The sequence below is a fragment of the Phoxinus phoxinus genome, assembly GCF_949152265.1.
Source record: "Phoxinus phoxinus genome assembly, chromosome: 2".
Classification (NCBI taxonomy): domain Eukaryota; kingdom Metazoa; phylum Chordata; class Actinopteri; order Cypriniformes; family Leuciscidae; genus Phoxinus; species Phoxinus phoxinus.
The window spans coordinates 28,768,194-29,056,551 of NC_136877.1; the positions used below are offsets into that span (position 1 = coordinate 28,768,194).

The 288,358-nt window shown below is 39.4% G+C and overlaps 11 protein-coding genes and 1 long non-coding RNA gene across 16 annotated transcripts; 6 read left to right on the forward strand and 6 right to left on the reverse strand.

Moving 5' to 3' along the window:
- Nucleotides 1-1,369: 1,369 nt before the first annotated feature.
- Nucleotides 1,370-21,920, reverse strand: kiaa0232 (KIAA0232). The gene is made up of 8 exons (XM_079590163.1): nucleotides 20,908-21,920; nucleotides 7,590-8,137; nucleotides 7,017-7,157; nucleotides 6,445-6,514; nucleotides 6,253-6,340; nucleotides 2,595-5,898; nucleotides 2,282-2,390; nucleotides 1,370-2,097 (listed from the first exon to the last, which is right to left on the reverse strand). Exons 2-8 carry the CDS (start codon nucleotides 7,821-7,823, stop codon nucleotides 2,081-2,083), a joined length of 3,963 nt encoding a protein of 1,320 aa, XP_079446289.1. The 5' UTR covers nucleotides 7,824-8,137; nucleotides 20,908-21,920; the 3' UTR covers nucleotides 1,370-2,080.
- Nucleotides 21,921-27,665: 5,745 nt separating this feature from the next.
- On the reverse strand, nucleotides 27,666-61,347 carry ptpn5 (protein tyrosine phosphatase non-receptor type 5). Its single transcript, XM_079605312.1, has 15 exons — nucleotides 61,119-61,347; nucleotides 50,237-50,355; nucleotides 50,062-50,130; nucleotides 47,133-47,330; nucleotides 45,929-46,039; nucleotides 45,710-45,787; nucleotides 45,322-45,560; nucleotides 44,708-44,894; nucleotides 44,531-44,615; nucleotides 44,345-44,424; nucleotides 43,837-43,974; nucleotides 43,285-43,395; nucleotides 31,943-32,100; nucleotides 28,756-28,869; nucleotides 27,666-28,518 (listed from the first exon to the last, which is right to left on the reverse strand). Exons 4-15 carry the CDS (start codon nucleotides 47,298-47,300, stop codon nucleotides 28,425-28,427), a joined length of 1,563 nt encoding a protein of 520 aa, XP_079461438.1. The 5' UTR covers nucleotides 47,301-47,330; nucleotides 50,062-50,130; nucleotides 50,237-50,355; nucleotides 61,119-61,347; the 3' UTR covers nucleotides 27,666-28,424.
- A 1,948-nt stretch (nucleotides 61,348-63,295) lies between these two features.
- Nucleotides 63,296-86,566, forward strand: ptprja (protein tyrosine phosphatase receptor type Ja). Of its 2 annotated transcripts, XM_079605101.1 has the most exons (22): nucleotides 63,296-63,495; nucleotides 73,755-73,776; nucleotides 74,251-74,448; nucleotides 74,662-74,748; nucleotides 75,632-75,883; nucleotides 76,005-76,277; nucleotides 76,403-76,663; nucleotides 77,779-78,030; nucleotides 78,209-78,466; nucleotides 79,000-79,266; nucleotides 81,033-81,299; nucleotides 81,400-81,663; nucleotides 81,794-82,054; nucleotides 82,155-82,421; nucleotides 82,717-82,968; nucleotides 83,256-83,528; nucleotides 83,613-83,756; nucleotides 84,594-84,798; nucleotides 85,024-85,136; nucleotides 85,615-85,696; nucleotides 86,253-86,300; nucleotides 86,419-86,566. In XM_079605101.1, the coding sequence occupies exons 1-22, from the start codon at nucleotides 63,427-63,429 to the stop codon at nucleotides 86,429-86,431; spliced, it is 4,128 nt and encodes a 1,375-aa protein (XP_079461227.1). In that variant the 5' UTR covers nucleotides 63,296-63,426; the 3' UTR covers nucleotides 86,432-86,566. The 2 variants fall into 2 exon arrangements, with proteins under 2 accessions (XP_079461227.1, XP_079461228.1); XM_079605102.1 differs by lacking the exon at nucleotides 74,662-74,748.
- A 109-nt stretch (nucleotides 86,567-86,675) lies between these two features.
- Nucleotides 86,676-90,918, forward strand: LOC306994539 (receptor-type tyrosine-protein phosphatase eta-like). The gene is made up of 8 exons (XM_079605104.1): nucleotides 86,676-86,789; nucleotides 87,063-87,153; nucleotides 87,583-87,656; nucleotides 87,729-87,863; nucleotides 88,111-88,227; nucleotides 88,469-88,629; nucleotides 88,730-88,865; nucleotides 89,232-90,918. The coding sequence occupies exons 2-8, from the start codon at nucleotides 87,081-87,083 to the stop codon at nucleotides 89,385-89,387; spliced, it is 852 nt and encodes a 283-aa protein (XP_079461230.1). The 5' UTR covers nucleotides 86,676-86,789; nucleotides 87,063-87,080; the 3' UTR covers nucleotides 89,388-90,918.
- On the forward strand, nucleotides 89,885-94,761 carry LOC306987811 (serine/threonine-protein kinase pim-1; the record flags this gene model as incomplete). Its single annotated transcript, XM_079592392.1, has 9 exons — nucleotides 89,885-89,931; nucleotides 90,792-91,105; nucleotides 91,507-91,719; nucleotides 92,073-92,164; nucleotides 92,490-92,540; nucleotides 92,731-93,109; nucleotides 93,241-93,417; nucleotides 93,513-93,601; nucleotides 93,689-94,761. 9 exons carry the CDS (start codon nucleotides 89,885-89,887, stop codon nucleotides 93,698-93,700), a joined length of 1,374 nt encoding a protein of 457 aa, XP_079448518.1. The 3' UTR covers nucleotides 93,701-94,761.
- An 870-nt stretch (nucleotides 94,762-95,631) lies between these two features.
- slc67a1 (solute carrier family 67 member 1) lies at nucleotides 95,632-104,533 on the forward strand. The gene is made up of 11 exons (XM_079605103.1): nucleotides 95,632-95,872; nucleotides 96,139-96,366; nucleotides 96,866-96,963; nucleotides 97,190-97,335; nucleotides 97,517-97,649; nucleotides 98,373-98,482; nucleotides 98,598-98,708; nucleotides 100,416-100,516; nucleotides 100,634-100,735; nucleotides 100,888-101,008; nucleotides 102,754-104,533. Exons 2-11 carry the CDS (start codon nucleotides 96,268-96,270, stop codon nucleotides 102,936-102,938), a joined length of 1,206 nt encoding a protein of 401 aa, XP_079461229.1. The 5' UTR covers nucleotides 95,632-95,872; nucleotides 96,139-96,267; the 3' UTR covers nucleotides 102,939-104,533.
- Nucleotides 104,534-105,331: 798 nt separating this feature from the next.
- On the forward strand, nucleotides 105,332-148,304 carry otog (otogelin). Its single transcript, XM_079588381.1, has 55 exons — nucleotides 105,332-105,357; nucleotides 105,759-105,816; nucleotides 107,621-107,693; nucleotides 108,211-108,309; nucleotides 108,395-108,552; nucleotides 109,656-109,777; nucleotides 109,935-110,143; nucleotides 112,225-112,355; nucleotides 112,566-112,672; nucleotides 112,820-112,929; nucleotides 114,026-114,151; nucleotides 114,248-114,356; nucleotides 114,472-114,518; nucleotides 115,234-115,379; nucleotides 116,344-116,476; nucleotides 117,220-117,397; nucleotides 117,518-117,642; nucleotides 117,730-117,942; nucleotides 118,533-118,698; nucleotides 119,899-119,973; nucleotides 120,175-120,218; nucleotides 121,625-121,790; nucleotides 129,877-129,984; nucleotides 130,266-130,404; nucleotides 130,526-130,660; nucleotides 131,538-131,681; nucleotides 131,804-131,923; nucleotides 132,628-132,744; nucleotides 132,852-133,008; nucleotides 133,742-133,768; nucleotides 133,896-134,063; nucleotides 134,932-135,210; nucleotides 135,317-135,434; nucleotides 135,557-135,636; nucleotides 136,021-138,434; nucleotides 138,536-138,713; nucleotides 138,809-138,957; nucleotides 139,089-139,178; nucleotides 139,337-139,523; nucleotides 139,613-139,833; nucleotides 139,924-140,062; nucleotides 140,201-140,389; nucleotides 140,474-140,683; nucleotides 141,054-141,158; nucleotides 141,246-141,350; nucleotides 141,555-141,656; nucleotides 142,355-142,453; nucleotides 142,628-142,668; nucleotides 142,775-142,850; nucleotides 142,949-143,127; nucleotides 143,206-143,310; nucleotides 143,526-143,645; nucleotides 145,755-145,800; nucleotides 147,571-147,650; nucleotides 147,736-148,304. Exons 2-55 carry the CDS (start codon nucleotides 105,778-105,780, stop codon nucleotides 147,934-147,936), a joined length of 9,204 nt encoding a protein of 3,067 aa, XP_079444507.1. The 5' UTR covers nucleotides 105,332-105,357; nucleotides 105,759-105,777; the 3' UTR covers nucleotides 147,937-148,304.
- Nucleotides 148,305-149,787: 1,483 nt separating this feature from the next.
- tnnt3b (troponin T type 3b (skeletal, fast)) lies at nucleotides 149,788-167,825 on the reverse strand. The gene is made up of 11 exons (XM_079588369.1): nucleotides 167,050-167,825; nucleotides 159,559-159,708; nucleotides 157,637-157,654; nucleotides 156,635-156,653; nucleotides 156,430-156,478; nucleotides 156,215-156,331; nucleotides 155,422-155,613; nucleotides 155,206-155,318; nucleotides 155,003-155,093; nucleotides 152,380-152,420; nucleotides 149,788-150,125 (listed from the first exon to the last, which is right to left on the reverse strand). Exons 1-11 carry the CDS (start codon nucleotides 167,174-167,176, stop codon nucleotides 150,089-150,091), a joined length of 954 nt encoding a protein of 317 aa, XP_079444495.1. The 5' UTR covers nucleotides 167,177-167,825; the 3' UTR covers nucleotides 149,788-150,088.
- Nucleotides 167,826-167,850: 25 nt separating this feature from the next.
- On the reverse strand, nucleotides 167,851-172,003 carry LOC306985764. The gene is made up of 3 exons (XR_013794848.1): nucleotides 171,797-172,003; nucleotides 167,977-168,016; nucleotides 167,851-167,860 (listed from the first exon to the last, which is right to left on the reverse strand). It is a non-coding gene; the product is annotated as an uncharacterized lncRNA (long non-coding RNA).
- Nucleotides 172,004-176,944: 4,941 nt separating this feature from the next.
- LOC306985768 (uncharacterized protein) lies at nucleotides 176,945-186,283 on the forward strand. Of its 2 annotated transcripts, XM_079588402.1 has the most exons (5): nucleotides 176,945-177,079; nucleotides 177,375-177,405; nucleotides 177,832-177,963; nucleotides 180,116-180,203; nucleotides 180,710-186,283. In XM_079588402.1, exon 5 carries the CDS (start codon nucleotides 180,718-180,720, stop codon nucleotides 185,071-185,073), a length of 4,356 nt encoding a protein of 1,451 aa, XP_079444528.1. In that variant the 5' UTR covers nucleotides 176,945-177,079; nucleotides 177,375-177,405; nucleotides 177,832-177,963; nucleotides 180,116-180,203; nucleotides 180,710-180,717; the 3' UTR covers nucleotides 185,074-186,283. The 2 variants fall into 2 exon arrangements, with proteins under 2 accessions (XP_079444528.1, XP_079444527.1); XM_079588401.1 differs by lacking the exon at nucleotides 177,832-177,963.
- lsp1b (lymphocyte specific protein 1 b) lies at nucleotides 180,052-200,275 on the reverse strand. 2 transcript variants are annotated; one of them, XM_079588425.1, is made up of 13 exons: nucleotides 200,030-200,275; nucleotides 197,767-197,886; nucleotides 196,951-197,401; nucleotides 196,713-196,822; nucleotides 195,550-195,766; nucleotides 191,726-191,764; nucleotides 189,272-189,315; nucleotides 188,586-188,667; nucleotides 187,993-188,127; nucleotides 187,353-187,451; nucleotides 186,653-186,745; nucleotides 186,285-186,375; nucleotides 180,052-180,183 (listed from the first exon to the last, which is right to left on the reverse strand). In XM_079588425.1, the coding sequence occupies exons 1-12, from the start codon at nucleotides 200,086-200,088 to the stop codon at nucleotides 186,292-186,294; spliced, it is 1,533 nt and encodes a 510-aa protein (XP_079444551.1). In that variant the 5' UTR covers nucleotides 200,089-200,275; the 3' UTR covers nucleotides 180,052-180,183; nucleotides 186,285-186,291. The 2 variants fall into 2 exon arrangements, with proteins under 2 accessions (XP_079444551.1, XP_079444552.1); XM_079588426.1 differs by lacking the exon at nucleotides 191,726-191,764 and having other exon boundaries at nucleotides 200,030-200,264.
- Nucleotides 200,276-207,624: 7,349 nt separating this feature from the next.
- tnni2b.1 (troponin I type 2b (skeletal, fast), tandem duplicate 1) lies at nucleotides 207,625-221,116 on the reverse strand. Of its 2 annotated transcripts, none has more exons than XM_079590251.1 (7): nucleotides 211,663-211,702; nucleotides 209,876-209,962; nucleotides 209,623-209,659; nucleotides 209,395-209,523; nucleotides 208,482-208,571; nucleotides 208,222-208,398; nucleotides 207,625-207,993 (listed from the first exon to the last, which is right to left on the reverse strand). In XM_079590251.1, exons 2-7 carry the CDS (start codon nucleotides 209,881-209,883, stop codon nucleotides 207,904-207,906), a joined length of 531 nt encoding a protein of 176 aa, XP_079446377.1. In that variant the 5' UTR covers nucleotides 209,884-209,962; nucleotides 211,663-211,702; the 3' UTR covers nucleotides 207,625-207,903. The 2 variants fall into 2 exon arrangements, with proteins under 2 accessions (XP_079446377.1, XP_079446378.1); XM_079590252.1 differs by lacking the exon at nucleotides 211,663-211,702 and adding an exon at nucleotides 221,060-221,116 and having other exon boundaries at nucleotides 207,748-207,993.
- Nucleotides 221,117-288,358: the final 67,242 nt, after the last annotated feature.

Genomic DNA, 288,358 nt, shown 5'->3' on the forward strand with positions numbered 1-288,358 from the left:
TCAAATTCCCCCTGAAAATATTTAACAAGTAATGCTTTAAAACAAAGTTTCCCACATTGGTATAGAAAAAAAGAAAAAAAAAGAAGAAAAGAAAAATGTTTTTCACCAAAAAAAAAACAGGGTACTTTTAAAAATGTAAATTTGAGTAATTTCTCACTTGTAATATTTGTAACAAAACACAAAACTGAATCGTCCAGACTAGATTAAAGCTATGTTCGATCTGTTAAGGTCAAGAAGCAGACAAAAGGGAATAGATAAGTCACAGGTGTAAAAGATGGTATTAGATCACAAAATCTGGATTTTGCATTATGAACATAAAAGGGTTACACCATACCCCATTCAACCTTTCATTTCACAGCCTTTAAATTATACAGGAAAGCAACCTTTCAAACTTTGCAGGAAAAGTAATTTGGGCCTTATTCATAGGAAAACAGAGGAGAATGAGATTAAATTAAAGTAACATTTCAAAAATAAACCCCATATAGGTTCATCTTAGACTTAAACACAAAAATACATCAATATCATAAGGTTGTAGAGTTATTGTGTGCCAAAATACTATATTGCTTTTATAAACCCCTCTTCATATTAGATCTTGCTATAGGCACTGCCCATGCCATGAGTATGATGCATAGGTTCACACTGAAACAGCCACAGATTTTGAAAACAAGTAGGAGGTAAAGAACATGAAATTAAACCACCTTTAAGCAATCAAATGGTGTTACTTGGGGGAAAAAAAAAAAAAAAAAAAAAAAAAAAAAAAAAAAAATCAAGCCATGTTATATGAATAATCAGGTCACAATTTTGTTGATTAAAGAAAGGGGAAATTTTTTTAACTGAAAAGCCCAAAATTTACACTAACATTAAAGAAACAATACATAAAATTATGGCTACAATACCAAACTGCAACAGATATACACTATCAACTGCAAGGTGTAATAGTTTTTTTTAAAGACTTAAAAAAAAAAAAACTAATCTGAAATTATATATTTGGGTCAAAATATTCTGTTAACTATTTTTCAATTATCTGCAGCATTTATATTTGAAATGCTTTCCAGATATCTTGCCATACTTGTATTCAGGAAAATGTAAACTATTTGTTGACACCACAACTCTCTCCAAAATTAACTTTTATGAAAGGTAACTTCACAAATCAAACCAAACTGACAATAAAAAAAAAAGAGAGAAAAAAATATTTTTTTAAAACCTGAAGTGAAAAAAAACAAACAAAAAACTAGCAAATTAAACCTATCAAAATGGCTGTATTAAAGGGAAACTCAAGCAAAGAAAGCAACTTCAGATTTCAAGGGAAAAGCTCAGTTTCTACATTAACCTTCTGTTTTAATTATCTATATTTTTTGTTTGCTTACTGTTTTTATTACACTTTCAATATATTACCCTTCTTTATTTCTTTAAGATGCTTTCAAAGCAGCATATAGGGGACAAAAGCAATTTTCTTTCAACACACCAAACCTCACACAACTCTATCCTCTAAAAGTCATTTAGAAGGAAAAAATAAGACAAAAAGCAAAATTGTCTGGCAGGGGAACGGGGTGTTGTAATCGTAGTGCTTTCAACCTGACTTCTGAGTATTCATAGTTCGGTCACAGAAACTTGACTATTAGAAGGACTGAGACTAGGTTCACAAGCACATGCACAATCAGTAGGACCACAGTTATAGTGTATCCTAGATCAAACATAAAAGTGAAGCTAAAATCTATAAGGGGTAAATAAAGAACAAATCTTAATGCTTAACTATGCCTTTTTATTCTTTTCAAAATTGATCAACCTTGGACTTAACAGACTGAAAACAGGTCTATAATATACGCTGTTGACCAGAATCATCTATCTGTATGTTCAGCCTATTGCCATGTTTTCCTCTCACTATGTTTTCATCTTGTGGATACACCATTTTAGATGAACTGAGGAATAACAGGGCTTAGGACAGGGTGGTTAAGAAAGAACCCACTGTGGGCCCAGGGCTCACTGTTCTTGTAAGGCTCCTCCTATCCCTCCTCTGGTTTATGGTTAAAAGTGATAGGAGGAAAATAGCATTGGTATGCCTCCACGTTAAGCAGAAGATTCATACATTACTGCTTCCTAAAAGCAAAAAAAAAAAGAAAGAGGGTACATTTAGTATTATGCAAATTCCATTCAATGTGGTCTAAAACTTTACATTCAAATGAATCATTATTATTATCTATTTTAACTTAATAGGTTTGTCAAAGCAGAGTACAATTAACTTTCCAGTATCTTAAACGGTTCAATTGTGTATTCTTCTTACCTCCACACTGAGAACCTGGTAATAAAGGAGAACATAGAGTACTCTGCCACCAGCACTCTTCTTGCTGCATATTAGTTAAGCACTGTTCTCCAAAATTCAACAGAGGAAACTGTTGAAGTAAGGAGACAAAGTTGTTTAAAAAAAAAAAAAGTATCACTAAACAATATCAAGAACAGTCATGGTATGTGAATTCAGTAAGTGCAGGTGATACCAATGTCTATATTAACAGCTAAAGACATGCTAATCTATTGAACAATTGTTCATGTATCTGAAGGTGACAGTTTGGTCATAGACTGGCTCTGTAGTCACTTACCTCATGCATATCTTGAGCAACATCAAGTGACTTCCCAGTTTTAGGAATCTGATCAGTTGCAGCACATTTGCAAGACTCGGTCTCTTTGCTGCATTCTTCTTGTTGACCAGAGGACTGCACATGAGAACATGGTGGCGAAATAACTGCCGTCTCACAATGTACGCAAATCTCTTGTTCAGAAATCGGCAAAAGGGTGCTCCCACCCTCCTGTGAATCAAGTGACGTCTGGGCACTCTTCTCCATGCCAGACTTCTTTAATCTGGGTAGGAACTTCCCAGACTCCAGCTCAGATTTCCCATAGTAAGGGCCCTCACACTCTGCGTCGTCCTCGAGAGGCTTGAGGTCAGCCTGTGGGTCATCAAAGAGGTCTGCTTGACCAACTGGAAGACTTGCTTCCTCTTTCTCAGACTCTACATCTGACTCACTGCACCCACCTGGAGACAGTTCAGAGGCAGATATTGGCCGGAAATGGGTCCTTGGGGAAATTCGAATAGCCCGATACTGAGTCCGATTGATGCCATATAACCAAGGGCAAAAGGGCTCATTGTCTGAGCATAATATGGATTTTGGCTTGAATCCCGGGCTGAACGAGGCCATATCCTCTGGCTCAAAGGAGCACTCCACATGCAGGACCTGGGAAAAAGGGTTGTTTAAATCAAAGGATGAAAATGGGTAATCCAGTCCTGACTCTTCTCCACGGAACCCTCCGCATGATCCCAGTAAATCTTCATGGAAGACAACAGAAAATCCCTTATTCAAACCATCCCCTGGTCCCTTGGAAGTCTGCTCATTTTGACCAAGGGACACAAGGGGTCTCCACAACGGCCTGTGGCCAGGAGCAAAGCGACTGCTCGTGTTCATGAACACATCCGCTCCTGCAATGGTTACCATGTCAGATGTGGCTGCTGCACACTGCAACAAACTGCCACAAGCATCACCAGGTGGAACCATAGCCCATTCTCTGTCGCCACTTAGAGTCTTCAGTTCTCCATAAACCCCACCGAGGATAAATGAGGTGCTGTCCTGTGAATTACAATTCCAGGGCTTGGCCGGTGTTGTGTAATCCCCATCATTTATTTTAGAGAGCTTGTTTTTAGGAAGTCCCTCATCCTCTTTCTGCCCATCCCAAAGATGATACTCAGAACACTCCACAGCTTTCTTTTGAATAATTTCACCTTTTGCATCCTTGTCAAGACAGCTGCATTGGTAGCCAGGAGCCTCCTCTGAAAATAAGTGCTCCCCTGCATTCTTTACCCCAAGTGTTAAGACACAGTCTCTGTCTCCAATAGCCATCCAAATGTCTTTTATTATCCCTGAGGTGTATTCATCACTTTGTTGATTTGGGACATCTGAAAACACAACAGCATCATAGAGTTTACTCTCATCCTGCTCTAATGCTATGCCACAAACAGACTCCAATTTCGATTTCTTATTGAAGGGCTGGTTGGACTCTGCGCCTAAATTTGTTTCTTCCTGCTGGTGACTCGAGTTCTCTTGAAAGAAATCTAAAAGCTCCTCCTCTAGGCATAAAGGTGGGATAAGGGAAATACAGCTGACCTCTTCATTGCCAAACAAAATGGATTCATCTGCCAGAGCATTGATCTGCTCACTATCTGACCGTGTCTCCTCTGAGTGGGACCATGGACTGCAAGTCCTTGTTGATAAGTTAGAGCAGTGTTCTGTTTCATCAAAGGCACTGTTTTTGGTCCAAATTAGCAAACGGGATTGTTTGTTTCTTTGTGGATCTAAACAGCTACTTGAATCTACATTGTCCTGACCCGCTGTGAGAGACTCACAGGGAAAAGAAAAGGAAGGGCTATCGTACTGCAACTCAAAAAGTGAAAAGCAGGAGTTTAGGTCAGAGATGCTACCACTGGCTTCTTGGAGATGATGCCCTACAAAAGCTCCAGAGAGTTTGCTAAAATTAAAAGGAACACTGTCCAACACTGGGGAGAGCCTGACTGGAGAGTCACCAGGACAACTTTCTCCCTCCAAATCCTCCAAGCTAGAAGATGAACAGCACTCCCAGACTTGGGCAATGTTTTCCATATCTTGAGTGATAGAAACATCTGCTTCTGAAGCTCCCAGAGAATCAACCCTTATTGCACTTTCCCCTTGCAGCTCAAGGCCATCTAAAACTAAACATCCTGCTTCAAAGTGTTTTCGCTCAACGCTCTTCTGTCGAATCATGTTCAGGATTCGACTTTCTTGTACCGCATCTGAGGCACTAGGATCCAATATGGATTGATAAAGATCAACTTCATAGAAGTGAGTGAATTCAGACAGATGCTCATCATCTAAATCTTGACCATCTTCAGGAGGATGGCAGCTTGGAATCCCATTCAGTTCAGGAGCCTCTTCGTCACCTTCACCAGGCACTTCAATGAAGTGGCCATCCACAAAAGTGCCTGCTGCAAGGTATGCCCTTTGAAAACAAGAATTTGCAATGCAGATTCCTTGAATTCTCTCCGATAGACAGTCCATATCAATGGACATAGCTAAGTCATTGGAAGAGTCTTCTGTACTCCGATACTTTGTCTCCAATTTACTTCTACTGAGAGGGACAAAGTACTCCGAGATGGGCTCTGTGTACCAAAGAGGTTCCTCCATATATTCCTTTTTATTGGCCTCTCCTCCTGACTCCTGTGCCTCAACTAGATTAGCATCTTTGCGGATCTCCCTCAGAGGTCTCTTGCCTTTTTTCATGTAGTGCTGCTGCTTAGGTGGGCCTCCAGTGGTACTGACGTTGCCACGTGCATTTTTCCGTTCCTCTTTGTCGATGACTTTTAGGGCCAGTTTGACCTGTCCACTGCCAGTTCGGCCTCTTTTGTTTCTGCTGCTGACCTCTCGAGACTTGTGTCTTATGCGGACTGCTTTGCAACTAGGGGTCTGTTCACCCTGGTTACCACTGGAGCTTGAGCCAGCCTCACTCGAGCCAGAGGACCATGATCTGGGACGGAACCTTCCCTCAGATCGGTGTCTGGCCTGCCTCTTACTATGAGGTGCAACCTGATCATCAGGCACTCCTGTTCCATGGAATCGGTTTTCCTTCTCCCTCTTAATGCGTCGCTGCTGGGCCCTCTCGCTGGTTGTGGTGGTGGAACTGGGTGCATCAACTGTTCGGTCTTTAAAGGCCTCACCTTCGCTGGTGCAGTCTTTTGGAGAGGATGTGTCTGTGCTTGTTTGAGGGACAGCAGATGATGATGAGCTGGAATATGTGCAGGCTTTAGCTTTGTTCCACACTGTCATAATTTCTTGGAGACAAACAGGTTTTTCTGACAAAGGTGGAAAGGCTTCATAGTACCTAAGAGGGAATAATAATAATTTTACTATAAATAAAAAGAAAATTAAATATGAGCAATAACTTCAAATACTGCATTAGGTCATCTTAATGTTGCTATTTGAGACTGCTGTTGTAATCATACAACAAACAACTTTTCTCATCTCTATTTATTATGTTATGCAAGTACACTCACTAAGCTCTCAAAACAAAACACTGCCCATTAACTTTGAAGCATGCAGCACACAGACTATACATTTAATCACAGCCTTTTCTGGTTTAATAAAGGATACATTGCTATAAAGTCATACTATTCATTATTTACAAAGAGATCATCTGTGCAACAATCCACATTACTACATTACAGACTTTACTTACATCTCAACCTGGTCCTTAGAAGAAAGGGATTCATCAGGTTCAGGAGACTGAGATATATCAGATTTTTTATTTCCTTGCTTTTCTTTTTCTGTAAGACAGTAATAGCAAAGCAATTTAATTGAATCACTGCGATACACGGTTACAACTATAGTAGGACAATGCATTTTTTTGCATAACCTGCATGAGACCAACCTGCATGTTTATTTTGAATATCCTTGAGTTTAGAGCAAAGCTCCTCGACCAAGCTTTCAATTCCAGAATTCTGAAGGAGAACAAAACAGTAATTTAAACTTAGTGGCAGGGGAACTTATACATATCACTGTTCTGTGTGATTTATAAAATGTATTAATAGATTTTAAAAAATAAATTAAAAAATAAAAACACAGAAAAAGGAATGGTTTTCATAAAAAATAGGAACTAAATACAATTAAAAAAATTAAATTACTCTGATTTAAAAGCTCCAAAAATACAGAAAACGATAACATTAAACCACATTGTTGAATACATGTGAACTAGTTCTGGTGATTTTTTTTTTTATACAGAAATAAGTATAATCAATGTTAAGGCTTTGAAGCAAAGCCACTTTTTTTTCCCACTTAGAGCCCTAAGTGGAATTTTTTCACAGTCTTAATGAGGAGTGCTATTCTAGATTGTTTAACCAGTCTTTGCTCTACTAATCCCACAACAAAAACTCACAACAATGGTGAAAAAGGTTGTAGGAATACAAAACACATTTGATAAATTCCTTCAAGTGAAGGTCTTACTTCATCAGATGCTGAACGCAAACATTGCACAGCAGCTTGTTTCTTCATCTCTTCAAGACTAAGGTCTGTCACTCCCTTCTTTTTGCTCTTCCCCCATTTCTTCCCTGTTCCTTTCTCCCAGCCCAGGAAGATGTCATTTTCCTGTGCACAAGGAAAGTTGCTTAGTATACATGTTGTTTGGTGGTTTTTTTATCTGAATAATTGCAGAAATAATCTACATATTAATAGAGTATCAAAATAATCGTTACTTGAAGCCTTAAACTGAATGCAAAAAATAAAACAGAACTACTAAATACATAGAATATATGAAATGCTCCTGTAATAACTGATCAACCACCATTAAAAAAACCTGCTAGAATGATTTCATTAAAGTTGGTTTACATTAAAAAATAAATTTTTATTTATAATAAAAAGTTCATAAAACTTACTGCACACCTTATACACTAACAATTTTGGGTAAACTACTGCTTTAAGATGTTTTATTAGAATTGTAGTCACTTAAAATACAAAACAAGTAACTGAAAAAATAAATAAAATAAAAATAATAATAATTCTGAAACATTGTCACTATACCTGGTCCTGCAGGTCATAGTCATAGCTGTCGTGCAGCAGCAGACTAAGGACATAGCGGGTGTAGATCATTGCATCTATGCCACATTTCTCCAACTCCTGACCCAGCCAGCTCTGCACTGGCCCTAGTGACTGCAGTGAGGACATCTCTGAGGAGGACACAGGGCCTGACAAAGGGAAGGCCCGTGAGACTCTTTCAGGAGCAGGGCCGTCTGACTCGCCACTCATTGGACGCATGAGACTAGGTTGGAGCCATTCTTAAATGCAGCTGCATGTTCCCAGGTGGACATGAAAGCGCAAGACGGAGTGGTATGAAAAGGACAGAGCTGATATTATAGTAGGGGAGGAAGGACTCAATCCAGCAGGACAAACACAGGAAGGTCTACATGAAGAGTCATGTAGATTCTTCTGTATATTTGTATTGCTGTAAGCAAGAGAGAGGCTCTAATCTTCAGGCATGGCTTTGACCACTGGAAGCTAACAGCTTACTGAATAGGCTCACGTTCACTCATAAGGGTTCATCTTGGAGGACAGCTGGTTCCAGGCTCAACCTGAGAGAGTAAAAAACAACAGCATTTAGTTTCACACTAAATGTTTTTTGAGCAATTAATATTCAAAGTCTTATTATAGGCCTAATACACAGTCTTTCAAGATATTAGTCTAGAAAAGACCTGTGTCAATCATCACGGCAGCAAAAAGTGTTCAGAACTTCAGCTGGCAACAGGCTCTTGGCAAAAACCCACAAACCAATTTAGACCACACGACTTATGAAGACAAGACCTTAAAATAGATAGTGGTCCATAATGCAAAGTATTTCAAGGTGCTTTCACAGTATAGATTTTGGGGCAGACCTAAACTCTTTAGGGGTTATGAAAGTACACTGAAAGCCCTTTCTGAAACTAAGTGTTTCATGGCATTCAAAGGAATACACACAAAAAATAATAATAATGCATGTTGATATTTTGAGACTTTTAATGCACATGATTAGGTCGATATTTAAAAAGTCAGTTTAACAAAAATATGTTGTGTGTTGCAAAAGTTGTTTTATTACTCAATTATTCTGGATTTGTAATAAATTCAATGCTTACATTTCCAGTGCGTGCTGTAGCTGAGCATAACATTGGAAGCATCCATCAAAAATTGATAATGAAATGAGAAAATGAGACGAGAGAAAGCAATTTGCCGTACCTTGTAGTGTTGTCAAAAATACTGACTTCGGTACCAAGTCAGTGACGACAACATGTTTTTAAAGTGTTGATCATTGTAGCCAATCAGAGACTTATGTTGAGTGCGTGAACCTAATAGGGCTGGTCCGAATACCATTTTTTGAGCTTCGAAGCTTCGGTAGTAATGAACATCGAATATTCGAAGCTTCGGAGAGAGGGGGCTGAACATATTCTTATCTCTAATAAAGGCAGGAATCTCTACATGTCTGTCTGTCCGTTTGCATTTTGATTATTTCTAGAACCGTTCATCCAAACGACTTCACAAGGGAGTGCAGTGTCGTATTTGGTGCAATATAGATAGACAGGCGAGACACGACACGTTCAGAATTAATAAACTTTTAATAAACTACAGAACAGCGTGAGCGGGAAGCGGCGCGCCTCACGCGAGCAGAGCTTATATGCTCCAAGAATGGACACTGCACTAGTGATATAAAACACACAGGTCTTTTAACTTAAGCAATATTTTTAATAAGGTAGTCTTATAATATTTTTCTCACGGACAAAGTAGGGTAGATTTAAATAAATAAAAACTACATTTAAATATAGAAAAACAAAATCTAAATAAAGAAAAACTTAATTTAAATAAATAAAACTACATTTAAATATAGAAAAATGAAATTTAAATAAAGAAAAACAAAAAATAAATGAACAAACTGTAATAACCTAAATAAAGAACAAGGTAGCAATAACTTACAATTTCAATAACAACATCACACATTTCAATTAACGAACAGTTTAAATAAAATAAATTCCCTTATATAGAATTAAACAAACTGTAAACAGAACATGGCAATTTAAAATTATTAATGCGATTGCGGAAACACATTTTAGGCTGGCTAGCGTAATTAGCGCAGCTCAACATTTCAATAAACAGAAAAAGTCGAACTTTCAAATAAATCACAATCAGGACAGGTTAGGGCTGGGCGATATGATATAATTGTCGATAAATGTCAAATCTTTATTTATTTCAAGTTTAAAGACAGATTTTTACTCCTAAGTGAAAGCTGTAGAAACCAGAGCGTTGTGTTTTTAAACTACTCTTTATTGTCAGAACATATCATGACAAACACTTGCCAAACAGGTGAACATTTCACAAATCCGAGGTAGAACATTCAAACATTTGTCATTTTTCCTTAACAAAATAAATATCTTTATTTCAGTAGTATTAGCTTGAGTTAGGATGCAGATTTAACTATACAATTTATGTTCATTAACAAAAACAGTAACATCTGTTAAAAAAAAAAAGCAACATTATTTTTATTTGGTAAAATGTAATATTCTTTAGTTTTATTAAAATTAACCATTGGTCAGCCAGCATCATGCATTTAGATAATGATAACCACAGATAAAATTTAACTTTATGGTTTCTATGGTATTTATGAAAACCAGTAGCCTAAATACATTATTAAAAACTGTAATTATATTCCATTAGTCCTTTAATACATTGTCTACATTAATAATATTATACAATTCAATATATATATATATATCCCACATTTCATGGTGCAGTTAAAGGTGGGGTATGTAATTCTCTTTTTTGGCCATTTTTCAAAATCACTTAAAATCCTATTCCTAACCCACTTACAGCCACTGAGTTAGAAGCACTGAAATAAAAATTAAGCAATTTAATCATCTGTGGAGCAGGCAGGACTCAAAAAACACCAGCCAATCATTTCCAAGACCACCTAGAATCATTGGACAGTAAGTGTGTCAATCAATCGGTCGTACCATTGATTGGTCCATGTTTTTTGAATGGGTGGAGTCAAAGGAAAGAAGGTAGGACCATTTGAGTTGTGTATTTTCAAAATCTACCGGCCGTTTTGCAAATCACATACCCCACCTTTAATATTACTAGGCTAACGTTATAGTAAATCCGTGGTAAATGATGGGAATGTGTAGACGGAAAAGCTTTCTGACTGTATCGTTGCGCACAGTGTTTCTCATGTTCGTCAGCGCCACTTCATCTGCCTTTAAACTGGTTTAAATCACTGAGACATTTGTGTTCCTTGTTGAATTCAAGCGCTTCTCACTGTATCTCGTGTCCGAGACCGATCAGAGTAAACGCAGTCTGCTCTCTAGTGAACTCGCGCTGCGCTGCCGTTTGGACTTTGAGCAGAGCGGATAAACGGTCCGTGTGGCATGCGCGGTTCAAATGAGATTCGTTCCGCTTTTGGCGCAAAAACATTATCGAACATTTATCAAACTCTTGATATCGTTTTATCGAGAAAAATTATATCGCGAGAATTATCGTTATCGTTTTATCGCCCAGCCCTAGGACAGGTTGCAGTCTACCTACACTCTCTTCATGTTGTGTGCGAGGAAGATGAGTTTGTCCACATTTTCAGGTAAAAGGGAACTTCCGGTCTTATTAACGACTTAGCCAGCTTTTGAGAAAATCCACTCTGATGGAGTTGAAGTGGCCGGAACGCAAAAATATCAAAGTCTCCTATATTTCGCAGTAGATTCACTTAGATTGATAATAACAGGTAAAAAGGATAATACATTTTGTTTCTATTATTCTATTTTCCACAATGTCAAAGCAACGCAGCTTAACCCAAAATACTCAAAAAGCTCAGGCATGCACTTCTGTCCATACAAACTCCGCTGTTCTGCGCTCTAGCCAGAGAATACTCCAGTTGCAGGAACACTTTAGTAGTCCAAGAAGAAGCAAATATATTTATTAAGTAGCTATAACGAAGTTATATGTTAAGTATTATATTTCACCAGATTTTATAGTGTAAAACATATTCAAGCGCAAATGAGAACCGTTTCGAGGGGGATGCCAGGTGTGAAAAAAAAAAACACACAAAAAAACTGAATATTCGAATGTCAAATTTTCAAATCGAATACCAACCCACCGACCGAATAATCGAAAATATTCCATTCCAGTCCTAGAACACAATGGCCAATCAGGTGTTTAAGAATCCATTCAACAGCGCTCAAAATGTTAGAGGGAAACGCTGGTGGCGAATAAAGCTCATTCTGATTCTGATTTTTTAAATTATAGTACCAACTTGGTACCGAAGTCGCTACTTTTGACAACACTAGTATCCTGGAACTACGCCTTTCTTCTATATTTCTGTGACTGATTCATTTTAAAAATAACATCCTGTATTAATAATCATATAATTCTACTACTACTAATAATAATAATAATAATAACTAGATGAGTAAAGTTCTTATTCTTAAACTTATTGAATCATTTAATCAAGAGAATGTAGTATGATGCTTCTGAAATAAAAGTCAGAAAGATGATGATTTTTTTTGTAAATATGACTCATCTTATGATTGTATGATTTAACTTTCCCCATTTCACGATAAAACATGGCTATGACCGCTTCACCCAACTGCTTTAAGTATCACTACACAACATCCCTAGCAACCACTCTTAGCAACTTAAACATGTTTGATCTCATCGATATTGTTCATTGAAGCTATAGTAGAGTATTGTGAGAGATTGAGTACGCGAGTCTGCATTTACAGTAGATATAGGCCTAGCATTTTCCTTCAGGTCAGTCCTATATATTCATAATAAATAAAATCTGTTTCAATGTCCGCTGCCCTATCTTGTCCTTTTAACAGTTAAGGGGTCTTCCCGTGCCCAGTCATCTGTCAGTTGCGTCTTCCTTTTCCGTGATCACAAGTTTGAGTCCTTTTAATGTAAAAGTCTTCTCTACTGACTCACTCATAAAGACATCTATTGGCAAAATAATGTATGTAACTTGTGTTGCTGTTTACGGTCAGGGGCTATTTTTTTCCAGCGGAAGGAAGGCTTTTAGTAATTTTACTTCATGAAAGTTGCATAGATACATATTTTTCGGCTTTAATATTTGTATTGTGTGGTAACAGGTTTATAAAAGCAATAAGGAACTCGAGGCAAGTGCTGTATTATGAATAAGTCACGGCTGAAGGGGTTGCAGCAACTCGTACCTTATTGCTTACATATATATATATATATATTTATATTTATATTCACAATACATATAATATCGGCACCCAAGTATTGTGATAGTATCAAATCGTGAGATAGGTGCATCGTCCCGGCCCTATCACTAACATTATTTAACATGAATTGGCATGTTGTTAACATGATTTAACATGTTGTTAGCATTAATTAACGTGTTGCTCACATGAGTTAGCATGTCACTAGCATTATTTAACATGTTATCATGAATTAACATGTTGGTAGAATGATTTAACATGCTGTTAACATGATTTAAAGACCCACTCCGATGAAAATCATGTTTTTCTAGGTGTTAACATGTTCTTGTGGCATTTTTCTGATGTTAGAGGACATATCTTGAGAAAAATAAGCTCAAAGTTGTATTTCTACATTCAAATGTCTGTGAATCAGTAGCAGACACTAAAATGCCGTTTAAAATAGACTGGAGTTATGACGTAGTAACTCCACTGGGCGGGGCACCGAGCTCATACTCAAATTGGAACACATACTGTAACAAATAAGTCACTTTTCACCGTCTATCAATCGTCAAAACTAAAGTTTGGAGAGCACAGACTGATCCCGTCAGTAATTACATCATTACATAATGAGAGAGGGCAGCCAGCCTCCTCCAGCCAAGCAACAGGCGACATTAGTGCATGTGAAATTCCGCGCTCGTCCAAGTAGACTTGCACACGCCGGGTGGCGACGAGTTTCGCCTGTCGCAGTCGTATGTCCCCTCGTGTGTCAAGCCCATCACTCGTGAAAGAGTCAGTCAGTTTTTCAGATAGAGCGGTGACATTAGCATCATAATAATCCCGAAATTCCGAGCAATCCACTGATACTAAATATGTCCTGATTGATCACTGTGGGAGGGATGAAATATTGAGACGAAGTCGAGCTGTTTTTTACCGCGACGTCTCGGACTGAAATAATGATCGGTGATCGGTGATAACTTTGATTAACTTCGGATAATAATAATTAACGTGTATATATAATACTGTAATGCTTCTCCGTGCCAACGGCTCCACCCACAACGCAGAGGCGAATTGCTAATGAGCTACTGCCGCTCTGCTGAAGCGAAGTCCCAGAAAACAGCACAGGTTTTGAGATTTTGGCTAAAAATGGCATAATCATAATTTAAAGACCACTGGGAATGTTTAAAAATAGCTCAAAATATGATCGGAGTGGGACTTTAACAAGTTTGCTAATATGTCCTAAGCTAGTTGCTAGGCTGTGTAAGTGATAGTGAATGAAGCTTAGGCTAATTACTCTATTAGTTATTTGCATAAGTTTTGACCCCCTCAATGAAAGTGCATGGGACTTTTATGATTTTGAATCTTCATTAAGAAAACCATTAGTTGGATCAGTTTGAAAAGATATGGCACACCGAGTCAGAACAGTCTAAAGGTCTGACCCAAGTTTGGTGTTGTAGCTTTAAAGCTTTACAAGGAGATACAGTCTAAATTTTGGCTCAGAAACAGAAGTAGTTTAATAGTAGCTAGATCAGCAAGTGGTTTTTTTTTCAAACCTACTTAATACTACTGCATAAACAGAAATGATGAAAGGCATGTTAAAATACCCAACATAAAAGCATTCAACAATGCCATTTCTCACCAAGTCACCAGTAGGCTGTTCCTTTGAAGGCTACATTCAAAAAAATGGAGAGGTTTGCTTCAGAATTGTAGTAATTGCTATGATTTCATAAATGGGTCAATGACGTGACGCTCATTTTTTTGCGTGACCTTTCCAACGTGATGACGTAGGCTAATACGTGGCGCATCTCAGAGATGGTACAAGACGTGCATTTGTGGTTAAAAAGTATATAGGCCTATATATATATATTTTTTTAAATGACCGATCGTTTCGCTAGATACGACCCTTATTTCTCGACTGGGATCGTGTAGAGTTTTTGAAGTCGAAGGTTGACCGATACTGTTTTTTTTAATGGCCGATGCCGATATCTTAGAGAGCAGGGTGGTCGATATTTATATATATATAGCCTATATATATATATATATATATATATATATATATATATATATATATACTTTGTTTATATTCATTTTAATCAATATTTAATAGATTTTAAATAATGTAGAACACAAATCTTTAAAATAAACATGCTTATACTTTAGATGGCAACTTCTTGAATCTGCAATCCTATTACAGTATTTTTCACAAAGTAGCCTAATTGTTTAAATTTAAAAATATATGAATATGTGAATAGAAAGTAAACACTGTACACAGGGCACTCAGTAATCTGGTAATTTCGGAGGGGGTAAAATCTTTGCGTGGCAGGGGGAGCTGCCACTCGACCAGTCACGGATATATACGCCTGCCACTCAAACTTACACAATATAAGATATGTTTTTAAACCAAATGCAGCGCATATCCCCTGAAGCCAGCGGGAGCCAGAACGGTACGCACAATAGCTCAATAGTCAATATACGGTACGCTTTTCGCCTGCCTTACAACTACTGTACCCGTTTTTTTTTTAATCCTGAGCATCAGTCTCGTGACATAAGGCTTGCGCCTGCCTCAAAATCTCTCACTGTTTTCATCTAGGCTACCAGACACTCACTAGATGTACTAGAGCAAACAAAAATGCAACCATTTACTTATTTACCTACCTCTTTTTATTCACTTTTTTTTTGCACATAATGGAGTGCGTCTTGCCACCTAAGCATCGCGCTACCCACAAGATCTATAATATATACCAGACGTTCCTATTGATACACGAGAGTCCACAGACAGTGCAATGCTGATCTTATTTACCTATTTCTCATCTTATCTTATATTTTATTCGCTCTTTTTGCCCGTAAGGGAGTGAGTTCGTGGCTCTATTAATCATCGCACCAGCCACAAGATTTCTCACTGTTTAGGCTACATCTATCGGACGACACTCCGATTGATACTCGAGATCAGATCACACAGACAGTGCGATACAGATCTCATTTACCCATTTCTCATCTTATCTTATATTTTATGCGCTCTTTTTGCCCGTAAGGGAGAGCGCGTCTCTTGGCTCCCGCTTGGGCTACAAAAGTGTCGCACCAGCCACAAGATCTCTCACTGTTTACATCTATCAGACACTCCTATTGATACACGAGAGCACACAGACCGTGCAATACAGATCTTATTTACCCATTTCTCATCTTATATTTATTCGCTCTTTTTACCCGTATATGGGAGTGCGCTTGTGGCTCTATTAAGCGTCGCGCCAGCCACTAGCATCGCACCAGCCACAAGATCTCTCACTATTTACATCTATCGGACACGCCGATTGATACTCGAGATCACACAGACAGTGCAATACAGATCTTATTTACCCATTTCTCATCTTATCTTATATTTTATTCACTCTTTTTGCCCGCATTGAAGCGCGCTCCGCTCATGGGGGTGAGTAAATTATCAGTGACATTTTTTTTTAAAGTGAATAATCGTTTAAAGGCATTATGACTGGAACGATGCGTCAACGTAATCATTAAGCCCAATACTTCTGCGTCGAATTTAGGCCGAAGCTACGTCTAAAGGTGCGTTCACACTACAAGCGACACGTTACCATTCATTGCAATGGGGAGCGGCCGTTTTCCGGCGACACACGCGATCGCGGCCGTTTTCCGGCGACACACGCGATCGCGGCCGTTGGCGACCTGATGGGGCGTCTGGCGACGCGACAAAGTTGAGATCTGTTTAACTTTATGCAAATGAAGAGCGACTTTCGGGAGCGACAACCAATAGGAGTGAAGTCAGTGGAGCACGCGTGATCATCCGTCACTCTCTGACAGAGGCAAGTTGTACGATAAGCTAATTTTAGCCATCAGAAACTGTCCTATAAGTTGTGATATATCTCCGTGTACATACAGTGGTATTCACAGTACGGACTCAGAGCCTGATTGGTTTTGTGAACCCATATAGACCAGTTTTTTTTTGTTGCAATTAAATAGCCGCGATGGTAAAAAGCACTCACAGTTTCTCGTTCATCTTTAATATTATGCATGTTATGTACGGATTGCATTTATATTTAGAATTTTCCTTCCAAAATGTTTGTTTGTAGTGGCAAGAAAACGGATTTGTTGTCTACAACATGGAGAAACATCCGTGAATGTCACTCACAAACATACTAGGCAACCAGTAGCGGGAAAGCCCACTAGCGACCTAACCGCCAGCCACTGGCAAACTGCAGCGACAAAGTCGCTTGTAGTGTGAATGTAGCTGTAGACTGTGTGTAGCACGCGTACTCTGACTTGCACCTCTCCAAAAATGTAACGCGTGAATTCTACGCGGACACAAGCGCTGTGATTGGCCTGCTAGAAGCCCTGCCTCGGGTTCCACATGCTCTCTCTGCATGTGTAATTGCACGTCAACATAGTTGTATAAATTGTACAAGAAGTATAAATGAAAAAAAACATTGCATAGACTACATCATAGTCAATTTTTTTTGCTAGTTCCAGCCCTAATTACGATATTTTATCCAAGTACGAAAGGATAAGTAAAAATCACAATCTTAAATCTTTCATTGAATAAAAAACAGCAGCTCTTAAAAATCTCCCTTATTTGTGAGAACGAAGTTGACAATATTCATATCTGAGTGAACCATTTTGATATTGCCAAAGGTATGAGTAGAATGATCAGCATGCCTGGAATGCCACTTTAATTATGAGTTTTTCTGCTCTTCTTGTTATGCAAGACAATACATGAGTTTCAAAAGACAGTTTAAAAGAAACAGGTCCTACATGTCATGACTCCGTATGATGAGCATTTCAAGACAATTATCAAATGCTAGTTAAGCCCCACAACCTAACTTATAACAAGGTTTATGCCTTCTACACAAAGGTGCACAGTCAAGCATACTCAATGTACAGCTTTCTGTGAATAAGGCAAACTCTACATGCCTAAGAAAAAACACAAGCACTGTAATTATCAATGCACTTTCACCCAAGACTTAAAGTAACACCAGGTTACTTTTAACTTTCAAGCTCTCGGGGTCCCCCTAGATTTGGGAAACAGTATTGTCCTCTACTACTGTCGTAAACTCTGTCATACATGCACGTGCATTTGTTGACAACCATGATAGCCCTGAACACTGTAGGAGTTCACATGCAGGTGTTCTGCTTGGATCGCGTGTGAAATGTCTTCATCCAGGTACAGTGGCATATATTTCAGCATGTCATGATATGAATATAATTTCATGGGTTTTATTTTTTTCAAACGACAAATGATCGCGAAGCTCACGTTTACAAGTCAGCGTCATTATAGTAGCCTAGTAGTCTATTGGTTACCGTTTTACGGAATCTATATGATACTTCAATGCAATGTGTGGAGTGGTAGATAATAACCATATATCGTCAATAGCCTATTATAATATCAAGAAGCTACTAAAGATGAATCTGCAAATTTTACAAATCGATTTGCATTATAGCTCGAGGCAAGACAAATAAACAAATATCACAGACATGTTAGGTATCCTAAAATATGATTTTGTACATCTTATATATTTACTTGCAAGAATGTAGCCCCTACCAAACGTGTTCACGCCCTTTAGACATATTTGAAAGTCCGCATCGGTCGGGCATAGGGTTGCCACCTTTGATTTGTGAAAAACCGGGACACTGAGATTCTTAGTATTTTTGGGGGTCTGAGTTGTAGGTTGTAAATAGTATTTTCTTTGACACTGGTGGCTCATCCGATTTTGTTGTGTTATCCTCCTCGTCCGTCTCTCCCCCCATTTCACACAATAGATGTAAATAGACAGTTTTTAAAAAGCTAGCTAGCAACTAAACTCACACTGCATCATCTTAGTTGTGTTGATGCGCGCGCGCGCGCGACCGACCGACCGACCGACAGCACAGGCAGTTGCTAGGCGATAAGTTGAGCTTGCAATCAAATAAAAGTAAACGCCTGGCATTGGCCAATCCACTGTTTTACCCGTTTTTACCCGTTTACGGACACAGGATTGGATGTACTGTACACAACTATGAAGAAAACACAGTAACAGTAGACGGAAATGGTTTAATTTGAAACCAGGAAATTCTACTTTAGAAGTACATTTTCACAAAAAAACGGCATCGGGCACCCCTCCTCCTCCAACTCACGCCAGTGTTGATCCTCGTTCTGCCTTTAATGCGATCACTTTCTCGTTTCCTCTTTTTGCTTTCCTCCGACAAAACCTTTGCTTTCTTGCTTTTCTGTGCTGCTTCGTCCACGACTATAACATTTGGCAAACAAACGCAAGTTTGGCTCGCACGTCCGATTTTAAGGAAGTGGGGTTGGTGGTGGAAGTGACGTATATGTCGAATTTTGTAGTTCTCTTTGTTCGCCGGTTACTACCCGAAACCCGAAGTTTAAAAGTACGATTAAAAACGCTACAGACCCCGTCAGGCTATGGCAGACGTGTCATTCAACCTATTGTAAGTAGATGTACCATCAAAAGAGACTTGGAAATATATTATTAAGGTTGAAAAGTAACCTAGTACTGCTTTAATCTGTTCCCAAAGCATGAACCCAGCATTTCATTCTCACCATAAGCAGAAAATCCAAGCTTGGATATGCTACAACTAAATGTGGACAGTATAATAATAAGTAAAAAAAGAAAAGACAAAAAAAAACTCCCTGTCTGACATAATACATTTGTTGTGCAAGTAGACAAGACATTTGTTTCCACTGAAACTGAAAAAGGTCCGTCACGCCCATCTTCTGTCGTCACTCCTCGTCATTTACAGTGAGTGCTGATGAGTGTCAGTGTATTGAGCAGGCTTTCATTGACTGTCACTGACCAGAAAGAAACACTTTAGTTTAGCTTTCAGCCCTCATCAGTAACAGAGGCCTCAATGTTTACAATCATATGACGACTATTTTAATAATCTGAAATGGACGCAGACGTAATAAAAATGTCTCTTTAAAAACGTTTAAAAGTCTGACAAGATTGCACACCAACAATATTCTGTAGGACAAATCAGATCATGCACTTTGTTCGTTTGAATTACCGTAACGGATCGGAGTACAAACTTGCAGTGTGCCCTTGACGTTTGCCCCTTCATATGGCTTAAGTTAATCAAGTTAGAATGCACGCTTTACGATTAGTTATAGTCATGTATTAAACGACCACCTGAAGGCAACACGGACCCTGATGTCTATATAATGTCTGTTTGAAGAACGTTAACGACATCAAAATAATACGCATTGTTTGACAATGACAGGAAAACAGCGGAATGACAGGACGCCAGCTGACTAGCTACGAGCTAACCATCACCTGACTCAAGCCAGAGACCAGAAAACTGAAGCATTGAACACCGAAGTCACGGTTATGTCTCCTTATTATTCCAGCAAACCGAACGGCAAAATAAATTAACAAGGACCGTTTGTTATTTCAATAAAGTTTCTCTCCACGGCACGGGCCATCATCTATGAGCGCAGCAGACGAAGCACAAACCACTTTCCCCTTACTCAGCATGATTCAGCTAACATTAATGTTATCCGGCAGCTAAACGATACTGAGAAAGTGCAAGATATAATCTTGCGCAAAGTAACTTCCAGGCTGCCGCTCTGCTCCTTAACCAGCCCAAGTTACAAAGTGATTCCTTGCAACGATTTCCTCAAAATGCACAATAAGCTTCCTTTTAGTGTTGTGAAACGCGTGATTTGGCTTTATCCAGTGGGCAAAACCAATGTTATCGTCGTCTAAAGTGTCATTCTGACGCATTCGAGATGTAAACAGATGACCGGTCCGCTCATACAGTGTTGTCGGCTGGTTAACTCGGACACCATTTTACGCAAGAGTGAAACAGTAGTCCCGGTTTATCACTTCCTTGAAAACTACAGGCAACGTAAATATTTTTGCTTCACAACAACCGCCATGAAACGGTCCAAATGAGTGCTTCGTGGATTCAATTCAAAAGCAAATATGTCTACAAGAGGAAAAAGGACGGTAATAACCTAAATAATACGAGGTAGCGTTAAGCTAGGCTAGTGCACCGTTGTAGCTAAACCGGGGAGGAGGCGCGGCTGATTTGCCTGGCTACAGACGCTTGTAATACTTGACAAGACGGCCTAAAACATCAGCTTTTAATTCAAGTCGTAAATGTGGAGCATTACCAATATATATAACATGCAACATATTGAAAGGCAGTTTAACATGGTGAAATAATCTTACCTGCTGTAACCCTACGCAGTGTGCTAAATAGCAGCAGGAGAAGCGATGACTTCTCTCCCGCTGCCGTTCCGAGCTCGAGCTCCGAAGGTCCGCCGCAATCGCGTCACAGATATCAGGCGCGGGGTAAAATATGTTACGTCCTTAACTCGGGTTAGGACGCAGCTGACGACATTTTGGATCAAGATGGACCTGCATCATATGTCCCCAAACATCATATGACAGTTCCGGTTGAGCCAACATGGCTGGGAAGGAAGGACTTTAAAGGCGATTTCAGACTCCATTTTATTTATTTCCAGGCAACAAGACAGATTACAAATGTGTCGCCATGGCTGATATCCCTCCGCGAGAAGTTGCATCAGAACGACCGAGTTCTTGTCGGTCTATTTACAGTTAAATAATTATTACTATTAGGTTAGCAGCCCTTTAATAAAGTGTACCAGCGTACACTTTTTCCTATAACAAGCAGATGTTTGCAATCAGCATTATTTCGAATATTGCTGATTATAACTTTACGACGTAGCCTACACTTAAATTAAGTAAAATAAAAATATAATTCTATTGTCATCCCTTTAGAGTTAGATTGCAAACATCTTAACTACAAGTCTCATTTAATGAGCGTATACAGGGTATAACAGCCTATATTAACTGCACGTCATTGGTAACTGAAAATAGCAAAGCATGCTGCCAGTAGGCCTAACGTTTGAGGTTTATCGATTGCTAGAAATATGGCATTTCTAGAGCATTCAGAAAAAAAAGACATTTTTTTCTAAATTCTCATATTTTTCCATCACCGTACTCCGTAATATTAAGATTAAAAAATAAATAAAAAACTCCCCCAGTAAGTCTGGTCATGCAGCTTTTGTGCCTATGGGCTCGATTGGGCTGCAGGCTGCGCAGCGGCACCATACGAGCTCCCTGTCAATGGTCATCACCATGACACGGATTCGGACGCTAAGGACGACTGGAGCCCTCTAGCGGCATCGTCTAAATTAATCTGAGAACTAAACTACATCTGAGAAGAACACTAGCTGTAGTTTTTTGTCACACAACTACAAATGGCTGTTCCCTCAAATAGGCTACCATTTAAGGGTAATTTTTTGTGGTAAAAATAAAAATGGTAAAAATTGTGCTGACCTCAAAATCTCATCTCTACTGTTGTATCAGATGAGACAATATCAAAATTGTTTCAGACTTTAATCAAAAAATTATATGTGCCATCCTTCAACCCTGATTTCAGTGATCTATTTTGATATCAGATGAAAAAGCTACAATTTTATTTTATTTTTATATAGATTAAAAGTTTTTTATGACTCTGTATTCCCCTATTGTCCACAAAACATTTTTTTTACACAGCACAAAATTATAAACGCAACACTTTTGTTTTTGCCCCCATTTTTCATGAGCTGAACTGAAAGATTTTAGACTTTAAACCAGTCAGTATCTGGTGTTACCATCATTTGCCTCACACAGTGCAACACATCTCCTTCGCATAGAGTTGATCAAGTTGTTGATTGTGGCCAGTGTGATGTTGGTCCACTCCTCTTCAATGGCTGTGCGAAGTTGCTGGATATTGGCAGGACCTGGAACACGCTGTCGTATATGGCGATCCAGAGCATCCCAAACATGCTCAATGGATGACATGTCCGGTGAGTATACGAACTGGGATGTTTTCAGCTTCCAGGAATTGTGTACAGATCCTTGCAACATGGGGCCGTGCATTATCATGTGCAACATGAGGTGATGGTCGTGGATGAATGCAACAACAATGGACCTCAGGATCTCGTCACGGTATCTCTGTGCATTCAAAATACCATGAATAAAATGCACCTGTATTCGTTGTGCATAACATACGCCTGCCCATACCATAACCCCACCGCCACCATGGGCCACTCGATCCACAACGTTGACATGAGCAAACCGCTCACCCACACAACGCCATACACGCTGTCTGCCACCTGCCCTGTACAGTGAAAACCGGGATTCATCCCTGAAGAGAACACCTCTCCAAAGTGCCAGATGCCATCGAATGTGAGCATTTTCCCACATTTGGTTACGATGATGAACTGCAGTCAGGTCGAGACCCCGATGAGGACAATGAGCATGCATATGAGCTTCCCTGAGACGGTTTCTGACAGTTTGTGCAGAAATTCTTTGGTTATGCAAACTGATTGTTGGCCGGTCTCAGACGATCTTGGAGGTGAAGATGCTGGATGTGGAGGTGGGCTGGTGTGGTTATACGTGGTCTGCGGTTGTGAGGCCGGTTGGATGTACTGCCAAATTCTCTGAAAGCCTTTGGAGACGGCTTATGGTAGAGAAATGAACATTTAATTCACGGGCAACAGCTCTGGTGGACATTCCTACAGTCAGCATGCCAATTGCACGCTCCCTCAAAACTTGCAACATCTGTGGCATTGGGCTGTGTGATAAAACTGCACATTTTAGAGTGGCCTTTTATTGTGGCACACCTGTGCAATAATCATGCTGTCTAATCAGCATCTTGATATGCCACACTTGTGAGGTGCATGGATTATCTCAGCAAAGGAGAAGTGCTCACTAACACAGATTTAGACAGATTTGTGAACAATATTTGAGAGAAATATACCTTTTGTACATAGAAAAAGTCTTAGATCTTTGAGTGAGTTCAGCTCATGAAAAATGGGGGCAAAAACAAAAGTGTTGCGTTTATAATTTTGTTCAGTGTATAAAAACAAAATATAGCAAATGCAGAGTTGGTGGAAAAAACCCAGAATGTGTTAATTTTACAACCGAAAATATTGTATCATGCACATTTTACTAGACACATTCAACAAAAGAAATAATGAAAACCGAAGATCTCAGTACCAGCAGGAAATGTAGGTGGGGGAGTGAATGAACAGCGCTCTCTTCTCTTAATACCCACAACTGAAGTGCCCATGAGCAAGACACCTATAACCCCAGGTGCAAAAAAAAAACCTGCCCACTGCTCCAGGTGTGTGTACACTTGGATGGGTGAAATTTAGAGCACAAATTCCAAGCATGGGACACCATACTGTGTTACACGTCACTTCACTATTTATACAAGTTATTCCAAGCATAGTCACCCAAATCACAACTCACTCATCCTTTCTTTTGTACAGATCAATATTAAATATTATATTTGTTTGAGATGATCACTGAGCAAAACCCATGGTAAAACGTGGTTCCATAGATGGCACATTGTCTCTATGTCAATCAAAGTCCAATCACCCCATAGTCCTGATTAACAGAAGAATATTTTTTATTTCAAAATTAAAGCTTATACCAATAATACAAGCCATGATATTGTAAACGTAGTCATGTTACATTCTATTTGGATTTCAACAGCAGAGGAACAATACAAAAGCAATGAGGCAAATTGTATTTTTCAAACCACATCTATTTCACTATAGAACAGTATTAAAATGAAACCAAAACAGTTATTCTTCTTTTTTTAGATTGAAGGGTCTGTGCCAAACATTTCAACCAAAATCACAGGACAATAAATAAGAATAAATTATCAAAACACTGATCAACGCATGGTTTCTTGAAAACAAATCTTGAAAATATTTGAGTGAGATGAAGAAGCAAAAGGTCAAATACTCAGGTGGCATTGAAATATTTGAGCAATTAAGACAGCCGAGGCACAGGCCTCTGCATTCACATTCAAAAATCAGTATTTCATCTTTGTGCTTGTTTTAGCTTTGTACATTAGTGCATAAAGACATACTATGCTGGTAGTGAGTCATTCATTATGGTTAAATTAATATCCATTTAAACATAAAACACACTCGCTTTTAAATGTATTAAAATCACGGTTACATGGACATAATCCAAGCTAGTTTGGCCCAGGATCTAATTTGTGTGTATGATATGATGATATCCTCATTTGTCTGTTACTCTTCTCTGGCAACACAGACGGGTCTGACAGATGGAGTGTTCAGGAAGTGGGGTCCGACTGAGAGTGTGTGGGCAGTGAGTTGGAGGAGGGATAGGACTTCTCTAAACTGCAATATTGGCCCTTCTCTCAGTCTGAACTATAACATTATGATTCAAAAGATTATTCAGCTAACATGAAATCACATTATTTTACCCTGATCACATTTGTTGCATGCATCAGAATAATAAATTGGTACACCCAATGAAAACAGGATTTATTTGTGTGATCACTGGTGATTAAGGCTACTAACGGCCTCCTTTACACTCATCCAACAACTTTTTTTAAAAGAGATTTCCTGTGGATAAACTCACTGAATAACAACTGTCCTAAAACAGTATAGTCCTGAAAACGACAAGTTTTGATGACTTTCGAAATGTTCAAACCATGTACAAAACCAGTAAATGGCCATCAGGATGACAAACCGCTTGTAACAGACACACATTTGGTTCAACATTTTAAAAATGATTCCCCTAAGAAATGTCCTGGTTTGAATACATGTGCTGTCCACAGCATTTGTGCCAATATAATGATTACCACAGAAAATACTTCTCTAGGTGGATGACGTTTTGTTTATGCCAAGAGTGGAGTTTGCTCCATGCTTACACGTGACATTTGAAAGTTAATGAGTTTACAGGCTGTACCAGTCACTGAAAGATTGTCAGTAAACGATTTTGTTACACTAGTCCATGATTTACACAAAACTGATTTTTATGGGGGGTTTTTTCTCTTTCTGTTTTAGTGATTTATATTCTTGATAATTGACAAATGCTGTAGATAAAGCCTGTGTTTACATTCCTCTAAACGAGTAAATAGATCATTATGGATAAAACCAGTTTTCTCACTCACTTGCACCTTGCATGCTCAGTTCCTTAAAATGATTAAAGAATCCTGAAAAAAATATGTATCATGGTTTCCACAAAATATTAAACAGCACAACTGTTTTCAACATTGATAATAAATGTTTCTTGAGCACCAAACCATCATATTAGAATGATTTCTGAAGGATCATGTGACACAGAAGACTGGAGTAATGATGCTGAAAATTCAGCTTAAACATCACAGGAATAAATTACATTTTTAAAAAATATATTAAAATAGAAAACTGTTAAATTGCAATATTATTTCACAATATTACTGTGCAGATATTACTGTATTTTTGATAAAATAATTGTGGCCTCTGTGAGCATTAGACTTCTTTCAAAAACATTAAAAAATGTTCCAACCCCCAAATTTGAAATGGTAATATAATATAAAAAACAATGATAAAATCTACAAAACTAAATCTAAATTTAAATCTAAAAAGAATAAAGATGAAATATTTTGCAAATCACCCCATTTGCAATGTACTTTAATTAATTATTGTACAATCTTTATATGAAGATTTAGTGTCAACAGCACTCTGCAAAGAAAACAAACGATGACAGAAAATACTACACCATGCAGCATAAATTAATCATGTAAAAGAAGATAAACTTAAACTAAAAAAAGAAAGGCTGGGTAAGTGAGAGAACAGGTTTTACTGAGGAAATTTAGATTCTTCCCTTTAAAACTGGTTAAAAATATATCAATTCTGGTTTCATACATATACACAATTTCACATGTTGGTGTTAAAACTGGTTTAGGGTTTCAAAGTAAATATAGAATTAGGATTGTTCAGGTTTTGTGGTATGGACCAATCACTACAGTCTTTGGCAGTGTAATAACAGCACAAAAACATAGAGACAAAACTCTTTCAATAAATATGACGAATATGTCAGTTCATTAAAAACAAATAATAAAATTCACTTAGTACCAACTAAAACACGAAAGCAGTTATGCCATAATAAAAAGACTATACAGCAGCAATTAAAGCATGTGAGTGAAAGTTATTCTCATTCCTTGCAAACTATCATCATGAGGCTTTGAACTAACAACACTTATATAAAATAAAATAAATCCCCCGAAAAACAAACAAACAGTACAATCTCTTGTGTAACAAGGTGGTGTTTTCAAGCTTCTGTAAACTTCCTAATGTCAGCTCAAAGCTGCCTGGAAGGAAACATCGTTTTGAGGACATATGACTGAATCGAGAACAACTGGAGACAATTAGGGTGGTAGCAGAACTGTCTAAAGAAATTCAGAGGAGAACTTGCATTGGTACTTCCAGCTGGATCACATGAGATCATTGATTGAAGATGCTTATTCCAACAGCAGAGAGAGACTCTGCCGTATCAGAAGCTTTTGCACATAATCACACACGGATGTCTGCTTGTAATTTAAACATTTCCTCGCTCATAATTAAAAAGAAGTTCAAAATGTACTTGCTCATGCAAACTGCAAGTCTCAGCAAAGCTGTGCGAGCTGCCAATTCGGGCAAATACTGATTATACATCTTAACTAATCAGATATGCAGACCCACATATAAACAATGTTAAATGTAACCAGAGTAAAACAAGCTAATAAAATAAATAGAAATTAGCAAAAAACTTCACAACTATATATGTCCCATTGTCATGATTTCTGCTATTGATACAAGCTGTGATTTACAAATTTAACATTAGTTGGATACAGTGTTTCGGCATTTTGATACATAAAACCTTGAGGTGCAGCATCAATGCTTTTTAGAGTCCAACTAAACCATTTCGCATTATATAGCGTCCAACACGCAAACCGAGAAGGCAAAAGTATGCTGAGGGAAAATGTACATCATTCTGTACGGAGATCAGCCTCTCAGTCTTACTGATTGAGACTACGACAGGCTGTAACGCCACGCTGCGTTTAGATCTGCCCGACAACATCTACAAACAACCCTACGGACCCCAGTATGAACAGAAAGACACATATTAAGGCCATTTTGTATTAAATGTATTAGGCTAACCTCTTCTAGAGACCAACCACACATCCAGAGTTAAAGTCTGATAATCATCATAACACATAGTAAACATTGTCTCTCTCTCGCTCCCCTTCTGTTTCTGCAAACGCACGCACGCACGCACGCATGCACGCACGCACGCACGCACGCACGCACGCACACACACACACACACACACACACACACACACACTTAACAACAAATCTCATTGTTACATTGAGTTATAAATCCTGTAAAAATGTCTTAGCAGTAAAAGGAAAATTGCTGTATTTGTAGGCTCGGAAATTGAAGAGGTCCCTAAACCTAATGCTAAATGTACATCATAAATGGAGGCCTTGGTGTCTGCTTGTTATTGTGTTCATCCCACCACATATGAAGTACACACGCATTAGAAACTTTGTCATATTTGAGCACTGATGGCCTGCTGAACGTTATTATGAGGGCAGCACTTGTGTTATGATATACATGATCCCTTTATGTTTGTTGTGTTACTGTTATGGTAAAGAATAAAGAAAAAAGTATATTTAATACCTGATTGGTGTCGTGATGTTGAATTTAGGTCGGCTAAAATGTTATATTGGGTCTGCCTCTGAAAGGACGGTTCAACCTAAACTTCTGTTGTGTTTGAATACATGAGACTTGAGGAACTGAGGGTCAGTCCCTGCCCCATGTGTTTGGATGAAGGTCAACTGCTCTGAGGAGTGATGTGAAGGTTGTGCACTCATGGAGGCTTTACTCTTCTGAGGTCTTTCGAAGCTGTCTTTCATACAGACTGAGTACATGATGAACAAACTGATACTGCTCCGCTGTCTGGATCATCCCACCTCTAAACACACAACAACAACAACATCAGGAGACCAACTGTTAATATACGTCATCCACAGAATAGCATCTAGCAGTCCACTTTTATAGCACTTAACAAGAGACTATTATAACACCATATCTATGACTTTAGGGTGGCCTGGACACCACTGAGGCCACAGAGCCAATATTTATTCTGCTGCTGTCTCAGTACTCAAACTGACACTCATGTTTAATAGAACATACAGTGAATACATTTTACCTATCCAAGCGTAGCTGGCTAGTGGTCTTCAGAATGTCAACCACCCCTTCATTGCTTAGCTGCTGGCACAAGATGGAGGTAGCAATGAAACAGCCAGTGCGTCCAATCCCTGCACTGAGTAGAGAAAATGGTGTTAAAAAAAAAATGTCAGTCACGGAGAGCACAGGGATGACCAATCAAAAGATAAACGAAACAGAAAAAAATGTATGTAAGCTGTGCTATTTCTAACTGGCATAATTCTAGAGCCATGAACAACTATATTCGGGACATGCACGTAGGTCGGTGTGATAGCCGAAGCAAGCAAAGCATATTCACTTCAATTCCAAAAAAATAACTGAGCTTCAGAATCAGAATAAGCTTTATTTGCCAAGTGTGCAGCATTTATTATGGGATTTGACTGTTTGATTATTAGATTAAGTGCTCAAATGGAACATATTACATATATATATATATATTGGAACAATATATATATATTCTAAATTATATTATATGTATGTGTGACAATCAGCGGCTGTAGTGCCCGCGTGAGCCACTGGGGGGCACTCTTTCTCTGTTTCACTCATTATTATGTTTTACTCTGGACTGATTAATGTTGATTTTATGCACCTGTGTTTTATTATCTTGTTTAGCGCACCTGTCTTAAGCCTGAGTGGCCCGTTGCACCAGTGCTCAGTATTGTTTGTGTCTTACTGCATTACCCAGCGTTTTCCGAGTTCCTTTGTATTTTCTAGTTTCACGGTTCCTGGATTCTTTGCCTGTATCTGGTTTTCCCGTTTGCCTTCTCCCTGCATTGTACTTCTGATATTGGACTGCTTACCTGGTTTTGACCCCTGCCTGTTTCCTTGTACCTGTCTCTGGATTCTCCTCTTAATAAAGCCTGCGTTTGGATCACCTCTGTCTGTTTCCACGAGCAGTTTATGACAGAATACTGAGCCACTACTGATCCAGCGGCTGAGAGAGACACGGACCTCGTCATGGATCCCACAGCGCAGATCGTATGCCTCCGTCAAGGGGAACGTCCTCTCAAGGTTTTTGTGACCGATTTTTTGAAGCTCTCTCGTCAGTCCTATTTAGATGATTTCTGTTTAATGATGTTCTTTCGGGGAGGACTGTCTGAACCGCTCGGCTCTGCTCTACCGTTTCCAAGTTCAAGCTGGACTCTAACCCAATATATTGACCTGGCCCTTTCCATGGGCGGTTCGCTTTTTACTGTGGATTTTTTGAAACTTTTGCTTCACAGAAAGCCAGACGATTCGCCATTGTACAGTGAATCCACGCGTCAATTGTCTCCCGGTGAAGCAGCGATTCGTAAGGGGTCCGCCGTAACCACGCAACATGTGAATCCCGACGTTCGGACACTTCACGTGAGCTCAGTTGTATTCCTGCCTCAAGGGTTTTCTACTGAGTCTGAGCGCGTGCCAACCGAACCCACGCTTCACGTCAGCCCAGCCGAGACCGCGCTCGATGAACCAGAGCTTCACGTCAGCCTCGACGAACCAAGTGAGCCAAGTGAATCGAGTGAATCGAGTGAGCCGAGTGAGTCAACTGAGTCAAGTGCATCCTGTGAGTCAACTGAGTCAAGTGCATCCTGTGAGTCAACTGAGTCAAGTGCATCCTGTGAGTCAACTGAGTCAAGTGCATCCTGTGAGTCAACTGAGTCAAGTGCATCCTGTGAGTCAACTGAGTCAAGTGCATCCTGTGAGTCAACTGAGTCAAGTGCATCCTGTGAGTCAACTGAGTCAAGTGCATCCTGTGAGTCAACTGAGTCAAGTGCATCCTGTGAGTCAACTGAGTCAAGTGCATCCTGTGAGTCAACTGCATCCTGTGAGTCAACTGAGTCAAGTGCATCCTGTGAGTCAACTGAGTCAAGTGCATCCTGTGAGTCAACTGAGTCAAGTGCATCCTGTGAGTCAACTGAGTCAAGTGCATCCTGTGAGTCAACTGAGTCAAGTGCATCCTGTGAGTCAAGTGCATCCTGTAATGAATCAAGCCCAGTGAAGCGCCGTCGCAGAAGGAGGACTCGTTGGGCTCGCCAGGCTCCGGAGGGCGTTCCCAGACGCCTCGCCCTGCCGGCCCCGCCTCTGCGCCTCGCCCTGCCGGCCCCGCCTCTGCGCCTCGCCCTGCCGGCTCCGCCTCTTCGCCTCGTTTTACCTGCGCCTCTTCCTGTGGCGGTTTCCAGCCTGGAGGCTTTAGCCTTAGACTTCCCCAAGTATTTTTTGGGGGGGGGCCGTAGGTACCCTGTGAGGGCCATGGAGGCGGCGCCTACATGGACCTTTGCACGTCCACCTTCGTCTGAGCTCTTGTCACTGGTCCTGTCCAGCCCTGTGCTCCCTACGTCTTGGTCCTGTGTTAAGTGTGCTCCGCCCTGGTCCCCTGTTAACTGTACTCTGCCCTGGTCCTGTGTTAAGTGTGCTCCACCCTGGTCCCCTGTTAACTGTACTCTGCCCTGGTCCTGTGTTAAGTGTGCTCCACCCTGGTCCCCTGTTAACTGTACTCTGCCCTGGTCCTGTGTTAAGTGTGCTCCACCCTGTCTCCCTTCTGAGTGTGCTCCGCCCTGGCCGTCGGCACGCCCTGCTCCGCCCTGGTCGCCCACGCTCCACGGCCCAGGCCCGGTCTGCCTGTGTCCTGGTCCCGTTCCCCTGCACGGGCCTGGCCCTCCATCCCATTCCCCGTTGACCTCCCCCCGGAGCTCTTTGGAGCGTCTGGAAGCCGCTCCTTAGAGGGGGGGTTATGTGACAATCAGCGGCTGTAGTGCCCGCGTGAGCCACTGGGGGGCACTCCTTCTCTGTTTCACTCATTATTATGTTTTACTCTGGACTGATTAATGTTGATTTTATGCACCTGTGTTTTATTATCTTGTTTAGCGCACCTGTCTTAAGCCTGAGTGGCCCGTTGCACCAGTGCTCAGTATTGTTTGTGTCTTACTGCATTACCCAGCGTTTTCCGAGTTCCTTTGTATTTTCTAGTTTCACGGTTCCTGGATTCTTTGCCTGTATCTGGTTTTCCCGTTTGCCTTCTCCCTGCATTGTACTTCTGATATTGGACTGCTTACCTGGTTTTGACCCCTGCCTGTTTCCTTGTACCTGTCTCTGGATTCTCCTCTCATTAAAGCCTGCGTTTGGATCACCACTGTCTGCGTCCTCGAGCAGTTCATGACAGTATGTGTGTTTGTGTGCGTGTGTGTTACCTGCAATGGACAATGACAGGGCCACTGGATGGAGCCTGTTTCCTCGCTTCCTCCACTTCCTGAACCAACTCCAGGAGAGGCGGGGCCTTGTCTGGAGTCTTTTGATCTGGCCAGGATGTGTACCAGTACTGTCTGAGAGTGCGCTCCTCACCCTCACTCTACACACACAAACATTAACAGTTCATTAACACACATGTATACACAAGAGCTTTCTAGCCTTTTAATCAGTACTGGGGCACAGCCCAATTACAAAAGTGTCCCCTTAAGGCCATTTCACACCGCACCGACAGACGCTGACCAACGGCGGCAGTAACCAGATTATAGCACATCACTTCTCAGACATTCTAATGCTGGGAAGTCACTGTGTCAGATTATGTGATTTTGACTACTAAATTCTTGTCGTGGCACCATGAAGCATCACAGATGCGGTGCCGGTTGTCGCCTTATTTGACACACTATACGGGATGAAACGATTGATTCTTGCAGCCCAGGAATCACCACGTCAAATGCATTGCACCCAAATCGGGCTGATATCGTGTAGTATGAACTCGGCTTAATTCCTATTCAGCATGCTCAATAGGTGAAAACAAGCTCTGACAGACTCTGACAGGGCTAACGCCGATCCGACAAAATCCGACGAAGTGCTGTCTGTCAGTGCGTTGTGAATTGGCCTTTATATTGATGCTCTTTTTTGTTACTGTTTTAGATATATAGAAAATGAACTGTCATTACCTGTAGTACAGAGTGTGTTGCTTGTTTACAAGCTGCACATGCAATAAAGAGCTGCTTCATGTGTTGCCCATATACTAACACAAACACACATTCTTTGATATATCTCTTTAAGATAGATTTTGTAATTAAATACATTTCCTTCAATTATGTGAAACACTGCATTGCTAAGAATATTTGTTGCCATGACAGCAATGCCTCCAGAGGAAACAGTAGAAAACACACCTAGAAGCAGAAAAATATTGCGCTCAACCTGGACTTCTCACTTTCTGTCCCTATTATCTTTCTACTCCATTTTTATACAAACTTTTAGGAGGTTGGACTTTTCAGTAAATATGGGACTAGTCTTTATTAGTTAGGCTACATTATATTAGTTATATTATAATTTACTTTTAAATGACTTGAAAAAGTGATGTCATTGCATATCACCACATTGTTCCATGATCCTCAAATGACTTGTTAGATGAATCAGTCCCATCTCTCCTTTCCGTGAGCTACTCTGCTCTGATTGGCCAGACAGCTCAGTCTGTTCTGATTGGTCTACAGCTTAAAGAGCCTCTCGGAAGCTAACGCCCTTTTAGCATAAACTTGAAAACTTGAAAAGTCCTCAGCGATTGTACACACTGTAAAGACAGTAACAATGACGTTGACGTTTTACCAAATCAACCTGAGCAAGATTTTGATGAAAATACATTGGAAGAACTAGTTATTCAACCCGAACATTCATCGCAAGGACGACTTGACCATGACGTTTCTCGGTGAAACACTACTCAGTTTGAGGTAAGTTACATTATAAGATGTTGCAACTGTAATTCCTCACCATCAGCAATAACAAGTGTATGTCCATCAAAAAACCAATGTGTGTGTGTGTGTATATTTCTAATTTATTGCGGTACACTGGAACTGTATCAATAACAGTGCATATGTTAGCCAAGCACTAACTTGAATGACTGTAAGATTAAAGTTTGCTAAACAAATCTTGTTCCATCCTTTATCATTACACAAAGTAGTAAGAATGACAGACAATCTGCATTAATACACAGCTTTATGTAATAGTGGCCCACAGCTGATTAGCAGAAAGTATTTCAGTAAGACAGTGTAGGAAGTGAAATTTAAGGGTTATACTGTTCTATGACTTTAAATAGGATTTGGGATAATATCGCGAGAACGGGCCCCGCGATGGGGATCGCGGGAGAAAACAGGAAGGAGTTGTAATAGTAGAGAGCGAGAGAGATGAAGCGCACCTTTAATCTGCTGCGGCCATTCATGATGTTGCCTCTGATTGTTCAATAAAACAAGTGTTGTAATCACCCGAGCTCCCTGTTAGCGTCCTCCCTATTGTGGTGATAACAGAACGAAGCCAAGAACCCACGGAACAGCGCGGGGTAAGAACTAAAGCGAGAAGATAACTCACGCGCGTTACACTGGTGGCAGCGCTGGTTGGCTTGTTTTCTGTTGGGACGCTTGTTTTTTTTTTCCGTATTGAACGACGTGAATATCGCCGCTTTAACCTGCAGAGCCGTTTACATACTGTTTCATTTTTTTTTTCACGTGCTCTTTTTGCAAGTTTGGATTACGTGCATTTTTTTTTTTCCTACTCTCGCTTAAAAAATGGCGGACGACGAGAATGACGCAGCTGCAATGCAGAGAAACAGACACGCTGCAGAGGAAGCAAGTTCACATCTGCCATTTAAAATTGATCTCCCTGCTCCTTTTTCTGGTGATGGTAAAGAGCCTTTTAGTGCATGGATACAGCGATTTGAAGTAGCACTTGATGTCTCAGCTGTACCACTGGATAAGGCCAAACTCCTCCCAGTAAAGCTTACTGGTTCAGCATTTGCATACTGGCAGTCTCTCTCCCCTGCGGTGAAAGCTGACTACAATTTGACTAAAGCTAGTTTGAGCACTGTTTTTGGACGTACAACTTTTTTGGCCACATTTCAGACTTTTTTGAATGCTCGTCCACGTAAATCACAAGAACCTCTTGAAGTTTATGCTGCTGAGCTCACAAATCTAGTGACTGAAGCATTTCCTCATTACGATACAGCAGCAAGGAATTGTGAAGTTTTTCGCAGATTTGTCACCGGCTTAGATCCATCACTTCAACTGAAAATCCATGAGCACGGGGCTGTTACTTTAGACAATGCTTTGAAAGTGGCCACTCAATGTGAACGTGCTCAGTTGGCCATTAGTGTCGCTAACCCTTCAGCTGTTATGCCTGTGACAGTAAATTCACAACCATCAACCAACACAGTGACTGCAACTCACATCACTGAACTAGCGTCAGCCATTGCTGAACTCCGAACTGACCTGCATGACTTACGTCAGTCTCATCTGCGACGGACTGATGAACGCATGGACCAGCTCTCGCGGCGGATTTCCAGCCTTCAGGACGATGTGACGTCTTCCACACACTCACCACATCAGACCTGCGCAGCCGTGGACTACGACGTCACAGCACGCCATCGCCAGCCGAATTGGGACGACCATCATTATCGCCGGGACGACCATCATTATCGCCAGGACTGCTGCTGTTCTTCACAACGCACACAGCGAGGTCGACAACGACACCCTCATGATGACTGCTGTCCTCCACGACACTACCATGGCCGTGCAGAAACTGATCGAGCACTTCCAAATGATGACTTCTCCAGCCAAAGACATTCCAGCTACTCCCCTTCCTCCCGCAGTCGTGAGTCACAAGTTTCTCACACTACACAATCTGACCAATACACCCCCCATAGACATCATTATGGTAACTCTAGCTCTGGCCGCTCGCCTACACGAGACCGCCGGCCTGATTTCGAATATGAACACAGAACCCGTTATGCTCGTTCACCCTCACCAAGCCCACAGTACAGAACTTCCAGTTACCACAGACACCGCTCTCCATCGCCACCACCCCATTCCCAAAGTTCGCCAAGATCACCCACACGACATGTACATTTCTCCCCATCTCACAAGGGGACAGCCTCTTTCTCACTACATCGGGGAAACGAGTAGAAGCTGTCATTGGGGACCAAATGCCAGCTTCATCACCAATACTGGTCCACTCTGATACAGTCAGTCTTAAACCTACTCCACCTACACCATTCATTCAAATTGCACTGGCGGGTACCGAACTCCATGCTTTGATCGATACTGGGTCAGGTCTGTCCCTCATTACCGATGACTGTCGTAAATCGATTCCAGTTTTGTCTACCCAGTCTATCAGTAAGTCATTTGTGTTAGCGTCATCTGTAACTGGACAGCTATTGGACATAATTGGCTCTGTGATAGCTCCCATACATATTGGAGATGTAACATTTTCTCATGTTTTCCATGTGGTACGCACAGCTACTCATCCTGTTCTAATAGGATGGGATTTCTTAATTGAACACGCCGTCACTGTTGACATACCACATGCACGTTTACAACTGTATAACACGTCAGTGCCTCTTTCACCACCCCAGTCCCTGATTCCAGTACAAAGTTCTGCCGTCAGTGTCGCTCAGGTGACTGTCCCGCCTATGTCAGAGATGGCAATCCCAATTTCTGTTAAAGATAATGGTGTAGCGAATCCTTTCACAGACACTTATGTGGGTATACTGGAACCTCAGCCCCCTCCAGTTGTGACTTTAGGTGTCGCTCGAACATTGACATCAGTTCAAAAGGGGAGGGGCATTGTTAGAGTTGTTAACCCGACTAACGAAACAGTCTCTCTTGAGGCTGGATGCCCATTAGGTCAGATTTTCTCTGTCACTGGCAATACCCTTGATGAGTATGCATTAGTCTCAGCTGTGACTACTTCCACAGAAGCTGTCCATCCAGTGCCTGATGTGCATTTGGAGGGTACACACTTAGACGCTGAAGAACAGGCACAGCTCAAAAGTCTGCTGACAGAGTTCGCTAACATTTTTAGCTCCCATTCTCATGACTATGGGAAAACCAACCTGATCACACATAGTATCAACACGGGTGACGCTGCTCCAATAAAACTGCGCCCTTATAGAACGTCACCAGCTACTCAGGCTGTATTACAACAAGAGGTGTCGAGGCTTTTGGACCACAACATCATCGAGGAATCTCACAGTCCGTGGTCAGCTCCAGTTGTGCTTGTCCGGAAAAAGGATGGCACAAACCGGTTCTGTGTAGATTATAGACGTCTCAATGACGTCACGATCAAAGATTCACACCCTCTTCCTCGGGTGGATGATACCCTCGATAGACTTTCTGGGGCCAGAGTGTTTAGCACAATTGATTTGACTGCTGGTTACTGGCAAATACCACTCAATCCAGAGGACAAAGAAAAAACGGCTTTCTCCACTGGTACAGGCCTATATCAATTCCGTATGATGCCAATGGGAATCTCGAATGCTCCGCCCAGTTTCCAGCGCCTAATGGAGCTTGTACTTCGGGGTCTGCACTGGAGTATTTGTTTGATCTACTTAGACGATATTATCGTATACAGTGCTGATTTCCCACAACACCTTCAGCATCTGCGGGAAGTTTTTCAGCGATTTCGTACAGCTGGGCTCAAACTTAAGCCGTCCAAGTGCCATCTTGCATGTTCTTCTGTTACCTTCCTGGGCCACCGTGTTTCGAGTGCCGGTGTCGAGCCAGACCCATCTAACATAGACAAAGTCAAGACATGGCCAATTCCAACATCAGCCACGCAGGTCAGGGCTTTTCTGGGTCTGTGCTCATACTATCGGCGATTCATTAAACACTTTGCACGCACAGCTGAACCCTTGTACCACCTCACACACAAAGGAGTATCATTCTCTTGGTCAGCAGAAGCACATGAAGCTTTCAGTGTACTGAAGCTGGAACTGACGTCACAACCAATTATGGCATTTCCAAATTTTTCAATCCCCTTCATCCTTTACACTGATGCTTCCCTTCATTCACTGGGCTCTGTTCTTTCACAACAAGTGGAAGGAAAAGAGCATGTCATTGCATATGCCAGCCATGTACTGTCTGCTTCTGAAAGAAAATGGTCTACCTTTGATCGGGAATTATATGCCATTGTATGGTCGGTCCGTCATTTCCGACACTACCTTGCTTGTCATCCGTTCACCATCATTACTGATCACAAGCCTTTGGTCGGTCTCAAGAAACTTCCTTTGGATCATGACCCTACAGGTAGACGAGCCCGTTGGGCTATAGAATTGGACCTTTATGACTGGCATGTCATTCACCGTAATGGAGCTAAACACCTTAATGCAGACGCCATGTCTAGACGACCAGAGATCAATCCTCTGGAACCGGACAGGTGTCTTCAGAGCGACGTGTCTACTGTCTCAGCAGAAACTCAGACCACATCAATAGCTTTGCAGGCAAAACCGATATCAGCACACTCCCAAACACTGCCCATGGACAAAAATGCCCCTTTGCCCATGCTTGTTCCAAACCACCCAACATCAAATCTTGTTCAAATCCAAAGTGATTGGAACGTCATGGAACAACAAAGGTCAGATCCAGATTTAGCGGTGGTACTCTCTTGGATGGAAACAGGACGCAGACCACCCTTATGGAGGCTACGTGATGCTTCATCATACCTCAGAAAACTGTGGGCCCAATTTAGTCGCCTCGTCATTCGTAATGGAGTGTTATGCAGACATTTACGCAACTCTTTTGGTGACAATGCCTTGCAAGTTGTCATTCCTACATCGCTGATTCCTGAGATCCTCAGTCATGTTCATGGACACCCTTCAGTGGGTCATTATGGTCTGGCCAAAACGTTGGACAAAGCCATGCGGTCCTTTTACTGGCCTTATATGTCATCAGACATTGCCAAACATTGCTCCCAATGTGCTGCTTGTCAGTCAAGGCGTTCTCCGGTGCCCCGACCACAAGCACCACTCATTCCTATCTCTCCTGACCGTCCATTTCAAATAGTGGCTGCAGACATAACAGAGTTGCCTATTTCTACCAAGGGTAACCGTTATGTTCTAGTAATGATGGACCTGTACACTAAGTTTGTCAATCTCTACCCATTGAAGGATCAAACGGCTGTCTCAGTAGCAGGCTGCATCTTTGACCACTACATCCCACAACATGGTGTCCCTGAGGCCTTACACTCAGACCAGGGCAGACAGTTTGAATCCGACCTCATAAAGCACCTTTGTAAATTGCTATCAATCAAGAAGCTTCGTACGTCCCCTTATCACCCTCAATGCGACGGGGCTGTTGAGCGCTTTAATCGTACTTTAAAAGATGAACTTTCCAAACAGCTTTTTGCATCGGGCACAGAGTGGGACGAACACCTCCCCCAGGTTGCATTGGCTTATAACACCACCAAGCACACTAGTACGGGAATGACACCCTTCTTTCTGGCTCATGGCCGTGAGGCACGCATTTCTCTGGACACACTACTCCAGGATAATAATGCTTTCAGTACAGCGACAGCGGGCACACCAGCAGCATATGCTAACAAGCTGCGCAAAAGATTGACCTCTGCTTACCATTCTGCAACCGCTTACCGAGACAGGGCACAAGATCAACAACGTCTGAACTATGATCGTCATTTAAAATACACTCCTTATAACCGTGGTGACTTGGTGTTAGTAGATGATCCTGCCCACCGCCACAACAAACTGTGTCCACGTTGGGTGGGCCCCTATGAGGTTTTGCAACCAATATGTCCCTCTGGTATTTCCACCCCTGTTAATTTTGAAGTACGGGATGTATCCAGACCTTGTGCAAAAGCAAAAGTCATTCATTACAATCGCATGAAACCTTACGTCACAGACTCAAATAACACACACGCCATCACTCCCCCTTCCTCCACTGTTAAACCGAGTACCCTGAATACATTATCAGGACTCCTCCCACCTCACATTACACCGGTGCCACCGGGACTCCCTGTACCCCAGGTTCCGTTGGAGCCCACACCATTGCCCCAGTTGCAACCTCACATTCAACAACCTGGCACCCCACAACCCTCCAGCTCTACGCAAAATGCACAGGACAGCCGTGTTACCCTGAACCCTGAACTGTCTCCTCTAACACGGTGCACACCTGAAGCTGGACCGTCAACAGGTGCTCATGAGTTTCCTGACACTCCAGTGTCCACTCGGGATGTGCTCCCCAGGACACGTCGGTTGCCTTACCATTTGAAGGACTTTGCCCTTTATTGATTTGCTAAATGTTCTTTGTTCTCATGTGTTCTTTATTTTATAGGCAAAGAAAATCTTTATGTAGGGCATGCTCATGTATGTATATTGATGCCTCTAGGGGTCTATTTTATTTATTATATGTTTCAGTATTGCTAAACATGTTGTTGTTAATTTCAACTTTTTTTTTTTTTTGACACGGTTGGGAAACATTTTATTTACATTTCCGTGTCTTCAGGACTGTGTTATAGAAATGAGGACATTTCTTGTTGGGTAAGGGAGTATTATGTAGGAAGTGAAATTTAAGGGTTATACTGTTCTATGACTTTAAATAGGATTTGGGATAATATCGCGAGAACGGGCCCCGCGATGGGGATCGCGGGAGAAAACAGGAAGGAGTTGTAATAGTAGAGAGCGAGAGAGATGAAGCGCACCTTTAATCTGCTGCGGCCATTCATGATGTTGCCTCTGATTGTTCAATAAAACAAGTGTTGTAATCACCCGAGCTCCCTGTTAGCGTCCTCCCTATTGTGGTGATAACAGAACGAAGCCAAGAACCCACGGAACAGCGCGGGGTAAGAACTAAAGCGAGAAGATAACTCACGCGCGTTACAACAGTAATAACGGGAGTTAGCCGGAGATCACAATATCAAACACAAAACTACAAACAACACCCGGTAGAAAATATACATCAATAATTATTCATACTCACAGGTTGTGATTCTAAAGAGCAAGCTGTTCAAAATAAACGTTTTGCGAATCACACGTTAAACTCAGAGATTTGAGAAGCAGTCGTCAGTAAAATTACGTGCTGGTCAAGTTGTTGGCGGTTATTATGCAAATGTATCTTCTAGTGACGTAGAACCGTAAAGCAGTAGGATTCGAATGAAAAACTACTGGTATTGGCGGTTCAGAGTCGATTCCTTCTTTTGGGAGACAATAACTTTATTTAACTACGGTAATTTAACTTTATTCGACTTTACAACAGTGCAGAACGTTTACATTCACAAACAGCTATATAATATTACACAATGCATGAATGGGAATATTCGAAAAACCATAATAGGGGCACTTTAAAGTTGCAGTAATGCGTTAATGTTGACCAGTAGGTGTCACCAAACTTAAATTACATCCAGTTTATTAGCAACACTGTGCACGAGCGTGAATCCCGTGAATCCCGCGATATCCATCTTTGATCTCACAGTTGTCAGATCCACTGCGAGAAGAGAAACCTGTCCGGCTTGCCTGCGCTTTTTTCACTCCTCCCCTCACTGCAGCCGCCTACTCTCGCATACATTTCAGGCGAGGCAAGGCGCATCTCAAACAAGCCTATAGGGATGTTCGCCGGAGTCAAATGTGACGTCACGATATGGGCGTGGTCGTGAACTGGTTGGCAGAAAGAACCAAAACATGTCGCAGACTCGCAGCAGTCTACCTGTGTTTTGTCAGCATATGCTAATTATTTGTCCGAAGAACCAAAAAAGAGATATAAGGTTAAGCTTTTATATAACCAGGGTTCATGTTCTCTGCCTGATCAATATCACCTGAGTGAGAATTGGAGCAAAAGCCCGGACACATGGCCAGATTTGACATTCGGCGACATCTATCTGTATCTCATCGACACGCCATCTATGTTTACCAGAGAGTCGATGAAGGCGTACAAATCTTTAGATGCCTATAAATTAAGTAATAATTACGAATATTACTTGTTGTAACTAAGGATAACTGGTAAATATGTTACAACTAGAGTAAAAATACAGGTGTAATTTATCCATGGGCTATATTCAAAATTATCTTACCTCTGATATATAACATTGGTTAACATATACGTAAAATGTATGAATAAAAATACAATAATTTGCCATTAATTTATAAGGGTATGTCAGTGTTATTATACTTCCATTGCTCAGTCACAGCATGCACAAAAAGTTATGTAAACAAACACTTTGACACGTCTTCCGCGGTATTTTGTACAGTTATTCATTGATTAATTAACCCATCAATGAGATAGAACCTACTAGTAACATTTATTTACAAAATTAGTTTTAATTTTTAACGCAAAATGTAGGTAGCAGACGCGATCGTGGTCCGCTGGCTCCCATTGTTTTTCGCTGGGTATAGACGCCTAATTGCAGAAATACAAAGCTTTCTTTCTTGATTCAGGCTGTTTAGGTACGCGGTAGAAGCTCTTGGCGTTATTACTCTTATCGAACCTGTTAACACAGCCGATCACAAAGCACGATACAACCATTTTCTTCTGTGTTTGCGCTGCGCTTTAAGCGGTCATTACTGTTCTTCTGCCAACCAGAGCGCGTCGTGACGTCACGGCGAAGATCCCTATTAGTACCCTGGAAATCCAGAGTTCTCGCGAGAGCACAATTTGAATTTGCTCAGCGAGTTTACTCTGGTTTCGAGTAATAATGCTCATTAAATATGCCCCTCTATCTGAGCTGCACCAATCACATCGGGTTATCTTATCTGATATAGGCGGGCCAGAGGCAAGATGACATTAGTCATTAGTAAACATTGCAAGATGGTTATGGATGAACACCAGTTGTTTGAAACGACTTTGGGCGCTACAATGAAAGATTTAGATTTGCCTTTTTCTCTAAAAGAGGAACAGAAGACGGCGCTCAAAGTTTTTGCTGTTTTGCCGACTGGATACGGCAAAAGTATAATCTACCAGTTAGCTCCGCTCAAGTTCGAACCCGAAGACAGACACGAGAGATGGGGAACAGAGTAGACGTGATAAATTTGAAGTTACAAAAGAAAGAACGCCGTGGATCAGGAGGTGAGGTGAATTAACAGACTGCAATAGCCTGAACTTATGTTGGAGTTGGACCCAACTTTTCAAATGTAATCAACATTTTCCTAAGTACTAGATGTGTTGGGCTATTTAACATGACATTTTAATTATATTATGCTGATGAAATGAACTAAATTACTCGAAAAAAGATTTGTTCATTTTGCTGAACGAGATTCAAAGATCCGAGTCAGTAAAATGATCCGAACTTCCCACTACTACTCCGCTGGTAGCTAAGCGCATGGGGCTTAGTGATACGTCACCCTGTGTATTGTTGTGATTGGTCGTAGTGTTAGCCAATTGCGTGCAGTGAGATTTTCAAATGTGCCGCCCCTCGAGCTGGCCGATTTTCATTATTCGACACCAGACCATTATTCTTTCAGATTTAGGTCTGGATTTCCAGGCTAAAACATTACTAAGATATACTTAATAATACTTCCTGATACTTTCCTATACTTCGCTAATGTTAACTTTGTCTAGTCGCAATTTGTCTCAAAATTGTATCCCTTCAGTTGGTATCAGTGTGCCAGATTTCTTTAATAATAGTAATAAGAAGAAAATATAAAATTTCTCTACATTTTTTGGTACAAATGTAACTGTTAATTAAGTCGGTTAATACATTAAAAGTCCATCAATCAATAGTTCATTCACTTGTAAATTAATATAAATGCAAGTCAGTTATTTTCACCAACACACTCAAACACCAAACAAACCTTCACAGTGAAAATCCTTAGACTGTAGTCATCTGCCTGGATGACCTGTTTGACAGTGATCTCGATACCCTCACAGACGACACTGTCCTCTGGCCAGTATTCTGTGCATTTCTGTGGGTCACACAGACAAATATGTTTATTTAATTCATATTGAAATACAGCACAGCTCATTTTAACCCATTCAGACAAAAATCCATTCACGATTCCTGATCAAGCAATATTTCTAGGCAAGTAAAGAGTCAACATCACTTCAAACAGGTGCCTTTATTAACTTTTGACTACTGCAAAATGGCTTAAGCTACAAATTTACAAAGTGAACATTTAGGAATGTGGTTTCATCCCGAGTTATTGCTCAGTATTAAATAGTGACAGCACCAGAGGTTGGACAAGAAGAGAAATTTAGTGTTGATTCAAGTTGACAAAACCCTGATAATTAAAAAGGAAATCCATCGGAATAATCTAGGATTTTTTTATCACTCAGCGTGAAAGACTGATTCATCCCAATCATGTGAGCATAGTGTGCATATGGTATATGTGTGGATATAGCCAGACCTCATTTTTTTCTTCAATATTGGTGATCATGACGATAATGGGACAGTGCTCCTGCCAAACCATCCTCCAGAAATCCCCCACTGTGTTTACAGTGGGACCCTGTGTGGCGATGTAAGCCTTTTCTTTCTCATCATAGCCCTAAAACAGCATACGATAAAAACAAAGATGTAAATTTGAGCAACTTTAAATGGCTATTTTGAGAACTTTTGGTAGTTTGTGATCTCATAATATAGGCTATGTCATAAAAAGCTAACTCCATAATTGTCTTTTCTTAAATATAATTTAGGGCTCATACATTTATTAGCTGAAATTTGAGGACAAATGACAGAATGTTACAGAAATGTTGCAAGAATGAAGCAATATTTAGAGCCCTCACAAAAATGCTAAACGATTAACAACCTTTAAAAAATTTAACGAAAAACTTAAATATGAAATATTATTAAAACAACTTAAATACTATATCAACCAGCAAAGTAACATTTACAATTTGACGCTAACACAGACTCACCTTCAAATAATTAGCATTGATGTAGGTGCTGAGAAAATCACCTTCCTCGTTTGCTTTTAAGCAAACTCTGCTATGTGAGTCTGCAATTTAGAGATAAGACCTTACAAATACAAAGGTATGCCAATATCAAGAACAAACCTCATTAGACGTTTCCACATATAACTGTGTACAGACTATTATACGCACTTGGTAGTATGGTTTTGTAGCGATTCTTCCTCACCACACCAGGGAAACTATATTCTTTTGGGTCCACGAAGTTCATGGGTGTCTCCTGTTTCCAGCAGAATCCCAAGATGAGCAGTGACGTCACGTTACGATCACTGTTTTGTTGTGTATATGCTTGTTACTGTGAATGATACTCACGTAGAACTCCGCCTGCAGTACGGCGTCGTCCAGTGCGCGCTTGTGCAGCTGCTCGGGGGTGAGCAGGTTGGATGCGTTCTGCAGGTATTCCTGTGTGCCCTGTTCTTTCGGGGACAGCAGCGCTCCATAGGGCTCTGTACTACCAGGGGTGCACATGTCCAACGTCAGCGACACGTTAGAACCTCTCCTGAAAATCACAACAGAGTTTGTGCGATGCGATCATTCACATCACAACTGATTTCAGATTTCATGAGTTGTGTTAAAGTGTTTTGACTACTTTTCTTTTTATACGAGTTTGTTTTATGCACTTTAGGATATATAATTCTGAAGTGGGAATTCATCTGTTGTTCAAATATTAATCTAAAGTTGCATTTTAAATATTGAACAATTGCTTTTTAATGTTTAATTATGACACAAGTGGTTAGCCTTTCCATCCTCACCACTTCTGCATTTATTATTCTTTCCTCATTTAAATATTTAGCACACTGTCACATTAAACACTTAACTAACAAAGCCATCATAGAATATTCTAACAGCAAACAACAAGAAATTATTTATGAGACGTACAATGCATCAAATGTGAAGCATCCAGAAAAAATAGCCCGTTTCATTACCTTTCCTGCAAGCCAACAGATTTGACAGTGAGAGTGGCAGGGTCAGCTTCAGTCTTCATGTCCATAAAGCAGTCGAACACAGGCGTCTCCGGAACAGCATCCAGCTCGTAGAAATACTCCTGTTTAGCATCTGTCCATTCTGAATATGTAAAGGAGGGCTGCCTGCTCATGGACTGACGACGGTCGTCAGGGAAGCAAGATGGGTTGCCAGGCACCAGGGTTCTAATGCAGAACAGCGTCTGTTGTGACCGCAAAAGGGGGAAAAAGGAAAGTTCAAGCTTTACACAAAATAATGAGTGCATGCTAAACAATGTAGGGTTCAAATCAGCTGCTGCAACACAGTTTATCCTGAGCACAAGTTCTTGTATATGTAATAAAACATACTCACTCCAGTACCAAGAATGACTACACCTAAGAAGAGTGTGGCAATGATGGGCAACACGCTCTCCACCCTCCATATCTCCATCTGCAGACAAGTGCATTCATGTCTTTTTTGTTATTTTGTCACTTCAAAAAACGAATGACATGAAGCAGTGAATTCATTTAAAATATTATTCTTTCACATCAATATTGTTTTATTCAGTCATTTCAGTTCTAGAGCCGTCACCTGTTGATCATAGGCATCACTGGTGGAGAGAAGGTACTGAAGGAGATCCAAAACTTTATGTGCCGCTGGAAAAGCCCTGTATCCATTCAGCATGTAAAGGACCCACAAACCCTGAACACATCATCAAAACACATTTATCTTTACACATGCACACACACAAACCCTTCAAAAAGGTAAAATTGACATATAACAAGGGATGGCAATAAGAAAGATATGAGATGTTTTATTTGAATCACAAAATTTGTCTGAAACTGTCATTTGCGTTTCGGTAAGCTTAATGTCAAATGAATAAAATAATATTGTTTTTTTTTTTAAATATACAACCGTTTAAAAGTTTGGGGGTCTGCAAGATGTTTTGAAAGTCTCTTATGCTCACCAAGGCTAAAGTAATATTGTGAAATATATTATTACATTTTAAAATAACCGTTTTCTATTTTAATATATTTTAAAATGTAATTTATCCCTGTGATGCAAAGCTGATTTTTTAGCATCATTACTCCAGTCTCCAGTGTCACATGTTCCTTCAGAAATCATTCCAATATACTGATTTGCTTGCTAATATGCTGATATCGATGTTGATTTTGCTTGTTAATATGCTGATGTCAATGTTGAAAAGAGTTGTGCTGATTAATATTTTGTGAAAACTGTGATGCACCAAACCCCCCCCCCCCCCCCCCCTTTTTTTTTTAAGTGACCCCAAACTTTTGAATGGTAGTTTATATATACCGTATATATACGTCTTACACAGCTGTTTGCTGGTTTGTCAGACAGGAAGGCATGTGGTGCAGTTATTGACTACAGGGTCGATCACAGCAGACCCTGGAACAGCCTGTCTTTCTATACTTATGCACAAACACACTCAAACAGAAGGATATTCAAGCACACAGATAGACAGGCACACCACAACAACTGTTTTATATCCGTTTACATGACAAAAGCCTCCATTATAAATTTAAAACACTCCTGGTTTCAAAAAGTCTAAATTATTCAGCTACACAACATCATTATCAACTGTTTAATTTTAGCTAAAGACAAATTTGCCACTTTTAGACAAAGCCAGAACATGGGAATAAATGAATAATTCTCATTCATACAGTGATTAAACTTCAATAGGCAGTCAATGGTGTGCGTACAGCATAAAGTGTGTTATGTGTGTATTAAGGATTTATTTAGTCATTATTTGAGAGAATGTGCATGAACTCACTGTGAGTTGAGACAGTGTGTACAACAGGAGGAAAGCTCCAGCTGTAACACTAGCTTTCAATACCCTTTCCCACAGAGCACCACCGAACCTTGGCAGGGGATCGTGAGTAAGTGAGGTGGCACTCTCCTGCTCTTTGGGTGCGTCCTCTCCAACAGGGGCTTCTGCCATGCTGCTCTCAAACGTCCTGTCTTTAAACAACTGAAACAGACACAGAGAAAAACATAGTTACTAGAGGCAAAATAGAATAAATAGAACCTAATTTAGAGCAAACAAGAGCAAGAATGCAGCTGAATGTAATCAGAGAGTAGTACACTACATCTGCAGTTCAGTCTCATAATTCATGGCATTCTGTGGGAGGAATGACACATTTAGAGGTGGACTATGCAAATGAGACAGTGCTGCGGACATAACGCTAACATGGGATGTTATGTCATTTACAGTATGAACAGCACTGTAGCAATCTTGTCACAAGATCCATAATGATAAGCATTAAGAAAATATTTAAGGTTTGAGGAGCAGTGAGTAATGTTTCTAATTAGATTACATTCACCATCAAATTTTCCAGTTTGATTACTGTTAGTCTGCTTTATTTTTTATTCATTAAATGAGAACCATTGACCATATAAGGAATCATATTTTCAATTTTCACAGCATGTTAAGGCATGAGCTCAATTCAGCTTATTTAAACTGAAATATTCCATGTGAGAGTTACAGCTGATAAAATTTTGATCACCTTTTTCTTCTTTTTTTTTTTCCATAGCAGAAATGCTTATGACACACTGTGTTTAATATTTAAACAGTTACTGTGCACTGATAGTGACTATCAGTTTTCAAATGTACAATATCGCTGACAGAGTTGCCATTTTTCGAGTCTTAACATCCATAAACATCCATATAATTTTGTTAAATCCATGATCCATAAAAAAAAAGGAACCTAGCCACCATTTTATTCCAGTAGTCACTCAAACTGCTTTGCATGAATATTGTATTGGATACTAATTTAAAAATGCTTAATTAGTCAAATAATGTGTAAAATACTAGTTCATTTTGCAGTTTAAATATCAAATAATCACATAGGCAGTATATATGTGTGTATATATACACACACACACAAGCAAAAGTCAGACAGAGGATGCTGTGTCGGCTTTAGTGCAGAGTCAACACTCAGGGCTGGAGTGGATCACTCTGATCAATATCCAGCTACACACACACACACACACACACACTGAGGTTGCATTTACAAGAAAAACAGTCACTTCAGCAACAAATACACCCATCCCCCTTTTTTCACTCCTTTATCTCCCTCTGACCATCATCTCATTACTTCTCTTCTCTGCATTTCTCCCTTCTTTTCTTCTTTCCCCCATTCTCTATTACAGTATTTCCTCTTTTATCTTTCTTTTAATGTTTACCCCTCTCTCTTCATACCTCTGACCCTCACCTTCGAATGGTCTCCTTCTATCCATTTCACCTTTATCCACCTTTACTTCCCCCTTTCTTTTACCTCTCCTCTGTGATGAATATTATTAATTTGTTTATCCCTGTACTCTATTCATGCAGCAGCTGGATGCTCTTGAATTATGAGAATGAGCTATAAAGAGCAGAGATCGCTGTGTTGAAGGAAACACACACATGCGTGCGTATACACACAAGTACACACCCTTCTCAGATTGTCTTTCATCAAGCCTAAGCATAATCATCTCAAGCCACTTGCTAAATCAGCATTCAATTCCCAGCCACAAACGGTCCGACAGGGAGAGATGGAGAACGGCAGGTATCCGAATGAAACCATGGATTAAATGGGCCATAAACAAACTATTTAGTAATGGAAACTATGTTTTTGTCCTTGAACGATTTGACAATATCCGTGTCATGTCAATGATAACTACACAGCATACATTTCCGACCATTCAAAAGTTTGGGGTTGGTACAATTTTTTTTATGTTTTTGAAAGAAGTCTCTTGTGCTCACCAAGACTGTGTTTATTTGATTAAAAATACAATAAACAGAACACGAAATATTATTACAATTTTCAATTGCAATTTATATTATTATATATATTATTATTATTATTTACTTTACAGTTTTTTTTTTTTTTTTTTTTTACACCTGTTTTCTATTTTAATATATTTTAAAATGTAATTTATTCCTGTGATGGTAAAGCTAAAATTTCAGCATCATTTATCCAGTTGTCAGTGTCACAGGATCCTTTAGAAATCATTATAATATGATGATGTTGTGCTCAAGAAACATATTATTATATTATCAATGTTGAAAACAGTTATTATTTTTGAGGAAACAGTGATAAAATAAAATCATAATACTTTGATGAATAAAAAGTTCAAAAGAACAGCTTGTATTTAAAATAGAAACCTTATAAATGTCTTTACTGACAGTGCATCCACGGCTGAATAAAAGCATTAACTTACTGATCCTAAACTTTTAAATGGTAGTGTATATTCTGTACACATACATTTAACTTAATATTGAATTCAACTCTAAGGTCAAACTCTTAAAACGTATTATTGACTCAGCTTAATTTATGTTAAGACTAATAACTTCTGTTAAAACTTTTTCATTTTCACAACTGTAAGACTTTGCAAACTCAATTCCTTTCTCACTGAACTGCATAGCACATATCAATAATGAACTAATTATTATGTTGGCTTGAGAGAGCCATTTATATATATATATATTATTATTATTTTATTTTTTAAGAATTAAGATAAATGTAAAAAAAAAAATATATATATATATATTTTTTTTTTTTACATTATCTTTATTCTTAAAAAATGAAATAATAATAATAATTGCATGCTAGTGTTGTGTGTATACAAAAAGGATTCATAAACCAAAGCATAATCAAAAATATCCTTCACTCTCAGAAAAAGAACAGACATACTTCATAAAGAAACAATAGAGCACTTACTGTATAAAAAAAAAGCAAAGTTGGTCTCACATGACAGTGACAAACGCCTCTCTCAGGACCTAAAACAAACTAGGAGTAGTGAGAAGGAAAATGAGAAATAGATATTAGTGAGATCTGAATTAAAAATCTCAATTTAAATAGCAGTATTTATATAGCAGTGGATGATCATTCTTACTCATGCAGCTCTGTACAGGGCGCTACAGATGGCGATACAAGCAGAAGACACTGCGTGCCAAGTCAACCAACAGTATGGAGTCACTGAGCGGTATCGAATAAATAGCCCTCCATGTGTGTCTATCACGGAAAAATGACAGGTGGTCAAAATATAGCAGGAGATATGATTAATCCAAGCAAGACGTCCAAAAATCAAACACAGTGCAGGCGACAGGCTAGACAAAAGGACTAAAAAACAATGAAGAACTTAAGGTCTGTGGGGGACATTTCTAAAACCCGAACACACACTCAGTCTTCTCTACGATCAGTAAACAATAGCTGCAGAGGTCTGGTCTGGTGATGACGTGATCTACATTGGCATGGGGGTAACCATGGAAACAAATACACTCAGCAGCAAACGGTTTATATAGAACCACAATCAACACCACCCTCCACACACAGACACACAAAGGTACACACACTCTGACACCCACACATACAGACACGCAAAGGGATCATGCAGCAGACAAAATCCATAGTGGAATAAAAGGAGACACACAGTTCCCATCTGGCATAGACATTTCCTGTCTATTGTGTTCGAAACAAATATGAAATCCATTTCTCTTTCCACAGTTCTAATGAGATGCAAACTCATTATATAGGGCTTTTTAAAGCCATAATCTATAGCCAACCCTAACCAATACACATATAAAAAATATAAACAGCATAAACTAAACATAGACATATTGCACAGCCTCCGCACTGTACAATGAGGCAGACTTTACATCCTACACATTATTCTGAACTAAATCAAAGTTAATATATCAGCAATCCTTTTGACAACAACAATGGAGGGTACTACGGTAACTGTTGACAATTTAGCATGGCCTTATTTATTTTCATTTTGGATACATTAGAACTTAGTCTATATATCCAATAAACATTTTTAATTCTCCTCAGCAAAGAATTAGCTAATGGTAATACTGATTTTTTTTTTTTCTATGCTTAATGAAAGAAAACAAGAGAGAGAGAGAGAGAGAGAGAGAGAGAGAGAGAGAGAGAGAGAGAGAGAGAGAGAGAGAGAGAGAGAGAGAGAGAGAGAGAGAGAGAGAGAGAGAGAGAGAGAGAGAGAGAGAGAGAGAGAGAGATTACCTGCTTAATAGTAGCCTTACACTATAGGGCCGGTGTATCATTGTGCTTGATTACGCTTTATGCTGGATGACTTAAATTGGTGTGTTTTTGTTCTGCAGACTGGGCCCAATATTGTGCTGCACCTTTGGATTTCCATGAATGAAAGCTGTCATGGTTTCCAAAGAACCCACCTCTCCGTCTCACTCTCCATTTCTGAAACGCATAGCTGATGTGATTAACTGGTTATATACATTTCAGAGATGAACGACAAAGACAGGGCCACAAATCATTTGTGAGAAAGAGCGAGAAATCAAGGGCAGGGGATTATTTAGAGTAGACCAGTCTCCCTCCCCATGAAATATAGCCTCACTGGCTCAATGCATTGCATCAATGAAAAGCAAACATCCCTTTTTAAAACTAACTCCTGTACAAACAGTCATTATATTGATCCAAAGTCTGAATTATTCAAACAAACACTCAAAAATAAATAAATATATATAATAGTCTGACTGCATATAGCCCCCATATCTCACTCATCAGTTATTATATACACACACATATATACACAGGATGGCAGTCTATCTGGAGAACATCAGTCACACAGCAGAAGGGATGAGATAGTCTACACTTGTTGAATGCCATTTAAGGATCCCAAATGCATCCTCCCCATCTTCCAAAACCCACCAAATGGGCTTTGTAAAATTATCCACTACATAACATACTGATAAAATGAATCTGTTTTTCATCATCTTAAACATGAAGACCATTTACTTCAAATTCCTACCAGTCATTGTGCTCGCCAACCAAAGACAACCGAATGTTTAGATTACATGATAGCTTGAATAGCACATCCCAACGATGAGCTAGTTTTTTTTTTTTAAAGAACGAAACAGCCCGTATAAACAGGAGTACATGCACCATACTGAAACGCCTCGCTGACTCGCTCATTGACTCGCTTCGCCTCTTCATTGATACCAACACTGCGTCGAGCGAGCGTCTCAGCATCCTCAAAAACACGACACGCGCTTCCACAGGATGAAATGGACACTGAATAATAATGTAAACCGCGCCGTCTACGGAAAAATACGGATGCGCTCTTACCTCTCAGATGGGTGAAAACGATGGAAATGAGCGCGGAGATTCGCGCAGCATCATTAATATTCACATCACAGCGCTCGCGGAGACGCGCGCGGAGGAAGAACAGGCAGCGGGAGACGCTGCAGTCGCTGCAGAGCCGAAAAGCGGCCCTCCATATGAGCCCGCCTCTCTCACAACGAGGAGGGTCTGTGTGTGTGCGTGTGTCTTAATATGCTCTGACTCCCTCTTCCGAGTATATATTTTTTTTTTCGTGAGATCCCTTTTGTAGAGTTTTCAATAGGTGTTGACGTGTGAGGTATTGTCTTTCGCGAGGCGGATGGTGCGATGCTTCGCTTCAGGTGGCAGCTGGAGGTGTAACCTAGGCAACGTATCTCGGGGTAGAATCATATGGGGTTGAGGGATGTAGTGCCCTCTTCTCTCTCCGGTCCCATCAGCACCCACATTAGCAACAGTGTCATTTCATAACCCATGGTAACCTACTGTTCGGTAATTTTTTACTGAAAATTGTAACTTTTTTTTTGTGTAGCCTAAATATTTTTTTAATTGTACGAAACTTACACTTTTGGCACTTGCAAAGTAAACAAAAAATAAATAAATAATAATAAAACAGTAATAATAATGGACAAGAATCACGATTCGAAAAGGTTAAACAGTCATGAGAAAAAAAATCAGTCACACTTGTAGGCTACTGTTCGCGGGCAAAAATGACCGCATTGGAAACGAATGGGAAGCGAATTTCATCTAGTGGAAACGTTTGGTACTGCGCTCAAAAAATCTAATTTTGTAGATATCAACCCTAGCGAAAAAAGTATAGCCTACTTCATTGTATTTGAAATATATTCCCTTTTTCAATAGTAGCCTACATTGCAAATATACTAACAAAAATTGTATATCCTTAAATACATTAAAAGTAGGCTATACTTCATGATATGATATACATCATGCTTTTACTTATTTTCACAATACAACTTTTAAAACACATTTTAAAACAATTGTACATTTTTGATCACCACAGGAGCAGCACCAGAGGATAAGCAAATGAAAGCACGTGAAACGTTTCTTTCTTTCTTTATTATTCATAATTTTCTATTATTGGTAACCCACATACTTCATATTCCATAACAAGTAACTGCTTCCATCTAGTGGTGCTAAACTATAGCCTGCATGCAGCATTAATAACCACGTTAGCAGCGGCACTCGTGGTCATCATACGCAATCGCAGCATGCATTTTGGAGACCTGGGTAACAATACACTTTTGGCACCTTGGTTATGAGACTCCGAAGAACCATGTGCTTCTAGTTATATATATATAACTAGTTGTTATACTCTAGAAATATTTTCTCACGTAAATATTTCTGTGGTTTGTGTGGCATTTCCATACAGAGGCTGGTGTGGTTGCTGCTGCTGTGGCTGTGGGAGGAATGGCACAGGTAGGCTGCATGGCTATGGCTTCTGTTTCTGTGGAAGGGGTGCCATAAGCCAGATACAGCTGCTATATAGCTGATGCTGCTGCTAAAAAATACTGTCCAAACAGAACAGAACCCCGGGCAATTCTTATTTCTAAATTTCTATTTTCAAAAAGCTTAAGTTTGACTTCAAACCCTGTAAAACCTGACATATGAAACAATAGTGAGACAAATCTAGTTTTATAATGTAACAGATTGTTTTCTTTATTTAGAAATATATATAAAAAAGTTAAATACAACTTTACATAGCCTATATTATATCTTTTGTTGAGTTTCATATTTGAGTAGGCCTCAAGTAGGAAAAAAACACTAGATGAAAAAGATGAAGATGGATAGATGAATAGATGAAAATTATATTCATCAATAGAGATCAATAGAAATTCTGATAATTGTTTGTAATGTAAATTAATGAGATCTTTATAACAGAACAGCACAACACAAATTGGATTATATCTAATGCAATATAGAGTTGTCACTCTATATCTCCTAATAATGTCAGTAAGATGACATTGAAATGCTTAGTTTTGTGATCAAAGATCTGTAGTTTTTATTGTAAGTAGCAAAACATAATGCAATGATGATTGAGAGATGCACAATTTAAACGTTCCTCAAAATCCTGATGTAGCAAATTTGATACATTTTAACATTATTTTCAGCCCGATCTCATAAAAGTGCGTATCTATACCACTAATGTTATTTCTCGTTCCATTTATACGCCAAAAATGGTTTTTGCGTGCATATGATACGCAGTTTATGGCGTGTAATACGCGCAGACTCCCCACCCCTGTGCGTAGCGTAGCATATGCATTTTTGGTGTATAAATGGCACGAGAAATAACATTCGTGGCATAGACAGCACTTTCATGAGATTGTGTTGATTCTTTCTTACATTTTTTTAATTATATATATTATATAGTGTCACGGGTGGGTTGTGGAGGATGGAGTGAGGACTCAAGTGCTGAAGTGAAGTAGTGTTTAATTAGGTAAAACAAATCAAACAAACAAACAAAGGAAAACCAGGTCTCATGAACTAATTACTAATTCCAAGAACATGATTATGGCAGGCACAGAAGAGCACACAACTAAACACCCAGGTAACATTAACAACGAACAAGCACAGGACTAACACAGGGAGACTAAATAGGAAGGCAAACAAAGAGGGTAACGAGGGAAAGCAGGTGGAACAAATAACCCAATAACGAGGTAACAAGGTGGGAGGGGCTAGAATATCCACAAGAGCACATGGCACACAGAGAACCCATGACGGCCATGTGCTCACAGTAAACAAGATCATATATAACACAAGACCCGGAATGTCACGGCTCTGTCACTAAACCAAGAATAACCAGAATAGTCGTGACAGAACCGTGACATTACCTCCCCTCTAAAGGGACGCCACCTGGCGTTCCTAAAAAGAGACATAAAACCATACAGGAACAAAAACAGACACAATCCAAGACACCACCACAGACAAGTCAAATGAAATAATAACAGATAAACCACAAAAGTACAAAACTTGACCACGGAGGGACGGGAGGGTTAAGCCAGGGATCCCCAGGCTTCTCAGGAGTCCTGGCAAAGACTCTGTGCAAGGTGGCCAAGATGGAGCAGGCAGACCATCGGGCAGCCAGGACAAAGCAGAAAGTCCATCGGGCGGCCAGGACGAAGCAAACAGTCCATCGGGCGACCAGGACGAAACCGGCAGTCCATCGGGCGGCCATGGTGGAGACGACCCTTCGGGCGGCCACGGCGGAGAAGACCCTTCGGGCGGCCACGGCGGAGACGACCCCACGGGCGGCCACGACCCCACGGGCGGCCACGACCCCACGGGCGGCCACGACCCCACGGGCGGCCACGACCCCACGGGCGGCCACGGCCCCACGGGCGGCCACGGCCCCACGGGCGGCCACGGCCCCACGGGCGGCCACGGCGGAGACGACCACTCGGGCGGCCACGGCGGAGACGACCACTCGGGCGGCCACGGCGGAGACGACCACTCGGGCGGCCACGGCGAAGACGACCACTCGGGCGGCCACGGCGGAGACGACCACTCGGGCGGCCACGGCGGAGACGACCACTCGGGCGGCCACGGCGGAGACGACCACTCGGGCGGCCACGGCGGAGACGACCACTCGGGCGGCCACGGCGGAGACGACCCCTCGGGCGGCCACGGCGGAGACGACCCCTCGGGCGGCCACGGCGGAGACGACCCCTCGGGCGGCCACGGCGGAGACGACCCCTCGGGCGGCCACGGCGGAGACGACCCCTCGGGCGGCCACGGCGGAGACGACCCCTCGGGCGGCCACGGCGGACACGAACACTCGGGCGGCCATGGCGCAGCAACAGACACCGGCTCAGGAACAGCAACAGAAACCGGCTCAGGAACAGCAACAGACACCGGCTCAGGAACAGCAACAGACACCGGCTCAGGATCAGCAACAGACACCGGCTCAGGATCAGCAACAGACACCGGCTCAGGAACAGCAACAGACACCGGCTCAGGAACAGCAACAGACACCGGCTCAGGAACAGCAACAGACACCGGCTCAGGAACAGCAACAGACACCGGCTCAGGAACAGCAACAGACACCGGCTCAGGAACAGCAACAGACACCGGCTCAGGAACAGCAACAGACACCGGCTCAGGAACAGCAACAGACACCGGCTCAGGAACAGCAACAGACACCGGCTCAGGAACAGCAACAGACACCGGCTCAGGAACAAGCAACAGACACCGGCTCAGGAACAAGCAACAGACACCGGCTCAGGAACAGCAACAGACACCGGCACAGGAACAGCAACAGACACCGGCACAGGAACAGCAACAGATTCCGGCACAGGAACAGCAACAGACACCGGCTCAGGAACAGCAACAGACACCGGCTCAGGAACAGCAACAGACACCGGCTCAGGAACAGCAACAGACACCGGCTCAGGAACAGCAACAGACACCGGCTCAGGAACAGCAACAGACACCGGCTCAGGAACAGCAACAGACACCGGCTCAGGAACAAGCACAGACACCGGCTCAGCGGCGACCATTTTGTCTGGAGACCCTGGAGCAGATTCAGAAACAGGAACGGACGCCGGCCCAGGAACGGACACCAGAACAGTAACGGCCACAAGAACAGACACAAACACAGGAACGGACACCAGAACAGTAACGGCCACAAGAACAGACACAAACACAGAAACAGGTTCCAGAACAGTAACGGCCACAAGAACAGACACAAACACAGAAACAGGTTCCAGAACAGTAACGGCCACAAGAACAGACACAAACACAGAAACAGGTTCCGGAACAGACGCTGGCTCCGGCTCAGGAACAGACGCTGGCTCCGGCTCAGGAACAGACGCTGGCTCCGGCTCAGGAACAGACGCTGGCTCCGGCTCAGGAACAGACGCTGGCTCCGGCTCAGGAACAGACGCTGGCTCCGGCTCAGGAACAGACGCTGGCTCCGGCTCAGGAACAGACGCTGGCTCCGGCTCAGGAACAGACGCTGGCTCCGGCTCAGGAACAGACGCTGGCTCCGGCTCAGGAACAGACGCTGGCTCCGGCTCAGGAACAGACGCTGGCTCCGGCTCAGGAACAGACGCTGGCTCCGGCTCAGGAACAGACGCTGGCTCCGGCTCAGGAACAGACGCTGGCTCCGGCTCAGAAACAACTCTGGGCATGACAGGTCCGAAAGGCACCTCCAGGATTCTGGCCAAATGCTCGAAGTAGTCCAATAACGTTCCAGAGGCCCCGAGAATGGGCAGAAGTGACATGAACTGTCTCCCTGGCTATAGCCGGGAGCTCGGGCACCACAGGACACGAGATCTCAGGATCCACTGGACCCGATGACATGACGGCTCTCTTCCTCCTCCGCCTCAGACCGCGCGGAGGTACAGCCGTCTCGTCGGTCACCACTGGCGTAAGGACAGAGAGCGTAGACCGCTCTCTACCAGCCGGTGTTGAGTCCTCCTGGACCACCGGGCTAGGGACCACCGGGCTTAAGACCACTGGTTCTGGGATCAATCCAGATTGAAGCTGGGAATGGCGTCGAGATTCCTCTCGACCATCTCCTCTCCTCTGACCTCCACGGGTTCCAGAGAATCTGGCGAGGCGGGTCCCCTCAAAATCTTCTCTGCCAGATGGCCAGGTCTCCCTGGTGTTGGTAGAACGGGGTTCCGGGAAGCTGTCAACAGTATACCCTATTCCTCCAACTTGACCTCTGGCAGCCCTCATCTCTGCAGTCTTTCGAGCACCTATGACGAAGAGCTCAAATAATGTCATTCGAGGTCCAGATCTTCCTCTCCTTCCCTCCTGGGTAGTCGCGGAAGGAATACGAACCCCTCTACTGCTGGAACCAGACATCATTGCTTCCAGTCTCTCCCTCCACTGAGTCCTCAAAAGGCTCGTTCATTCTGTCACGGGTGGGTTGTGGATGATGGAGTGAGGACTCAAGTGCTGAAGTGAAGTAGTGATTAATTAAGTAAAACATAAATCAAACAAAGGAAAACCAGGTCTCATGAACTAATTACTAATTCCAAGAACATGATTATGGCAGGCACAGAAGAACACACAACTAAACACCCAAGTAACATTAACAACGAACGAGCACAGGACAGCTAACACAGGGAGACTAAATAGGAAGGCAAACAAAGAGTGTAACGAGGGAAAGCAGGTGGAACAAATAACCCAATAACGAGGTAACAAGGTGGGAGGGGCTAGAATATCCACAAGAGCACATGGCACACAGAGAACCCATGACGGCCATGTGCTCACAGTAAACAAGATCATATATAACACAAGACCCGGAATGTCACGGCTCTGTCACTAAACCAAGAATAACCAGAATAGTCGTGACAGAACCGTGACATATAGGCCTACAATATATGGATAATCAAGTAAACCTAAGTTGCTTCAGTTACCCTAGTGAAAAATGTATACTAAAATGTATTTGAAATACTTTTATTTTACGCTAAGTATTTTACAAATACATTTACATATTTATGTACTAAATATAAATACCCTGCAATTGTAGTATACTAAATTGGTATACTTAAAGTATGCTAAATCAGAACAACTAATTTTGCACTTAATGCACTTTAGTTATCCAGAAATAGTGCTGAGGTCCAAGTAAAGAAATACTTATATTGTATTGTGCTAAAGTGGAACTATTGCAAGTAAACAGGGATGCACAATATTGAAGAAAAATGTGATAACTAATTAAATAATGCGATATGCGATACAATAATGCTTAAAGTGTGTCAAATAAACTTAAATGATCTTAAAATATGTTTTCAATTATATAACCTACATACGTGTTTCACATTCTTTGTGTGACAAGAAAACATCCCTACAACTTCTGAAAGTGAACAGCTGTGTTTTACAGTAGCATAAGAAGTGTTATTTTAACATCAGAGTTAACCACGGGGTTCAGGGTTTCAGGAAGGCCTAAATTAGTTTTATTTAACAACAGAACATGAATAATCAAATGTAAAAATAAAACACTGCTTTCACTGAATTAATATACTGATTCTTATTAAAGTTACAAAAGTTATTCAGCCAAAAGCAGTGAGTGATTTTCTATTTGTCTTTTGTTCATGACCCAGATTATTGAAAACTGTTGCAATATGCATATTGTGATGTATACATTTGGGATATTTAAATAATTTCTATATATTGTGCAGCCCTAAGTACACTTAAAATATTTTGCATTATTACACAGAGATCATACTATCCTTACTAATAGTGACACATTTTAGAAATGTGCATTGTGCAATAAAGAAGAACTCCAAATAAAGTTGAATTATAATATTTATATCAATAAGTCTCAAGCCACATGTCAGTAAATAAAAGACAAACAGTAACCAAGAACAACCTAAAATCACTTAACAAAGAAAAAATAAAAAAACTCCCCATACTAATGATCTGGCAACCATGCACAACACCCATTGTGGTGGCAAGTTAAGTACCACTATTTTCACTTTTTTAAGAAAATGTAACAAAATTACTTTAGACTAAAGTTTATTATTTATACATACAAAGTTCACAGCAAAGGAAATAAAACTGCAGCTCACAGAAGTGTTTAGAGCTATGATCATTGGTCTAAAAAAAAGCTTATATTATGAGCGGGAGATAAGAGTTTCACTGTTTCATCCACCAGAGATATCTATGTATGACCACTTCCTGTTTAGTCACTGCATTTGCCCTACTCTTGCTTTCTGTTACCCAAGAGACTGAACAGGACTGAGACCCCCACCCCCACTAACCAACCAAAAGAAAAACTGTTGCAACACAGAGAACAGTGAAACACAAAGCAGAGAAAACTGCAACCACAAGCATTTACAATGCAACACTGTTATGGCTGATACCAAATCATCAAGATTGCTGCTAAACTGTTTATGAACAAAATTAAAACTTACAGTTGAGGGGGGTGGGGGGGGGGGGGGTTAACAGACTCTTGATTTTCTGGATTTCTGCATGAATAGCTCATATGATCTGATGTTTGGAATGGCCTTTGGATTGATATGTCTTTCAGCTTTCTTTTTAAAACAGCTCCACAACATTGGCAATAAAAAATCCTGTGTGGGCAATTCAAAGACCCACTTACTGTTAATACTTCTATAGTAGTATTTGTATGGAAAAGTAATCTTTCAATCTAGTGTTTAGAAGCCGGAAACACGACAGTCCTAATTGACAAACAGGAAGGCTGAAATGCTGAGCTAAGTAATGTGACACAATGAACTATGCAACAAAGTTACTGTTACAATTCACATTACAGCTGATCAGTTTGCTAAAACTACAAACAAAGCACAATATAGATTTTTTTATATACAATGATGATTTAAAGAACTAGTTAATAGTGAGATGTTAAGCAATACTTGATGCTAATTTGTGGCTTTGTAAGTGTTGTGGTATTGTCACATTCTAAAAGACATTCATGCACAGTTGCAGTCCATAAAGGAATTGTTTGGGGAGGCTGATATGAATGAAAAAGGGGTAGGCAAGTTTCAGAGAGGCTAGCAATAGCGAGATAGCTTTGAGCATAAGATCATAAGATCCCACCCTCCCTTCAGAGCATCTCCAAAGCCACACCTCCTTCAAAACACATGAACGAACGCGTACAGCAGGGAGCAAACAAAAGAGAGACGACGTTTAACTACCTCATGTTTCAAAGCACATAGCACTACAATAATAATGAACATAAACTTAAAGAGCACTGAACTGTATCAGCTGACTACTGCAGATTAATTTCGGCATCAATAGTGTTGCCATGAACAACTTGAGCCACAAACTGCTCTTATAACGTCATAGGATTGTATCTCTTCCAAATGACAGCATTTATGGCATGAACGCAGCATATAAGCTTGTTGTTTTGGTTCAGGAGGAACTGTAAGAGGTGGCTGCTGTTTAGGTTGCGGTGCTCGGTGACTGACGTATGTCTAAAGGGCCTACTGTGGCTACTTCAAGCTAGGGATGGCTGACGCGAAACTGACGTTCTGAAGCTTTTCGAGATCCCGAAGCAGATGTTTCGAAACACTGATCCGAAGCGTGATTCAAAACACCCATGTCACGTGACTACGGCTAAATGAAGCTTCGGAGTGTTTCGCAAGTGTTTCGACAGATGGCATGGTGGTCCGCCGAATCAGCGTTTGACTGACAGGGTCGGGCCAGACCACACAATCGCACATCTGTATAAAAGTGAAGTCAACACACCTTGACCTCGTGGGTTTTTGTGAGAGGATTTTTTTCAAAGGCTGGATAAATTATCTGTAAAAAAAGAAGTAGGCTAAGTCCACACAGCAGAGAAATTAATATTAAAATCTATAAAAAGTGTGACATTGTGGCTTGATTTATTTTACTAATATTAACTTTTCATGACCAAAATAACATTATGCACAGTGAGGAGTAAGCTTCACATATAAGAAAAATACAATAATAAAAAAACTTTAAAAAAAATTAATGACTCGTTGTCAAGGTTGTTTCAGATCAACACCTGCAAGTGACCACTAGGTGTCACCGTTGAGACGGGTGTCGGATTGTTTCGAAGCCTCGACACAATATGGCACATTTGCTTCAACTGTTTCATGAAGCCTCGATCTGCCCACCATTACTTCAAGCGTAATCGAAGAACGAACTGATGTTATGTCATTTCAAACAAAATCAGGCCAAAATAAACTTTGATTGGAGTTTGTTTTGGGAGTTCAAACAGCTTGCTAAGCCGAACTAACAGGTGTTGTGGCAGTTTCTGAACTAATTGCAGTTCCACTCTGGTTCCACATGAGGGCGCTCACAGGACGAGTGCAGAATGAATGGAGGTCTATGGAGCTATACCCCTCAAAATCCACTTTTCTCAGGATATCATTTTTGGTCTAGTAATTTGTGCTGATGTGCTAGTAAAACGTGCTGATGATGTGTGATGTCTGCACAAGCAGGATGCACGGAGATATGAAAATACATACGTTGACAGGCAGGTAGGACAACGTATTGTTGCATTCAGACCGAATGCAATTGGACAAACATGTTATGGTCCTATTTTTTACAGTCTATGGTTATGGTCCTACGCATCTCACAGATGATTGCTATCAGGATGTGAAGAGACTTTTAACCAGCATTAAAAAAAGAAATTAGAAAAATCACCTACCCTGTCTTTTGATTTTTATATTTACTGTAATTATTCTCACCTACACAAATGGTTACACTCTGATATCTAAAAAAATGGTCTTAATGACACGTTATAATCTCTCATCAACACTTGTCAATAAATCAACGGAACAAGTGGACAAAACAGTGCCATACATTCGTACCATGACCATTTATGAATATAGCCGCCTTCCATCTAATAGCCTATAGGCCTATTTCCATCCTCCCCTCCTTTATAGCAACTTTATGGGCTTGTCGTTCAGTCTCACTTGTTTTGAGATCCTTATTCATTTGCACTTTATCAATATTTTGGCTACGTTTTAAAGTTTCTCTTCACCAAGGTCATGCGTCGTTTTACTGATATAATGCAGTGGCTTTGGATAAAAGTATATGCTAAATGCAGAAATGTAAATTAAAACTTGCCTGTGCTAAAGCGTTATAAAAGAAGATGATACGTAGCCTATGCATTTGAATTCTGCACATTTTTGGGTAAATTGACTAAAGCAACGGTTAACTATATCAGCTTCGTTGCTCCCTTTGAATGCATTTTTTTTAGAAGACTCAGCCTTGCTTGCCTAAACTGACGCCTGCAAAATTTTATTAAGGGTGAACGTCCGCTGGTGCTGTTATAAATGTTGATGTCTAGTCTGTGGTCTGTGCTGGATAAAGCCTAAAAAGACATCGATGGGCGTGGCTAATCATTTCGCCCCGCCCATATCACCCAGAGAAGAGAAAGAGTCGAGATGAGAAAAGTTTAAGAGCACCTGAAGCAGGAGCAGCATCTCGCCTTTTCTTCGCACACAATAGATAGAGATAATTTTATAGATAACAAAGACTGAGAAATTAACCAAATTATGAAATGACATAAACATTTTTTTTGCCACTATGGGTCAGCATAATTTACTTCAGGCCAGTGTCTTCCGTGCAACTGTCTTGTTTGCTGTGCTCGTCTCGGTAAGTGTAGCCTAAGTGTTTGTGTTGATGTTTTAGATCCGCGTTCGTCTCTCTTTTCAAAGCTGATACTTCAGAGTATCTACTGGTTTCGTGTCTCTCTTAAAGTTAATCATGCTTGTCTGTATATGACATCCTGTGTGAGTGAACTTCGTCAGAGTTTCTGAAGTTCTCTCAAGAGTTTTTAACTGTTTAACGTTGTTTTGGAACTTCGATTTATGTTTTGTTGAACTTTGAAATATAATTACGTTACTGTATAGTAACGATCTGACGTGTGTTAAACTGCGTTTAATGAGATAACAAAAATAATAATAATGTTCAATTCAGTTGAATTCCATGCAAATTTATTCAAATTGACGCATTTTGTTTTGAGCTGATTCAAAAGTTGGTTCATGGTTGGAAAGTTGTCAATAACTACTGTTCCTACTTACAAACTCTTCCCCAAAACTCTTGAGTTGCACATTAGTGCACATCGCACAGTTGTGAATAGTGATTAGTAAGCTGAAAATATTTCCATCTATCTGTTAAATTAAAATGACTGTTCTAAGATGGCTTGCTTCACTAGTTTTTTAAAGCTTAATCGTGATATTAAATATGTGTGAAGATTTTCCATTATGTTTTGTTTAACCAGAAGTGCAACAATTATCTATGCAAATTCTTATGTTCATCTCATCTCATACGTTGGTGTGACAGAGACTGGCAAACTGACAGCAGTCTGGTTTCTCTTGACAGTGCTTTATGGATTCAATTGTTTCTCTTATAATCAATAACCTCACCCAGATACAGGATTCTGACCCTCCCTGCGATGGTGTGATATGGTATCGCCTTTTACATATGAAGTTCACTTCTGTTATTTCGAAATAAATTTGTATTGTCGTTTTATACCTGTTGCTTCTGAAACTGAAGCAGTGCCGCCTTGTTAAATTGATACCAATAATCTTACGAGCTCAAGGGCGTAGATTTGGTTTGAACATTGGAGGGGTTTTCATGTGATCATGGTATAAATATTGGGGGGGGGGGGGGGGGGGGTTGGGGGGGTTGTAATGCATAGATTTAAATATTGGGGGGGTTATCTCCCCCCCAACCCCCCCACAAATTACGCCCATGTACGAGCTACTGGTGTAACTTGGGTGGAGACATCATGGACAGTTTGGTCCAAACTTAGATAAGGCCTGTGATTTTAAGGAATTGCCTGCACTGATTTACAAGAAACCAAATGATGATTCACGGCCTGATACAGAGTAAATCTCTGTTCTATCCTCTTGCGCAAATGTGCGTGCCAAGTTCCTTTAATCCTTGATGTGCAGCAATTAACACACCATCAGGAAAGTACAGTGTTTTGCATGAATGTCTCATGAAAATAATGCCCAGCCCAATTAGGAAGAATAATCTGCTGTGGGCAGTAGAAGAGAAAAGGGAAAACTGTGACGTAGAGCTGCGGAACAGGGAAAAGAAAACGGTATACATCCCCCACGATCCCTCTCTCATTTCCAATCACTGCAGCCATCTATTGCGATAACCGTTATAATTGGTGGTGTTGCTATTTGAAGAAGAATTATTTTACAGCAGGAGTTTTTTTTATGCACTAGGCCATTTTGGCTGTATGTGGATACCTTGACATGCATATTGTGCATGTGCTGAGTTACATACATGGATAAAAAATTAATAAATAAAAGTAGACTTAAATTTCTGTATTCATCTATTCATCTTCCAGCATCAGGCTGAAGGCAAGGATTATTTGCTATATTAAATTATACTTTAATTAAACGTTCTCACAGAATTTGGTGTGCACTATAATAAATAATTTGTTTAAAAAATGACACTAAAAAAATATTTGCAACGGTTTAATAATATAATCAGTTTTCCACACAATTGTTATTTTTCTTTTTATTTGAATGTAGATTTCAATAAATAGTTTTTATGAATTCTAAGATATTTTACTCTTTACTTTAAAATTTCCAGAGCATTACATTTTTTTCCTGACAATATTTCAGCTGTCAGGTTGTGTCTGGTACAAACCATTAAAAGTACCAAAACGTACCTTGTTATCATAAAATTTAATCTTTTTATGAACAATACATAAATATGGTCTATCAAAGTATATTACCTGATACCATCGCTGGCCTATTTTGTGAAATTTCAAGTTGCATAGTGTCCTGTGAATGCCACAGTTACACACGTTTGCAACAATATGTTTACAGTTTAAGAGTTTAAAAATATAAATTATGTATATATGTTTGTATTATTTATTATTATTGTACTAATATTTTTTATAGTTCAGAATTTTTCAGAATTATAGTTCAGTTTTATTTTAATGTTTGTCTTATAGCTACTCTTGATCTGTAGCTTGTTAATATTTTGGTACATTTCTTGATAGCTTAAAGTTACATTTTTGAGTTGGTTTGCCTAACACTGATGCTACATGATTGAACTGAAAAAGTAAATAAAACCGAAGCGCTGGCCACAATTGTGCAATTTACTTGACAATGTTCTTCATTTCTAAAATTTGGAAATTCAGTAGATTTCCCTAAGTTTGGAAATTGAGTCGTCTGTCAGATAAAGCTACTGTAGGCTCTGTGTATTCGCAAAAATGCTTGTGTCCAGTTAATAATGCCCTCTTGTAGAAGGATTCTGGCCTATCCTTGGGTGGAATAGATCACAGTTGTGTGTTCAATGTAAATTCTGGTCTGTTCATTCACAGTATTCAATGGTTTATTGTATGGCATGGCTTGTTGAAATATGCACAACTTGAAATGTCAGGCGTCATAAAATTGAACAACAATAATGTAACATTTATGCTAACATCCAATTAAAGCCATTATTCTATGTAACTTGTATTGTGCACAATTACTGGTCATACGACTAATATTACATGTATTTGAACTGTAAAGACTCGAAGGCAGTTATTCATGTAGTTGTCTGTCTCTCTATATCTTATTCTCATTTCCTGTCCTGTCTCTGACTGTCTATATGACATGCCTCGGCCCTCATTTCCAAAACACTGCCAGAGAAAACTCTGTTTTACTAAATCTGTAGTATTTTTTTTCTATACATTTAATACAAAAGTTCTATTCTCTCTCTCTCTCTCTCTCTCTCTCTCTCTCTCTCTCTCTCTCTCTCTCTCTCTCTCTCTCTCTCTCTCTCTCTCTCTCTCTCTCTTTCTCTCTCTCTCTTTCTCTCTCTTTCTCTCTCTCTTTCTCTCTCTCTCTCTTTCTCTCTCTCTCTCTTTCTCTCTCTCTCTCTTTCTCTCTTTCTCTCTCTTCTCTCTCTCTCTCTCTCTCTCTCTCTCTCTCTCTCTCTCTCTCTCTCTCTCTCTTCATTCACTTCATTTTAGGACAAGCAAAAATGGCTACATATGTTAGTAGAAGATATAAGGTTCTTTATGATTCAAATTGTGTAGTTGAATTGTGTTTCAAAAGGCTTATAAAAGCAAGAGTAAGGCATGATTTTATTTTTTATTTATCTATGAAGAATGTGGAAAAGTTTGAAGACATTTGGAGTGTAGAAAAATTGCTGTGTTGGGTTGATAATGATGTGTTGTCTTTTGCCGAGATTATGGGATAATCTAATGAAGGTTTTTGTAATGGTTTTGTAGAATATTGTATTTAATAAACGTGTTATAAAATTCAAATTCTCTCTCTCTCTCTCAGACATTTGAAACACCCACTCAGAGGAGTGTTATGTGAGGTAGTCTTTCATCATGGCTTTGGAAAGATTGTAGGTTTATCTGTACATTGACCAAATGGAGAAGTAACATGCAAATATGGTGTCTGCCGCCTGCATTTGCATGTACTTTGTAGCGATTTCCAATTTTAGGCTACAATCTATAATGATTCAAATATAGTGTGGAACACAAACATTTCATACAAACAATGTTCTTTCTTTGTGCATTTACCCTAGTAGTACATGTGACCATTTTACTGTATTACAGTAATGCTATCCTCTTTTTAAAGGCGACTCTAATAACACCCCTAGTGTTTCTACAGACAGATATGATGATGAGCTCTCTGTGTGTAATGTGTATTTTGAGATCTCTGACCCTCTTTAGATGGGGATAGTCATCTAACACAGCAGGGTGTATTGCAGAAACCATTCTTGTCTAAATCTGAAATGAGGAAGTTTAAGGCTTTCGTTTTTAAAAGTGATGCCTGATACATATTGGACATTCTCAGTGAACAACTTTAGTTTGACTGCCGGAAATTTGCTGAAGCATATTGAACCTCAAAGACTGAATGTTAGAGCCTGCTTTCGGTACTTAACTTCCCTATATGCAACATTTACTTTGTTAGCACTTTTGAAAATACACTTGCATCTGTGTAAAATTTAGGACAATTAAATCGAATTTTACCCAACCAGAATTTAGTTCCTTAAGTCTGTTTACATGCACTGTGCACATGTGATTATCGGTTGTCTAGCATGTATTTGACATGTTAATAAATATCAATACTTTTAGTGCTTTGGTGGTAGTAGTAGCTGCAGCATATATCATAAAGAATGTGTTTGTTTTTGGTCTGTGTATGTTTGTATGTAGTATAATTAGCCTAATTATTTTTTTTTCTAGTTTGGTTTATAATATCTGGACCAGTGCATTATATTCTAGAGTTAGGGGAATTGAAGTGGCATTCTGGTGGTTAAGGCCTCTATCCTGCGGGCTGTGGAAGGGCTGATCTGTAGGGCTGCAGATAAGAAGAAGAGTCCGTAGAAAATGAGTGTGCGAGGAACTAAAAGGCTACTAACCCTAACCCTAAATTTAAGTGTTAATAATAATTTATTTAGTAATGACTTTCCAAAGATACTCAGCATGAGTATCCCCTGAATACAACCGACTTGTATTGACCCCTTTCACAGACTGGTGACTTTACGAAGTTATTAACATCGTAAATCTAGCAAAGATATATACATATTAGATATATTTTTTTAATTTCAAGACATTTGAAACTAGACATATTTTTCAGACATTTGATGTACATTTATAAGACTATAATTTGTGTTAAAGCTGCTGTGTGAGTGTTTCTAATACAATGGCTGAGGGAGTGATGGCAAATTTGATATCTTGTTGGATCAAATGTGAGTGGAGAAATTATTTGTTTTAGTTTCCATTCACTACTACAGAAGTTTACCTAGCTAGGACAACTTCTGCTTCTGAGAACCCAGGAAATGTTAAAAGGGTCCATTAATGAATCGTGCCCTGGTGAAAAAAAAGTATACTTTATTCTATTTGAAATATATTCCCTTTTTCAATAGTATATTGCAAATATACTAACAAAAGTTTGACTCTCTTTAAATATGTTAAAAGTAAATATGTAAGTAAGTAAACTTTATTTCTATAGCAGCTTTCACAGACAAGGGTCACAAAGTGCTTCACAAAATTAAAACAACACATGTAACATACAGAACCATATTGGTAATTAAATGCTTGTCTAAAAAGATGTCTTAAGGTGTTAAAAAAAAAAAACATGTATCCTTCTACCTATTTTCACAATACAACTTTTAACACACTTTAAAATAATTGTACTTTATTTTAAAAGACACTCGCAATGAATTTGTAATGTACTTGTAACACGAATAAAGTACACTTTAATATCACTAATCAAGCATGTAATTAGTCCCTACACAGGCATATACTTAAACTATACTTGAAGTTGATTCAATTTAGTAGGCTACACACAAGTACACTAAATACACTTAAAGTTATGATTTACTACAATCTAGTTACTACTAAAATATACTTAGTACAAAATTAGTTGTTTTAAAATAGCACACTTCAAATGAACTAATCATTAACACACTTGAAGTATACTGACATTAGCTGCAAGTATACTTAGCATATTTTTTTTCCACCAGGGTGTGTTACAGGTGTAAGGTGATTTAGTTCCAACAGCTTGTTAGATATACTAAGAATTAGGAACTTATGTAAACATAACGGATTTTATACAATAAGTTCCTGAATTCATATCTGAATTCATTTCCTTTTTGCCATATCTGTTACTTGTGGATGGCTTTGACATGAAATCAATAATAGTGCATGACAAAAGCCTTGATAACGTGCTGACTCTTTCAGCAGTGTTTGAAGTGGTCGAATTTTGGAATGCATTATTGGCAATGTGTTGCTTGGAATTAATTAGTATGTTATTAGTAATTAATAACTTAATATGACTATGAGCCTCAGTTGCACGTCACATCAGTGTGTTATCCATGCAGCTGGTTAAAAAGTTTCAGCCAACAAACACATGACTGCATTATGAACAAATAAGCTGTCCAAAGTTTTCAAAAAGGTGATTATAGATTAAATGTGTTTTATCTATTGTTTTTATTCATACTTATTGTTTCACGTTTTTGTTAGTGGCTGGAATAAAAATAACCACAGAGAGTTACAAGAGTAGAAAAGTATACTTGTTATCAATATGGAAGTTGTGGCTGGGCAGAAAAAGAGATCATATTTCCTTTACAAATTTGACAAAAAAATATGTCCCAGATAAGCAAGCAATCATAGCCAGGCAGTGGGTGTCAATTTCATAACGGGCCAATGAAAATATTGCTCTGAGAAAAGGAAAGAGGCAGAATAAAGAAATGTAAGCTTGGCATGATCTGCTTCTACATCTACTGTATATACTCTCTACCAGTCTAAGATTGTGAATAGAATACACCTGCTCAGTCTGTATTATTTATATTCTCTACATTTTAATACTGAAGCCATCAACACTGTGTGAACTAAGACATTAATGTATGGGAAACATGTAGTGACCAAAAAGTGTTCATAAAAAGTATTGTATATTTTAGCCTATTTCCTAGTAGGCCAATTTGTCCCTAATAAAGATAATATTTTGGTTTTGTCAGGAAATTTGTGGGCCAAATGTTTTTCTACAAAACTAATTTCAAACATATCAGTAAACTCCTTTAGTTTAAAGGGCTTTTAGGTTGTGTGAAATGTCACGTGTAAATATAGCTTATAAGCGTGCTTCTAAGTTCTCAGGCTTGAGCTTTACCAAAAGTATTGGCTCAGGATGTGTATTCCTACTGTGTTGTTAACTTTAGATTTTATTGTTTTGTAACATTTTATCATGATTTTTTTTTTCAGGAAAATCACAATTCACGATTTTTTCATGCTGGTTTTACTATTTTGCAAGTGACTGAGCAAGTAACTAATTTCCCTTTTTAAAATGTAGCCTTACAAGATAACAAAATATAAAAGAAAAAAGAATGACAGACCATTTAGTCCATAAGGAGGGGTGGGCGAAGATGAAAACTTGTTAATTTTTTTATCTTGTTATTAAAAATAAGAACATAAATGCACATTACAAATATTTTATACAAATGAAATAAACTGTACTTTTATTTTTTCACAGTAGTATTCAAGTAAAAAATTGAATAAACAAATGTAACAATAAAACACTACATAGACATCACTGTAGTACATACACTGATTCTTATTAAAGCTACTGAAGTTCCCCTTCGTCAGCTCACTATGACGTACGTAAGAAGTGATTCTGACGAATAGGGATCTAGCTCGAGAGCCCATCTACTTCAAGTGTAGCTAAACGAGCCAATGCACATTGGCATGCGATAATTGCAGTAGCTGGTGTGCATCGCGGCGTGAGCATATAATGAGCGGAAGGTGCATCGCATCCTTGTCTTTTCGCTTCGGAGCCAGACGGTGAATGCTGTTCCTACTCTGCAATCTTATCTGAGAGTGTTTTAATTTCAAAAGACGAGTCTGCTTTCTTCAGAAGAATGCCTCTTCAAGCTGGTGTTGGTGTTACAGCGCAGACGTAATCTCACAGAGAGCAAAACAGCTGTTTTCACAGCTCAGAATGTTGCGCCTTCAATGAGAATGTGAGTGCTCACATCAGGCTTGCACTATCGTCCTGTTTGTGTAGCCGCGGTCATCCCTGGGTGCTTCAGGACCAGAGAGAGCAGTTTCCTGAAAGAGCATACACGATTTGACACTGTGTCTTTTTTAAGACGTCATTCAAAACCTTGTGTTTCTGGATTCAGTCGTTTCCTATACTCATATGATGGCCATTATCACTGTTTCAAATGCTGCTGGCTGACAGCGCAGGTTACGGCGACCCTGCGTGTCGTTCGGCGCTCTAGGTCGAGACTCCAATGCCTCAAACGAGATGGAGTCCCCTTGCCTATTCCCTGATCTAGTTCCTCTTCTGGTGGCCACCAGAAAAGGGCTACTTTGGCTAATTACATTGGTTATCTGAGGATTACAGTGAGCGTTCCCCGCCGAGACCACCTCCTCGGGCCCCTCACTCCTCTAGCTCATCGCAAAACATGAGACTGCATGACCACTCACGAGAGCATGACCACGTCAGCAAGTTGTTCGTCTTGCCTTTCTCATGAGGGCTTGAGCGCTCAGCGTGCCATCGAGTTTGACGGCCACGTTCGCTGTCTTGCATGCCTGGCAGCTTTCGGATGGTGGGACCAAGCTTCTCATGAGGGACCAAGCATTTCATTCGGGGCTCCAGGGGAGGATTAGATTTCGATTGCTGCTCCGGAGAGAGGGATGTTACGCTTTGGAAATAAAGATGATGCTAAGTTCCCACTATAATGGTGTGTGTATTCATGCTGAATCAGATTCAGACTTGACAGCCACACTTTCCCGGGCTACTCCGGGGGCGATGTGTGACGTGTAATCGCCTTGTCCCGCCCCTGTGCCTACCTGGATGTGTGTGAAAAACGTTGGCTCAGTCTGTTTGTCGCCAAGGGTGTCAGTCCCCTGCGAAAAAAAAGAAGATCACAGCCAGCTCTACTGTGACGTTGAGCTTTCACAGGAAGATGGCGCCACCTGTCTCGCATCCCTGAGACGGGCGACTCCGAGTCAGCTGCTCTTCCCTGTTGGAGGGCCGGGTGGACCTCCCTTTTAACCACTGCAGTCAGCTGAGTTAAAGATCCTGTCACTAAAGACAGTGCTCTTGACTGCTCTGGCTTCCATCAAGAGGGTAGGGGACCTGCAAGCATTTTCGGTCGACGATTCATGCCTAGATAGCCCGGCTTGAATACGTGCCAAAGGTTCCTACTGGTAGTGAACCTGCAAGCGCTGCCTTTGGAGGCAGACCCAGCCCTGGCTTTTCTCCGTCCTGTACACTACTTGCGGTTATACGTGGACAGAACGCAAAGCTTCAGGACCTCAGATCAGCTCTTCGTCTGTTACGGAGGCCAGCAGAAGGCAAATGCTGTCTCCAAGCAGAGGATCGCCCACTGGACTGGTCCCTTCGGCGACCCCATATGTGTATTCCTCCACAATCAGCTGCTCTGCGGGGACGAGCCTGTGTCTTTCCCTCAACAGAGCCCGCTCTGTCATCTCTGCTGGTGTTATTTCCCCCCTATAGCTAGACTGGAACCAATAAGTAACACTGAGTGGGTCTTGTGGAACAACAGTGACTGACCTTCTCTGCTTAGAGCTCCTACTTTCTGCCCACAGTCAGGCCAGGAGGCTCAAGCGGAGCGTCAGAATCACTTCTTGCGTACGTCATAGTGAGCTGCTAAGGGGAACGTCTCGGTTACGTATGATAACCCTTGTTCCCTGAGGAGGGAACGGAGACGTATGTCCCCTCGCCACAGTTGCTGAGCTTCCGCTGTACGGCCGAGTCACATTCAAGTCTGGCTCCTCAACGGAAAAACAAGGATGCGATGCCTCTCGCACCGCGATGCACAGCAGCTGGTGCAATTATCGCATGCCAATGTGCATTTGCTCGTTTAGTCAGACTCGAAGTAGATCCCCATTCATCAGAATCACTTCTGACATACGTCTCCGTTCCCTCACGTAACCGAGACGTTATTCAGTGAAGAGCAGTAAGTGATTTTTCTCTTTGTCTTTTGTTTATGGAAATGCAGAAATTAAATGTAAAGCTCCAATCTCCTCCCGAAAATCCATAAAAAAGTCGGTTGGAGCTTCAGTGACTACTTCACTCAGAGAAGCTGTCAATTTCAGCTGTCAATCATGACGTCACACTTCCATTTTTATAGCATCAAATAACTAACTAAAACCAAACTTATTTTTAAAAATGAACATTTGAACTTTCATCAGCGTGATAAAAACTACATAAAATGACAGAAATATATATTTTTAAAAGTTTATGATCAAAAATCATTAGTTATTGGACACCCCTAATAGACCTATATCTGAAATGGATATTGCACAATGCACTTAATTAGTAAATTCTTTTGTAGGTTGAAACTTTCTTAAGCCTGTTAAGCAAGCAAAATTAAAAAGTAATACATCTGACAAGTGACAATGTTGTTTTCTTCCCCAGATCCCTCATGTTTCCTCTGACTGTAAGTATATTAATCTCTAAAATTCTGTTTTGAGGCAAGTATAGATTTACATACAGTTATTGATGTATTGTTTACATTACGGTACTCAATCCATTTCTTCCAGTGTTTTAGAAATAGATCCTCTATAACAATTTCTATACCAAGTAAGGGGATGTCCGGCTTATACCAATGCCTTTTAATTATCTTCTTACCAGCTACACTTTGATATATTGACAAGATATACGTCTTTTTTTAAATATTATTATTTTACTATTATTTATTTATTTTACTATTAATATTTAATATTTTACGTTTAATATTTCAAGATATAATGTTGTGTAAAGCCCTTTTCTAATAAGGAGCTCTTTTACTATCATTTTACAGCCTGGATAAATGATACCAATAGTTTTAAGCGTAAACCACTCAATCTGTTTTGCAACATCAAATACTGTGGGACATTTACCGACTGTATACTGGTTTTGTGTCTTTATTTAGGTTCACTGTGCCACTACAAGATAAACCCCACAACGTCAGAAATCACTATGTTTGTAGGAGACGGCTCCTTTTGTAGTGTGCAGAACACCAACATTACAAACACGCCGAATAGCATCATAGTGACTGGACTGCAGCCTGGAAACACATATTTCTTTCAAATCAACTGCTCAGAGGTGTGCTGTGGAAATTTCTCCACCAGTAAGTCTTTACTACTTCTAAATAACAATTGATAAGGTGTACATGTTTTTAGTGGTTTGAGCAATGAGGTCACTGTTCAGAAAGGAGCATTATTAAGAAAACGATATTTCTGCCTTTTTCACTCTCGTTTACATTCACCATATCACTCTTTCATGCACTTTTCTTATTCTTTCGTTCACTCACACTCTCAATATTTCTCTACTTGCATAACAGATGCCTCCATCACGCAGCTCAACTCCACCACAATATATCTGAATGGGACGGGCCAGTTATCATTGACAAATCAATCTTTTACTCTGCGTAAGTCCCGGTCAACCACAATCGCAAATGCATCAATAACATAAAATGAAAATTAATTAGATGGGTGTATGATATAACGCTAATATTTTTATACAGCAGCAGCTTTGTTTAATACGAGTAAAACATGAATGATTAAAGGAAATTCCGTCATCATGTACTCATCTTCACATTGTTCCAAACTGAGATGAAGCTCGAAAGCCATTGGTCACAACCATTTTCATTGTATGGTAAAAAGCAGGGTGAATGGTCTGCCAAACATCTGTTTTATAATGACAGTAAATAATGACAGAATTTTCATTTTTGGGTGTCCTTGTTGACTTTCTTGCACTCACACAGGTCCAACTCCGCTCTCTTGCACTTACAGGCCCCGACCCTGTTAGTAACGTGTCTGTGTACTCCATCACTGTGAGCTCAGTGAACCTGAGTTGGATACTTATAAATGGCATTAGCCTGTATTATAGAGTAGCGTGGGATTTAAACCTGCTCACTATTAGTACTAACCAAACCTCCATGCAAATCTTACATCTTGCACCCGGCACCAAATACACCTTCACCAGTGTCACATGGTCCTTCAGAAATCATTCAAATATGCTGGTTTGGTGGCCAATAAATAGTTCTCCTCTAATTATTATTATCTATGTTGAAAACAGTTGTGCTGTTTTTTTCAGGATTCCTTCATGAATATAAAGTAAAAAACAAAACAAAAAAACTGTCTTTATTTGAAAAATAAATCTTTTGTAACATTATAAATATATCAACTGACACTTTTGATCAATTTAATGCATTGTTCCTGAATAAATATATACATTTCTTCTTAAACTGACCCCAAACTTTTGAACAGTAGTGTATGTATGTTAATGAAGGTCTGTTTACCCGTGTTCAGGTCCAGCACAAGTAGAGAATATCACTGTGCTGAATTCCAGTAACAGCAGTTTGACCGTGGTTTGGGCAGCTCCTCTCGGTCATGTGGACTCATATGAGGTGAGTGTGTCCGGTGCTGAGCCGAAGACCATCACCATATACAACTCAACTTCAGTAATCGGTAACCTCACGGCAGGACGTGTTTACAACCTCACTGTCACCTCCATCAGTGGAGTCCTGAAGAACATCTCTAACATATTGCAGACTGCCACTAGTGAGTCAGAAAAGCTTCACACACTCTCAATCTCGTCACCAGAACATCAAAAAAAACCTTAATGCATTTATTACATCTGCAGGTCCATTTATAGTGTGTATGTGTGATATTTTCCCCTCAGAGCCTAACCCGCCAGAAGCTCTCAGCGTGAGCGGTCAGACCAATGTATCTATTTCTTTGCTGTGGTCGAAACCCTTATCAATGGATGGATTGACTGTGTCCTATGAAGTGTATAGATCCAATCCTTCAGGGGTCAACCTGACTTCGATTCAAACCACCTCTTTAAACACGACGCTCACAAATTTATTACCGGGCAGTCAGTATGACATCACTGCTGTCACCATAGGAGTACAAGATCTCAGGAGCTCTAATGTAAATCTCATCGCATATACAGGTACCGTACAGCACACTGCATTTAACTTAAGCTGTTGATAGTGTAAACTAAAAATTAACACCACAATTAGGTTTACAGTATATTTTACTATGTGTGGTTGTATAAGTGTGTTTGTGTTTCCACAGTTCCTAATACAGTGCAAAATCTGGTGGTTTCCGCTGTCAGCACCAATTCAGTCAATCTGACGTGGCTTCCCCCTAATGGGACCTTCAACCTGTTCTCCTATAGTATTAGCATCTCTTCACCCGATCAGACTCTCAATACCACATCCAACAATTATCAGATTACTCAGTTGCAGCCTGGGACTCAGTATAATTGCAGCATCAGAACACTCATAATAGCTGCCAGCATATCTGGACCCTCTCAGTTCATACAGTGTAATACCAGTGAGTTTAAATACTACACATCACTCTCTAAACTGTAGATGTGTAATATACTATTGTGTAATGATGTTGTCTGTCCTAATAAGGTTTTCAGACAACTAATGGGCATTTTGCATTATGCGTTAATGTTAACATTGGCACATACCTACCAAATGGACTAGCCCCATAATTTATCTTTTTTGACAGGAATGAAAATGAGACTGAGGGATAGAAGTACAGTTATTGTTTAAAGGAACACTCCGACTTTTTGGGACTTTAGCCATTTTCCTATTTACATGTTGTGATTTGTATAGTCACAGAGTGTACAAAAAACAAAGTCACATGAGACACAGACATATTTTAACCGTATAAATACTGGGAACTATATTCTCTGAAGGCGAAGCACTGCTACTTGGGCGGAGTGATAACCGCATTACCTGAGACGCGCTCTGAACGAACTCTCTGCTCCTCACCACGGCGCGTCTTAGGTGCTGTGGTTATCACTCCGCCCAAGTAGCAGTGGTTCGCCTTCAGAGAATATAGTTCCCAGTATTTATACGGTTAAAATATGTCTGTGTCTCATGTGACTTTGTTTTTTGTACACTCTGTGACTATACAAATCACAACATGTAAATAGGAAAATGTTTGCGTTATTTTGTCACTTATTTGGATTAGTATGCTAGCTGCAACCATTTACATCCAGTCTTTGTGCTAAGCTAGGCTAGCGGTAGGTGCGTCAAACAGACTTATAGCACGCACGGAGATGAAAAAGGTATGTATGGACTTATCTAACTCTGGGGGATAAGGTGAATAGGCTTAGGTCCCAAAAAGTCGGAGTGTTCCTTTAACAAACATGTCAGCGGTTCAGCTGACAAAATACCATTTCAAAAGACTTTCAGGAGACAAAAGCTCCCTGAAACCAGTTTAAAGGTTGAGAGTTGTGACAATTCCATGTGGTCCAATACCTTTATTTAGTGCTGCATGTCATTCTAAAGGCTGCACGTCTATCCCTCAGAGCTTTGTTTTCATTCATGCTAAATTCAGTATGGCTTCTAAGGTCTTTAGTCTTTGCTTACTCAAATCATTCACACACATGAATATGTCTAGTGTAGAATATAATTGTGTGCATTCTCTTTCAGAGCCACTGTCAGTGACTAATTTAACTGCCTCTCCTGTCGGCACCACTGTGATGCGCCTGTCCTGGTCTTATCAGAGGAACAACCGATCTTTATATCTGTTTAATGTGAGTGTAAATGGGGAACGATGGATACAGAATAACAGTGAGACCATAAATGTCTTTGACCTGATCCCCGGGAACAACTACACCTTTACTGTGCTAACTGTAGTAAACGGCATGATCTCTGAACCTGTAGCCATCTCTGCATTCACAGGTATTACAATTCACACATTTCTCAAACGTGTCTCTTATACTACACACTACAAGGCAGTAAAACTACTAGATGTATGTAAAGATGTATTTATTCCACACATTTTACATGACACTGTCTATACCCCTGTGATGTTGATTAGTAACCCTCTTTCTCCTCCTCTCTTATTATGTGTTATCAGGTCTTGGGAAAGCGTCCAATATTTCTGCCGTAGGCAGTACTCAGAGTATGAGAGTGGATTGGAGACCGCCTGCTGGTATTGTGAGTCTCTACAATGTCAAAATCCAGCTAAACGGAACTGTTATAAAGACCGAGAACCGAACGAATGAGACTACCGTGGTGTTCTCAGACCTGCTGCCTGGAACTCAGTACTTGGTCATTGTGACAAGCATCAGTGGACCCATAAAGCAGGACAGCGATTGTGTGTTAAATGCCACCTGTAAGAGCCTTCACACATTCTGAAATAAACACTGCGAATTACTCATGCACAAGCACTTAAAGCACTTCCCGCATTAAACTCATACTGCACACTATTGTATTGCCATTTGCATGCACTTTGTGTGAAAAGGAAGTAAGACATTTGCTTTCAGAAACAAAGAGCTGACTAGTCTGTTCTAACCAGGCATATTACACTGGAAGTAGCACTTGAGTATGTAATTTTCAAGAAAGAGTATTACAGTTTCCACACCACTGTGCAGTGTTAGGATAAATTTAACACGTTTCCTAATTCTTTTTTTCACAGTGCTGTATAAGTTTTCAAGTTTACATTTACAGCAGCTTTTTTTTGGGGGGGGGTATGGTAGTCATCATTAGATACTTTTGTTACAATTAATGCAACTATTTATAAAACCATTAACATATTTCATAACTTTTATAACAGACATGGATATGAAAATGTGATATAATGACCTGTAGGTGGTGCTCTCGGCTTGTGTGTATATCACATCTGTGACTGTTTTGTTGTCATTTCAGTGCCTACTTCTCCTGGCGAGTTAAGGACAGAGCGGAGCACAAACTCTCTGAACATCAGCTGGGCTCGACCGCTCAACATGAGCTTAGTGTCACACTACTACGTCTTGCAGTACAGCAACAGCGCACTCATTACAAACTCGATGAACTGCAGCCAAAACTACAGCTCTCTGACAGGTCTCAGTGCAGGTGTCCAGTACAGCATCACTGTGAGGACTGTTGGTGCACTGGGATATTTGAGTTCTCCTCAGAATATCACTGCATATACAAGTAAGCAATGCACATTTGTAGTAGATTCATGTTTACACATATCACGCAAGTTTAAATGAATACACACACCTTTGAACTCTTTCTTACTATACATTTTGATTTTGACAATACAGTATTTTGATATTGTATTAATATATATTTAAACACAAGAATATGAACAACTTTCAACATTGTTTTTATCATACATAAATGTATTTGTATTAATAAATAAATACAGGGTTCCCTTCCCCTGCTTTTTTAGTTATTTTTTCCATATCCATAATCCATGTGGCTTGCCGTAGACACATAATCTGGTGATGTCATTACATGTTTCTGTATTACTGTGGTTCATTTAATTTGGTGGTTGTAAATACAAAAGGTTGTAATGTTGCATTGATACAATGGGAAATAATATCAGTATGCAGATATTTATGATTTTTTTGTCTTTGCATTAATGAGATTTTTCTATGTATTTGATAACATTTAACATCTAGTTTACCCAAAAATTGCAATTCAATCATTATTCGTTTCTTTTTTGAAAATTAAACTGTCAAATAGAGGTTTAGGCCCTGTGTCCACCAAAGTGTTTTTTCATGAGGAGGCGTGTTCCGGCGCAAACGTTCCCTGGTGCTATTTTGCAGTTTCAGAGAACAATTTCGCCACAGACCAGAAAAAAACTAGTCTAAAGTCAGTGGCTTTATTCAGATGCTATTTTAAGGGCGCATGCTTGGCCATAATGCAGTGTGTGCACAACGCGGATTCACGTTGCTTCTCTCATCTACACAGACGCAGCAGTTCCCATTTTTGCAAACCATACATAATTACAAGGAAAAATATTACCACACGAGGGAAATCATTGTGGTGTCCATGAAGATGTGAAAAAATAGGCAGAATTCTACCTTACACGTTTACCCAAATTATTCAGGCTAATTGTAGTTATGACGGATCAAACGATCAATAATGGCAAGACACATCGGTATATAAGGACATATACCAGGAACCAGGAAACAAAATTCTGAAGACTGCGAAATCATCTTTACCATCATGCAAGTTGCGTGCGCCTGGTAAACCCGCCGTTATAATAATAGCGATCCGCTATGGAACAAGCGCATCTGCTCTTAAAGGGAATGTGAGACGGCGCTCTGATTGGTTTATTGCACGTTACGCCCAAACCACACCTATGAGTAATGTAGTGACTTCAGACCAACCCATTTTAGATTTGCATAAGGCGCAAGAGTAATTGATCTATTTAAATAAATTACCGGTTTAATAGCAACAGTGCCCGAGATCCGCCCACAAAGTTACTTGCGTTACACGTTTGATACTTGCGTTTCAGATCGTTAAAATTGGGACCTCTGTCTTCCAATAGCTTTCTGAGGATAACAATGAATGTCAAGTGGAGTCAAGTGACCTTTATTTTTTATAGTGCTTTATACAATATAGATTGTAAAATAGGGCCCATAATGTTACTTGTGTTTTCTTTAACTGTTTGTTCACTTAATCCATAACTGACTGTGTTTACGTAAATACTCACCAATAATGGCATTTCGCTATTATTTTGTGTGTATTTTACTGTTTAAGCATAATAAGGAGCAAAAAAGCCATCAATTTAGCACTGAGAGACAGCTTTATGTGCATGCAATTTGAGTGTGAGAACAACATCTGCGGAAATTAGTAAAATTATGCGCAATGCGCGCAATCCCATGCTGAAATTCAAGCCCTGTAACACAAACAATAGTGAATAAGTATTTGATAAGTAGATATGTTTTTTTCTTAATGATTTTCAGATCCTACATCTGTAAGTGATTTGAGAGTGAATGGATACACTGAGACCAGTATAACTCTGAGCTGGGAGCAGCATGATGTTCAGCAATCCGGTTACTCCTACCTGCTCACCTTCACACACCCCAATGGCACATTTGACCAGAAGACTGTGAGTAACACCACAGTGCAGCTACTGTCACTGCAGTCGGCTAGTCAATACAACATCAGCATTATCACTCAGACGGCTGGCGGCACCAAGTCTAATCCCCAGTTTATAACAGCCTGCAGTAGTAAGTAACTACACTGCATGACAACACAGTACTGAGTACATTTTTGCCACATATCATGCTATCACATCTGCGCTACAGTCAGTTGTTATTTGCTTTCCAGAGCCGCTTCCGGTTTCCAGTTTGAGATGCACGGTCCTGAATGTTTCTGCCGTGAGGCTGAACTGGTCCCATCCTCAGGAGTACCGCGATGGGTTTTCCTACCAAGTATTAGTGTCCAACTGCACAGAAAACAGCAGGAACTTGTCTACTTCCTCTGAAAATATCACAATACAAGACTTGGAGCCTGGCACCATGTGTCAGTTCATTGTATATAGTTTGGCCTGTGGCATTCTGGGAAAACCAGAGAACATCTCTGTCCTCATGAGTATGTACTCCCACACACACTCCAACAAGGAGAATCAAACACAAATACTCCCTTTGATCCAGACAATCTGGGTAATTATTGCTCTTGAAGGGACACTTTACTTCCTCATTCTCTCTCTTTCTCCCCACAGAGCCCTCTACAGTGATTCCCAAACTATATAATGAAGGCTCTAATCACTCAGTCTTGGTGACGTGGGATCATCCTGTTGGTGGCCTGGACCAGTACATTCTGAAGATCAGCAGTAATGGATGGAGCAGCTCTACAGTTCTCAATAGCACTGAACACAATCACACCTTCACTCAACTAAAAGCAGCAACTGTATTCATAGTCACACTCACGACTGTCAATGCAGCCTTCCAGGAAACATCGCGTCCAGTAGAAATGGCAACTTGTGAGTATTCAACCCCAAAGTCAGGAATTTATGTGGCAGACCTTTATAAACGAGCATATTGGACTCCAGTGTTTATAGATTATGATTGTGTATGTTGCAGATCCAAACAGACCGGGAGAGATTAAGGATTTGTTAAAGAGCAATCATTCTTTGTTGTTTCAATGGGCTGAAGCTCAGGACATGACAGCTGGCAGCTTCTCCTACAACCTGACCTACTGGTCCAGCTATAACAACGGCCATTATCTCACTCTTAATTACACTTTCCTTTTGGATGGCTTGCGATCTGGAACACCCTATACTGTTTCTGTGGCTACTGTAGGGCCAATGAATTTCAGCAGTGAATCTGTCCGCTACAATGTAACCACCAGTAAGTTCAGCACAAGTTCAGTGGTATGAAAAATTATAAAAAATTTCATGTTACATTTAAATAACATTCCAAGATATACACAAGTTTGGGATAGACAAGACTTGTTTTTAAAGAAATTAATTAAACCACATTCACATTAGGACATTAAATGAACAAAAGTGATATTAAAGACTGAAAGATTTCTATTTCAAATTACATAAACATTAGTTACATAAAACTACCATGAATGTTTGCATTCTATGTGCATTGAGATCTCCTCTAAAGTCCTCATCCTACTCTCTGCATCTGTTTTCAGAGCCTAATCCTGTCCAAAACCTACAAGTTCAGTCCACACAAACAAATACCATCTCTGTAGTTTGGGCAAGAGTAGAAGAGGTCCCAAATTATGTAGTGAGAGTGTATAGTAACAAGGTAGAGAACTACACAACCAGTTCAAACAGGATGACTATAGAGAGTCTGATGCCTTCAACACACTATAACATCAGTGTCCAGAGCAGCACTTCTGACAACACAGAGGGAGAAGCTTTGTGGCTGCAAGCCTGCACAGGTTAGTACACACACTATAAACGGTTATATTCTGTGTGTATATATATATATACTCTTCTCAGGAACTTAGACTATGAAATTTGCAGCATTCAGCATTGAGTTCTCTTGTGCTGTATGTGTAGTTTTCTAGCTTGCATAAACATGTCCACTTTCTTGATTACTTCTTTTAAGTAATTATTAAGTAAAAAAAACTCTTTAGTCTGGTGAAGTTCATTAGACATTGTTCTGAATGTCTTAATTCAAAAAAGGTAAAGTAGCATTGTCTTTGATGTTTTTCGCTGTGTACAGATGCAGCACCAGTGGGAAATGTGACCTGTACGGGTCCTAATTTAACCTTACCAATGCTCACCCTCTCATGGAGCCGTCCTCCCGGGGGAAACCTGGGCTTTGAAATCAAGCTGGTTTCCGTTTCTGAAGAGTTAGAGAACAATCTAACCACCAATCTAAACTACAACTTCACTGGACTCAAGTACAACGGACAGTACAGTGCCAAGCTCTGGACACTCGGCTGTGGGAAGAATAGCACAGTGAAGGAGATCTCCTGTATGACCGGCTTCACAAGTAAGGAGAGTTAGCCTATATCTGTTCCGTATTTTGTTTTTATATATTGATTGCATATCACATATTTCTTATTTTTCTGTGTAGGGCCTGTTGTACCTAAAGTGACAGCAGTGAGTGTATCTGAGCTACAATATAACAAGTTTACTTTGATTCTTCATCAAGACATCTTTAATGACACGAATGGTCCGGTGTCTTATTATGGTGTGCTTGTCTCCTCCGGCACAGATGGTATGTCTAATAAACCTGAGACTTTTCTCTTGTAATTCTCTTTTGTAACATTTAACTCAGCAACATACCACTATTTTAGTGTCTTTAATAATTGGGTAGTAAAAAAATACTAATTTACGCTGCCATTCAAAATTTTCGGGTCGGCAAGATTTTTTAAAAATGTTTTTGAAGGAAGTCTCTTATGCTCACCAAGAATGCATTTATTTGATCAAACTAGGGTATAAACAGTAATGTTGTTAATGATAATAATTATTACAATTTTAAATAATTGTTTCTATTTTAATACATGTAATTTATTCCTGTGATGTCAAAGCTGAATTTTCAACATCATTACTCTAGTATTCAGTGTCACATGATCCTTCAGAAATCATTCTAATATGCTGATTTGCCTCTCAAGAAACATTTATTATTATTTTTAATGTTGAAAATGCTGCTTAATATGTTTGTGTGAATCATGATTTTTTTTTTTAGGATTCTTTGATGAATAGAAAGTTAAAAAGAACAGCTGTATTTGAAATTGATCTTTTGTAACATTATGAAATATTAAAACATTACTAAATGTATTTACTGTTGCTTTTGATCAATTTAATGCATCGTTAAGTATTCATTTCTTTAAAAAAGACTTTTGAATGATAGTGCATATAATTTTATTATATTCTAATAGAATGTATTTTATCTACATTTTCCATTTTAATACTTACTATTAATACTTCCACTTACTATTAGTATTCTTTTTAGATATATAATATAATGATAATAATATAAAAGTATATTTTAAAAAAGAGTTTGTAATCATTGTGTCTTTGGTGCACTAAATATGAGTTTTGCCTCCTGCAGACTGCTGGGTCAAGACTAAGAAGTTGAATCGATGCCTGTTGAACACCTATGAGGACTGGAAAGCAAAGCGGTGCAACACATTCCTGGCTGTTGTCAAAACAACACCCGGGTCTAGAAGTATGCAGGACCAAACAATCATCATTGGAGATGAAACTATGTGGAATAGTTACAAAAATGGAGAACTAAATGCCAAAGGCAGTTACAAGTAAATCAATACACTTCCCATACTTTGCATTAACTTCAGTGCTGCATAGATTAAAACTCATTATAACAGTGTTACGGTTATTTACATCACTAAACTAAACTGAACTACTGCACTTTGTTCCTAATTCTTCCTGATGGTGCCTCCATCTTCTGGACTACTGTGATGAATCACATAACGTTGTTATGTCTTCTGCATTATGTTGTCATGTGTTTGGCTTTCTTGCAGTGTTGCTGTCATCACTTTCACACATCTGGAGTTAAATAACAGTTTAGTGGATGTGTCTAATTCATACTACTCCATATCTGAGTTTAGTCCCATCACTCTGCCAGAGAACCCAGGTAACTACTGGGAGACTTTCTGTCAATTTTTAAAGCACCTGAATTTTTACAGTAACACATCCCTCCTAATGTCACATTAAAATTATTGATGTGTGTATATGACAAACACATTTCCATAAAGGACAAACATTTAGATGAGATTACAGCTGGGGTTCCCAGACTTTTGTTGTATATTTTTGGCTTTTAAAAATCTTCCATTGTTACGAACAACCCTTCTTTTTTTTCCAATTTAGTTTTATTTTATTTTATTTTATTTTATTTACTTTGCAACAAGAACTGTGCCAATGAATGTGCTCCCGAATTATTTGTTACTTACCCTGTCTAATGAGTGGACTTGGCCTATATGTGGATATTTTGGATAGTCATAAAATCTTTCCATCTGCAACTCTTGAGCCACAGTGTATATATAAATTATATCATATTTGATAAATTCCATACAGTTTTATTTTTGTTGACTTGACTGAATTGTTTTGTTCAGTGGTAATTGGAGGAGCAGCTGCAGGAATCGGTGTAGCTGTTGTTCTTGTTGTGATCATCATTGGGGTTGTGGTTTTCAGACGGTAAGACATTTTACAGATTTCATACATGATTCTTGATGTTTGGAGTGTTTTAATGGTTTGATTTAGAGTTTATGTTTGATATGATAGATTTGAAGCATTTCAAGGAATAGTTCACCCCCGCCCCCTCCAAAACAAAATCTGTCATCATTTACTCACCCTCAAGTTGTTCCAAATCTGTATAAATTTCTTTCTTCTGCTGAACACAAAAGAAGATGTTTTGAAGAATGTCAACAACTAAACAGTTGATGGGCCCTAAACTAAAAAAAATTTTCCCCCATACTATGGAAGTCAATGGGATCATCAACTGTTTGGTTACCCCTATTCTTCAAAATATCTTTTGTGTGTGTGTGATTAGCCGAAGAAAGAAATTCATACAGGTTTGGAACAATTGAGGGTGAATAAAAGATGACAGAATTTTTGGACAAACTATCCCTTTAAGATTACCTTAGCACGTGTCCCCACAGTAATGCTAGATCACGGTGTTCCTCAAGTCTGTTTTTATGTATTAATGGACAGTGGCAACTAGATAATCATATTTATGCTCTCAATATCTCAGGAAGCAAAGAAAAGATGATTCTATTAGTGTTCCTATCCACTCTATAAGGTCAGTATACTGGTCTCCTCAAAACAACAGAATACATACTGTAAACAAACAATAGAAAAAGTAATCAATATCAATCCATAAAAATGTAACCTTTTATTTTTGTTTTGTTTTCTTACAGAAACAAAGTGTAAGTAATCATACATGTTTGTTCACTCTCATTTTTGTGCATATATTCATGATTTGACTGAATATTTTTACTACATGTCTGTGAGATGGGGAAAGAATGTAAAATTGTGTCTCATAATAGCAATTGAAAATAAGCCCTTTTTTGTAACATTTATGTTAATATATTATTGTATTTACACATAATATACTGCATTATGCTGTTTAAATACAGTGTTCTGTGTTGTCTTGTATAGTTTAAATCACTTTTTATCACATGTTATTTAATGGTGTCACAGGAGTGATCCAATAAAGGTGGAGGATTATGAGGCTTACTACAGGAGGCAAAGGGCTGATTCCTTCTGTGGATTTGCTGAAGAATTTGAAGTGATTATATCTTTGGTTTCTTTGTAGATTTACAACTGATCAACATTAATGATAAATAATGATTGGCATTGCAAGTATTGAAACTAGATTTCCATTTCCCATTATTTTTGGTAGCAATGTCTGATTGGTTTGCTTTGACCATGTTTTGTTCCTCTTCATTGCTTTAACAAATGCTTTATGACAGATGTTTAATTATTTATGTGAATGTAGTAAAATCAAATTATACAGTAAATAAATGTATGATTAAATACATGTATGTGTGTGTGGTTGCAGGATCTAAGGCCGGTTGGGATGAATCAGCTGAAGACTATTGCTCTGGCCCCTGAAAACAAAGCCAAGAATCGTTACAACAATGTGCTGCCATGTAAGAACTTTTCCACTCATGAGTGTTTACCTTCTCCTATCCTTCGGATGAGACATTAAAGCGAGGTCCTGACTCTCTGTGGTCATTAAAAATCCCATGCACTTTTCGTAAAGAGTAGGGGTGTAACTCCGGTGTCCTGGTCAAATCCACTCAATTGGCCTTTATCAAAAATGGCCTCCTAATAATAATACCCATGCTTGTAATTGGCTCTATCACTCTCTCTCTCTCTCTCCACCTAAAGCTGGTGTGTGGTGAGTGGTGGTTGAGGAGAGACCCCTGACATGATTGTAAAGCATTTTAGGTGTGGAGTAGTACATCGTAAAGTGCTATATAAATGCCTCATTTAATTTCATGAAGTAACACGACCAAGTTCCCTCCACATCTAGTCTGTTCTGGACATATTTATAATGGTTCATGTCTTCTATACAGATGATTCATCTCGTGTCAAGCTCTCTGTGCTCGGCAACTCATTTGATGACTACATCAATGCCAGCTACATGCCGGTAGGAAAAAAAACAAGAAAAAAAACATTAGCTAGTTACACATTTTTCATACTAACTGTGTGATATTTCCAGGGTTACACATCAAAGAAGGAGTTTATTGCAGCCCAAGGGCCACTGCCCTGCACTGTCAATGACTTTTGGAGGCTGATTTGGGAGAAAAATGTGCACACTATCGTCATGCTCACCAAATGCAACGAGCAGGGACGGGTACAGTATACATTCATGCTTCACTTTATCTGTGATCTCACCTGCCAGAGCCTTCATTTCACATGTTTCAGTCAATTTTATTGTCAGTTTCGGATACATGTCTTCATCATACATGCATACAAGCCTAAATCGCTTGACCACTACATGCATTCAATATTCATATCCTCTTTCAGATTTTTTTTTCTACTTGAAGTATTGAACTTAATGAGCTTTAATAAATGTAGCCACAATGTCCTGTCCCTCTCAGGTAAAATGTGAGGAATACTGGCCAGCAGATATTAAACATTTTAACAATCTGACAGTGATGACTACTTCTGAGATTTCATTGGAGGACTGGACTTTACGTGACTTTGAATTGAAAAATGTAAGTCTATATTAATATTACTGATAGACCCAGGCTACTGTAACACTAAATGACACATATGTTACACAGACCCTGTTTTTGTCAGTGTTTTTTTTTTTTTTATTATTCCTAGGAAGTCACAATTATCTTAATTGGTATCATGTTTGTAATATCTTAGTGCTGTCTTAATTGTAACATTATGCCTCATGTACTGTAAAGTACTGTGTTGATGTTTTGGGATAAATGATTCTTGTCATGACAGGTGAAAACAGCAGAGTCTCGATCAGTTCGTCACTTCCATTTCACTGCATGGCCAGACCATGGAGTTCCTGAGACCACTGAGCTTCTCATCAACTTCAGACACCTGGTCCGAGAACACATGGACCAGTACTCGAGACATTCACCCACACTTGTGCACTGCAGGTGCTCAAATATACAAACAAGTCTACTTAACACTGTTTTATTATTATACTCCCGCAAAGAAAAAGTCATTTTCTGAACACCTTTTGTTTTCGTAATGCAGTGCCGGTGTGGGCCGGACGGGAACCTTCATCGCCATTGATCGGTTAATCTTTCAGATCGAGCGGGAAGGTGTTGTGGATGTATATGGGATCATCCACGATTTGCGCATGCACAGACCACTCATGGTGCAAACAGAGGTACATTCATTAACACATTTTTTTCATCTCACTGCACTGTTTGTATGTTTATCCACCTTATTCATAACGTAAGAGCGTGGGTGCAGCCATTGTAACTTGAATGAGTTGAGACTTCCGGTCTCATCCGCTTCCAGTTATTATAGCTATACACTGTAATCTGTCTGTTATACTGCTTGATATTGCAAACTTGTTATCATATTTTAATTGATTATTACACAGAAAATAGCTTACCTCTGCGTTGAAAAATGGTGTGGATTATCTTAAACAAATAATCATCAAATATGAAATTTCAATGACTGTTTTTTAAGCCATAATCGGGATCTTATTCACTAACAGTGCAGGCCTTTACATTCTCTACTTTTGCAGGATCAATATGTGTTTCTTAACCAGTGCTCCATGGACATCATCAAGTCTCGGACTGGAAACAATGTAGATTTGATCTACCAAAACACAGCTGCACTCACTATTTATGAGAACTTTGAGCCCTTGAAAAAACCCAAAAATGGCTACCATAAGGCTTGACCATCTACCTTGAACAGTTCGCTGCACTGCTGTAAATTAAGTTTTTCTTTCATTTTTAAATTGTTTTATTTAAAGAGGAAAAAACAAATATATTTTAATATATTTATTAAAAAGTTTGTTTATAAAGGTATATAATAAATACTCAGAAATATATATATATAAAAAATGTTTTATTAAATACAGAAATGTAGCTGCAGGGAGTTTTCTTAGAATAAAGTTGTTAATGTTTCAATTCTGTAATATGGCTTCATAAAAATGACATTTCCTCAGACTACAGGTGAAATGAAGATGACCATGCATAGAAATATAGAATGTACACGTCACATAGGACTTCATCATTAGACAGTAACAGTGCATTTCTACTTCACTGCAGCAGTAGTGAAGACAGGATGGGTTTTCAAAATCTTCTTCTGTGATTTAACATAGCAGCTAAGCTTGGTATTAGCCAGTAGGCTGGTAAATGGTTGACAATGTGCTGTGACTTCATCTATTGAGGTATGCTGGAGGTTGTATCTGAGCTGTTGTGCCAGTATGCTGTTCTTTGGTCTGTGGCTTCAATATATCTATGATTTCTGGATTCCACTGGCCAAAAGTCGACCTTATTGGACCATAAGGACAATAAGTTAGCAATGAACAGTAGCGATCTCTTTGGTTTGTTTCTGGAATTGCTTATATTCAGTAAAGACACATGCTGACTTGTCTGTTGCTGGATCATAAATGTTTTTGTTTTCCTTTAGAATCAGGTCAGTTTAGAATATTCCTACTGACAACTTATTGTGAAAAGGTTTTAGCAGGGTGTGACTCTGTAACATGTTTATGCACTTAAATTGTTATATTTGTACATAATATATTTTACTGAACTTTCAAACTATTTTTTTTTTTTGCTTGTGTGGTTTTAATATTCTGTTAATTGTTTTTCTTTTAATGATTGTTTATTGATATTCTGCTGGTCACGGTAAAGAACCATACAGACAACTCTGTTGTATATTAGGATTAAAAAAAAACCTGCACTTTAGTTCACACTTCTGTGGTGATTTGTGTGTGTGTGTTTCTCTCGTCAAATAATTCAGTCTTGGTGTTATAGATTTTGTACAGATATGCTGTTTTATTAAAATATTATTATATTTAACAATCAAAACGAGTACATTCATAATATTATTTAGTATTTATTTTTATTTCTTAAGTAATTTGTGTAATTTACTTGTATCAATAGATATGAATGATAGGCTACGTTCAAATAACAACATTAGACATCAGATTCAGTGCTGCGCTACACGAGCCCTTATGACATCACAAAGAATTATTTTACAGTTTCGCATGTAAAGGAGTGAAAATTACTATATGACTTTTGTTGGTAGTTTGAAGAGAATTAGCGAGCTTTTTACTTTTGTGATCATGGGTCAGCGAGTTTCTCGTGCGAAGAAAGCGGCAGGTAGCGAGTGTGTGTACAATTCACATCCAAGTACCACTGCAAACCACCGCGAACACGCCAAATCCTCGTACGCTTGATGATAGTATTGCTGAGGTGGATGGAGAAGGAAGGGAGGAGAGAGAGAAGGGGGTGAGGAAGAAAAGGAAGTTTTGGAGGAAGAAAAGGAAGTTTTGGAGGAGTCTGTTCTGCTTCCACTTCTCTCACTCTAGAGGAAAGGGCGAGAAAGTGAAGCAGAGCGAGAATCAGGAGCAGGAGGCTGAGGCGGGACCTTCTAGGTCAACTGATGGTAAATCACATCACCCTTGAATTGGAGCGCTGTACACCAAAAAACAAACACAAAAACATCACTTTATCAATACACCTTAGGATAAGTTTAGAATGATACTAAAAAATATATTAGCCTTTTTATTGTTGTCTCTGTATCGTTACAGTATTTTTTGCCTGACGTTGAAATCTTTCTGTTTTGAGGTTGTATCCCACCCACTTTTTAACTTCCCCTTTACAATACTTATTTAGCATTTTGTTTCACTTTTTCAATTTATTCACACATATTTTCAATAGATTTAAGTGTAGGCCTATGTGCGCAATTAGTCTAAAAACTAAACAAAATAACACTGCACCCTACTGTTATTAGGCCTACATGTTGGCTGGGAGAATATTTATTATGATTTAAATTCTTCTCTTTAGATGCGATTTCTCTGGAGAACATCACATGTACTGTAGAGGACTGTGATCATCAGGAGGAACTTCCTAACAGCAGCCCTGACGTCCTCGCCTCTTCTGAGGACCAGGAGCTCCTTCAACCTCGTGTCCAAGACAGTACAGTTATCCTGTCTGAGGGTGAGATTGAGTCCCCTCAAACAGAACAACAGGACAATGACATAGGCACGATCATTGAGGGTGAGTTTGTCATAAACCCAAAACCCCACACATTTTCCATATGGCTACTCGACATATAAGTATTTCTTTAGTGCTACATATGTATGTATAAAGAAAACATGTATTTTTAAGTGATGTAACGGTAACATTCAGTATAGTTTTATTTTAAGATCCAATATAAAAGTCCTCCAGTGTAGTATTTTTTTTATTAAAGTACAAATATTTAATATAGTCACTCAGTTAATATGAAGGCCATTGAAACTACTCGTCTATAATTATATGAAATGTTAGATTTAGACTGAGAATAGCATGTAACACTGCATACATTTCTGCAACTGCTTTAAATATCTCAACCACATTTATTTCTTTTTTAGACATCTGCTCAAAGTACGACATCGGCGATAAACTGGGGGAAGGAGGATTTGGTGCAGTCTATGCCGGAGTTCGTGTCATGGACGACCTTCCGGTATGTTTATATAGATATGTGTGTATTAAAATTAAAATACATCCTACCGGCATGTAGGTGGCATTGATGTAGTCATTTTAATAAAAATAAATAAAAAAATATTTGCAGCAACCTAAAATAGTACAAGATATATTATATTTTGTCTAATATAGGCTACTTTATTTTGGGGCGCTTGACCTGTTAAAGTGTCAGACTGATAAAACATGCTCGACATGGTTTTAAATTCATAATTGTTTCTTAAATGCACAGAACTTTACAGTAGGCTACATGTCTGTTGAGGATTAATGACTTGAGTGATGTGTTACTTTTTTGTTTTGTTGATCAGGTGGCTCTGAAATTTGCCAGAAAAACTGAAGCCATGGAATATATCAACATTGTAAGTAGGCTGCACTTTCTATGATATCTGCTCTGTCTGTTTTCAATTGTATATAAATGTTAATCATAGAGTACAAATGATTTTCCACCAGAAAAACTGCCATTGACAACAATTTGTCCAAGACTGTCTTAAATCCTGATTTAGGAAACCACCTGCATCTAACCATTGTGAATAATTGTCTTTCTTCTAGACTGATCATCCCAAACCCGTTCCCCTGGAAATCGGCTTGACTGTCCTTGCCAATAAGGGCCCCAGCACACCACACATCATTAAGTTGCTGGACTGGCAGGACCTCCCTAACCATTATATCATGGTCCTGCAGCGGCCCTCGCCCTGCGTCAATCTCTTTGACTTCTTGCAGAGCTGTGGAGGCGTCTTCAATGAAGAGATTGCATGCCATGTGATGCGTCAGGTGGTTGAGGCTGCAAACAGCTGCTGCAGCCGAGGAGTTTTCCACAGAGATGTTAAGGAGGAGAACATATTAGTGAACATGGAAACCCTGGACGTGACACTAATAGATTTCGGCTGCGGGGACCTGCTGTATGAAACGGCTTACCACACCTTTAGTGGTATGTATTATAGCTGTCGTTTGCAACTTAAACTGTAGTGACGAATTACATCATGTCCTGTTCATTAATTTTAGCCGGTTTAGGAGATGATGACACAGTATTGACTAAATAAAAAAATCTCTTTCCTCCAGGCACAAAGCAGTACTGCCCCCCCGAATATTTCGAGACCAGCAAGTACTATGGGCGGCCAGCAACTGTGTTTTCACTGGGGGTCCTTTTGTACTCAATGGTGTGCGGTTATTTCCCGGACCACAGCGACCAGGACAAGCTCAAGGACTGGCAGTGGTATCTGCCAAGCTTGACAAAAGGTGAGTTGTACTGCTTCGTATAACATGATCAAAGAGAGTAGGTGTAAAAGAAGTTTAAGGTAATAGCCAAATGTCTCTCCCATCTTTCCACACAGAATGCAGTCATTTGATTAATGCCTGTCTGCATCCCGACCCTGAGAAGAGGATTCATCTTGACAGGCTCCTTCTCCATGACTGGTTTAAGGTAGCCTACCTAAGATCATCAGAAAAAGATTTTGTAAAATGCATATGTATATATGATGTATAGAAAATAACCCTGTTTTTGTTTTAGGTCATCCCATAGGTCATGGAGGCAAGAGCACCCTGTCATAGCCAGGAAGCACTCTTCTTTAGTCAGCTTAGCGTCTGGCGGGCCGACACGAGTGGCATCTCCATTGCTCCAGTCCTTAGCGTCTTGCGAGGCTGGCGAGCCCTGGTTGCGTCTGGCGCTGCGGCTCGAGGCAGCAATATTTGCGTCTTGCGGTATTGCTGCCTAGGGATGTGTAAATAGTTTTTGTACGTAGTTTGTTGGTTTGCCACTGTTGATTATTTTGCTCCATATGGCCTCCTCACTGCATTTCCATCTTGGCTGCTCCAGTCTCAGAGCTTCCCAGAGGTTCCTCTCATGGCTCACAAGGTCCTAGAGCTCCCTATCACAGACACCCCAGAGAGTCCCAGAGTTTCTTGTCTTGGCGACTTCCGTCAGTCAGTTGACTGGGTCCCAGAGGTACTGTTGCTGCTGTCCCACTCCCAGCCAGAAGCACCCAGGTGGCAGAAATCCACAGATGTTCCACAGACCTCACACTTACTGCTTCCAAAGAGGTTAATGGACACAGGGAACTTATCCTTCTTCAGTCGTGGCCCAGCCAGAGCTGCTCAGTTCCAGAGCTGCTCAGTTCCAGAGCTGTTTGTCGTAGATGCCTCTGAGGTTCCGGTTCCAGAAGAACTCCAGAAGGAAGCATCACTACACAGTGAAAAATAAATTAATTTTGTTTGTTTCATATTTTAGTGAAATTCCTCTAATTGAACATGATAGATCTGTATAAAAACAAGCTTTATTCACAGAAAGTTACACAATGATAATAATACTATTTGAAGGGTAACTAAACCCTAAATTTTTGTTTATGGTCTGTAAGACTGGGGCTTTATTAATGCTGTTCATTGATTCAAGTAAATTTGTTGACATTTGGGTATAAAGTGTTTTAATTCTACAATATATGTTGTTTTAATTCTACAATATGGTGTAAAAACGTCTGAGTGCTTCCCTCTTCAGGTTGAACGGTGGCTACTGCAGTTGAATTTTCCTATTTGATGTTGTGGTACTGAAAAAACATAAAGAGTATAAATAAAACATAAAGAGATGTCAAATATCGTCTAACTGATGTTACGCAATTATATTTATGTTAAGTAATGCATTTAGTAAAAAGAGGCTCAAACTGAGAAACAGGTTTCAACTGTTACATTAATTAGGGTTTATGATATGACGTTAAAATAACCCACATTTTATTTCGCTGTTGGAATCAGTGTTTCTAACGGGTTTGTATAGGGTGGACCTCTATTGGGGTCTGGGAATGGGAACATGATCCCCTGGAAGAAAAAAAATGGCACTTTTTAAAGTCAAATGCATCAATCTGGTACACTGAGTGAGAGAAAAAAGTTATTTGTTAATATAAAAGTGTCTCAGTCCACATTCCATTCACAATGTTTTTAGGAAACAAAGCAATTTTAATTAAATAATAATAGCCTAGTAATAATAATGATGATAATCATTAATAATACCTATTATCAAGACATAAATATGCTACTAGTGTACTGCAATGTAAATAAGAAACAAATATGTATCCAATTCTTTACTTGCAAGTTTACTTTTCTGGAAACAGGTTTACAAAGGTTACATTTTGCATTTTGTTTAACAAATTCGATTTTTTTTTTGTAGGACATATGACCTATAAATATATATACTTCTTTTTTTTTTAGCTTAAAATCGAGGTTGAAGAGCAATATATTTAATCTCTCAATATATTGCCTAGCCTCCGTAAAATGCTCTGCGAACTTTACTAACGAACAGCATTTTCAACCATGAACTCTAGACATCTAAGTAGCAGCCTACTGCGTGTTCTCTCGGATAGACTCAGGTGTCAGTTTATTTGCAATTCGTTTTCCGTTTACAATAGATGTGGATTGTGGTTGACGGCTAGTCACGCCTCCAGTGTTCATGACACAGAGAGGAGGAGGAATTTCCTCGATGTTATCCACAACAAAATGGCGAGGACTTTGTATTTAAGGATTTTCTTTTTAAGGATTAAGTGTAGCACTTAATACACTTATATACGTTTTACACTATTATTTGTCTTATTAAATCCGGTTACTTGTTTGTCACAACATTTTGTAGTCGGTCAGTTAAACACAGTCATAAGGTAGCCTAAACGTTAGCCTATTGTGCGGAGATTAAGCCTGCAGATTTGTATAAAGTATTGTAAGTGTTTATATATTATTATTATGTTTATATAAATAATAATAATAATATTTTATATTATATTTTTGACCCTTATGAGAGCAGAACTTCAGCGAAACTGAAATAGACTTTAACCTGTTGAGATTCTGAAGACTGGTCGAAGTTCATGTCGTCGCGCTCATGGGTTTAACCTTTCCCACACATGAAATTATGCTTTGTCACTTGTTTTACTGCTGGATGAAGCCGTAAAGCGTTAAGCGTTTCTATTTTTCGTACCAAATCGTCAGGAGGGATTTAGATACGCTGGAGCAGATGCTCTTCATTATGTTACCAATTTGAGGTGGAGATCGAGTGGAAAGAGAACTGTCGTGTCGGGGAATACAAACCTAGAGCTGATATTTAATAAAGTAATTTGGATGATGGAGCCTGCAGCTAAGCAGAAAGTGATTTACATCACCTACCTCATCGCCGCTCTGGACGTCACCTGGCTCTTCCTCCAGTTCTCCATAACACCGGTAAGTGCTTATTCGACTTCAGTCACGTGTTACATGAAACCACACTTGAGTCCATTTATAGCTGTAGGCTACTCTGGAACAGCTTTTTACTTTTTCTACTTCCATAATTTTTTTTTTTGGTGTGTGCTGCTGTGTTCTTATATTTAGTGATATTTTCATATGACATTCCAGCAAACTATTAAAGCAAGTCTTGTATTAGGCTAATTCATGTGAACTAATTGATTTTATTAGATATTTCCAATATGCAATTATTTATTCATCTGCATCACGTTCTTTGGATTTTCTTAATTAAAAGTCACTTTGGATAAAAGCTGCTGGCTGCTAAATTACTAAATGTAAATGCAACATAAAGGCTGTATAGTGGATCAAAGCTGGCCATGATGTTTGCCCTATTCTAGTCTAATCCAGGCTCCTTCGGCTATTTCGATTTATTCCGCTATTCAGGAGTTATAACAGATGGGTTGCATTGCATGTTCACTTTTTGTCTTCTGTGGAACAGTATTTGGCGAAGAGGCTCGGGTTCGACACACTTTGGTTCGGATATCTGCAGACCACAGTTGGAGTGATTCAGCTGCTTGGAGGCCCTATTTATGGAAGGTACGATTTCAGATCTGTGTTGTGTTTATGGTAGTATACAGTATGATGCATAGTGTTGATAAATACATGTATGTAATTATGTGTGCTTAGTGAAAAGATCTCATTATTTAACATCTTATTTAAGTTATAAGAATACAGTTTCTCTATCATATGTACAGAAGTGATTTATTTTATTCACATACTGGTACTTGGATGTGTGTCATCATGTCCTTGTGTCTGTTCTCAGGTTTGCAGATGTGTTTGGAGCACGTGCAGCTCTCACTGTGTCTTGCTTGGCATCAGTGGTTTATTTCCTACTATTGACCGTGGCAGACAGCACTTTTATGCTTTTCGTTCACAAACTACCTGCTGTTTTCATGCATGGACTGCCAGGTAAAACATGGACACACACACACACACACACACACACACACACACACACACACACACACACACACACACACACACACACACACACACACACACACACACACACACACACACACACACACACGTAACTCAGACACACTCAGTACACAGGTACATGAGTACATTTGTATCTGTGTGTGTGTAGGAGCTCAAATGGTGGTAGCAGATTTGTCAGAGAATGAGAAGCGAGCAGAAGCTCTGGGGAAACTTGGCCTCTGTTTTGGCATTGGCATGATCTCAGGATCAACACTGGGTGGGACCCTCAGCACACGCTTTGGGTAAAACACACTACACCACCTACACTACCATTATAAAGTTTGGGGTCGTACATTTAAAAAAAAAAAGTTTTTTAAAAGAAGTCTCCTATGTTCACCATTGCTGCATTTATTTGATTACAAAAAACAAAACAATAAGAATGTAAAATAATAACTCTTTTGTATTTTAAAATATGTAAAACATTTAATTTATTCCTGTGATGGCAACGCTGATTTTCAGCAGCCATTACACCTGTCTTCAGTGTCACATGATCTTTCAGAAATCATTATCATATGATTATGAGTCAAGAATCTCAATAAACATTTATAATTATTATCAATACTGGAAACAGTTGTGCTTCTTAATATTTTTGTGGAAACTGCAAAAATTGTTTGGGATTCTTTGATTAATAGGAAGTTCAAAAGAACAGCATTTATTTGAAATTGAAATATTTGCTGTCATTTTTGATCAAATTAATGCATCCTTGCTGAATAAACATATTCTTTTCTTTTTTTTAATTTATCAAGTAGTATATCAAGTATATGCCAGCCAACATCTCTAAAAATTCAGCACACTTTCTCGAAATAGTTTTTTGTTAATATGTAAGCTCAGAGAGAGATACTTTGTGTGCTTTCTGTCCACTAGTACAAAACGTTACCAATTGTACACTGATCCAGCACAATTTAAATACCAATGATTGTGTGTGTGTGTGTGTGTGTGTGCGTGTGCGTGCGTGTGTTTTGCAGGGAAAAGTTTGCAGCATCTTTTGCGGCTGTCGGGAGTTTTGTTTCCTTGCTTTTGGTGTTGAACTTCATCCCTAAACAGACCAAAATACACACCGTGCCAGAGAGTGACAGTATGACAAACACACAAGACTCACCTAGACACAGAAGAAATACTCTTGCTGTAGCTTTTTGTAACTTTATTTGATACAAATCTTGTATATTAATAATACTTTTGTCTGTGTTTAGAGAAGGGATCATCAAAGTCGGTGTTTAATCTGGGGGAGATCACTAGACTGATGAAGTTTCCAGGTGTTGCAAAGACGTTTATAGTTAAGATTATCTCTGGATTGCCATCAGGTGAACATATATATCAACTTTTGTGACGTTTGTGAATTTAAACACTAATATAATTTAAATATTATATATAATTAAATGAAAATTCACCCTCATTCACCATCCTATTTTTTCCTAATTTTCCTCATCCTCATTTGGTCCACTTAAAGAGATAGTTCACACAAAAAGTTTAATTACCCCATGATTTACTCACCCTCAAGCCATCCTAGATGTATACAACATTCTTCTTTCAGACGAATACAATCGGAGTTATATTAAAGGATAATTCCGGTATTTAACACCTTGAGTCTATATTGTAGTTTGTTTTGGATGAACAAGAGTGGTGGACAACATTTTTTTGACAATGGTTCCTCTCTCGAGTTTTTGACTATAATAGAATTGGCCATGGACCCATTTAACATTGGAGTCAATGGGCATGTCCGAAAATGTCATTAAAACAGCCAATAATGTTCGTTTACAAAACTGTTAAACTCACCGAGTGGTTAGTGGTGTTCGTTGATGATTATAAACAATATATCTTCGCAATATATGATTCCAATCCGTTTATTTTGCTATAGTGGAACTATTTTTACAGACACTTCACAACCGTGTAACTTCCGCTCAATATTTGAATCTGAAGCATTAGCACACTCCTCGCGGGACACTCACGGTCACAGTCAAATTCAACTTCATATTGCACTGGTCAGTGGTCACGTCTTTCAATATGGTTAGAATTTGTGCGGTCAAAAACTGCGGTAAAGTTCCTAAAAAAATTATTGTTTATTTCGCTTACTCTCCCGGAGCACAGTTGCTCTGCTCGCTAGCCTTATGAGAAACGGAAGCGAGCAAAAAGACTACATCAACCAAATGTAAACAGCCCCCTTTCCGTTTCCGGTAGCGCATTTATATTAACGAGCACTCAGTCCTTCAACAGAATTCAGAATTTTACAAAATGACGAATAAAACACGACAGAAACTGTATTTCGCAACACTTTTTGTTTCTGGAACATCAACTAACATCACTAATCACTCGGTGAGTTGCACAGTTTTGAAAACTAATGTTAAAGGTTGTTTTAATGACATTTTCGGACATGCCCATTGACTCCAATGTTAAATGGGTCCATGGCCAATTCTTTTATAGTCAAAAACTCGAGAGAGGAACCATTGTAAAAAAAATGTTGTCCACCACTCTTGTTCATCCAAAACAAACTACAATATAGACTCAAGGTGTTAAATACCGGAATTATCCTTTAAGCTTTCAAGCTTTATAATGGCAGTGAATGGCCATTTCTGTTTTATCACTTTTATCATGGATAGATGCACTTTTATGGACTTGCCATTCACTCCCATTATAAAGCTTGGAAGACCCAGGACATTTGTTTTATATAACTCTTGATTGTACACCTAGGTGAGTAAATCATGGTCTAATTTTCATTTTTGTGTGAACTATCCCTTTAAGCATTTACTGTATGCAAGATCTGAATGCAAGCTTGCAGTAGATTGCAAGAAAAGGTTGCAACCTACTGCACGCTTGCATTCAGATTTGCGTCCATCCAATCAACAACCGATGGATAGAAATAAGTCCCTGGTCTATAGTTTGTTTCTCTTTTCATAAAATGTTTCGCTCTGTGTATGTCACAATATGGAGGTAAAGATCTGTCACTACTTCCATTCCATAATTTTTCTTGTGTTTTGTTTTATATATTTATGTCGGTTTCCTTTGTGCTTCAGGTATATTTCAAGTTATGTTCTCCATCATTGCCATAAACTTCTTCCAACTGAAGGCTGAGCAGAATGGCTATCTGATGGCTTATTTTGGCATTGTTCAAATGGTATAAGCACATGCACACTTCTACCCAATCATATGCCATATAATTAGTTTTGGATTAAAGCTTTGCTGTGCTGAGGTGGTTTGCTTTGGTAGTAATAAGTAACTCTTACTGTTAAAGGTGATCCAAGGTGCTGTGATTGGGCGTCTTACATCTAGATTTTCAGAATATACCTTACTGCTGCTGTCTGTTGGGATAAGCAGTATAGTGGGCCTTGCACAGGTAAACTGATATTGCAAAACCATCCTTCCAGTTCCCTTTTTTTATTTTTTATTAGTTGACTTACAGTGGTGTCAATTAACTATGGAATAATTAGTGATGTGTGTATCTCCTTTAAGTGTATGTTTAATATATGTGCTTTGTGTGTTTTTCAGGCTATGATGACCAATGTGTTTCAATTTTGTTTAATCGTGATACCGATGATGTTTTCTCTAAGTGTCTTCAATGTCATCACAGATAGTATGTTGACCAAGAGTGTGTCCCCCTCTGACACAGGTAATCTACGCTCTCAACTGGATGCCCTTGTGCATATAATACTATATAGTACACAAATAGTTCTTATAAGTACATATAAATGTACTCAATACCTGAGGAATAATACTAAGGTTTTTATAATGGCAATAAATTTGAAAATTACAATTGGTTTTAGTAATAAGTAATAAGAATTTAGTAATAAGTATTTTAGTAAAAGTGCAGTAAGTGATTTCTGAGAAACAAACACACCCCTCCTAGCCTGGGAAAACCCAGACCCTCTCAGTTGTAACTGAGTAAGGGTCTGGCAAAGCTCCATAGACAATTCATTTCCACAGGGGCGTCACCAACGGACGTCGGAAAGATCTAAAACCAATCAGAGCGATGAATGACATGACGTATGCAGAGCGACGGAGAAACATCTCGAGACTCTCAGCAATTCTCTGTTTGTGTTAACGAAAATGACCATTTTAAATCGCTTGAAACAGACGCGATAGCTGATTCGAACGAGTGATGTTGTGATGTTCCACGGCGGCATCCATCTCTGTAATGTACAAAATCTGCGTCACCGTCTCTGCTCTGTCGTCATCGTGTAAAACGTTTCTGATTGGTGCCGCGATTTCGGCGGATTGGAAATGGGTTTCAATGGGCTCTTTGCCAGACCCACTTGCAGAGCAAATCTAAATTTGCCGGAAGTGGTCTGGGTTTTCCCAGGCTACACCCCTCCCTTCATGGCTCTGCCCCCAAAAGGCCCAAACATGCATTACAAGAGTGGATGTCTCTTTATCATAGCTGAAGCAAAGCAAAGCGAAAAAAAAAAAAAACACTTTGTGAAAAATAAAGTGAAGTAGTTGCCAGCAGCACACCAGCTCCAGAAGAAAAACAAAAACACTCAAAACTGTCCTGTAAGCTAACATTACAACAACAGCATTGGTTCTTTGAAACATAGCTAAACCAATATTACTCGCGTATGGAGCAGAAACAACACAACCTCAGCGTACATTTTCAGGCCTTCCCACTTGGGTCTCTTCAGTGCTGGAAAGCTTTTCTAATATTAACGCGGGTCCTAAAACCATTGCCTGATCATAACCTTTCTTTTTCCAGTGATATTCCTCTGACCTTTTTTCTTTTGTAATGTCCCTCAGCCATCTCTCTTTCTTCAAATCTCCCTCTAGCTCACTCTCTCTCCTCCCCCCACCATGAGTGTATAAGCCCCTTACTGCTAATTGGCTACAAGCGTGTGTTGTGGTCAAAGACTTTAGATAAACACTCACATTACTCATAAATGGGAAAAAGTGCAATGTGCAATATGGTGGAATAAGTCCCGCATTCTGGATAAAATAGCCATCCGCTGATTGTTAAAGTGCTTTTAGAAGCTCTGGTTGCTTTAGAGAGAGTCAGTGTTCTGAGACGTGCACTTAGGACTGCACATTGGCGGGTCTAGCCTGAAAATAAGCTTTTTTAACTTTATTTGAGCATAAGAAACACATTTTTTATGACCGATCATGTTAGATTTTGTTGCTGGTTTGAGATGTTATTTAATTGTAAGTTCAACAAGCAAGTTTGGTTGTGGTGCTTGGTGCGATCCACCTTGGTGCGACGGCCTTTTCTCAGAAATCCAATACTGCACCTTCAATTCAGCCGTTACACGTTTATATTATTAACGATATATTTTATAAAAAATAGCAGGCTCTAACAGTTATAATTAATCATCAACTAGTTTACCATTCATAAAATTCAAGCACTGTGTGGTGTTTGTGTGTATTCAGGAACCATGCTGGGTCTGTGTGCTTCGGTGCAGTCTCTTTTGCGAACTGTGGGGCCAACTATTGGAGGATTCCTCTATGAGACATACGGTGTGCCATCCTTTGGATTCATCCAGTGTGTCATCAATGCTGCTGTCTTTAGCCTTCTGCTAGCCAGTGGAGGGCGCTCACAGCCAAATAGACCATAACAATTGTAAAAAAGTTTGAGTATCTTGTTTGGGGCCATATTGTGTGAGAGAGGGCTGTTTACAAAACACCATGGGCATTTAACTTACCTCCTCATACACTGGGGAAGAGATTAGTCCCAATAAATAACCCAGCTGATCTTAGGTTTTGTAAATGCTACAGACATTCAAGATATCTTGTTACTGTCAAATTCCTCCTCTTTATATCACACGTTAACTCAGGATTGTCTTTTATGAAGTTTCATATGTTGAAAAAGAAGCTGGCATGTACATTTTTACTGTAGGCCAGTACAAAGCGATGCAGAATGGATTTATCTGTGTGGCGTTAGACTCGTTTAAACAATCCCAGATTATACAGTAATTATTCATTATAATGATGTTGCAGTTAGGATGTCATGTAGAAGGGCAAAATCCATAATCACCTTCAATGTCATTGTACCTGAAACTACTCAAATGTATTTGCAGTAAAATCTGTTGTTCTATTCTCTTTGATTGATTAATCCCCCAAGTCTTTCAGCTCTGTTTCTGAGAGAGGCTTTTGTGTCTGTGTGTCCACTCTTTTCCATGTTTAAGCTTCACAACAATCCAGCTGCAGATTATGTGCACAACACTGGCATATAGATTCTGAACTTTACTCTCCATTTCACTACAGGAGAATGTTCAAGAATGTTCTTTATTAGGCAGATGTTAAAGGGTCAGTTCACCCAAAAATACAAATTCTGTCATTAATTACTCACTCATGTCGTTCCTAACCCGTAAGACCTTCGTTCATGTTTGGAACACAAATTAAGATGCTTATAAATAATGAAGTCTGAGAGCTTTCTGTCACTCCATAGACAGCTACGCAACTGACACTTTGATGCTTCAAAAAGTTAATAAAGAGATCGTAAAACTTATCCATTGGCGGTTCAGTCTAAATTTTCTGAAGAGACTCGATGCACACATGAGTTGTGGTAAACGGAAGCTCGGGCATGCTTGCTTGAAGTTCGAGAACCAATGAGGCTCATTCTCTTGTGTTACTCAGCACGTTTGAGCTTGAACTTGAGGTTTGTCCTCGCATGTCAAGCCTGTTCGGTTGAGCTTGTTTATGTTTGCTGATCAATATTTAAATGTGAATTAAAGCCTCAATTTAATCTGTTCATCATATAAAGCGATCGTGTCTCTTTCGGAAATTTGGACTAAAATGCTCAATTCATATGGATTTACAATCACTTTATGGACTTTTGAAGCGTCAAAATAATTGCGTAGATGGTCAATGAATGGACAGAAATCTCTCAGAAAATATTTTAATTTGTATTCCAAAGAAGAACAAAAGTCTTTGGGTAAACTAACTCTTTAAGCAGAATGCACGGACAGCCTACCTTTCACTTTCAATGCATCTTTTTATTTTACATATTAAAGTGAAGGGTGACCTCTCATTCTGCCTACCATCTCCTTTTGAGAAGAAAGGAAGTTATGCGGATGGGAAACGCAAGGATGAGTAAATGATGACAGAAGTGTCTTTTTTATTGTTATGAAGGTGAACTATCCTTTTAACACCTGTCAGTTGTTGGATCAATTGGTATGTATATAAAAAATAAAAATATATCAACATTTAAGTCTACATTTTGGCGTTTTCTTGCAGCAACAGTAAACGGGCATCCCGTTCTCTCTGAAGTTGTGTTTATGCATTAGTGGGTTTCATTAGCATATATTATGCTAATGAGGGCGAGCGCGCAACGGGTGTTATCTTCAGCACCTGAGATGAGCGCGGGTGGACACACAGGAGAGAGAGTGAGAGCGCGAGCAGCTGCTGCAGTCAGACGGGAATATGCGTCGATAGTGCCCATCGGTGTAAGACTGTGAGGGGAGAATCTCATTCCATTTCAAGTGATTCGCATGAGTCACGAATGGATCCTATTTTAACTCCCGGAAAGAAACTTTTTTTACTCTATTTATTATTCTTTATCTTAATATATCAAGGTAAGTAGCATGACGATGGACTGGTGTGGTCACTTATGCTCTGATATATTGATTAGCCTATTATTTTAAAGAAATGTTTTAATTTAGATTTTACAAAAAAAATGCATAGCCTTATTGTCAAAGGAACCAGCTTTTGACTTTGAGGAAAACACTTCCTCTGCCAGTGAAGGGAGAATGCTAATGGTCAATATGCCTAAATTCCTTATCTTAATGTATCAAAGTAACAATGAGTGACACTCTTAATTTTTTATATATAAAAATATATACAATTAATATTTTTAGTATGATGCATAGTTTCCAAACGTTTGATTAAATAGTTTGATACAGAAAAGTGTTACCATAAATTCTTAACCATAAACTTCGAAAAGTGCTGCACTAATGTGATCATTTGTTTCTTTTTAGCAAATCTCACGTGGGGCACTGAAAGTCTGAATTTAACACAACAGCATGATTTTGAAAAGTAAGTATTACTATTTAAATTTATGTGCCTATCCGAAAAACCTATGCGTGATGTATTTTCTTTTTTTTTTTATTTACTATTTATTTAGGCCTATTATTTATTTATTTATTGTAACGGGGAAAAACTTGTCTATTACAACCTACATTTATTTACATTTAATGGTAATGGTAAACATTCTGCACATTTTGAGCATCTTGAAACTTTGACATCTCGACTCGCGCTAATTTTACGCATGTTTGATGAAATCAATTGAAAGGTCTTCAGGTCTGTTCTAGTTGTGAAACAGGCCGTCAAAGCTCAGTCGAAACGCCTGTGAGTCTCTGGCTTTTCTGTCGAACACAAGTGCTGATTAGCTGTGTGTGAGGAACAAACCGCTCCTTGTTCTCTGTGTGTCCCAGCAGCAGCGAAAGCAGCAGGATAATGCTGGAGAAATGGGATCCCGCTTCCCAAACGGAGCAGGTAGGAGAGCTGAAGCGATGCATTGAGAGAGCGCACAGGAAACCTGTGCTAAATGCAGTGCCATGAGGTTAAATGCATAACATTACAGAAAACAAGGTGTTTGCAAAAGATGTGCTTTCTTGATCTACGATAAAAGCGAGGTTGTTGAACAAGCTACGGTGAGAAATAGCCTGATTCAATTAGGATCTAAATCAAAGTGACATTTTCTAAACTTCAATGAGGTTTAAAATATAAAAGCGTTTTCTACACAATTCCATCAAAATTCTACACAATTCTACACAATCCCCTGCATGGCTCATTTTATTTTGCATTAGCTAAGCTACTGTTTTTCATAAGCCTCCCATTCACCAATGTCATAGATTTAATTAGGCTATAGCCTACACGAAATATGTCAGGGTGCATATTTTCTTGAACGAAAACTTGTTTCGACTGAAGAATTAACAACAGCGTAGCCTACGCTGTTCGAGCATTTTGAGTAGCCTATTGAAAAACATTTTCTAAACACTGCGTCATTATATTTTTTATACATTTATTATAAATTTACATGTAGGCTAACATAAACATTTGTGTTTTTGGTTTGTTTGTTTTAAAATTATTTATTTGGCATTTGGTCAATTGTGTCAGGTGCGCACAAAAATCACATTACGAACGAGAGATTGCGCATCGAAAAAAATTCCTTGCAACTTTTCTTTTAAAAGAAGTGCACCCCCCTTAAATTCATTGTTTAATTCGCACACAGAAAACACAACCCCCAGCGCTGGCTTTGTGGAGATCTTTGGGACAAAAAGTCGTCATTTCGGAGGCAGTAAAGCGGTTTCAGGTGTCCGCTGGGCGCTCAGGATTGGTAAAGCTGGCGCGGCTGTTCCCCAGAGCCGCTATTCACTGAGACACACTGGCCCCGTTCATTATGTCAGAATACATCTCCCTTTACTGCCTCGTAAGCTACATGAAATTATTGAACTCTCAGATATCAGGTGTGATGGGGAGAAGCGGGCAGAATAGAGCTGGTTTCGGTCAGATAAGAAAATGATTTAGTTCTGAAGTGAAGTGAATCGTTGATCGCTCTCATACAGCCTACCCCCTCATGCGATGATAATAAACTCTTATCCATGTTATGCGCATCACATTCTTGCAGCTTCTGTACAGTCAAGCGAACAATGATTTATTAGATTAGGACTTGAAATTTGCCCTGCGCGGCGCCCTGCTTCTATTATACTGATAAATTTAATCTCGGAGGTCTTCATAATCCGATATGAAAACAAATTAATGTAGCCTATTGCAGGACAGATCGTAGGTTTAATTAGTCAACTAATTAGAGCTGCTAGAGTTACATAAGCTCAATATTTATTAGCCTAACAAAAAAACGGACTTTGTATAATAACCTCAAGCTTTGAGAGTTCTGTGACTTTTTTGTCTATTCAATTCATTCTTTCAGTCCAATGCAGGAGTCTTTCCAAGCCAAGTTTAGGGACCCCATGCTACATATATATTTGAAATTGTATATAAATAATAACAAAATGTTTAAAGTAAAGGGTTTCATTTTAAACATGAAATGCATGCAACAATATGAATGTGCTTACCTTCATAATCATTTTGAATGTCATGCACATTACATTTGAATTTTACTCACATTTGAATGTGGGATCAACTAAACTTCAGCTAGTTAACATCAGCTAAATATTGAATTTTTGTTTAATCCTTTTTGTTTTCACAATAGTTTGAAACTCCGTAGACTATGTGGACCTGTCACAGTACCCCATGTTACACAAACTATGTGTTAATTCAATCATTTTATTCCCCAAAGAGATCCTTAGAGAGCAACACATCATCAGCAGAGCAAACAGAAGCACAGAAGCCATCGCCCCGCAGAGCCACCGGTAAGACCTGAGCTGAATATGACTTTAGGAGGAGGCCCAGTGCTCTCTTTGTGTGTGTCATGGGTCTTTATTCCCTATGAACATTGCTCTGTTTAATTTCAGCATGTCTTTTTGTTAACACCTGCACATATGTGTATGAATGAATCGATAAGGAACTATTTTTTAATGTGTGTCAACGACGTGGATGCACTGGAATTTGCTTGTTACAAACTTTATTTGTTTATTGCATTTGATATAGGAATAATTATAAGCTATTATAACAAGTTGATAATTACAGTTTATGCAAATTTGTGATGCATAAACCTTATTTTTGTAATGAGAAACTGCAAACAATGAGAGTTATGCTCATCTGAAATGTGAGAATGGGACTGCCCCCTCTTTCAGTGGACATCTGTTCAACAGGTTGAGTGTCATCATTACGCATAAGAGCTGGATTCATCTTAATGCTTCACTGACCACTTCAGTTACCAGATCTCAAACACACACTATTTTAATGTGCTTTATTTGTGTCGTTTAGGTGAGTGTACATCTCCTTGTCTGAATGGGGGTTGGTGTGTCCATCCAGACTCCTGTAACTGCACTTTATACCAGGCCACTGGAACACACTGCCAGACAGGTACCTGTACTGTGCAACATACAACACTTCATTTCACATTCCTCTCTTAGTTTTGGCATGACAAATAATAGATAAAATGTTTCAGTCCCCAACCTAGGCTTTGAGCGAGAGATGACATGCCGCTCGTGGGGACAATACAACTATGAAACCTTCGATGGACTTTATTACTACTTCCCTGGAAAATGCAGCTACACGTTACTGAGAGAATGTGAAGACAGCACTCGGTCAAGTGTACATATACAGGTGATCATTTATAATGTTTATAAATACTAATTTACTACAGCATACGTTTGTAGTTCCACTGATGTTCATGGTGGTAGAAAATATGTTCTTTACCAGATGGTGATTTGTTGCCTTTTTTTTTTTGCCATTTGACTGCTATTAGCTTCAGATGTGGCTCGTTGGAGCAGACTACTGTTCTCTGCTCTGTGTCAGAGAGGCCATATGTGTGTGTGTGTGTGTGTGTGTGTGTGTGTGTGTTTGTGTACTGCACAGCTCTTGCCTGAGGAAGATATTTATTGGCATTCATAGAGAAAGTGATCTCATTATTATGGTCATTTATGCCCATTACAGTTTAATACAGTAATTACAGCCAGGGCCAAAACAGAATTGGCTTTGTTCTCCCAGACTCACTGATGGGAATCCAGAGAAGGTGAGTTAACTCAGCCAGGAGTTTCTTTAGGCCATTAGCTTAAGTGCCAATATCATTTATCAATGAATTGAAAGGATGGCTGACAGTAATGCAGAACTTAAGCAGGATTGGCCCGGCTGCTCTGGATAAGTAGACTCCGCTCTTTGATGATGTAGAGGAAGCTTCTTAAGAGCTGCACACTGTATTTGCAGATTCTTTATTTTAGTGGTAGTGTGACTTACTTCCGCCTAATTTTAGTGTTAGTATTCTTTATAATCTAAAATTAAGGTTCATTTTAGTTTTTTTTTAAGTCGCCATGAAATATAAGTTGCAATAGTCTTCTCTTCCCTGTTGTGACGTATATCCGTAAAACACCTTCTTGAACAAGAAAATATGTATGGCGGGACTTGATTTTGTCCATCGGGAATTTAATCGTTGGATTGTTGTGGTTTGCTATTGCTGTGATCTCATGACAGGACATCCCGCCCTCAGAGAAGAGTTGTTGTTGCAAGGGGACAGGAAGTTATTTTGATTAAACATTGTGGAGGGTACTTGAATAATAATAATAATAAAAAAAGATGTGCATGGAAAATGTATTTATTATAAATGCTGCAATATTCCATAAAAACATAAGAATAGTCAATTTTGATTTCATGGTGACTTTAATACGGCGAGAATCTTATATCGTGCTTCATTATTAATTATTGATTTGCAGGTGCATAATGACCCAGAATGCAGTTCTTTCCCATACTTCTGTACACGTTCAATCAGTCTCTTCCTGCCGTGGGAGGGGGAGATTAGGTTACAGAACTTCAGTGTTACTTTCAAGGGTCAAAGGTAATGCACATTCACATTCAACCACATACTAGTCACTTAATCTCAACCTGACCTACACAATATTTCAAGGATTCTTTTAAAGAGCTGTTCAGTAATGGTTTAAATGTGTGTGTAGTATTAACTGTTGTTGAATATTCTCTATTCTAATATTCTGTAGTGTGCAGCTGCCCCATCACATCCACGACGTTGAACTGGAGCGAATCTCTGACTACATTGTAGTGACACAGCCACAGGGTTTCACACTAGCCTGGCAGGGGTTCACTGGCTCTGTGTACATCAAGATGAGTCCTGAGTTTGTAGGACACACCTGTGGACTTTGTGGCAATTTCAATGCTGACACTCAGGATGACTTAATGACCAGCTATGGCAAGTTTCACTCAATTTGTTACAGACTGTGGCATTTGAATTAAAACTGTGTAATAGAAAGGGAAAACATCAACAATAATAGATACAGATTAGAAAGTATAGATTTTATTTGACAATATAAAAAATAGGGAATTTTTCGAACGAATACAGGAGAATAACAGGGTAATACAACCTCATAGCTTTGACAACACCGAACAGTGAACGCAGGGAACACAGGACTTAAATAACAAGGAGAACTAATGAGATAATTAATCAGAATCATTTATGACCCTGATCAGTGGGCGTACAACCCTGATAGTACACACCCCTCTGGAAAGGCATGTTCTCACGCCATCCAAAGTCCAACTAGGGAGGGAAGGCTGGGGCTCTGGAGGAGGATGTGGAAAAGGAGAGGGACAAAAATGGTCAGGGGCATGTAAAACAGTCCATGGGCGAGTGGAGGGAGGGAGGAGCAGGAGCAGTCATGCAAGGACACAGGCCAAAGCCAGCACGATGGTCCAAGGCAGGAGGGAGGAGCCATGGTGGAGGCCTGGCAGGAGGGGCCAAGGATGCGGTGGTGGAGACCCAGACGAAGCCAGGGTGAAGCCAAGGTGGAGCTGATGGCTCTTGGGGCCAAGGCAGAGGCAGCAACCCAGAAGACTGCGTTGGAGCGACCGAAGAACACGGGTGGAGCCGGAGGGAAGGTAAAGCCCGGTGGAGCCAAAGGGATGGAGGGCGGAGGCGCAGCCAGAAGCTAAGAATCCTGTGGTATAAACCAGGATGATGCCTCACCAAGGCTGAGACGGGGGGGAGCGAGGAGCCCGGTGGAACTGGTTAGATGACAGGCCACAGTGGAGCTGAGGGAGCATTGACCCAAGGCGGAGCCGATGGGTTGTAGTCCATGGCTCTGTGGCTGGAGGCAGAGCTGGGGTCTGGAAGACCCGAGGCGAATCTACTGTATTGCAGGGGACCAACTGTGAATGAGCCGAGGGACTGACAGTTACCAGCGGAAGAACGGCTGGTGAACAGGATGGCTTAGGTTGAGAAGGAGGGAGAGGGTGGATGGGCAGGAACTCAGGAAACACAGGAAGTTCTATGCTAGACGGGACCAGCTGGGACAGAGGAAGTTCACGCACCTGGTCAGACGTATCCCCGGGCTCAGGCTCCAGAGCGGGGTGCGGGTTTAGCTTGATGTACTGGCTTGTTGTCCATGGCAGACTCTAGCTACGTGTCTGCAGTGGAGTTTTGCTGTAGCTCCGTCAGGCGGGGTGAAGGCTGACTGGGCTCTGGGTCTGGAGTGGGGATGGTGTCGTCCTCCGTGGGGCAAATGGTGAACGGCGAGTCGTTGTTCACCAGCACCCACTCCACGAATGCGGCAAAGTTTAACGAGGAGGTTTCCCTGGGAGATGTGCCTTTGGACCACTCCCTGAGGCTTGAGATATAAAACACGCAAAGCGAGCGGTCGGGATAGTGAGTTTGGCATACCAATTAAAAAAAATTCTCAATGTGAGACTCCAGGGAGTAGTCCCTCTTTTCCATCCATAGCAGGCTAATGGCATGGTGATAGGGTGGAGAGAAAAAAAGAGAAACAATAAAATAAAAAAACGCAAAAAAATACTGTTTCGGTTCAGTGTCACAGGTGGCTGCTCCAAACAAGTACACAAAGACAATAATTCAAACAAAATAGTCTTCAATCCAAAAGTCCAACAAATACAGGAGAATAGCAGGGAAATACAACCACATAACTTTGACGACACCAAACAATGAACTCAGGAAAAACAGGGCTTAAATTCTTATGGATTCTTATGGTATTGACATGAAATACTTAAAGGAATTTTTTGTGTGATGTGACATGCTATATTCCATATAAAACAAATTTTAACTGCATTTTTATGTGGATAACAATTTCATAATTATCATGCATGTAGTTTTAGAGAATATTTATACTTTTAAAAATCATTTGTCACACCACAGGATCATTTAAAATGAGAGGAAAACTACATACTTTCCCCTTATACAAATTTTAAAGTCTTGGTATTTATTGAAATAAAAGTGCATTAACACATAATGCATCACCTACTCATATGCATTTATCATTCCAGGTGTTTTCACACAGGATTTATCCATGTTTGGAAACAGCTGGGCAGAGGAGGAGCCACAGCTGGCCAGATGTCCTGTCGTTTCCTCTCTCTACCCCTCACCATGTGCCACGCAGGATCCTCATGTCTTATTGGTAACACACACACACACACACACACACACACACACACACACACACACACACACACACACACACACACACACACACACAGGTATATATGCGTGTTTTACATCTTATACATTCTTGTCATCTTATACATTATTGTGTCACACCAACCAAAGTCTCATAATCACATTTACACCAAAATACACCTGGTTAATAAAGACTGGTTCTTCACTGCAGAAAGTGGAGGAAGTTTGTGCCACCCTACTGAAGGAACCGTTCCAGTCTTGCCATGAGTTTGTCAGTCCATATTCATATATGGCCAGTTGCTCCAATGACCTCTGTCTGTAAGTACTGACATTGCCATACGTATTATTGGAAAGCTTTAAACCTGCATTGGAAAGCTACTGACATTATACTGTCCAAAGTGCTATCCTAAACATACTCATGCTATTGTATAATTCTTGTGTGTGTAATTGTTTCACCTGGTGCAGGTCTGGTCCCAATGGTGATGTGGTGTGCCAGGTGTTTACAGAGTATGCAAGAGCATGTGCCCATGCTGAACATCCGCTGCATAACTGGAGAGCACACTTTCCTGTTTGCAGTAAGTTACTTGCAAATGCATAAATGTTGCTCAGATGTTTGAGTTTATTTCGTAAAGGTGCTAAATGTACTGTAAATAATTAAAAAACATATATTTCAGACTGACTGAATGAGATGTAAAATAGCCAATATATACACACCTTTGACCACAAATGAATCCTATATGTATGTGCCAAGTTGCTGCATTTCTTGACAACTTTAAACAACCTGAAGTTTATCTTAGTGAACTACTGGTGTAGGAATTGTTTATTTTGATTATTCTTAACTATAAAATACCATTAAAAAAATTGGAGTCGGCAAGATTTGTATAAAATGTTAAAAAAAAGTATCTTATGCTAATATATGTATATTTAATATATATATATTTTTATTCATATATTAATATATTTTTAGTAATAACATATCATTAATATGTCTCAAAACAATGTATTCCTGTAATGGCAAAGCAGAATTTTTCACATGATCCTTCAGAAATCAGTCTAATATGCTGATTTGGTGCTCAAGTAACAGTTCACATTATTGTCAATATTGAAAACAATTATCCTACTTAATAGTTTTGTAAAAACCATGCTACATTTATCAGTATTCTTTGATGAATGGAAACATTCAAAAGAACAGCATTTATATGATATCTTTTGTGACAAAGTAAATGCATTTAATGTAACTTTTGATCAATTTAATGCACCCTTGCTGAATAAAAGTATTATTTCTTTGCAAAAAAATATTCCTGACCCCAAACTTTTGAATGATAGTGTAAATAAATAATTGTAACATTTTATTTAACATTGGTGCCAATTTATTGAAATATTTTGCCATTTATGAAAGCAAAATAATGTGTTGTGTATATATGTAATAATGGGTCATGTGTTACAGTAATTTTACCACAGGTATGACATTAAGTTGTAAAATCACTCTAACGAACATCCTCAGGTGCTTTATTTCTTTATTTCATCTGCAGACGTCAAATATTTCAGTACTTTTAGCCATTTGATAATTTAAGTGTTCAAATATATATATATATATTTTTTATTTTATTTATAAAAATGTTTTGCCATGAGATACATATTGTGAGAGTATCTGTTGTTCTTTGCTTATAGATGTTGGTTGCCCTGGCGAGCTCTTTTTCAGAGAGTGTATTACCTGCTGTCCCATACACTGCAAGATTGAACACATGTGTATAGACAGCAAGCTACAGTGTTTGGATGGCTGCTACTGCCCTGATGGTAGTAACACTAAATCAACTAAACACAAGCTTTATATATATATACATGTTAATTTATAAATGTTTGAAGACAATAAAATGATTTTACTGACTCTAGATTTGATCTACGAGGATGGGGTGTGTGTTAAGGCCTCAGACTGTCCTTGTGAGCACCACAGTATGCTGTATCCCTCCGGACATGTCATACAGGAAGATTGCAACAACTGGTCAGACACTATATTATCTTATGCACTGCATACTTGAATGCCTGAAGAAATATTAATGCTTGTGTGGTGCTGAATGTACAGTATGAATCCATATTTGTTCCTGCATCCTTTTCAGCACATGTTTTAGGGGCGTGTGGAACTGCACAGAGCTCAACTGCCCAGGTGTTTATCTGTTTTTAAATCACTTTTTTTCATATTTACTGTTCCCTCATTGTGTATTTATTTTCACCGTTCATTCATTCATCTCTTTCTAAACCATATTTTCTCAATTCACTGCTTCTGAATGTATCTTATTACCATTTAATTGTCTTGCGATTCCAGATATTTTATTCATTTAGCCAAATAGAACAGGTCTGATTCACCCTTCCTCATATAATGTTTGTGTATTAATGAATGACTTTATACTTCTCTTTAATAACCATTTCACAACATTTCACTTTGCTAAGCTGAATATAATATTAATTAAAAGGCTTAGTATAAACCCTAAACTATCATTCAGTAGTTTGGGATCAGTAAGAATTAATTATTCATTTGAAAATGAAAACTTTTATTCTAGAAGGATGTACCAAATTTATTAAAAGTGAAAGTGTGTTACGAAGGATTTTTATTTAAAATTAATGCTGTTCTTTTGAACGGTCTATTCATTCATTAATCCTGAAAAATGTATAATGGTTTCCACAAAAATATTAAACAGCACAACTGTTTTATTATGATAATATATGATATTATTACAGTTTCTTACTGTCTTTGTGATCAAATGCAGCCTTGGTGATCATAAGAGACTTCTTTCAAAAACATAAAGAAAACGTATCCAACCCCAAACTTTTAAACGGTGGTGTACCCTATTTTTTATTTTTTACTTATTTATTTTTAACAGGGGAGTGCTCTGTGACAGGAGATATGTTCTTCCAGACATTTGATGACCGTGTTTACACATTTCCTGCAACATGCCAGTACGTTTTAGCCAAGAGCAGAAACTCGGGCAGGTTCACTGTGACCATTCAGAATGCACCCTGTGGAGCCGTAAGTCCCTCTGCACTTTCATGCAATCCGCAGCAACACAAACCTCAAGTAATGGCGCACAAAGGAGAAAAGACTTAAGGAATGCCAAACCTTTATTCATCACGTTCCAGAATTGGTCTAGTGTTGTGATCTAAAGAGTAATCTGGTGGCTGGAACACAGCTTCAGTAGACAGACTTAAGATTACAGCTTCTAGATTTGTGTGATTAGTCAAGCCATTGGCATATCTGCAGTTAGAGTAGCCGTACTTGTGTTAGTCTGTGAGTTAAATTAGTCGCTAGATTAGGCACGAATAATTGCGCAGTCTTTCTTTCGGCTAAAGTTTCATTTTTGGGGTTGAGATGAAACAAAGTCTTAGATGAGCTTGTACCGAGATTAGACCCTGTTTAACTTTGACAGATAAAACATGAAACGATACAAAACATGAAGAGTTTCTTCCCCATTAAAGCCTTCCTTTCCTGAAGCCCAGACCTGCTGATGCTAAAACTCAACACACAGAGAGCAGTCTGGTGTATGGTGTCACTGTCTGGACTCTGAACAAGCTATTCCGCTTATCTGAGCTTCTGAATGACAGAGCCAGAGACTTTGTAGTTGCTGATAGAGAGAGCGAGAGAAGAGAGAGTGAGAGCGAGAGATGTATTTCAGTAAAGCGACTGCTGAAAGATCCCCACATAGGCACCCGTTGGTAGCATCCATCATTTCATTGAATGGAGCGATTCAGAGTCCGAGTGGTTTATCTCCTGTGAACAGCTCTCAGTAACTCATTCACGAGTAAAATGCTTAATTCCTAAACAACATGATTACTGAATTAGTCAAAATGGAAAGCGATGATCCGATAGGTTTGTTTCCCTGTGCTGACATTCATCCATTGTGGTGGATGCAGTAGTTTTATAGCTGCTGATAATATGTGTGCTTGTATGGGACGTTCTGACTCCCTGATTTAATTTTCCTTTGTTATGTCTGCAGAATCTGGATGGTGCTTGCATTCAGTCAGTCAACCTGGTGTTGGATGAGGATCCACGTACTGAGATCACAATGAGCCACAGTGGAGAGGTTTTTCTGGCCAGCCAGTTCAGGATCTCACTGCCGTATTCAGATGGTAATATACTACAGCTGCACTGTAATGAGATGGACATGCGTTGGCATGGAAATGTGCTGAAACACTTCCAAAAATGTACTAATAAGTACTACTATGGGCTTTCCAAGGACCATGTAGATACCAACTTCATGAAGTACATGTTTGTCTTAATATTAATACGTGATACCATGACTGTACCATGGTACTGCCTCACAATTTTATGTATGGGAATTCTTATATTAGTAGGTAAATCTATATCTGAGTTTTAATCTATTACCTTAAATGTGTTCCTCGGCTGAATCTGGATACATTACAGATTACATCCAGACACATAATCCACCACACTGATGGATTTTACTTTTTTAAAGTAATTCTTTAAAGGAATAATTTACCCAGCCAAAAAAGTTCTGTCATTATTTACTCTGTTCACCCTCATAGCGTTCCAAACCTGTATGACTTTCTTACATCTGTGGAACACCATAGAATATATATTTGAGTGTCTCAAACATGTGTTTTTTGTCCATACAATAGAAGTCACGGGTAACCAAAACTGTTTGGTTGCCAACATTCTTCAAAATATCTTAATTTATGTTATGCAAAAGAAAGCAAGCAAGAAAAGAGTAAATAATTACATCATTTTCATCTTTGGGTGAACTACACACAATAAAATAATAATAATAATAATAATAAAAAGTAGATTTTTTTTAAATGTCTGTCTGTTATTCATTGTTCTTCATGTGTTTAATATACTGATGTCTTTTCAGATGTCTTTCAGATCCAGGAGCTGTCGTCGATGTTTGTTCAGGTGAAGTCATCGCAGGGTCTGCGGCTGCAGTATAACTGGAGGGAGTTCAGGCTGTACCTGCAGTTGGGAGAGCAGTGGAGAGATGATACTGTGGGACTCTGCGGAACCTTTAACGGCAACATTCAGGATGACTTCCTGTGAGTTTCACTCTTCTTCCTGCTTTATTTCCCCATTTGCTGTCTGTTTTTGCTCATATTTAACTTATTCTCAAACTCTTCTTCAATTTGTGAGTGAATTTTGTTTGTGTGTTACTTTAGTGCACCCTCTGGCATGATTGAAAGCACGCCATACTTGTTTGGAAATGCATGGCGTGTGTCTTCAGCGTGTGTGCCACGGCCCAGCTTACCCCAACTTGATCCTTGTGACACACACCAACAAGCAGGTGACACATTTGTCTTGTTATGCATAACCTACTGCCTTTTTAGGCTGCTTGGCTTAAATGTCTTAAATGCTTTCTGTGTGATTTCAGCCGCTTATGCAGTTGAGAAGTGTGACGTGCTGACGCAAGAGGTGTTTTCTGCCTGTCATGAGTATGTGAGTCCGGTGGCTTTTCAGCTACAGTGTCGTGCAGACGTCTGCAAATGTGGAGTACCGTGCCTGTGCTCCATCCTCGCTCACTACGCTCGCACCTGCAGGAGACACGGCGTCATTATTGAGTTCCGCTCACACCTGCCTGAGTGTGGTGAGTCTAACACAGTTTTATTTATGTTTTATTTTTTATCTCTTATGCTGACAAAGCCTGCATTTAACTAATGCTAATAACACTAATGCTATGAAATAATATTACAATTTTAAATATCTGATTTCTGTTTGAATATATTAATCATTTGTAAATATATTAATAATTTGTTCCTGTGATGGCAAAGCTGAAATTTTCAGCAGTCATTACTCCAGTCTTTATTGTCACATGATCCTTCAGAAATCTTTCTAATGCTGATTTGGTGCTTAATAAACATTTCTTATTATTATCAATGTTATCATTTTTATTATCTTATTGATATTGTATTTGTTATCTTATTATTATCAACAGTTGTGTTCTGCATTCAAAAGTTTCAAAATGTATTTATTTGAGAGATTTTTTTGCAACAATGTAACATTTTGATCAATCAATCTGTCACTTTTGATCAATTTAATGCATCCTTGCTGAAATTTTTAAAAAATGGTAGTGTACATGAGCCTCAGAACCTAGCTAATCACTAGCGTATTCACATTTCCATTGTGCATGAGAATAAAATGTGTATGTGTCTGGCCTGTGTTTAACTGTTTTTGCAGCCGTCTCGTGTCCGTCTACTATGGAGTATGGAGTCTGCGTGTCTTCATGTCAACACCGCTGCCTGTTTCTGTCCCTTCCACAGCCGTGTGGAGATGAGTGTGAGGAGGGTTGCGTGTGCCCGGAAGGAACATACTTCAACATGCATACACACACCTGTGTGCCAAGGTAAACGTTAAAATATAGGCATATGAACTACTTTATGATACTTTACAGTGCTTTTTTTTGCCGCTTGCCTATGAACTGTTACAAAAAGATTTTAAAATTTGGAACAACATAATGACAGAATGATTTGTGATTTTGATGTGAACAAAAAATATTTTTAATGAACTATCCATTTACAACTTTGAAAACAGTGTTGTGCCATTACATTTGAGAAATAAATTGAGTTCCAAATTAAACTTCTCTAATTCTAATTCTGTCAATATCAACCCAAACACTGCTCTCTCCCCACTACCACCAGATCAACTCTACCTTTTCTTCTATTCACTTCTTTTTTTTAATTAATGTAGTAGAGCTAATGTCGAGGCTTGTTTACCTTTTTTTTTTTTATTGTTTTGGTCTTTTTTGGATTGAACAGAGTAAAGGAGACAGCAAGCAATGGGATCGGGAAAGGACTCAGGTCGCCCAAAGCGCTACTGCGATATGATCACAAGGCTATGGCTCTGACAAGCTTGTTTACCTTAAACTTACTCAAGTTAAAGGCATTATATGACCTCATGTAATGTATAAATATGCAAAATTTCCTAACTCAAAGCCCTTCTAATTTTTTTAAACAATAGCTTTGTGACTGTGACCTAGATTGAGTCATTTAGTGTGTGTGAGAGTGAAGTTATTTGCAGTCCTCTTTTAAGCAGGCTGTAAAATGTTATGGGCCCAACAACCTCGGGTGTTGTATAACGCTTTTAGCCTCATCACCCTCACAAGGGTTCACTTCCCTTAAATGTCCCGTGTCCCACTGCCACATACTCAGCGTGTACTAGAGTTACAGCACTCACGCTGGCAGAGGCTGAGAGAAAATCAGGGGTGTGATAGAGGGGGACTTTGGCCTCTTTCTCTACTATAGTCTCAACCGCTGCACTTTGGCCTGTAGTCTCTCACCTCTAACCCCGCTAATATTAGTTCAACACTTTTAAACAGCTCTGAGAGATTTTTTTGCTTAAATCACACAGGGTGAATCCACTATGTTCATCCTCACTTATTAAGCATCCAATGTATTGTGATTGGCTGTGCTGTCATGTCATGTGTCATGTGTCACTTTTGACAATGTTAGTTACATTTTTTTAACTAACAGTTAAATTTTTTTCCTTGCATATGATATTACATAAATTGTTTCTGAGTCGTATACTTTGATATATTGTGGTACAGGAGTGAGTGTCCATGCAGTTTTCTCGGTGCTGACTACTCTCCTGGAGATGTGATCATGACATCATCAGGCGTACAGTAAGATTGCCTTATTCACTCATATTAAACATCACCACGCTGTTCATTATATCACTTTCCATTTTTTCTCCATTATATTACATTCCTAATTAAAAGTAATTTTTTGTCAGGGCATAATGTTTTATCTCTGTATATCACAGCAGCCCAGTAGAATACACTCACTGCCTCACATCAGTTCAAATCTTTTTTTAACATCAACAGAATTTGCCAAGGTGGAAAACTCATTTCCCAGAGCTCAATTATTGGTAAGTGTTGTATTTCAGCATCCTGATGTCATTTACAAGTGTAAAACTCTTTGAATGTCTCGAGTGTTTGCAGTTTGTTTAAAGTTGCATAACTATAGTGCTGGGGCCAGTTGCAATACCGGGAAGTAAAAAAGTTGAGTGTAAGCTCAACACTGGGCTTAGCTACGTCCAGCCTTCCGATAAATATTTACACCAACTAAAACTACAACCAGGCGCAATTACGCCCAGTGTAGATTATGCGTGTCCACACTGACACATTCTACTGGAGTTATATTAAGATGCCATTCAAACTTTGCTATTAATAAAGAACTGACTTCATGACATCATAACAAGTGAAGCCAGAGCACCAATCTGATTTCAATGCGTAAACATTGCCTAACAACAAGTCAGCGTTTTTATATCTGAACTACCTGTGAAATGCAAACGTCCTAAGCATGCAAATAGTTTTTTATTTAAAATCAGGAATTGTCCCCGCTTATTAAAAGTGTGAGCGAGTGTACAGGCCTAAGCTTTCGGCAAATGTCAAAGCACTCAATCTGAAATCTCAATAGAGATTTATGTGTTTTTAATGTGCATAGGCCTACAACTTAATTCACATTGTAGCTTACAGTTATCCACATTTGTTTTGTAACTGTTATGTGTTGGATAATATTGTTCTTTTTAGTACAGTAACTTTATTTAAATGATTAGCTGGCTTGCTGTGAATGGACTTAAAGATGTGAAATATAATTATTTCCAAACATAGGCCTACTGTCCCTCCGCGCAAAATGAATGGGATACAGTTTCTACCAATAACCCCAGAAATATGTTCGTATTTAATATTTCTAACATAATTACATTTTGCTAGGTCAGCTGTTACCTGTGTCGGCAGTGCAGTGTGCAGTAGACACCCATCTTAATGATTGCTATAGGTATAGCCTATCCTGCGTAAATTTACATTACAGTTCACGTCCACCGTAACATTTAATTCACAGAGATGAAATAGATCTTTTTCGTGTTGGAAAACACTCTTATCAGAATAATTTCTCTTAAGCTTGTGTATATTTTTAGTTAAAGCTCTTAAGTTATTAATCAATTACCGGTACTCATGTAGGTTTTTTTTCCATTGTGTTTTTTATGAATAGATATAGGCCTACGTTGTTGTTGAAAACGAAAGTAAAAGAGTGAGGCAAGTTCGCTGCATTTTACTGTTAAATTGGAGTTCCGTGTCTTTATTAAAATCAATTTACACCTACCTTTGACTAGGTCTAAGATTAAGTCTCAGACGTGTGCTATGCCTAGATGGTGCAACAGGTATTCATTTTAAACGCGTTTTACGTCCAGCCTAGTCTTACAACCAGGTGTACGTCCAGTGGTGCAACCGGCCCCTTGAGTTCAGTGTGCTTTGTCTTTCTCTCCTTTTTCAGATACCCTGTGCCCACCAGGACAGTTTTATGAAGACTGCGGGAACCGAGTGGATGGCCCTTCGGCCGGTAAAGGTTTAGCCTGTGAACAGACCTGTGAGTCGTATTTGCTGAACCTCACCTGCTCCACTCATGAGCCGTGCGTTCCTGGCTGTGTTTGTCCCGCAGGGTGAGTGGAGTCTTCGATGTTTGGATTCTTGGTATCTGTTATCACTTACAAAAACATACTGGGGTGGACCATATTCAAAAACCAGTGGCAACTGGAGTTTGCAACTGGAGCTTTGCAATATTTACAAATGGCAGTAGGCAAGAGACATGAATCAACACGAAACTTCTAGAATTTAAATTTCAAACACTGTCAGTCACATACACTACCATTTAAAAGTTTGTGATCAGTTTATATACATAAAATAATCCTGAAAAAATTTATTGTCATTTATTGTTGAGGATAACCCCTTGAGATGAAACATCTCGTTTTCGAGGATAGACAAAGATAAAAGATAATACAGCACATGTTCATTCACACTCACACTCATACTCTCCCTCATCCCGGCCCACCGAATCATTATTGGAAACAAATCCATGTATAAAACACATTGTAGTATTAAGATGCATGACAACATTTAGCCCTTACATACACATATGTATATACATGCATTCGCACACCTACACCCATACTCGCATATATACACATAGATTAAAAAGAAAGGACAAAAAGTATCCCATATAGGTATAGAAAACAAAAATCCAGTCAAACAAGTTTGGTATTTTATACTTAAAGCCCTGTTTTCAGATTGTTTCTGATGAAATAGAACGGTTAAGATTAAAATTTGGACACATGCTGCTGGCCCGAGAATTTTCGGTTTCTTTCGCTTTCCCCCCCACCTCCACAATGGCTGCATAGGTGCACTGGAAATATCCTTCCTAAAACGCATTAAACTTTAGTTTACAAAGACGTGAAACTCACCAAGTGGGTGTTACTGATTTGCTCACACAAAAATCGCTGCAAAAGATGCTTTCCAACAGGTTTTATCGTAGTTTTTGTCCAACTCCATTGACTTGTATTGGATGTGCTGTGAGGTACGGTATTAAAAAAACTACAAAAATGTACTGTTTTCAGCAATAAGAAATGCATAATGTTGCTTCTACTACTAAACTACTTCCTCTACTACTGCATCAAATCAGCATATTAGAATGATTTCTAAAAAATGGTCCCATTTGTTGTCCATTTCAGAGCTCACCCAATCATCACAGAGAAAACAAAAATACATAGATTAAAAGCCTTATGTCCTATAAACAATCAAAAGGGACCCACAATGACACGTTTAGAGCCTCTTTTCAAAAGTACATTGATTTTTGCTCCATTAAGATGAAAGATAAAAGTACTGTATCCTCAATGGACTCTTGCTTCAGTGTCCATTGAATCACATATTGATAAGTGTATCATGTTGTATAACTTTGATGTCATATAGGCTTTTGATTAAATTTTATTTGAAGGCACACCAGTTGAGGCAAAAAAAACGGGGCTATCATGGTACTTTATTGTAAGTGATACTGCTATTGTGTCATTCAATAGGCTACTCTGTTTTAGGGCCTGTTTACAACTGGTCACTTCATGCGTTTTCTCTGAACGGATAGCCATCCGATCATTAGAAGACCAGATGTAAATGCCCTTCCAAATGGTTTCGAGATGGTTTTAAATCCGCTTGCTCAAACCACTTCAGCAGGTGGTCTGAGATAGCCTGGCAAGCCAGACTCACATCAAGATGTTTAGTCTGGCAACTCTCCATAGACGCGGCTTAATCCGAGGGGCGGGATAAACAGTTGTCTCTCAAAATCCCTCTGCACGCAATAGGATAGCGCTACAACCAACCAGAGCAACGAAGAAGGTGACGTAGTCAGAGCGGCAAAGATTCGGTCCAGCAAAACTCCGAACACTTCTTCCTTTTTTAAGAATGACTTAAGTGCCGTTCTTTGCTCTTTTCTTAAAGAAAAACTTAACTGCAAGTCCTCCAGAGTCGCGGCCAAAGCCCATTCGAAAGACCGCTGTTCTCCATCCGCAGTCGCCATTCTTTGTTTTCAAGTGGCAGCCGTCGCAACTCTGTCGTCATATGTTAAGCCCGCCCCCGCCTACGCTATACACGACGTGATTGGCCTGACCCAATTTAGGTTTTTGCAGCTAGAAGGTCTATGGAGAGTTGCTAGACTGCCCTGGCTGCAAAATACATATTGTTGCCGCTAGGGTACGTCTAGATTTCTAGGCTAGGTCTGAGACGCATTCCAACCAAAACTGGACAAGTGTAAATGCATCGCTCTCTCCTATTGCGCTCTTTGATCTTGAAATTGGCTGATGATAAATAAAATGCAGTGCCTATCTGTTACTTTCATTGACGTGAACATCTTTCAAATATGTGGATTTATATTAGTTTTGCGGAGACACCTTTATGTTGCAAAGTGTAAATGTAACCACTCTAACAAATCAAATAGCTATCCCTTTACTGAGTTCTAATGTGATTGCTTTTGGGGTCATCTATTCAATGACTCCCAGTTACATTTTAGCCAATTTAAACACTTTTACAGACACTGAGGACTCTTTAAAAGTAGCAGAGTATGTTTATTCCTCATCTGTTTTGGTAGTATTTTTATATTTTCAAAGGTTACATGTTTCCGTGGTTGTGTGTGATGTGGAGGATTTAATTGGTGAATTGCTGTGTATTTACGTGTGTGATGAGGCAGTGATCCATGGCTAAGCTTAGTGGGTGGAATCGCTTGAGTAGCGTCAGGAACTACTCATTTCCATTACACATGCATATGGGATTTTTAGCTGATATGGCTCAAATAGTGTTCCAAATTCCATTCAAATATTGAATCAAACCTCCTTTCACTGGCAGAGGCAGACCGTTGACATACCAAGCAATGTAATGTTCATTTGCAGAAGTACACAAGCCCCCCCAGGCGCACTTTCACGGACTGATGACATTTTGCTCTACATGCTGAGGTCTCACTCGGATGGTGTCTGCCGGAGCAGGTGATGATGTCGATACAGATCAGTTAAAGGGTCTCCACTGACTCAGTGGGAACCTTTGCTGCTGTCTACGGCAGGTGAAAAGAGTTCTTTGTAGCTCAACTTCACTTCCCCTTCTTTTTTTCCCCCTCACGTCACGTTCCCACTAAAGGGGCCTCAGAGAGCACGACTCTTGCTCTATAGATGGATTTTTGTCATCTGATACATTTAATGCCAGTGTCTACACAAGCAAACTGAGGTTAAGTGCCATATCACAAGCTTAACTTCCTAAAGCCATCCTCAGCCATAACAGCATGATAAGACCTCGTCTCAGTTATCCTCTTACCAACACCACAACCAGCAACAGAGAGTCTGGGAATATGCCATGTTCTGTGTTTTTTTTTTTTTTTAGTTTATTTGTGAAAGATTTTTTATCTGTGAGATTTTAAAAGGGATTGTTCACCCAAAACTGAAAATTTTGTCATCTTTTACTCACCCTCAAGTTGATGGGCCCCATTGACTTCCACAGTTTGGAAAAAATACTATGGAAGTCAATGGGATCCATCAACTGTTTGGTTACTGACATTCTTTAAAATATCATCTTTTGTGTTCAGCAGAAGAAAGAAATTCATACAGGTTTGGAGGGTGAGTTAATGATGACAGAATTTTCATTTTTGGGCGAACTATCCTTTTAAGCTCACATTGTGTTCACGACACAATTTGATTTGGTGTTTGCAGAAAGGAGTGTCTGCTGAACAATTTCTTCTTAATATTTGTGTTGGATTCAACTATTAAGTTTTGCGATTAATTTAATCTCAAAATATATGACAGTTCTCAAATTAGGCTATATTATGACAGTTATTTTTCTTGTTACAATTTTGATTAGGATCATATATTTTGAAAGTGTATTATTATAGATTTGTATTTAGATTTTTAGTTGGAATGAGTATAACACTTTGTTTGTTAATGCTCAGATATCACTAATTCTGATTTACAAAGGCAATCTAATACTCTCAATACAAAGGGAAACACTCTCATGAACATTCATCAGTCACGTAGTGAAAGGGCTGTGAGGTCACGGATGTATCTGGAGAGCAACTAGAGTCTCCACCGCACAGAGAGGGGATGTGATATTTTAGATGGCTGAGTGTGTGTGTGTGCGTGTGATTCACATTCTTCTGACTTATTGACCTTTTAAACAGAAAACAGTTACACAAGAGCATCATGGGAAAGAAATATCATGGCTGAGATTCTGTCATGAGTGTTTAATAAATTCCTGCAACTCGATAGTTTGGCATCTGGGCTGGTGTAAATATGGCACAAAGGCCCCTTATGCGACAATGTGGAGTAGTGATGATATTATTGATAAGTCTGGAAATTACGAAATGCGTCAAACCGTACGTGTGGTCTAACATCATTATCGTGGAGCAGTGTTGTAGCAGCAGGATGTTATATACAGGATGTAAATTAGCAAAGGAATGTCCACAGGTGTGTCGAAATCATATTACATCCTCTTAATAAAGTCATTTATCATGTATCTTGATCTATAAATGTTTAGATATTTGTACTGGAAAACAAAGCAAATATACTGTGGCCGAAAAATGTTTTGCAGTGCAGATGGAGGGATGTATTGGACTGAACATCACCTTACACAGGCAGAATATTTGTTTGTACATACTTATTGTTCTGTGTCTCGAGTAACTGTGAACCATTGAATGTTTTAACATATTATCATCAAAGATAAGCTTAAAAAGAGATTAGAATATTGCTGATTGTCAGTCTGCCTTTATACATTCTAAAACACCTAAAGTGACTGTAAAAGGCAGAATGTAAAGTATTTGATTGTTTGCCCTGTGTAACACTGTCATGAGCCTCTTGACACTCTAGACCTTTTCCAGGGAATTTCCAGCAGCCATACTCTTCCACACACAGACACACACATACACAGTCACAGGCATGCGTGCGTGCGTGCGTGCGTACAGGATGAATTCCTCAGTGCACCTGTTCATGCCCAGAAAATTAGTTTGCTAATTACTGAAGACAGGGTTTTCGTCTTTCTGTCTATTATACATGGTCACCTCTGTCAGCAGGTGTGCTTCTTGCTTTGTAGTCTTGCACTTTCAGTTATGTCTTTAGTTACGTTAATGACGTCAACTGCTGTATAACAAACATGGCATCTAAAGTCTACTTTACTTATGTTATTCCCTGGAGTTCGAGGCTTCCCCCTTACATCATGCTCTAGGGTTCCCTTAAACATTTATGCACATGAGCATGCTAAAATATATTGACTCAAATGTATATATATTTTAATGGAATGAAAGATATAGAATGTACTGGATGTTAGCTTGCCTATTATGCTTAATAGCATGATCTATTTATGTCCTTCTAACAAGAAACTATGCTTTAACCACAGCTCAAGAGCTCTAGTTCCAACCATATAAGTTTGAGATGCAGTTTGCCAATGGAACTATGACATCATCAGCAGCCATATCACCCTGTAGCCCAAGACTGGTTGCCCACTGAAGCTAAGCAGGGCTGAGTCTGGTTAGTACCTGGATGGGAGACTTCCTGAGAAAACCAGGTTGCTGCTGGAAGAGGTGTTAGTGAGGCCAGCAGGGGGTGCTCACCCTGTGGTCTGTGTGGGTCCTAACACCCCAGTATAGTGATGGGGACACTCTGTCAAAGAGCACTGTCCTTCGGATGAGACGTAAAACCGAGGTCCGTGGTCATTAAAAATCCCATGGCACTTCTCGTAAAGACTAGGGGTGTAACCCTGGTGTCCTGGCCACATTCCACCCACATTGGCCCCTACCAATCATGGCCTCCTAATAATCCCCATCCACTGAATTGGCTCTATCACTCTCTCTCCACTATAGCTGGTGTGTGGTGAGCGCACTGGCGCCGTTGTACTGTGGCTGCCGTCGCATCATCCAAGTGGATTATTCTATTCTATTCTATTCTATTCTATTCTATTCTATTCTATTCTATTCTATTCTATTCTATTCTATTCTATTCACCAGGAAACGACAAATCATTGAACTTTGTTGATAACGACAGAAGTTGGCTAATGATGCTTTGGGGAAACACACCCCAGATTGGTTACTGGCCAGTGAAACTTTTTCTGTAACTTTAAAGTTTGTTGAAGATGTTTCAGCAAATAGTCTGACTTCTCACTCTGTTTCTCTCTGTCCATTAAGCTAAGGGTGATGCTGATACCCCTGTCTCTCATGGGAGCAGCAGGTATAGGAGTGTTTTTGTGAGCTGGGGAATTCCTGCACTAATGAGAGGGAATAATTACCCCCTCCTCCACCCCTCAAGCAAAGTGGTTAATGGCTGCGATGCTTATTTACACAGTAAACAGGTGCACAGATGGATCAAATTACTGATAAGCTGCTTAAAGACATTCCTGTAGTCCATACTTCAAAATCAGCACTTTTTCATTTGTCAAGACGAAAAGAAAGAAAGGAAACTATAAGAAAAGAAAGCCATCTTTATGCTTCTGTGCTTTTGCATGTGCTCTGCTGCAGACCTTCAGCTTGTGTGAATACAGATGTTTTCTGAACAATTGTTTTCTCTCTTAAGGATAGGGTCAGGGTTAGGGTTAAGGGTTAAGGTCAGGGATCAATGCAGATGACCTCTACGTCTTCTTTAGTGTAATGCATCTCACTGGGTCTGAAGTTAGAGCTTTCACAGTGAAAATGATGCCACAGTTGAGTCTCTAAAGTGTGTTTAACTCCCTGAAGCCTTTTGATTGTCATGGTGCTCATTGTATGTTCACCCAGAGATTTTGCTTTCATTTCTATTCACTTTTATTTCCATTCACTTCAAGTCTTACCAAAAATGTTGACCGTGTTTGAACTGAATTATCTGCTTCAACATTGTGAGTTTTTGTTTTCATTTCATAGACAGATTTTGTGATCTGTTTTTAACTGATTAATGTAGTTGTTGGCAATGAGGAGATATAAATTAGAGGAGTGAACAATTCTGATATACAGTACTTAGCCAAAGTTGAACTAAATAATATTCAACAGTACTCAAGATATCAGAGTGTGATGAGCCTTCAGAGTCAGTGGTTTTTCAGTGAATTTTTGTGAGATTTGCTTGGAGGAAATCTGTGTTGTCAGCATGCAGCAGTTTATGTGTTGCATGAAAGGTCTGGGTTTATGTGAATATATACGTAGCCTACTATAGGTATTTGTGAAACCATGCTCATTCAGTATAGACCAGGGTTCCTCATATCCGGTCCTGGGGGGCCACTGCTCTGCAGAGATTAGTTCTAACCCTAATCAAACACACCTGAACCGGCTAATCAAGGGAAAATATTGTCTGAGAATATCATCTTGCCTGAAATCCTTGATCCACAATATGATAGACTGATTCTAAATGTGGAGAATTGTCTGTTTGTGTTCATAATACTCCATGTTTTAAGAATTTAATCAGCGAATCCAATTTTTATATAAGATTTGACAATCAGTGTGTTTTAATGACTGCCACCCGTATTAATGAAATATGAAATTATATCCCATCATTTGTGCTCAATCAAACGTAAGGCATTTCAGTTTACTCATCCCGCAATTCATTTGAAAACAATTATTATAATTTTTACACACAAAACCTTTTTTTCAGTTTTTCTGTAATTTCAGCCCTCAGAGTTTTTGTTTGAGCCATGTTGTTTTATTTTCTCAAGTCTGCTTTGTACAGAGAGAGAACAGCATCACTGGTGCATGAAGATAATTGGTGAGCAATGGAGTGTGTGATTGTGTAGTTATGGATCCATCTCTCTGACTCTCAATTAATGCATGCAGAACAGGAGCAGGTGATCACACATTCTTTGATGGCAGTAAGTGATCCAGCGTGCTGGCTGTGGGATAAAGAGAGCTGTTAACACCTGTCTATCTGGGGTGTAAGTTTACTCAGTTCTAACAGACAGTGTGCTGGGAACTCTCAGAGACCCTCGGGCCAATGGAAATGATTCACTGCAATATTACAAGATCTTTATCAGAGACAGAGTGTGAGAGAGAGAGAAGCTCTTTGGATCTGTGAGAATGAGAATCGGCTGTTTTTCTCATGTGACCAGTGAGATTTTCCTTTCATCCCTCCACCCATCCAAATATTCTTGTCTCAGGCAGAATCTTCAGAGTTCCTGCATCATACTTGCATGGCTTCTGGACTCACATACAGTACATGTACTCAGATGCATTTACACATGAATTCTGTGCTCTGTTTCAGTATGTGCATCTGTGTATTTCAGGCTACTCAAGCATGGTGATGAGTGTTTTGAGCCACGTGCATGTCCGTGTTTGTGGAAAGGGAAAGAATATTATCCTGGAGACAGAGTATCATCCCCATGCCATCAGTGGTAAGATTACATCAAGTCACATTCTGTGCATTTCATTCATGCCTTTACACCAGTCAGCTGCTATACTACATTTTCAACTAGCCTACTTATACCAAAGATCATGTGATCACTTGAATTTAGTTAAATTCATTGATTCAGATTAAGAATGCTAGGAAAACAAATATACGTACAGTGACATTTTCCAAATTTGTTACAGACATAAAATGTCAGAAACTTTCAAAGTTAAGAGAGGAAATGTGTAGTGAAACTGTTTCTAGGATCTGAATGTGAATGTTTTGCAGTGTGTGTCAGCATGGCACGTTCCAGTGCGAGTTTCGCCCATGTCCGTCAATGTGCACAACTTATGGAGATCGACACTACCGAACGTTTGATGGGTTCCTGTTTGATTATATTGGTGCATGCAAGGTGTACTTAGTCAAGGTGAGCTTTGAGCATCAGATCCAGATATCCCAACTCACTCTTATCAAAAGACAAAATGAATACATGTGTTTGCATACGTATTGTAGTTGAATACTAATGTGTGCTCCTGTGTGTGCATTAGAGCTTGTTAGATGCAATGATGACGGTCACAGCAGAAAATGTAGACTGCTTTGAGAGTGGCGTGATCTGCAGGAAATCTCTCCTTATCTCTGTGGGTCGTTCCTTCATTGTGTTTGATGACGACACCGGCAAACCTGTAAGTGAACTCATTCACTCTCACCATAACCTGTCATAAAACCTTACTATTGTTACACATAAACATATTCTAATTATGCTAGAATTAAAAAAAGCAATGCATACAGTTGATGCCCTAATAATTATTCAAGAGGTTTATAATATGCCCCACCTACCTTTAGTTCGTTCCTACACCTCTGGGTATTGGAGAAATATATTTTTAATGCAAGGAAGGAATGATAGTGTAATTGCATCATTTGCACGGTGTCTTCAAGTAATCTTGTATAGATTGTATTTACGAGTTGAACGCACATAACGCCACCATAATGTCGTAATTCCCAGTGGGAAGCTCGGGATTTTCTTTAAGCCCCGATCTTTACGAGTTGGGGGCGTGTCACTGAGAAACATGGCGGAATACCACAATACCGAAAGGTATTTAGCAGTGATATTGTTAGGCTTTTCTATTTACAGCGAAGTAAGCTAATTACCTGCACAGAATATGATGGCATTATAATATAACATTGTAATAAGTAATGATAAAGTTTGCAGTGGCTTCATAACTTCAAGTCTTCAAAACCAAAGGACACCTGATGCAAATTTCTTTGTTCTTCATTTTCTAGAACTAGATTAGAACCTTGCTGTATTTTTGTGTAATTAATTAAGAGAAAGTACACCACCATCTTAATCCGACAAAAGTGACTTGAACGCACCTGCCGTCGTAAACACGACTTCCCACTTCGTAAGTGCGAACTTCCCAGGAGAACTTGAACGCACCAATAGTGGTGATATAGTTTTGCTAGTGCTGCATCTGTAACTTATGTTTCCTGAAACATTGGTTTGGTGTGAAATGATAATGATAATCTGGTTGATGATAATCTGCGGATATGGTTCATGTGCAGAATCCATCCAGTGTGATTGACAGGCAGAGAGTATATATCTGGCAAGCAGGATACTACACCATTGTGCATCTGCTTGGGGAAGACCTCACAGTGCTGTGGGACAGAAAAACCACCGTACATATACAAGCTGGACCACGCTGGCAGGTAAAAACACACACAAAGAGGTGAATGTGTTGCTGGTGTAAACTTGTTGAGTAGCAAATCGTTAATTTGCAGAATTTTGATTACCTTGCAAGTTTGTATTTGTGTGTTCATGATATTTCTAGGGCAAGCTTACTGGTCTTTGTGGGAACTTTGATCAGAAGACAGCGAATGAAATGAGAACACCAGAGAACATCGACTCATCAACACCACAGGAGTTTGGCAACAGCTGGACAGCAGCGGAGGCATGACAAACAAATAAACACACAACACCAGTCAAATGTTTGGAATAATTATGATTGTTTTGTGTGTTTTTGAAAGATGTCTCTCATGCTTACCAAGGCTGCATTTATTGTATCAAAGCACAGTAAAAATAGGAATATTGTGAAATATTATTACAATTTAAAATAAGTATTTTCTAATTGAATATTAAAATATAGGCCAAGCTGAATTTTCAGCAGTCATTAGCCTACTTCAGATCCTTCAGAAATCATTCTAATATACATCCTTGCTGAATTAAAAAGTTTGGATTTCATTAAAAAAAATATTGCTTACCCAAAACCTTTACATTATAGTTTATAACTGTTTTTACACAAATATTAAACAGCACAATTGTTTTTTATTATTGATAAGAAATGTAAGTGCAAATGTAATAAATTGTAATAATATTAAATTGTAATAATATTTCAAAATATTACTTTTTGATCAAACACATAAATCCACCTTAGTGAGCATAAGAGAAGTCTTTGAAAAACAGAAAAAAACTTAAATATTCCAAACTTTTAACTAGAGTGTATCCAAAACATGAATACTCACTATTATTTTATTCAAATTGTTTGTAGATGATTAACATTTGATTTTGCCCTTCTGAATGTCTCAAAACTGCCGGTAGCTACAAATCAAACACTGTAGTATGACTGTCTGTTTTTGTGTGTGCATGTCCCATCAGTGTGTGAACAGTCCTGATATAAGGCACCCCTGCAATCTGAATCCTCTCCGAGAGCCCTTTGCAAAAAGACAGTGTGGGATTTTGCTCAGTGAAGTGTTCCAAGTCTGCCACCCTGTGGTAAGTTGATCACCTCGGAACATTAATGCTCAAATTCACATCAAGTCGAAATGTACATGTGAGTGAGAGAGGGTCTCATGTGTTTAAAGGTTTTTCATGCTCTATAGGTAGATGTCACATGGTTCTATATGAACTGCCTGGTGGACACCTGTGGCTGCAACCGTGGAGGAGACTGTGAGTGTTTCTGCACAAGTGTTGCAGCATATTCTCACCGCTGCTGCCAAAAGGGAGTCACCATTGATTGGCGCTCCCCTTCTGTCTGCCGTAAGTGATATTCCTAACATCAGTCATTTTAATAGTAATGGTAACACTTTAGTTTAGGGTCCAATTCTCACCATTAACTAGTTGCTTATTTGCATGTATATTACTATGTTACCGGTGTAACCCCGGCATCCTGGTCAAATTTGCCCCTTGGCCTCTGTCCATCATGGCCTCCTAATCATCCCCATATACTGATTGGCTTCATCGCTGTCTCCTCTCCACCAGTAAGCTGGTGTGTGGTGGGCGTTCTGGCGCAATATGGCTGCCGTCGCATCATCCAAGTGGATGCTGCACATTGGTGGTGGTTGAGGAGATTCCCCCCTTCTATGTAAAGCGCTTTGAGGTCTCAGATAAAGAGCTATATAAATGTAACAAATTATTATTATTATTATTATTACTAGGATATTGGCTGTTTATTAGTACTTATAAAGGACATATTGTCTTATTCTGCATTACCATATTCTACATCCCTTGATCCTACCCAATACCTAAACTTAACAACTACCTTACTAACTATTAATAAGCAGTAGAAGAAGTTTATAAAGGCAAAAGTCATAGTTTAGTGAGAATTGGACCTGAATAGCTAATAACTGAATAAACTACGGTGAACACACATTCTTCTAAAATACAATGATGGTCAAAAGGAAGAAGGAACTGAGCGATATATACTACAGTTTTTCATCATATACTTGATTTTTATGCTGTAATGAGTAATACTATCTTCTTCCTCTTACAGCTTATGACTGTGAATACTACAACAAAGGTATATCTGTAATATTGTGATGATTATAACATTCGTACATGTCTGATACATTATATAATTTATATAATATAATTTGTTATAATTTTTTTACAATTGTGCATGTGTGTGGGAATGCACATGTTCATAGCTTTAGGGAAAGGGCCACTGAAGCTTTTGACCTACAGAGAGAGAGGAACAATGTTGGCAGCCAATAAGACAACTGGACTGGTGTTCCCCAAAAGAGAAATGACCAGTACTGAGGAGATCCTGACGCTGTTCATGATGACGCCAGGCATCAGTAAAGCCAGAACACATGGTTAGTCAGTCAGTCAGTCAATAAAAAGCACACAATCAACATATAAAAATGTCCCCCTGTAGTCACTAATTGTATCACTTAAAAATCATATCTGATCACCAAAATTCCATATTTAAAAGTTTTTTTCCTTAAAATAGCTTGAATGTAACTCTACACCCTTGCCTCATTTAGTATATGTGATTACTAAATTACGATTTAGTATATGACGACAGTGGCTCAGTGGTTCATGTAGATTGTCTACAAACCGGAAGGTTGGTGGTTCAATCCCCGGTTCCACCTGACCAAGTGTCGAGGTGTCCTTGAGCAAGACACCTAACCCCAGCTGCTCCCGACGAGCTGAATCGCCTTGCATGGCTGACACCGCTGTCGGTGTATGAATGAGTGAGTGAATGGGTGAATGTGAGGCAATATTGTAAAGCGCTTTGGTGGCCATTGGGTCTGTGAAAGCGCTATATAAATGCAGTCCATTTACCATTTACCATGCAAATTAGCCCCGTCCCCACTCACTCACACCAGCTCAGAGATCCACTCATTGACGTGATTGGTTACAAGGTAGTTTGTGATGTAAGAAACACTTTGGTTCACTGCAGAAAATACTCAGCAATGGTGGTGACTTATGAATTTGCACATGGTTTGTCTTAAAGCATATTAAAAACACCACATAGATATATAAACAACATTAAAAGCTTGATTTTCACCACAGGGGGGACTTTAAGTGAAAAATATACAGTAAAACATGCACATTTTTAGACTAAATTTAAAAATGTTATAACACAAACCTTCAACTTATTTTCTTAAACAAATGATTTATAATTTGTTTTATACACCATCCATGTATATACAGTTGATAATGTTGTTAATGCTGCAGACTCATCCCTGGTGTCATTTGAGGCGGCAGACAGACCCAACTACTTCTTAAAAGCAGAGCACAGTGGGCAGCTGAGACTGCAGAAGTGGGAAGAAACTGAGGCATTCTGGGATGCAGCTACATTTGTTCTTCATAGAGACACCTGGATCTCCGGCTTTGATTCGCTGGAGTCCCTGGCAAAGCCAGGGTTTTTTCTGCATTTCATGCTATCCAGACTCCAGCTCATGAAATACAGTCACTCAGATCGATACCGCCGAGCTACTCTTTTCAAACTGATAGGTGAGCATGTGGCAACATATCTGCAAAGTTGCTCAAAATCACAAAGAAACATTAGGCCTCACTTGGTTACCCCATTTTTTCGCAAATCATTATTTTTTTACTACAGGTGGCATACCATACTATCCAATGGGTCCTCGATGTCAGTGGAGGTATGAATCATGTGTGAGTCCGTGCTTCAGGACATGCAGTGACCCATCAGGTCTGAGCTGTGCCAGCATCCTGAAGTAAGAGCACACATATTCATGCATACAAACACACACACATTTGATTTATGCAAATATCTACAAGTATCTAAATTGTTTAAGTGTATGGTTAAGTGATGTGTCTGTCATGCACCTTTCTATAGGGTTGAGGGATGCCTGCCTCAGTGTCCAAGTCACATGGTTTTAGATGAGGTCACTCACAGATGTGTCTATATGGAGGACTGTAAGCTACTATTTGTGTTTCTTCTATTGCTAAATTTGGTGTAAAACAAAAACACAGTCAAGACTATTTTTATTGTAATGAGATTAATGCTATAGCTAAGTTCAGGATTTACTTCTATAATCATTGTCTTAGGTCACCAGGTAGTGACAGGTTTGTAAATGCTATTTCAACTAGGTCTAATGCTAACAATATTTGAGTAAAACAGACCACTAGTCAGACCACTAATTATCAATGGAGCAATGTAAAAATCATATTTTATTTTTATTTGTATTGCCAAAGTAAATTCAAGCTCCAGTTTAGCTACCTTAACATAACACAGTTAGCTATATCAGTTTAAATGAGCTATTGTGTGCAGTGTCTAATAAATATTGCATTTGTGTTTAGGCATTAAGCCTGCTGTTGTTCCTCCATTCACGCCACCCAGCACTGCCATATCATCAACATCCTCAGAACATTACACCATGAGTAGCCCAGCGATGTCTATGTCACTGACATCTACAACAGTGCCAGAGAGTAGCGCCACTGCTACTACACCTACAGCACACAAGCCAAGCACTGCAATGCTTACATCTTCCCCTTTCAGACCTGAGGTGGTGGAAACCATTACCATATTAACAACGACCTCTTCCTACCCAAGCCCACTGGCTTCCAGTGAGAGAACCACTAAAGCATCAAGCATCACTCACACTTCCTCGACCACATTGCACACTAGCCCAACGTTTATCTCAGCATCTCTCTCTGGCACCTCTACAACAAGCAGGCCAACAGAGTCTTCAACACTACTGACGCGTACGACAACTATCTCCTTACCGCCTACTTTTAGTCCTGTTCTGTCGTCTACCTCAGGTAAAGAACAGACCAGAGTAAGCACTCTACCTGTGCTTCCCTTCTCGACCAGCATGAGCTCCACAGAAGCCACTTCCACAACTGTAAAAATGTCAACTCCTCTCACCTCTAGTATTGAGACTCCTAGAGTCACAGAGATCCTCACACCTACTGAAAAGACCACAACTCCCACTGTGACTTCTAGTGGCGGCACACAGTTTCCTGCTGAAACCATCAGCACGACAAAGTTCACATCACCATCGACCATGACGCCTATATTAGGATCGAGTACCTCTGTCACCACAGAAAATGTTTCCTTTCCAACGACTTTACACACTCTGAAGACCCCTGAGAGCCCTTCTGAAACCCAGAAGCCTTTGGACACCACTACCATTTCCACTTCCCCTACAGATGTTAAAGCGTCAACGACTCAAATTTCAGTGAAATCCACAATTTCCGCTTTTCAAACACCAACTTCAACAACTCAAACAACACCTTTAATTTTTTCAACATCAACCTCAGAGCAACCCGAAACTTCAAAAACAACACTGTCTTTCTCCACAGCTGCTCCAGATACCCTCATCACCACAGTGTCCTCTCAAGCTCCTACATTTGTGCCAACGGAAACCACAGCAAAAAAAACCTATCAGTCAACATCTCTTGTGTATACTTATCCTGATGTTCTAACAACTGACAGGACATTGCAGACAGATTGGAGAATGATCCAAACCACGTCAACTCCATCAGTATTTCCAGAGACATCCCAAACCAGTGTCAGGACAACAGAGACCCCACTTACCACCTACACCACCAAGCCATTCACCTCAGCGCCTACAGAGGAAACATCAACACTGCTCACATCACATGTGTCACCCACTGACAAGACAACTTCAAGAGTTGTCTCCGCTTCTACTACATTGGGCCCTACAGTGTCTCACTGGAGTTTAGTATCCACCACTGCTCTCCTTACAGACAAAGTCAGCACATCGTCAATTCGTCCTCCTTATTCTACGACAACTATGACCACCACACCTGCACTGCCTGCGATTTCACCAGCTTCGCCATCTAAACTTACGATGGCAATATCAGAATCTCAAGGCCCAACAAAAACCACAGAAACAACTGTCACTTCTGAGATACCTCTGCTTACATCTACTGCAGCTGAGAAGGAGATTGTTTCCACCACTCAAACATCTTCAACTAGACCTTTTAGTATACATTATGTCACAGAGACAACTAGGGTTTCACCTGATACAGATAGAGCTGTGCTGTCAACTACTGCAACAACCCAGACGTCAACACTGGTGCATGACACCTCCAGCACCCTTCCTTCCACAATGACACCATCATTCACAACTCTTGTCACACCAGCCCTGACTACACGGGTGGCTGTGGCTACCACACGACGAGAAACACCACGAGTTGTGGCCACAACCAGCATTTCACCTCCCACGAGGAATGAGACAACATTGACAACACTCTCTGCCATTTCTACAGATAAAGTGACTACTGTTTCCACATATACAACTTCCTCTAGTATCCCCGTTGCTTCTTCTAGCACACTTACAACACGCAGTCCTGCCATCACCGAATACACCTCTGGATTTACAGAGTACACAACTGAATCTGGTCTGACCACAGCACTGACATCATCAACTGGAACAACTACAACTCTAATGCCAAGTGTGGCATCAGTTGTTACTCAGACTACCATTTCAAAACTGCCACCTACTTCCTCTTCTGTTACTGATAGTAGTTCCGTAACCAGTGGTATTCCCTCTACTGAGCGCCCTCTGGTAGATGAACTTACCACAGTCACAGCCGTGCCACCTGCCTCAGACAGTGCCCGAGCAACACTGAGTTCATCTGTAGTGACCAGTCTTCCCTACACCATTGAAACAGAGCACTTGATGACAAGCCAGACACATGTAGACCCAAAGACTACTGCTGTCGAGCCAAGCAGAGTATGCACTGTGAGTCAATTATAAAATGCTTTTATATTTATCTTTACTTTAAATATTATTGTAAATTCTACATTTATGTGTTAAACTAAATTATGTTTGTGTGTCTGTAGTCTCCATATTCAGAGGTAGTGGATGAATGTACAAAGCTTATTTGTGTCAGTGGCCAGTTGCTCCTCTTCAATAAGTCTCAGAGCTGCCCTTATGATCCTACACCCCCGAACTGTGGTCTGCTTGGCTTTGCTGTACTGGTCAATGGTGATAAGTGTTGTCCACGATGGGATTGCCCATGTGAGGAACACGCACATTAAACACATTGCTATAATCATTTTCATTCTGCCATTTGTTGATGTTTTATCAAAATATATTTAAATTTTGGCATGCAGGTCGTTGTTCAGTGTTCCCAGATCTGAATTTGATCACATTCGATGGGAAAAGTGTTGCTATTTATAAAGCTGCTTTATATGTGGTGACTCAACTTCCCAATGAGACCATCAGCATCCTGGTACAAGAGTGTTCTGGACCAGATTACACCGTAAGATATGCACAACCTCACATTAGCACCTCACAACTAAAGTGATATAAAAACTTTTAGTTCTACTCTGTATCTGTCTTTAAAAAAAAAAGATTATATCAAAGTCATGATGTTATTCTGTTTGTTTCCAGCTTGTGTGGAACTTTACCAATTTGTGCCTAGCAGCTTTAAACATCACTCACAAATCCAACGAAGTACTCATCAATCGTCTACAGAGACGAGTGAGTATTCATCTGCTCGCAATTCTTGGAAAACTTGGCACCTTTTTTTAGTGATAACGAATTATATATATAAAAAAAATTTTGATAAAATTGTGCCCGGGAAAATTATTATCGTGCCAGTCTGGCATATTTATATAAACAATGGCTTGTTTTTCCAGCTGTATGTGAACTCCAGGTATGCAAAGCCACGTTTTAAGAAGTTCGGTTTTGAGATTATGGACACAGGAAACATGTATCTAATCCGAAGTCCAGCTGGTCTGAAGATCCAGTGGTTTCACACTACAGGCATGATGGTGATTGAGATGGACAGCTATAACAACAGACTCTACACAAGGGGCTTGTGTGGTACGGATCCATTAAAAACAGATTATATGGACTGTAAAAATGATCATGTCGTATTTTAACGACATGTTTCTCTTTGTCACCCTGTCCAGGTAGTTGTGATGGTAATCCTCTGAATGATCTGACTCTGTCTAACGGTACAGTTGTGCCTGAGCAAGAGGATCCGGCTGTGTTCATCGATAGCTGGCAGATTCCCAACACCACCAGCTATGTCAGCCACAGCAGACGGAGAGAGGTCAACTGCACCACAAGCGACTGCTCTCAGTGCATGAGCATGCTGAGCAACCGTACCTTCACCATCTGCCATCCTTACGTACGGCACACAACATGAACATCCCACCAATACCAAACCTGCACCACATGTGATTGCACACTACATTTGTTAACTGGTCTTTGTGCTCAGGTCCCTCCAGCAGTGTTCTGTGAGATTTGGGTGAGAGATGTGGAGTATGTGAATAATCCATGTGTTGCTTTGGCCGCTTATGCTGCATCCTGCCACAAATTCAACATCTGCATGGAATGGAGGAAATCTGATTTCTGCCGTAAGTAGTTACCTAGGCATATCAACATGGCTTTAAGTAGAAATGGTTTCCACAGCTGTATAGGGTGTTAAAATGCTATTTATTTGTGTTATGTGTGGTGTGTATTTTACGGTAATGCTAGCATGTTTTTCTGTGTAGCATTCATGTGCCCAGAAAATCTGCGGTACCAAGCATGTCTGCCCACCTGCACTGCCCCATCCTGCCCAAACCAAGAGTTTGAGTTTGTCCCAGAGCAATGCACCGGCCTTTCAGAGGGCTGTGTATGTCCAGAGGGAACTCTATTGCATCGGCCCTATTCCGCCCTATGCATTCCCTCCAGCAAGTGTGGTATGCTCCTTGTCTTTCTCTTCTACTGTTTCTGTTTAAGGGCATTTAGTTGTTAATAATTTGTGTCATGATATTTGTTTGCAGCATGTACTGATAGTTTTGGAACCCCACGTGCACTTGGGGAGGTGTGGAAAGCTTCCCTTGATGGCTGCTGCATGTATAAGTGTGAGAACGACAGCATAGTGCCGGTGGAGTATAACTGCAGTAACATCCCTCAGCCAGTATGTACGCGTACAGGAGAGATTACCGTCAACCTTGCAGATGACAGCAGCTGCTGCCCTCACAAAGCCTGTGGTCTGTTATACAATTATTTCACACATTAATTATTTCACTATAAAAGGGCTGGGCAGAATTATGGTATATTCTATATACCTTGTACATCCATCACGTTAAAATAAGACAACGCCTCTTTCATTTTTATGATTTAAGTCAATAGATTTTCCACAACAAAAATAACTTTGTAATGGATGAAATTTCTAAACCTTTCTGAAGTTGAATTTCCAGCCAAATAACTTTATCATAACACAACATTTTTAAACTGCCCAACACAATTTGGCATTTTATATGTTAATGTATATAATGTATTTGTATTCTTTTACTATTACTTAATAAATTCATATGCTTTATGAGGTTGTTTAATTTGTGCTTAATTGTTTTGCAACAGTTTGTAATCAGAGTATGTGTGAAGCGGCTCCTACGGACTGTAAATATGGGGAGAAGCTGGTGTCATATCATAGGCAGGACTCCTGCTGTCCAGAATACTTATGTGGTGAGTTTGGACATATTTTGTTGTGTATTTGAGTCTGTGTACTTGTGCATGCGTATGAGTGCTGTTTTTTTTATTGTCTTTTTTCAGAATGCGATCCAGATCAATGCGTCTTGGACATTCCTGTTTGTCGTGAGGATCAGACATTGATCGCCACTCGCGCAGAAGGCAGCTGCTGTTTGGCACACATCTGCAGTAAGGCATTACCATTAATGTTAAAATCATGTCATTCCAATTTCATTTGACTTTCTTTCCTCTATGGAACAAAAAGTGATAAATTGTACAATATATTTTTACATTCCACTCCTTTAGAAGTCTTCCAGCCTAAAATTTGACAGGCATGTAATGTATTAAAATTGAAAGGGACTTTTTTTTTTATTGTGTTTATTATTGTGTTAGTGTGTGACAAATGTTCTGAGGCAGCTCCAGTGTGTAAAGATGGAGAATTGCTGATTGTGGACACAAACAGCACAGAGCACTGCTGTCCAGTTTATCACTGCTGTGAGTACAAATACATGATTAAACATACAGACATTTACATTTTTCTTTCTCTGTGGTAAATTCAGCCAACAAATGCAGTTCACCAAAGGGATAGCCAAAAAATTATAATTTACTCACCCTCAAGTTTTTCCAAACCTGTATAAATGTATTTCTTCTGCTTAAAACAAAAGAAGATAATTTGAAGAATATGGGTAACCAAACATTGACTCCCATAGGACGAAAAAAAAAATTATCATGGAAGTCAGCTATTTGCTTACCGACCTTAATCAAAGTATCTTCTTTTGTGTTCAGTAGAAGAATGAAATTCATACAGGTATGGAATAACTTGAGGGTGAGTAAATGATGAAAGAATTTTACTTTTTGGGTAAACTATCCCTTTAAGAATGTTGTGGAGCTTATAGTAAGCCAGTAACAGTAGGGAAATACCAATGCCAACAACCATTATATATCCGCAGTAGAACAAGTAGGCTACCCTAAACAGTCCTCAAGCTCCACAAAACAAAATAACATTTACATTTACATAGGTATGTGCAATTCCCTAGGATTGAACCCACAATCTTGCGTTGTTAACACAATGCTCTTACCACTGAGCTACAGGAAAGCATAACTAAGGAATAACTAAGGATTGCCTTCAAAACACCACATTAACTGAAACGGTGAAGTGTTATTGTAACTCTGTTGTGTGTTTATGCATCCAGTGTGTGAGACCACTCAATGCTTAGACGTCACATGTCCAGTTGGCATGGCAGTAGTTTCCACAAGGATTCAAGAACAGTGTTGTCCATCGCAGACATGTGGTAAGTCCACCAACTCATAACAATGTGGTTGAGCAGTATTTGCATTAGTGTCTTTTGTTCATGTATATCAGTGTGAGAGTGTGTCAGTACGTGTGTTGCTTGTCTGTGACTGTTAAACTCTGCTAAAGAAACAAAATGTGTTACTGAAAAGACTAAAGCTCTTCTCTCTCTCAGAATGTGCATGTGAGAAAATCCTTCGTCCTAAATGTTCTCTGGTGAGTCTCCAGAAATGAATATATTAAAATGACCATGTATATTTTGCTTAGATTGTATTATTCTGTTATTTGTTTCATATCTGATATCAGGTGTATTGTGTTGTAGGGGGAAAGTATGCAGTTAGACAGAACGTTTCTGTCTGATCCAGAAAACCAATGTTCCTGCAAAAGATTTGTGTGTGGTGAGAAGAACACACCTCTGTCTAAAATGCTCTGAAAATAAAATATAAATAAATAATAAAATATGTTTGTATGTGTGCTTTTCTCTGTGTATTTATAGTGAGAGAGGCAGTGTGTGTGGATGGGGAACGGGGAGTGATGCGGCCGGGGCAGACACTGGTAGAGCAACGTGATCAGGGTGTGTGTTACACCACACAGTGCACACACACACTGGACTCTGCCACAGGTTTCTATGTCCTCAAAGCCACTGGCACTAACTGCACTGCACGCTGCCAGCCTGTGAGTATTTTAAATGCACAAAGACACGCACACTAGCCAAACTCAAAATACCTCCTAACTGTGTTACGTGTTCAACAGTACCAGTTATACATCCCTCCTAAAGACCCCAGCAGCTGCTGTGGTGTGTGTAAGAACATTTCTTGCCTGCTCCGGAGTGAAAATGGATCTGTAACTATGTACAAGGTGATGTTGATTTTAATGTTTTTCAAAGATGTCTCTTATGCTCACTAATGCTGCATTTATTTGATAAAAAATCAGTAATATTACAACTTAAAATAACTTCTTTTTAATATTTATTTTAACATAATTGAGCATCAATAATAATTGATAATAATGGAACACTGAAGACTGGAGAAATGGCTGTGATGTAAACATATTCTCTGTGTTCTCCTCTCCAGCCAGGGCGCAGTTGGGTATCTGACTGTATGCGCTATGACTGTACAGACACTCTGTCAGGACCTGTGCTCATCTCCCACCCCTACAGCTGCCCCCCTTTCAACGAAACAGAGTGCATGAAGGTGATTTCTCTCTTAAAAAACATGAACCCAAATAATACATCAAGTACAGCTATGACACATACAAACACTTGTGCTAACACTTTATTTTCATGGTCCCTTCCCTTAACATTCTGTTAACTTTAAGTAACTTTGCAACTACATGTCCACTAACTCTCATTAGAGTATTAGTTCACTGTCTGCTTAATATCTGCTAACTCTTTATTGTGATGGTCCTCCAACAGACATTCTACTGACTATATAGACCTCATGCGCCAGAGAAACAAGTGCGCCGCGATCTTTAGAATATTGTCTTTGAACTTCCGTTTTAGCGGTGACTCTGTGTATTTCTATGGCATCGCTGTCGAAGAGTAATTAGCTGGTGAAGTAGATTTACTTATTGTAGAGTTTAACAAAAGTTATCACAAGCATTGTAATGTTTAAAGCAGATGTCTTAAAGGGCACCTATATGACATTTAAAATGTTCCTAATGTTGTTGTGGGAGTCCCCAACAACAGTTTTACATGCATGCAATGACAAAAAACACTTTTGTTTTCGTATAATATGCATTTATTTTTACCTGATTGGCTCACCGACTCCCAAATGATTCGTTCAACGACTCGTTTTTCAAACCCCTCCTTTGCGCGACGTTAATCTGCGTTGATTGGTCAGATGACCCAGCAGTGTTTACAGAGATAATACTTATTTTTAACATGGAGTGCAATGATGCTTTTATCAATTAAATTGTATTATAATAATGATTATAGTCCACTGCTTTATAGTTTGTAGTAAAAAACTAAAAATAAGATAAAGAATTTAATGTTATGTTAGCGAGCATAGCCCAGAGTTCATATTGTAAAAGCACAATCAGTCTTTGTTTGCATTAGCCCGATGCATAAACATAACGTTTTTACAAAAAAAAAAATGCAGTTACGTTACTAAGAGGTATTACTCTATTCTTTAGACAACTCCGAAAACAACGACAAACACTTCACATATCTCAATACAATTGTCATTGAAGACCTAGAAGCTAAACGGTGCTTACACAACAAACAAAATAATTATTAAGCATGCTACATAAAATATAAAAGCAAAAATTATTTATAACACTTACAGGTTGTGATACGGAGGAGGAAGCTGATGCAAATACACTTGGAACTGAACCTTCCTTCAATATCAGCCGGCTCGCGAATCCAAGTTTGATTGCATTTAAAAAGCAATCGTCTTCAAAATGACGCGAACAAAGCACAAGGCTCGGACTATACTTCTGTGGTATAGTGAATTGTAGCCACTTAGTCTTCAAATGCTCCTCCTTGGGCAGATGAAAAAAGTTTGCTTTTGAGCCGCACTTCAGAACACAGCGGCTCGTCGCCATGATATTTTCCCCTGGCCTTGGAGCGCAATAAGTGGGCGTATCGTATTCAAATAACTTGACAAGTTGACGTCATCTAGTCAGAGAAAAAGCTTCGGTCTTCTAACGATTCATAAAAATGACTCAGAGTCGACTCTCACTTTTGAAAGACAATAACTTTATATACGGTGCACTTTCATATTTCAAACTTAGTTTGCAGGATGTTTTTGTTCACTTAGATCTATGTTACACACTACATGAAAGGTAAATTTCAAAATTCCATAATAGGTGCCCTTTAATATGTCAGTAGACCGGGAAGTTTTTAAAACGGGCAGTTCATTCATAAATACGTAAGATCGCTGTGGAAATACAAACTGGAAGACAAAAAAGACAACAAGCGCAGCGCTGAAAAGGGGCGGGGCTACATAAGGTCTATAAATAACTTTGCAACTACATGTCAACTTATTCTAATCCTAACCCTACCAGTCTACTAACAGTCTACTATTACTGTAATGAGAGTTAGTAGACATAGGTGCAAAGTTACTTAGAGTCAAAAGAAAGGGTCCCTGAAAATAAAGTGAAACCACACAGTGACAGAGTAATACATAGACATAATCATGTGGTCCTGAGTCAGTGGTTACACAGTGGTTCCATACTTTCACTGACTTCTTCCATTGTGCCAAAAGATATACAACATCTCATTATGAAAAATGTGTCTAGCAAATAATGGTCCCTTCTGTTTGACCCTGGCTACATTTTTCAAAGTGTTCATCTTGTCTTAGATCGGGGGCACCGTTGTGAGTTACATGGATGGGTGCTGCAAGACATGTGAGTACAGAGGTCACATTCTTTTGTTCATCTCTACTCTTATTATAACAAGAAACATGGCCAATGTTACCATTTAAAAGCTACATCTGTTTCTTTCTCAAGTCATTTGCACTCAGTATGTACCGAATGATAACAACAGTGCCACGGCTATACTTTATGTATCACCATTTATGTTCTCTATTGATAAGACACAGTACATTTGTTCAGTACCAGCAAGGTAAAGGGCAAAATTCATAATCCTAAACATATATCAGTATAGAAGGGTGTCACTTGCGATAATTCACTTGAACAGACAAGAAAAAACATTGTGTAGAAGCACTGACATGCTCACAACAGCAAAAAGTTAATTTCTTGCATCAGTGTAACGTTCTGTAACAATCTCTCCAGGCGCTGCAAACTCCCTGTTCCCCTTCTCTGTTAGCCCTTTGAAACCCACAGTTAGCACAAACTGTGAACAAGGTACCTGATACTAACATCAGACCTCAAGGCTCACCATCACCATTGTTGAATTCCAACAATGTACTCCCCCTATTCAAACAATACAGGACTCTCAACAGATTTAAACATAACTGCTCATTGAAGGCATTTATACTTCTAGTTACTTTTCTCCCAGATGTTTCTTGGAAGCAGCTACATCTTTCCCCATTTTGCTCTGTCGGGCAGTGCATTGTTGATTGCCAACAATGTACTGTTGGTAGTGGCCAGTTAGAGAGTTGCTGTAGCTCTGCATGATTCAGAGTGCTTAGGCTGTAGCCTCTAATCATATAGTATGTGTAGTTTGTGGTAATGGGGTGTTTAGTAATGTTTTGAGTGATATGGCAACAGTAGCAATACAAAGCACTTTTTACATACAGTTTTGCCACCTTTTTTTGCCACATTACTCAAACCATTACAGCTTCTTCTCACTACTGATCTATACTTTTTATTGGAAAACCAAGTATTGGGGCTCATTTGAGTCTTTTTTCTTTCTTTTTCTTTTTGCTTTTGAGGTGGTGGAAAAGCATTGATCTTGAGTACAAGCAAATTCATGTGATCTTAATACTTTCAGTAGATGAGTAGTTTTATAGTGATTATTTATCAGCTAAGTGGGGAAAGAATTGTATTTCCACTGTCAGGTATACAAGTAACAGTCATTACAATCTTGGAAAGTTAAAGCCTTTAATCTTAGAGGAGGATATACATTGTTATTTATTATAGAATCTACCAAAAATCTGTTTATCCTCCATAGTATACATTTTTATTGAATTGGAAATGAATGTAATCATCCTGCTGTAAGCTGTGGTCTTGATCCAGATTAAAATAATAGCTTCATATGTACTGATGCCATCTACCATTAGAATGAATCTTAATTGTTATTCAGCTTCATCCTTTTCAGACAGATTACACTATTTTCACTTTCACAAATTAATATGATCTAATGCATAATCAAGTTCGTGCTGAATGCAAAGATTACTTTTATAACCTGAGTCAAAGCCATCCAGCAACGTCGCTTGAAGTGGTATCCCAGCAATTTTCTTGAGAAATACACTGTTTTTAATCACTTTTCGTCACCAAAACTGACGGTAAGCAATTAAATAGTTAAAAAATTATCTTAGCAACATGAAATCAAGCATATAACAAACAAATAAATGAGAATCTACCAGAAATGTTTTTTTCTTCTTCCATATCTTAAAATTCTTGCATGGGGAGAGCAGAAGTTATTTTTCATTAAATGAATTAAAACTACTACACAGGATGAAAAAGGTAATTCATTGACTCCTCATGCTGTAGGTAAAGAGGACGGGAAGTCATGTCAGAAAGTCACAGTGAGGATGACAATTAGAAAGAATGATTGCCGTAGCAACAGACCGGTGAGTTCATTTCAGAATGTACCTATTATAATTTGGCTCTAGTTTGGCTGTAAAAGGGCTCATATTATGTCTGTCATGTTCACAGGTCAACATAGTGTCATGTGATGGGAAGTGTCCGTCTGCGAGTATTTATAACTACAACATCAACACATATGCACGCTTTTGTAAGTGCTGCAGAGAGATGGGACTGCAGAAGCGTTCAGTCCAACTCTACTGCAGTGGAAACTCCACGTGGGTCAGTTACACCATACAGGAACCTACCGACTGTTCCTGTCAGTGGTCATAAACCCTAAACCATAATAACAGAAAGTGTTACTTATCATTCAACTTGAACGTTAAGATCTAGTGTTGTAAAGTGTCTTTTTTCTCTATTTTCCTGAGCAGAATATATAGTTTGTTCTATCAAAATTCTCAAATATTTCAGAAAATGGTATAAACTGCATGGCTGCATGTTTGAAATGTAAGTAATGTGGAAGCACGTGAATCAGTAACAGTAATGATACTAGCTTTGTGCTCCTGTTCTGTATATATGGAATTCTACAACCGAGAATACTGAAATAAAGTTTTACTAATTGTATTTAGATGCTTTTCTACAGGTAATGTTACTTCTTAATGATCTGAATATAATGTGATTTGACAAGTTATATAACAATCACATGTTTATTGAATAATTGACCTTATGCTGTATTTTGAGCACTTTATTTATTTATTACCATATAAGAACAATTGCTTCACTCAAAATACAAGATTTTTTACACATGATTTATGAAGCACTTCAGCTGATGCAAAATACATTTTTATCTTCGTGATCTGATATAAATTATTGCCAAGTCAACATAAATTAGCTTTATACACTATGGCACATTTTAAGAACAGCTTTAGATTTTTGTGTGAAATACTTAGTACTGACTTAAAACTGAATATGTGAAGTTCCTGTTTTTATATCTGTGTCCACAGTATTGCAATGTTGCATCTATAAAATGCAAACGGACGGTCATAATGAATACCTCTGTATAGACTCAATGAATTATTTTATGGAGTGAGTCCTTTTTAGATTCTTGGTTTAACATTGTACCTGCTGAAGAATTGCAACATTCATAATATGCTTAGTTTTTTGTACCATACTATATGTATATTTACATTTTCAATAAAAATCTTTAGAAAATGGGTTCATTCTTGTGGAGGAACTGCAGTTTCATTGGCTGTGCTGTAGGCTTCTGATGTTTCTTTGCAGCTAACATGCATGTAAGTATAAGTATGGTGCAGCTAGCATCTCAACTATTTCATGTAATATTTCAACATCGCATAGACGTTTTTCAGTTCCGATTCTTTTTTGGAAGGTTATTATGGGCATATATTTGTTCTTGTCTACTGGCCTTCATGTGGTGGCATTGGCCAATCACAGTCATAACAATTTTCCAAGCTCATTTAACGGTGTATGATATTTGTTAACACTTTACAATAAGGGTTCATTAATTAACTAATTTATGAACTAAGAATGAACAATACGTCTACAGCATTATTATATGCTAAGTTAATGTTAATTTTAGCATTTACTAATACATTATTAAAATCAAAAGTAGTATTTGTTAACATTAGTTAATGTACTGTGAACTAACACGAACAAACAATGAACAACTGTATTTGTATTAACTAACATTAACAAAGATTAATAAATACTGTAACAAATATATTGCTCATTGTTAGTTCATGTTAGTTAATGCATTATAGTGTTTACAAATGAGACCTTATTCAAAAGCGTTACCGGATATTTAGGTCTGTTTATAGATAATAATTATTACCTTACCATCTCATACTGAAATGCATATTTGTACAAGTGTCATCGGAAAATTGTGAGAAATAGAGAGCTGTTTTATTTTTTAAAGATTTCTCATTAAATCATATTTTGGGGGGAAATGACATACAAACTCTTATTGGTTAGAGTAGACCATCAATCTGCAAATATGAAACATGGAAAAACAGAACAGTCTGTTCATTTCCCATTGAAATGGTTTGTACTTGTCAACTCAGATTCATCATGAACATGTCAACTAAGTCAGAAGGCTCATTCAAGTTGATTCAATGTTTCAGTATCAGAGTTTCTCAGTATAAAGGAAACGCGATCAATTCTAGTATATCAGTCTTAAAGAATATTTTATTGAACTGCCAGATGCAACAGATAAAGCTGGCGAGCCAAACATTATTTACAAAAACGGAAGGTGAGAACCTAAAGACATAGCAAGAGGGGAAGTTCCTACTACAACTGCTAAGACCGGACAGTGTTAATGTCACGCAGGTGCTGGTAGACCGCCTTTGATAGCCTCTGGTAAAATGCAAATGGTGGGTGGGATCAGAGATGCCTGGTGAATGAAGGCAGAGCTCGGAGACGCAGGCAACAGGCATGTCTTGACCACAAGTGTAGATTTCTCCATGAATGCTTACTTTCTGCGGCGAGCAGCAGCACCCTTCTTGGAGCTGAGTATCAGACAAAGAAAGAGCGAGTTAGCGGTGCTGATCTTTACAGACCTGCTGGTAGACGACTGAGAAAAACACCATACAGGACAGGGCTCCATTTTTTATTTTAAGTACAAACGCATAAGTGATGATTCTGCTGTTTTTACTAACATAAAGCCCTTTTAAATACTATTGTTTTCCAGTCCAGTTCTCAGTCAGGTCCTGCAGGATGTTCCTCTCCTCGTGTCCACACAAAGTTTGACATGCACATTGAACAGAAATATTGTTCACACCATGCAGGACTTACCGCCCTTTCTCTGAGCTCTGTCAGTTTGTTAAACAGGCCTGTCTTAGTCTTAAATGTTTATCACCGCAGCAGCTGATACACATCACATTTACATCACTCATTACCTCATGTATACCAAACACATTAATCAAAGTTCAGATTTGATGGCACCACTGAAAAATAAGCCAGATCTGGAATAGACAAGTGCTTCATAGTGCCACTTAGGTGTTGCATGTTGAGAGATAAACGAATGAGCTTTATTTTTCATTGTCTGTAAATCCTTTCAGAAATCAAGTACGTTTACATGCAGAATTATAATCACGTTACACGGCCAATTTATGACGTTGGAAGTGGTGTGTCGATTTAAAACGAATGAGCGAATCTATAGTAGAGATGATAGATAGATAGATAGATAGATAGATAGATAGATAGATAGATAGATAGATAGATAGATAGATAGATAGATAGATAGATAGATAGATAGATAGATAGATAGATAGATCACCCAACGTTTTTGGTTTGGTTTATATAACAAAAAGATGTAGGTGTGATACTATGCATACATAAGTGATAGAAATTAATATTGTTCCTAATTTTGAATTCAGATGTTATTTGGGTTTATTGTTCAGAATAAGCTTATAATTATTTTGTTTTGTTTACGCTATTTTTGTACAAAGTTTCTGACTTGAATAAGTCACATGTAGTAATAACGAATGCTCAAGATAAAATTTTACCCAGGTACAATTAAAAGGGAGCATAAATGCAAGTCACTTGTCACAGTTGTCTTTCGGAGCATGAGCACAATGCCGAGGCCAACTGTAGTTCGATTCGTGAATTCACTGGAAGAAGCCGATCTACAATCACATTATCTGGGTAGTTCAACTTCACAAACTGGACTGGCATGATTTCGACATTTAAAAAAGATGAGTAATTGCTTTATTCCGAATGAAATGAAACTCAAATGCATGTAAACGTACTCAGAGAAGCTTGTATGGGGAGACTGCAGAGAGCGTTTGCTGTCTGACTAGGGGAGACCAAACTCATTCAGTTCTAGAGAAACTCACTCTCAAAGGCTTAAAGCTTCTGTAAGTCTGTCACAATGCTACAAAAATGTCCCAAATACTTACCATCTCTAACACAGCTTCAATCCTATAGCCCTATATCAAGTTTTAGGACATGTTTTGTAAAGTCTCGCTGCCATTGACAGTCATATGCGTTGTATCCAATATGACTGGCAGCTTGTGTGTGACAGTGTCTTTGAGAGTTTTCATGGGGTGTGAAAATGATTAGATAATTCAATCAGTAATATTAGAGTAAAGTAGTCAGTCTATTCGTGCGCTTTGTGTGTGTGGTGGCAAGGAGCTACTTACTGCTTCTGCAATTCATCAATGCGGTTTCTGAGAGAGATGACCTGAAAACAACACATGAGCGTTTTTAAACCTGCCAGATCATACCTTAACCACAGGATCCTGGATTGTGACAGCTGTCCTCTACCATCGAGTGCTGACAAACACACACAAATCATTCTGGCTTGATGCTCAGCACTTGCTGAAGTCAAGAGCTGGTATAAAGCAGCATTGTGTGGGCATGTCACAGGCATGTGTGTCCTCAGCAAGACGGTATTGAGCTTCAACAATCACACACACTTACCTGCGAGAGAAAACATCTTGGAAGATCAGATGCTTGATGACACTACATACGATATTCATTTAACCACGAAGCACATCTCTACTGGACAGTATCGAGGTTGTTGGCATAGTGGTTTGATTTAGCTGCTGCTGGTAAAGAGATCAACTTTTTGTGATGGCTCTAACCATAGACTCTCTTTTTAGGAGTGACATTACATTTGACCGTTCACCTGTGGTCTGAATCGACCTTTTTCCCAGAAGCCACGGAGACCAGAGAGTCTCATGCGTGCAGACCATGCTGTCACATCCCTCTTGCTGACCAAAGCCTGATGCTTAGCTTCCTATATTTCCAGTTACTCACTATTTACTGAGCTCCTCCACTCTCTTACGCTGGGTTGTAACCTGCAGAACACCAGAACACAGCTGAGACCTGAACTACCACACACACTCTGAATCACCTGCACAGACACACTTAGACCTGCTCTCACACACATTGTGACTGATATGTTCATGTTCTTTTAATGTCAAGCTAACCTATTTATACGAATGAGTGAATGTTAATATTAAGTTAAATTATCTGTTTATCAATGTAAAGCTGCTTTGAAACAATCTACATTGTTAAAAGCGCTATATGAAGATGACTTGACTTGTCTTAAGTTACTTACATTTACTGTAAATTTACATTACTTAAGGTGCAGTCACATTTACCATTTTACAGGCAAAAGGAGAGGAAGAAGTATTCCCCAACACAGATGATGTTCTGCAACGGGTTCAAGTTGGTGACTTGAATTCGCTGTGCTGACCAACAGTCGGCTGCTTCATTTGAAAGTGACCTATTGATAATAGACAATGGACTTTTTTTGCTAACATGATTTCTCCAAAATTTTGTGCTGGTCAAGTAGATCCACATGTCCATTATCTGTTCTCAACAGTGTAGAGAATTTACATGATCAACTTCAACATGAGAAAAATCTGAATGGGGGAACTTTTTCACCCTCTGATGAAAGGTGTGGTCACATTTACACATTTCACATGGTCACATTCAAATTTTGCTGGGAAAATCCAGTCATTTCAATAGAAATCCACATGCTTGGGAGTTTCACTGAAATTTCCAATATTTCAGTCACATTATCGAAATTTCGTAGGCAAAAAAAACAATGATTTCCAAACCAATGATTTATGTCGGTCAATGCGGAGAGATCAGTCACCAACTTGAATGCCTTGCCAAAATCTTTCACCTTCAAATTTCTACAAATATGCACCACCTTCAAAAGATTGCATGGAATCATCATGTCTCCAAACAACGCACAGTAATGGTGTTCCATTCCTGAATGAATCAGCTTTCTTAATCAAATTTAATCTAATCGGTTGAATAAATGATTGAATGATACACTCATAAAGCCTCCTACAGCGGTAACAATGACCTATAGAAGGAGTCACTGAAAAATTCCTAGCACTAATGTACAGACTGACTGTCTGTAATGCAATGTAACACAACCAAATTTGAGGACTAAATGGATAGTTCACCCAAAAATGAAAATTCAGTCATCTAAATGGCTCATCGTCATGTTGTTCCAAATGTAAGATTGACTTTCTCCTGTGTTGGGCAGGATTAGCATCTCAGTCACCATGAGTCTCAAGTAGCCAGACCTTTGCTAAACGACATAAGGTCTGCGCTCTATACACAGGTTTCTTGTATACAAACAATACCGGATGCGCGCGCATCCAAGAGGCAAGACCGCTATATGTTATGCCGAGTTCTGTAAAAGAACATTGTAATTAACATAGATTTCGCATTGTTTGTTAATTCTTGTTGACTCAATAATAAACTGCAATTTCAGAGTTGAATCTGTTTGCTTGTGTTTCATTTGCATATTAATATAACATTATGTAAAAAGTTAGTTAGTTGACTAGTATGAAATTGTCCAACTAAGTTTGCGAATCATAAAAACATTAGTATAAAATCATAAAAACACAACAGCTCCGCGTCATCTCTGCTTCTGCTAGATATAGCCGTAAAGACTGTTGCTTTCTGCGTCTTAGATGCGCGCGCATCTACGTGATGACGTTGCACAGAAACCCGTGTATAGCCACTGCAATTGGCCAAGGACCATCCACAAAGACAGGGAGAGGACGTCTGATTGACATGTATAGTGACCAATCAATGTTTTGTCTTGTTCATAGTCATGTTACAATAAAAGCAAATACTTTCACATTTACCTGCAAATTCCACATATTCCCTTCTTAGTAAAGTACTTCACCTAATCTTCTGTTATAGATGTGAGAGGGCACAACTAGTAAAATGGGTTGGCCAAGCTCTCGTCTGTAAACATGCAAACAAATTCAACTAAGTGCCTCAAACAAAACGTGTAGAAGTCAGCCAATTAGATTCAGACTTTTGGCTTCTCGAAAGTTGTTTCCAGTTTTGTTTGCCATATGCATCAGATGTAAACGGGCGGTGCGTGGTTCATGGGCATGACATCTGAGGCTGAGAGTAAGTCACCATTGTCTTTCATTGCATCTTTTTTTTTGCATACAATGAGAATGAATGGTGACTGAGATGGTCATCTCTTTTTGTATCCCATTCACTCGGAAAAATAACAGTTCCAAAATATGTTTTTCGCAGAGATGCAAGAAGGACCATTTTGGAATGATCAAAGAACCTTTCAGTGAACAGTTCTTAAAACAACAATTTAAATAAACTAAAAAAAAAAATCTTTTAACCTTTCTCTAATACAAAGAACCGTTTGTGCAATGCAAATGTTCCATGGATGTTAATGGGTTATCATGGAACCACAGATACCAGTAAATGATTTTCATTTTGGGTCAACTATCCCTTTAAGCTTTTAAGTGTGTCCAGGATGCAGTTGAAAAAGTAGTGAATCTCCCCTAGTAAAACAAATGTAGTTCATAATAAAATATGTCAAGTAAATTAAATTTATAGACATTGTATTGTGCAAATGGACATTATAATGCTCCCTCACCTCATACTTCTGCCTCTTGAGTTTCTCGAGGTGCTCAAACTTCTCAACTTCCAGGGAGTACAACCAGTCCCACATCTCTTTAGCTTTCTCCCTGTAAACACACATATAAACCAAAACACATTTAGAATTTAGACACTTATGTTTCATCAGGACAAGGTGTCTTTTTTCAGCCTCATTGCCCGTATAAGCTTAGATCTGCTGACCTCAGCTTGTCCTCATTGAGATGGTCAATATTCAGAGGTTTGCGTCTGTCTGCCAGAATCTTCTTCTTCTTCTCCCTTTCAGTTTGCTTCTTACCTCCCCTCTTCGAGTCAGCCTGTTTTTATCAGCACACAAACACAACACATTTCACAATCATATACTGTACTCAGAGTGATGATAAACAGAATCAGAGTTGGGGCTGATAGAAAGCTCTGCACCTTCTGCAGGTAGCTGCTGTACTGGGAACCCATGTTGGACAGGGCAGACTTCTTCTTGGCATCATCATCTGCCCTCTTCTTAGCATCAGCCTCCTCCTTCCTCACCCTCTCTTCCTCACGTCTTGCCTGGCGCTCCTTGTCCTTCTCAGAGCGGATCCTCTGCTGCTCTGCCCTCTCAGCCCTACGTTTCTCCTACACACGTGTACACACAGATATCAAATATGTCCATTATAATATCCAGATACACAGGATTACTCAATTCTGACGGCTCAATCACAGCATTTCCTTACATTTGCCATTGTCCAAAGCAACGCTGTATATCATTCTGCTTATCCAGGTCAGTGTTATTTTAGGATTATTTTTATACTATTATAATATTTATTAATAATCTTTTACTTCTTTTATTTTATTTTATTAGTTTTAATTTTAATTTTAGCCTAAATGTTAGTAATTTTGTTATCCGCTTTTGTCATTTTTATAAGTTTGGGGGATTTAAAAAAAATATTACTATGTTATGGATGTTTTAGGTTTGGTAATTTTAGTAGGCTACTTTAACTTGTATTATTGTATAAAACCAACCTTTATGCGTCTCATTTTTCTATTGTAGTGAAAATGGACAGTGTAAATTTTGTGTTTTGTTGATAGGCTGATTATGTTGTACATTGTAACAGACTATTTTAAGATAATATACCGGTAATATTATAAAATAATTTGAACTCAAATCAATATTTTAAATCCACATGCTTATTGTTGAGTCATGTAATCTGGGAGCTAATAGACAGTGATCACTCACAATTCTATCTTTCAGAGCAATAAGCTCCTCCTCCTCTTTCTTCCTGCTCTCAAAGTGGGCATCAATCAGGCCCTGCAGCTCAACGAGATCCTTGTTTTGACGCTTCTTATGGATATCCTGTTTGCACACATGGAAATATGACCTCAAACATGTATTTGTGCAATGTTTAATACATAATCTAATGTAACCAACAATTACATGCACTACTTGCTTACATCAAAGTCCACCTTATCACCCCCTTCAGGGATTTTTGGTGCAGCTGGTCTGAAGGGAATGAAAGCAAAATTTGTTTTAGTGGCATTCTGGGTATCACATAACTTCATCAGCTCCTCGGGAAAACTCAGAGCATGTTGTATTGCATCACAGCATTGAAATTGGCTGCTCAGCGGTAAAAACTGTTTAGTGGACAATACTACTTACTTGAACTTGGGCTTCTCATCTGTTATGAAAAATAAAATAAAAAAGGGAGAGGGATATGTAACATGGTTAGAGATGTTTTAACAAGCTCACTCAACAATCAGTGGGAATTCTGTTAGCAATATCCATGAATATGGAGTTACTCAATTCAATTTAAATGTAAAGTTACTCTTAGTAACACCTCAGTGCTGGTTTCTGTTACCCTGAGCTTTAAGCATGATGTATGTAACTTTTAATAGTATCTTTACGAAGTTAAGTAAATATATTAATTTCAGTAATGTTAATAAACTGGGTTAGTTAGAAAGTTGTGAAACAAATAGTTGATCAAAACAAATCTAGCAGAATCATTGCACGAGAAATCAGATCATGAGGTGCTTATAAGTAGATGAGTATAGACACAGAACTCCGGACAAGTGGACCATTCTCAGTCACTCTTCCAGGAATTAACACAACAACAACAACAAAAGGCTTGTGGAAAAGATTCAGCTTTTTATCCTTCATTCATTTTCCCATCTCTTTTGACTAACAGCATCTAAATCTGGGTTTATTCTCTGATCATCATGGACTTTTGACTAGACTCTGTAAGTCGGCTTGATAAGATGTCATTGCCATTGCAATGTATCGTAACAATTTGGCTTGACATTCACACCAAAAACACAAGCATCAAGCTACACCCAGACCAGACATTTTCCAGAAGGGAATTAAAACTGCCATCTTGTAGTCCTTCTTCCACTGGTGTTGTGGCAGATTCATGCAAAAAGAAGCAAAGCACAGGGCAATGTCAGCATTTCATATTCTTTCACCCTTGTTATTGACTTATTATAAGCCAGCGTCAGTTTCAACCGACACTTTTCTGAGTCTCTCTATTCAGAATATGATGTTTTAAGGTTTTGGTCCTGATTTCACTGTGCACCTTGCAGGCATTAACACCCTCCCCCCACCCCCACCCCCATGCCTTCTTTTTTTTTATCAGAAATGACAAATACAAGAAAATGACAAACATACCTTCCTCTTCATAGGCCTCTGCATGCATCAAGCGTTGAAAGCAAGAGTAAAATAGAGAACATTAATGTTGCTTTGTGTGCTTTTTGCTGCCCCAAGTAGGGCTGCGTGCTCAGAGGCAGAGTTCAGCTGAGCAGACACTCAAATTGAGGTATCAGCTTGAATTAGGATACATTGAAATTAAACATAAAAAAATCACAATAAAGATTGAATGAATAAGGTTATCACTTTCAGCAGGACACCTCAATATGAGCAAGCTATATAACCTAAGCTAAATAACAACATTTATAGTGATGATCAATTTATATTAGCATACATATTATCATAAAACATTGCTTGGTATTTCAAAGTGGACAAAAAGCATCTTAATAATGGACAAAATATGGTTTGACACTCAGAATTTTGCTTTTTAATTCAATAATTAAACTTAAAGACTTTAGACTGTGATATTTAATAATCAATTTAGTGATTATATCATCCAGTGAGCCAAAGAGAGCCTTTCCCATGTTAAGCCAGTGCAATTAGAGAGAATAAGTTACTAAAGAACATATTAACAGTAGTCCTTTTTGTCCCTTTGAAAATTCCATTAAATACACTGACCATTTATTGTGTAATTGGCATTTAAACATTAACATCATGCATGCTATGAATATTATGAAACACCATAGCAACTGAAACAGTTGCGTTTGTAGCAGAATTATTAAAACACATGCAATAGAATAGATTTTTCCTCAAGATGCAGCCTAGAGTAGCATTATGCTGGCGGCAACTCAGAGACAGTTCTGAATGCAGAAGAGTGCAATGCGTTTTCAGTCACAATCTGATTTAAGAATCATGGCTGCAGCATAATTGGCAAGAGCAGGAGCTGGAATGTGATTTATTATCAGCTCAGGCCACCAGTGTTGGGGAAGCTACTTTGAAACTGTTGAAACCGAGCTACTCCTAATGCTTAGTAGTTCATACAGTCAAGCTACTGGCTACCTTAAAAGGAACTACACTAGAGGACATCGGGGGGACAATTTCATCTTTAATATATATATATATATATATATATATATATATATATATATATATATATATATATATATATATATATATATATATATTAATAAATGAAGATCCTTAGTGTGTGGCCATTAAACTTGAACAGAAAAAAATGATAACTTAATTTATATAAAAAAACAGCTGAACTAAATAAAAAAACAGTGATGAACAGCGGTATTTAGTACAGCTAAATACTGAATCGTTTATTAAATCAGTGAATCTTTTATTGTTAATAATTTACTGAATTGGTGAATATTTACATGGTAAATTTACAAAAGCAGTTCGAACGACTGGAACTTCCAAAAATGACATATAAGAGAGAGGACCGTTTAGGAAGACAGTTTATGTGTTTGATTATAGACTTTTGACATAAAAAAAGAGCAATGACGCCTTTTTTTTGTGATACACCCAACTAAAAATATAGTTTAGAAGTGTTGCTAAAATTTTTTGCTTCCCAACACTGAAGGCCTCCTGCATCCACTCTAAAGAAAGCTGCATTTTAGATGTAATGAGTGCCATGTCTGTCAGAGCTTAATCGTTCCAGCTCACTCTACATCGGTCTGCAAGTGAATTAGAATTGGAAAATATTCCTTGTTCTTAAATTGGGAAATTGTCCAATTCTGAAAAAATAATTCAAATGCACCATAAAGGACTGAAATGGCATGAATATAAGCTCTGTCAACATCTGGTGTTACCACACCAGTCCCATAGTGGGCCTGAACGAAGAGGAGGTACCACCAGTAGTGGTTAAAGTTTTGTGGGGTTGGAGGGGAAGTACTGGGGAACTACTGCTACGTTAATGTGAATGATTTTTAAGTAGCTGCCTGTTTTTAGTTGTTTGGGGAAAATGGGAAGGATGAATGAATATTCATGCCACATACCTTCCTCATGCACCTCTGGCTCTGGTTCTGGTTCTGGCTCTGGCTCTGGCTCTTTTTCTGGCTCTGGTTCTGGCTCTGGTTCTTGCTCAGGCTCAGGCTCCGGTTCAGGAGCTGCCTCTGGAGCTACCTCTACCTCTACTACCTCTTCAGCTAATAATACATGATGCAGCAAGCAACCAGGGGAAGGAAGGTTGTCAAAAGTTAATGCGTTGCAGAGGAGGGAGCATTTAGAAATGGGAGATTAAGTATTGGTTAAAGTGTGTGTGTGTGTGTGTGTGTGTGTGTGTGTGTGTGTGTGTGTGTGTGTGTGTGTGTAGAGAGAGAGAGAGAGAGAGAGAGAGAGAGAGAGAGAGAGAGAGAGAGAGAGAGAGAAATGTGTAAAATGTAGTCATGTGAGTCATGTGTGAAATGTATGTAAATAAGGATGGGATTGATGGCTAAGAGGATCCACATAACGGGAGAACCTGTTATGAAATGATGAGGGTTCCACATGCCAAATAAAACACAGACACGAAATGCCTTTGTTTTTCCCTGTTTGCCAAAGCCGTTAATTAAAATATTCTAAAGTAAACTCTAACTACTTTGTGTTGGATAGGAAAATAAACTAGAATAAATTTAACACCTTGTGCATGGACTAAATTCACAAACTATCACCTCAAAACAAAGACAAAGCATCAAAACAACAGATTATTTTAATGACCTTTTCAAAAGTTACACAATTTAAAACTTCAGGTTTCCACACTGAAGTATTCCAATCCGTTTTATGGATTCTGTCTAAAAGGTCATCAAAGGTCATGGTACCCTTCAAGCTGTGTGTGTGTGTGTGGGGGGGGGGGGGGGTGTAGCACATGCTGGTTAGCTCCCATTAGTTCCCTTTCGAAAGGGAACCTTCACTGCTTCGATTGACGCTTTGGGGAACGGCTCAGGCGTAATAGGTGTCTGAAATAACTATCAAATCACGGCAATCCTATTGACTCGCGACAGCCCATGACATCATCACTGTGCGACACGGAAGTATAAAAGGGGAGCCTTGCAAACATGACATTCACTGTTTTGTATTTAAGCACTTGAAAATCAGGTAATTATGAAATGCACTAAGAAGGCTGAGTGCTTTCAGAAGTGTGTAAACCCGTGCCCGAGATATCTGACGCCGGGTGACACACACGAATAACACTCTCAGACGATTCGGCGGCTGACGAGGGTGAGCTGCAGGTGGAGGATTTCTCTCCTCCTCAGCAGCGAGTGCACTTCAGGATAGGTAGGAGATGGCTGATGAGGATGATGATAATCAGATAGATTCTGAACCCTCTCAGCCATTCTGCCCAGTGTATGATGAACTGGTGAATGTTATGGAGAATGTCTCCCGCGTTAGGGGAGAAATCGCTTGCCGATCGGTTTCTTCTCGGCCATAAACAACCAGCTCAGGTGCGCCTTCCATTCCTTCCCGATCTTCATACTGAGATCGAGAGGGCATGGAAGAACCCATATTCTGCCCGCTAGTTTGCCCGCTAGACATCAGCAGGCTAGTTTCACTGATATTGAGGGGATAGGAGAACGTGGGTATGTGTCGATGCCGTCCATTGACGAGACGTTTGCAAAATATCTTGCATCTGGGAGGGCATCGACACTGAGAGCTCCAACCCTGCCATCCAAACCTTTGAAATTAACATCGCATTTGAATGGCAGAGCATACGCGGCAGCAGCAGCGGGTCTTGGCAAAAGCCTGTAGGCAAAGGCACGCTCAGCAGCGTTTAAATCCTGTATTCCACTGAGATCCGTGCCCACACATCTTATGTCTGGCCAACGGGGCCGTCTGACATTTTCCTGAGTACATCGCTCCCTTGAGCTCTGTTTGGGTTTTTCATACCGGCTGAGCGGTTTTGCAGCATCTCATATGAGAAATCTTTCTCTTGATGCTGTTGCTCCTCCGAGCCAGGTAGATCTATACTTATAGGCTGGCCCTCACCAGGGCCACCTCAATGCCTGGCCTAGGCTATACTAGGGATAGCGAAGGCGCTCTGCTAAAGCATTTTCTGCCTCTTCACTATGTAAATGTAGGCTTTTTAGCATCTCTATATGACAGCCTCCTCCCATGGTAGGGAGTCGTTCGGCCAAGGCTCACTCCGTTCTCTGCATTTGGGGGTGAGAAGAGTAATGCAGGATGGTGTAGAGGCATGATTGATAAAAACCTAGGGTTAGGCCTCCAATAAGGCCTCCCCAGTAAAATTAGTATTTTTGGGCAGGGTTAGGCTGTCTTTCGCTTTGCGAAGAGATCGTTTTTTTATTTATTTGCCAGACCCCGCCGTGCAGAGCTAGCATATGGACTTGGGCCTCCGGAGTAGGCTCCACTCAGCTCACTGAGCTACTGCTCAAGCAATGGTTTGCAAGCAAGTGGGTTGCAAGCAAGCCCCACTCCCCTAGGCTGGGCACAGGAAAATTCCTGTCACCTCTAGAGCCACTGGCAGGCCCGCACTCTGTTGAATTCTCAGGGGCAGGTGGTTTGCACTCCCCTGTTGAGTACTCCACTTTCAGCTCTGTATCATTCTACCTCACACCACTATGGCACGGGTCGAGCGGAAACAGTGTCATTGTCCCAAGTTAAGCTATGATAATATGAAGGTATGGGTGATACTGTCAGGCTGATTTGGATCATTTGAATAACACTGTTATGCTGATGGGATCTGGAAATCTCTGCAAACGAGCTGACTTATGTACTTCATTTACATGCCACCTCTCTGTAGATCCCTCCCCCTTAAAATGTATATAAACTACAATGTATACTGTTTTAGTCAGACTTGAGTTGGATGACTACAGAAACGCACAGCAAAATCCTCAATAAAGAATAACTTCTGCTTGAAAGATACCCCAACGTCTCATGGTCTCTGCTTCGAAGGAAAAGTTTCCAACAGTGTTGGTGCTGTGACCCGGATAGAGCTACTCACCTAAATCCAGATTGGAACTTCAAGCTCAACAAAGATCTGACTGCATTCCAGACTGAATCTTTCTGTACAACCAAGGGTTGGTGAGTGCTACTCTATCCAAAAGAACATTTAAGACCAGTACAAATTTGTTATCCTCTGCGCCGTCAGAGAAGAGTTAACAGACAGCTGTAGTGTTTGGTAAACTAAGTTATCCTCTAAAATGTTATTTTAGAGATGAAAGTTTATCCTCTGTTCAGGCAGGGATAGCATTACATGTTAATATTCGTTTATCCTCTGTGTAGTCAGAGAAGATTCATCCTCTGTTCAACCAGGGAAGGTTAACAACAGCTACAGTGTGTTAACAGTAGTTTATCTTCTGCTTTGCCAGGGAAGTGTTTCATCCTCTGTATAGTCAGGGCAGTTGTTTTATCCTTTGTCCAATCAGGGAAGGTTGTTCAACGGAAAAGTTATGCTCTACATTGCTAGAGAAGGTTTATCCCCTGTAAAGTTAGGGAAGATTTATCCTCTGCTTTACCAGGGAAGATGATATATCCTCTGTGCAGTCATAGAAGATTAATCCTCTGTTTCAGGCAGGGAAGATTAGCGTAGTAATTTGTGTTATCCTTTGCTCTGCCAAGGAAGGTTAACAATAGTTGATCTGTGTTAACAAGTGTACCCTCTGTTGATCAGAGAAGTTTTAGTGTTTTTGATTGTGTGATAACAAAGAAACTCACAAAATGTTTAGAAAAAATGCTAGACTGATCCCCACAACTGAAAAAGGTGGTCTTGCGACTCATTTGTGGTCAGATAGCGAATTCAAATCACTGTTAGGAGTACAAATGAACCTAATAGTTACTGAGAAAGTTAGACAAGAACTAACGCAGACATATGAGATTCATCCAGACAAGACTTGGTCGGTAGATGAGTGTAAAAAGGTACCAGGAGCAAGTGTTTGCAAGAACAATGTGATAGGCATTATTTGCTGCCACAGAGAATTTGGTTTAGCACTAGCTACACAACAGTCTCAGCGTAACTCAGAGCTAGAGAAACAGATCAAAGAGCTCCGTGCTAGAGTATCCTCTTTGACTAAGAAATTAAACCGCAAACAAAGATGCAGAAAAAACTGATGTGGAAGAAGTTAGTCAGCCTGATAACAATTATCCTGACTTACAAGCTTTCTTTGAAACAGATGTAGCCATCCAATCAGTAACTGATGAGAAAAATTAGCAGGCAGGGTGGACAGGGTGAGCCTGTAGATTCAGGTATGTGGCGTTAGGAGAAGATCACAGGGAATTGTGGGAACTGAAAGTGTTCCTCCCAACTCTTCTGTTGTCCAAATACAAACGGTTGCCAAAGCGCTAGGACCTAAAGATGTAGAGAGACTATCCCAATGCTTCCCCTCAGCACGCACACATTTTATGAATTTAGAAGAGCATTGATCAGCAAAATGCGTCGCTACGTCATGTTGTTGACAGAAGTCACACAGCTGATGTCACAAATTCTAACTGAATCTGAATTCAACAGTTTTGAGTCTGCTGTTACTTCTGAACTATGACCAGTAAAGCCAGTAAAGGCGATTTGAGATAAGGTGTTTTGAAAATTCTAAAGAATATAATGGGCCCACACATGGACTGGTCAAAGATCACTAGTTGTGTACAGAAGAAGGATGAAACTGTTAGTGAGTACACTGAAAGATTTTGTCAGTCAGCTGCAGCATACAGTGGGATAGCTGATACTTCAGAGATGGTGCTAGATGATAATGGCCCCCTAGTTCACACATGGTTTGATGATCTTTTGTCAGAACATAGAAAGGCATTGCCTTTCTTAGACTTCACTTGGTCCACTAGAACCCTACAAAACAACTTGGAGAGGTTAGCTACTTGGGAAAGAGACTCTGATGTCAAGGCAAGAATAAAAATTGCAGCAGCATCTTTTAAGGTCAACGCAGAGAATCAACAGAAACGCAAATGTCCTAAGAGAGAGGGCAGTTGTTATTACTGTGGTAAGCATGGACATTGGAAAAAAAGAGTGTAGGAAAAACAAAAAGAACTTTAGACAAGTTAACAATGTTACTCAGCTTCTACTAAGTCTGCTTGGTACTCTGAAGCAGCCCCTCCCATCGTCATTAAACCCGTGGGGCAGCTTGTTGAGGTGTTAACCATTTGGGCTGTGAGTGCTTAATTTCCCCAGTAACTTACAACAAAGATGAAAGACTTATTTTTGTTTAATAAAACAAAAGGAAAGTGACTGTCTCTGCCTTCCTTTGGGGGACTGGTTAAGTAGACTCACAGCCTTAAATGTTATGCTACAGCACAGGCCATTCCTCAGTAATGGTGTTAGGTCAGACTGTACAGGTCCTTCTCAAAAAATTAGCATATTGTGATAAAGTTCATTATTGTCCATAATGTAATGATAAAAATTAAACTTTCATATATTTTTTCACATTCTTGCAACGCAAGGGGGAGCCTGTACCATTATCGGCCCTGAGTGCTGCACCGGGTTAATGGATCCAACAGAGAACTTGAACAAAATCCAACAAGACATTCTCGATCTTTCAGCAAAATTACACCAGATGACTGAAGTTCATGGTTCGGAAACTTGTTAGGTAAACCCTGGCTGTGGATCAAGGAAATAGCAATTCTGCTGTTGTTTCTTCTACTGGCGTACTATCTATTTGTCCACAGTATCAAGTGTTTAATTCAACAAATGACTCACGCCTCTTACAAGAAAATGTCAGTTCCAACCAGAAAATACTATTACCCGTAAGAACTTCACAGACCCTAATTGCATGTTTGTTTCTCTGTCAGCATGCAATTACAGAAAATCAACACAGAGCATGTGATATGGGCCTGTAACGATCGCAAGTTACAAGAATGAACTTTTAAGTGTTTAAATTTGTATTTTGTGAGAGTTATTAGAACTATCAAAGGGGGGACTGTTGTATTACAAATTTATTAAATGTTTCATTTAGGTTCCAATACAATAGTATATAAACTGAGAAAGTTTAGTAGACTGAATTTAGCGTTTGAGGCATAGATGATGAGATTCAAAGAAAATTAAGTCAAGTAATCCAGGTGTCTGACATTAACCTTTTGTCTTTATGCACCTCCTGAACAGTGTCATTGTCCCAAGTTAAGCTATGATAATGTGAAGGTATGGTTGATACTGTCAGGCTGATTGGATCATTTGACTGACAATCTCTGTAAACGAGCTGACTCATGTACTTCATTTACATGCCACCTTTCTGTAGATCCCTCCCCCTTGGAAAGTATATAAACTACAATGTATACTGTCAGACTTGAGTTGTATGACTACAGCAAAGCACAGCAAAGTCCTCAATAAAGAATAACTTCTGCTTGAAAGATACCCCAACGTCTCCTGGTCTCTGCTTCGAAGGAAAGGTTTCCAACACCAGCCTCAAGAGGACCTCAATATTTGAGTTGGTGTAGTATGGTTCCCAACAATGTTGTGTTCTTAGCAGAATAGACTTGCTATAAGTTAGTAGGCCCTACCAGTAGGCTCTGTCTTCGGACAGACAGGAAGCTGGCCAGACTGAAGTGTCCTATGTAAGGGATGCCAGGTCAGGCCTTCCTGGTAGCATCTCGGGTGATTATGTTGATACCCTTGGATAGTGATTGGCTGGGGCTCCTTCGGGTTCCCTAGCCACATTCTCTAGAAGGGACCCATTCTAATTTGAAGCTGTGGTCCTAGGCCCTTGAGCAGGTCCAGGTAGGCCTTTTCATTAAACAAAATTTATGGAGGGTTTCCTGTGAAGCATATAGCTTGGGCTATGACCGTAGGGAATGCTGTCACTGACAGCTCAGTGTGACCTGAGGATGAGTGCTTCTGGCATTTCATTTGAATTTGCTGGTTCTGACAGATGTCACTGCCACTGTCAGGCAATCCCCTTAGCATGGTGGCATTGGTATATTGTTTCCCAAAGCATCAATTGACGCAGTGCGAGTTCCCTTTCGAAAGGGAACGTCTAGGTTACGACTGTAACCTCTGTTCCCTGAGAACAGGGAACAAGATACTGCGTCTTTTCGCCATGCCTCGGGGCCTGCCTACCAAACAGTCCCTTCAGACGATAAGCTGAATGTCATGTTTGCAACGCGCCTCTTTTATACTTCTGGGTCGCACGGTGATGATGTCATGAATTGTCGCCGGTCAATAGGATTGTCACACCTGAGGCGTTCCCCAAAGCATCAATCAATGCAGTGTCTCGTTCCCTGTTCTCAGGGAACAGAGGTTACAGTCGTAACCTAGACGTTTTCCCAGCATAAACATAATTAATATGCTTAATGTTTTGGTTTTCCATATGATGAGTTAAATGAAAAGGTTGACATTTGAAAGATCCTTGAATTAGGAAAAAATTAGTTAAGCAAATCATTTTCATTTTCTGCTTTCTGTTAATTTATTTTCAGTTGACTTAGTTACAGCTTACTGCAGACAGTGTCAGGCAGTTTTAAACAAATAAGGAGAAATTGTGTTGAATTAGTATGTTGAAAGACTAGTTAATTTTCATATCCATTTGGTTTGTTTTGTTGTAGTTTATTGTTGCTTATTTTACCTTCCTCTTCGAATTCTTCATATGCCAGAAAAGAAAGCAGTAAAGGAATACACAAATTAAAAAATGCTTTTTTTCTTTTCTTTTTTGGCACCATTGTATTTGTAATTGCTTTATGCATTAAATGCATGCTGAGCCTTTTTTATGGTTTCTGTGGAGTTAGTGCTCAGTTGGAGTTCAGTTCAGAGCCACTTAGCCAATTATTATTGTAAATTTAATAAAACAATTCCAGTAAATTAATAATTTGGTCTGATCTCTGACCTAGCCTGTCATGAGCATTTACCCCAGAGAACACCAGTAACATAAGCATCATTAATACTGCATTGAGCCACTGCTTGTGTTTGGCATGTCAGCCTCCAGAGATGTTTCTAAAAACGCTCTCTGTAGCAGTGGCAGAAGGCAGTATGCTGGCATGTGATTCATGAATCAGCTGCTAGACAGCAGGTGGCACAATATCACTCATTACAAGCTAATTCAGGGCACAACTCTTGCATTGGATATATATTTATATTTGAATTGTGTATTTTTTTTATGAATTCAGTTTAAATGCTGGATAGAGCAAAGCCAAACATGCACAGATATGTCATCAAGGCTCTCTATACATTGAGTAATTGCTGACATACCAAGAAAACATTGATGCTGACTGAAAAAACAAAATACATTTAATACGATTTTTTTTTTTTTATAAAAACAAAAAAGGAAATAGAAATTAACTGGGAAAATGTGTACATATATACATAATATAATGCACATAGACTGCATACACATATGATATGAATTATATGATATAATTTAGAACTTACCCTCAACCCCACTGAAAGAAGAGAGAGAAAGAAGTGTTATCGCTATTTTGTCTTGACCATAGAACATGAATAATAATAATTAGCATGCTGAACAATGGAGTTTAATATTTAATGTCAGAATACTCACACGTCCTCTGTGTCGGACATGATGAAAGGGAGCTTTAGACCTATATGAAGCAGACAGGGAGATTGTTTGTACCACTGTGACACTGTGGGTTAATCGCAGACTTGACAGGTGTGAAAGGCACCTCAACATGCTAAATATTTTAAGAAGCTTGTAACATTTCATCTTTTAATAGTCAATTATATAAAAAATCATTTGTATGTCTGAATATGCTTAACATTTACTGTCTGTCTGACTTCAGTCCCTCAAAGAAATTATAAATGATCAAAGCAGGACATGTTGAATCTGGCAGAATTAGAGCTTAGATCACAGAAAATCTTCAACAGAATATCAACAGAATCAAACTCTGTAAATGAAATAAACCTGCTAAATTATTTCTTCATTCTAAAAATGTGTTTAGAATGTCTAGAAGCATCAAATATATAATTCATATGAGCTCAGTATAAAAACAGTTAAAGAAAAATGAAAAGTCCTGACAATGTGTGTGTGTGTTTGAATATATGGTTTATGATGACACAAATGTGTATAATGACATGGGTATTACAAAGTAAACATGGTTTATGAGGACACTTCCTGTACTAAACAGTTTTTTTTTAATTTTTGAGTAATGCTTTGTGTGATGGATAGGTTTAGGGGTATGGTTAGTGTAAGGGGATAAAATATACAGTTTGTACACTATAAAAACATTACACCTATGGAATCATAGGTATCCTCGCTATCCTTCAAAATCTCTCTCTCTCTCTCTCTCTCTCTCTCAAAATTGAACAAAAACCTTGTCAAAACATCGTTGAGACTTTTTTAACATTGGTGAAATCAAGAGTACTGATTGATTACAAGTTTTATGAACGATTTGTTTTCTTTTGAGAAGATTTGGTGTTGTAAGGGAGTTTTTTGTACTATTTTTGAAGATGATTTAATAATAAAGTTATTTTTCAAATTCTCTCTCTCTCTCTCTCTCTCTCTCTGTGTGTGTGTATGTATGTGTGTGTGTATGTATGTGTGTGTGTATGTATGTGTGTGTGTGTGTGTGTGTGTGTGTGTGTGTGTGTGTCTGTGTGTGCTGTGACTCATATCTCATGCACAGCTGCAGAAGCATTTGGAGATTAACACATGATCATATTTCCCAGCATAAGCTCTCTCTTTTTGACAGCGAGTCTCTGGTCCTGTTAGCCCTGCCTTATGTGGGTATAACTGTGTGCTTAAATTATTATGAGCCATTAAAGGAAAGAATGCTGGATTATTTACGTTTCTATTTTGACAAGAAACAAAAAGTGAATGCACTATCACAACAGAATGAATATAGTATACTGTTATAATATGCATTGTATTAGCTTCAAAATGTCAACCATCTAGTTAGTGTTTGAGACACAATTAGTGCATTGTTCTAATATTTCCACCCTGTTTGGGCTATTATCTGTTGACAGCTGTTAAGCCTCTATTGTCATAGTGGTGTCATTAGTGATGATCTACAGGATAGGACAAAGAGAAGCCAACAATGTGTAAATCCTAAATCGCATTGTGCTGGTTGATAATAGCAGATAGTTATCTAGTGGCACACTGAGACAGAACCATCCCATCAACAGAGGTGCCCACACACACCCTATAATCATCAAGGTATATTCATTAAAGCCATCAACTGAATTAAAATCTGTTAGCAGCATATTCCATTCAGCATAGTCAAAGTTCATTTTTTACAACAGCATGTAAGAGAGAAAAAAAAACAGAATGACGATTTTAAAAGAAAACAGCACCATTAGCTGTGGGCAGACGGAGAGAACTTTTCACTCAGACTCGGCCCAGACATGTCTTTGAATTTCTGAAGATACGAAATCTTTAAAACTCTTACCTCAGAAAAGGCGAAAGACGAGAGAGTCTTGATGGTGAAGACGGGCTATAAGGTTCTGCAAACCTTGAAACTAAGTCATTGACTTATACTGATACTTGATCTTCTAAGGAGTTTCATTGGCTGAGGAGCTAATGGGGGGGGGGGGGGGGGGGGGTGATCTGGACCATAAGGAGACCCACAGAATGTGCTGGATGAAAGGACGATCAGATTTGGAAAGCTGAGGCTCCCAATCGCTATATCTGTCGTAGCACAAGGCAAGCAAAACTAAGCCCAAGTTAAGAGGGAGAGTGGTAAGGCTCTTTTAGAAATCTGGCTGTGATTAACAGAGGGATACAAATGTCTTTGTGGATGCTTTGTGGGAGCAGGACATGCACTATAGACTTCACAAACTGGAAACTCAAAATGAAAATGTTGTTGTAAAGGTTAAACAAACTGCCTGAAGTGAATAACTACATTATGCACTCAGTGAACTTTGAAAGCATGTTATTAAGTTGTAATGCTACTTATTAAAATGCTTCAAGATTTAAGTACATTTTTTATTTTAAGGAATACTATGCAACTATGTCCGCTACAATTTGAACACTGAATAAAATGTCTAAACAATACATTGAAAATTATTTTAAGAACTAAAAAAAATTCTTAGTTCTTGTACAGCTCTTGTTTTTTGCTTACATTTAAATGTGCATAAAAGTCACAGTGAAATCAAAATTGACCGTTTTTATTTCTTATGTAATATTGCTGCATTTATTATACATGATTTATCCGTGCACATAATTATTTTTTAATTCATGTGCCTTGAAAATCTTTAATCAAAATACTTCCACTCCCACTTGCAGAGACATCTCTTCTCTGATGGAGAGGGCGGGACAGCCTGTCACTCACATGAGATCACAGCAATAGCAAACCACAATGATCCAACAAACCAATCAATTCCCAGTGAACAGAATCAAGTTCCATACTACATTTTTGTATATGTTCGAAAAGATGTTTTAAGCAGCGTTGGTCGACACCTGTTGGTGCAGTGTGAATTGGCTTTTAACCTGCATAAGACTGTAACCAGCAGCCATACAATTTTGAGCCTCCCAGGCGTGACACAGTTGAGGAGCCAAACAGAAATTTAAATAATTCCTATCGAAATATAAATATCTGGTGTGAAGAACCAGTGGAGAGTTGGTCAGGTGTCTTGGTAAGTATAGGCATAACTTAGAGGTGGAACGGTACATGTATTGAACCGAAACGGTACGGGCGTCACGGTATATACACGGAGAATACGCGGTATATAAATAAATAAAACTTGCGTGCAAATTAATTAATGCGGAACTACTATGGCTTTATTTTCCTGTCAAATGCTTTATATACTGTCTATGGTCAAATGTCGAGAGCGCATTACGCAGGCGGAAGCGTCAGCCAATCAGGATCGCTCTATGCAAATACAGTAGCCAGGCGGCAGCCAATCACGTTCATCACGTTCATCCTGTCATTCCTGTCTAATTTCATTGGCTGACGCTGCTATGACCATGGCGTCGTGCCAAACTTCAGCCACGCCTTCCGTCAAGCGTTGACGCTCACGACCCGTGTGAACGTACCGATGTTGTAGCGCGAAAGTACATATAATGCGCGAGCGCGAATCTCTCTGCTCGCGCGCGGAATATAATGTACCGAGCGCTAATCTCTCTGCTCGCGCGCGGGAACAGAGATTCGCGCTGCCGCATTATAGCCTACACAAATCCGGCGAAACACTGAAGTAAAGCAGCGCCGCCATTACTGCGTGCCTTGCTGCTAAGGAAGTAGCGGAAGTAAGTTAGCGTGTTGATCCCGTAGGCTGCTGTAGCAGATGTTACTGTACGAAATGTTATTATTATTATTATTATTTTTTAGTACGTATGCTGTCCAGTGATGCCGGGAAGAGCGTGTTGTGTGATTGGCTGTTATAACAACAGCACAAAACTACAGGCCTGAATAAAACCATTCACGAACCTTTGTTGTATACGGATTATACAGAGTTCCTGGTCGAGCGGAGGACCAAGATGTGCGTCAAAAGTTTATAAAAAAAACACCATGCTCTTCTTCAAATTGACATTAATCAACAACGTCGCTCTAGATGTGTAAAACAAGTGGAAAGCGCGGGCGCGGGCGCGCCGCTGTCTCCTTTCCACACGCGCTTGCTCTCCCGTGGCGTCTGTCGTTGCTATGCAACCATGAACTGCGCTCTCCATGATGACAAGGAAGTATCAGCAAAAAAATAATTGATTTCTAGCCCTTGCATTAGCTTTACTACAAGATATATTTATGGAGATGAAAAATAATAAAGCGCCCTGTACAGCTATGATCAGCTGATCAGTTGGTTTGTTGCTGCCGGGCTCTATCTCGTACACCAGAGCAAAATGGTTTTTAAAGGGGTCATGACATGAGAAACCAAATTTGCCTTGATCTTTTGGTATATAAGAGGTCTTTGTACCATTAAAACGTCCTGCAAGTTTCATAGCTTAAGACTTCCTCCCCATTATAAACGAATAATTTATTTAATCAAGCTCTAAATACAGCTCGTTCAACTTCTGGATCCATGGTAAGAAGCAGAGGTGGGAAGTCCAGGTTCAGAAAGTAAAAGTCCTCCTCAGTATTTTGTTCCAATCACCTGGATTTGCTAATTAGCACAGTTTTTCAGCCAGGAGATAGAACTAATTAGTGAAATCAGCTGACTGAGTTCATGGGTGGAATAAACATATGGCAGGACTTTTACTTTCTGACCCCTGGACTTTCCACCTCTGGTAAGAAGTGACGTCACGGTACGAAGTGACGTACCAGCGTTTGCATATAGAGCTGGTAAGTCCCGCCCCTTCCGTAAAACCCCGCTGGACCTCAAAGTTGAAAAAACGTCAATGCAAGTGAATGGGAGAAAATAATAATTTTCTGGTCCCGTTTGAATTGTGCCATGAATGTGAACATATGTTGTCTGTGAATTTTTTATATAGCCTAATCTTTCATGTTACAAGTTTGACAGTATATGGTATGATTCGTCGGCTTGCAGTTGTGGAAAAGACATAACGAGAAAGACTACATGTTGCCTATGTGACGTCACCCCATAAAGTTGACTTACCCGTGGTTTTCGCCAACCTCAACAATTTTGTCCTCTCCCTGAAAGAAGGCGGTGAAGTGCACCAAAGACACAGCCATGTCTAGCGGGATCCGTGAGCTAGAGCCGTGTGCTAGTGGTGTTGACGTTTCAAACGCGCCGAAAGCAGCGAAGAGTTGTAGTCCACAAAGTGCTCTCACACAAAGTCTACCCGTATCAAACTTCTACCCGCTAAATTGTAGCATTCTTCACACGAAAGATTATATAAAAAATTCACAGACAACATATGTTCACATTCATGACACAATTCGAACGGGACCAGAAAATAATTATTTTCTCCCATTCACTTGCATTGACGGTTTTTCAACTTTGAGGTCCACCGGGGTTTTACGGAGGGGGCGGGACTTACCAGCTCTATAGGCCGCCTCCAGCAGAAGACAACTACGCTTTAAGTGCAAGGCAACTACGCTCATTTCGTATCGTTGTCGCGCCCGCGCGCTGCGCGCCTCACAAGTGTTCAGTCGACGGACAGCGAGTGGGTCTGTGTACAGGGAAATTACGATGCCGCAGATGTGCTGTTCCTGGCTGTGGACAAACAACATCTTTGAATACGCTGCGAAAGATTCAGTCGTCAGGGAAAAATGGATGCACTTTATTTTTTGCGGACGTCTCAGTCACGGCAGTGTTAGTTTAAGCGTTTGTTCTATACATTTGAAGGATGACTGTTTTGAGAACAAATCCCAAAATTATGCTGGCTTTGCCAGAAAACTGTTGCTCAAAGATAAGTCCGTGCCTACTATTCTGGGCTCAACAACGACGACGCAAACTGTAAGTAATGTATTTAAAACTTTAAACAACTTTTTAAATACGCTGAATCCGCAAATGTTCTGGCTGGGGGCGTTAATAATTGATGCATAGGCAGTGACGTTAGCCAATCATAGCAGTGAGCGTTAACACTGAACTCTTAAAGGGGACACACCCCCAAAACAGACTGTTTGAATCAGAGGATGAGAAACAGGGTGGGAAAAGGTCATATCACTACATTTTTAAAGTTTTTTGTAAAAAAAAACTATAGTAATACTATAATTGCACCTAAGGGAACATAATAATAAAATAAAAAAACCCATGTCATGACCCCTTTAATGTTTCAAATGACATAATTTGGAAGCGGATAATTTCTTCACAAACAGCTCATTATGACTCAAAATGTTAGAATGCTGCACCTACAGTCGATAGTGTGAAAAAGATCAGCGCAACGCAGACCACTGCATTGACAGCGTGAAACATTGCCAGGGCTCAGCGGAAGACAGAGAATGCCGGTCCAGCGCTGATGGAGGAATTAAATGCGAAAATAAAAGACAGTTTGACATCTTTTTTTCTCCCATCTGTGAATTAATTTTTTTATCATTTGCTCTGAGATGAAGCAAATATATTTGTGCGGCAATTTCTCGCACTATAAAAGCTAACCTTGCGGGAAATGGTGTAAATTATGTGCAATCCCCTCATTCCCGCACTGAAATGCATTACATTTGGCTGACGCATTTTTACATTAATACATTATGTTGTCAATAAATTACCTTTATCGGTAAGTTTTGGCCACTGCCTGAAATCATCAACCCAATTTTCCGTTTTAAATTTTATTTCATCAGACATTTTCTTTCATGAGCAGGATCCGCTTTCATTGAAATGTCATTAGAGGGTATTCTTCACCACACTTCGCAGGCACGCAGTAATGGCGGCAGAGTTCGCGGCGGATTTGTGTATATTCCGCGCGCGAGGAGAGATTCGCGCTCGCGCATTATATTAATGTATTTTCGCGCTACAATAATGCGCTCTCGACATTTTACAGGAAAATAACGCCATAAACTACTGTTAGATACACGGGTTATTTAGGGACACCTAGCTCCTCCTTAGCTCTGAAGCTCCGTGGCTATAATGAACAGGCTGCGATGTCAAGATTGCAATGCTGGAATATGTTGGTTGGTGTGTGAGTGAGAGAGAGGCGCGAGCGCGATCGACTGCTTCTACTACAGTAGCATACACCGTAGGCACCGCATCAGCTACCAGTCTCACTCGGGTTTTAAATCCCATTTTATAACTCATGAGATCTCCAACAGTGAGTCCTTCTCAGTGAAATAGGCGCTGCAAATGACCGAAGTCTTGGATACCGAAGCAACACTGAAGTCAGCGCGTTTGGTCCGAACAAAGTTGACCCAGGCACGGAACACAGTGGACTCTGTGACCGGTTTTAACTGTGTTTTTGCACCCAGCCCAAAACGCAGTAATTCACCATCGTGAAAATACGCCTGCGTATACCTAACTACCTACCTAACTTAAATAACTAAATAAATAAATACATGTCCTAATCACTAATTCTCTCGCTCTATCACTCATACAATTATCAACACAGCTCACAACTCAGCTCCTACATTTTTCTCAGCGACCTGGGGAGACGTATCCCTCTTATGACGTCAAGCGATTCGTTTGGGGGGAGGAGCAGTTTTAAGTGAGTACTGAAAATAACGACCTTTTCATCTTATATTCTGCCTTTCATCAAGGCCTTTTGCAGCGCAAGCGCCGATCTGAACGGTGTCTAACATGCCGTCTTTCTGTGCAAAAGCTGGTGTAAGCATAGCAGGACAGAGTCGTGCCCTCTGTCAGCGCAGATCGCCAAGCTGCCCGGTCTTCCGCAACGTGATGCCATCGGTCAGGGTTGATGTTAAAGACATTCATGTCCCGCTTGACGACATCCTTAAAGCGGAGCTTGGGTCGGCCACGAGGCCGGTGTCCCACAGCTAACTCCCCATGGAAGATGGACTTTGGGAGACGTTCATCTGGCATACGACGTACATGGCCGATCCATCTGAGACGCCTCTTCCGTAACGCGGTGTACATGTCACTGCTGTTAGTGAGCTTCAGCACGGTGGTGTTCGGAACCCGATCCTGCCATGACAGGCCAAGGATCTGTCGCAGGCCGGAAGTGAAAAGCATTAAGCTTGTGCTCCTGCCGCCGGTATGTAGGCCACGTTTCGCTTCCATATAGCAGAACGGATAGAACACAGGACTCATATACGCGCACCTTTACTTTGAGAGAAAGGTGGCTGTTGTTCCAGACGCCAGACTGAAGCCGCCCAAAGGTTGTTGAGGCACGACCGATCCTGGTATTTAGTTCAGCATCAAGGCTGTTGTTTGCTGTCAAGGTTGAGCCGAGATAGATGAATTTCTCAACAACCGACAGCACTGTGCCGACAACCGACAGCATTTTGTGGTAATCATAATTACAAATTTAACCTGACATACACACTTCTTAAGCATGATGTGATTCTATTACAGCTCTCTCTCTCTATGATGACACAAATGTGTATAATGACATGGGTATTACAAGTAAACATGGTTTATGAGGACACTTCCTGTACTAAAGTGTTTTTTTTATTTTTGTGTGATGTTTTGTGTAATGGATAGGTTTAGGGGTATGGTTAGTGTAAGGGGTTAAAGTTAAAATATACAGTTTGTACAGTATAAAAAACATTACGCCTGTGGAAGCATCTACCAGATATCCTCGCTATCCTTCAAAATCTCTCTCTCTCTCTCTCTCTCTCTCTCTCTCTCTCTCTCTCTCTCTCTCATTAACCATTTCAGTCGTATCTGACTTTTGGAGATTCTTTGGCAATCTCTTGCCTTGCTATATGCAAGAGACTGTCCATGAATATTCTTGGTAATGATTTTTCTGGTGTAGTTGCAAGGTCTATTCACAATCCTCCCCATTACATGGCTCACACACTCACATCTCAGCATCTCCAATTCACCAATACTGCATGTTTTTGAATTGTGGGAGAAACCAGAGCACCCGGAAGAAACCCACACAGACTATTAAAAATATTACCTCTGCATACATGGAACACAACAATTCCATGCCTATAAATGCATGCAAAGATAGCAAATGAGAAAGACTTTTAATACTGGGCCTGTCATATGTTTCAGGTGAAGTGGAAAGCCCCTGCTGGTTACATCTCACTGGCTGTCAGAGCGCAGATTGAATTCAGGGCGATGAGTTTTATTTTTGGCATGGAAAAGGGGTAGGTCACCATGTCCTGTTGCTCTGTTCTACTAATCTTCCCCCACCACACTCGCACAGAGTTGGACCCAGCAGACGCACACTTAATTGTACAGAAGCAATACTTGCACAGGTAAAAAAAAAAAAAATACAGTTTAGCTTTCATTAACAGTGTGTCTGTGATCTGTAAGTGGTTGTCTTGTGCATGCTCTGTGAGAGACGTTAGGCCTCAGCTCATTGTGCTACTTTATCAACAGTGTCAAAGTGCATGCTTTAAAGCCATCGAAAGCTGCTTTGGTCATTTAAGATCTTTGTTTGGCATTTAAAATATGACTGGCCAGTGTGTGGCATTTGTGCACCTTATTTGTATTTCAGAGTACTTATTAACTGATATTAATTTCACGTCTGTCTGTTCATATCTTTTGCAGATCAGCATCATCTCTTTCTTCTGGCCTCACTGTAAGTCTCATGAATGCTTATAGCACGATCAAAAACACTGCAATAGTATGTGTTACAATACACAATAGTGAACAGTACAACGAGTTAGCATCAAGTCTTTCGATTGTTAATAGAACAGAGGTGTTGTGCTAAAATAGCCTTAATCTAACAGGCATGTCTCAGGTCTTCAGCACTCAGACATCTCACACATGTCTAAGGAAAGGCAGGGAATTAGATCATGAGATTAAAATGTTTATCAACCAGATACACAGTAATACAAGATAAAACAAAACCTATAATTATCTTATGTATTATAAGAGAACTATCAAATGCATTTTAATGAAAGTAGTTAGTGTAATTTCCACCTCTGTGCGAAGTTGTGTGAGAATTGTGAGTTGTTGTGTGAGAATTGAGGCTGGGGTCGTGTTTATCTTATTGTGGTTCCAGGATGTGCAGTCTTTCAGTGGGCAAAAATAAAACGTAGAGCAGCTCAAGATCACATTTCAGGGATACTGTCACACAGGAACTAGAATACACACAGATACTAAAGTAACCCAGATACAGAGGGACTCACAGACTGTAAGTACATGCAAGAATATTACAATATTTACCAGACTTTTGGGATTTTCTGTATAATGGTGAATTTGAATTTAATAAATTCTGTCATATGTAAGGGTCATGTATGTTAACCTATTAACAGAGGACACATACTTCCCTGAAAAAAAACAAAAAACAAAAAAAAAAACGTTCAAGGTAAACAAAATCACAGTATTTTGACACGCCTGTACACTGCAGGATGTCTAAATGTGAATATACATGGAAATACATTCTACAACTTACTATGTATATTATATATGTATGTATGGAATTGAAGAGATATTTTCAACTGTATGGATGAACAAAGAGACAAAACACTCACCTGAAAATTGACAAATTTTATTTGTGACAAATACACCTTACACTGCACAGAAGTTTGGTTGTTTGGTTTACATGTGTTGACTATGTAAGGCTGTACTTAAGAGGTAAGAATATTACTCACTTATATGGAGACAATATTCTAAAAGAAAATCATGAGAGAGGAAAGAAAATGAATTGAGAGCAGGACATCGAGAGTAAGAATGCTCAGAATGAAAACGCTATTTAAACTAAAAGAAAATTTGCTTCAGCTATAAAGAAATCATCCAACATTTAGACAAAGTGTGTGTGTGTGTGTGTGTGTGTGTGTGTGTGTGTGTGTGTGTGTGTGTGTGTGTGTGTGTATATATACTTATGAGAATTTACTTTCTGTAAATTATTTTTGTTTTCACAAAAATCCTTATTTTTAAGGAAGAGGTGTTGAATCCTGTTCCTTAAAGGATAATTCCGGTATTTAACACCTTGAGTCTATATTGTAGTTTGTTTTGGATGAACAAGAGTGGTGGACAACATTTTTTTGACAATGGTTCCTCTCTCGAGTTTTTGACTATAAAAGAATTGGCCATGGACCCATTTAACATTGGAGTCAATGGGCATGTCCGAAAATGTCATTAAAACAACCTTTAACATTAGTTTTCAAAACTCTGCAACTCACCGAGTGATTAGTGATGTTAGTTGATGTTCCAGAAACAAAAAGTGTTGCGAAATACAGTTTCTGTCGTGTTTTATTCGTCATTTTGTAAAATCCCATTGAATTCTGTTGAAGGACTGAGTGCTCATTAATATAAATGCGCTACCGGAAACAGAAAGGGGAATGTTTACATTTGGTCGATGTAGTCTTTTTGCTCGCTTCCGTTTCTCATAAGGCTAGCGAGCAGAGCAACTGTTGAATATTGAATATTGAAAGACGTGACCACTGACCAGTGCAATATGAAGTTGAACTCGACTGTGACCGTGAGTGTCCCGCGAGACATAAACATCGGTTATCGCCATCAAGTGGTCGGGAGTGTGCTAACGCTTCAGATTCAAATATTGAGCGGAAGTTACACGGTTGTGAAGTGTCTGAAAAAATAGTTCCACTATAGCAAAATAAACGGATTGGAATCATATATTGTGACGATATATTGTTTATAATCATCAATGAACACCACTAACCACTCTGTGAGTTTAACAGTTTTGTAAACGAACATTATTGGCTGTTTTAATGACATTTTCGGACATGCCCATTGACTCCAATGTTAAATGGGTCCATGGCCAATTCTATTATAGTCAAAAACTCGAGAGAGGAACCATTGTCAAAAAAATGTTGTCCACCACTCTTGTTCATCCAAAACAAACTACAATATAGACTCAAGGTGTTAAATACCGGAATTATCCTTTAAGGTCTACCAGCAGAGTTTAGCTCTAGCCTTAATTAAACACACATGAACCAGCTAATCAAAGTCTTCAGGATCACTAACTTTCAGGCAGGAAGTTGGAACTTGAAAATAAATTTGTGGCTCTCCAGGAGCTGGATTGAACACCCCTGGTTTAAAGTTTGACACATTAATGTGATGTTATTGTAACTAACATCCACATTGTAACTGTCAATTGTGATTAAAACCGCATCCTTGTTTCCAAATATGTTTTGGAAACATATTGAGAAACAATCATTTATGTCACTTTTACACAATTATATGAGTTTCTTCATCAGTAAAATCATTCAAAGTGATTGTGGCTTTGATTGTCACTTTGATTTTACTTCAAATGTAAGGCAGCAATTAAAATTTAAAAGTTTTTAAATTTAGTGGGTTTAATTTTTTTTGTTTTTTAACAGTGCAATAACTGAAGGACAGTGATCACATCAGCATCCTGTCTTCAGACATCTTTGTGTCCAGCAGCCAGCTAAAGAGAGATAGAGAGAGGTCAGTTATTTTGTCTTAACCACACACACACACACACACACACACACACACACACACACACACACACACACACACACACACACACACACACACACACACACACACACACACACACACACACACACACACACACACACACACACACACACACACACACACACACACGAGTGAAAAGTAAACCCTGCAAGTAACCCTCAAGTAAACAAGTAAAGTTTGGACATACAATAGGCCTCAAATGCATAACACTGTTATTTAAGTTATCTACACCTTTAAAACAAAATTGTGTAGGGCTTATTTTGAAACAATTTTCACTTAGAAATTGAAATTAAGCCAAAATGGAATCCAGACATTTGAATTCTTTAAGTATATATATTAAGCATGACGATTGAGTGAAATTCACAATATGAAGAAAAACAGAGATCAAGTTTAAAACCAAAGTTAGCATTCAGTATGAATTTGAGTTTTTTTTTTAAAATACTAGTATTTGTGGCTTGTTTTCAATGCAGGTGTTGAAATGCTGATGGCTTTAAGTTATGGTAGTCAGTCTAGTCTGCTTCCACAGCAGTACCCTCCCCCTCTACTGCCAAAACCAGGGCGAGACAATGCCCGTCTGCAGAAACTCCTGAAGAAAAGTGTCAAAAAGAAAGTCAGCTCTTCGTCTCAGACACCCATCCCATTCCGGTCAAACCTGTCACCAGTAAATGAGGCTAGCCCTGACCTGGAGCACAGTGACCACTCCACGCCTCCAAGGACTCCTGAAACCCCTCTCTTTAGCAGGACCCTCGAGTCTCGATATTCCTCCAGCAGCCCTTTCTGCCTTCGCTCCCCCTCCCCATACTTTTACCCCACCAACAGCTCACACTACAGTTCCACGCCGACCCTGTCTGCACAGTCGTACTCTTACCCAGCCCGATCGCTGGAGCACCAGATAGCACCTTTATACACATGCTCATCAATCCTTTTTGACGATGACTCAGAGCAGGCCACAGACGCAGACCCAGATTCATCCTTTGAGATAGCCTTCAGTCAAACACTTCAGTCCAGTTCCTCAAGAGTAAGGGTGCCGCATGGCACATTCGGCGAACAACAGACCTATCAAGCCTCAGTGCAAATACAAACCCCCCATTTGGCTCCAGTTCGACCTCCCGCTCCAAATTTGACATCAGCCTGTGCACCGGGTTCCCAGACACAACCATCAATCTCTCAGGTTCCAGTGAGCCAATCCAATGTGGAAGGATATAAAAATGTTGCACCTGCACTCATTACTCACCCCTCTCTCACAAATAGTCACGTCATGAAAACAGCTGGGGCACAAGTCACGACTTCCACAATGGAGAAATTTGCTGCTTTTCCACAAACAACGATTTATACTCCAAAAACTTCATTTTATAAGATATCAAATCCCCCTATTCAAGACTCCTGGGCTTGTGGTTCTGCTTTACAGGGAGAAGCATCATCTATTGCAAAAAATCCAGTGATAGATGTTAAAAAAAATTCAGGGACAAGGTATCAATTTCAAACGCCACCTTGTCAGATAAATACACATGTAAGCTCAGTAAGACCTGTTTTTGAAGCTTCTGCAGATAACCAACCCTTGTTTGCATTCAACTCTACATTATCCTCCACAATGGAGGCACGAGTCTCTACAGAAAACCATCAGGGACCCATACCTCAAAATCAATGGCTTCAACCTCCCTCACTGATTAGTGTAAAAGCTCAGAGTGCAGCAGCTAATCATGATGATGGCCTTAAAAAAATTGCTGTGGATAAAATAACAAATTCCATTCCAAATGGTGTGGTGTTTGCCACAGGACTCAAACCATTAATTTCCCATGCCTATTCTGAGGAATGCTTGACACCAAAGATTTCTAAATGTGAAGTTTCCTTATCTAAGACCCCTACCGGGGCAAGTAAGTCAAGCTCTAGAGCATGTGAGGTGCTTACATCTCCAGTTATACAGGAGTATCCAATGACTAAAACTGAAACTTCAGAAACCTGTATAATGACACCAGCCAAGTCTGTTCCAACAGATGCAAGTCAGGAAACATCCATGCCTGCACCTTCCCGAAACTACCAAACACCCAGTACTCCTGTTTACTGGTCACCAAGACCACCAGCACGGTTTGTGGGCAGCCAGAAGCCATTGCAAAATGATATTAACGTCTCAAAACGAAAGTCAACATACTATGGTTTGACACCTGCTGAATATATTGCTTATGGTGGAATCAAGATGAATTCATATGGTGATCTATCTCTGTCTAAGCCTGAAGTACCAGAAGATATTGAAAACATGACATATGAGAATTGCATGCCCAAAACTCCAACCAAGACATCTCAAAAAAGGCTTAGCATTATATGTGATGTCAATGCAGAGAAATCCTTAGCAGATTTAGAGGCTTTAAAAACTTCAGTGGCTGCACTGCCCTTGCAAACCGCAATGACAAACCAAGCAAGTAATACGGTACTAGTAACTGACAAAACTGAAATCGAAACCATCAATAATCCCACTTCAGAAATAGCAGATCAAAGTTTAAAGGAGCGAGAGACAATCCCTGGAGTACAACCAAGGCCTCTAGCTTTAAATCCTGAAGACGCAATGTACCAAGGGCTTCAAATTACACCTTTAAGAATGATTATAAACCCCACTGCTGTAGCAGAGGCTCCTAGACAACTAAATTCAGGATCTACAGACATCCTCACCCCTCATTTTGCAGCAGAGGGGAAAAAAATGCCAACTTGCCCTTTTCCCCAGGTGCAATCAAATATTCAGAACTCAAATATAACCGGATTGTTAACAAAAAAATTCTTGTCAGTTCAAAATATGCCACTGCAAACAGTGCAGTCAGAGACTGCACACAGATTTACATATCCAAAAGAAAGTTTTAATCCTGCATCAGTGAAAATGATGCAGTCACACGTCTCTGCAAATCAAGAGCAGAAAACCTTGCCATGTTTATCCAAAAGTTCTTTAGGAACTTACTCGGCTGTCTGTGATTCTTCTACTGCCATCATTACAGGCAATCAACTCCACAATATCATAAACACCAACAATGAAGGTTTCACTGTAAATAAAATCACAACAAACTTAACCAATATCACAGACTCCAGAATGCCATCTGCAGACACCAAAAGTTACATTAAAGTCCCTCCTGATATTAAAGGTGCAGCCCTCTTAAAGCCAGAGGAAACCAAATCTACAGCTCGATCAAGGTTAGGTTCATCTATCTTTACAGACTCAAAGACAGAAATAACTAGACATGAAGACTCAGATAAGTCTTGTGCAGCCAATCCTGTAGTTTTGACCAAATCAGACATATTTAATCATCCAAGCCCCCCTAAAACAGATATATTTAATACTAAAAGTCCCTCTAAAACAGAGGCATCTCAACTTGCAAATACATTCAAATCAGATGCATCTGAATCAGGAGCAAATAAAAGTGAAGTTTTATTAAACCCAAATTCAGCGCCTCCCTCCTTGAAATCCAAAGATAAAAACACTGAAGAAACCAAAGGTCAGCAGAAGCAGAAACATGACAGCAATGTGAAATCTATTTCAAGCCCTCCAAACAAAAGAAATGCATCATCCAAAATCCCCTCAGATGGACAGGTATTTCCACCTGCACCTTACTCTGAGGCTCTAGTCACGCATTTGGCAATGGATAAATCTTCTAAACAAGACAATGGCAATGAAGACTTAATACCCATCAGTGGTGTTACAAAAGACCCATTGATAAATTTGGAATCAGACTTACAGGTCTCCAATAAAACCAAAACTGATTCCAAAGCTGCATTTGAAGTTAAAATTGAATCTAAATCAAACAATTCAACAACATTAAAAAGAAATTCAATCAAACCATCAGATAACGTACCCCAGGACACCAAATTGAATATAGATAGTGTGCAGTCCAAATCCATCAAATCCGACTCTCAAAAGGCTTTACCGTGTTCAATTGTCAAGACTTTTTGCAAAGCTCCAAGTGTAGAAAATAGTCTTGCTGCCATGCTTCTCAAGGCCGCCAAATCTCTACCACTCTCTTCATCTGAGAAAAGCTGTGTTAAATCCCAGACAGAAGCCAAAATATCTAATATGGATGTAAAGGCACAACATATAACTACTCAGGACTCAAAAATTGATCTCACCACAGTTCAAGTATTAAAGTCTGATACCTCAAAACCTCAAAAGTGTTTAAAAGGTTCATTAGCCACTGAACAACAAAATGAGGCTGTTGCCACTGAGGATGGCAAGTTTAGAAAAGAGACTCTCTCTGAACCCACACCAGATGATCAGAAGAGACTTAATGAACCTAAGAGTGCTCAAAAACCCAAAGGCCTGAAGGCCAAGCTCAGTGGCTGGACAAGGCTGAAAAAGCACATGGTTGTTGAACCTGATGCCCCCAGTTTTCCAGAGCCTGATGCAGAGCAAAATGCTCAGAAAGCAGATATAAAAATGAGTGGTAAATGCAACTCTGCAAGGGACAAAGAACAGTCATCGGGTGGACAGGATGTGGTCAAAAAGAAAGATGAGCCCAAGGTAACAAACATGTGGGATGCTGTACTTTTTCATATGTTTGCCACAAAGGAGAACATTATGAAGCAGATACATAGCAACAAAACCGAGGAAGAGCGGAAAAACATAGAGAAGGATGGCCAGTTGGTCCCATCCTTCGTCCACCGTCTGCCCATCCTTCTCTACAGCCCGCGCTTCGATGCCCGGAAGCTGAAGGAGGCAGCTGCGAAACCTCTCAACAAAATAGCTACAACCTTTGAAAGAGGGCTGCTGAATCGCAAACAGAAAGGTGAAGAGCCAAAAGACTTTAACAGAACAGCTAAAGGATTTGGTACATCTACAGAAATAATGGCAGATGTTTGATTGAATTTCAAATGTACAGTGTAAAGTTGATTTCATCTACAAAATGATCCAATTTTGTAGTATTGTAGTGCTGTAAATGCAATTTCCTTTTTCTTCATGAAATCAACGACGAGACAAACAAACTATACACTGCACTTTGCTTTGAGCAGTGCAGTAAGGGGCTGGTCAGCAGAAATTGAGGCCTAGTCATTTCTGCATTGATAGAGCAACTGATAGGTGCAGCTGTTCGGGATATGAAGGAAGGCGAGTGAGGAAGTGAGCAAGGGCTGAAAACGTAATGAGAATGATCAAAAAAGGAAAGTGGCTCAGAGAGCAATGTGGATGGATCCTGGGTTTAAGTTCGCTCAAGCTGGGTGGTGCGAGCAGGTGTGTTCTGAATAGAGAGTTTCAGAATGTGACGTCCTGAGCCCTGCTCAGAATAAGATATGACATAATGGCAGTGCTGTTCCTTTCGAAAAGGTCAGAGGGAAATTGGAAAGGTATAACTAGAACATGAAGGAAAGACATTTGAAATAAAAAAAAATAATCTTAATATGTTGATCATGAAATAAGACCCTAAAACTAGTTGCAGATGTGTTTACTTTTACTTTTCTTTTAAGTTAAAACCATTTGAGTTTTGGATGTTTTCTTACTGACACATTTCTAGTGAAATGTCGCAAGTGATTACGGTACATGCTTATGGATTAATTTGTAGTTCAGTGCCAAAAACAATCATTAGACTGATAGGTGAGACAGCAGGCATGTGACATTTACTGAATACTACCCAGAGCTTCAAGGAAGAAGACACTTTATAAGATGATAATTTTGGCAGCCCTTGTACTTCAGGGATCTCTGTTGCAAAAAGAAGAGAACTGGCTACATATAGGCCTATCCTATAAACACTACAAATGGAACCATCACATATATTGTCATGTTTTATAACAGTGTACAATAAACTATTACATACTACAATAAACACTCTTTAACAATTAATCATCATACCTACACACACTCTACCCTGTAGCCTACACACAGAAGTTATTTTAATATTAGTGTGTTTGTTTCTGTAGACAATCAGCGGTACTCAATCAAGCGAATGTACAGCACATTATCATACTTTAGTTACCGGTACTCTAGTAAAGCATGAATATGTATGGGTAGTAATAATCATGCTGAATTTATATTTTGTTATTTTGAATAAAAAATGTGAATAAAGAAAGTTAATTTCTTACTTGATCCTTAGTTTGTGTCATTTTCAAGGAAGACCTTCTCGTACTTCCCATGCCCACTCACAACAAATTTGTACCTTTTTCCAGACGATCCCTGTAAAGGTAAAGATCAAATTACAACCTTTAAACTTATAAAACCAAGTGAAGGGGACTTAAGTACTACTAAATCTAAAATAACACTTTACAAAGGCAAGATAATGAGCCTGTGCTCAGAACAGCCAAACTCAAATGATGATTATAAGAACTGATGCTGATTGTTGTTTATGGGTTGTTTTTGAACAATGAACCTAACTTTAACCTAACAGCAGTTTAGAAGAAGGTTTCTGTATAGGGTTGATCATGGTTTAGTGTCACAAGGAGTTTTGATGTACCTTTGCGCATGGTTTATCCTGTGACAAGTTGTCTCCCAGTTTCTCCCACACAGATTTTATGTTACGCACCTCACCAGCCTTTACATCCTGACACTAACACACACAAAGAAAGATAATAAATACCATAGTAGTTAGGATTACATTTTTTTTTCTTTTTCTTTTTTCTTTTTGTACCATGGTTCAGGCCTAAACCACTAGATGGCATCATCATTGAACAACAGGCTATTCAGGGACCTCTCTCATCACATGACCTGCCACAGCATGAACTTTAACCATACAAAATCTTTTGTATTTTCTACATTATATCCAGAAAACACATATACATACACAGCAGCAGTCCAAAGACAAAACATCACAAAAACAAAGCAAACATCAGATATTTTAAAATTGCTGGCGTCTTCTAAAACTCTTCCACAATAGTTGATTGTCATTGGACTTTAACCCAGTGGACCCCATTGACATTTTGAAAGAGTGAGAACCCACCTAAATCCACCCACTCATAGAGAAAAGGAGAGATAGGAATTGTTTACCTTATTGAAAAAGATGAGAAGAACAGCAGACACAAGAAAAAGTGGAAAGAAGAGAACTAAAGTTGAAGAAAAAGAACATGGAGGATACAAAAGATTTAGAAGGAAATTAACTATTAGTAGGATTCAGGAAAGAGACTGCAATTAAAATTCAGAGACCCATACAAACTTACAGCTGCTTTGGAGGAGGGGCTCTTGGTGTTGACATCAGAGTTTCCTTTCACCCATTGGTTAATTAGATCCGTCACGCCCACATTCATTCCCTCTGTATCCTGAATCAGAGTAACATGTCATAATTTATGCTTTCATTTACTCACTGAGTTTTTAATGTCAAACCTACGGTGGCCGAGAGAGCTAAATGTGCTGCAACTGAAGGAAACGTGGAATTACACAGTGGGCTTCTATATTTTAATCAGTAGCTTACCATCACTTTTTTTTTTGCGTACTGGCACTTCTCATAGAAAATTCAAATTCTGTCATTATTTACTCTCATATTGTTGTTCTAAACCTATATGACAGTCTTTTGTGGAAAACTAATACAAAATATAGTTTTGTCCATACAATGACAGTCAGAGAGGTCTAAAACAACACTGAACCCTGGTGACTTTCATTGTATGGTGAGAAAGAAAGAAAGAAAGAAAGAAAGAAAGAAAGAAAGAAAGAAAGAAAGAAAGAAAGAAAGAAAGAAAGAAAGAAAGAAAGAAAGAAAGAAAAACAGACATTATTGGGTGAGAAAACGATGACAGAATTTCCATTTTTTGGGTGAACTATTTAACAGACAAATAATTTATTGATAAACATGACCATATGAACCTTAGAGGACACAGCCCTTGCAGAATTCTGATTCCAGGCTTCCCCCGCCTCAAACAGGGTCTTCCGAGCAGATACAGGCTCTGGTGATGTTGGGACATCCATTAGCTTGACTACGTTCCCCTCTTTATAGCACTCCTGCACACGCACAAACACACACACACACTATGACTGAAAAATATTATGCAATCTGATTCACAGCAGAGACTATGTTATAAAACACCTGCGTAACTCTCAGCAACAAAAGCATAGTAACACCTGGATCCATTATACACACATTTGCCATGGGGCTTTTACACACTTCCTGACAGTTAGGTGGCAGGAAAACAGAGAACAGGCTGAGAACACAATAGTTTGAGTCAGTATGACTACTAGAAGAGGTGCCTGGGCATGCAGGGTGTCCGAATGCACCCCAGCAGTGAGATCAGAGTGGTAAACATCAGAGCAGGTCTACGTAAGCACTGGTAAGAGCTGCATGTGTAAGGAAATTAATGTAAAAGCAGCAGAATACCTGTGCAGCTGTGTTTACAGGAATATACGCAAAAAAGCCTAACTATGAAATTGACATTATACAAGCACATGTGAAGGTAATTCACCTCAATGGCATGGTTGTACTGCTCCAATCTGCCATCTAACTTTGAGATGATCGTGGGAGGCTGTGTCTTCTTTATGCTGTTCCTGTTTTCACAAACAGATGACATACTGTATTACCTAAAGTTCCACTGTTTTCCAAGAAACAGATCATCTCAGAACAAGCAGTGACATGAAGAGGACCATGACTCATAAAGTAGTGTAAGATACAAACAAAAGCACTGTGAAGTATATTTTTATACTTCATGCCAAGACAAAACAATGTGGCAAAGAGTAGCGGGGCTTTTGAGATACATGTAAAAAAAAACAAAAAAAAAACACACACTACACAATCCTTTATCATTTCCTGTTTAGTGAATAGGAGAAAGATACAGAGAGAGAAACGTGTCGTGTCATGTCATGTCTGCCTGAAAGGTGAACCATGTTTCAAACAGCTGTTCATTCATGAATGAATCATTCATGTGTCATGTTTAGAGAAAACAGAAAATACTGATGAGCCCATGATGTCATACCACAGCACAGAAAAGCAATCATGCCCCTTCTGCTTCTCACACTCCATACTATGAGGGGAATTAATATTTTTATTTTTTTTATTTTTTATACAAAATCTACAATACAAACCTATCTAATAAATCACTTGTATGATATCCATTGATCTCAATCTGTATGTGTGTTTCTGAAGTCTACTTACTTTTTTTTAATGGAGCGGTTTAGAGACTCAGTCCTCTCAGTAATCTGTAGATTACACAGTAAAGCAAGATTTATTTGTAAATGGATTAAAAAAAAATTATATGGCAATATTGTGTGTAATGTTTCCAAGCAAAAGGGAAAACATAGTGCAACTTAATTGGGTAACAGATAATGGTTGCAAAAAGTAAAGTCATACTCTGTCAAGATTTTGAGCCAATACTGAAAAGCAGTTCAACCGATTGATGTTGTAAGCAGATTTATTTCATAATTTCATTGCTGGAGGCTTTGTTGACCCTGTAAATCCCGATATCTGTATTTTTTGACCCTGTAAATAGCTCTAGTTGGTTGCACTTTCTTTCTTCCATAAAAAGGTTCAGGGTTGCCCAACAGTACAGGATACATTCGTTCACAAAATGTCTTCCTGCCACCCATTTCCTGTGTTTTTATGTGCCTGTGCTTTTAAGAACTGATCTGTTGCCTTTAAAATAAGTCGTACACATGGTCATGGATATATTTGGGGCATTGAGGTCATCATAAATGTTCATACATAAAAAAAAAAATGGTACACTCACTAAATGCTAAACTTTATCAGGATCAGAGGTGGGTAGAGTATCCAAAAACTGTACTCAAGTAAAAGTACAAGTACTTCTAGAAATATTTACTCAAAGTAAAAGTAAAAGTAACAATCTTAATAGTTACTTGAGTAAGAGTAAAAAAGTATCCAATGAGAAAACTACTCAAGTAGTTAGTTACTTGTTACTTCGGATCATAGGCCGATATATAAGACATATATATATATATATATATAAAACATGATATTATTTAGATATTTTTTATTTAAATGACTATTGTTATCATAATTAGTATCCAATGAGAAAAGTATCCAATGAGAAAACTAGTCAAGCTAGTTAGTTACTTCGGATCATAGGCCGATATATAAGATATATATATATATATATATATATATATATATATATATATATATATATATATAAAACATGATATTATTTAAAAAAAAATTTTTTATTTAAATGACTATTATTATCATAATTAGATAGGCTATCTTTGCCACAAAAACAGAAGAGACAAGCATTATTTCTGCCATCTGTAGCCCGAAAATCATTGCCTGTCCTTTGGTTTGTATAATAGTAACTTATACAACTACAGTTGGATTATTAGACAATGTCGAAATATAGTGTATCTGCAGAGTTTTGCATTTAAAGGCATGTTAAGGGAAACATTGACACAGAGAAGAAAGAGTTCAAACTCTTCACATGTGCTCGCGCTGACCGCTACTGAACATCTGAACACAAACGACGATCAAACGCACATCGACGGATCTTCTTCTGTCTGTTCTCCAAAATGTGATCAAATGTATATTTCTGCAAGCATGTTTAAACTGGTCAACAGTGTCTAAGGCAGGCAAAGGCATTCGTTTTCAAGTTGAGTTCGCACGCGACTGCGCAATACACACACATTACCGCGGGATGGCGGGTGTTCATTTCATGTGTGGACAATGGTAGCTTATTTATTGTATAAAGTAATGTATATATCCAAAAAAAAATGTAATGTCATACTTTGAAGTAGTGCCATAATATCGTAATAATCTGTTTGGTTGTAAAATGTATTACCTGAATGAAATTAAATCGAATATCGTCCTGTGGAACGATATTCGTTCCACGGGATATATCGTCCTCAGCATACGAAGATAATAGAGATCTTCATCGCTGGCAAAAATTATGCATTTGCAGATTTGCTTTCACTTGACTGTAGTAGGTCCACAGCCACTTCATCCAACGCTCTTGATGTTCTTAAATCTTCCTGTTACGACTCCGAGTCGAGTGTGAATTGAAAGCGCTTCAGACGATTCAGTGCGTGCAGGAAACTGAACAGATCATACAAACTGATTCGCGAACCGATTTAGACAGATCTGCCCACTTGTTTGATGAAGTCTTTGAACAGAATCGACTCAAAAGAGTGATTCATTTGTGAATTGAGCATCGCTCATGCCCAGAAAAAAGATACAGCGCGCTTGGAATAAACTACGCATTTAACAACACGTATTGCATTAAAATAAAGTAACGAGAGGAACGTCGCTCAACGTAACGAAGTAAAAGTCCCGTTTTTTTATTAGAAATGTACTCGAGTAAAAGTAAAAAGTACCCACATTTAAATCTACTCTTAAAAGTACAATTTTCCCCCAAAAATACTCAAGTAAATGTAACGAAGTAAATTTCGTTACTACCCACCTCTGATCAGGATACATTTTTTTTTCCAGAACATTGTAAAAGATGGAAGGGAATATGATTGTGGACATAAACGGAACAAATGCAAAGCAATTATAACCACAGCTTTATAAAGCAAGTGTAAAGTGCACAGTACTAGCAGACACACACAAACCCTCTAACGATTCGATACTATCATGCACATGCACATAGTAGGCTAAGCAACTCACCGAGCTTGTACCTTCTGATTGCCACTCCTCACCCTCAGCCTGAAACCAGCAAGCAAAGACAGCACACACATACAAAGCACCTCAGCAATGTAAAGCAGATGCTTCATGTTCTGTCATCTTTATCCCTCAACCCACACAGAACCACACACAGCACATGGAAGATGTCAAAGTCACGAAAAAAGCACATGGAAGATACCAGATATAAGTACAGAGTGAAAACACCACTGAGTACAATGTTTTGTAGTATGTCATGTTTTATATCAGGCAGAGGACCTACCATTATCAAACCATTATCTGTTATTCATAAAGGTGATTTGAGCCATTTCTGCACTGCTAACACCACCAAATTGTATAGCAAAAACGACAACTGTATAACAAAAACGACAACTGTATAATTGTATGACAAACCAATAAACCAATTTTTTATTCCCTTTACAAACATGGTTTCTTCATCAAGGTATTTCCTCATAAAAGGTCCCTACAGGTTTTTCAGGTTTATTATCATTTGAGACATTTGTCCCCACATGAAGACACAAACAAGATCACCCAGTCTCTGCAGAGTGTCCAATCTTGTTCACAGTGGGTCTGTGAATTACAGCAGAATTTAGCTCCAACCAACCTGACTAGAAGTTTCTAATAATCCTGAAGTCTCTTTCAAATAAAGTAAGTTCACTTAGTGCCCATATTTGCATCGTATTTTCAGGCATGCAAGAATAACAAAAACTGCAGGAAAAACTCACATTTAAATCAAATATTTCAAAAGAAAATTCTGACACGAACTGTCTCATACAATTTAGTTTCTTATGCTCAAACAGCATTTAAAACGTATATTTCCAGTTGGTCAATAGTGAGCCTACGTTCTGACCAAGCAGCAACCTCCCTCTCTCTCTCTTGAAACCTACACGGAAGTGAGTTAAACTGCAATTCATCAACTGGCCGCTTGAGGCTGGTGTCAAAAGTGAGTCAAGTCTGCATCTCCCCCATGTTAAAATGCCCAACTTTACAGCAGAAAAAAACATGTTTACAGCCTGGTACTCGAAGTGGTTTTGGTCTATACAGTTAATTTTTCCCTGCATGACAACTATGAGGGGGGTGAATTTTTTTAATAACTCATCCGTTTAAATTATATTTAGCGTTAAATTTCTGCATAATTAAGGGTGTGTTCACTTGAGTGACAGGTGGGTTGCCGCTGATGTCAATGCTAGCCGTTTGTCTGCTGTTAGCCATCACTTCACCTCAGCAAATTTTAGCTGCTGAACTTGCCATCTCTGCAGTGTTTGCTTTTTTTCGGGATTATTTCATACAATTTAATACACCCATTATTACTTCACCCACACCTTTGGATTCCGTCGTTGTTGTCGAGTATCGTTCTAGAGAGAACAACCAGCGCTGTATTTCAGTAGTTTTCCTCTGTGAACATCCACTAATGATGTCTAACAATTTCGTTGCTTTTTGGAGTTTTCAGATTTAAAAACGTCAATAGATACAAAGGCTTGTTCTGCTCTCACGGAACAGATAGATTATAATATGCTTATGTACCATCAGATGAAATCCTGCAGGTGTCTGTGCTTTCATGTCCATGCAATAAATGCACATCCTTGAATGAGCGCGGATTTCTTGCGCATTTACTTGAACTTCATAGGTAATATACGTAATATATCTATGGTTTAACCCATTTGAGAGGCGGCCAAAATCAGAATTTAAAATGGACTGAATAAGCTCTCTACGAACTTGACGGGATGCCGCGCTGACGGACCATAGACTGTAAAAAATGAGTGACTGACACATAAATCACTGTCACACACTCTCTCAGAGTAATAAGTTACTGGATAATACATTTTCAACAAGCAGAATAGTACAGAATCACGATACACAGTCTCACTTGTAGCCATGTCTTTTACCTAATGATGTTTTATTAACTAAGTTAGGGAGGAGCACGTTCAGATAATTAAACCTAATTAGACTCGAGTGGACCACACCCTGTTAATCAACCCAATCAATGAGGTATATATACTGCAAACTTACCTCCGTTCGTTGACAGTTTAACAGCATCCCTCCACCACCCCATCTCCTCACTTCTAAATATTCTTACAACAACGGGGGAGTACTTTGGGTACGGGCAAAATTTCCGAGCTCGGAGCCCTCCCCCGGACAGCACGCCAAATACGCATAATCTTTACTCTGTTTAATTGATGTAAGGGTGAACTCGTGAATTATAATATTTCGAAGGGCAAAACCAGGAACTTTTAATTGGCTTTACATCATCAACTGTCACTTTAGTGCGAGGCCCTGTGCAGTCGCAGACTTGGTACTGTCAGTAGCATATAGCATTAGCTCCCAAGCCTGAGCTAACTCGATCACGTCGAGCTAGGTGAGCGTGGTTTCAGATAGCCAGGCTCCTCAGCTCCACCCACGCCCCGCCTCTTTGCCCATTTTTGTTATCCGGGAGTGACGCGAGGTGACACGAGGTCAAGATGGTGACGGCCGGCTCCGCCCACTTTAGGCTTCAAAAATGCTCTTCAGAAACCTACGGGTGACGTCACGGACACAATGTCCATATTTTTTTACAGTCTATGGTTCTGACGTACAACCCAGAAGCGCTGCGCTATTACACTATGTGAAATGAATAGTTGAATAAAAATATTCTCGTCGCTTGATAAACTTATGGTTGAGCCACTGTAGTCACTTGGACTATATTTTAAACATTGTCTTTACTAAACTTTCTGGGCTGGCAAGTTTCAATAACAATAGAAGCCTATGGAGGAGTGAGACAGCTCTCAGATTTAATACAAAATATCTTAATTTGAGTTTAGAAGATGAACAAAAGTCGTACGGGGTTGGAACATGAGGGTGAGTAATTACTGACAGAATTTAAATTTTTGGGTGAACTAACCCTTTAAAAGGCGGATTTAGGCATATTGCGTGTTTTTCCCATTTATAATAATCTGAGTGAAACATCTTGTTATATGTACTTTGTCCTGAAGACCCTGATTCGCTGATTCAGGTGTGTTTAAAGTTTTTTCAAATAGCAATACACTAAAAGTGGAAATTGAGGCTCACTCACTGAAACCATTCACTCGTGTACCGAATCTTCAGACCAAGTCTGCGAAACTACAAGCACATTATACACTTTACACTCAGTTTGCTATTGTAAAACAAACTTTTTGCAAAACTCTAAACACAGTTCAATTCCATAACTGTAAAATTCATCAGTTGTGCATACATACTGTTTATACAGTGTATTTGTGCTCATACATGTGACAAACTCCTGTAACTCCACTGCACACTGAACAAGCAAAATACACAATATAGTAGCGTTTTACATTTTTAACATCTGTATGCAGTTTGGGGTGTATGTGGCTGATCATTTGATGTTTGTGTGTTACTACGCAAAAACACAATTTTTGGAAGAGTTAAAATAGTTTTGAATGAAGTGTTTGCTTTTGCAAGAGATGTCTGATGTTTTGCATGTTGATTGTGTGGTTTTGTGTGTAGAAAGAAATTAAGCGTGGTTGAGCAATTAGAAAAAACCTGTAATAAGGGTGCAAGCTAAACTCTGAAGGACAGCCCAAACTCAGACCAACACCCGCAAAAAAGCATTAATGTATACATCATTGACACTCTATAAAACAAATCATTCCAGATGTTTTCATTTGTTTTGCAGGTCAACATTGTAATTTAGATAATGATGCCAGGTCATCAGCAATTAAAAACGGTGTTAATTTGAATACTGTTTAACAAGCATGTGAGCTCATATCTGTGACAAATCTTTAATTATAATGTCATTTTGAGGTGTGAGGTGTCTGGTGGTGATGATGGCATACCATGTAGGAGGGGCTCCTGGGGCTGAGAGGACTGAAAGGCTCCTCTGGATCTCCGCTGGATATACTCAACCTCTTTAACTTCTCCATCACATCTCTCCTCTTCCTCTCTCTCTCCTCCTCTCTCATCATCCTCTGCACCTCCTCATGAGTCTGATCCTCTGTTTCTCTGTGCTGCTGGTTCTCTTCACTGTTATTCACAAACATTTCCTCCGACACACTAAATACAACAAGATTGAGAAAGGGGAATGATTCATGAAAAAAGTATTCTACCACAAATGCCTTTTTTTTTTACCTTTCTGGACTGCTGAGAGCTGTTGAATCGACTGTGTCCATGTTACTCTGTATCTTCACTTCTCTGAGTAAGATTAAAAGCGCTGAACTCAGGAAGGACATTAGTTCTAGGGAAGTTGTGAAACTTGTGATTTTATCATGTCATTTCTCAACACAGGTCCATCTCTATTGCTGCCCAATCATTGGCACACTGTTCTCAAACTGTTCTTCTGCATAGCTATGTCTCCATATAGCATGTCAGATGATTTTTCATAACAGTCACGGGAGTGCCTTATTTCTTTAAAATTGTGCTTGACAGGATTAAATGAACAAGCTCATCGCAAAATGTAATTTAGAGCTCAATTTAAAAATGAATAAAGTTAATTTCAAGTTGACACCCTCATGTAAACTGACTCTCAACCACTCAATGAGCAATAGTTAGCTTAAGTGGCTATTTGCATAAACACACCCACAATGTTAAGACTGTCTTGACCTTTTACAGTCTATGGTCTTGACTTAAAGTTCTGACAGTTCTGAAAAAATTAGATGACTAACTTATAAGACTTGTCTAAGCATTTTATGTTAGCAGTCCTAGATATTTGTTTCCATCCTGGTATATCTACAACAGTAAATACTTATAATGAATAAACTTTAAAAGCTTTGAGCCGAGAATATTTTAAAATGCCTTTTATAGCTTATTTACACAATAGCAGCCTTTAACACAAGCATATTAATTTTCTTCATTTAAAGCTTTAGCTTTGAAAGCTGAAGAAGTGCTACATAACAAGAATGACCTATAAATACATTCATGTGTTTGAAGCTCTGAAAATAATGGCAGTCTTTTACAAACTGAGCTGTATTGTTGTGAAGTGTGTGCCTGTCTACGCCTGTACCTGTCATTTATTCTCCTCCCCTCTTGCCCATTTGTGCTGTACTGTCTCCCATTCTGTTGGAGGAGGACTGTGGAGGTGTAGGATATCTTCATCTCTACCTTTTTTTCTCTCTGTGAAAAAAAAAAAAGATTCATAAGTTTGTATGTTCGCTGCATGAAATACTTACAGTAGGCACCTTTGAAAGACTGATTTTGATGCATGACTGAGTTTAGGTTAAATGCCTTCTTAAATATTGTACCTTCTCATCCATATTACAGCTCTGATTTAGTTTTTTCCAGAAAGATGATTCATGACCTTTCATCCTTCTCGGATCCTCCTCCTCTGCACACCACCGTCTGATCTCTCCCTCCTCCCTCTCTGCTGCCTTAATATTAGCCCTTCTTTCCTGCTCTCTGGCACCCCAGTCTTCATCATCACCATCCTCATCCAGGTTATGCTGATTTGAAAGGGGGGGTCGAGTCTGTATAAATGGGGTGCTGTCATACACATTTAAATCATGCAGTTTACTGTGTTGAGCAGAGCTGGAACAGAGCTGGAGTTTTGAGGGACAAGAGCCGTTGAGATGTGCTTTTCCATCTTTATGTTCCATTTGTTCCTCTTTGCGCCTGCTCAGAAGTGTCCAATCACTGAAGCCTTCGTCCTCTTCCAAAGAAGATGGAGGAGAGTTTGAAACCACATCATTCTGACCCCTAACAAACAGTGAAACACTTTCAGAATAGCCTCTCACTACAAGAACTAGTCTACTTACAACAGTTGAGTCTGTTAGAATAGAATAGAATAGAATAGAATAGAATAGAATAGAATAGAATAGAATAGAATAGAATAGAATAAAAGACTCTGTAACTGAATCAAAAGAACAGGTGTGGTCTTGTCACATATACACATACAAACTCACAAACAGATTAACACAACACAATGAGTAAGACAGAGAAAGTTGGCTTGAGCCACAATCTGGGGGTTGGGATTCCATGGAAACAAAACAAATACACACAACTCAGTTTTTTTTAAGTATTTGATGAAGACTGGAGTATGCTTTTAGGTTTTTGAAACTAACTGGTTGTCCAGAGTCTGTGCAGTTGCTTGAGAAGCCTCAGTAGAGGTACTGGCTCTTGCACGCCGTCGTCGTTCTCTCTCAATTTCTTCTGCATCCTCCAGACTGCGCTGAACAGTGATCCTGTATACACAAAAACAATTGTTATCATTGAAACTGTCACTGTTGTTGTTGTTTATATTTACTTATATTTGTGATTGATGTTGATTTATAAATTGTATTTTCTGATCAGTATTTATTTTATGCATATATTATTGTTTTGGTATCTTGTGGTGTAAAAAAAAAAGTTTTTTTGCCGTTTTGTTGTTTGTTGATGTACTGTTAATTGTAATCTTGTTATGTTTTTATTTTTATGTTGTAATTGTGTTACATTTGATCTAAGGACACCCTTGAAAACGAGATGATGCATCTCAAGGGGTTAATCCTTCTAATAATATTAATAATTATAATTAAATGGACATTATTACTAATAAACGGAGCAATTCCAATAGGGTCCTCACACCATCGGTGCTCGGGCCATAAAAATTAAGATAACTAAATCAAGAATGCTGCATTTGTTTTGTGCATGAAGGTAAACAGAAGCTGGTATGCATATATCTTCGGAACAAGCACATCATCATTACTATGACAATGATAGGGGTCATCTGACAGAAGGTAGGGTCAGAGGTGGACAGGAAGTAAGTTAAACATGGTCAGGAAGTGCAGTGTTCACACTGACAGGAAATGGCTCACTGGCTTCCTTTATGGGGGCTGACATTACAGGAACTAAACAAAACAACGGGAACAACACCTTTTACTAAATATTTACAATAATGTGCAGAGGTGGGTGATTGCCAGACAGTTTCCACAATCACCCATTAAATCACAAGTTTGACTAAAGTCTCTTCTGCTATATACATTACACACACCTCTGGGAACTTATGCACTGATTGATATTATTGTCTTTAGCCTGTCCTAAATAAGCAACTAAGGTGTTCTCGTTGCAACTGTATTTATTTTAACTCTGTTTATCTACTGTGCTTATCAAACAAACATTCTGAAATGTCCTTCTCCAAGTAAAAAGTAGTTCAGTAAATCTTAATTCCATGATCATGTTCACATGGACACAAGGAAGAAGAAAAGCACATACATCTCTAGACTGTTATGGTTAAAAACAGAGTAGTTAGTCAAACTGTTCAACTACTCACATTCTGCTTAAAAATTTTAATCTGTTACAAAACATATCATACTGAGTGAGTAAATGAACATAGCACGCATTAAAGCAGAGTATAGCCTAAACCTATAACATCAACAATAACTGGACTATTTCCTTTGTTTAATAAACCCAGTGTGAGTGGCTGGGTGGTAAAACAGCTCAAATTTTCCGGCACAGTTTAGAGGATCTCCAGGTCCTTAGGGCAAAGTGGGAGGGGGCCGCTCTGTATCGCAGATCCAGCAGATTTAGAGAAGGGGGTGATCTGATGATGTCACCACTTTCAGGAAAATTCCAGTAATAAAAGAAGCTATTGAACCCTGTCATTGCCATTCCATATGATGTCATGAATTGACTCACCATGTGCCGTGTGAACAGCAGCCATATGGGACAGCTTTGGGACAGATTTTACTCTACAGACACCTCCTCAAGGACAGACACGTTATCATTTCATGACATCACTCAAAACTATGTAACAACACAATAATCTACCATCAAAACACCTGGAAAACCCTGATGATTTGGGTCTCACTATATCTGCATCCATGGATTCTTTGACTATAACATTTGAAATACAGAGAGACTGCAAAACAAACGACAATCATTTTAACCCTTCCCCCTAAACACCCTGAAAAACTGATAAACAGCAGAAGAATTCATGCTCTGTGTTTCCCCTCTTGACCCCCGTCCTGCCTGATAAACTGTCCTAATGACAGTCTGGTGCTACCCAGCACTTCTAGATAAAACAGATCATTACTGTCAGCATGATACGAGTTTAAAAGTCATCATTTAGGTTATTTAAAGTCAAGATTCATAAACAAGATTGAATGAACTGCAGCATATACTTCAATTGGAGGCAAAAAATGGTATGTCTCTGCAGATCAAAGACTACACCTCTGTCCAAATGGCCAGCCACATAAACACACACACACACACACACACACACACACACACACACACACACACACACACACACACACACACACACACACACACACACACACACACACACACACACACACACACACACACACACACACACACACACACACACACACACGAAGTACATCTCACCTCTTGAGGTTATCTAATCCCTTTTTGCTGGAATGTCTTCGCAGGATTGAGCTGGACATGTTTCTGTGTTTCACTGACTGAATACGATATCTGACTGGTTTTCTGATTCTCTCTCCTTTCCTGTGAGTCCCCTAAAGGGTGTGAATGCTCCCCCTCTTTCACTGAGCAGGATTTAGTCAATCTCTCTCTCTCTCTCTCTGTTCCACTCACTCCCTTCCTCTGACTCTCTCCATGTGTTTTTCATTCAGAGCTTTGAAACTCTCTCCTGTCTTTTCCAGTTCTCTCTTCCAATCAGCAGAAAGCTAACCAGTCATGTGATTGTCCCCTGGGAGAGTAAGATGATATCACCCCCCCCCCCCCCCCCCCCACACACACACACACACACTCCACACCCCACACACACACACAGGGCCACTAACAGTGCTGTCAGACACTGTTCATTACCAATATATCCACATGCTTTGTTTACCTGCCTAAAGAAAATAAACAGGTAGGCTTGAGTACCTACGTCTCCACTATAGCACATGTGGAGACTATAATTGCAAACTAAACCGGCTAACTATAATATAATTATATCATTATAATGAAAATAATTTTCATAACCACTGCACATGATGAGTCAAAACAATGTATATATTTTAGAGAGCGTGATGTGAAGATGTCATCAGATTATGCCAGTGTAGCCTAATACATCACACTTCAGCAGTATCATAGGTGGACACCTACAGTTTATGTAATATTGATAGTTTAATAGTTACTTTAATCAATATGGATTCAGTATATTTAACTGTATAATATATATATATTTTTCTTTTGAAAATATATATTTTTTTCTTTTGAAAATATATATTTTTTTCTTTTGAAAATATATAATTTTTTCTTTTTGAAAATATAAAGAATGGAATACAGGAAAAAGCAAAAGTAAAAAAAAAAAGCAAAAAAGAACGCAAATAAAGGCATAACATAAAGCGGTGTGGGCGGTCGTACGCATTGTGAGCGCAAGGCCCCACTTCGCGTGGCAGTGTGCACGGTTTTTGTAACTGCACGCGACTCCGCAACCGAAGATGCATGGTCCATTATAAGGTCCATTATAATAATGTTCACGAAACTAAATGAAAATGATTAGGGAAATTAGAAAATATGTAAGATAACATCTGGGGCATAGCCAGTTTTTTTTTTTTGGGGGTGGGGGGGGTGGGGGGGGGGGTGGGGGCGGGGGGGGCACTTTCAAGCTAAAACCGGTGCGCAACCTTTGCTACGGTTTCCGGGTTGAACAACATGTTTCCTGTAAACGGTGTGCAACGGGGTTTGAGATACGTTTTCTCTTGTTTGGTGGGTGTTTCAAAAATGACAGCAACATGTAAACCATGCGCTATTAAAGAGACAGCTCGCACAATGGGTCCAAGTAAAGTCGTTTCCAAATATGTCCGCTGCAGCTTTGCCTACGCAACAATTGAAGATATTAGAAGACATTGTCATAAAAATTTGATAGTAAAAATAATAAGGTCATATATCATAACACAGTCTCGGAAGTAAGAAGTGGATTATCCTTCACTTGAAATGTTTGAAGCGAGGCAAATGTTGGATCACAATAATTAGGAACCACATATCCCTTCAGTCGATTAGGATGTTCTCTTTTATTCTGGACGGCAAGGGCAGTGACTGTAACATCCGAGCGTATTTTGCAGTATTAAACACGTTTATACCGATTTCATCAGGCTCTGACAATTCTTCTTCTTCTTCTTCTTCAAAAAGAAAAGAACACAAAGAATGGCCTTCTCAGCTGCCATAGTTGCAACTCTTGCGTCATCAGAACAGGGTGTTCAACTCACCACGTTTCCGTTTAAAAAAACCTTTGCAACTTTTTGTCGGGGCTGAACGCAGCCGAGGTAAGGGACATTCTAAAACGCTTAACGTGGCTTAATGTACTAAGACAGTGATATTAAAAGACCAAACTCAGTAAACATCTTATTAATAAACCATACTATGTACAAAAAATCAGATGAGCCCAGAGTATGACAAGGCTTGTTAGATCTCCAATTCTCTTGAAAAAATTGCGATGAGAAATAAAGGTTTTAGAGTAAGGAACTTTTCTGAAACCTCTACAATAGTTCGAAGGGAGCCAAATCCAGGCCTTCCAATACAACAGCCAAATCCCAAGGCGGTGCTCTAGTGTGCAGTGCAGGCCTAAGCCTCAGTGTGCCACAGAGAAAACGAACAATGAGAGGATCTCTCCCCAAAGACATACCACCCAAAGGAGAATGGTAGGCAGATATATAGCCGCCACATACACCTTCAAGGTGGAGGGGGACAGTCCATCAGAGAAACGTTCTTGCAGAAAATCAAGTACTGAACTGACAGGACAGATAACAGGATTAAAATTGCATTCTCCACACCAAGTAGAGAATAGTTTCCATTTCAGTGCATACAGTCTTCTCGTGGAGGGAGCTCTAGACTGGACTATGGTCTCAATGACCTCAGTCGAGAGACCTGATTCTAAGAGCTCAGGGGCCAGGCCCACAGTTTCTCTGGACGAGGGTGATAAATCGTGCCCCCTGCTTGGGACAGAAGGTCCCTCCTGATCGGAATCACCCTCGGAGAGCCATCTAGAAGGGACACTAGGTCCGAGAACCACATGCGACAGTGAGTTGAGTCTGATGATGCGAAAAGGTAGACTTGAGCTTGACCGAATTTCTCCCACAGGAGCTTCACCAACTCGGGGTAAGTCTCCATTCCCCGGGCCTCAGCCCCTGCCTCGACAGGATATCTGCTCCCAAATTTAGATGCCCCGGAATATATACCGCCCTGAGAGACAGTGATTTCCCCTTGGCCCATGGGAGGATCTGATGAGCCAGTTTGCAGAGGTGACGTGACCTCAGACCCCCCTGATAGTTGATGTAAAAGACCACCGCTGTGTTTTCCGTGCGGACAAGCACATGGTGACCTCTCAGGTCTGGCAGGAAATGTTTGAGAGCCCGAAACACCGCCATCATTTCTAGCAGATGTATGTGCCAAGAAAGTAGATGGTCCTGCCACAGACCTTTCGCCGAGTGACCACTTATGATCGCCCCCCCCAACCTGTGAGGGAAGCATTCGTCGATGGCGTTTTGTGTCGACAAGAAGCCCCCAACACTGGGCCTCGGGCGAGGAACCAAGGCGTGTTCCACATGACCAAGGCACGTAGGCATCGGATTTCCCTCTGAGAAAACCCCTTGGTCCTGAGCCACCACTGCAGGGGTCTCATGTACAGGAGGCCAAAAGTGATAACGTTGGACACAGCTGCCATGAGACCCAACAGTCTCTGAAACTGTTTTACAGTGAGTGACTGGCCTAATTTCACCCCTTTCACGGCTGAGAGAATCGAGTGAAATACGTGCTGGTGACAATTGTGCCCGCATCGTTGTCGAATCCCAGATCACGCCCAGAAAAGTGGTCCTCTGTGATGGAAGGAGTAAACTCTTCTTGGCGTTGAGCCTCAGCCCTAGCTGCTTTATATGGGACAGAACGATATCGATGTCGAACTACCATCTGCTCTGACTGAGCTAAAATCAACAAAGTCTATGTAATTTAACACACGGATGCCCTGGAGTCTCAGGGGAGCCAGAGCTGCATCCATGCGTTTCGTGAAAGTGCAGGGTGATAGACCTAGGCCGAATGGAAGTACCCGATATTGGTAAGCTTCGCCCCCGAAAGCGAACCTCAGGAACTTCCTGTGATGAGGATGGATAGATATATGGAAATAAGCGTTCTTCAAGTCTATTGTGACAAACCAGTCCTCGGACTGAATCTGTGACACTATATGTTTGAGTGTAAGGATCTTGAACTTGAGTTTCTGAACCCTGCGGTTTAATAGGCACAGGTCTAGAATGGGTTGCAACCCCCCATCCTTTTTTGGAACTGTAAAGTAACGGTTGTAAAACCCTTACTCTCTGCTAGGAGGAGGAACCCTCTCTATAGCCCCCTTTTGTAAAAGAGTCTGAACCTCTTGCTCCATAACCAGAGCCTGCTCGGGGTCCACCAGAGTAGGAAGGACCCCTAGAAAACTGGGCGGACGAGAACCAAACTGAATTCTGTAACCCTCTTCTATTGTGTGCAGGACCCAATGAGATATATTTGGCAGTAGTTTCCACGCTGCCAGAAATTTTACTAAGGGTACGTACCAGTCTCTCGAGACTGGCCTCTGGATTTAGTCGAACAGTCACTTCGGTTCCCTGAAACGGCGAACCGTCAAGGAACAACCGACTTGACTGTTCTACGACCCTCGGAGGAGGATCGTTTGGGGATGCTGACACCTCGGTGCCCTGAAACGGATGACCGGCAGGGAACAACCGAACTGGCAACGCTTCAACTCCCCTCAGAGAGTCCTCTCTGTCCTCTTCTCATCTAACAAACTCTTTTTATTGCACTCTTCATGATCTTCTGCTGACCAGTCAATATTTAATTTGCTGCTGGTAGAGGTGTTAGTGAGGCCAGCAGGGGGCACTCACCCTGTGGTCTGTGTGGGTCCTAACACCCCAGTATAGTGATGGGGACACTATATTGCCAAAGAGCGCCGTCCTTCGGATGAGACGTTAAACCAAGGTCCTGACTCTCTGTGGTCACTAAAAATCCCAGGATGTCTTTCGAAAGAGTAGGGGTGTAACCCCGGTATCCTGGCCAAAATATGCCCAGTGGCCTCTGTCCATCATGGCCTCTTAATCATCCCCATATACTGATTGGCTTCATCACTGTCTCCTCTCCACCAGTAAGCTGGTGTGTGGTGGGCGTTCTGGTGCAATATGGCTGCCGTCGCATTATCCAAGTGGATGCTGCACATTGGTGGAGGTTGAGGAGATTCCCCCCTTCTATTTAAAGCGCTTTGAGGTCTCAGAAAAATCGCTATATAAATGTAACGAATAATAATCATATTAATAATAATAATATAGATACTGGGACAGACAACAGTAAATAGACAAGGACAGTAAAACAGATAGTGCTTGCTGATGGCAACAGAAGCTAGCACGGTCTGATCTCAAGGGTGCTTTATAGCTTCCTGGTCGATAACGTCACCCGCTTATTTTTCCATTGGACTGATTATACACGTGCTTTACGACACAATCACGCAGGGCGTTCTCAATGCGTCTCGACGCAGATCGAGTTCCCTTGAAAAGGAACAATGCTTTTTCTGTGTGTCCTTTTTTCCCAAAAAACGAAAGACAAGTATTCAGCTCGATTTTTTTCTCTCGAAGTGATAACATGTGCTTACATAATGAGAAGACTAAAATAAAAAATAAAAGACTAAAAAGAACATATTCCCCTCTGACACAAATATTTATTATTATTTTGAAAAATGTATAATAATATCAATTCTGTATTATATATTTTTCAAGGCTTGTACCTTGTAACCTATTTCACGGTTTGCGTTCTCGAGCCATTAGGCACTGTTTTGTGCAAATGAGATTACAATCTCTGTTACTTTCATTTACTATTATCACTGTAAAGCTGCTTTGAAACAATCTATTGTTAAAAGTGCTTTATAAATAATAAAGGTGACTTGACTACTGATCTACTGGGATTTTCACGCACAACCATGTAGTGAGCAGCAGTTCTGTGGGCTAAGATACCTTGTTGATGCCAGAGGTCAGAGTATAATGGCCAGACTAGTTTAAATTTAAACGGATAGAAAGGCAACTGTAACTCAAAAAACCACTCACTACAACCAAGGTCTGCAGAACACATCGAACATTGAAGCTGTCACAGCAGCAGAAGATCACACCGGGTGCCACTCTTAAAAGATAAGAACAGGAAACTGAGGCTACAATTCGCATGGGGTCACCAAAATTGGGCAATAGAAGATGCATTGACAGGGCAAAAACAGTGCATGAATTTGGTCAGAATTTGGTGTAAATAACATGAAAACATGGATCCACCCTGCTTTGTATCAACGATTTGGGCTGATGGTGGTGATGAAATAGCCTGGATCTGCCCTCCTACGTACTTCCGCTCAATTTTCATTTTCCTTCAGTACTAGGTCTGGGATTGTGGTGTATTCTTTGGTTTTCTGAAATCAAAATTTCACCGGTCCAATCAGCGAACAGAGGGAGTGGCTGAGAACGATGACGTTAATGTCGTGCGTTAGTTTGAGTTGTAGTTCAGTAATGGCAGCGGAGAAAGATGTGAGCGATCACTGATCACTAACACAGCATTTGCGGCAGATCCGAACCGAGCGCAGCGGCGTATTGTTAATGATTAGACCCAGCTTCGACAGTTGACTGAATACATTATCACTGTCCTTAGTGTCAAATATACATTTAGAATTTGTAATTGCTCCGTGAATTCTTAAATTCGAAGAACAAAACCTGCAGCTTTCGTTGACAGACATCTTATTCTAAACACAATCCTCTGATCATTCGGATACGTGTTTACGGCCGGTTCAGGCGCATGACATACGTCATGACCAAACGTTAGCAATTGGTTATGGCAGATCCTGAGTGGCTCTGGGCAGATCCAATAGTTTTAAACTTCAACAGAATACCCGCCTACAAGGAAGTTAACGCTTGTCAATGGAGAGAGGCCAGACTCTCTGTACAAATAAAATGTGATGAAATGGTGTGGTGATGAAATTTTATTGGCACACTTTGGGCCCCTTAAAGGTTGTATAAGCGATTTTAAGCCCGATCTAATCTTTACTAACGATCCGCTAGCTGCCCGCCCCATAAGCAAGCTGTCAAAAAAACGCGTCTCTGTAGGCAGCCTAGGCTCTGAGATTTGCACACAAAAACAATTGGTTTCACCAACCACTCAAAACCAAAATAAACAGTGTTCCAACCAATCACCAACAGGGGCTGGGTGTTGTGAGGTTTTGCGCTCGTGTACGGTGACGGCTGCACACGAAGTCGGACCTGAAGAAGAAGCCAGCGTCTATCAACAAGAGAAATTGAACATGGCTGAGTCAATCCCCAAGAGGAGGAGGAAGAGGATTAGGGCGAGGGAATACCATCGTGTTTATTCCAAGACACGTACAGTTGTGGGGAAGGCTTTTGAACGGTGGAAAGAAATTAAAGTAAAAAAAAAAAAATGATGCACGAAACGGGAGGGAGGGGTGAGCTAACTTGGTTTGTTTGGGATCTCGCTTCAAACACAAACAGAAGTGACGTCACCCACAATCGCTGATACAACCTTTAAGTATAATTTAAATGCCACAGCTACCCAAAAATTTTTGCCGACCAAGTCCATCCCTTTATGACCACAGTGCACATCTTCTGATGGAGACTTCCTGGAGGATAACGCACCATGTCACAAAGTTAAAATTATCTCAAACTGGATTTTTGAACATGACAATGAGTTCACAATACTCAAATGGCATCCACAGTCACCAGTTCTCAATCCAATAGAGCACCTTTTGGATGTGCAGCCGAAAAATCTACAGCAACTGCGCAATGCTATCATGTCAATATAGACATACTGAGGAATGTTTCCAGCACCTTCCAGAAAAGTTAAAGCAGTTCTGAAGGCAAAAGTGTGTCCAACCCGGTACTTGCAAGGTGTGCAAAAAAAGTGGCCGGTGAGTGTACATTTGACAGGTGAAATAATGTTTGGTGTAAAACTTTGATTCTCTGATTTGTACTCTATTGTTTTATTTGTTGAAATTGCAAAGGGGCAAAGTCAAATTATTTATTTATTTGTCAATTTAAAGCCTCAGCTACAAAACCAACCATCTCATACATCAAAACCTCCTTCATATATTACTTTTACCACCTGTAACATCACTTCACACAATAGAGAACATAACCACTTTTTATAATCTTTCATAAAAATGAAGACCACAAGAATTAAGACAACCTAACCGAACAACTCATTGAATGGAAATGTAAAATTGTTGAAGAAAAACAGATTTAAGCCTCAGACTCAAACATCTTCTTCCTGCCATCCATACCAGCCTTGTCCTCGATGTTCTTACGCCAGTCTCCCACTGCCTCCTTCTCCTGTAGCAGCAGAAAAAGTCCAACGTTTCAAAACTACAAGCCTTCTCATTTAAATCACTTTTTTCATCATTTTTAGCATAAATAATTGTTTTTCTACTTTGTCAATCATCATCTTAGACTGCATGTTTAACAACTGACTACATTTGCTGTAAAAGTCTTCAAAAGAATGTGAGTTATGCCCACATTTTATTGCACGTTTCTGTTAAAAGGCTATTAGTGTGTGCTCACCTCCTCCTTGACCTCTTTCTTGACCTGTTTGAGGTTGGCTCTCAGGTCCAGAGACACTTTGTGCTTGGAGCCCAGCAGGGCCTGCAGCATGGCATCAGCAGACATACGCACTTTCTTCAGAACGGGTTTCTTGAATTTACCTTTCAGGTCCTGAACCTTTATCTTCAGATCGTCAATCTCAAGTGATCAAGAAAAAAAGTTTTAGAAGTTACAGAAGTTAAATACATTTATATAAGTAGAACAGAACAAGTAAGAAGTACCTCCTTGTTTGACTTGGCCACTTTGGTCTCCATATCGTATCTTTGTTCATCAATGGCATCTATCTGCTGGTGCAACTTCCTACACAGTTCCTTTACACAAAGATACATGCTGATTTTTTCCACAAATTTTCACACATAGCCTATTCATCTGTACTTTTGCACATTTGCACACAGCAATACCTGCAAATGACTAAGATGGTGTGCTTTTAAGGCCAATTCACACTGCACTGGCATTAGCATTATGGGCAGAACCGATTTCACCAAGTACACAATTGAGTTATGTGCACTTGGACACTTGCAACAAAGATATTGATCCAGGAACAACATTCCAATCAACCAATCAGATTTTACAACCAGGGTTAGGTGCATCTACATCAGTGTTATTCACCTATCATTTCCCTCTGATTTTAGGGAAAATTTATGGGTAGGGTTAGGATTAAGTGCAGGGATTAATTGGTTAAGATTAAATTTTCGGACAGGAATGTTGTTCCAGGATTAACAAAATATGTTTACTCAGGAAAGGGTCTAACTCAATAGACACTTTGTCAGTTTTTGCCAAATCAGTGTGTTACTCCTGTCGGCGTCTGTTGCCGTTGATCGGTGCTTGTTAAATTGGCGCTTGTTGGATTGTGCAAAATCTGAGAAGTAGCGTACTGTAATCTGGTGATTGTCAGCGTTGGTCAACCTGTTGGTGCAGTGTGAATTGGCAACTCCATTATCTATTACAGCTTGCATCTCTCTCTCTCTCTCTCTCTCTCTCTCTCTCTCTCTCTCTCTCTCTCTCTCTCTCTCTCTCTCTCTCTCTCTCTCTCTCTCTCTCTCTCTCTCTCTCTCTCTCTCACTCTCTCTCTCTCTCTCTCTCTCTCTCTCTCTCTCTCTCTCTCTCTCTCTCTCTCTCTATCTCTCTCTCTACCTGTAGATCCTGCATGCTACCAGGCAGTGAGAGAGTAGGGCAGTTATCTTCCATGTATTGCTGTTTTTCTTGCTCCTCCTCAGCTGCCTCTTCCTCCAAAAGTCCATGAGCGATCTGAAGCAACAAGCTCTGGAGCACAAAGACGAGAAGAAGCAAAGACAGTAATTAACAAGAGAGTCAGTGACAGTTCAAATAACTCTGATCTCATGAAGAAAGATATGGCCTTACCTTCAGATGGTGCCTACGGCTGGACGTCATCTTTTTCCTATCAGAAAGCAAATGTTTACAATTTCAGAGAGCTACGATTATTATAATCAAGATAATTTTATTATTTAGGCATGTATGCTAGTATGTATAATAATACATACAAATGAGCTGATTGGAGCTTGGCACTAAATGTATTTTATGAGTGATCGAGGACTGAGTGATTTGATAATTTTCACAGCACACAAAGATCATGATGTTGTTACTCAATACATACTCAGACATCTTGCCGGTCTCTTTGTGGCGCTCCCTTTGAAGGTGAAGATAACTGTGGGTGGCAGGAGGGGGTGTTGCAGCCTTCAATCTAATGGAAACAATTTATATTCAGTCACTGGCCCTGCAGCAGGTCTAAATTTGGCTTGGGATAATGTGAAAGAGAAAAACTCAAAGTGTTTGATGCTTAAGGGTTTGAAGTTGAGAAGCAGTTGTCTTGTGCTCTTTTTTTAGTGTTCCTTTATTGGAAGTAGGAGGTCTGCACCCAATTCAGAAGATGAGACAGCTGACAGACAACTTGCTGCCTCTTGAAGAATCTCCTCAGCTTCAACACCTAACAGCTGAAACCCTGCACAACTGTGAAAATACTCTGCGAGTCTAAAGATCTAAATTAGTTATATTCTTTTCCTGACAAAAAAAGATTTTGGATTTGACATGGACTGAGTTGGGACTGTTTTCTAAAATGAGTAGTGGTCTCCATACCAATGTCATCAGGTGTTTGAAGGTAATATGTAATGTGGTCATACAATCTTAAAATAAGGTTCCAAGAGGGGGTTTAGAAGAACCATAGAATAACCATTTTTAGTTCAGCAAAACCTTTTAGTTATTAAAATAATATTTGGTAATACTTTATGAAGCCCATGCGTATACCGAATGATAGCCGTATTTATAAGTATTACTATTCTATAAATATATTTATAAAGAGACCTACAGTATATTGCATTATAAGAACAGTTATAGTTGTATAGATTAGTTTATAGTTTTATTACATTATATTATTTGTATAATTACATACAAGTAATGCATTTGCTTTTTCAATGTGCATACTCATAATCCATTATACACTGATTTATAAATTATCAAAAATAAAATAGTTCCAGAGACACTTTTTTGCTGTACCAATTAGTTATCAGTTATGTCTTTAATGGCTAATGTTTTTATTAGTGGTCATGTATATTCATTTTGATTTGTTAAAATCTACCGTATTTCTCCTCAGCCATATGCATATTGCTTTTAGCAGTTTGATATATAATTTTTTCCCCCCATTATTTTATTACAGTAATTATTGTTCATTATTTACATTTCCAAATAAACAACTTAAAATGTACAATTAGCACATCGTCATGATTTCTTAACATTTGCTTTAGGAAAATTTATGTTGTATTTATAACTGTATTATCACTCACAATAATATTTGTAAGAACACAGCACGGCTATAACATATATAATAGCAATGCAGGTTGCATCTTTATAAATACATTCATGGAACTATGAATGGACTGGCTAATTAATACTTATAAATCAGTGTATAATGGATTATGAGCATGCAAATAAAACAAAAACAAATAATAATTACTTATAATTATTTATAAGTAATTATAAAATAATTAAATATAACTGTTCTTATACTGCAGAATAGGTCTTAATGAGTCTTTATAAATATATTTATAGAATAGTAATACTTATAATTAAATATGAATGGAGCTATAATTCATTTGACATTACAATGCATTAAAAAGTTAAAACTGACCAAAATTAATTACAAAGAACACATCAAAACATATTCAGAACCTCTACAGTAACAAAAACAGCATAATATAATTTTAGGCAACAGTCACTATTTTATCTCCTGGACCTTTCTTCCAGTACACATATTAAAGCATATTTTTGAGCTTATTGATCTGATTTCTTGGCTGTGTGGCTGCTCAGCATGAGTGAGATGTGCTGAAGGTCTTTGGCATGCTCAAATGAGTGCAAACCCTAGAGATGGACAGAATAATAGAGACTCACCTTACAGTGCGCAGCAGAACCTTTAAATGAAATTAGTGGGAAAGAGTGTCAGCCAGTTGAGTTTATATAGGTTTTCCATTCAGCTTCTCCATTCTCTTTAAGGAAGCACATTTTTCTTTAAGCCAATGGGACTCAAACACCCCCCCCCCCCCCCCCCCCCAACACCCCAACCAACACACACACACACACAAAAACAACAACAACAGTGTTCGGCAATAAAACAGGTGGCAACTCCAACTGTATTACAGGAATATCACTCAGCACATTCTGCATATATCACATACCTCACAAGTGCTTTGTAATTGTCATTATAATACACTTTTATTCAAAACTTGGCATGTTGGCATGTCTGTTGGAAAATATTTTATAGTTAGAGTCTTCAAAATGTTTACTTACCGCAAAACTTTGCAGAAACGTACATACATCTATTCATAGTTAACTATAAGGCCACTTAGTCTTACGTTTTTTTTTTTCAATTGCTAACATCCTTTAGTCCAATCTGTAGTCACATTTTCAAAACTCTAAACACAATTAGCACAACATCTGTCTGTTGTGACCATACCATTATCACAATTCATGTTGTTTTCACTCACAAAATGCAGTCATTTAACACATTTCTAGAATGCCTACATTTTCTTTACATAAGCATACCCAATACCAAAATCATGGATCTTTACAGCTTGCCAGAAATGAAGACCAAATGTTCCAAACCATAGATACAGTATAAAGTCTCTACTTCTGCAACAATATCAGCTCAAAAGCATTGAAACAAATATTGAAAAAAATATTCAAACAGCTGATAAGCATTTACTGATCATTACATTAAGAAATAGCTGATTCCAATCTCAATCAGAGACATAGCCAGGGGTTGAAGACTTTCCAACATGGACATACACAATAAAAAGGCACTCTTTGGATTTGTTTTGTTCAAAGCAACACAGAACAACACAGAGGAGCAGAAAAGGAAAGAAAATGTCTGGACGATGAAGAGGACTATTTAGACGAAGGAGAGGACTAGTTAGACGAGGGAGAGGACTAGTTGGACCAGGGAGAGGAGATGGTTGAAAGAGAGGACTAGTTGGACCAGGACAAGGGAGAAGGAGAGGTAGGGGAGAGGAGTAAGAATGCTGTTCAAAGGCGAGTAAGAGCTGTTGTCACGAATGAAATAAGAGCCACCATCATAGACCATGTGATAAACCATGGTCTATCATTGAAAGAGTCCAGCCTAATCTCAGACGGTCAACCGTTGCTTCCATTATCTAGATTTTTCATCAAACCAACAGGTAAGTCATGCATTTCATGAGGGCTATCAATGCAGTTGCTATTTACTGTATTACAGTAACTGCTGGCCACCAGCATGGTCAAGGCACTTTATGGTAAAGTACTGGTTTGGTCCTGCAGAAAAAGCCAGATTGGTCCCTACAACACAGAGCGCCTTCTTCTGTTTTTAGATGACCTCCACCAACAAATGGTGCCAGAAGCAGAACAGGTGGGAGGAAACATGAGGACATTTGTGATTGCATGGGACAATAGCGTTCCACCATTCACATGCAATCACTAACTGGTTTGCAGCAAATCCAAGAATGATTTCCATTTTTCTTCCTCCGTACTCTCCTTTCCTCAACCCCATTGAGGAATTTTATTTCTGCTTGGAGGTGGAAAGTTTATGATCATCGGCCACATGACCAAATGTCCCTCCTGGATGCCATGGATTTTGGCTATCTTAGACATCTCAGTTGAAGACTGTCAAGGATGGATAAGGCATGCTAAGCGTTTCTATGCAAGGTGTACAGCGAGAGACAAGATACAATGTGATGTAAACAAAAATATGTGGCCAAATGCTGAAGATCGTATTGATTAGAACAGGACTTTCTTTTCTGTGCCTTTTTTTTCTGTCATTTTGTTTTATTTTTGAACACTTTAAACCTTTAAACTTTGAACACGTGCATGTTTCTCTTTTTTATTTTTTGTTTTGTTGATCACTGACAGCAATTTCATATTGCCAATAAAGCCTTTACTGCAGCAATTCTGTCACTTACTGTTTTTTGTTTTTTGTTTTTCAGTTGTACATTCAGCAATGTTGGATAAGTTACTTTAAAAACGTAAATAGTTATAGTTACTAGTTACTTCTCACAAAAAGTAACTGAGTTAGTAATTGAGTTATATCATTACAAAAGTAACTAATTACCTGGGAAAGTAACTATTGCGTTACTTAAAAAAATACTTAACTTAAAAAAAAATAATTATGTGAAATAACTTGGATACCCCCAATATTAAATATGTTAAATAAATGCAATGGACACTAAATAGAAAAAAATATTATTATAAAACATTGTATACACTAACAAACAGTGCTCTCAATATAATACTGAACAATGTACCAACATAAATAATAATAATAAAATAAAATATTTTGGGGGTTTATTTTTAATAACCTACAGAGAACTTCATCATCAGAGGTTATTTAAGCCAAATTTTTAGTCGTGTTTGCTGCACGTGTTCACAACCGGTCAAACAAAGATGTTTTCTTTGAATGTTCCCTGCAGGTTATTTTGGAGTTTTATTTTATAACCATGTAAACTAATTCAAACGTTGCAGATGATACCAATAGCCTACAGAGATCATTGTAATGCTGAAATGTGTATTTAATTTATAAATAAACTAAATTATGCTCGGACACACTCGGTCTCTCTCGCGCGCTGTGACGCTCGCTTCGCTTTTGTCCAGTCCGGGTAGTAGTACCCCAGAGTGCAGTCTGAACGATGGGGCGGGGCGACACTTCACCCCAATTTAATTGTCTTATTATGCACCAATCTTATTGGCCTAGACAACTCAAGTCTGAGCATGCGCATTCCTTTATGTACTATTTTGTCAATGATTTGGCCGTATTAAAGAAATATTAAATGATAACTCTAATCATATCTTATTAGCGGTTTACCATGGTCATTTTAGTTAAGATCTAGCCTGGGTTTCCCCATACTGTCTTTGCGCAGCGCGATTTTATTCACGCTGAAAGGCAGTCTGGATACCATGGACCAGATTTTCGCCTCATCTAGGGAACCAATCACAGAACGGGGAGGGAGCAGCAAGACGATGACGACACAACTAAGCAGTTTGTTTATATCCATATATACCTTCGACCCTCATGTTTATCTTGCACAAACGGCAATAGTCGCTGAACGTCATTGTTTACACAAAAATATCTTACCCATCGTCTTCTTCCTTGTCTAATTTCTGTCGCTCTACATACGTCATCTGGTATAATGGAAACGATTGGCTATGAGCTACATACAGGCGCTTTTGATAGACATTCTTAGCACCCAATAAACGGCGCCGGGCATTCGTAAACCACGCCTCAAATACGAGAAAATGCACATGTGGTTCCCAGACCCAAGTCTCAACGAGAATTGGGTCTGGCGGTAGCTAGGCTAGTTAAGATCTATTTGCTAATGTTTTATTGTTAAAGGGTAACTGTTGCCAAATTTGAACCTAGGCTCTTTTTGTTTATCTACCTGAGTTAAACTTTCGTGTAAAAGCATAATTAGAATGGAAACGCCACTTTTAAGATTGACCGTATTTTCGTTTTAGGTCAAAATGCCTTTTGAATGGGAGTGCATCCGGGGCACTTCTATGATAGCATCAAAATCGCTATTTTTAACACTAAGAAGGCTCGACACGACATAAAACTGTGATCGAAGTATCCCCAGGGGCTCTACACATGAACTTGAGCATTGACTACATTGTTTGTGTACACAAAGTTTACTAAAAATAAATATATATATATATTTATAGCTATATACATAATACAATGTGTTTTGTAGGCTATTGTGTAACAATACAATTGTGTAACAATATATGTTTGAGATTTAGATTTAGCTCTATATATATATATATATATATCAGTGGCTGGCCGTGCACACTTAGGCCTTCAGTGATGTCCAACCTGAAATTCCTGTTTTTATTTTGCTCCGGCAGTTATATGGTTAATGCGTTGAGTTCGGAAAAGGCCGGGTAGAGAGAAACGAGCGAGTGAGTTCGGCTTTTGTGTTAGTGTTCAGTGGTTCTTCCGTTCCGATTATAAATTCAGAAACGGATCATCCCTTGTCTTATCCTTCTATGTTTACAATAGTATTAATGTTTGAAAAAAGAAGTTGTTTCGATCATAAATTTACAAGAAAAATTAGGAAGAAAATCTTATTTAGCATGGACAAAACCGGGGGCAAAAAATGCATTATACTCTCCAAAACTACTGATTATTTTTTACACAAAATCTATCCTAATTTTTTTCCTCAAAAAGACTTAAATTACTGGGTTGTACAGGTTGTCTGTGCGTTTCAGTCCCTATAACCTTTTCTATCACCATCAAGGCTAACTAATGTGCTGAAAGTCCAGTCTGTCCCGTCGTATTTCTGGCATAAGTTTTAATTCGCTTTAGTGCTGAGAGTGTCTGCTCGACAGAAGCAGTAAAACATAAAAAAATAAATAAACCATTAAATGGCACTTTCTGGAGAATTTTGTGCAAAGAAATGGAGAAATTGAGTCTTACATGATATGTGAAAAACGTCTCGGGTTACGACTGAGAAAGGGAACGAGAACTGCGTCGAACGACACTTTGGGGAAACGCCCCTCAGCGTAGCGCCTCTGAAGCATGAATGAAACTAAGCCAATCAAGTTCCTAATGGTCTGCTTGGAAGCGGGAAGGTCTGACTTCCGCCACGAAGAGGACCTCTGAATATATAATTTAAGCGCTCTGACAGGGCAGAGCAGATGAAGTCTCTCCTCATCCGCCGTCACGTGAGGTGGGGGATGAAAAGCCTGCAGAACCGTAGGCCGTGCCACATTAGATGGCACCTTAGGCAAATAGCCTGGCCTAGGATGTAGGATAGCTTGAGAGCGCCTGAAGATATTCTACCCTCCTCAGAGAAGTAATGGCCAACAAAAAAACACCTTTAGGGAAAGGTTCTTGGCCTCAACCGACTCCAAAGGTTTGAAGGGGGCCTCGACCAGCCCTTCGAGAACCACCGCCAGGTCCCAAGTGGGAACCCTGGTACGAGCTGCAGGTCTCATCCTCCAAGCCCCACTGAGGAAACGTACGATCAACTGATGTTTCACCAGAGGCCCATCACCCAGAGGAGCGTAGAAAGCCACATTGGCAGCCATGTACACCTTGAGTGTGGACGGGGTAAGACCACCCGAGAAGCGATCTTGGAGGAACTCCAGTACTGAAGCCATTGGGCAGTTAACTGGGTCCACTTCACGCTCTCTACACCATGTGGTGAAAACATTCCACTTTAGGCCGTACAATTTCCTCGTGGAGGGAGCTCTAGAGCTGAGTATGGTCTCCACTACTCCTGCTGACAGGCCAGCCTCTAGGTACTGTGCCCCCTCAGGGACCAGACCCACAGTTTCCATAACTCCGCCGAGGGTGAAATATTAAGCCCTCTGCCTGCGTCAGCAGGTCCCTCCTGATGGAAATCTCCCATGGAGGGCCGTCCAGGAGCGATATTATGTCGGGGCTACCAACAGTAGACTGATCCCGTTGCGACAGACCCTCTCTAGAACTCCCGGGAGCAGAGCGATCGGGGGAAATGCGTATAGACGCAGCCTCGGCCACGTTTGCACCATGGCATCCAACCCCAGCGGGGCTGGATAAGTGAGGGAAAACCACAGTGGACAGTGGGTCATCTCTCGGGACGCAAATATATCCACTTCCACTGGGCTGAACCTCTGACATATTGACTCCACCTCATCAGGGTGGAGTCTCCATTCCCCGGTCCTCAGCCCCTGTCTCGACAGGATGTCTGCACCCTGATTCTGATTCCCCGGGATCAGGGAACTACACTGCGACCAAAATGGTCGCATATGCGACCTTTTGAAATGCCATTGCGACCCTAATTTTTAATGGGTCGCAAATGTATCACTGATTATTTTTGTACCTACCTTATGTTTTAGGCAATATGCTATGATTTACTATGAGCATTTATTAAAACAGAAATGTGTATTTTAAGAATACGTTTTATAACGTGCTCTGAGCATTCAACACATAAAGTTGGCTTCACCCCCGCGACTTATAAAGTAATCGGGTTGATGTGCGCGTTTATATGTTATAAGTTTTGAAAACGGAATTGATTTTTTGACGCACACTGCACAAATATACAGAGTTTCCCGCTGTTCGCGCATAACTATTCTCCTCTATTGGTTCTTTATTTGTTTTAAACAGCAGACGTAATATTAATCCGTCTCTGGTCATGATTTGGAGACAATGAGCATTGAACCGTTTTGCCGTGCTGCTTATATTTATCACGCAGTAAAAATGCCCCTCCCCGCGGCCAAAACCAGTCGTCTGTGGATGAGAATCCAAAACAAGGACTGGTGGGACGTTGTCCTGCTTCACTTCACAGACGCTGAGTGAAATGAGAATTTTAGAATGACGGGACACTCATTTATATGACACTTTATTCAACAGGAAGAACAGCTCGTTCCGCGTGTCATACGTCATTGTACATGCGCAGTCCTTTCAGTTTCGGTTTTCAATCTGATCAAGTGTTTACATGTTCTCTCGATCGCATTACAAAAGGAATAAGAATACTGTATTTTCTATTGCAGTAAATCTATCCCAACCAATGTTAAAGAAAACAAGGCATGTGGTTTAAAAGATGGCAAGTAAAATAAAAAGCACATCTGTATGCAATACGGTTTAATTATTGTTCATTATTATCCAGAGCGACTTACTATAAATAATTTGTGCGACCAAATCATGTTTTGCGCCAGTAACTGAAAAAGTTAGTAGCGCAAGTACCACCAGTGGAAAAGGTTAGTGTAGTTCCCTGCCCGGGATGTATGTTGCTCTGAGAGACAACAGTTTCCATTGGGACCACAGGAGGATCTGGTGCACCAGTCTGCATAGAGGGCGAGACCTCAGACCCCCTTGATGGTTTATATAGGCCACCGCTGACATATTGTCTGACCTCACGAGGACATGATGACCCTTGAGGTCCGGCAGGAAGCTCCTCAGAGCCCGGGACACCGCCAACATTTCCAGGCAATTTATGTGCCAGGAAGAATGATGGTCCTGCCATAGGCCTGTCATAAAGCGGCCGTCCATGACCGCGCCCCAGCCCGTGAGGGAGGCGTCTGTCGAAACGGTTTGTTCGGCGACATGACGCTCCCAACACGGGACCTTGGGACAGAAACCAAGCTTTTTCCCACATAGATAGGGAACGAAGGCATCTGCACATAACCCTGATCATGCGGAATGGGTTCCCCTTCGGGGAGAACCCCTTGGTTTTCAACCACCACTGCAGGGCCCTTATGTGCAGCAGGCCAAATGGAATGATGTTGGACGCTGATGCCAACACTCTCTGAAAGTGTTTGACAGTGATGGCTTGGCCTAGCTTTATCCTAGTCACTGTGGCCAGGAATGACTCGATCCGTGCAGGAGACAATTGTGCCCGCATCGTGACCGAGTCCCACACCACTCCCAGGAAAGTGGTTATCTGGGCTGGTGCCAACACGCTCTTTTTTGTGTTGAGTCTCAACCCCAGGCTCTGGATGTGGGCAAGGACGACATCTTGATGCCGAACTGCCAGCTCTTGTGACTGGGCCAGAATTAGCCAGTCGTCGATATAGTTGAGCACCCTGATGCCCTGAAGCCTCAGTGGTGCTAGAGCTGCATCCATGCATTTGGTAAATGTGCGAGGGGAGAGAGCTAGGCCAAACGGAAGAACCCGATATTGGTATGGTTCACCCCCAAAAGCGAACCTCAGGAACTTCCTGTGAGATAGGAGGATGGAAACGTGGAAGTATGCGTCCTTCAGATCTATCGTGACAAACCAATCCTCGGATTGAATTTGGTTCGCGATGATGGGAATGGTGAGCATCTTGAACCTGAACCTCCTCAGAGACCGGTTCAAGATACTGAGATCTATTATTGGACGCAACCCCCCATCCTTCTTGGGAACTATGAAGTAGCGGCTGTAGAACCCGGACTCCCTGTCTGGTGGAGGAATACGTTCTATAGCCTCCTTTACCAGCAGGGAGTTTACTTCTGGTTCCAATACCCGACCCTGCTCTTGGGATATTTTTCCACGCATCTAAATATTTTACCAAGGGAACCAGCCTCTCGAGGCTGGCTTCGGGTATCAATCGGAATACGTTCTCGACCCCCTAAAGCAGATCTCCGGCAGGGTTCGACCGAAAATAATTCTCGATGGGCGAAAGCGACTGCTGCCTGGCAGCAGGCCTGAGGGGCGGACAAAGCAGCACGCATTCGCTGGAAACCGATGCGTCCCGAAGCGCTCTCAACGGCGGGAAGTCGACATCAATTTCCTGCGGGCTCCGCGGAGGAGGCGACCTCGATCACTCCACCATGGGTGGGGCCGCCCGCAGAGAACCTAGGCTGGCTAGGATCTCTTTGACGAAGCCTTCTTAGCCTGCAGGACGGCCCTCAGGTCGCCCTGCTTCTGTTGAGGCTTCGCCTGAGAGTGCTGTCTATGCTCCCAAGCTCCTTGAGAGCCGCCGCCTCGGATCCTCATCAAAAGTGGCCAGGCGGGAGCGCAGCACACGGATTGATAGAGACCCACAATCCTCGCAAGCAGCCCCCTCTGCGCTCCCAAACAATGCACGCACATTCGCTGTGTGTTCCCACCCGTGATATAACGAGAGCAGGGATGTACACACCGTCTGAAACTTGCACTTGCCATAATACTCATTTTAAATATTGTGCTTGTGAACTGACAGACAACACCAAATAAGGCATACAAAAGACAGAGAGCGCTTGCTGAAGAACAGAAAGCTAACTCTATTTGTGTGCCGACGTCCTTTTGTAGCTTCCGCTTATGCCGTCACACATTACGTCATGACGCAACACCAATCAGGATTGGCTTAGTTTCATTCATGCTTCAGAAGCGCTACGCTGAGGGGCGTTTCCCCCAAAGTGTTGTTCGACGCAGTTCGAGTTCTCTCGAAAGGGAACTGCAAACCCTTTCGCACGTACGATCACACCAGTGTGATCAGTCTTGGCTGGTCCCTGGAGCGTACGATCTTACCGGTGTGATTAGAACGGTCAGCGCATCACATGATCAACTGCTAAATTCAAATGTGCTTTCGCGCGTTGGCTGGCGCTGAGCCAGAGACGGACGTGCTCAGTGCTTGTCATATATCACAACTATTCAGTGTTTTCAACCACATAATGTTTATTTTAGGTTTCAGGCATTTAAAATCACATAAGTACTAGCAAACCAATGAATTTGAGTTTGTAAAATACACACAGATGTCTATGGAAGCGGCAATAATAATTATTTCCATAATGACGACACGTTTTATTCATATCAGATACACAATGTGTAAGTAGCTTTACATTTTACCCTATTCTTCTCCCAGTTAACCTGCCACTTACTTTCATGTATTTCGTGAGAAGTGGATGAATTGACGTGTTGTAAATCCAACAGACCTGTGGCACAAACTAACATGGCGCCGCCCATCTACAGCTCAACTAACGTGATCGTTATAAAAGTGTTTAAACAACCAAACACATCCACATGCACATATTTGACAATCGGAATATCTGTGTTTCATGCTATATCTATCATATTTTTTAATATTTTGAATCAAAAAGAGAAAATTACATAAAAGCAGATCATCATTCATTCATTCAGCGCTGTGTTGTGTTTGCGCTGTGTCACGTGACAAGCAATGACGCGTCACCATGGAAACGATAAAGTGAAAGTTTCTAAATAACGGTCACCTTGAAAAACTCACGCTGGGGGGTCAGTTAGAATATTTTAAACTTACGTGTGAAAGGGTTAAAGGGATAGTTCACTTTGAAATTTAATTTTGGTATGTTTTAGCTTACCTCAAGGGCATCCAAGATGTAGGTGTCTTTTTTTCCGCAGTAGTTTAAATTTTTATATTTTTAGGTCAAACCGTTCTTGTCTGACAGTCATATCATGCAGGTCTATGGTCATTGTCTCAAAGAGCACAGAGTCCAAATTAAAACAATTCCCCATCGTCCAAATTAAACAATTCTATAGACTGATACCAGGTTAGCTCCATCCCCACACAAAATTAAATATGTATTTTTAAACGCCACTACATCAACACATCTCATAATGGGAGTGGGGGAACGGATTCCGACAGATGTTTTTTTTTGTTGGGGGAACAGAATCCGACGGCAAAAAAACAGCCGTCGAGATCCGTTCGCCCTGTATTTTTACCACAAGGAGGATCTTCTAATATCTATCAAAAAGCTGCTAGTTATCAATTCCCCATATTCTAGTGGTCAATTCACTGACATATAAAGCTGGGGATTTTTAGGTGAAACAAGTTCAAGTACCGGCTCGTGGACTTTTTTTAATCCCATATTTTCCTATCATAATAAAAGTCAAAAACTCCTAAATATATTTCTTTAGACTGATCCCAGGTAAGCTTCATCCCCACACAAAATAAAATAAGCATTTTTTAGGCCACTACATCAACACCTCTAATAATGGGAGTGGGGGAACGGATTCCGACAGATGTTTTTTTTTATAGGGGGAACAGAATCCGACGGCAAAAAAACAGCCGTCGAGATCCGTTCCCCCTGTATTTTTACCACAAGGAGGATCTTCTAATATCTATCAAAAAGCTGCTAATTTTCAGTTTCTCATAGCCTAGTGGTCATTTCACTGACATATGGAGTTGGTGATTTTTAGGTGACACAAGTTCAAGTCCCGGCTCGTGGACTTTTTTTAAATCCTATATTTTCCTATCATAATAAAAGTAAAAAACTCCTAAATTTATTTCTTTAGACTGGTCCCAGGTAAGCTTCATCCCCACACAAAATAAAATAAGCATTTTTTAGGCCACTACATCAACACCTCTAATAATGGGAGTGGGGGAACAGATTCCGACAGATGTTTTTTTTTATAAGGGGAACAGAATCCGACGGCAAAAAAACAGCCGTCGAAATCCGTTCCCCCTGTATTTTTTACACAAGGAGGATCTTCTAATATCTATCAAACTGCAGTTAATTCTTAGGGCCCCATAGCCTAGTGGTCGTTTCACTGACATATAGAGTTGGTGATTTTTAGGTGACACAAGTTCAAGTCCAGGCTCGTGGACTTTTTTTAAATCCCATATTTTCCTATCATAATAAAAGTAAAAAACTTTTAAATATATTTCTATAGACTGGTACCAGGTTAGCTCCATCCCCACACAAAATTAAATATGTATTTTTAAACGCCACTACATCAATACATCTCATAATGGGAGTTGGGGAACGAATTCCGACAGAGGTTTTTTTTTTATAGGGGAACAGAATCCGACGGCAAAAAAACAGCCGTCGAAAATCCGTTCCCCCTGTATTTTTACCACAAGGAGGATCTTCTAATATCTATCAAAAAGCTGCTAATTCTTAGTCTCGCATAGCCTAGTGGTCAATTCACTGACATATAAAGCTGGTGATTTTTAGGTGAAACAAGTTCAAGTCCTGGCTCGTGGACTTTTTTTAATCCCATATTTTCCTATCATAATAAAAGTAAAAAACTCCTAAATATATTTCTAAATATATTAAACTGCTGCTGATATACCGATCCCTATAGCCTAGTGGGCAGTGCACCGGTGTTAAGCACTCTAGAGCTTTGGGTGACACAAGTTCAAATCCCAGTTTGTGATTTTTCTTGATCCTGTACTCTGCTATCATAATAAACAGCAAAAACTCCATAAAAGTATTCCTTAAACTGATGCACTTATTAAAATAGCTTTCCTGTAGCTCAAACAGTAGAGCATTGGTGCTTCCAAGGTCAAGGTCATAGGTTCAATTCCCAGGGAAAGCGAAATCTGACAAGAATACAAAATGTGTACCATGAAATTCAATCTACATCGCTCTGTATCAAAAATCTGCCAAATGCTTAAATGTAAACGATGACAGTAAACCTCCATCCACACACAAAGACTTGAACTTGTTTCACCTAAAAATCACCAGCTTTACATGTCAGTGAATTGACCACTAGGCTATGGGGGACTAAGAATTAACAGCTTTTTGAGAGATATTAGAAGATCCTCCTTGTGGTAAAAATACAGGGGGAACAGATTCCGACGGCTGTTTTTTTGCCGTCGGATTCTGTTCCCCCTATAAAAAAAAACATCTGTCGGAATCCGTTCCCCAACTCCCATTATGAGATGTATTGATGTAGTGGCGTTTAAAAATACATATTTAATTTTGTGTGGGGATGGAGCTAACCTGGTACCAGTCTATAGAAATATATTAAAAAGTTTTTTACTTTTATTATGATAGGAAAATATGGGATTTAAAAAAAGTCCACGAGCCGGGACTTGAACTTGTGTCACCTAAAAATCACCAACTCTATATGTCAGTGAAATGACCACTAGGCTATGGGGCACTGAGAATTAGCTGCAGTTTGATAGATATTAGAAGATCCTCCTTGTGTAAAAAATACAGGGGGAACGGATCTCGACGGCTGTTTTTTTGTCCGTCGGATTCTGTTCCCCCTATAAAAAAAAAAACATCTGTCGGAATCCGTTCCCCCACTGCCATTATTAGAGGTGTTGATGTAGTGGCCTAAAAAATGCTTATTTTATTTTGTGTGGGGATGAAGCTTACCTGGGATCAGTCTAAAGAAATATATTTAGGAGTTTTTGACTTTTATTATGATAGGAAAATATGGGATTAAAAAAAGTCCACGAGCCCGGGACTTGAACTTGTTTCACCCAAAAATCACCAGCTTTACATGTCATTGAATTGACCACTAGGCTATGGAGGACTATGAATTAACAGCTTTTTGAGAGATATTAGAAGATCCTCCTTGTGTAAAAAATACAGGGGGAACGGATTTCGACGGCTGTTTTTTTGCCGTCGGATTCTGTTCCCCCTATAAAAAAAAACATCTGTCGGAATCCGTTCCCCCACTCCCATTATTAGGGTTGTTGATGTAGTGGCCTAAAAAATGCTTATTTTATTTTGTGTGGGGATGAAGCTTACCTGGGATCAGTCTAAAGAAATATATTTAGGAGTTTTTGACTTTTATTATGATAGGAAAATATGGGATTAAAAAAAGTCCACGAGCCCGGGACTTGAACTTGTTTCACCCAAAAATCACCAGCTTTACATGTCATTGAATTGACCACTAGGCTATGGAGGACTATGAATTAACAGCTTTTTGAGAGATATTAGAAGATCCTCCTTGTGTAAAAAATACAGGGGGAACGGATTTCGACGGCTGTTTTTTTGCCGTCGGATTCTGTTCCCCCTATAAAAAAAAACATCTGTCGGAATCCGTTCCCCCACTCCCATTATTAGGGTTGTTGATGTAGTGGCCTAAAAAATGCTTATTTTATTTTGTGTGGGGATGAAGCTTACCTGGGATCAGTCTAAAGAAATATATTTAGGAGTTTTTGACTTTTATTATGATAGGAAAATATGGGATTAAAAAAAGTCCACGAGCCCGGGACTTGAACTTGTTTCACCCAAAAATCACCAGCTTTACATGTCATTGAATTGACCACTAGGCTATGGGGGACTAAGAATTAACAGTTTTTTGAGAGATATTAGAAGATCCTCCTTGAGGTTAAAAATACAGGGGGAACGGATCTCGACGGCTGTTTTTTTGCCGTCGGATTCTGTTCCCCCTATAAAAAAAACATCTGTCGGAATCTGTTCCCCCACTCCCATTATTAGAGGTGTTGATGTATTGGCCTAAAAAATGCTTATTTTTATTTTGTGTGGGGATGAAGTTTACCTGGTACCAGTCTAAAGAAATATATTTAGGAGTTTTTTACTTTTATTATGATAGGAAAATATGGGATTAAAAGAAGTCCACGAGCCCGGGACTTGAACTTGTTTCACCCAAAATTCACCAGTTTTATATGTCAGTGAATTGACCACTAGGCTATGTGGGACTAAGAATAAACAGTTTTTTGAGAGATATTAGAAGATCCTCCTTGTGTAAAAAATACAGGGGGAACGGATTTCGACGGCTGTTTTTTTGCCGTCGGATTCTGTTCCCCCTATAAAAAAAAACATCTGTCGGAATCCGTTCCCCCACTCCCATTATTAGGGGTGTTGATGTAGTGGCCTAAAAAATGCTTATTTTATTTTGTGTGGGGATGAAGCTTACATGGGATCAGTCTAAAGAAATATATTTAGGAGTTTTTGACTTTTATTATGATAGGAAAATATGGGATTAAAAAAAGTCCACACGCCCGGGACTTGAACTTGTTTCACCCAAAAATCACCAGCTTTACATGTCATTGAATTGACCACTAGGCTATGGGGGACAAAGAATTAACAGCTTTTTGAGAGATATTAGAAGATCCTCCTAGAGGTAAAAATACAGGGGGAACGGATTCCGACGGCTGTTTTTTTTGCCGTCGGATTCTGTTCCCCCTATAAAAAAAAACATCTGTCGGAATCTGTTCCCCCACTCCCATTATTAGAGGTGTTGATGTAGTGGCCTAAAAAATGCTTATTTTATTTTGTGTGGGGATGAAGTTTACCTGGGACCAGTCTAAAGAAATATATTTAGGAGTTTTTTACTTTTATTATGATAGGAAAATATGGGATTTAAAAAAAGTCCACGAGCCGGGACTTGAACTTGTGTCACCTAAAAATCACCAACTCTATATGTCAGTGAAATGACCACTAGGCCATGGGGAACTGAGAATTAGCAGCTTTTTGATAGATATTAGAAGATCCTCCTTGTGGTAAAAATACAGGGGGAACGGATCTCGACGGCTGTTTTTTTGCCGTCGGATTCTGTTCCCCCTATAAAAAAAAACATCTGTCGGAATCTGTTCCCCCACTCCCATTATTAGAGGTGTTGATGTAGTGGCCTAAAAAATGCTTATTTTATTTTGTGTGGGGATGAAGTTTACCTGGGACCAGTCTAAAGAAATATATTTAGGAGTTTTTTACTTTTATTATGATAGGAAAATATGGGATTAAAAGAAGTCCACGAGCCCGGGACTTGAACTTGTTTCACCCAAAATTCACCAGTTTTATATGTCAGTGAATTGACCACTAGGCTATGTGGGACTAAGAATAAACAGTTTTTTGAGAGATATTAAAAGATCCTCCTTGTGTAAAAAATACAGGGGGAACGGATTTCGACGGTTGTTTTTTTGCCGTCGGATTCTGTTCCCCCTATAAAAAAAAACATCTGTCGGAATCCGTTCCCCCACTCCCATTATTAGGGGTGTTGATGTAGTGGCCTAAAAAATGCTTATTTTATTTTGTGTGGGGATGAAGCTTACCTGGGATCAGTCTAAAGAAATATATTTAGGAGTTTTTGACTTTTATTATGATAGGAAAATATGGGATTAAAAAAAGTCCACGCGCCCGGGACTTGAACTTGTTTCATTTTTTAGGCCACTACATCAACACCTCTAATAATGGGAGTGGGGGAACAGAATTGACCCGGGACTTGAACTTGATTCACCCAAAAATCACCAGCTTTATATATCAGTGAATTGACCACTAGGCTATGGGGGACTAAGAATTAACAGCTTTTTGAGAGATATTAGAAGATCCTCCTTGAGGTAAAAATACAGGGGGAACGGATTCCGACGGCTGTTTTTTTGCCGTCGGATTCTGTTCCCCCACTCCCATTATTAGAGGTGTTGATGTAGTGGCCTAAAAAATGCTTATTTTATTTTGTGTGGGGATGAAGTTTACTTGGGACCAGTCTAAAGAAATATATTTAGGAGTTTTTTACTTTTATTATGATAGGAAAATATGGGATTTAAAAAAAGTCCACGAGCCGGGACTTGAACTTGTGTCACCTAAAAATCACCAACTCTATATGTCAGTGAAATGACCACTAGGCTATGGGGAACTGAGAATTAACAGCTTTTTGATAGATATTAGAAGATCCTCCTTGTGGTAAAAATACAGGGGGAACGGATCTCGACGGCTGTTTTTTTGCCGTCGGATTCTGTTCCCCCTATAAAAAAAAAACATCTGTCGGAATCCGTTCCCCCACTGCCATTATTAGTGGTGTTGATGTAGTGGCCTAAAAAATGCTTATTTTATTTTGTGTGGGGATGAAGCTTACCTGGGATTCTATAAAAATCTATAACGGATTCTATAAAAAAAAACATCTGTCGGAATCCATTCGCCAACTCCCATTATGAGATGTGTTGATGTAGTGGCGTTTAAAAATACATATTTTATTTTGTGTGGGGATGGAGCTAAACTGGTACCAGTCTATAGAAATATTTTTAAAAGTTTTTTACTTTTATTATGATAGGAAAATATGGGATTTAAAAAAAGTCCACGAGCCGGGACTTGAACTTGTGTCACCTAAAAATCACGAACTCTATATGTCAGTCAAATGACCACTAGGCTATGGGGCCCTAAGAATTAGCTGCAGTTTGATATATATTAGAAGATCCTCCTTGTGTAAAAAATACAGGGGGAACGGATTTCGACTCTGTTTTTTTGCCGTCGGATTCTGTTCCCCCTATTAAAAAAAAAAACATCTGTCGGAATCCGTTCCCCCACTGCCATTATTAGAGGTGTTGATGTAGTGGCCTAAAAAATGCTTATTTTATTTTGTGTGGGGATGAAGCTTACCTGGGATCAGTCTAAAGAAATATATTTAGGAGTTTTTGACTTTTATTATGATAGGAAAATATGGGATTAAAAAAAGTCCACGAGCCCGGGACTTGAACTTGTTTCACCCAAAAATCAACAGCTTTACATGTCAGTGAATTGACCACTAGGCTATGGGGGACTAAGAATTAACAGCTTTTTGAGAGATATTAGAAGATCCTCCTTGAGGTAAAAATACAGGGGGAACGGATTCCGACGGCTGTTTTTTTGCCGTCGGATTCTGTTCCCCCTATAAAAAAAAACATCTGTCGGAATCCATTCGCCAACTCCCATTATGAGATGTGTTGATGTAGTGGCGTTTAAAAATACATATTTTATTTTGTGTGGGGATGGAGCTAACCTGGTACCAGTCTATAGAAATATTTTTAAAAGTTTTTTACTTTTATTATGATAGGAAAATATGGGATTTAAAAAAAGTCCACGAGCCGGGACTTGAACTTGTGTCACCTAAAAATCACCAACTCTATATGTCAGTCAAACGACCACTAGGCTATGGGGCCCTAAGAATTAGCTGCAGTTTGATAGATATTAGAAGATCCTCCTTGTGTAAAAAATACAGGGGGAACGGATTTCGACGGCTGTTTTTTTGCCGTCGGATTCTGTTCCCCCTATAAAAAAAAACATCTGTCGGAATCCGTTCCCCCACTGCCATTATTAGAGGTGTTGATGTAGTGGCCTAAAAAATGCTTATTTTATTTTGTGTGGGGATGAAGTTTACCTGGGACCAGTCTAAAGAAATATATTTAGGAGTTTTTTACTTTTATTATGATAGGAAAATATGGGATTTAAAAAAAGTCCACGAGCCGGGACTTGAACTTGTGTCACCTAAAAATCACCAACTCTATATGTCAGTGAAATGACCACTAGGCCATAGGGAACTGAGAATTAGCAGCTTTTTGATAGATATTAGAAGATCCTCCTTGTGGTAAAAATACAGGGGGAACGGATCTCGACGGCTGTTTTTTTGCCGTCGGATTCTGTTCCCCCTATAAAAAAAAACATCTGTCGGAATCTGTTCCCCCACTCCCATTATTAGAGGTGTTGATGTAGTGGCCTAAAAAATGCTTATTTTATTTTGTGTGGGGATGAAGTTTACCTGGGACCAGTCTAAAGAAATATATTTAGGAGTTTTTTACTTTTATTATGATAGGAAAATATGGGATTAAAAGAAGTCCACGAGCCCGGGACTTGAACTTGTTTCACCCAAAATTCACCAGTTTTATATGTTAGTGAATTGACCACTAGGCTATGTGGGACTAAGAATAAACAGTTTTTTGAGAGATATTAGAAGATCCTCCTTGTGTAAAAAATACAGGGGGAACGGATTTCGACGGCTGTTTTTTTGCCGTCGGATTCTGTTCCCCCTATAAAAAAAAACATCTGTCGGAATCCGTTCCCCCACTCCCATTATTAGGGGTGTTGATGTAGTGGCCTAAAAAATGCTTATTTTATTTTGTGTGGGGATGAAGCTTACATGGGATCAGTCTAAAGAAATATATTTAGGAGTTTTTGACTTTTATTATGATAGGAAAATATGGGATTAAAAAAAGTCCACACGCCCGGGACTTGAACTTGTTTCACCCAAAAATCACCAGCTTTACATGTCATTGAATTGACCACTAGGCTATGGGGGATAAAGAATTAACAGCTTTTTGAGAGATATTAGAAGATCCTCCTTGAGGTTAAAAATACAGGGGGAACGGATTCCGACGGCTGTTTTTTTTGCCGTCGGATTCTGTTCCCCCTATAAAAAAAAACATCTGTCGGAATCTGTTCCCCCACTCCCATTATTAGAGGTGTTGATGTAGTGGCCTAAAAAATGCTTATTTTATTTTGTGTGGGGATGAAGTTTACCTGGGACCAGTCTAAAGAAATATATTTAGGAGTTTTTTACTTTTATTATGATAGGAAAATATGGGATTTAAAAAAACTCCACGAGCCGGGACTTGAACTTGTGTCACCTAAAAATCACCAACTCTATATGTCAGTGAAATGACCACTAGGCCATGGGGAACTGAGAATTAGCAGCTTTTTGATAGATATTAGAAGATCCTCCTTGTGTAAAAAATACAGGGGGAACGGATTTCGACGGCTGTTTTTTTGCCGTCGGATTCTGTTCCCCCTATAAAAAAAAACATCTGTCGGAATCCGTTCCCCCACTCCCATTATTAGGGGTGTTGATGTAGTGGCCTAAAAAATGCTTATTTTATTTTGTGTGGGGATGAAGCTTACCTGGGATCAGTCTAAAGAAATATATTTAGGAGTTTTTGACTTTTATTATGATAGGAAAATATGGGATTAAAAAAAGACCACAAGCCAGGACTTGAAATTTAGTCACCTAATATCATCTGCTCTTGAAGTCAGTGCACTGACCACTAGGCTGTCGGGGCCTTTTAGTTAACTGCACTTTGATAGATATTAGAATATCCTCTTGTGTAAGAAATACAGGGGGAAAAGAATCCGACGGCAAAAAAACAGATGTCGGAATCCACTTCCATTATGAGAGGTGTTGATGTAGTGGCTTAAAAAAGGCTTACTGTGTTTTGTGTGTGGATGGAGGTTTACTGTCATCGTTTACATTTAAGCATTTGGCAGATTTTTGATACAGAGCGATGTAGATTGAATTTCATGGTACACATTTTGTATTCTTGTCAGATTTCGCTTTCCCTGGGAATCGAACCTATGACCTTGGCATTGGAAGCACCAATGCTCTACTGCTTGAGCTACAGGAAAGCTATTTAAAAAAGTGCATCAATTTAAGGAATAATTTTATGGAGTTTTTGCTGTTTATTAATATAGCAGAGTACAGGATCAAGAAAAATCACAAACTGGGATTTGAACTTGTGTCACCCAAAGCCCTAGAGTGGTTAACACCGGTGCACTGCCCACTAGGCTATAGGGGTCGATATATCAGCAGTAGTTTAATATATTTAGAAATATATTTAGGAGTTTTTTACTTTTATATTGATAGGAAAATATGGGATTAAAAAAAGTCCAAGAGCCCGGGACTTGAACTTGTTTCACCTAAAAATCACCAGCTTTACATGTCAGTGAATTGACCACTAGGCTATGGGGGACTAAGAGTTAACAGCTTTTTGAGAGATATTAGAAAATCCTCCTTGAGGTAAAAATACAGGGGGAACGGATCTCGACGGCTGTTTTTTTGCCGTCGGATTCTGTTCCCCCTATAAAAAAAAAACATCTGTCGGAATCCGTTCCCCCACTGCCATTATTAGAGGTGTTGATGTAGTGGCCTAAAAAATGCTTATTTTATTTTGTGTGGGGATGAAGCTTACCTGGGATCAGTCTAAAGAAATATATTTAGGAGTTTTTGACTTTTATTATGATAGGAAAATTAGGGATTAAAAAAAGTCCACGAGCCCGGGACTTGAACTTATTTCACCCAAAAATCACCAGCTTTACATATCAGTGAATTGACCACTAGGCTATGGGGGACTAAGAATTAACAGCTTTTTGAGAGATATTAGAAGATCCTCCTTGAGGTAAAAATACAGGGGGAACGGATTCCGACGGCTGTTTTTTTGCCGTCGGATTCTGTTCCCAATATAAAAAAAAAACGTCTGTCGGAATCCGTTCCCCCACTCCCATTATTAGTGGTGTTGATGTAGTGGCCTAAAAAATGCTTATTTTATTTTGTGTGGGGATGGAGCTAACCTGGTACCAGTCTATAGAAATATATTTAAAAGTTTTTTACTTTTATTATGACAGGAAAATATGGGATTTAAAAAAAGTCCAAGAGCCGGGACTTGAACTTGTGTCACCTAAAAATCACCAACTCTATATGTCAGTGAAATGACCACTAGGCTATGGGGCCCTAAGAATTAGCTGCAGTTTGATAGATATTAGAAGATCCTCCTTGTGTAAAAAATACAGGGGGAACGGATTTCGACGGCTGTTTTTTTGCCGTCGGATTCTGTTCCCCCTATATAAAAAAACATCTGTCGGAATCTGTTCCCCCACTCCCATTATTAGAGGTGTTGATGTAGTGGCCTAAAAAATGCTTATTTTATTTTGTGTGGGGATGAAGCTTACCTGGGACCAGTCTAAAGAAATATATTTAGGAGTTTTTTACTTTTATTATGATAGGAAAATATGGGATTTAAAAAAAGTCCACGAGGCGGGACTTGAACTTGTGTCACCTAAAAATCTCCAGCTCTATATGTCAGTGAAATGACCACTAGGCTATGCGGAACTGAGAATTAGCAGCTTTTTGATAGATATTAGAAAATCCTCCTTGTGGTAAAAATACTGGGGGAACGGATCTCGACGGCTGTTTTTTTGCCGTCGGATTCTGTTCCCCCTATAAAAAAAAACATCTGTCGGAATCCGTTCCCCCACTGCCATTATTAGAGGTGTTTATGTAGTGGCCTAAAAAATGCTTATTTTATTTTGTGTGGGTATGAAGCTTACCTGGGACCAGTCTAAAGAAATATATTTAGGAGTTTTTGACTTTTATCATGATAGGAAAATATGGGATTAAAAAAAGTCCACGAGCCTGGGACTTGAACTTGTTTCACCTAAAAATCACCAGCTTTACATGTCAGTGAATTGACCACTAGGCTATGGGGGACTAAGAATTAACAGCTTTTTGAGAGATATTAGAAGATCCTCCTTGAGGTAAAAATACAGGGGGAACGGATTCCGACGGCTGTTTTTTTGCCGTCGGATTCTGTTCCCCCTATAAAAAAAAACATCTGTCGGAATCCATTCCCCAACTCCCATTATGAGATGTGTTGATGTAGTGGCGTTTAAAAATACATATTTTATTTTGTGTGGGGATGGAGCTAACCTGGTACCAGTCTATAGAAATATTTTTAAAAGTTTTTTACTTTTATTATGATAGGAAAATATGGGATTTAAAAAAAGTCCACGAGCCGGGACTTGAACTTGTGTCACCTAAAAATCACCAACTCTATATGTCAGTCAAATGACCACTAGGCTATGGGGCCCTAAGAATTAGCTGCAGTTTGATAGATATCAGAAGATCCTCCTTGTGTAAAAAATACAGGGGGAACGGATTTTGACGGCTGTTTTTTTGCCGTCGGATTCTGTTCCCCCTATAAAAAAAAACATCTGTCGGAATCCGTTCCCCCACTCCCATTATTAGAGGTGTTGATGTAGTGGCCTAAAAAATGCTTATTTTATTTTGTGTGGGGATGAAGCTTACCTGGGATCAGTCTAAAAAAATATATTTAGGAGTTTTTGACTTTTATTATGATAGGAAAATATGGGATTAAAAAAAGACCACGAGCCAGGACTTGAACTTTAGTCACCTAATATCGTCTGCTCTTGAAGTCAGTGCACTGACCACTAGGCTGTGGGGGCCTTTTAATTAACTGCACTTTGATAGATATTAGAAGATCCTCTTGTGTAAGAAATACAGGGGGAAAAGAATCCGACGGCAAAAAAACAGATGTCGGAATCCGTTACCCCACTCCCATTATGAGAGGTGTTGATGTAGTGGCTTAAAAAAAAGGCTTACTGTGTTTTGTGTGTCAATGGAGGTTTACTGTCATCGTTTACATTTAAGCATTTGGCAGATTTTTGATACAGAGCAATGTAGATTGAATTTCATGGTACACATTTTGTATTCTTGTCAGATTTCGCTTTCCCTGGGAATCGAACCAATGACCTTGGCATTGGAAGCACCAATGCTCTACTGTTTGAGCTACAGGAAAGCTATATAAATAAGTGCATCAGTTTAAGGAATAATTTTATGGAGTTTTTGCTGTTTATTATGATAGCAGAGTACAGGATCAAGAAAAATCACAAACTGGGACTTGAACTTGTGTCACCCAAAGCCCTAGAGTGCTTAACACCGGTGCACTGCCCACTAGGCTATAGGGATCGATATATCAGCAGGAGTTTAATATATTTAGAAATATATTTAGGAATTTTTTACTTTTATTATGATAGGAAAATATGGGATTAAAAAAAGTCCACGAGCCGGGACTTGAACTTGTTTCACCTAAAAATCACCAGCTTTACATGTCAGTGAATTGACCACTAGGCTATGCGAAACTAAGAATTATCAGCCTTTTGATAGATATTAGAAGATACTCCTTGTGGTAAAAATACAGGGGGAACGGATTTTCGACGGCTGTTTTTTTGCCGTCGGTTCCCCCTGTTTCCCTCTGTCGGAATCCGTTCCCCAACTCACATTATGAGATGTATTGATGTAGTGGCGTTTAAAAATACATATTTAATTTTGTGTGGGGATGGAGCTAACCTGGTACCAGTCTATAGAAATATATTTAAAAGTTTTTTACTTTTATTATGATAGGAAAATATGGGATTTAAAAAAAGTCCACGAGCCGGGACTTGAACTTGTGTCACCTAAAAATCACCAACTCTATATGTCAGTGAAATGACCACTAGGCTATGGGGAACTGAGAATTAGCAGCTTTTTGATAGATATTAGAAGATCCTCCTTGTGGTAAAAATACAGGGGGAACGGATCTCGACGGCTGTTTTTTTGCCGTCGGATTCTGTTCCCCCTATAAAAAAAAACATCTGTCGGAATCCGTTCCCCCACTCCCATTATTAGAGGTGTTGATGTAGTGGCCTAAAAAATGCTTATTTTATTTTGTGTGGGGATGAAGCTTACCTGGGATCAGTCTAAAGAAATATATTTAGGAGTTTTTGACTTTTATTATGATAGGAAAATATGGGATTAAAAAAAGTCCACGAGCCCGGGACTTGAACTTGTTTCACCTAACAATCACCAGCTTTACATGTCAGTGATTTGACCACTAGGCTATGGGGGAATAAGAATTAACAGCTTTTTGAGAGATATTAGAAGATCCTCCTTGAGGTAAAAATACAGGGGGAACGGATTCCGACGGCTGTTTTTTTGCCGTCGGATTCTGTTCCGCCTATAAAAAAAACCCTCTGTCGGAATTCGTTCCCCAACTCACATTATGAGATGTATTGATGTAGTGGCGTTTAAAAATACATATTTAATTTTGTGTGGGGATGGAGCTAACCTGGTACCAGTCTATAGAAATATATTTAAAAGTTTTTTACTTTTATTATGATAGGATAATATGGGATTTAAAAAAAGTCCACGAGCCGGGACTTGAACTTGTGTCACCTAAAAATCACCAACTCTATATGTCAGTGAAATGACCACTAGGCTATGGGGAACTGAGAATTAGCAGCTTTTTGATAGATATTAGAAGATCCTCCTTGTGGTAAAAATACAGGGGGAACGGATCTCGACGGCTGTTTTTTTGCCGTCGGATTCTGTTCCCCCTATAAAAAAAAACATCTGTCGGAATCCGTTCCCCCACTCCCATTATTAGAGGTGTTGATGTAGTGGCCTAAAAAATGCTTATTTTATTTTGTGTGGGGATGAAGCTTACCTGGGATCAGTCTAAAGAAATATATTTAGGAGTTTTTGACTTTTATTAGGATAGGAAAATATGGGATTAAAAAAAGACCACAAGCCAGGACTTGAACTTTAGTCACCTAATATCATCTGCTCTTGAAGTCAGTGCACTGACCACTAGGCTGTGGGGGCCTATTAATTAACTGCACTTTGATAGATATTAGAAGATCCTCTTGTGTAAGAAATACAGGGGGAAAAGAATCCGACAGCAAAAAAACAGATGTCGGAATCCGTTACCCCACTCCCATTATGAGAGGTGTTGATGTAGTGGCTTGAAAAAAAGGCTTACTGTGTTTTGTGTGTGGATGGAGGTTTACTGTCATCGTTTACATTTAAGCATTTGGCAGATTTTTGATACAGAGCTATGTAGATTGAATTTCATGGTACACATTTTGTATTCTTGTCAGATTTCGCTTTCCCTGGGAATCGAACCTATGACCTTGGCATTGGAAGCACCAATGCTCTACTGTTTGAGCTACAGGAAAGCTATTTAAATAACTGCATCAGTTTAAGGAATAATTTAATGGAGTTTTTGCTGTTTATTATGATAGCAGAGTACAGGATCAAGAAAAATCACAAACTGGGATTTGAACTTGTGTCACCCAAAGCCCTAGAGTGCGTAACACCGGTGCACTGCCCACTAGGCTATAAAGATCGATATATCAGCAGCAGTTTAATATATTTAGAAATATATTCAGGAGTTTTTTACTTTTATTATGATAGGAAAATATGGGATTAAAAAAAGTCCACGAGCCGGGACTTGAACTTGTTTCACCTAAAAATCACCAACTCTATATGTCAGTCAAATGACCACTAGGCTATGGGGCCCTAAGAATTAGCTGCAGTTTGATAGATATTAGAAGATCCTCCTTGTGTAAAAAACACAGGGGGAACGGATTTCGACGGCTGTTTTTTTGCGGTCGGATTCTGTTCCCCCTATAAAAAAAAACATCTGTCGGAATCCGTTCCCCCACTCCCATTATTAGAGGTGTTGATGTAGTGGCCTAAAAAATGCTTATTTTATTTTGTGTGGGGATGAAGCTTACCTGGGATCAGTCTAAAGAAATATATTTAGGAGTTTTTGACTTTTATTATGATAGGAAAATATGGGATTAAAAAAAGACCACACGCCAGGACTTAAACTTTAGTCACCTAATATCATCTGCTCTTGAAGTCAGTGCACTGACCACTAGGCTGTGGGGGCCTATTATTTAACTGCACTTTGATAGATATTAGAAGATCCTCTTGTGTAAGAAATACAGGGGGAAAAGAATCCGACGGCAAAAAAACAGATGTCGGAATCCGTTACCCCACTCCCATTATGAGAGGTGTTGATGTAGTGGCTTCAAAAAAAGGCTTACTGTGTTTTGTGTGTGAATGGAGGTTTACTGTCATCGTTTACATTTAAGCATTTGGCAGATTTTTGATACAGAGAAACGTAGATTGAATTTCATGGTACACATTTTGTATTCTTGTCAGATTTCGCTTTCCCTGGGAATCGAACCTATGACCTTGGCATTGGAAGCACCAATGCTCTACTGTTTGAGCTACAGGAAAGCTATTTAAATAAGTGCATCAGTTTAAGGAATAATTTTATGGAGTTTTTGCTGTTTATTATGATAGCAGAGTACAGGATCAAGAAAAATCACAAACTGGGACTTGAACTTGTGTCACCAAAAGCCCTAAAGTGCTTAATACCGGTGCACTGCCCACTAGGCTATAGGGATCGATATATCAGCAGCAGTTTAATATATTTAGAAATATATTTAGGAATTTTTTACTTTTATTATGATAGGAAAATATGGGATTAAAAAAAGTCCACGAGCCGGGACTTGAATTCTGTTGAATTCCGTCGGATTCTGTTCCCCCTATAAAAAAACCCCTCTGTCGGAATCCGTTCCCCAACTCACATTATGAGATGTATTGATGTAGTGGCGTTTAAAAATACATATTTAATTTTGTGTGGGGATGGAGCTAACCTGGTACCAGTCTATAGAAATATATTTAAAAGTTTTTTACTTTTGTTATGATAGGAAAATATGGGATTTAAAAAAAGTCCACAAGCCGGGACTTGAACTTGTGTCACCTAAAAATCACCAACTCTATATGTCAGTGAAATGACCACTAGGCTATGGGGAACTGAGAATTAGCAGCTTTTTGATAGATATTAGAAGATCCTCCTTGTGGTAAAAATACAGGGGGAACGGATCTCGACGGCTGTTTTTTTGCCGTCAGATTCTGTTCCCCCTATAAAAAAAAACATCTGTCGGAATCCGTTCCCCCACTCCCATTATTAGAGGTGTTGATGTAGTGGCCTAAAAAATGCTTATTTTATTTTGTGTGGGGATGAAGCTTACCTGGGATCAGTCTAAAGAAATATATTTAGGAGTTTTTGACTTTTATTATGATAGGAAAATATGGGATTAAAAAAGTCCACGAGCCAGGACTTGAACTTTAGTCACCTAATATCGTCTGCTCTTGAAGTCAGTGCACTGACCACTAGGCTGTGGGGGCCTTTTAATTAACTGCACTTTGATAGATATTAGAAGATCCTCTTGTGTAAGAAATACAGGGGGAAAAGAATCCGACGGCAAAAAAACAGATGTCGGAATCCGTTACCCCACTCCCATTATGAGAGGTGTTGATGTAGTGGCTTAAAAAAAGGCTTACTGTGTTTTGTGTGTCAATGGAGGTTTACTGTCATCGTTTACATTTAAGCATTTGGCAGATTTTTGATACAGAGCAATGTAGATTGAATTTCATGGTACACATTTTGTATTCTTGTCAGATTTCGCTTTCCCTGGGAATCGAACCAATGACCTTGGCATTGGAAGCACCAATGCTCTACTGTTTGAGCTACAGGAAAGCTATATAAATAAGTGCATCAGTTTAAGGAATAATTTTATGGAGTTTTTGCTGTTTATTATGATAGCAGAGTACAGGATCAAGAAAAATCACAAACTGGGACTTGAACTTGTGTCACCCAAAGCCCTAGAGTGCTTAACACCGGTGCACTGCCCACTAGGCTATAGGGATCGATATATCAGCAGGAGTTTAATATATTTAGAAATATATTTAGGAATTTTTTACTTTTATTATGATAGGAAAATATGGGATTAAAAAAAGTCCACGAGCCGGGACTTGAACTTGTTTCACCTAAAAATCACCAGCTTTACATGTCAGTGAATTGACCACTAGGCTATGCGAAACTAAGAATTATCAGCCTTTTGATAGATATTAGAAGATACTCCTTGTGGTAAAAATACAGGGGGAACGGATTTTCGACGGCTGTTTTTTTGCCGTCGGTTCCCCCTGTTTCCCTCTGTCGGAATCCGTTCCCCAACTCACATTATGAGATGTATTGATGTAGTGGCGTTTAAAAATACATATTTAATTTTGTGTGGGGATGGAGCTAACCTGGTACCAGTCTATAGAAATATATTTAAAAGTTTTTTACTTTTATTATGATAGGAAAATATGGGATTTAAAAAAAGTCCACGAGCCGGGACTTGAACTTGTGTCACCTAAAAATCACCAACTCTATATGTCAGTGAAATGACCACTAGGCTATGGGGAACTGAGAATTAGCAGCTTTTTGATAGATATTAGAAGATCCTCCTTGTGGTAAAAATACAGGGGGAACGGATCTCGACGGCTGTTTTTTTGCCGTCGGATTCTGTTCCCCCTATAAAAAAAAACATCTGTCGGAATCCGTTCCCCCACTCCCATTATTAGAGGTGTTGATGTAGTGGCCTAAAAAATGCTTATTTTATTTTGTGTGGGGATGAAGCTTACCTGGGATCAGTCTAAAGAAATATATTTAGGAGTTTTTGACTTTTATTATGATAGGAAAATATGGGATTAAAAAAAGTCCACGAGCCCGGGACTTGAACTTGTTTCACCTAACAATCACCAGCTTTACATGTCAGTGATTTGACCACTAGGCTATGGGGGAATAAGAATTAACAGCTTTTTGAGAGATATTAGAAGATCCTCCTTGAGGTAAAAATACAGGGGGAACGGATTCCGACGGCTGTTTTTTTGCCGTCGGATTCTGTTCCGCCTATAAAAAAAACCCTCTGTCGGAATTCGTTCCCCAACTCACATTATGAGATGTATTGATGTAGTGGCGTTTAAAAATACATATTTAATTTTGTGTGGGGATGGAGCTAACCTGGTACCAGTCTATAGAAATATATTTAAAAGTTTTTTACTTTTATTATGATAGGATAATATGGGATTTAAAAAAAGTCCACGAGCCGGGACTTGAACTTGTGTCACCTAAAAATCACCAACTCTATATGTCAGTGAAATGACCACTAGGCTATGGGGAACTGAGAATTAGCAGCTTTTTGATAGATATTAGAAGATCCTCCTTGTGGTAAAAATACAGGGGGAACGGATCTCGACGGCTGTTTTTTTGCCGTCGGATTCTGTTCCCCCTATAAAAAAAAACATCTGTCGGAATCCGTTCCCCCACTCCCATTATTAGAGGTGTTGATGTAGTGGCCTAAAAAATGCTTATTTTATTTTGTGTGGGGATGAAGCTTACCTGGGATCAGTCTAAAGAAATATATTTAGGAGTTTTTGACTTTTATTAGGATAGGAAAATATGGGATTAAAAAAAGACCACAAGCCAGGACTTGAACTTTAGTCACCTAATATCATCTGCTCTTGAAGTCAGTGCACTGACCACTAGGCTGTGGGGGCCTATTAATTAACTGCACTTTGATAGATATTAGAAGATCCTCTTGTGTAAGAAATACAGGGGGAAAAGAATCCGACAGCAAAAAAACAGATGTCGGAATCCGTTACCCCACTCCCATTATGAGAGGTGTTGATGTAGTGGCTTGAAAAAAAGGCTTACTGTGTTTTGTGTGTGGATGGAGGTTTACTGTCATCGTTTACATTTAAGCATTTGGCAGATTTTTGATACAGAGCTATGTAGATTGAATTTCATGGTACACATTTTGTATTCTTGTCAGATTTCGCTTTCCCTGGGAATCGAACCTATGACCTTGGCATTGGAAGCACCAATGCTCTACTGTTTGAGCTACAGGAAAGCTATTTAAATAACTGCATCAGTTTAAGGAATAATTTAATGGAGTTTTTGCTGTTTATTATGATAGCAGAGTACAGGATCAAGAAAAATCACAAACTGGGATTTGAACTTGTGTCACCCAAAGCCCTAGAGTGCTTAACACCGGTGCACTGCCCACTAGGCTATAAAGATCGATATATCAGCAGCAGTTTAATATATTTAGAAATATATTCAGGAGTTTTTTACTTTTATTATGATAGGAAAATATGGGATTAAAAAAAGTCCACGAGCCGGGACTTGAACTTGTTTCACCTAAAAATCACCAACTCTATATGTCAGTCAAATGACCACTAGGCTATGGGGCCCTAAGAATTAGCTGCAGTTTGATAGATATTAGAAGATCCTCCTTGTGTAAAAAACACAGGGGGAACGGATTTCGACGGCTGTTTTTTTGCCGTCGGATTCTGTTCCCCCTATAAAAAAAAACATCTGTCGGAATCCGTTCCCCCACTCCCATTATTAGAGGTGTTGATGTAGTGGCCTAAAAAATGCTTATTTTATTTTGTGTGGGGATGAAGCTTACCTGGGATCAGTCTAAAGAAATATATTTAGGAGTTTTTGACTTTTATTATGATAGGAAAATATGGGATTAAAAAAAGACCACACGCCAGGACTTGAACTTTAGTCACCTAATATCATCTGCTCTTGAAGTCAGTGCACTGACCACTAGGCTGTGGGGGCCTATTATTTAACTGCACTTTGATAGATATTAGAAGATCCTCTTGTGTAAGAAATACAGGGGGAAAAGAATCCGACAGCAAAAAAACAGATGTCGGAATCCGTTACCCCACTCCCATTATGAGAGGTGTTGATGTAGTGGCTTCAAAAAAAGGCTTACTGTGTTTTGTGTGTGAATGGAGGTTTACTGTCATCGTTTACATTTAAGCATTTGGCAGATTTTTGATACAGAGAAACGTAGATTGAATTTCATGGTACACATTTTGTATTCTTGTCAGATTTCGCTTTCCCTGGGAATCGAACCTATGACCTTGGCATTGGAAGCACCAATGCTCTACTGTTTGAGCTACAGGAAAGCTATTTAAATAAGTGCATCAGTTTAAGGAATAATTTTATGGAGTTTTTGCTGTTTATTATGATAGCAGAGTACAGGATCAAGAAAAATCACAAACTGGGACTTGAACTTGTGTCACCAAAAGCCCTAAAGTGCTTAACACCGGTGCACTGCCCACTAGGCTATAGGGATCGATATATCAGCAGCAGTTTAATATATTTAGAAATATATTTAGGAATTTTTTACTTTTATTATGATAGGAAAATATGGGATTAAAAAAAGTCCACGAGCCGGGACTTGAATTCTGTTGAATTCCGTCGGATTCTGTTCCCCCTATAAAAAAAACCCTCTGTCGGAATCCGTTCCCCAACTCACATTATGAGATGTATTGATGTAGTGGCGTTTAAAAATACATATTTAATTTTGTGTGGGGATGGAGCTAACCTGGTACCAGTCTATAGAAATATATTTAAAAGTTTTTTACTTTTGTTATGATAGGAAAATATGGGATTTAAAAAAAGTCCACAAGCCGGGACTTGAACTTGTGTCACCTAAAAATCACCAACTCTATATGTCAGTGAAATGACCACTAGGCTATGGGGAACTGAGAATTAGCAGCTTTTTGATAGATATTAGAAGATCCTCCTTGTGGTAAAAATACAGGGGGAACGGATCTCGACGGCTGTTTTTTTGCCGTCGGATTCTGTTCCCCCTATAAAAAAAAACATCTGTCGGAATCCGTTCCCCCACTCCCATTATTAGAGGTGTTGATGTAGTGGCCTAAAAAATGCTTATTTTATTTTGTGTGGGGATGAAGCTTACCTGGGATCAGTCTAAAGAAATATATTTAGGAGTTTTTGACTTTTATTATGATAGGAAAATATGGGATTAAAAAAGTCCACGAGCCGGGACTTGAACTTGTTTCACCTAAAAATCACCAGCTTTACATGTCAGTGAATTGACCACTAGGCTATGCGAAACTAAGAATTAGCAGCTTTTTGATAGATATTAGAAGATCCTCCTTGTGGTAAAAATACAGGGGGAACGAATTTTCGACGGCTGTTTTTTTGCCGTCGGATTCTGTTCCCCCTATAAAAAAAACCCTCTGTCGGAATCCGTTCCCCAACTCACATTATGAGATGTATTGATGTAGTAGCGTTTAAAAATACATATTTAATTTTGTGTGGGGATGAAGCTTACCTGGGACCAGTCTAAATAAATATATTAAGGAGTTTTTTACTTTTATTATGATAGGAAAATATGGGATTTAAAAAAAGTCCACGAGCCGGGACTTGAACTTGTGTCACCTAATTATCACCAACTCTATATGTCAGTGAAATGACCACTAGGCTATGGGGAACTGAGAATTAGCAGCTTTTTGATGGATATTATAAGATCCTCCTTGTGGTAAAAATACAGGGGGAACGGATCTCGACGGCTGTTTTTTTGCCGTCGGATTCTGTTCCCCCTATAAAAAAAAACATCTGTCGGAATCCGTTCCCCCACTCCCATTATTAGAGGTGTTGATGTAGTGGCCTAAAAAATGCTTATTTTATTTTGTGTGGGGATGAAGCATACCTGGGATACGTCTAAAGAAATATATTTAGGAGTTTTTGACTTTTATAATGATAGGAAAATATGGGATTAAAAAAAGTCCACGAGCCCGGGACTTGAACTTGTTTCACCTAAAAATCACCAGCTTTACATGTCAGTGAATTGACCACTAGGCTATGGGGGACCAAGAATCAACAGCTTTTTGAGAGATATTAGAAGATCCTCCTTGAGGTAAAAATACAGGGGGAACGGATTCCGACGGCTGTTTTTTTGCCGTCGGATTCTGTTCCCCCTATAAAAAAAAAACATCTGTCGGAATCCATTCCCCAACTCCCATTATGAGATGTGTTGATGTAGTGGCGTTTAAAAATACATATTTTATTTTGTGTGGGGATGAAGCTTACCTGGGATCAGTCTAAAGAAATATATTTAGGAGTTTTTGACTTTTATTATGATAGGAAAATATGGGATTAAAAAAAGTCCACGAGCCCGGGACTTGAACTTGTTTCACCTAAAAATCACCAGCTTTACATGTCAGTGAATTGACCACTAGCCTATGGGGGACTAAGAATTAATAGCTTTTTGAGAGATATTAGAAGATCCTCCTTGAGGTAAAAGTACAGGGGGAACGGATTCCGAGGGCTGTTTTTTTGCCGTCGGATTCTGTTCCCCCTATAAAAAAAAACATCTGTCGGAATCCATTCCCCAACTCCCATTATGAGATGTGTTGATGTAGTGGCGTTTAAAAATACATTTTTATTTTGTGTGGGGATGGAGCTAACCTGGTACCAGTCTATAGAAATATTTTTAAAAGTTTTTTACTTTTATTATGATAGGAAAATATGGGATTTAAAAAAAAGTCCACGAGCCGGGACTTGAACTTGTGTCACCTAAAAATCACCAACTCTATATGTCAGTCAAATGACCACTAGGATATGGGGCCCTAAGAATTAGCTGCAGTTTGATAGATATCAGAAGATCCTCCTTGTGTAAAAAATACAGGGGGAACGGATTTCGACAGCTGTTTTTTTGCCGTCGGATTCTGTTCCCCCTATAAAAAAAAACATCTGTCGGAATCCGTTCCCCCACTCCCATTATTAGAGGTGTTGATGTAGTGGCCTAAAAAATGCTTATTTAATTTTTTGTGGGGATGAAGCTTACCTGGGATCAGTCTAAAGAAATATATTTAGGAGTTTTTGACTTTTATTATGATAGGAAAATATGGGATTAAAAAAAGACCACACGCCAGGACTTGAACTTTAGTCACCTAATATCATCTGCTCTTGAAGTCAGTGCACTGACCACTAGGCTGTGGGGGCCTATTAATTAACTGCACTTTGATAGATATTAGAAGATCCTCTTGTGTAAGAAATACAGGGGGAAAAGAATCCGACGGCAAAAAAACAGATGTCGGAATCCGTTACCCCGCTCCCATTATGAGAGGTGTTGATGTAGTGGCTTCAAAAAAAGGCTTACTGTGTTTTGTGTGTGAATGGAGGTTTACTGTAGTCGTTTACATTTAAGCACTTGGCAGATTTTTGATACAGAGCAATGTAGATTGAATTTCATGGTACACATTTTGTATTCTTGTCAGATTTCGCTTTCCCTGGGAATCGAACCTATGACCTTGGCATTGGAAGCACCAATGCTCTACTGTTTGAGCTACAGGAAAGCTATTTAAATAAGTGCATCAGTTTAAGGAATAATTTTATGGAGTTTTTGCTGTTTATTATGATAGCAGAGTACAGGATCAAGAAAAATCACAAACTGGGACTTGAACTTGTGTCACCCAAAGCCCTAGAGTGCTTAACACCAGTGCACTGCCCACTAGGCTATAGGGATCGATATATCAGCAGCAGTTTAATATATTTAGAAATATATTTAGGAATTTTTTACTTTTATTATGATAGGAAAATATGAGATTAAAAAAAGTCCACGAGCCGGGACTTGAACTTGTTTCACCTAAAAATCACCAGCTTTACATATCAGTGAATTGACCACTAGGCTATGCGAAACTAAGAATTAGCAGCTTTTTGATAGATATTAGAAGATCCTCCTTGTGGTAAAAATACAGGGGGAACGGATTTTCGACGGCTGTTTTTTTGCCGTCGGATTCTGTTCCCCCTATAAAAAAAACCCTCTGTCGGAATCCGTTCCCCAACTCACATTATGAGATGTATTGATGTAGTGGCGTTTAAAAATACATATTTAATTTTGTGTGGGGATGGAGCTAACCTGGTACCAGTCTATAGAAATATATTTAAAAGTTTTTTACTTTTATTATGATAGGAAAATATGGGATTTAAAAAAAGTCCACGAGCCGGGACATGAACTTGTGTCACCTAAAATTCTCCAACTCTATATGTCAGTGAAATGACCACTAGGCTATGGGGAACTGAGAATTATCAGCTTTTTGGTAGATATTAGAAAATCCTCCTTGTGGTAAAAATACAGGCGGAACGGATCTCGACGGCTGTTTTTTTGCCGTCGGATTCTGTTCCCCCTATAAAAAAAAAACATCTGTCGGAATCCGTTCCCCCACTGCCATTATTAGAGGTGTTGATGTAGTGGCCTAAAAAATGCTTATTTTATTTTGTGTGGGGATGAAGCTTACCTGGGATCAGTCTAAAGAAATATATTTAGGAGTTTTTGACTTTTATTATGATAGGAAAATATGGGATTTAAAAAAAGTCCACGAGCCGGGACTTGAACTTGTGTCACCTAAAAATCACCAACTCTATATGTCAGTGAAATGACCACTAGGCTATGGGGAACTGAGAATTAGCAGCTTTTTGATAGATATTAGATGATCCTCCTTGTGGTAAAAATACAGGGGGATGGATCTCGACGGCTGTTTTTTTGCCGTCGGATTCTGTTCCCCCTATAAAAAAAACTTGAACTTGAACTTGAACTTGTGTCACCTAAAAATCACCAACTCTATATGTCAGTGAAATGACCACTAGGCTATGGGAAACTGAGAATAAGCAGCTTTTTGATAGATATTAGAAGATCCTCCTTGTGGTAAAAATACAGGGGGAACGGATCTCGACGGCTGTTTTTTTGCCGTCGGATTCTGTTCCCCCTATAAAAAAAAAACATCTGTCGGAATCCGTTCCCCCACTGCCATTATTAGAGGTGTTGATGTAGTGGCCTAAAAAATGCTTATTTTATTTTGTGTGGGGATGAAGCTTACATGGGATCAGTCTAAAGAAATATATTTAGGAGTTTTTGACTTTTATTATGATAGGAAAATATGGGATTAAAAAAAGTCCACACGCCCTGGACTTGAACTTGTTTCACCCAAAAATATCCCAGCTTTATATGTCAGTGAATTGACCACTAGGCTATGGGGGACTAAGAATTAATAGCTTTTTGAGAGATATTAGAAGATCCTCCTTGAGGTAAAAATACAGGGGGAACGGATCTCGATGGCTGTTTTTTTGCCGTCGGATTCTGTTCCCCCTATAAAAAAAAAAACATCTGTCGGAATCCGTTCCCCCACTGCCATTATTAGAGGTGTTGATGTAGTGGCCTAAAAAATGCTTATTTTATTTTGTGTGGGGATGAAGCGTACCTGTGATCAGTCTAAAGAAATATATTTAGGAGTTTTTGACTTTTATTATGATAGGAATATATGGGATTAAAAAAAGTCCACGAGCCCGGGACTTGAACTTGTTTCACCCAAAAATCACCAGCTTTACATGTTAGTGAATTGACCACTAGGCTATGGGGGACTAAGAATTATCAGCTTTTTGAGAGATATTAGAAGATCCTCCTTGAGGTAAAAATACAGGGGGAACGGATCTCGACGGCTGTTTTTTTGCCGTCGGATTCTGTTCCCCCTATAAAAAAAAAACATCCGTCGGAATCCGTTCCCCCACTGCCATTATTAGAGGTGTTGATGTAGTGGCCTAAAAAATGCTTATTTTATTTTGTGTGGGGATGAAGCTTACCTGGGACCAGTCTAAAGAAATATATTTAGGAGTTTTTTACTTTTATTATGATAGGAAAATATGGGATTTAAAAAAAGTCCACGAGCCGGGACTTGAACTTGTGTCACCTAAAAATCACCAACTCTATATGTCATTGAAATGACCACTAGGCTATGGGGAACACAGGAATTAGCAGCTTTTTGATAGATATTAGAAGATCCTCCTTGTGGTAAAAATACAGGGGGAACGGATCTCGACGGCTTTTTTTTTGCCGTCGGATTCTGTTCCCCCTATAAAAAAAAAACATCTGTCGGAATCCGTTCCCCCACTGCCATTATTAGTGGTGTTGATGTAGTGGCCTAAAAAATGCTTATTTTATTTTGTGTGGGGATGAAGCTTACCTGGGATCAGTCTAAAGAAATATATTTAGGAGTTTTTGACTTTTATTATGATAGGAAAATATGGGATTAAAACAAGTCCACGAGCCCGGGACTTGAACTTGTTTCACCCAAAAATCACCAGCTTTATATGTCAGTGAATTGACCACTAGGCTATGGGGGACTAAGAATTAACAGCCTTTTGAGAGATATTAGAAGATCCTCCTAGAGGTAAAAATACAGGGGGAACGGATCTCGACGGCTGTTTTTTTGCCGTCGGATTCTGTTCCCCCTATAAAAAAAAAAACATCTGTCGGAATCCGTTCCCCCACTGCCATTATTAGAGGTGTTGATGTAGTGGCCTAAAAAAATGCTTATTTTATTTTGTGTGGGGATGAAGCTTACCTGTGATCAGTCTAAAGAAATATATTTAGGAGTTTTTGACTTTTATTATGATAGGAAAATATGGGATTAAAAAAAGTCCACGAGCCCGGGACTTGAACTTGTTTCACCCAAAAATCACCAGCTTTACATGTCAGTGAATTGACCACTAGGCTATGGGGGACTAAGAATTAACAGCTTTTTGAGAGATATTAGAAGATCCTCCTTGTGGTAAAAATACAGGGGGAACGGATCTCGACGGCTGTTTATTTGCCGTCGGATTCTGTTCCCCCTATAAAAAAAAAACATCTGTCGGAATCCGTTCCCCCACTGCCATTATTAGAGGTGTTGATGTAGTGGCCTAAAAAATGCTTATTTTATTTTGTGTGGGGATGAAGCTTACCTGGGATCAGTCTAAAGAAATATATTTAGGAGTTTTTGACTTTTGTTATGATAGGAAAATATGGGATTAAAAAAAGTCCACGCGCCTGGGACTTGAACTTGTTTCACCCAAAAATCACCAGCTTTACATGTCAGTGAATTGACCACAAGGCTATGGGGGACTATGAATTATCAGCTTTTTGAGAGATATTAGAAGATCCTCCTTGATGTAAAAATACAGGGGGAACGGATCTCGACGGCTGTTTTTTTGCCGTCGGATTCTGTTCCCCCTATAAAAAAAAAACATCTGTCGGAATCCGTTCCCCCACTGCCATTATTAGAGGTGTTGATGTAGTGGCCTAAAAAATGCTTATTTTATTTTTTGTGGGGATGAAGCTTACCTGGGATCAGTCTAAAGAAATATATTTAGGAGTTTTTGACTTTTATTATGATAGGAAAATATGGGATTAAAAAAAGACCACACGCCAGGACTTGAACTTTAGTCACCTAATATCATCTGCTCTTGAAGTCAGTGCACTGACCACTAGGCTGTGGGGGCCTATTAATTAACTGCACTTTGATAGATATTAGAAGATCCTCTTGTGTAAGAAATACAGGGGGAAAAGAATCCGACGGCAAAAAAACAGATGTCGGAATCCGTTACCCCGCTCCCATTATGAGAGGTGTTGATGTAGTGGCTTCAAAAAAAGGCTTACTGTGTTTTGTGTGTGAATGGAGGTTTACTGTAGTCGTTTACATTTAAGCACTTGGCAGATTTTTGATACAGAGCAATGTAGATTGAATTTCATGGTACACATTTTGTATTCTTGTCAGATTTCGCTTTCCCTGGGAATCGAACCTATGACCTTGGCATTGGAAGCAACAATGCTCTACTGTTTGAGCTACAGGAAAGCTATTTAAATAAGTGCATCAGTTTAAGGAATAATTTTATGGAGTTTTTGCTGTTTATTATGATAGCAGAGTACAGGATCAAGAAAAATCACAAACTGGGACTTGAACTTGTGTCACCCAAAGCCCTAGAGTGCTTAACACCAGTGCACTGCCCACTAGGCTATAGGGATCGATATATCAGCAGCAGTTTAATATATTTAGAAATATATTTAGGAATTTTTTACTTTTATTATGATAGGAAAATATGAGATTAAAAAAAGTCCACGAGCCGGGACTTGAACTTGTTTCACCTAAAAATCACCAGCTTTACATATCAGTGAATTGACCACTAGGCTATGCGAAACTAAGAATTAGCAGCTTTTTGATAGATATTAGAAGATCCTCCTTGTGGTAAAAATACAGGGGGAACGGATTTTCGACGGCTGTTTTTTTGCCGTCGGATTCTGTTCCCCCTATAAAAAAAACCCTCTGTCGGAATCCGTTCCCCAACTCACATTATGAGATGTATTGATGTAGTGGCGTTTAAAAATACATATTTAATTTTGTGTGGGGATGGAGCTAACCTGGTACCAGTCTATAGAAATATATTTAAAAGTTTTTTACTTTTATTATGATAGGAAAATATGGGATTTAAAAAAAGTCCACGAGCCGGGACATGAACTTGTGTCACCTAAAATTCTCCAACTCTATATGTCAGTGAAATGACCACTAGGCTATGGGGAACTGAGAATTATCAGCTTTTTGGTAGATATTAGAAAATCCTCCTTGTGGTAAAAATACAGGGGGAACGGATCTCGACGGCTGTTTTTTTGCCGTCGGATTCTGTTCCCCCTATAAAAAAAACATCTGTCGGAATCCGTTCCCCCACTCCCATTATTAGAGGTGTTGATGTAGTGGCCTAAAAAATGCTTATTTTATTTTGTGTGGGGATGAAGCTTACCTGGGATCAGTCTAAAGAAATATATTTAGGAGTTTTTGACTTTTATTATGATAGGAAAATATGGGATTTAAAAAAAGTCCACGAGCCGGGACTTGAACTTGTGTCACCTAAAAATCACCAACTCTATATGTCAGTGAAATGACCACTAGGCTATGGGGAACTGAGAATTAGCAGCTTTTTGATAGATATTAGATGATCCTCCTTGTGGTAAAAATACAGGGGGAACGGATCTCGACGGCTGTTTTTTTGCCGTCGGATTCTGTTCCCCCTATAAAAAAAACTTGAACTTGAACTTGAACTTGTGTCACCTAAAAATCACCAACTCTATATGTCAGTGAAATGACCACTAGGCTATGGGAAACTGAGAATAAGCAGCTTTTTGATAGATATTAGAAGATCCTCCTTGTGGTAAAAATACAGGGGGAACGGATCTCGACGGCTGTTTTTTTGCCGTCGGATTCTGTTCCCCCTATAAAAAAAAAACATCTGTCGGAATCCGTTCCCCCACTGCCATTATTAGAGGTGTTGATGTAGTGGCCTAAAAAATGCTTATTTTATTTTGTGTGGGGATGAAGCTTACATGGGATCAGTCTAAAGAAATATATTTAGGAGTTTTTGACTTTTATTATGATAGGAAAATATGGGATTAAAAAAAGTCCACACGCCCGGGACTTGAACTTGTTTCACCCAAAAATATCCCAGCTTTATATGTCAGTGAATTGACCACTAGGCTATGGGGGACTAAGAATTAATAGCTTTTTGAGAGATATTAGAAGATCCTCCTTGAGGTAAAAATACAGGGGGAACGGATCTCGATGGCTGTTTTTTTGCCGTCGGATTCTGTTCCCCCTATAAAAAAAAAAACATCTGTCGGAATCCGTTCCCCCACTGCCATTATTAGAGGTGTTGATGTAGTGGCCTAAAAAATGCTTATTTTATTTTGTGTGGGGATGAAGCTTACCTGTGATCAGTCTAAAGAAATATATTTAGGAGTTTTTGACTTTTATTATGATAGGAATATATGGGATTAAAAAAAGTCCACGAGCCCGGGACTTGAACTTGTTTCACCCAAAAATCACCAGCTTTACATGTTAGTGAATTGACCACTAGGCTTTGGGGGACTAAGAATTATCAGCTTTTTGAGAGATATTAGAAGATCCTCCTTGAGGTAAAAATACAGGGGGAACGGATCTCGACGGCTGTTTTTTTGCCGTCGGATTCTGTTCCCCCTATAAAAAAAAAACATCCGTCGGAATCCGTTCCCCCACTGCCATTATTAGAGGTGTTGATGTAGTGGCCTAAAAAATGCTTATTTTATTTTGTGTGGGGATGAAGCTTACCTGGGACCAGTCTAAAGAAATATATTTAGGAGTTTTTTACTTTTATTATGATAGGAAAATATGGGATTTAAAAAAAGTCCACGAGCCGGGACTTGAACTTGTGTCACCTAAAAATCACCAACTCTATATGTCATTGAAATGACCACTAGGCTATGGGGAACACAGGAATTAGCAGCTTTTTGATAGATATTAGAAGATCCTCCTTGTGGTAAAAATACAGGGGGAACGGATCTCGACGGCTTTTTTTTTGCCGTCGGATTCTGTTCCCCCTATAAAAAAAAAACATCTGTCGGAATCCGTTCCCCCACTGCCATTATTAGTGGTGTTGATGTAGTGGCCTAAAAAATGCTTATTTTATTTTGTGTGGGGATGAAGCTTACCTGGGATCAGTCTAAAGAAATATATTTAGGAGTTTTTGACTTTTATTATGATAGGAAAATATGGGATTAAAACAAGTCCACGAGCCCGGGACTTGAACTTGTTTCACCCAAAAATCACCAGCTTTATATGTCAGTGAATTGACCACTAGGCTATGGGGGACTAAGAATTAACAGCTTTTTGAGAGATATTAGAAGATCCTCCTAGAGGTAAAAATACAGGGGGAACGGATCTCGACGGCTGTTTTTTTGCCGTCGGATTCTGTTCCCCCTATATAAAAAAAAACATCTGTCGGAATCCGTTCCCCCACTGCCATTATTAGAGGTGTTGATGTAGTGGCCTAAAAAATGCTTATTTTATTTTGTGTGGGGATGAAGCTTACCTGTGATCAGTCTAAAGAAATATATTTAGGAGTTTTTGACTTTTATTATGATAGGAAAATATGGGATTAAAAAAAGTCCACGAGCCCGGGACTTGAACTTGTTTCACCCAAAAATCACCAGCTTTACATGTCAGTGAATTGACCACTAGGCTATGGGGGACTAAAAATTAACAGCTTTTTGAGAGATATTAGAAGATCCTCCTTGTGGTAAAAATACAGGGGGAACGGATCTCGACGGCTGTTTATTTGCCGTCGGATTCTGTTCCCCCTATAAAAAAAAAACATCTGTCGGAATCCGTTCCCCCACTGCCATTATTAGAGGTGTTGATGTAGTGGCCTAAAAAATGCTTATTTTATTTTGTGTGGGGATGAAGCTTACCTGGGATCAGTCTAAAGAAATATATTTAGGAGTTTTTGACTTTTGTTATGATAGGAAAATATGGGATTAAAAAAAGTCCACGCGCCTGGGACTTGAACTTGTTTCACCCAAAAATCACCAGCTTTACATGTCAGTGAATTGACCACAAGGCTATGGGGGACTATGAATTATCAGCTTTTTGAGAGATATTAGAAGATCCTCCTTGATGTAAATATACAGGGGGAACGGATCTCGACGGCTGTTTTTTTGCCGTCGGATTCTGTTCCCCCTATAAAAAAAAAACATCTGTCGGAATCCGTTCCCCCACTGCCATTATTAGAGGTGTTGATGTAGTGGCCTAAAAAATGCTTATGTACTGGCCTCACTAAACGTATATGTATTTAGCTATCCAGTGCGTATAAACAGCCAGGTGAGGTGAACAAAGAAAAGAGATGATGCTTTATCTCGAGGTCCTTTTTCTCCTCTCCTTTATTTTACACACAGAAGTGCAAAACAAGCTGTAAAACTGTAAACACAAATAAAAGTACCTATTAACTCAAATTGCCTTCTTCAATCGCTTCCAAAACCAAATACAACACATACATAGTTTTCTACTGAGCATGAGCCGCCATTACACGGTAAACAGAGGAATCTACACTTCGCGGCAACACGTTGATTTTCTTCTTACACATTCTCTTAAGAAAATTACGAATATAAAACGCCTTATATTACACACAGCGCTACTCACCGGCATTGCCCCCGAGTGAAAACACAACTGAGCGGGGATTGAAGAAACTTGACAGCAGCATTTACACAACACAGAGTACAACTCGCTCTGGAAAAGTCTCGTACTAACTGAACTCTAATCTCGTTCCAAACGAGACTACAACAGAAGAATATAAACTGTACACCAAACCTGCCGTTACCATAAGTGTCTGGTAGATGGCGCTAACGCAACGCAAATAACGAAAGAAACACAAAATGACTGAATGATCATTAAGACCGACACAGCTTATTTTATTTTGTGTGGGGATGAAGCTTACCTGGGACCAGTCTAAAGAAATATATTTAGGAGTTTTTTACTTTTATTATGATAGGAAAATATGGGATTTAAAAAAAGTCCACGAGCCGGGACTTGAACTTGTGTCACCTAAAAATCACCAACTCTATATGTCAGTGAAATGACCACTAGGCTATGGGAAACTGAGAATAAGCAGCTTTTTGATAGATATTAGAAGATCCTCCTTGTGATAAAAATACAGGGGGAACGGATCTCGACGGCTGTTTTTTTGCCGTCGGATTCTGTTCCCCCTATAAAAAAAAAACATCTGTCGGAATCCGTTCCCCCACTGCCATTATTAGAGGTGTTGATGTAGTGGCCTAAAAAATGCTTATTTTATTTTGTGTGGGGATGAAGCTTACCTGGGATCAGTCTAAAGAAATATATTTAGGAGTTTTTGACTTTTATTATGATAGGAAAATATGGGATTAAAAAAAGTCCACGAGCCCGGGACTTGAACTTGTTTCACCCAAGAAATCACCAGCTTTACATGTCAGTGAATTGACCACTAGGCTATGGGGGACTAAGAATTAACAACTTTTTGAGAGATATTAGAAGATCCTCCTTGAGGTAAAAATACAGGGGGAACGGATTCCGACGGCTGTTTTTTTGCCGTCGGATTCTGTTCCCCCTATAAAAAAAAACATCTGTCGGAATCTGTTCCCCCACTCCCATTATTAGAGGTGTTGATGTAGTGGCCTAAAAAATGCTTATTTTATTTTGTGTGGGGATGAAGTTTACCTGGGACCAGTCTAAAGAAATATATTTAGGAGTTTTTTACTTTTATTATGATAGGAAAATATGGGATTTAAAAAAAGTCCACGAGCCGGGACTTGAACCTGTGTCACCTAAAAATCACCAACTCTATATGTCAGTGAAATGACCACTAGGCTATGGGGGACTAAGAATTAGCAGCTTTTTGATAGATATTAGAAGATCCTCCTTGTGGTAAAAATACAGGGGGAACGGATTCCGACGGCTGTTTTTTTGCCGTCGGATTCTGTTCCCCCTATAAAAAAAAAAACATCTGTCGGAATCCGTTCCCCCACTGCCATTATTAGAGGTGTTGATGTAGTTGCCTAAAAAATGCTTATTTTATTTTGTGTGGGGATGAAGCTTACCTGGGATCAGTCTAAAGAAATATATTTAGGAGTTTTTGACTTTTATTATGATAGGAAAATATGGGATTAAAAAAAGTCCACGAGCCCGGGACTTGAACTTGTTTCACCCAAAAATCACCAGCTTTACATGTCAGTGAATTGACCACTAGGCTATGGGGGACCAGGAATTAAAAGCTTTTTGAGAGATATTAGAAGATCCTCCTTGTGGTAAAAATACAGGGGGAACGGATCTCGACGGCTGTTTTTTTGCCGTCGGATTCTGTTCCCCCTATAAAAAAAAAACATCTGTCGGAATCCGTTCCCCCACTGCCATTATTAGAGGTGTTGATGTAGTGGCCTAAAAAATGCTTATTTTATTTTGTGTGGGGATGAAGTTTACCTGGGACCAGTCTAAAGAAATATATTTAGGAGTTTTTTACTTTTATTATGATAGGAAAATATGGGATTTAAAAAAAGTCCACGAGCCGGGACTTGAACTTGTGTCACCTAAAAATCAACAACTCTATATGTCAGTGAAATGACCACTAGGCTATGGGAAACTGAGAATAAGCAGCTTTTTGATAGATATTAGAAGATCCTCCTTGTGGTAAAAATACAGGGTGAACGGATCTCGACGGCTGTTTTTTTGCCGTCGGATTCTGTTCCCCCTATAAAAAAAAAACATCTGTCGGAATCCGTTCCCCCACTGCCATTATTAGAGGTGTTGATGTAGTGGCCTAAAAAATGCTTATTTTATTTTGTGTGGGGATGAAGCTTACCTGGGATCAGTCTAAAGAAATATATTTAGGAGTTTTTGACTTTTATTATGATAGGAAAATATGGGATTAAAAAAAGTCCACGAGCCCGGGACTTGAACTTGTTTCACCCAAAAAATCACCAGCTTTACATGTCAGTGAATTGACCACTAGGCTATGGGGGACTAAGAATTAACAGCTTTTTGAGAGATATTAGAAGATCCTCCTAGAGGTAAAAATACAGGGGGAACGGATCTCGACGGCTGTTTTTTTGCCGTCGGATTCTGTTCCCCCTATATAAAAAAAAACATCTGTCGGAATCCGTTCCCCCACTGCCATTATTAGAGGTGTTGATGTAGTGGCCTAAAAAATGCTTATTTTATTTTGTGTGGGGATGAAGCTTACCTGTGATCAGTCTAAAGAAATATATTTAGGAGTTTTTGACTTTTATTATGATAGGAAAATATGGGATTAAAAAAAGTCCACGAGCCCGGGACTTGAACTTGTTTCACCCAAAAATCACCAGCTTTACATGTCAGTGAATTGACCACTAGGCTATGGGGGACTAAGAATTAACAGCTTTTTGAGAGATATTAGAAGATCCTCCTTGTGGTAAAAATACAGGGGGAACGGATCTCGACGGCTGTTTATTTGCCGTCGGATTCTGTTCCCCCTATAAAAAAAAAACATCTGTCGGAATCCGTTCCCCCACTGCCATTATTAGAGGTGTTGATGTAGTGGCCTAAAAAATGCTTATTTTATTTTGTGTGGGGATGAAGCTTACCTGGGATCAGTCTAAAGAAATATATTTAGGAGTTTTTGACTTTTGTTATGATAGGAAAATATGGGATTAAAAAAAGTCCACGCGCCTGGGACTTGAACTTGTTTCACCCAAAAATCACCAGCTTTACATGTCAGTGAATTGACCACAAGGCTATGGGGGACTATGAATTATCAGCTTTTTGAGAGATATTAGAAGATCCTCCTTGATGTAAATATACAGGGGGAACGGATCTCGACGGCTGTTTTTTTGCCGTCGGATTCTGTTCCCCCTATAAAAAAAAAACATCTGTCGGAATCCGTTCCCCCACTGCCATTATTAGAGGTGTTGATGTAGTGGCCTAAAAAATGCTTATGTACTGGCCTCACTAAACGTATATGTATTTAGCTATCCAGTGCGTATAAACAGCCAGGTGAGGTGAACAAAGAAAAGAGATGATGCTTTATCTCGAGGTCCTTTTTCTCCTCTCCTTTATTTTACACACAGAAGTGCAAAACAAGCTGTAAAACTGTAAACACAAATAAAAGTACCTATTAACTCAAATTGCCTTCTTCAATCGCTTCCAAAACCAAATACAACACATACATAGTTTTCTACTGAGCATGAGCCGCCATTACACGGTAAACAGAGGAATCTACACTTCGCGGCAACACGTTGATTTTCTTCTTACACATTCTCTTAAGAAAATTACGAATATAAAACGCCTTATATTACACACAGCGCTACTCACCGGCATTGCCCCCGAGTGAAAACACAACTGAGCGGGGATTGAAGAAACTTGACAGCAGCATTTACACAACACAGAGTACAACTCGCTCTGGAAAAGTCTCGTACTAACTGAACTCTAATCTCGTTCCAAACGAGACTACAACAGAAGAATATAAACTGTACACCAAACCTGCCGTTACCATAAGTGTCTGGTAGATGGCGCTAACGCAACGCAAATAACGAAAGAAACACAAAATGACTGAATGATCATTAAGACCGACACAGCTTATTTTATTTTGTGTGGGGATGAAGCTTACCTGGGACCAGTCTAAAGAAATATATTTAGGAGTTTTTTACTTTTATTATGATAGGAAAATATGGGATTTAAAAAAAGTCCACGAGCCGGGACTTGAACTTGTGTCACCTAAAAATCACCAACTCTATATGTCAGTGAAATGACCACTAGGCTATGGGAAACTGAGAATAAGCAGCTTTTTGATAGATATTAGAAGATCCTCCTTGTGATAAAAATACAGGGGGAACGGATCTCGACGGCTGTTTTTTTGCCGTTGGATTCTGTTCCCCCTATAAAAAAAAAAAACATCTGTCTGAATCCGTTCCCCCACTGCCATTATTAGAGGTGTTGATGTAGTTGCCTAAAAAATGCTTATTTTATTTTGTGTGGGGATGAAGCTTACCTGGGATCAGTCTAAAGAAATATATTTAGGAGTTTTTGACTTTTATTATGATAGGAAAATATGGGATTAAAAAAAGTCCACGAGCCCGGGACTTGAACTTGTTTCACCCAAAAATCACCAGCTTTACATGTCAGTGAATTGACCACTAGGCTATGGGGGACTAGGAATTAAAAGCTTTTTGAGAGATATTAGAAGATCCTCCTTGTGGTAAAAATACAGGGGGAACGGATCTCGACGGCTGTTTTTTTGCCGTCGGATTCTGTTCCCCCTATAAAAAAAAAACATCTGTCGGAATCCGTTCCCCCACTGCCATTATTAGAGGTGTTGATGTAGTGGCCTAAAAAATGCTTATTTTATTTTGTGTGGGGATGAAGCTTACCTGGGATCAGTCTAAAGAAATATATTTAGGAGTTTTTGACTTTTATTATGATAGGAAAATATGGGATTAAAAAAAGTCCACGAGCCCGGGACTTGAACTTGTTTCACCCAAAAAATCACCAGCTTTACATGTCAGTGAATTGACCACTAGGCTATGGGGGACTAAGAATTAACAACTTTTTGAGAGATATTAGAAGATCCTCCTTGAGGTAAAAATACAGGGGGAACGGATTCCGACGGCTGTTTTTTTGCCGTCGGATTCTGTTCCCCCTATAAAAAAAAACATCTGTCGGAATCTGTTCCCCCACTCCCATTATTAGAGGTGTTGATGTAGTGGCCTAAAAAATGCTTATTTTATTTTGTGTGGGGATGAAGTTTACCTGGGACCAGTCTAAAGAAATATATTTAGGAGTTTTTTACTTTTATTATGATAGGAAAATATGGGATTTAAAAAAAGTCCACGAGCCGGGACTTGAACCTGTGTCACCTAAAAATCACCAACTCTATATGTCAGTGAAATGACCACTAGGCTATGGGGGACTAAGAATTAGCAGCTTTTTGATAGATATTAGAAGATCCTCCTTGTGGTAAAAATACAGGGGGAACGGATTCCGACGGCTGTTTTTTTGCCGTCGGATTCTGTTCCCCCTATAAAAAAAAAAACATCTGTCGGAATCCGTTCCCCCACTGCCATTATTAGAGGTGTTGATGTAGTTGCCTAAAAAATGCTTATTTTATTTTGTGTGGGGATGAAGCTTACCTGGGATCAGTCTAAAGAAATATATTTAGGAGTTTTTGACTTTTATTATGATAGGAAAATATGGGATTAAAAAAAGTCCACGAGCCCGGGACTTGAACTTGTTTCACCCAAAAATCACCAGCTTTACATGTCAGTGAATTGACCACTAGGCTATGGGGGACCAGGAATTAAAAGCTTTTTGAGAGATATTAGAAGATCCTCCTTGTGGTAAAAATACAGGGGGAACGGATCTCGACGGCTGTTTTTTTGCCGTCGGATTCTGTTCCCCCTATAAAAAAAAAACATCTGTCGGAATCCGTTCCCCCACTGCCATTATTAGAGGTGTTGATGTAGTGGCCTAAAAAATGCTTATTTTATTTTGTGTGGGGATGAAGTTTACCTGGGACCAGTCTAAAGAAATATATTTAGGAGTTTTTTACTTTTATTATGATAGGAAAATATGGGATTTAAAAAAAGTCCACGAGCCGGGACTTGAACTTGTGTCACCTAAAAATCAACAACTCTATATGTCAGTGAAATGACCACTAGGCTATGGGAAACTGAGAATAAGCAGCTTTTTGATAGATATTAGAAGATCCTCCTTGTGGTAAAAATACAGGGTGAACGGATCTCGACGGCTGTTTTTTTGCCGTCGGATTCTGTTCCCCCTATAAAAAAAAAACATCTGTCGGAATCCGTTCCCCCACTGCCATTATTAGAGGTGTTGATGTAGTGGCCTAAAAAATGCTTATTTTATTTTGTGTGGGGATGAAGCTTACCTGGGATCAGTCTAAAGAAATATATTTAGGAGTTTTTGACTTTTATTATGATAGGAAAATATGGGATTAAAAAAAGTCCACGAGCCCGGGACTTGAACTTGTTTCACCCAAAAAATCACCAGCTTTACATGTCAGTGAATTGACCACTAGGCTATGGGGGACTAAGAATTAACAGCTTTTTGAGAGATATTAGAAGATCCTCCTAGAGGTAAAAATACAGGGGGAACGGATCTCGACGGCTGTTTTTTTGCCGTCGGATTCTGTTCCCCCTATATAAAAAAAAACATCTGTCGGAATCCGTTCCCCCACTGCCATTATTAGAGGTGTTGATGTAGTGGCCTAAAAAATGCTTATTTTATTTTGTGTGGGGATGAAGCTTACCTGTGATCAGTCTAAAGAAATATATTTAGGAGTTTTTGACTTTTATTATGATAGGAAAATATGGGATTAAAAAAAGTCCACGAGCCCGGGACTTGAACTTGTTTCACCCAAAAATCACCAGCTTTACATGTCAGTGAATTGACCACTAGGCTATGGGGGACTAAGAATTAACAGCTTTTTGAGAGATATTAGAAGATCCTCCTTGTGGTAAAAATACAGGGGGAACGGATCTCGACGGCTGTTTATTTGCCGTCGGATTCTGTTCCCCCTATAAAAAAAAAACATCTGTCGGAATCCGTTCCCCCACTGCCATTATTAGAGGTGTTGATGTAGTGGCCTAAAAAATGCTTATTTTATTTTGTGTGGGGATGAAGCTTACCTGGGATCAGTCTAAAGAAATATATTTAGGAGTTTTTGACTTTTGTTATGATAGGAAAATATGGGATTAAAAAAAGTCCACGCGCCTGGGACTTGAACTTGTTTCACCCAAAAATCACCAGCTTTACATGTCAGTGAATTGACCACAAGGCTATGGGGGACTATGAATTATCAGCTTTTTGAGAGATATTAGAAGATCCTCCTTGATGTAAATATACAGGGGGAACGGATCTCGACGGCTGTTTTTTTGCCGTCGGATTCTGTTCCCCCTATAAAAAAAAAACATCTGTCGGAATCCGTTCCCCCACTGCCATTATTAGAGGTGTTGATGTAGTGGCCTAAAAAATGCTTATGTACTGGCCTCACTAAACGTATATGTATTTAGCTATCCAGTGCGTATAAACAGCCAGGTGAGGTGAACAAAGAAAAGAGATGATGCTTTATCTCGAGGTCCTTTTTCTCCTCTCCTTTATTTTACACACAGAAGTGCAAAACAAGCTGTAAAACTGTAAACACAAATAAAAGTACCTATTAACTCAAATTGCCTTCTTCAATCGCTTCCAAAACCAAATACAACACATACATAGTTTTCTACTGAGCATGAGCCGCCATTACACGGTAAACAGAGGAATCTACACTTCGCGGCAACACGTTGATTTTCTTCTTACACATTCTCTTAAGAAAATTACGAATATAAAACGCCTTATATTACACACAGCGCTACTCACCGGCATTGCCCCCGAGTGAAAACACAACTGAGCGGGGATTGAAGAAACTTGACAGCAGCATTTACACAACACAGAGTACAACTCGCTCTGGAAAAGTCTCGTACTAACTGAACTCTAATCTCGTTCCAAACGAGACTACAACAGAAGAATATAAACTGTACACCAAACCTGCCGTTACCACAAGTGTCTGGTAGATGGCGCTAACGCAACGCAAATAACGAAAGAAACACAAAATGACTGAATGATCATTAAGACCGACACAGCTTATTTTATTTTGTGTGGGGATGAAGCTTACCTGGGACCAGTCTAAAGAAATATATTTAGGAGTTTTTTACTTTTATTATGATAGGAAAATATGGGATTTAAAAAAAGTCCACGAGCCGGGACTTGAACTTGTGTCACCTAAAAATCACCAACTCTATATGTCAGTGAAATGACCACTAGGCTATGGGGAACACAGGAATTAGCAGCTTTTTGATAGATATTAGAAGATCCTCCTTGTGGTAAAAATACAGGCGGAACGGATCTCGACGGCTGTTTTTTTGCCGTCGGATTCTGTTCCCCCTATAAAAAAAAAACATCTGTCGGAATCCGTTCCCCCACTGCCATTATTAGAGGTGTTGATGTAGTGGCCTAAAAAATGCTTATTTTATTTTGTGTGGGGATGAAGTTTACCTGGGACCAGTCTAAAGAAATATATTTAGGAGTTTTTTACTTTTATTATGATAGGAAAATATGGGATTTAAAAAAAGTCCACGAGAAGGGACTTGAACTTGTGTCACCTAAAAATCACCAACTCTATATGTCAGTGAAATGACCACTAGGCTATGGGAAACTGAGAATAAGCATCTTTTTGATAGATATTAGAAGATCCTCCTTGTGATAAAAATACAGGGGGAACGGATCTCGACGGCTGTTTTTTTGCCGTTGGATTCTGTTCCCCCTATAAAAAAAAAAAACATCTGTCGGAATCCGTTCCCCCACTGCCATTATTAGAGGTGTTGATGTAGTTGCCTAAAAAATGCTTATTTTATTTTGTGTGGGGATGAAGCTTACCTGGGATCAGTCTAAAGAAATATATTTAGGAGTTTTTGACTTTTATTATGATAGGAAAATATGGGATTAAAAGAAGTCCACGAGCCCGGGACTTGAACTTGTTTCACCCAAAAATCACCAGCTTTATATGTCAGTGAATTGACCACTAGGCTATGTGGGACTAAGAATTAACAGCTTTTTGAGAGATATTAGAAGATCCTCCTTGAGGTAAAAATACAGGGGGAACGGATCTCGACGGCTGATTTTTGCCTTCGGATTCTGTTCCCCCTATAAAAAAAAAACATCTGTCGGAATCTGTTCCCCCACTCCCATTATTAGAGGTGTTGATGTAGTGGCCTAAAAAATGCTTATTTTATTTTGTGTGGGGATGAAGTTTACCTGGGACCAGTCTAAAGAAATATATTTAGGAGTTTTTTACTTTTATTATGATAGGAAAATATGGGATTTAAAAAAGTCCACGAGCCGGGACTTGAACTTGTGTCACCTAAAAATCACCAACTCTATATGTCAGTGAAATGACCACTAGGCTATGGGAAACTGAGAATAAGCAGCTTTTTGATAGATATTAGAAGATCCTCCTTGTGGTAAAAATACAGGGGGAACGGATCTCGATGGCTGTTTTTTTGCCGTCGGATTCTGTTCCCCCTATAAAAAAAAACATCTGTCGGAATCTGTTCCCCCACTCCCATTATTAGAGGTGTTGATGTAGTGGCCTAAAAAATGCTTATTTTATTTTGTGTGGGGATGAAGTTTACCTGGGACCAGTCTAAAGAAATATATTTTGGAGTTTTTTACTTTTATTATGATAGGAAAATATGGGATTTAAAAAAAGTCCATGAGCCGGGACTTGAACTTGTGTCACCTAAAAATCACCAACTCTATATGTCAGTGAAATGACCACTAGGCTATGGGGAACTGAGAATTAGCAGCTTTTTGATAGATATTAGAAGATCCTCCTTGTGGTAAAAATACAGGGGGAACGGATCTCGACGGCTGTTTTTTTGCCGTCGGATTCTGTTCCCCCTATTAAAAAAAAACATCTGTCGGAATCCGTTCCCCCACTGCCATTATTAGAGGTGTTGATGTAGTGGCCTAAAAAAATGCTTATTTTATTTTGTGTGGGGATGAAGCTTACCTGGGATCAGTCTAAAGAAATATATTTAGGAGTTTTTGACTTTTATTATGATAGGAAAATATGGGATTAAAAAAAGTCCACGAGCCCGGGACTTGAACTTGTTTCACCCAAAAAATCACCAGCTTTACATGTCAGTGAATTGACCACTAGGCTATGGGGGACTAAGAATTAACAACTTTTTGAGAGATATTAGAAGATCCTCCTTGAGGTAAAAATACAGGGGGAACGGATTCCGACGGCTGTTTTTTTGCCGTCGGATTCTGTTCCCCCTATAAAAAAAACATCTGTCGGAATCTGTTCCCCCACTCCCATTATTAGAGGTGTTGATGTAGTGGCCTAAAAAATGCTTATTTTATTTTGTGTGGGGATGAAGCTTACCTGGGATCAGTCTAAAGAAATATATTTAGGAGTTTTTGACTTTTATTATGATAGGAAAATATGGGATTTAAAAAAGTCCACGAGCCGGGACTTGAACTTGTGTCACCTAAAAATCACCAACTCTATATGTCAGTGAAATGACCACTAGGCTATGGGAAACTGAGAATAAGCAGCTTTTTGATAGATATTAGAAGATCCTCCTTGTGGTAAAAATACAGGGGGAACGGATCTCGACGGCTGTTTTTTTGCCGTCGGATTCTGTTCCCCCTATAAAAAAAAAACATCTGTCGGAATCCGTTCCCCCACTGCCATTATTAGAGGTGTTGATGTAGTGGCCTAAAAAATGCTTATTTTATTTTGTGTGGGGATGAAGTTTACCTGGGACCAGTCTAAAGAAATATATTTAGGAGTTTTTTACTTTTATTATGATAGGAAAATATGGGATTTAAAAAAAGTCCACGAGAAGGGACTTGAACTTGTGTCACCTAAAAATCACCAACTCTATATGTCAGTGAAATGACCACTAGGCTATGGGAAACTGAGAATAAGCAGCTTTTTGATAGATATTAGAAGATCCTCCTTGTGATAAAAATACAGGGGGAACGGATCTCGACGGCTGTTTTTTTGCCGTTGGATTCTGTTCCCCCTATAAAAAAAAAAACATCTGTCGGAATCCGTTCCCCCACTGCCATTATTAGAGGTGTTGATGTAGTTGCCTAAAAAATGCTTATTTTATTTTGTGTGGGGATGAAGCTTACCTGGGATCAGTCTAAAGAAATATATTTAGGAGTTTTTGACTTTTATTATGATAGGAAAATATGGGATTAAAAAAAGTCCACGAGCCCGGGACTTGAACTTGTTTCACCCAAAAATCACCAGCTTTACATGTCAGTGAATTGACCACTAGGCTATGGGGGACTAGGAATTAAAAGCTTTTTGAGAGATATTAGAAGATCCTCCTTGTGGTAAAAATACAGGGGGAACGGATCTCGACGGCTGTTTTTTTGCCGTCGGATTCTGTTCCCCCTATAAAAAAAAAACATCTGTCGGAATCCGTTCCCCCACTGCCATTATTAGAGGTGTTGATGTAGTGGCCTAAAAAATGCTTATTTTATTTTGTGTGGGGATGAAGCTTACCTGGGATCAGTCTAAAGAAATATATTTAGGAGTTTTTGACTTTTATTATGATAGGAAAATATGGGATTAAAAAAAGTCCACGAGCCCGGGACTTGAACTTGTTTCACCCAAAAAATCACCAGCTTTACATGTCAGTGAATTGACCACTAGGCTATGGGGGACTAAGAATTAACAACTTTTTGAGAGATATTAGAAGATCCTCCTTGAGGTAAAAATACAGGGGGAACGGATTCCGACGGCTGTTTTTTTGCCGTCGGATTCTGTTCCCCCTATAAAAAAAAACATCTGTCGGAATCTGTTCCCCCACTCCCATTATTAGAGGTGTTGATGTAGTGGCCTAAAAAATGCTTATTTTATTTTGTGTGGGGATGAAGTTTACCTGGGACCAGTCTAAAGAAATATATTTAGGAGTTTTTTACTTTTATTATGATAGGAAAATATGGGATTTAAAAAAAGTCCACGAGCCGGGACTTGAACCTGTGTCACCTAAAAATCACCAACTCTATATGTCAGTGAAATGACCACTAGGCTATGGGGAACTGAGAATTAGCAGCTTTTTGATAGATATTAGAAGATCCTCCTTGTGGTAAAAATACAGGGGGAACGGATTCCGACGGCTGTTTTTTTGCCGTCGGATTCTGTTCCCCCTATAAAAAAAAAAACATCTGTCGGAATCCGTTCCCCCACTGCCATTATTAGAGGTGTTGATGTAGTTGCCTAAAAAATGCTTATTTTATTTTGTGTGGGGATGAAGCTTACCTGGGATCAGTCTAAAGAAATATATTTAGGAGTTTTTGACTTTTATTATGATAGGAAAATATGGGATTAAAAAAAGTCCACGAGCCCGGGACTTGAACTTGTTTCACCCAAAAATCACCAGCTTTACATGTCAGTGAATTGACCACTAGGCTATGGGGGACCAGGAATTAAAAGCTTTTTGAGAGATATTAGAAGATCCTCCTTGTGGTAAAAATACAGGGGGAACGGATCTCGACGGCTGTTTTTTTGCCGTCGGATTCTGTTCCCCCTATAAAAAAAAAACATCTGTCGGAATCCGTTCCCCCACTGCCATTATTAGAGGTGTTGATGTAGTGGCCTAAAAAATGCTTATTTTATTTTGTGTGGGGATGAAGTTTACCTGGGACCAGTCTAAAGAAATATATTTAGGAGTTTTTTACTTTTATTATGATAGGAAAATATGGGATTTAAAAAAAGTCCACGAGCCGGGACTTGAACTTGTGTCACCTAAAAATCAACAACTCTATATGTCAGTGAAATGACCACTAGGCTATGGGAAACTGAGAATAAGCAGCTTTTTGATAGATATTAGAAGATCCTCCTTGTGGTAAAAATACAGGGTGAACGGATCTCGACGGCTGTTTTTTTGCCGTCGGATTCTGTTCCCCCTATAAAAAAAAAACATCTGTCGGAATCCGTTCCCCCACTGCCATTATTAGAGGTGTTGATGTAGTGGCCTAAAAAATGCTTATTTTATTTTGTGTGGGGATGAAGCTTACCTGGGATCAGTCTAAAGAAATATATTTAGGAGTTTTTGACTTTTATTATGATAGGAAAATATGGGATTAAAAAAAGTCCACGAGCCCGGGACTTGAACTTGTTTCACCCAAAAAATCACCAGCTTTACATGTCAGTGAATTGACCACTAGGCTATGGGGGACTAAGAATTAACAACTTTTTGAGAGATATTAGAAGATCCTCCTTGAGGTAAAAATACAGGGGGAACGGATTCCGACGGCTGTTTTTTTGCCGTCGGATTCTGTTCCCCCTATAAAAAAAAACATCTGTCGGAATCTGTTCCCCCACTCCCATTATTAGAGGTGTTGATGTAGTGGCCTAAAAAATGCTTATTTTATTTTGTGTGGGGATGAAGTTTACCTGGGACCAGTCTAAAGAAATATATTTTGGAGTTTTTTACTTTTATTATGATAGGAAAATATGGGATTTAAAAAAAGTCCACGAGCCGGGACTTGAACTTGTGTCACCTAAAAATCACCAACTCTATATGTCAGTGAAATGACCACTTGGCTATGGGGAACTGAGAATTAGCAGCTTTTTGATAGATATTAGAAGATCCTCCTTGTGGTAAAAATACAGGGGGAACGGATCTCGACGGCTGTTTTTTTGCCGTCGGATTCTGTTCCCCCTATTAAAAAAAAACATCTGTCGGAATCCGTTCCCCCACTGACATTATTAGAGGTGTTGATGTAGTGGCCTAAAAAATGCTTATTTTATTTTGTGTGGGGATGAAGCTTACCTGGGATCAGTCTAAAGAAATATATTTAGGAGTTTTTGACTTTTATTATGATAGGAAAATATGGGATTAAAAGAAGTCCACGAGCCCGGGACTTGAACTTGTTTCACCCAAAAATCACCAGCTTTATATGTCAGTGAATTGACCACTAGGCTATGTGGGACTAAGAATTAACAGCTTTTTGAGAGATATTAGAAGATCCTCCTTGAGGTAAAAATACAGGGGGAACGGATCTCGAGGGCTGATTTTTTGCCGTCGGATTCTGTTCCCCCTATAAAAAAAAAACCTCTGTCGGAATCTGTTCCCCCACTCCCATTATTAGAGGTGTTGATGTAGTGGCCTAAAAAATGCTTATTTTATTTTGTGTGGGGATGAAGCTTACCTGGGATCAGTCTAAAGAAATATATTTAGGAGTTTTTGACTTTTATTATGATAGGAAAATATGGGATTAAAAAAAGTCCACGAGCCCGGGACTTGAACTTGTTTCACCCAAAAAATCACCAGCTTTACATGTCAGTGAATTGACCACTAGGCTATGGGGGACTAAGAATTAACAACTTTTTGAGAGATATTAGAAGATCCTCCTTGAGGTAAAAATACAGGGGGAACGGATTCCGACGGCTGTTTTTTTGCCGTCGGATTCTGTTCCCCCTATAAAAAAAAACATCTGTCGGAATCTGTTCCCCCACTCCCATTATTAGAGGTGTTGATGTAGTGGCCTAAAAAATGCTTATTTTATTTTGTGTGGGGATGAAGTTTACCTGGGACCAGTCTAAAGAAATATATTTTGGAGTTTTTTACTTTTATTATGATAGGAAAATATGGGATTTAAAAAAAGTCCATGAGCCGGGACTTGAACTTGTGTCACCTAAAAATCACCAACTCTATATGTCAGTGAAATGACCACTAGGCTATGGGGAACTGAGAATTAGCAGCTTTTTGATAGATATTAGAAGATCCTCCTTGTGGTAAAAATACAGGGGGAACGGATCTCGACGGCTGTTTTTTTGCCGTCGGATTCTGTTCCCTCTATTAAAAAAAAACATCTGTCGGAATCCGTTCCCCCACTGCCATTATTAGAGGTGTTGATGTAGTGGCCTAAAAAATGCTTATTTTATTTTGTGTGGGGATGAAGCTTACCTGGGATCAGTGTAAAGAAATATATTTAGGAGTTTTTGACTTTTATTATGATAGGAAAATATGGGATTAAAAGAAGTCCACGAGCCCGGGACTTGAACTTGTTTCACCCAAAAATCACCAGCTTTATATGTCAGTGAATTGACCACTAGGCTATGTGGGACTAAGAATTAACAGCTTTTTGAGAGATATTAGAAGATCCTCCTTGAGGTAAAAATACAGGGGGAACGGATCTCGACGGCTGTTTTTTTGCCGTCGGATTCTGTTCCCCCTATAAAAAAAAAACATCTGTCGGAATCCGTTCCCCCACTGCCATTATTAGAGGTGTTGATGTAGTGGCCTAAAAAATGCTTATTTTATTTTGTGTGGGGATGAAGTTTACCTGGGACCAGTCTAAAGAAATATATTTAGGAGTTTTTTACTTTTATTATGATAGGAAAATATGGGATTTAAAAAAAGTCCACGAGAAGGGACTTGAACTTGTGTCACCTAAAAATCACCAACTCTATATGTCAGTGAAATGACCACTAGGCTATGGGAAACTGAGAATAAGCAGCTTTTTGATAGATATTAGAAGATCCTCCTTGTGATAAAAATACAGGGGGAACGGATCTCGACGGCTGTTTTTTTGCCGTTGGATTCTGTTCCCCCTATAAAAAAAAAAACATCTGTCGGAATCCGTTCCCCCACTGCCATTATTAGAGGTGTTGATGTAGTTGCCTAAAAAATGCTTATTTTATTTTGTGTGGGGATGAAGCTTACCTGGGATCAGTCTAAAGAAATATATTTAGGAGTTTTTGACTTTTATTATGATAGGAAAATATGGGATTAAAAAAAGTCCACGAGCCCGGGACTTGAACTTGTTTCACCCAAAAATCACCAGCTTTACATGTCAGTGAATTGACCACTAGGCTATGGGGGACTAGGAATTAAAAGCTTTTTGAGAGATATTAGAAGATCCTCCTTGTGGTAAAAATACAGGGGGAACGGATCTCGACGGCTGTTTTTTTGCCGTCGGATTCTGTTCCCCCTATAAAAAAAAAACATCTGTCGGAATCCGTTCCCCCACTGCCATTATTAGAGGTGTTGATGTAGTGGCCTAAAAAATGCTTATTTTATTTTGTGTGGGGATGAAGCTTACCTGGGATCAGTCTAAAGAAATATATTTAGGAGTTTTTGACTTTTATTATGATAGGAAAATATGGGATTAAAAAAAGTCCACGAGCCCGGGACTTGAACTTGTTTCACCCAAAAAATCACCAGCTTTACATGTCAGTGAATTGACCACTAGGCTATGGGGGACTAAGAATTAACAACTTTTTGAGAGATATTAGAAGATCCTCCTTGAGGTAAAAATACAGGGGGAACGGATTCCGACGGCTGTTTTTTTGCCGTCGGATTCTGTTCCCCCTATAAAAAAAAACATCTGTCGGAATCTGTTCCCCCACTCCCATTATTAGAGGTGTTGATGTAGTGGCCTAAAAAATGCTTATTTTATTTTGTGTGGGGATGAAGTTTACCTGGGACCAGTCTAAAGAAATATATTTAGGAGTTTTTTACTTTTATTATGATAGGAAAATATGGGATTTAAAAAAAGTCCACGAGCCGGGACTTGAACCTGTGTCACCTAAAAATCACCAACTCTATATGTCAGTGAAATGACCACTAGGCTATGGGGAACTGAGAATTAGCAGCTTTTTGATAGATATTAGAAGATCCTCCTTGTGGTAAAAATACAGGGGGAACGGATTCCGACGGCTGTTTTTTTGCCGTCGGATTCTGTTCCCCCTATAAAAAAAAAAACATCTGTCGGAATCCGTTCCCCCACTGCCATTATTAGAGGTGTTGATGTAGTTGCCTAAAAAATGCTTATTTTATTTTGTGTGGGGATGAAGCTTACCTGGGATCAGTCTAAAGAAATATATTTAGGAGTTTTTGACTTTTATTATGATAGGAAAATATGGGATTAAAAAAAGTCCACGAGCCCGGGACTTGAACTTGTTTCACCCAAAAATCACCAGCTTTACATGTCAGTGAATTGACCACTAGGCTATGGGGGACCAGGAATTAAAAGCTTTTTGAGAGATATTAGAAGATCCTCCTTGTGGTAAAAATACAGGGGGAACGGATCTCGACGGCTGTTTTTTTGCCGTCGGATTCTGTTCCCCCTATAAAAAAAAAACATCTGTCGGAATCCGTTCCCCCACTGCCATTATTAGAGGTGTTGATGTAGTGGCCTAAAAAATGCTTATTTTATTTTGTGTGGGGATGAAGTTTACCTGGGACCAGTCTAAAGAAATATATTTAGGAGTTTTTTACTTTTATTATGATAGGAAAATATGGGATTTAAAAAAAGTCCACGAGCCGGGACTTGAACTTGTGTCACCTAAAAATCAACAACTCTATATGTCAGTGAAATGACCACTAGGCTATGGGAAACTGAGAATAAGCAGCTTTTTGATAGATATTAGAAGATCCTCCTTGTGGTAAAAATACAGGGTGAACGGATCTCGACGGCTGTTTTTTTGCCGTCGGATTCTGTTCCCCCTATAAAAAAAAAACATCTGTCGGAATCCGTTCCCCCACTGCCATTATTAGAGGTGTTGATGTAGTGGCCTAAAAAATGCTTATTTTATTTTGTGTGGGGATGAAGCTTACCTGGGATCAGTCTAAAGAAATATATTTAGGAGTTTTTGACTTTTATTATGATAGGAAAATATGGGATTAAAAAAAGTCCACGAGCCCGGGACTTGAACTTGTTTCACCCAAAAAATCACCAGCTTTACATGTCAGTGAATTGACCACTAGGCTATGGGGGACTAAGAATTAACAACTTTTTGAGAGATATTAGAAGATCCTCCTTGAGGTAAAAATACAGGGGGAACGGATTCCGACGGCTGTTTTTTTGCCGTCGGATTCTGTTCCCCCTATAAAAAAAAACATCTGTCGGAATCTGTTCCCCCACTCCCATTATTAGAGGTGTTGATGTAGTGGCCTAAAAAATGCTTATTTTATTTTGTGTGGGGATGAAGTTTACCTGGGACCAGTCTAAAGAAATATATTTTGGAGTTTTTTACTTTTATTATGATAGGAAAATATGGGATTTAAAAAAAGTCCACGAGCCGGGACTTGAACTTGTGTCACCTAAAAATCACCAACTCTATATGTCAGTGAAATGACCACTAGGCTATGGGGAACTGAGAATTAGCAGCTTTTTGATAGATATTAGAAGATCCTCCTTGTGGTAAAAATACAGGGGGAACGGATCTCGACGGCTGTTTTTTTGCCGTCGGATTCTGTTCCCCCTATTAAAAAAAAACATCTGTCGGAATCCGTTCCCCCACTGACATTATTAGAGGTGTTGATGTAGTGGCCTAAAAAATGCTTATTTTATTTTGTGTGGGGATGAAGCTTACCTGGGATCAGTCTAAAGAAATATATTTAGGAGTTTTTGACTTTTATTATGATAGGAAAATATGGGATTAAAAGAAGTCCACGAGCCCGGGACTTGAACTTGTTTCACCCAAAAATCACCAGCTTTATATGTCAGTGAATTGACCACTAGGCTATGTGGGACTAAGAATTAACAGCTTTTTGAGAGATATTAGAAGATCCTCCTTGAGGTAAAAATACAGGGGGAACGGATCTCGACGGCTGTTTTTTTGCCGTCGGATTCTGTTCCCCCTATAAAAAAAACTTGAACTTGAACTTGAACTTGTGTCACCTAAAAATCACCAACTCTATATGTCAGTGAAATGACCACTAGGCTATGGGAAACTGAGAATAAGCAGCTTTTTGATAGATATTAGAAGATCCTCCTTGTGGTAAAAATACAGGGGGAACGGATCTCGACGGCTGTTTTTTTGCCGTCGGATTCTGTTCCCCCTATAAAAAAAAAACATCTGTCGGAATCCGTTCCCCCACTGCCATTATTAGAGGTGTTGATGTAGTGGCCTAAAAAATGCTTATTTTATTTTGTGTGGGGATGAAGCTTACATGGGATCAGTCTAAAGAAATATATTTAGGAGTTTTTGACTTTTATTATGATAGGAAAATATGGGATTAAAAAAAGTCCACACGCCCGGGACTTGAACTTGTTTCACCCAAAAATATCCCAGCTTTATATGTCAGTGAATTGACCACTAGGCTATGGGGGACTAAGAATTAATAGCTTTTTGAGAGATATTAGAAGATCCTCCTTGAGGTAAAAATACAGGGGGAACGGATCTCGATGGCTGTTTTTTTGCCGTCGGATTCTGTTCCCCCTATAAAAAAAAAAACATCTGTCGGAATCCGTTCCCCCACTGCCATTATTAGAGGTGTTGATGTAGTGGCCTAAAAAATGCTTATTTTATTTTGTGTGGGGATGAAGCTTACCTGTGATCAGTCTAAAGAAATATATTTAGGAGTTTTTGACTTTTATTATGATAGGAATATATGGGATTAAAAAAAGTCCACGAGCCCGGGACTTGAACTTGTTTCACCCAAAAATCACCAGCTTTACATGTTAGTGAATTGACCACTAGGCTTTGGGGGACTAAGAATTATCAGCTTTTTGAGAGATATTAGAAGATCCTCCTTGAGGTAAAAATACAGGGGGAACGGATCTCGACGGCTGTTTTTTTGCCGTCGGATTCTGTTCCCCCTATAAAAAAAAAACATCCGTCGGAATCCGTTCCCCCACTGCCATTATTAGAGGTGTTGATGTAGTGGCCTAAAAAATGCTTATTTTATTTTGTGTGGGGATGAAGCTTACCTGGGACCAGTCTAAAGAAATATATTTAGGAGTTTTTTACTTTTATTATGATAGGAAAATATGGGATTTAAAAAAAGTCCACGAGCCGGGACTTGAACTTGTGTCACCTAAAAATCACCAACTCTATATGTCATTGAAATGACCACTAGGCTATGGGGAACACAGGAATTAGCAGCTTTTTGATAGATATTAGAAGATCCTCCTTGTGGTAAAAATACAGGGGGAACGGATCTCGACGGCTTTTTTTTTGCCGTCGGATTCTGTTCCCCCTATAAAAAAAAAACATCTGTCGGAATCCGTTCCCCCACTGCCATTATTAGTGGTGTTGATGTAGTGGCCTAAAAAATGCTTATTTTATTTTGTGTGGGGATGAAGCTTACCTGGGATCAGTCTAAAGAAATATATTTAGGAGTTTTTGACTTTTATTATGATAGGAAAATATGGGATTAAAACAAGTCCACGAGCCCGGGACTTGAACTTGTTTCACCCAAAAATCACCAGCTTTATATGTCAGTGAATTGACCACTAGGCTATGGGGGACTAAGAATTAACAGCTTTTTGAGAGATATTAGAAGATCCTCCTAGAGGTAAAAATACAGGGGGAACGGATCTCGACGGCTGTTTTTTTGCCGTCGGATTCTGTTCCCCCTATATAAAAAAAAACATCTGTCGGAATCCGTTCCCCCACTGCCATTATTAGAGGTGTTGATGTAGTGGCCTAAAAAATGCTTATTTTATTTTGTGTGGGGATGAAGCTTACCTGTGATCAGTCTAAAGAAATATATTTAGGAGTTTTTGACTTTTATTATGATAGGAAAATATGGGATTAAAAAAAGTCCACGAGCCCGGGACTTGAACTTGTTTCACCCAAAAATCACCAGCTTTACATGTCAGTGAATTGACCACTAGGCTATGGGGGACTAAAAATTAACAGCTTTTTGAGAGATATTAGAAGATCCTCCTTGTGGTAAAAATACAGGGGGAACGGATCTCGACGGCTGTTTATTTGCCGTCGGATTCTGTTCCCCCTATAAAAAAAAAACATCTGTCGGAATCCGTTCCCCCACTGCCATTATTAGAGGTGTTGATGTAGTGGCCTAAAAAATGCTTATTTTATTTTGTGTGGGGATGAAGCTTACCTGGGATCAGTCTAAAGAAATATATTTAGGAGTTTTTGACTTTTGTTATGATAGGAAAATATGGGATTAAAAAAAGTCCACGCGCCTGGGACTTGAACTTGTTTCACCCAAAAATCACCAGCTTTACATGTCAGTGAATTGACCACAAGGCTATGGGGGACTATGAATTATCAGCTTTTTGAGAGATATTAGAAGATCCTCCTTGATGTAAATATACAGGGGGAACGGATCTCGACGGCTGTTTTTTTGCCGTCGGATTCTGTTCCCCCTATAAAAAAAAAACATCTGTCGGAATCCGTTCCCCCACTGCCATTATTAGAGGTGTTGATGTAGTGGCCTAAAAAATGCTTATGTACTGGCCTCACTAAACGTATATGTATTTAGCTATCCAGTGCGTATAAACAGCCAGGTGAGGTGAACAAAGAAAAGAGATGATGCTTTATCTCGAGGTCCTTTTTCTCCTCTCCTTTATTTTACACACAGAAGTGCAAAACAAGCTGTAAAACTGTAAACACAAATAAAAGTACCTATTAACTCAAATTGCCTTCTTCAATCGCTTCCAAAACCAAATACAACACATACATAGTTTTCTACTGAGCATGAGCCGCCATTACACGGTAAACAGAGGAATCTACACTTCGCGGCAACACGTTGATTTTCTTCTTACACATTCTCTTAAGAAAATTACGAATATAAAACGCCTTATATTACACACAGCGCTACTCACCGGCATTGCCCCCGAGTGAAAACACAACTGAGCGGGGATTGAAGAAACTTGACAGCAGCATTTACACAACACAGAGTACAACTCGCTCTGGAAAAGTCTCGTACTAACTGAACTCTAATCTCGTTCCAAACGAGACTACAACAGAAGAATATAAACTGTACACCAAACCTGCCGTTACCATAAGTGTCTGGTAGATGGCGCTAACGCAACGCAAATAACGAAAGAAACACAAAATGACTGAATGATCATTAAGACCGACACAGCTTATTTTATTTTGTGTGGGGATGAAGCTTACCTGGGACCAGTCTAAAGAAATATATTTAGGAGTTTTTTACTTTTATTATGATAGGAAAATATGGGATTTAAAAAAAGTCCACGAGCCGGGACTTGAACTTGTGTCACCTAAAAATCACCAACTCTATATGTCAGTGAAATGACCACTAGGCTATGGGAAACTGAGAATAAGCAGCTTTTTGATAGATATTAGAAGATCCTCCTTGTGATAAAAATACAGGGGGAACGGATCTCGACGGCTGTTTTTTTGCCGTCGGATTCTGTTCCCCCTATAAAAAAAAAACATCTGTCGGAATCCGTTCCCCCACTGCCATTATTAGAGGTGTTGATGTAGTGGCCTAAAAAATGCTTATTTTATTTTGTGTGGGGATGAAGCTTACCTGGGATCAGTCTAAAGAAATATATTTAGGAGTTTTTGACTTTTATTATGATAGGAAAATATGGGATTAAAAAAAGTCCACGAGCCCGGGACTTGAACTTGTTTCACCCAAGAAATCACCAGCTTTACATGTCAGTGAATTGACCACTAGGCTATGGGGGACTAAGAATTAACAACTTTTTGAGAGATATTAGAAGATCCTCCTTGAGGTAAAAATACAGGGGGAACGGATTCCGACGGCTGTTTTTTTGCCGTCGGATTCTGTTCCCCCTATAAAAAAAAACATCTGTCGGAATCTGTTCCCCCACTCCCATTATTAGAGGTGTTGATGTAGTGGCCTAAAAAATGCTTATTTTATTTTGTGTGGGGATGAAGTTTACCTGGGACCAGTCTAAAGAAATATATTTAGGAGTTTTTTACTTTTATTATGATAGGAAAATATGGGATTTAAAAAAAGTCCACGAGCCGGGACTTGAACCTGTGTCACCTAAAAATCACCAACTCTATATGTCAGTGAAATGACCACTAGGCTATGGGGGACTAAGAATTAGCAGCTTTTTGATAGATATTAGAAGATCCTCCTTGTGGTAAAAATACAGGGGGAACGGATTCCGACGGCTGTTTTTTTGCCGTCGGATTCTGTTCCCCCTATAAAAAAAAAAACATCTGTCGGAATCCGTTCCCCCACTGCCATTATTAGAGGTGTTGATGTAGTTGCCTAAAAAATGCTTATTTTATTTTGTGTGGGGATGAAGCTTACCTGGGATCAGTCTAAAGAAATATATTTAGGAGTTTTTGACTTTTATTATGATAGGAAAATATGGGATTAAAAAAAGTCCACGAGCCCGGGACTTGAACTTGTTTCACCCAAAAATCACCAGCTTTACATGTCAGTGAATTGACCACTAGGCTATGGGGGACCAGGAATTAAAAGCTTTTTGAGAGATATTAGAAGATCCTCCTTGTGGTAAAAATACAGGGGGAACGGATCTCGACGGCTGTTTTTTTGCCGTCGGATTCTGTTCCCCCTATAAAAAAAAAACATCTGTCGGAATCCGTTCCCCCACTGCCATTATTAGAGGTGTTGATGTAGTGGCCTAAAAAATGCTTATTTTATTTTGTGTGGGGATGAAGTTTACCTGGGACCAGTCTAAAGAAATATATTTAGGAGTTTTTTACTTTTATTATGATAGGAAAATATGGGATTTAAAAAAAGTCCACGAGCCGGGACTTGAACTTGTGTCACCTAAAAATCAACAACTCTATATGTCAGTGAAATGACCACTAGGCTATGGGAAACTGAGAATAAGCAGCTTTTTGATAGATATTAGAAGATCCTCCTTGTGGTAAAAATACAGGGTGAACGGATCTCGACGGCTGTTTTTTTGCCGTCGGATTCTGTTCCCCCTATAAAAAAAAAACATCTGTCGGAATCCGTTCCCCCACTGCCATTATTAGAGGTGTTGATGTAGTGGCCTAAAAAATGCTTATTTTATTTTGTGTGGGGATGAAGCTTACCTGGGATCAGTCTAAAGAAATATATTTAGGAGTTTTTGACTTTTATTATGATAGGAAAATATGGGATTAAAAAAAGTCCACGAGCCCGGGACTTGAACTTGTTTCACCCAAAAAATCACCAGCTTTACATGTCAGTGAATTGACCACTAGGCTATGGGGGACTAAGAATTAACAGCTTTTTGAGAGATATTAGAAGATCCTCCTAGAGGTAAAAATACAGGGGGAACGGATCTCGACGGCTGTTTTTTTGCCGTCGGATTCTGTTCCCCCTATATAAAAAAAAACATCTGTCGGAATCCGTTCCCCCACTGCCATTATTAGAGGTGTTGATGTAGTGGCCTAAAAAATGCTTATTTTATTTTGTGTGGGGATGAAGCTTACCTGTGATCAGTCTAAAGAAATATATTTAGGAGTTTTTGACTTTTATTATGATAGGAAAATATGGGATTAAAAAAAGTCCACGAGCCCGGGACTTGAACTTGTTTCACCCAAAAATCACCAGCTTTACATGTCAGTGAATTGACCACTAGGCTATGGGGGACTAAGAATTAACAGCTTTTTGAGAGATATTAGAAGATCCTCCTTGTGGTAAAAATACAGGGGGAACGGATCTCGACGGCTGTTTATTTGCCGTCGGATTCTGTTCCCCCTATAAAAAAAAAACATCTGTCGGAATCCGTTCCCCCACTGCCATTATTAGAGGTGTTGATGTAGTGGCCTAAAAAATGCTTATTTTATTTTGTGTGGGGATGAAGCTTACCTGGGATCAGTCTAAAGAAATATATTTAGGAGTTTTTGACTTTTGTTATGATAGGAAAATATGGGATTAAAAAAAGTCCACGCGCCTGGGACTTGAACTTGTTTCACCCAAAAATCACCAGCTTTACATGTCAGTGAATTGACCACAAGGCTATGGGGGACTATGAATTATCAGCTTTTTGAGAGATATTAGAAGATCCTCCTTGATGTAAATATACAGGGGGAACGGATCTCGACGGCTGTTTTTTTGCCGTCGGATTCTGTTCCCCCTATAAAAAAAAAACATCTGTCGGAATCCGTTCCCCCACTGCCATTATTAGAGGTGTTGATGTAGTGGCCTAAAAAATGCTTATGTACTGGCCTCACTAAACGTATATGTATTTAGCTATCCAGTGCGTATAAACAGCCAGGTGAGGTGAACAAAGAAAAGAGATGATGCTTTATCTCGAGGTCCTTTTTCTCCTCTCCTTTATTTTACACACAGAAGTGCAAAACAAGCTGTAAAACTGTAAACACAAATAAAAGTACCTATTAACTCAAATTGCCTTCTTCAATCGCTTCCAAAACCAAATACAACACATACATAGTTTTCTACTGAGCATGAGCCGCCATTACACGGTAAACAGAGGAATCTACACTTCGCGGCAACACGTTGATTTTCTTCTTACACATTCTCTTAAGAAAATTACGAATATAAAACGCCTTATATTACACACAGCGCTACTCACCGGCATTGCCCCCGAGTGAAAACACAACTGAGCGGGGATTGAAGAAACTTGACAGCAGCATTTACACAACACAGAGTACAACTCGCTCTGGAAAAGTCTCGTACTAACTGAACTCTAATCTCGTTCCAAACGAGACTACAACAGAAGAATATAAACTGTACACCAAACCTGCCGTTACCATAAGTGTCTGGTAGATGGCGCTAACGCAACGCAAATAACGAAAGAAACACAAAATGACTGAATGATCATTAAGACCGACACAGCTTATTTTATTTTGTGTGGGGATGAAGCTTACCTGGGACCAGTCTAAAGAAATATATTTAGGAGTTTTTTACTTTTATTATGATAGGAAAATATGGGATTTAAAAAAAGTCCACGAGCCGGGACTTGAACTTGTGTCACCTAAAAATCACCAACTCTATATGTCAGTGAAATGACCACTAGGCTATGGGAAACTGAGAATAAGCAGCTTTTTGATAGATATTAGAAGATCCTCCTTGTGATAAAAATACAGGGGGAACGGATCTCGACGGCTGTTTTTTTGCCGTTGGATTCTGTTCCCCCTATAAAAAAAAAAAACATCTGTCTGAATCCGTTCCCCCACTGCCATTATTAGAGGTGTTGATGTAGTTGCCTAAAAAATGCTTATTTTATTTTGTGTGGGGATGAAGCTTACCTGGGATCAGTCTAAAGAAATATATTTAGGAGTTTTTGACTTTTATTATGATAGGAAAATATGGGATTAAAAAAAGTCCACGAGCCCGGGACTTGAACTTGTTTCACCCAAAAATCACCAGCTTTACATGTCAGTGAATTGACCACTAGGCTATGGGGGACTAGGAATTAAAAGCTTTTTGAGAGATATTAGAAGATCCTCCTTGTGGTAAAAATACAGGGGGAACGGATCTCGACGGCTGTTTTTTTGCCGTCGGATTCTGTTCCCCCTATAAAAAAAAAACATCTGTCGGAATCCGTTCCCCCACTGCCATTATTAGAGGTGTTGATGTAGTGGCCTAAAAAATGCTTATTTTATTTTGTGTGGGGATGAAGCTTACCTGGGATCAGTCTAAAGAAATATATTTAGGAGTTTTTGACTTTTATTATGATAGGAAAATATGGGATTAAAAAAAGTCCACGAGCCCGGGACTTGAACTTGTTTCACCCAAAAAATCACCAGCTTTACATGTCAGTGAATTGACCACTAGGCTATGGGGGACTAAGAATTAACAACTTTTTGAGAGATATTAGAAGATCCTCCTTGAGGTAAAAATACAGGGGGAACGGATTCCGACGGCTGTTTTTTTGCCGTCGGATTCTGTTCCCCCTATAAAAAAAAACATCTGTCGGAATCTGTTCCCCCACTCCCATTATTAGAGGTGTTGATGTAGTGGCCTAAAAAATGCTTATTTTATTTTGTGTGGGGATGAAGTTTACCTGGGACCAGTCTAAAGAAATATATTTAGGAGTTTTTTACTTTTATTATGATAGGAAAATATGGGATTTAAAAAAAGTCCACGAGCCGGGACTTGAACCTGTGTCACCTAAAAATCACCAACTCTATATGTCAGTGAAATGACCACTAGGCTATGGGGGACTAAGAATTAGCAGCTTTTTGATAGATATTAGAAGATCCTCCTTGTGGTAAAAATACAGGGGGAACGGATTCCGACGGCTGTTTTTTTGCCGTCGGATTCTGTTCCCCCTATAAAAAAAAAAACATCTGTCGGAATCCGTTCCCCCACTGCCATTATTAGAGGTGTTGATGTAGTTGCCTAAAAAATGCTTATTTTATTTTGTGTGGGGATGAAGCTTACCTGGGATCAGTCTAAAGAAATATATTTAGGAGTTTTTGACTTTTATTATGATAGGAAAATATGGGATTAAAAAAAGTCCACGAGCCCGGGACTTGAACTTGTTTCACCCAAAAATCACCAGCTTTACATGTCAGTGAATTGACCACTAGGCTATGGGGGACCAGGAATTAAAAGCTTTTTGAGAGATATTAGAAGATCCTCCTTGTGGTAAAAATACAGGGGGAACGGATCTCGACGGCTGTTTTTTTGCCGTCGGATTCTGTTCCCCCTATAAAAAAAAAACATCTGTCGGAATCCGTTCCCCCACTGCCATTATTAGAGGTGTTGATGTAGTGGCCTAAAAAATGCTTATTTTATTTTGTGTGGGGATGAAGTTTACCTGGGACCAGTCTAAAGAAATATATTTAGGAGTTTTTTACTTTTATTATGATAGGAAAATATGGGATTTAAAAAAAGTCCACGAGCCGGGACTTGAACTTGTGTCACCTAAAAATCAACAACTCTATATGTCAGTGAAATGACCACTAGGCTATGGGAAACTGAGAATAAGCAGCTTTTTGATAGATATTAGAAGATCCTCCTTGTGGTAAAAATACAGGGTGAACGGATCTCGACGGCTGTTTTTTTGCCGTCGGATTCTGTTCCCCCTATAAAAAAAAAACATCTGTCGGAATCCGTTCCCCCACTGCCATTATTAGAGGTGTTGATGTAGTGGCCTAAAAAATGCTTATTTTATTTTGTGTGGGGATGAAGCTTACCTGGGATCAGTCTAAAGAAATATATTTAGGAGTTTTTGACTTTTATTATGATAGGAAAATATGGGATTAAAAAAAGTCCACGAGCCCGGGACTTGAACTTGTTTCACCCAAAAAATCACCAGCTTTACATGTCAGTGAATTGACCACTAGGCTATGGGGGACTAAGAATTAACAGCTTTTTGAGAGATATTAGAAGATCCTCCTAGAGGTAAAAATACAGGGGGAACGGATCTCGACGGCTGTTTTTTTGCCGTCGGATTCTGTTCCCCCTATATAAAAAAAAACATCTGTCGGAATCCGTTCCCCCACTGCCATTATTAGAGGTGTTGATGTAGTGGCCTAAAAAATGCTTATTTTATTTTGTGTGGGGATGAAGCTTACCTGTGATCAGTCTAAAGAAATATATTTAGGAGTTTTTGACTTTTATTATGATAGGAAAATATGGGATTAAAAAAAGTCCACGAGCCCGGGACTTGAACTTGTTTCACCCAAAAATCACCAGCTTTACATGTCAGTGAATTGACCACTAGGCTATGGGGGACTAAGAATTAACAGCTTTTTGAGAGATATTAGAAGATCCTCCTTGTGGTAAAAATACAGGGGGAACGGATCTCGACGGCTGTTTATTTGCCGTCGGATTCTGTTCCCCCTATAAAAAAAAAACATCTGTCGGAATCCGTTCCCCCACTGCCATTATTAGAGGTGTTGATGTAGTGGCCTAAAAAATGCTTATTTTATTTTGTGTGGGGATGAAGCTTACCTGGGATCAGTCTAAAGAAATATATTTAGGAGTTTTTGACTTTTGTTATGATAGGAAAATATGGGATTAAAAAAAGTCCACGCGCCTGGGACTTGAACTTGTTTCACCCAAAAATCACCAGCTTTACATGTCAGTGAATTGACCACAAGGCTATGGGGGACTATGAATTATCAGCTTTTTGAGAGATATTAGAAGATCCTCCTTGATGTAAATATACAGGGGGAACGGATCTCGACGGCTGTTTTTTTGCCGTCGGATTCTGTTCCCCCTATAAAAAAAAAACATCTGTCGGAATCCGTTCCCCCACTGCCATTATTAGAGGTGTTGATGTAGTGGCCTAAAAAATGCTTATGTACTGGCCTCACTAAACGTATATGTATTTAGCTATCCAGTGCGTATAAACAGCCAGGTGAGGTGAACAAAGAAAAGAGATGATGCTTTATCTCGAGGTCCTTTTTCTCCTCTCCTTTATTTTACACACAGAAGTGCAAAACAAGCTGTAAAACTGTAAACACAAATAAAAGTACCTATTAACTCAAATTGCCTTCTTCAATCGCTTCCAAAACCAAATACAACACATACATAGTTTTCTACTGAGCATGAGCCGCCATTACACGGTAAACAGAGGAATCTACACTTCGCGGCAACACGTTGATTTTCTTCTTACACATTCTCTTAAGAAAATTACGAATATAAAACGCCTTATATTACACACAGCGCTACTCACCGGCATTGCCCCCGAGTGAAAACACAACTGAGCGGGGATTGAAGAAACTTGACAGCAGCATTTACACAACACAGAGTACAACTCGCTCTGGAAAAGTCTCGTACTAACTGAACTCTAATCTCGTTCCAAACGAGACTACAACAGAAGAATATAAACTGTACACCAAACCTGCCGTTACCACAAGTGTCTGGTAGATGGCGCTAACGCAACGCAAATAACGAAAGAAACACAAAATGACTGAATGATCATTAAGACCGACACAGCTTATTTTATTTTGTGTGGGGATGAAGCTTACCTGGGACCAGTCTAAAGAAATATATTTAGGAGTTTTTTACTTTTATTATGATAGGAAAATATGGGATTTAAAAAAAGTCCACGAGCCGGGACTTGAACTTGTGTCACCTAAAAATCACCAACTCTATATGTCAGTGAAATGACCACTAGGCTATGGGGAACACAGGAATTAGCAGCTTTTTGATAGATATTAGAAGATCCTCCTTGTGGTAAAAATACAGGCGGAACGGATCTCGACGGCTGTTTTTTTGCCGTCGGATTCTGTTCCCCCTATAAAAAAAAAACATCTGTCGGAATCCGTTCCCCCACTGCCATTATTAGAGGTGTTGATGTAGTGGCCTAAAAAATGCTTATTTTATTTTGTGTGGGGATGAAGTTTACCTGGGACCAGTCTAAAGAAATATATTTAGGAGTTTTTTACTTTTATTATGATAGGAAAATATGGGATTTAAAAAAAGTCCACGAGAAGGGACTTGAACTTGTGTCACCTAAAAATCACCAACTCTATATGTCAGTGAAATGACCACTAGGCTATGGGAAACTGAGAATAAGCATCTTTTTGATAGATATTAGAAGATCCTCCTTGTGATAAAAATACAGGGGGAACGGATCTCGACGGCTGTTTTTTTGCCGTTGGATTCTGTTCCCCCTATAAAAAAAAAAAAACATCTGTCGGAATCCGTTCCCCCACTGCCATTATTAGAGGTGTTGATGTAGTTGCCTAAAAAATGCTTATTTTATTTTGTGTGGGGATGAAGCTTACCTGGGATCAGTCTAAAGAAATATATTTAGGAGTTTTTGACTTTTATTATGATAGGAAAATATGGGATTAAAAGAAGTCCACGAGCCCGGGACTTGAACTTGTTTCACCCAAAAATCACCAGCTTTATATGTCAGTGAATTGACCACTAGGCTATGTGGGACTAAGAATTAACAGCTTTTTGAGAGATATTAGAAGATCCTCCTTGAGGTAAAAATACAGGGGGAACGGATCTCGACGGCTGATTTTTGCCTTCGGATTCTGTTCCCCCTATAAAAAAAAAACATCTGTCGGAATCTGTTCCCCCACTCCCATTATTAGAGGTGTTGATGTAGTGGCCTAAAAAATGCTTATTTTATTTTGTGTGGGGATGAAGTTTACCTGGGACCAGTCTAAAGAAATATATTTAGGAGTTTTTTACTTTTATTATGATAGGAAAATATGGGATTTAAAAAAGTCCACGAGCCGGGACTTGAACTTGTGTCACCTAAAAATCACCAACTCTATATGTCAGTGAAATGACCACTAGGCTATGGGAAACTGAGAATAAGCAGCTTTTTGATAGATATTAGAAGATCCTCCTTGTGGTAAAAATACAGGGGGAACGGATCTCGATGGCTGTTTTTTTGCCGTCGGATTCTGTTCCCCCTATAAAAAAAAACATCTGTCGGAATCTGTTCCCCCACTCCCATTATTAGAGGTGTTGATGTAGTGGCCTAAAAAATGCTTATTTTATTTTGTGTGGGGATGAAGTTTACCTGGGACCAGTCTAAAGAAATATATTTTGGAGTTTTTTACTTTTATTATGATAGGAAAATATGGGATTTAAAAAAAGTCCATGAGCCGGGACTTGAACTTGTGTCACCTAAAAATCACCAACTCTATATGTCAGTGAAATGACCACTAGGCTATGGGGAACTGAGAATTAGCAGCTTTTTGATAGATATTAGAAGATCCTCCTTGTGGTAAAAATACAGGGGGAACGGATCTCGACGGCTGTTTTTTTGCCGTCGGATTCTGTTCCCCCTATTAAAAAAAAACATCTGTCGGAATCCGTTCCCCCACTGCCATTATTAGAGGTGTTGATGTAGTGGCCTAAAAAAATGCTTATTTTATTTTGTGTGGGGATGAAGCTTACCTGGGATCAGTCTAAAGAAATATATTTAGGAGTTTTTGACTTTTATTATGATAGGAAAATATGGGATTAAAAAAAGTCCACGAGCCCGGGACTTGAACTTGTTTCACCCAAAAAATCACCAGCTTTACATGTCAGTGAATTGACCACTAGGCTATGGGGGACTAAGAATTAACAACTTTTTGAGAGATATTAGAAGATCCTCCTTGAGGTAAAAATACAGGGGGAACGGATTCCGACGGCTGTTTTTTTGCCGTCGGATTCTGTTCCCCCTATAAAAAAAACATCTGTCGGAATCTGTTCCCCCACTCCCATTATTAGAGGTGTTGATGTAGTGGCCTAAAAAATGCTTATTTTATTTTGTGTGGGGATGAAGCTTACCTGGGATCAGTCTAAAGAAATATATTTAGGAGTTTTTGACTTTTATTATGATAGGAAAATATGGGATTTAAAAAAGTCCACGAGCCGGGACTTGAACTTGTGTCACCTAAAAATCACCAACTCTATATGTCAGTGAAATGACCACTAGGCTATGGGAAACTGAGAATAAGCAGCTTTTTGATAGATATTAGAAGATCCTCCTTGTGGTAAAAATACAGGGGGAACGGATCTCGACGGCTGTTTTTTTGCCGTCGGATTCTGTTCCCCCTATAAAAAAAAAACATCTGTCGGAATCCGTTCCCCCACTGCCATTATTAGAGGTGTTGATGTAGTGGCCTAAAAAATGCTTATTTTATTTTGTGTGGGGATGAAGTTTACCTGGGACCAGTCTAAAGAAATATATTTAGGAGTTTTTTACTTTTATTATGATAGGAAAATATGGGATTTAAAAAAAGTCCACGAGAAGGGACTTGAACTTGTGTCACCTAAAAATCACCAACTCTATATGTCAGTGAAATGACCACTAGGCTATGGGAAACTGAGAATAAGCAGCTTTTTGATAGATATTAGAAGATCCTCCTTGTGATAAAAATACAGGGGGAACGGATCTCGACGGCTGTTTTTTTGCCGTTGGATTCTGTTCCCCCTATAAAAAAAAAAACATCTGTCGGAATCCGTTCCCCCACTGCCATTATTAGAGGTGTTGATGTAGTTGCCTAAAAAATGCTTATTTTATTTTGTGTGGGGATGAAGCTTACCTGGGATCAGTCTAAAGAAATATATTTAGGAGTTTTTGACTTTTATTATGATAGGAAAATATGGGATTAAAAAAAGTCCACGAGCCCGGGACTTGAACTTGTTTCACCCAAAAAATCACCAGCTTTACATGTCAGTGAATTGACCACTAGGCTATGGGGGACTAAGAATTAACAGCTTTTTGAGAGATATTAGAAGATCCTCCTAGAGGTAAAAATACAGGGGGAACGGATCTCGACGGCTGTTTTTTTGCCGTCGGATTCTGTTCCCCCTATATAAAAAAAAACATCTGTCGGAATCCGTTCCCCCACTGCCATTATTAGAGGTGTTGATGTAGTGGCCTAAAAAATGCTTATTTTATTTTGTGTGGGGATGAAGCTTACCTGGGATCAGTCTAAAGAAATATATTTAGGAGTTTTTGACTTTTATTATGATAGGAAAATATGGGATTAAAAAAAGTCCACGAGCCCGGGACTTGAACTTGTTTCACCCAAAAAATCACCAGCTTTACATGTCAGTGAATTGACCACTAGGCTATGGGGGACTAAGAATTAACAACTTTTTGAGAGATATTAGAAGATCCTCCTTGAGGTAAAAATACAGGGGGAACGGATTCCGACGGCTGTTTTTTTGCCGTCGGATTCTGTTCCCCCTATAAAAAAAAACATCTGTCGGAATCTGTTCCCCCACTCCCATTATTAGAGGTGTTGATGTAGTGGCCTAAAAAATGCTTATTTTATTTTGTGTGGGGATGAAGTTTACCTGGGACCAGTCTAAAGAAATATATTTTGGAGTTTTTTACTTTTATTATGATAGGAAAATATGGGATTTAAAAAAAGTCCACGAGCCGGGACTTGAACTTGTGTCACCTAAAAATCACCAACTCTATATGTCAGTGAAATGACCACTAGGCTATGGGGAACTGAGAATTAGCAGCTTTTTGATAGATATTAGAAGATCCTCCTTGTGGTAAAAATACAGGGGGAACGGATCTCGACGGCTGTTTTTTTGCCGTCGGATTCTGTTCCCCCTATTAAAAAAAAACATCTGTCGGAATCCGTTCCCCCACTGACATTATTAGAGGTGTTGATGTAGTGGCCTAAAAAATGCTTATTTTATTTTGTGTGGGGATGAAGCTTACCTGGGATCAGTCTAAAGAAATATATTTAGGAGTTTTTGACTTTTATTATGATAGGAAAATATGGGATTAAAAGAAGTCCACGAGCCCGGGACTTGAACTTGTTTCACCCAAAAATCACCAGCTTTATATGTCAGTGAATTGACCACTAGGCTATGTGGGACTAAGAATTAACAGCTTTTTGAGAGATATTAGAAGATCCTCCTTGAGGTAAAAATACAGGGGGAACGGATCTCGAGGGCTGATTTTTTGCCGTCGGATTCTGTTCCCCCTATAAAAAAAAAACCTCTGTCGGAATCTGTTCCCCCACTCCCATTATTAGAGGTGTTGATGTAGTGGCCTAAAAAATGCTTATTTTATTTTGTGTGGGGATGAAGCTTACCTGGGATCAGTCTAAAGAAATATATTTAGGAGTTTTTGACTTTTATTATGATAGGAAAATATGGGATTAAAAAAAGTCCACGAGCCCGGGACTTGAACTTGTTTCACCCAAAAAATCACCAGCTTTACATGTCAGTGAATTGACCACTAGGCTATGGGGGACTAAGAATTAACAACTTTTTGAGAGATATTAGAAGATCCTCCTTGAGGTAAAAATACAGGGGGAACGGATTCCGACGGCTGTTTTTTTGCCGTCGGATTCTGTTCCCCCTATAAAAAAAAACATCTGTCGGAATCTGTTCCCCCACTCCCATTATTAGAGGTGTTGATGTAGTGGCCTAAAAAATGCTTATTTTATTTTGTGTGGGGATGAAGTTTACCTGGGACCAGTCTAAAGAAATATATTTTGGAGTTTTTTACTTTTATTATGATAGGAAAATATGGGATTTAAAAAAAGTCCATGAGCCGGGACTTGAACTTGTGTCACCTAAAAATCACCAACTCTATATGTCAGTGAAATGACCACTAGGCTATGGGGAACTGAGAATTAGCAGCTTTTTGATAGATATTAGAAGATCCTCCTTGTGGTAAAAATACAGGGGGAACGGATCTCGACGGCTGTTTTTTTGCCGTCGGATTCTGTTCCCTCTATTAAAAAAAAACATCTGTCGGAATCCGTTCCCCCACTGCCATTATTAGAGGTGTTGATGTAGTGGCCTAAAAAATGCTTATTTTATTTTGTGTGGGGATGAAGCTTACCTGGGATCAGTGTAAAGAAATATATTTAGGAGTTTTTGACTTTTATTATGATAGGAAAATATGGG

Bases quoted from the DNA above. Each gene is read 5' to 3' on its own strand.
- kiaa0232 (XM_079590163.1), bottom strand. From the start codon at position 7,823: ATGCGTCCAATGAGTGGCGAGTCAGACGGCCCTGCTCCTGAAAGAGTC. The intron at 5,899-6,252 runs GTAAGTAAAGTC...ATTCCCTCTTAG, and splicing joins TCTAAGGACCAGGTTGAGAT to GTACTATGAAGCCTTTCCAC. The intron at 2,391-2,594 runs GTAAGTGACTAC...TTACTTCAACAG, and splicing joins TTGCTCAAGATATGCATGAG to TTTCCTCTGTTGAATTTTGG.
- ptpn5 (XM_079605312.1), bottom strand. From the start codon at position 47,300: ATGGCAGAAGCCCCTGTTGGAGAGGACGCACCCAAAGAGCAGGAGAGT. The intron at 44,616-44,707 runs GTGAGTATCATT...TGCTGGAAACAG, and splicing joins TACTGCAGGCGGAGTTCTAC to GAGACACCCATGAACTTCGT. The intron at 28,519-28,755 runs GTAAAATGTATT...TTGTGTGTTTAG, and splicing joins AGCCAGCTACGCTTGGATAG to AGGTGGGATGATCCAGACAG.
- ptprja (XM_079605101.1), top strand. From the start codon at position 63,427: ATGGGTCAGCATAATTTACTTCAGGCCAGTGTCTTCCGTGCAACTGTC. The intron at 63,496-73,754 runs GTAAGTGTAGCC...TTTCTTCCCCAG, and splicing joins TGTTTGCTGTGCTCGTCTCG to ATCCCTCATGTTTCCTCTGA. The intron at 81,664-81,793 runs GTATGTACTCCC...TTCTCCCCACAG, and splicing joins GAACATCTCTGTCCTCATGA to AGCCCTCTACAGTGATTCCC.
- LOC306994539 (XM_079605104.1), top strand. From the start codon at position 87,081: ATGAATCAGCTGAAGACTATTGCTCTGGCCCCTGAAAACAAAGCCAAG. The intron at 87,154-87,582 runs GTAAGAACTTTT...TCTTCTATACAG, and splicing joins TTACAACAATGTGCTGCCAT to ATGATTCATCTCGTGTCAAG. The intron at 88,630-88,729 runs GTGCTCAAATAT...TTCGTAATGCAG, and splicing joins CCCACACTTGTGCACTGCAG to TGCCGGTGTGGGCCGGACGG.
- slc67a1 (XM_079605103.1), top strand. From the start codon at position 96,268: ATGATGGAGCCTGCAGCTAAGCAGAAAGTGATTTACATCACCTACCTC. The intron at 96,964-97,189 runs GTACGATTTCAG...GTCTGTTCTCAG, and splicing joins GGAGGCCCTATTTATGGAAG to GTTTGCAGATGTGTTTGGAG. The intron at 101,009-102,753 runs GTAATCTACGCT...GTGTGTATTCAG, and splicing joins TGTGTCCCCCTCTGACACAG to GAACCATGCTGGGTCTGTGT.
- otog (XM_079588381.1), top strand. From the start codon at position 105,778: ATGCTGGAGAAATGGGATCCCGCTTCCCAAACGGAGCAG. The intron at 114,152-114,247 runs GTAGTAACACTA...TACTGACTCTAG, and splicing joins TGGCTGCTACTGCCCTGATG to ATTTGATCTACGAGGATGGG. The intron at 120,219-121,624 runs GTAAGTGTTGTA...CTCCTTTTTCAG, and splicing joins TTCCCAGAGCTCAATTATTG to ATACCCTGTGCCCACCAGGA.
- tnnt3b (XM_079588369.1), bottom strand. From the start codon at position 167,176: ATGCATTTAATGCATAAAGCAATTACAAATACAATGGTGCCAAAAAAG. The intron at 155,614-156,214 runs GTGAGTGATCAC...ACACGTGTGTAG, and splicing joins TTGCTCTGAAAGATAGAATT to GAGAAACGTAGGGCTGAGAG. The intron at 152,421-155,002 runs GTGAGGGAGCAT...GGTGTTCTGCAG, and splicing joins TCAAGAGGCAGAAGTATGAG to GTTACAACCCAGCGTAAGAG.
- LOC306985768 (XM_079588402.1), top strand. From the start codon at position 180,718: ATGCTGATGGCTTTAAGTTATGGTAGTCAGTCTAGTCTGCTTCCACAG.
- lsp1b (XM_079588425.1), bottom strand. From the start codon at position 200,088: ATGTCCAGCTCAATCCTGCGAAGACATTCCAGCAAAAAGGGATTAGAT. The intron at 195,767-196,712 runs GTACAGGCGTAG...TGTTGTATTTAG, and splicing joins GGGAGGAGAATAAATGACAG to TGTGTCGGAGGAAATGTTTG. The intron at 186,746-187,352 runs GTAAGTTTGTAT...TGTGTGTGTTAG, and splicing joins GCCCCTCCTCCAAAGCAGCT to TGTCAGGATGTAAAGGCTGG.
- tnni2b.1 (XM_079590251.1), bottom strand. The intron at 209,524-209,622 runs GTAAGGCCATAT...TTTGTGCTCCAG, and splicing joins GCCGTAGGCACCATCTGAAG to AGCTTGTTGCTTCAGATCGC. The intron at 208,572-209,394 runs GTAGAGAGAGAG...CTTTGTGTAAAG, and splicing joins GTAGCATGCAGGATCTACAG to GAACTGTGTAGGAAGTTGCA.